This window comes from Podarcis muralis, chromosome 2, assembly GCF_964188315.1.
Source record: "Podarcis muralis chromosome 2, rPodMur119.hap1.1, whole genome shotgun sequence".
In the NCBI taxonomy this organism is placed as follows: Eukaryota; Metazoa; Chordata; class Lepidosauria; order Squamata; family Lacertidae; genus Podarcis; species Podarcis muralis.
Window position 1 is genome coordinate 5,929,838 of NC_135656.1, and position 237,153 is coordinate 6,166,990.

At 47.1% G+C, this 237,153-nt stretch overlaps 5 protein-coding genes across 29 annotated transcripts; 1 reads left to right on the top strand and 4 right to left on the bottom strand.

The window, feature by feature from the left end:
* The first annotated feature begins 3,629 nt into the window (after positions 1-3,629).
* FMNL3 (formin like 3) lies at positions 3,630-110,493 on the top strand. 8 transcript variants are annotated; one of them, XR_003705568.2, is made up of 28 exons: positions 3,630-4,061; positions 52,753-52,836; positions 55,514-55,594; positions 56,811-56,887; positions 66,645-66,728; positions 70,073-70,225; positions 72,573-72,681; positions 73,177-73,253; positions 77,544-77,637; positions 78,854-78,928; positions 81,228-81,338; positions 85,431-85,580; positions 87,343-87,444; positions 91,071-91,332; positions 91,430-91,498; positions 92,054-92,178; positions 93,308-93,510; positions 93,903-94,137; positions 96,099-96,167; positions 96,584-96,664; positions 97,202-97,331; positions 98,098-98,258; positions 99,565-99,666; positions 102,168-102,257; positions 103,153-103,276; positions 104,794-104,908; positions 108,378-108,428; positions 108,902-110,493. XR_003705568.2 is itself a non-coding variant. In XM_028721404.2 (27 exons), exons 1-26 carry the CDS (start codon positions 3,645-3,647, stop codon positions 104,883-104,885), a joined length of 3,357 nt encoding a protein of 1,118 aa, XP_028577237.2. In that variant the 5' UTR covers positions 3,630-3,644; the 3' UTR covers positions 104,886-104,908; positions 108,902-110,493. The 8 variants fall into 8 exon arrangements, 6 of the variants coding, with proteins under 6 accessions (XP_028577237.2, XP_028577239.2, XP_028577238.2 ...); XR_003705569.2 differs by having other exon boundaries at positions 108,381-108,428; XM_028721404.2 differs by lacking the exon at positions 108,378-108,428.
* Positions 110,494-115,414: 4,921 nt separating this feature from the next.
* Positions 115,415-163,006, bottom strand: PRPF40B (pre-mRNA processing factor 40B). 7 transcript variants are annotated; one of them, XM_077923805.1, is made up of 26 exons: positions 161,704-163,006; positions 142,642-142,734; positions 141,414-141,563; positions 141,250-141,330; positions 139,345-139,372; positions 138,922-138,947; positions 137,236-137,346; positions 136,013-136,133; positions 135,882-135,912; positions 133,619-133,786; positions 132,502-132,604; positions 132,221-132,285; positions 131,783-131,947; positions 130,715-130,823; positions 130,357-130,507; positions 129,583-129,791; positions 128,484-128,598; positions 127,035-127,126; positions 126,261-126,377; positions 124,956-125,093; positions 123,150-123,245; positions 122,841-122,921; positions 121,861-121,963; positions 121,003-121,064; positions 117,869-117,997; positions 115,415-117,722 (listed from the first exon to the last, which is right to left on the bottom strand). In XM_077923805.1, exons 3-26 carry the CDS (start codon positions 141,561-141,563, stop codon positions 117,630-117,632), a joined length of 2,544 nt encoding a protein of 847 aa, XP_077779931.1. In that variant the 5' UTR covers positions 142,642-142,734; positions 161,704-163,006; the 3' UTR covers positions 115,415-117,629. The 7 variants fall into 7 exon arrangements, with proteins under 7 accessions (XP_077779931.1, XP_028577247.2, XP_028577244.2 ...); XM_028721414.2 differs by lacking the exon at positions 161,704-163,006 and adding an exon at positions 146,493-146,635 and having other exon boundaries at positions 129,583-129,716; XM_028721411.2 differs by lacking the exon at positions 161,704-163,006 and adding an exon at positions 146,493-146,635.
* On the bottom strand, positions 162,588-162,911 carry LOC144327090 (protein reprimo A-like). Its single transcript, XM_077925300.1, has one exon. The coding sequence runs from the start codon at positions 162,909-162,911 to the stop codon at positions 162,588-162,590; it is 324 nt and encodes a 107-aa protein (XP_077781426.1).
* A 15,020-nt stretch (positions 163,007-178,026) lies between the features above and the next one.
* On the bottom strand, positions 178,027-195,153 carry PTGES3 (prostaglandin E synthase 3). Its single transcript, XM_028721418.2, has 8 exons — positions 194,929-195,153; positions 185,524-185,637; positions 185,344-185,413; positions 183,954-184,052; positions 182,671-182,760; positions 182,439-182,501; positions 180,694-180,718; positions 178,027-179,215 (listed from the first exon to the last, which is right to left on the bottom strand). Coding segments are annotated over exons 1-8 (483 nt in total). The 5' UTR covers positions 194,931-195,153; the 3' UTR covers positions 178,027-179,195.
* Positions 195,154-211,318: 16,165 nt separating this feature from the next.
* On the bottom strand, positions 211,319-230,770 carry NACA (nascent polypeptide associated complex subunit alpha). 12 transcript variants are annotated; one of them, XM_028721421.2, is made up of 11 exons: positions 230,612-230,770; positions 228,522-228,593; positions 225,344-225,460; positions 222,016-222,096; positions 217,583-220,930; positions 215,189-215,274; positions 213,978-214,055; positions 213,174-213,320; positions 212,779-212,907; positions 212,422-212,544; positions 211,319-211,440 (listed from the first exon to the last, which is right to left on the bottom strand). In XM_028721421.2, the coding sequence occupies exons 2-11, from the start codon at positions 228,589-228,591 to the stop codon at positions 211,426-211,428; spliced, it is 4,194 nt and encodes a 1,397-aa protein (XP_028577254.2). In that variant the 5' UTR covers positions 228,592-228,593; positions 230,612-230,770; the 3' UTR covers positions 211,319-211,425. The 12 variants fall into 12 exon arrangements, with proteins under 12 accessions (XP_028577254.2, XP_028577260.2, XP_028577252.2 ...); XM_028721427.2 differs by having other exon boundaries at positions 217,583-220,276; positions 225,344-225,475; XM_028721419.2 differs by having other exon boundaries at positions 225,344-225,475.
* Positions 230,771-237,153: the final 6,383 nt, after the last annotated feature.

The following is a 237,153-nucleotide window of genomic DNA, read 5'->3' on the forward strand; positions in this document are numbered from 1 at the left end:
CTCCCCAGTGAATGTCTGTTGAATGTGCAGGTGTGCGTTCCTACCCTTAAGTTGAGGTAGCCAATTTTGGGCGCCATGAAGGATGGCAGAGTGGGAGGCAGACCGGCCTGGCTGATGGAGGCACAATCCACAATATGCTTCCTTTGGGAAACATCTCAGTAGACTGTGCTTCAACTTAATGTTTGAGTGTGTGGGTGGTTGTCAGTACTCAAATTATGAGGGGACTGGACCTTTTAAGTGTTGCTTAAATTATGAGTCCCCTCATAATTTGAGTACTGACAACCACCCACACACTCAAACATTAAGTTGAAGCACAGTATATGTTTTTAAACAAATAATGTTTAAAATGAAATTCACACGCAATAACCTTAGATATATTCCAGCTTTTGTCAAATAATGCCAACTAAAAACAAAAGTGATCACTGCAGATGGTGACAGCAGCCACGAAATTAAGAGACGTCTGCTTCTTGGGAGAAGGGCAATGACAGGCCTAGACAGCATCTTGAGAAGTAGAGACATCACCTTGCCAACAAAGGTCCGTATAGTTAAAGCTATGGTTTTCCCAGTAGTGATGTATGGAAGTGAGAGCTGGACCATAAAGAAGGCTGATCGCCGAAGAATTGATGCTTTTGAATTATGGTGCTGGAGGAGACTCTTGAGAGTCCCATGGACTGCAAGAAGATCAAACCTCTCCATTCTGAAGGAAATCAGCCCTGAGTGCTCACTGGAAGGACAGATCGTGAAGCTGAGGCTCCAGTACTTTGGCCACCTCATGAGAAGAGAAGACTCCCTGGAAAAGACCCTGATGTTGGGAAAGAGGGGCGACAGAGGACAAGATGGTTGGATAGTGTTTTCGAGGTTACCAGCATGAGTTTGACCAAACTGCGGGAGGTAGTGGAGGACAGAGGTGCCTGGCGTTCTCTGGTCCATGGGGTCACGAAGAGTCGGACACGACTAAACGACTAAACAACAACAACAACAACAACAAAAAACCAAAAGTACCCAAAGTGGGCATATCAAAAAGTAAGGGGCTACAGCCCATTTGGACCCCCTGCCCCACCATCCTGGATTTGGAGCCCTGGTGGGGAGTGCCATTTTGATTTTCTTTCTCAGGCAAATAAAACATATGGGGCGCTTTTTGTGCACAAATTTGCATTTACTAACATGTGTTTCCCCATCACGCTTTATAGATTTCCACCATTGTCAACCCCGCTGAACGCGTGGCACCTGCTTCACTTGTGCTGTGCAAGGGATAAGTCCAGCCTTGAGTATCCACCATTGTATTCTAGGGCAACCACTACCTGCTCTGCAAAGCTTGTGGAGTTTGTGTATGAGGGATTTTCCCAAAGCAAATGAAGAAAGGCTGGGCACATCAAACAAGCAAGAATTACAGTATGTAGAACGTGCTGTCACTGCAAGGCGAGGGAGAGGCAAAGGCAGCTAGTTTTTCAGCAAAGCCAATAAAATGGCCCTGCTTCTTTCCTTCTCTCCCTCTGCTGCAGCCTGATAGAATTGGGACCCCACTCAACATATTGTGGGAGAGTGGGACATTGTCTGTATAGCCAGAGGCTGTTTTATAGACACTGTTGATCTTCCTCTCTCAGCTATCCACAAATGCCAATAGGGTTATAAACAAGCATATATATGCAGTGTATGGATCCAGTTCCATTAGGCTGCAATGGAGGGAAAGACATGAAACACTAGCTCTGCTGAGAAAGGTTGCTTTTTGCATTGTTGTTACGCATATACAGAACCCAGGACTTAATTTTAGCAAAAGTGTCAGCCTCCTACTTGGTTTGTCTCAACCGTGTTGAGACATGTAAGCGTCTGAGTTACACAGAAAAATCTTTTTGGGGCATAGATGGTCAGAACAAGAATTAAACTAAAGGAGGGAGCTGCATTCCCTGGCCAGTGGTGAAAAGCTTGCCAACTGAGCAGGGGGGAAATGGTTCAACCTGCTCCTATGCTTTTAAATTCAGCTTAGGTAATTTGCAGAATCAGGGGTGAAACTTTTCATGGTACAGAGTTAAGCAGCATTACCTGCCAATGTCTGCAAGATCAAGCGGGTGTTAAAGACACTGGAGCAGGCAGTGGTATAATAATAATAATAATAATAATAATAATAATAATAATAATAATAATAATAATAATAATAATGACAACCTTAGTTGTCAAGCAGGAAAAGCTAAAGGCCACTTTGAATGCTTAGGCCCAGAGACTTGAGATTCTCAGGAGTGTTAATTTCTCCTGTACCTTTAACAGCTGCATAACAGGTGGAAACGTGTGAATTTTCCTCCCATCACTGCACCATGTTGGGAAAGTTGCTCTCACCAATTTCTAGCGAAAGGCACAACAGCTCCTACAATGGCCTTGCGGGGGGGGGGGGAGTGTGGCTGGCTGGCTAGTGACCAGGCCTTTCTTGAAACCAGATTGTTGAGGAAGCATGTCAAGATTTGCTGAACCCCTCTGATATGTAGAATGGAGACAGAGCAAATTGTATCCTCTATTCTGGATGCACGTCAGAAAGTGACCACCAGTGGGTGTTACCCTCCCCCGACCTATTCATTAAATGCAGCGTCTATTGCTGTTCTGTAGCTGTGCTCTTGCAGGCCCCTTAAGCGCATGGAGCTCTAGGCTCGACGAGCTGTCTCCGCCAGAACTCAGGCTCTGCACACGTTCTATCAGACACAGGAGGACACGTGTCGGCCACGGGCGGAGCCTGCCAACCGCAGCCCGGCTCCCGCCCTGTGCATGGTTAGAACGGGAAGGGGCCGGGGTTGCTGCTGCTCAGGGCGCGGGCATCTCTGTCGACACGTGTGCTTCTCTAAACACTTCTTCGTCACGGGTTCAGGCACTCGAGGCTGAGCGCCCTTTAAAACACGCCAGCAGGACAACTTTCAATGGCACCCCATTAAACTGGATGATTTATCCCTTTTGGAGGGACCGGGTTGTTTTGCGCGCCTTCCAGGCTTGCACTCTCCGCGGCTTCTTCCAAGCGAACCTGGACAAAGTGATCCCCCAAAAATGGCCGATCCGAGGTCTCTGGCGATCCTGGGCTCGACCAGGCGGGGGCAGCCGCTGCTTTCCCTGCAAGTAGCGCCGGATGTCTCGGAGTGGGATGGGCAGGGCTGAGTAACGGCTCCCTTTGTGTCTCCACGGCGTGCGCACGAACTTTAGGGGAGGCGGGCGGAGAGCGCGTAAGATCCCGGGCGATCGGGGCGGGGAAGAAAAACTCACTTTTCCTGCAAAAAATGCTGCAGTTTTACGTGCGCACTTACTTGGGCGTAAGAAAAGCCCCGATGAATTCAAAGAGTCTTACTCCCGAGTAAACACGGCGGAACTTGGTTTGATCTTTATGCTCTCAAGCAAAAAAAAGTGTATTCTCACATGCATTGACTGAGATTCTCAAGGAGGCACACATTGCTTTCTGAATTTAAAACACAGCAGCGGACTCTCGGGGCCAAGTTTAAAACGCGCGCGCGCGCACGATCTTGCAACTTATTGTTCAGCGTTGCCTGTTTTGCTTTCCAGGGCTTGCATTTCTTAGCCCCGCGGAGAAAACGGGGGCTTGAGACAAGCGCGCGCGCACAGGGCTGGGCCTTGAGAACCAGGGATGGGGTGGGGGGGGCACATCATTAGGGTAGATGTTTACTGGGCTGCTCCGTCCCCACGAGCGGGCTTGCACGTGTCGCGGCCCTCACCCGGGAGCCGCGCAGGCGGGGAGGAAGGCAGGCGCCGCCGTCGCTCGCCGTCCGCTGGGCGGGCGATGTCTGCAGGCGGGCGGTGCCGGGGGCGGCGCCGACGGCCGCGTCCCGTCCCCGGCCGGGCAGCGAGGGAGGGACTGGTGGGAGGCAGCCGCCGCCGCCTGGCCACGGCGGCTCCGTACTCTCGACGGGCACCCAAGGAGGGCTCTGCCGTCCCCGCCTCCCCGGGAGCCGCCGGGGATGGGGAACGCCGAGAGCGGGGAGCCGGGCGGGGGCTCCGGGCTGCTGCCGCCCCCGCCGGGGAAAGTGCCCATGCCGGACCAGGGGGAGCTGGAGGAGAGATTCGCGATGGTGCTGGTGAGAGATCCCTCTTCCTTACCCCGCTCCCGCTCCGATCCCCTCGTCGATCCCTCGCATCCCCTTCTCGACGACGCCGCGGGTAGATTCCGTTGCAAGGCTCTCCTCGATTGAAAAATCTCCCTAGTCCATCCTCGCTGCGGGAGGGATTCCTACCCGCCCTCTCGATAGGAACAGTCTCTCCTCCCTCTCCAACTTTTCCAGACACTTTTCCTGGCCCCCTCAGATATGGGACACCATTCTCTCGATCTCTCTCTCCCCCCCCCCCCGCCTTCCGCGGGATTTGCAGCCCTGGTGGTTGCATCCAGAATCTCCCCTTGCTGGGGTCTGCAGAACCCTGACCGGGGCTCTCTGGTCGATTCCTCCGCAGGACAGATTAGTCGCGGTTGCTGAGATGTTCCGGTAGCTCCCCTTCTTCTTCACCGCAAGAGTTCCCAGAAGTTCTTTCCATCTCTCTTTCACCCCGCTCTCCGTTCGTTTTCGCTAGATCCCTCAACAGGTCTTAGCTTTATAAATCCTAAGAGTCTATTAACCCATGATTCTGACAGATTCCCCCCCCCCTTTTGTGGCACTATTCTGAGTGGATCTCCCTTGTAGGGCAGTCAGCTCACACTAGGAACTTCAGCCTTATCTTGGCCCATCGCAATGGGCCAGGAATCCAAGGTCCAGTGATCCTCAGTCCTCTTCCACATCATTTCTCCATCTCCACATTCTGACCCATAGCATGCCTGATCCCCAGTTGAAGTGCCTTCTTCCCCAGATCCTCTTGCCCATCTGCCTTGACCTCTTCCACACTGTGATCACTCCACTCCACAATCTGAGGTCCCATTTTTGTTCCAGTGGGTTCGCTCTTCCCAATTCCTTTTCAGCTGCGTTTCAAGCATCTATATCCCCCAATTCCCTCGAAATCTTCAAACCCCCACTAAGACTGGATTCCTGCTCCCATGCATTAGGATCCTTCTGCAGTAGAACCATAGCATCAACTTGCTACCCTCATCTACCCTAATGGAGCTTCATGACCCCCCCACCCCCCCTGCGCTTGCCATCCTTTTCCTTGGAACCATTTATCTTTCCTTGGTTGGCCTCTGATATCCAGTCCCCCTCAATCCAGTTTCTCCTTGCGGGATCCCTTTAACAACCGAGAGGCCTTGTTTGCTAGTGTTGTGAACCAGTTTTGTGAGGAGTGGTACTGGCAGGAATGTGGAATACCCCAGGTGCCCCTCAGCATCACTGTACGCTGTTGGCATGCATCCTGCAGAGGGCATGTAGGTGGTGGGTTTGGTGGGGATTAAAATTCTTGTCCTTGGAAGAAGGAAGGAAGCGGACCTGGTCTGGAAAGTTATGAGGAAGACTACCTTCTTACCTCTCCACTGTCTCCACAGAAAAGGCCACTCTTAACTCGTGGGTGAAAGGAATTAGTCTCTGATTGGATAGCTGCTAGTGGCCCAAGCTTTGCCCAGGAAGAAAGGAAGAAGAAGAAGAGGGATCAGGAAAAGAGGAGCAGAGAATACGGTCCTCCTAAGCAGGGTCTGGATGGTGCTCCTTATGAGATCTGTAGCTGAAGGGCGGTATACAAATTTTAATAATAATAATAATAATAATAATAATAATAATAATAATAATATGCCCTCGCCCTTGGAGCAGAGGTGGCTGACCTGTTTAGCCCTCCAGATGCTCTTGGGACTCTTAACTCCCATCAGCTCCAACCCTGCATGGCCAACGATTATGTGAGTGGTAATCTAACAAATCTGGAGAGCCATAAATTGTCCACACCTGCTGAAAAGGGCTTTGAGTGGGGAAATGTTCCATTTTTATGCAGGAGGCGTAGGATAAGCTTAGTGTGCCAGGCCAAGCTTTGTGAATCGGTGACTTCTGTGAATTCAAGGGATGTATTCACCTGATCATTTCACCTCTTAAAGTATTCTTATTTGTGTCTTTGTCTGTACAGTATAAGTTTTGCCTTTTGGAAGACTGGTGGTTGTGATCTTCATGCATTAGAATTTTGAGTAGAGGCTTCTGGAGGTTGAAACCAAATCAACGCAGGACTGTGACCACGCTCCTGTTTGTACATATTATATGTTTGGGGAAGTTATCCCAAAGTGCGGTGTAATGATTGGGTAATGGGTTGATCTGTGTTAATTGCTGCGATGGAAGAACTGATAGGCAGGAATTCATTCCGAAAGAATTAAAGCCAGAAGAGTAGAGAGTGGCTTTGCGATTGCTCCTTAAACAGTGGAAATTTGACCATTTTTAGAACCAGAGTTCGTGCCGCCCATTTACTCCTATGGAACATCCCAGTGGACGACCCCAAGGGTTTCTTGGGAACAAAGGGACACTTCTGTGGTCATCTTTGCAAAGTCAAGTTGCCTTTCCTTCTCTGGCTTTTCCAAGGAGATTCTCTGCTTCTTGACTTTTCATAAAAGGGTTCTGACACATCGGATGTGACTGTTGAGATTCATAGACTGTGGCTGAGCCGTTAGAGATGCTTCTTGTGTAGAGAATGCTTGGGGATTTCTGGGGGATTTTTTTCCTTCCTGATTGTGGAAAGTATGTTTGTTTTTTTCAAAATTCCACTCCAACGATGTCAGAGTGACAGGAAGCTGACAGCATGTGACACATAGTTCCCTCCTCTGTCCATTCTCCCTACAATGGTCATGCAGCTGTTTGAATAGTTCCATTTTCACTCTGATTTGTAGGAAAAGGGGTTGTGTTTCAAAATCCACATGATACAGGGTTGTTGGTAATACATTGAACGTAAGGAGCTTATACCGAGGCAGATCATTGATCCAGCCAGTCTAATATTGTCTGCTTTGAATAGCAGTAGCTTTCTGCATTAAGCTCTTTTTAAGCCAGAGTTTTCATTTCTTTCTTTAAAAGATAGCAAGTTTCTAGCTCTCATTGTTTTGAATATGTTCTTGGAAGCATGTGAGCTGTGCTTTCTGAAATTTCAAAAAACAGTGTGATGTGCTAGTCATGGGACTGGGCTAAAGAAGATTTCCAGTGGTTGTGGAGTTAGAACTCATGTCCGGTATAGTTCTTTCAATTCCCATGACTATCAAATCAGAATAAATTATATAAAACAGTAAACATTGCAGTTTTGCAAAATAGGTGAAAGTTATGCACCTTTGTGTAAATTATATTGGTTACATAATTTATTCATGCAGAATTTGAATTCAGTAGATGCAGAATTGTAGGAATTTTTATTTGGTATTTTGAGGATGAATGTGCAGACTATTCATAGCCCTGGGCAAAGGTGGAACAGTCTGCATTCATGAAAGTATCAATCTTAATAGCCAAAGGCACGAAGAAGAAGAAATCCATGTTATGTTCCTGTATATTCACAGTGCCATTCATCATTCTGATACTGGTGATTTATGATTTAAGCAGATGTATAGTACTTTTTTTTGCCTTCCCTGGGGCAATATTAAGCATTATGCTATGTACGTGGTTGCAGAGGAGGGCACATATCAGAGCTCTATCTGTAGTGTAATTTGAGAGCCCAACTCCCAACTGAGTCTGTATCGGCCAACAACAAAACTTTCCCATTGTGCTACAGTGCTGAAGTAGCTAGTGATGAATCAGATGGATCCACTCTCCAGTCTAGGTGCAATGTAGTTGGTCCGCTGTCCATTCCAGGTTTGGTGCACCAGTCCTGGCATAGACACGGCATCCAGTTCCTAAGTTCTTATTGCTGCTATTGACGGGTCAGAACTTTGGAGTTATGGAAAAGCAGTGATCGCATCTGCTCTCCTATGCACTTCCACATAGGTTCTGTAGTATTCCCTGCAGTCCATAACATGGTGCCTCGTCTCTAATTCCGTAATGTAGGGCAAATGGTTGTACGCTCCACTCAAGTGAAGTATATGGTGGTAGTAAAGGTAAAGGGACCCCTGCCCATTAGGTCCAGTCGTGGACGACTCTGGGGTTGCAGCGCTCATCTCGCATTATTGGCCGAGGGAGCCGGTGTACAGTTTCCGGGTCATGTGGCCAGCATGACTAAGCCGCTTCTGGCGAACCAGAGCAGCACACGGAAACACCATTTGCCTTCCCGCTGGAGTGATACTTATTTATCTACTTGCACTTTGACGTGCTTTCGAAGTGCTAGGTTGGCAGGAGCTGGGACCGAACAACGGGAACTCACCCTGTCGTGGGAATTTGAACCGCCGACCTTCTGATCGGCAAGCCCTAGGCTCTGTGGTTTAACTTACAGCGCCACCCACGTCCCTATGGTGGTAGTAACCTGCCCTAGATGAGGGACAGAAGGACCATGGGGGTAGCATTTAAACTAAGTTCTACTCCTAGTAGACCCACTGGAATTAATGGACCTAACTTAGTCATGCTCATAATGTCATTTGGTTTGCTCTGAGTAAAAATGTGGTTGACTTCCATCCCAGATGTGCTACCTTGCCCCTGCAGTATAGGTTGAGATGGAAGACAGAAACATGCCCCTCCCCCATGTACACAATGCTGTGCTAGATCATGATGTAATATAGCCCTGGGAGGGCTTCAGGACAGAAGGGGATGTGATAGCCCCAGACATGTCCACCTCCTTTGTTGCCCTTCTCCTTCCCAAGCACTGGATATCAATTATATGTCTACCAGATTTCAGTGTAGACCAGAGAGGTGGGAGAGGAAACTGTGGTGAGAGAGGTGGGAAGATAATGCCCAAATTACACACTTGACAGACTGTCAACAGCTATGTGTAAGTCAGGCCACACACGGCAACCTGTGACACCATCTTGGGTAGACCAGCAGGTTGCACTAGCAGGTTGAGGTGCTGTGATGTTTGAGAGAAGCATAACTTTTGATTGGTGGCGATGCAAGTTAAAAGAAGGAAGGGAAGATTCCCAAGGGATCGTTGAAAATGCTTGAAAATCTGTGTGTGACTTCCATATGATTTCACCCATGTATTTAACCAACTGGGAAACATTCTGTTGAAAACAACCTGAGAATTGCATCTTGAATTTTGAGGTCAAATCGCAAATTAAACACCAGATTTTTAAATTATATTTTGAATTATTCTGTGTTATGAGACCTGACCAATACAGTAGTACCTGTGGTTGCGAAGGGATCCGTTCCGGAGGCCCATTCCCAACCTGAAAAGAACGCAACCTGCGTCTGCGCACGCACAGGTCGCGATTCACTGCTTCTGTGCATACGTGTGACGTCATTTTGCGTGTCTGCGCATGTGCTAGTGGCAGAACCCAGAAATAACCCTTTCTGGTACTTCCGGGTCACTGCGGGACGCAACCTGAAAACGTGCAACCTGAAGCAAACGTAACATGAGGTATGACTGTATTGTGGATGGCTTTGGAGGTGGGAATAAGGACTGGGGAGTCAACTCGCTCTTTCAGTTCCTTAAAAAGGATGCGGAAGCTGTGACCCTCCAGACATGGCTGCACTTCAGCTCCCATCAGCCCTAGCCAGCGTAGCTAATGGTTGATAATGATGGGAGTGGTAGTCCAACACCATCTGAAAGTCCAGCAACATCTCCCCAGCCCTATTTTAAAGTGGATTGCCAGCTGGCTGCCTTGAACAACCCCCACCAGTCTCCCCACCCATTTTGCCTGCCTCCTGTGGGCAGCTGAAGGGTCCAGCTGGTACCCATTACGTAGCCTGAATTGTCCTTCCAATTGCAGATTCCTTCATTATAAGCCCATTTAAAACGCCACATCACTGGGAGGGTTATCATAATATTGTTTGTGAATTGTATTGTCTGCCATTTACTTTCTTGAGTACAGTTGTAAGATTCTGGAACTGACCTTTAGAGTCGTGAAAGGCCTGGGCCCACCCTTCCTTTGGGAGAAAACCTTCCCTCTCCTGCCCTTTGAAATGGGCTGGGAAAGCCATCTTTTTAAATGTCATTCAACAAGCGGTGACATTTGTGGGGGCCGGGAGTGTATTTTGCTGGACCCATGAAATTTCTTTACCCAGTGAGGCCTGCAAACACCTTATCATCTTTAAAACATTTTTAGTTCACAAAGCTTTAAACACGCCTCTCAAAACTGAGTTATAGATATATAGACAATCAATAGATAAGAGATTTTTAATAATTTAGTTGTGTAATTTTAGGCTGTTGCAAACAGCCAAAATCATGAGGGATGCTGAAGGCCCTGCCTTAAGTAGTGAATCTGAACTGCAACTAAGGATTGGTTTTACTGCGGCATCAAAGTTCCTTCCCATCGAGAATCTTTCTCCTGGAGATGATACTTTTCTAGCTGGGGGGGATTTTTGAATGGAAGAGCACCTCCACCTATACTCAGAAATAGTATAGCACAGGCAAAGATTAGAGAATAGGGGCTAGTGTAGGTTTGGGGATAACACCTTGCCAGCAGGTTGGATCCTGAGCTCCCTCAGCTGCTCCCATCGGCCACTTTGGCAGGTGGCTTTGCAGAGTGTGGTCCCAATTGTTTCCTTCCTTTGCAACTTGGCAAAGGCCTATCTAATCCAGAGCCTTTTTCCTGCAGTGGCACAACCAGGTAAGGTAAAGGGGTAAAGGGACCCCTGACCATTAGGTCCAATCGCGGACGACTCTGGGGTTGTGGCGCTCATCTTGCTTTATTGGCCAAGGGAGCGGGCGTACAGCTTCCGGGTCATGTGGCCAGCATGACTAAGCCGCTTCTGGCGAACCAAAGCAGCGCACGGAAACGCCGTTTACCTTCCTGCCAGAGCGGTACCTATTTATCTGCTTGCACTTGATGTGCTTTCGAACTGCTAAGTTGGCAGGAGCTGGAACTGAGGAACGGAAGCTCACTGTGTTGCGGGGAATCGAACCACTGATCTTCTGATCGGCAAGCCCTAGGCTCTGTGTCCCGGCACAACCAGGTGCGTGTGAGAACCAATAGCCCTCCCAACATTGTTTCCCAGCAATTAGTATTTGGAGGCCTGCTGCCTTGGATCCTGGAAGGTAGCTTGTAGCCATGAGTAGTGGCCATGAATAGCTTTGTCCTCTCATGCGCACACATGCCCTGCCTCCAACATCCTTGGGCAAAACGGCTGCTTCTTATATCTTTGTGCGATTACCGTGAAGGTCTGGAGGCTTCCCCCGCACCCTGAATGTAGTTAGAAACCTCTCCTCAAACAGGAACTCTGGCTTCTCAGGGTTTTTGATTGTGAGGGCAGTTTGCAAGTGTGCACAAACAGGTGTTTTTTTTAAAGGCTTTCTGACCTTTGACTAATGATCTTGCACCTAGGGATGTTGTGACATGGCTTGTGACCTCTACCCCCAGTTTAACCCTTCACATCTTCAGGCCGGTGCCTGAACACGGTTTAAGAATGTGTCCAGTTCCCTTTTAAAGCCTTAATAATTATTTTATTTATACCCTATCCATCTGACTGGGCTGCCCTAGCCACTCTGGGCAGCATTCAATATAATAAAAACACACCAAGCACCAAACATTAACAACTTACTGATACAGGGCTGTCTTCAGATGTCTTCTAAAAGTTGTGTAGTTGCTAGTCATCTGATGGGAGGGCGTTTCGCAGGGCAGATGCTGCTACCAAGAAGGCCCTCTGCCTAGTTCCCAGTAACCTCACTTTTCACGGCGAGGAAACGGCCAGAAGGCACTCGGAGCTGGACCTCAGTGTCCAGGCTGAATGATGGGGGTGGAAACACTCCATCACATCTCATGGCAGCAAATCCCACAGCTAAGGTTCCCGCTGTGTGGAAAAGCACTTCCTTTTGTCTGTCCTAAATGTCCCACTGTTCAGTTTCACTCTGTCCACTGTCCCCATAGCTCCAAACCTTTCCTCTGTCCACTGTCCCCATAGCTCCAAACCTTTCCTCTCAGACTGTTGCTGTACCCCCCATAATCGTTTGGGTTGCCCTTTTCTGTACCTTTTGCAGCTCTACAATATTTCTCTCTCTCACTCCCCCCCCCCCAAAAAAAAGATGTGGCAATCAAAACTATACCTATTCCAAGTGTGGTCAGACTGTAGATTCAAAGCATAGGATTTGCTCCCCACCCCCAGTCGCTGTACACTGGGTTGACCTCCAATATCCCTTTCATATAACACCGGTCTTGAAAAACCTACACTGATTCCTAGTACGTTTCTGAGCACAATTCAGAGTGTTGGTGCTGACCTTTAAAGCCCTAAATGGCATCAGCCCAGTATACCTGAAGGAGCATCTCCACCTCCATCGTTCTGCCAGGACACTGAGGTCCAGCGCCGAGGGCCTTCTGGCGGTTCCCTCGCTGCGAGAAGCCAAGTTACAGGGAACCAGGCAGAGGGTCTTCTCGGTAGTGGCACCCGCCCTGTGGAACGCCCTCCCACCAGATGTCAAAGAGAAAAATAACTAACTTTTAGAAGACATCTGAAGGCAGCCGTGTCTAGGGAAGCTTTTAATGTTTAATAGGTTATTGTATTTTAGTGTTTTGTTGGAAGCCGCCCAGAGTGGCTGGGGAAACCCAGCCAGATGGGCGGGGTATAAATAATAAATTATTATTATTATTATTATTATTATTATTATTATTATTATTATTATATTATTTATTACAGTGGTACCTCGGGTTACATACGCTTCAGGTTACATACACTTCAGGTTACAGACTCCACTAACCCAGAAATATTACCTCGGGTTAAGAACTTTGCTTCAGGATGAGAACAGAAATCGTGCTCCTGCGGCGCGGCAGCAGCAGGAGGCCCCATTAGCTAGAGTGGTGCTTCAGGTTAAGAACAGTTTCAGGTTAAGAACGGACCTCCGGAACGAATTAAGTACTTAACCCGAGGTACCACTGTATTTCAAAGTCATTCCCTGTCAGTTCAGGTCCTATGATTGTATCTGTGAAGTTGGGATTCTTTGCCGCACCTTAAGCCACATTTGGCATTTTATTACCAATTAATTCAGTTTGGTGTGAACCTTTTGGATCTCTGTGTCATCCCTTTTAATTTCCCCCACCATGAATAATTTGGTATTGTTAGCAAAGATGACTGCAGCAATGCACAACCCTAACTCGGGGACATTTTGGAAGAAAACAAAAAGCATTAGACCCAATACAGAACTTTGGGGTGGGGGGGGGGTCCTTATCTTGGGGCAAGGGGAGATGGCTTGCTAAAAGACAGACAGATCTGACCCATGGGCTATAATCCATTGGGAAGATCTTTACAGGCCCCTCTTAGAAGAACAGGTGCTGCATTTTAGCAAGGCTCATACAGAATTTCCCCAGGAATTGTATTCTCCGGAAGTCAGAGAAGGATGTGGAGTGCCATTTGGCTTTAACCCCTCAAGCGCCAAAACCCCTTGGCTGACCCTGGGTGCAAGAACATTTTTGTGTGTGTGTGTCTCCTTTGAAAGGGTGTGTGTGTAGAATTATGAGAAAGTGCCAGATCACATTTATGCAAAGTTGAAATCTCCAAAGGCTCAAATTAAAATGGAATGAGGTGATTGATACTTCTCTACACTTTGGATTCACGCTTCGAGTAGCTATAGTTTGTAAAGTTCATTTTAGCAACTATAAAAGCTAAAACAGTGGCTGGTCTTTTCCACAGAGAAGCAAAAAACCCCCAACCCATGCAAAATAGAGGCTGCAATCCACCTTATACCTAGACCAGGGAAAACCCATTATTACTCGTTGCGATCAGTTGTCTTTTAAACTTTAACTCTCAAAGCTTACAGCACAGTATGCAAGTTCTGTCTCTGTTCTCCTACTTCCTTGCTTTTTCTCTCTCGGCTTCATTTTAAAAAATATAAAAAATATTATTATTAAAGGAAAAGAACCCAAGGAGAAACCTTATTCAATGGAATCCAGCTGCCTGGCTGGGTTGTGTTTCAGAATTTGGACTTCCGGTTTGGGATTTCAAAGGGAGCTGTCTCTGGCAGGGGACTGAATTTCCCACACAGCCATAGACACAATTACTAAGGGGATGGCGTAATAGAAGCATATGGCATCCCTCCCCGTGCAGTTAATTCCGTACAACGCTGGGTAGAAAAAGGGTGGAAATAGCTATCGGTTTCCTCTTGGCATTCTTCCAGCAGGAGAGAGAAGCTCGTACATCTTCGCAGCGTCCCATCTGGAAGAAACACCCAGGGCTTTATTCTGGCAGGGGGACTTGAATTCCTTCCTAGTCAGAGGGGGAACGGAAACTGACGTTGAGGGGGAATAGCAGACCGCAGCCTCCCAAGCAACCCAGATAGACTCCCCGCAAAGCAAGCGGAGTCGTCCAACGAGGGGACCGGTTTGGAAGAGCTGCCCAGTTGGGTGGGTTGCCAAGTCTCAACGGAGACCCAAACGCTTAGGCCTCATTACGGATTGCAGTCACATTGCATCACTTCCCTGAAAAACAGCATCTCATCGAGGGGGAGGGCTTACTTTCGGAAACTTTATTCCACAAAAGATGGGAGCCTTTGCTAGGGTAGGGGGCTGGGGGACGAGCCAGGGAGCCCTGCCTCTGAGAGGACAGTGCTGTGGGTTAGGCTGAAGTGGGGAGGTGGGTTTACTGGCACTCTGCTCTAGCCATGCGGATACCCTGCCTGGAGGATGCTGGCGAGACTGTACCTTGTGGTTGCTTAGCAACCACAGCCTATCCTGGAGCAGGCAAAATGGCTGCCTAGGCTTAGGATGAAGCTGGTCACGGGCAAGAAATGGTGCGTGAAGCAGGGCAAGAGTTCTGTATCTAAATCAGGGGCTTGAAGGAGGGGATTCTGTGCGTTCCAGTGTGGGAAGATGGGAGCTAAGAAGCTTGGCTGCAGATTTTACAAATGAAGGCCCCCTCGGGCGTCCCGTCATTGAATGCTTCAATCTGCCACCAACATGTTGTGAGGGTGTAATTAACGCTTGAAAAATAGCAATTGAGGAATAATTAGAAAGCAGCTGCAACTAATTCCAGGCTTGCAGTGCTTTGGCTCCTCTGTTTGGATCTTTGGCGAAAATGTTTCGAACAATGGGGAGGGTGGTGGGGAAGAACCCTGATGTTTAAAAAGCAGTACAGCCTAATTGTTGCTTGTTCTTTTCTGAACACTCTTTGAAAAGTAAAGCTGCTGTCATGCTTCTATTGTCTGTTAGTTGAAGCCATGCTGGAAATACTTGCATTGGAGGATAGGGCATGAGTTTGTGAATTAAAAAAAGAAAAAAAAACTTGCCCAAGTTTTGCCTTGTAATAAATTGTGAGGTTGCGTTGCCTCTTCCCAGTGCTGGGTTTTAGAGCTTAGGGGAGTGTAGAGCAAAATCCTGTCTCCCAGACTGTCTTTTAGCATTGCCACTTGTTTCTGGCAGGGCTACTGTAGCTTCAGCAGACAGACACCCAACAGGTACAGCATCTTCTCTCGTGTTTGAAGGTGCGGTGATAAAAATCTGTGGATTTTTTATATCTTTCTGCAGCAGTTGATGGTGCTTTTCCTGGGTGATTCTTTGGTGGTCAAGTACTTGGGGGCGGGGGGCAGAAGGGGGATTTAAGAGTTTGATCACCTTAGACTTTTATACTGGCTTTGAGAAATCTTTTTTGTATTGTGTATTTGAATTTTATTTTTGCAAGTTGCTTGGATATGTCTTGTGGAAAGCGATCAATAAACAAAACACATAAATAATGCTTGCCATGCAGCTGTTGAATGGCACAAATGCTTTGCCCCCCCCAAAAAAAAGTGGAATAAAAAGACATGCGGACTTTTATTTGGAACCACAATATAGCTGGCCTTTCATTTCTTTAACCCATACACCATCTAAGACTCACATCGGTATGCAGAATTAGATACTATTCTCATTGTCCTAATCAGATACCTTAGTTTAGCAAGCCAAAATGTCATTTTAACAGGCGGTCCATGTTTTCTAAACACTCATATAATGTGAGAGATTATGCAAATGCAGTTTATCTGCAGGCCTTTTAACAACAACAACAACATCATCATCATCATCAACAACAACAACAACATTTAGATGCCTCCCATCTGACTGGGTTGCCCCAGCCACTCTGGGCGGCTACCAGCAGAATATTAAAAACACAATAAAACATCCAACATTAAAAACCACCTGATACAGGGCTATCTTCAAATGCCTTCTAAAAGTTAAATACAGTGGTGCCTCGCAAGACGAAATTAATTCGTTCCGCAAGTTTTTTCTTCTTACGAGTTTTTCGTCTTGCGAAGCACTATTTCCCATAGGAATGCATTGAAAATCAATCAATGCGTTCCTATGGAAACCGCCTTCAGACCAGGTCCGGGGACAGTCTGTCCCCCGACCTCATCTGAAGGCTGGGGGGGGGGGGACAAGGGCTTTTCTTCCCACCCAAGGCTGTTCTGAAGGCTGGCGGTGGGACGAAAAGCCCTTGTCCCCACCTCCCGCCCCGCAAGCTCCGGGGACAGGAGGGCTTTGCTGCCGACAGCCAGCATTTTAAAAGCCCCCGGGACAGCGGAGACTTCTCCGCTGTCCCGGGGCGATCTTAAAATGCTGGCGGGCGGCAGCGAAGCCGGGGGCTTTTAAAATGCTGACGGTCGGCAGCGAAGCCCTCCTGTCCCCGGAGCTTGCGCAGCGCGCTTCCCTGCTATCCCGGACCGCTTTTAAAATGCTGGCGGTGGGGAGCAAAGCCTTTCGGCCCCCGCTGGCCTTCCTGGACCTCTTCTGAAGGCCGGAGGGGGGCGAAAGGCTTTGCTCCCCACCGCCAGCATTTAAAAGAGGTCCCCGGAGATTTCCCTATGGGCTTTCTTCTTGCGAAGCAAGCCCATAGGGAAATTCGTCTTGCGGAACGACTCAAAAACGGAAAACTCTTTCGTCTTGCAAGTTTTTCGTTTTGCGAGGCATTCGTCTTGCGAGGCACCACTGTAGTTGTTTATTTCCTTGACTTCTGATGGGAGGGTGTTCCACAGGGCAGGAGTTTCTACCAAAAAGACCCTCTACCTCGTTCCTCATAACTATATATTCTGTTTCCAATACGCATTTTGAAGGAATATGGAAGTCCTTTTATTTGCCAATTACTGGGAAATTAGAGGGTTATGGAGATTCAGCCCTCGGGTGCCATAGGTTTTGGCCTGCTTTGGCAGGACTGTGTATGTTCTGGGCTGCTAAAAAAATGCAGAGTTCTGCATCAAGAACCTCTCAGTCATGCAAGTTTGCGTATGTTTGCTTATTTTACAACTTTTTTCTTCTTCCACTGGCTAAAGAAGGGATAAGGAATTGCACGTGCCTCTGAAACTTCACATCTCCGCCATATGAAAGCCCACTTAGTTCTCTCCATGGCTCCTTCGATTTCACCAGGCACATTCCAGCCTAGTTTTTGCAGTCTTGAGGAACAGAAGCTTGCTTCTTCCCCCCCCCCCCCAAAAGGAAAGCTGAGATTAATGGGACATAGAATTCTGTGTCAAAATACCAACATCTACACATGTCCCATGCATTTGTAGGAGGCCCATGGCTGAGAGAGGGGGAGGGTGGGGAGCAGAACTGATCCTGAAACTCCACTTCCTGGCCCTTATGTTACACCAGACATTGTTTGTGTCATGTTTTGAAGCCACAGGACTAGAAACTTGGTATCAAAGAAAATCAAAATTCTTCTGATGCCGCCAAACATCAAAATCCAAGACAGTTTGAGCCTACAACACCAATTCTGGTCCAGCTGTGCTGGCTAATGGTTGCTGGAAGAAGAAGAGTCTGGACTTGATATCTTGCCTTTCACTCCCCTTAAGGAGTCTCAAAGCGGCTAACATTCTCCTTTCCCTTCCTCCCCCACAACAAACACTCTGTGAGGTGAGTGGAGCTGAGAGACTTCAGAGAAGTGTGACTGGCCCAAGGTCACCCAGCAGCTCCATGTGGAAGAGTGGGGAAGCTAACCCGGTTCACCAGATTACGAGTCCACTGCTCTTAACCACTACACCACACTGGCTGGACTTCGGGAAGGAAGCGTGGGGACTCTGACAGGGTCCTTGAGTCCTCCCACCTCCTTTCTGAAGCCTAGTTAGTGCTTTCCCAGCTTTGGGAAGGAGGTTGGAGGACTCTAGCACCCTGCCAGGGCCTCGTGCCTCCTTCTCAAAGTCCAGAGCCACGCTTAGCTGGCTTTCGGATGGCAATGTTGGGGAGGGGAGGGGGCATCAAATTTTGGCTTTGCTTCGCCCCTTACATGCAGCAAGACAGTGCGCAGCCCACAGGTTCCATGTCAAAGTGCTCTTGTGGCCCTCTTGGTCTGAAAAGTTGGGCTGCCCAGAGGATGCTGAGCAAGATGGACCAAGCCGGCTTCTCCTGTTTCTGATGCAATACAGTGGTACCTCTGGTTACATGCTTAATTCTTTCCGGAGGTCCGTATTTAACCTGAAACTGTTCTTAACCTGAAGCACTACTTTAGCTAATGGGGCCTCCTGCTGCCGCCGCGCCGCCAGAGCACGATTTCTGTTCTCATCCTGAAGCAAAGTTCTTAACCCGAGGTACTATTTCTGGGTTAGCGGAGTCTGTAACCTGAAGCGTATGTAACCTGAAGCGTATGTAACCCGAGGTACCACTGTATAAGGCTATTTCATAGGCTCAGTTGTTGCGGATGAAGCTGCTGCTAAAGGCAGAGCTCAACGAGACAATTTAAGTACAGTGGTACCTTGGTTTACGGATTTAATCTGTTCCAGAAGTCCGTTCTTAAACCAAAACCTTTCTTAAACCGAGGCGCGCTTTCCCTAATGAGGCCTGTCTCTGCCGGTGCCCTTCCACCGTTCAGATTCCGTTCTCAGACCGAGGCAAAGTTCTCAAACTGGGACACTATTTCTAGTTTTGCTGAGTTTGTAAACCAAATGGTTCTTAAACTGGACTGTTCTTAAACCGAGGTACCACTGTACAGTGGTGCCTCGCAAGACGAAATTAATTCGTTCCGCGAGTTTTGTCGTCTTGCGATTTTTTCCGTCTTGCGAAGTACGGTGTCGGGAAAGTTTTGGAGAAGCTTCAAAAATCACCAAAGTCTTTAAAAACCTCAAAAAAGGCTACCACACCGCGTTCTATGAGTTGCTCCTCGAAGTCAAGTCGCAACTGTATTAACGGTGTTAAGAAAAAGGAAACAAACTTGCGAGACGTTTCCATCTTGTGAAGCAAGCCCATAGGGAAAATCGTCTTGTGAAGCAACTCAAAAAACCAAAAACGCTTTCGTCTTGCGAGGCATTCGTCTTGCGAGGTACCACTGTACTAGGAATCTTAGAGGAGAATGACTGTGCAAGGCCATAGCAACTGTGGGCCCTGTAGCAAAGTCATTGTTTGAGATGGTATTTGTATGGTGCATCTGGAGTTCCAACAGCGGTAGATTCACGCATGTGGCACATGATGGGTCAACCTTACTCAATCTAAGGTGGTTTGGGCATTGTCAGGGCTTGAATGGGAGACGACTGGAGAACCATGTGCACATTGACAGACTATACATTCAATATCTATATTGTGATATGAAGTTAGCAGGACTGGAGAAATCTATTTTGCAGCCCCATCTGTGAGCTTTTGGGAATGTAGCCAGGAAGGGAAGAATCAAGACCAGAACAGATGCAAATAATGATTTTGCATGGGGCTTACGTTTGTCCTTTAATCCAGCACTGTTGATGATCACACTCACCGCACAAATGCCATCACTGATAATTACCCTCTTGCAGAGCCCATGGTGTGTTGATACCCAGGCCTAGTTACCGGTTGATGCTAGCATTCAGTTCTTCCACCATACACAACTTTGCACCATGTGCAAAACAGAATGACTGCATTTTGTAGGTTGCAGGGGGTGGCTTGGAGGGCGGACAACACAAGGCGGTGTGATTAAGTTGACGATTATCCCATGATGTGCGTTAAGAGGGATGGGTGGAGTAAGAATATAGTGGAAGAATCATCTAATGACTGCATAGCTTACAGCAGGGGTAGCTAATGCCATGCCCTCCAAATGTTGCAGGACTACAACTCCCACCATCCCTGACCATTGACCACGCTAGATGGAGCTGGTGGCAGTTGGAGTCCAGCAACATCTGGAGGGTACCACATTGACAACCCCTGGCTAACCTGTGAAGTAGCCAATCATGGCAAATTTTAGAGATGAGGTTTTTAAAAAGAGGCTCCAAATAAGTGGATTAATTCATGTTGGAAGCTAGGGCCGTGGAAGAGTGGAGGAGAAATTCCATTTGGTTCCTATTTTAATATGTAATCTAAAATCCAGCTTTCTCTTTAAATTTGCACTTTTCTGAACATTGCAGTGTAGTTTGCCAACCAAAAGAAGTGCACAAAAATGTGTGTATTAGGGAAAACCGCATATATAAACTGCATCTATGTGGAAATAACATACAAACATGCATTACTGTTATGTGAAATGTGTGTTTTAGGCAAACTGGCATACAGAAATGTATGTATTGGGGGGAAGCATGCTAAAATGTTGGCGAATTTTGGAGAGGACTTAATTGTAAACTGGTGCAGAAATGTGGGAAATGAGAAACAGGGAGAAATCAAAATTGACAGATCCTTCCCTCCCTCCCTATCTGCATTAGTATGTTTGAATTCCGCCCAGTTCAAACTTATGGACTCACTGTTAAGACCATTTTCATGGAAGACAATCTTACTCGGCTACAAGTGATTGCCGAAGAAGAAGTACAGTGGTAGCTCGGGTTACAGATGCTTCAGGTTACAGACTCTGCTAACTCGGAAATAGTACCTCAGGTTAAGAACTTTACCTCAGGATGAGAACAGAAACGGTGCTCTGGCGGCGCGGCAGCAGCAGGAGGCCCCATTAGCTAAAGTGGTGCTTCAGGTTAAGAACAGTTTCAGGTTAAGAACGGACCTCTGGAACGAATTACGTTCTTAACCCGAGGTACCCCTGTATGTTTGAAGGGCAAAAAGAACCCATTGGCCCTAAGCATCTTTGTTATGTGTTTCCTGTTTATGGGGGATGCACTTGCCAGAGGAAGGCATGTGGCTTCTCTGTGAGTCACATCTTCCATTTTCCTGACATTTATCCACACATGGAGGGGTCATAGAATCATAGAGTTGGAATAGACCACAAGGGCCATCGAGTCCAACCCCCTGCCAAGCAGGTCCATAGATTCTGGATCATAAGACATGACGTTCTGTGTTTAAACTAAATTGATGCCCCCATGCTTGTCACTTTGAAGAAACTGCAAAACCTGGATTTGATGGCAAAGGGGTCTGGGGAGCAAGCAGGAGGTAGCTTAGGATGTATGGGCAGGAGGAAATAGCCAGGAAGCCTTTGCATCACAGCATAACATCTGCACTGGAGAAAAGATTTGCTTTCCGTTTCCCTGGAAATCCCAAAGGCCAGCTTTTGCTTGCCGGTGATTTATGAAAGAAAAAAACTTTGTTGCCATAACTAAACACAGGCAGATTTAGTTTGGCCCTGTTTTTTAAGGGGCTAACCCTACACGTGATGTGCAAAATTGTGCAGTGGAGCCTGGGCAGTGTTTATTGTTGTTGCTTTAAATGAAAACCAGCTTGGGGAGGGGATGATTCTGAGTGGAGAAGCAGTGTGTGCACGCTTAATGCTTTCCCCATGCACCAAAACAGCACCCCCCCACAAACTATTTTCTTATGCTTGCGCACAAAATGTTAGTCATGCATAGAATTCACCTGCTGAAATAAATGAACTTCAGTCCATTGATTTCAGTGGGGCTGCTCTGAGATCACCTTTAGCCTGTGATGGAGCCAAGATGCCCCCTATAACTTTTGGGCACACTCATTTGCTTACTCCGACAGTGGCCCTCCAAAGGGAAGGGGCCATTGGTCACTGATGGCATGTGTGCTTTGTATACCTCAGGCGCAGACTCAATCTCTGGTATCTCCAGCTAAAGGATCTTGGGTAGCAGACCTGGGATTGTCAGCTGCACAAGACCTTTGAGAACCACTGTTATTCAAATGAGACAGTCCTGGGCTGCAACGGAACTTGGTTTAAGGCAGCTTCATTCATTCAAAACCACACAGCTGGCAAGACAGGAGTGCAACAGGAGTGCATGTGCCTGACAAGTATACCAGTAATGGAACACATACTGTTTCATCACATTCCCACGTTATGTTGGGTGTACACCCAAACAAAATTGTCCATGTCTGAAGCAGCTCTTCAGAGCCTTTCTTGACACGCCTTGAATGTGTGCTCCCCTTTTGCCCAGTTTTCAACAGATGGCCACAACGCCGAATTCACAAATCTAAAAATACTGTTTTGGCAGCGTTGCACTTGAAATAAGGGATGCTGATTGCCGTGATGTTCTGGAATACGGGGCAACCTTTTGCCATTAAGAGCCAGAACGTAAAAGAGCAGTTAAAACTGGCATTTCTGGTGCATGCCTGAACCCCTGGGCTTTCAAATTCTCGATATCATATTTGCAGCCTGCCTTCTATTCAAATTGCTGGGGGTGGGGAGAACAGCTTTTATGTGTGCATGTGTTTTTAAAGCAAAGGAAATGCCGACTTGTGTGGTGTGAGCGGAAGAGGACCACAAAGGCCGGAAACACAGGCGCATGGGCTAATGCTTGAGACGTTTCTGGCAGTATCAGCTGCAGGGATAGTTGCAGACCTAGGCATACCTGCTAGAAGAAAGCCAGTCCTGTTACACTCAGTGGGTCTCACACCTTCAAAGGTGTCTTTCAGGTTGGGCTGCTAAAGTGGGAAAGGAGATCTCTGCTCATGGCTGATGTTCTCAAAGAGGGGTGGTCCTCCAGAAACGTTGCTGGTCTGGTCTCACAGATCTACAGCAAGGCCAATGGTCAGAAATGATGGGAGTTGGAATCCAGCCTTGTATGGAGGGCTGCAATCCCCCCTCTCCACCGTTTTAAGATCATTCTGAAACCACGGGCAAACAAAGCTTTGTGACTCAGGGTGAGATGATGAGGGTGCAGTCTCAGGGATTATCTGTTGATTTTTGGAATACAAGAATTGTTGTGCTGGGATCTGACTGATGGTCTGCCCAGAACAGATCAGTAGCAAATGTTTTTCAAACAGTAGCTAGTCAGATACCAGTGGGAAGTTCACAAGCAAAGGATCATAACCCTGTCTAGCCCTGCTGTTAATCCCCTAGGGAGGTGACCAGATGCAAAGGAGGATAGCATCCCATGCCTTTAACAATGGTGAAGAAGAGGGTTTTTTCTCTCTGCAGGTGCAGCTACACATGCAGAGATGTCTCTGCTGAAATCCCCTCTTCTATATATCTATTAAAGCAGGGAGGGGGGAAGTGGTGGGCCCTCAGCACTGGCTAGGGTTGACGGGAGTTTGAGCCCACCAACAACATCTGGAGGACTACAGGTTCCTCATTACTGTGTTAAAGGAATAGGTATCTGCAGCCTTCTTTTGCATCTGGTTAGGGCTGCTCAGTTGCAACTCAAGTTCTCCCCTTTACATTTTCCATCTGCCACTGTATTTTGGGACCTGCTATGGATACATCACACAACAAGCTAGCCAGGGAGAGGACATCTATGTGGGCAAATATTCCGGGAAAGAAAGGGTAGGAAAAGCCACAGTCACCCTGTGTTGTGTCTTGGACCCACTTAAAAGCAAATGGAAGAATTGCTGGTTTGCAATCCAGGAATGCTATATATGGACACCTCAGTCACTGGGCTTTGTTAGTCCACCGTGAGCACACTGCCTTTCAACAAGGAGGTTGCGCTTTTGGCAATCGTGGCCATTAGTTCTGTGCTTTCTTGCTTGTGGCTATCAAACTGCCCTGTGGCAACAACTTTCTTAAAAATCCCACAGCAGTGGTTCTTAGTTGAGTTGGGGAGTGGCTGATCCACAGCCCTGAATCTTCTACTCTGTTCTGCACCCCTTCCAACCAACACTCACATGCCTCTCCAGACACATCCTCTGGCTGCTTTTCTAGATACTGCTCCTATTCCTTCGCCATCTGAGCTGTTAATGGAAGAGTGCTTAGCTAGCCAAACCGGCCCTTATTTTGTCAGGGAGGTTGGACCTGTGGCCCTCCAAATGCTGTTGCCCCACAGCTCGCATCATCGTTGGCCACTGGCTATGTTGGCTGGGGCTGATGGGAGCTGAAGAATGCCTGGAGGGTTACAGGTTCCCCACCCTGTCTTAGCTCCAGTAGTTCCACATGTGAGCACGTAACAGTCAATAATAATAATAATAATAATAATAATAATAATAATAATAATTTATTATTTGTACACCGCCCATCTGGCTGGGTTTCCCCAGCCACTCTGGGCGGCTTCCAACAAAGATGAAAGATACACTAAAATGTCACATATTAAAAACTTCCCTGAACAGGGCTGCCTTCAGATGTCTTCTGAATGTCAGGTAGATGTTTATCGCTTTGACATCTGATGGGAGGGCGTTCCACATGGCGGGCGCCACTACCAAGAAGGCCCTCTACCTGGTTCCCTGTAACTTGGCCTCTCACAGTGAGGGAACCACCAGAAGGCCCTCGGAGCTGGACCTCAGTGTCCAGGTAGAACGATGGGGGAGGAGACGCTCCTTCAGATATACTGGACCAAGGCCGTTTAGGGCTTTAAAGGTCAGCACCAACACTTTGAATTGTGCTCGGAAACGTACTGGGAGCCAATGTAGGTCTTTCAAGACCGGTGTTATATGGTGTTATACCGCCAATCCTTGCCAGCATCACAGTAAACCTATCCGAACACTTGAATCAGCTACAACCCTTCTAGCCCTTGGAGAAGAGCTTTAGGAGGCAGCTAATATTTGTTGAGGCAACATTAGGGCTCAACCTCAGCCTGATCCATGGCTGCTTACACGTGGGATGGGCAGAATCTGTCAGTTTTGGTGTCTCTCAGTTTCTCACTTTCCCAATCTTAAGTTCAGTTCTCCTCTTTTCCACATCAGTCTGAAATTTTCTTTTTAAAGAAAAAAGTCCCTTTGAAAATTTATCAGCATCTTTAATTTCTCTGCATATATAGACGCTTGCAATTTTCCTTAACATACAGATTATTGCAAAGTGATTTCCCCCAATGCAGTGCACCCCTCCCCCTACTAATATATGTATTTTTAGGCACACTTTACCCTAGTTCTGCAAAATTCAGAGAGGTGTGAATTTTGAAGGTCAGTGCTGTTTTGTTTTGTGTACGGTTTTGGAAAGTGTGAATGGGGTAGATTCATCTTTAAATGTGAACCGAATCAAATTCTTCCTCCACCCCTAAGCAAGGTAAACCAAAGTGGGGCTGTACTTTTACCCCCATACCTGACATTTCACCTGCCTTTCCTAACAACCATGCCTTGCACACATTTGTCTGTAGAGATAGGCCAACACATGGGCTTCTCCTGACATGCAGGGGCTCCACGTGATCAGGACCCCTTGCTGTGTGGGTGCCCTGATCACGCAGAGCCTCTGGCATGCAAGGAGGAGCTCGTGTGTTGGCTTTTTTTATAGAGCAACCACACACAAAGCACAGTTGTTGGTGTTTTTAAAAAGGAGAAGATTGGGCATCAGAGTTGCAGCACAGTTACACTCTGGTCTATATGCAGGTATGCCCCTTATGCTAGTCTTGCAGATGTAGAGGCTTATGGGTGCCTTGATTCTGTGCTCTTGGTAACTCTTACTATGTAGATATGAACCCTCCTGTCTATGTTTATTCTATTCTGTGATTATTCTGTGTAGGTGCAGGAACTGGCACTGTATACTGAGTTTAGAGACTTTCCACTTTCCTTGAGGGCTGGCTGAGGTGGGGAAGCAAGCCCACCTTGTTTCCAGTGTGGTGTAGTGGTTAAGAGCAGTGGACTCGTAATCTGGTGAACCGGGTTCGCTTCCCCGCTCCTCCACATGCATCTGCTGGGTGACCTTGGGCCAGTCACACTTCTCTGAAGTCTCTCAGCCCCACTCACCTCACAGAGTGTTTGTTGTGGGGGAGGAAGGGAAAAGGAGATTGTTAGCCGCTTTGAGACTCCTTAGGGTAGTGATAAAGCGGGATATCAAATCCAAACTCTTCTTCTCTTCTTCTTCACCTTCCCAGCCCTTAATGACACAAAGAGGTTTGAAAGGTGACAAATGGTGCAATTTCAGAGGCAGTGGGAGGCGGGTACAGTGTTTGAAATGGCTAGAGGTGGAGCTCCAGTGTTTGGTACAGCTCTGTGCCCTGCCGCTTAGATAGCAGAAGCAGAATCTTATGAAATATCAAGAGCATGCATTCATGTGCCTCATCTGTACAGCTGATAGGAATCCAGGTTGTCTCTGTGCAGAAAGAATTTTGCTGCTGCAACTTCCACTGCAGAATGTACCTGGCCTTGCCTAAAAGGTAAAGGTAAAGGTACCCCTGCCCGTACGGGCCAGTCTTGACAGACTCTAGGGTTGTGCGCCCATCTCACTCAAGAGGCCGGGGGCCAGCGCTGTCCGGAGACACTTCCGGGTCACGTGGCCAGCGTGACATTGCTGCTTTGGCGAGCCAGAGCCGCACACGGAAACGCCGTTTACCTTCCCGCTAGTAAGCGGTCCCTATTTATCTACTTGCACCCGGGAGTGCTTTTGAACTGCTAGGTTGGCAGGCGCTGGGACTGAACGACGGGAGCGCACCCCGCCGCGGGGATTCGAACCGCCGACCTTTCGATCGGCAAACCCAGAGCGCCACCCGCGTCCCTTGCCTAGCCTTGCCTAGGTGCTTTTAAAATATGTTGGGTTCCCTCCACTCAGTCAGGCCTGTGCTTGGAGCTGTTGCTTCAGCAATGATGTAGACCAGGGGTCAGCAAACCTTTTCAGCAGGGGGCTGGTCCACTGTCCCTCAGACCTTGTGGTGGGCTGGACTATATTTTGAGGGGGGAAATAAAAATTAATGAATTCCTATGCCCCACAAATAACCCAGAAATGCATTTTAAATAAAAGCACACATTCTACTCATGTAAAAACACGCTGATTCCCAGATCGTCTGTGGGCCAGATTGAGAAGGTGATTGGGCCGCATCTGGCCCCCAGGCTTTAGTTTGCCTACCCCTGATGTAGACCAAAAGCTTACCTCTGAGGTGCTGCAGGCTCCTCCACTTCCTGGCTCTCTGCCAGGCCCTGATCCAGGCAAGCACTTCTGTGCAGCTCCCTCTTCTGAGTTAACTGATGCGCAGCTAGCTGAGGAGTTTGGTGGGGGTGCTGAGGAGTCTGCCTTGGGTCTGTGGCTCTGGGGGAGAGCCAGCTAGGACTCCAGGCACCGCTCCCTGAATCTATGTCAGATGGGACTACTCTTAAGTAGGGCCTCCACAGAAGATCTTCATTCTGGGAAGTCAAATATGGGGAGAGTCTGCATCACTAAAAGTCCTGCGTCCTAAATATCTAAGGGAGTGCCTCCTACTCCTGGTGAGTAGGCACCAGGAGAGGTCTAGCGCTGGGTTCCTTTGCTTGGCTGCTCCTCAATTTAACATGTGATTATTTTATTAGGTTTCTAGAACTCTAGTTTAGAATGCTTTTGAGTCCCTTTAGTGAAGAATACAGCTAATAAGCCTCTATAGGGGGGAAAAATGAATGAATGGATCCAACCCACTCCTTTGCCCCTGACCAGAATGAATAACAGTTAAACCATTCCAGACAGAAGCTGATGTGACTATTTTCCAGAGTTTCCCATCACTGGGTCTCCACAAGCTCCCTTGGTAATTTGTTCCATTGCTTGGCTATTATTATGGTTGGAAAATTTCTGCTGACATTTTTTGAGCTAAATCTTTCCTCCTGCAGTTGGAGTTCATTCTCCTTTGCCACACAGGAAAGGGGGTGTGAGCGCAGCCCCCCTAGTTGCTGCTGCCACCCTCCAACTGCGTCACTCTGATGTCACCTCTGCCTCTTTTTACTTCTTGCCTTTGTCAACTGAGGTGGTTGTGGAGGAACTGCACTTTCCACCTGGTGTGCCACAGTCTCTCACCTGCAGCAGAGCGTGAAATGCAGGGGCTGAGCTCCCTGATCTGAGCTCCATCACCCCACAGAGCATATATATGGGCTGTGTGATTTGTGGTTGTCTTTTTAGATGCCAGTTTCTATCCCTTAAGGATGCAGAGATAGGCTTGAAAGTGTCTTAAAGGTAAAGGGACCCCTGACCATTGGGTCCAGTCGTGACCGACTCTGGGGTTGCAGCGCTCATCTCGCTTTTTTGGCCGAGGGAGCCGGCGTTTGTCCGCAGACAGCTTCCGGGTCATGTGGCCAGCATGACTAAGCTGCTTCTAGCGAACCAGAGCAGTGCATGGAAATGCCATTTACCTTCCCGCCGGAGTGGTACCTATTTATCTACTTGCACTTAAGAGTGCTTTCAAACTGCTAGGTTGGCAGGAGCAGGGACCGAGCAATGGGAGCTCACCCCGTCACGGGGATTTGAACTGCCGACCTTCTAATCGGCAAGTCCTAGGCTCTGTGGTTTAACCCACAGCGCCACCCGTGATACCTGAAAGTGTCTTAGGTGATGGCTTTTAAAACTCAAGGTAGGAGGGGAAAGGGTGGGTTACAATAGACGTAGTTCTGACCCTCCCTTTGCCTCATCCAAAACATGAATGACATGTTTAAACTAAATTCACTCAGTTGTTGGCCATTTTCCCCCTACAGGCTTCAAAATCTAGCTTGGTACATAATTCAGACTACTTAGTAGGAAACATTTATATTCTTAGTACAGAGTATTTATTTATTTACTGAATTTATTCTCCACCCTTCCTCCCCAGAGAATCCCAAGCAGCAAACACATACACATTTTAAAAACAAAGCAAAAATATGTTTAAATAGTCAAAACATTCTAAAAGCAATTACAATTAAAAACATGTAAAAGCAGCTAAAACATTCTTCCGTTCAGGGATCATAGGATTGCCAGGAATGGTATTCTTCAGCCACCAAATGCCTGGGTAAATAGGAATGTTTTCAAATTCCTCCTGGAAGTGAATAATGATGGAGAAAGACGCACCTTGCTAGGAAGGGCCTTCCACAACCAGGGAACCACCACTGAAAAGGCCCTGCTAGTACCATTACGTCCCTGTATCTAAAAATATAAGGAGCAAGATAGTAATAGCTAAGAGCAGTTTGTGCACATTTTCCAGTCCTCTGACATTTAAGTTATGCTGTGAACCCGGGACCAGTGAGCACCCACAGAAGCAATGCATCCTGGGATACTACCCCTGGAAGCAAATGGGACCAGACATGAGAGCTTTTCCCAACCTTGCACCCTTCAGAAGTAGTTGGAACTCCCAACTCCCAGCATGGCCGGTGACAAGGAATGATGGGAATCAAAGTCCATAACATCTGTCAGGCCACAGGACAGGGAAGTCTGGAGCAGTTGCTTGTCATCTGAATGCTTGATGGAAGCAGGTGCCATCGCTTTTTTTGTTGCCGCAAGAAAACATGGCAGTCGGGGAACGTTGTGTCTGATGCTCTAGCCGTCAAGGGAGCTCTGTTCTAACCTGCCGAATGACACTTAGCCTCAGGGGTTCCAAAACTCATCACCTTTTCCCAGGATTACCTCAGTGTCTTGCTACCTGAGCTTGAAGCCGCCAGATCTGAGGAAATTCCACCCAGCTTGGTGTCTGCCGCCTTCTCAAACATATAAAACCAGTGTTCAACACCTTTCATGGGCTTGCTCTATAAAACACAGTCTAGGTCAAGGTGAGTGTCTTTATATTTTGGGTGGCTCCCATCACAGGATGCACTCTGGATTTTAAAAAAGACTTTGGAGTGGCGCTCCTGCACGCTGGGCAAATGGGAGCCCATTGTATAGAAGGAAGGTAAAAACGAACAAACTCTTTCTCCACCCAAGATACAGAGCCTTTGAAACAAGGTCGTTCCTATGATGTGGTCCTCTATAAATTGTTGGACTGCAACTCCCATCATCCCTTACAATCGGCCATGCTGGCTAGGGCTGATAGGAGGTGGAGTCCATCAACATCTGGAGGGCCACAGGCTCCACACATCTGCATGCACAGACACACAGAGCAATAATAATAATAATAATAATAATAATAATAATAATAATAATAATTTATTTATACCCCACCCATCTGGCTGGGTTTCCCCAGCCACTCTGGGCAGCTCCCAATTGAATATTAAAAACACAAAACAGCATTAAACATTAAAAACTTCCCTAAAGGGCTGCCTTCAGATGCCTTTTAAAAATAGGATAGTTGTTTATTTCCTTGACAGCTGATGGGAGGGTGTTCCACAGGGTCACTACCGAGAAGGCCCTCTGCCTGGTTCCCTGTAACCTCACTTCTTGCAGTGAGGGAACTGCCAGAAGGCCCTCAGAGTTGGACCTCAATGTCCAGGTTGAACAATGGGAGTGAAGATGCTCCTTCAGGTATACTGGGCGAGGCTGTTTAGGGCTTTAAAGGTCAGCACCAACACTTTGAATTGTGCTCGGAAACGTACTGGGAGCCAGTGCAGGTCTCTAACTGAGCTCCAAGAAAAGAGAAATTCTGTGCTCCACCTAATTTAAGCAAATAATTGTGAACCCAAATCTGCTCAGCATTTTAAACCTTCTCACCTTTTTAACCAAGGAATGGTGCATTCTTCAACCAGTATGCAGGGGCTCACTCCTTTTACTCAAAGTCTTACTCTATGGTACAGTAGACACTGTACAGGTCATGTCAGGAACATGACACTGAGTTCCTCCATCCAACCTTTGAGAGTTCTGCCTTGACATCCTTCTCCCTTTGCAAATCCCTCAAACCCTTGTAGCCACTACGGCTGCTAGTTCTCAAGTCCCATTGTGCACGTTTCATATAAGTGAAGTTTGCTTTGGCAGGTAGCTCTGGGACGCCAGCGGCTACTAGAGTCAGACAAGTGATCCTGAAGGCAGTGGACTACATCAGCCTTTCCCAGCCTTGGGGTGCTGTTGGACTACAACTCCCATCAACCCTCACCGTAGGCCATGCAGTCTGGGGATGAAGGGGCTTGCAAGACTAGGAAACACTGGCATCCCTGTAATTGAGCAACAGTACTAGGCACTGCATGGGACACGGGTGGCGCTGTGGGTTAAACCACAGAGCCTAGGACTTGCCGATCAGAAGGTTGGTGGTTTGAATCCCCGCGACGGGGTGAGCTCCCGTTGCTCGGTCCCTGCTCCTGCCAACCTAGCAGTTTGAAAGCAGGTCAAAGTGCAAGTAGATAAATAGGTAAACGGCGTTTACGTGCGCTGCTCTGGTTCTCCAGAAGCGGCTTATTCATACTGGCCACATGACCCGGAAGCTGTACGCCGGCTCCCTCGGCCAATAAAGTGAGATGAGCGCCGTAACCCCAGAGTCGGCCACGACTGGACCTAATGGTCAGGGGTCCCTTTACCTTTACTAGGCACTGCTGCCAATAGTTGTTGGGGCTACTCTAGAACCAGAAACCTTTGGTTCAGTGCATGTGGCTGCCCTTTGTGGTGAGGTAACAGGCCTGCACCTTGGAACATCTTACCTGGCAGTGATGTGTTCTCAGGGGTCAGGAGTGGCCCTACCTACCCATCCTGTCCATTGGGCCCTCCTGGACAGGAAGGGATATAAATGGCTTCCTGTTTGGCCTGGAGCTTTTCCTGAGCAACATGGTCTTCCTGGCTCTGGAGCATTTCTGTGTGTCCCTTGGCTCTGACTCCCTGGCTCCACTCCTGGCTTACCTCTGACCTCTGTTCCAGGCCTGCATGCTGGACAGTGTCACAGTGAGAGCGAAACTATCTTTGTAAGCCATCTTGAGCTGTGGGGAAGTGGCAGAAAGTATCATTTAAAAATACACATGCATGTAATAATAATAATAATAATAATAATAATAATAATAATAATAATTTATTATTTGTACCCCGCCCATCTGGCTGGGTTTCCCCAGCCACTCTGGGCAGCTTCCACAGAGACCAAAAATACACTAAAATGTCACACATTAAAAACTTCCCTGAACCTTAAGATGTCTTCTGAATGTCAGGTAGTTGTTTTTCTCTTTGACATCTAGTGGGAGGGCATTCCACAGGGCGGGTGCCACTACCGAGAAGGCCCTCTGCCTGGTTCCCTGTAGCTTTGCTTCTCGCAATGAGGGAACCGCCAGAAGGCCCTCGGCGCTGGACCTCAGCGTCCGGGCAGAACGATGGGGGTGGAGATGCTCCTTCAGGTATACTGGGCCGAGGCCGTTTAGGGCTTTAAAGGTCAACACCAACACTTTGAATTGTGCTCGGAAACATACTGGGAACCAATGTAGGACTCTCAAGACCGGTGTTATGTGGTCTTGGCAGCCGCCCCCAGTCACCAGTCTAGCTGCCGCATTCTGGACACATGCATGTACACACGCATACACAATTATACGTGCAATCCCACAGGAACTGAGAATTCATTTGGTGTGTTGGGCCAGAGGGCTGATGACCCATTTTGGCATTATATGGTAATCGCAGCAGGGACAATGGCTGGCTCTTTCCTACCTTACGTGTCTCTCCAGCAGGTAGCAGAAGCTTTGGGTCTAATAAAGCCTGCATTTTTCTCTCCCTGCCTCCCAAGCTTCTTGCCTATTAATGTCCAGCTCACTGAAGGGAAGGGCCTGGAGACCTGGCCTAGCTGAAGCTTTACAGCTTCTTCCAACCTGGCAATTTGTGGCCTGAGTTGTTACCAAAATAAAAAAAGCTTGTTCTATTACGAGGGCAGAAAGTAGCCATTGTGCAAGGCAGGGCTTTCAATTATGAGGGACCTATATTTAGCTCTGTGTGGCCCTGCCTGCTGGAAGCAGATAGACAGTAGTTGCACCTTAGACAGGGTGTGGAGAAAATAGATAGATCCTCTCCGCCCCCCATCCCCTGGCTGCCTCCCTTTCCCATAAGAACTCAGGGTCACCTTGTGAGACTTGAAAACAGCTTGAAAACATTATGGATGCTTCCCTGCAATGCACAACACAGCTGCTGGCAGAAGTGGCTGGGGATTATGGAACCTGCCGCCAGAGGTTGGGTGTGCTCTCCGTGCCCCAAGAACCTGTCGCAGAATCCTCTGCAGTGCGCAGGGCTTCCTGGTCAGGCAAGCCAGTGTGGAAGAGGGTTCCCTGAAGGAGAGAAGTCTGAACATGAAAAGCCTCATGGTATGAGTTGCCTGTCGCGTGATGCCGGGCTGGCCCAAGGCCTCAGCTGACAGTACATTTTGCTCAGTTCAGTCCCTTTGGGTATTTAAATGCCACTGCCAGCAGAAGCCTGCAAGGGAGGGTTTTAAAGGCCAGAGGAAGTGGGAACAGTGTGCTTGCCCTCGTGCACAGCAACAACCTGGTATGGAGAGCTTGGAGGTGATTGCACAGCATATAGTCATAGCAAACTAGCATGGATAGTGAACTTAATTATCTGAATGTTAGTTCTTCTATCGCCTGACCCAGTGACACCATCCACCAATAAAGGGCTTGTGGAAACCCACAGTTTGCAGAAGTACAAAAGGGGGGGGCTAAATTGAAGGGGATCCTACACAGACCTAGAGAGGGACTGAGAATGCTTAGTGGCCACAGAATGCTGACCGTGTTATGCAGGGGTAGAGGGATGGAAAACCAAGTTGGAATTGAATGGATTATCTTGGAAAGCTGAGTAAGAGCACTCCACGCTACAACATTTTGTTGCAGCCCCCACTTGTCTTTCCAGAGTTAACAAGTGATTTGTTTCTCAAAATTGGTCTGGGAATCATACTACGTGATCTAGAAGTTCCTCTTCCAGGTATATGTGAGATGGCATTTCATTCTGTTTTTAAGTGGCGAAGGAAATGCATTTAGCACATCCTCAAATTAACTCATCCCCCCCTTTTTTTTTTACTACATATGTAGAGCTGCACATAGGCTGTGAAAGGTTCCAGGAACAACTATAAGTGAAGCCTAGCAAAAATTAAGCATTATATTTATCCAGCACTGTCTCTGTCCTTTTATCATTCTCCTTTCCAGGCAGCCACTGAATTGATCATAAATTCAGATCTAGCTAGCCATTCTGATAGGCTGGGGAAGGCGTAACTATTCTCCGTTTAGCAATCAGCTTATTCATCCTGCAGTTTGCCTTGCAACTATAGATTGTTAGTCTGCTGGCCTGGAACTGCTATTTTTTCTGTGGCGCCCAGTAATATCAGATGATTAATAAATAATCAACAAATGTTATACATCACCTTCCTTCCCAGAGAATCACAAAATGTCTTTGACCACATAGGGCAAAAGTTGTGATTGAGGAATGGCAGAGGAGACGGCTGCATGGCTGTTTGAATTCCCCTGGAAGTTCATGCACTTTCTGCAACTGATGGACCTGCTTTGGAGAGTATGCGGGTGGCGCTGTGGGTTCAACCCCAGAGCCTAGGATTTGCCAATCAGAAGGTCGGCGGTTCAAATCCCCGCAACGGGGTGAGCTCCCATTGCTCGGTCCCAGCTCCTGCCAACCTAGCAGTTCGAAAGCACGTCAAAGTGCAAGTAGATAAATAGGTACCGCTCCGGCGAGAAGGTAAACAGCGTTTCTGTGTGCTGCTCTGGTTCGCCAGAAGTGGCTTAGTCATGCTGGCCACATGACCCAGAAGCTGTACGTCAGCTCCCTCAACAAATAAAGCAAGAGGAGCGCCGCAACCCCAGAGTCGGCCACAACTGGACCTAATGGTCAGGGTCCCTTTACCTTTACCTTATAGCCCACAAGCAGAACCCTTCATGGCTAGTACTGGTGTGGTTGCCAGCCAACTGGTTTTAACCGGGTCTGAGCATGTTGTCCAAACTACAGGAGAGAGAAATTCTCATGTGCACAAAGATATAATGCCAAAAAATCACTTAGTCACAGAGCAGAAAGAGCTCAAAGTGCTATGTTTTGCAGTGCCTCTGATGGAAGATTTTAACTGCAACATGTTCAGCTGAATAAAATCATTTCATGCCCCTTGGGGGACTCTTTCTCCTTTTGCTCCTCTATTGGTGCCTTCTCTCCTTTGTTCCTGAGCAAGATGTTGACCTCTAGATATATTTCCTGTTTCTTTCCTTTCCCTTTCCCAGAGTTTTTGGCAACGGGCTATTTTATAAATGAACGAACATGTGTAAATGAGCCGTTTCCCCCACTTTATACGAGATGGTGGCAACCGCAGATATTGTCTGTGGAAGTGGTGTCTCTGCTTGAGCGCTTCTGCTGCATGGTATAGTATTCAGGAAGGAGTGAAAGATGAAGAAGCCATTGACGTGGAAGGAATCCAGAGTTACAGCAGTGTATGCATTTAAAGCACATCCTGTCCCGCAAGAATTCTGGGAAGTGTAGTATGTTAAGAATGCTGTGATTTGTAGCTCTGTGAGTGGTAAACCCCAGTTCCCAGGATTATTTCAGGGGTGTGCAATTTCAATGCACGGTGTGCACACAGCCTACATGTGTAGACCCTTGATGTTTTGGCCCCCGCCATGCCGTAGTGTTGTCAACAGAGGAGTGGTAATACAGCGTAGCTCCTGATATCACTGGAAGGACTCGGCAGGGAAGGCGCTCTTCTTAAGTGGCAGCAGTACAACAACAACAACAACAACAACAACAACAACAACAACAACAGGTATTATTAAGGCAATGTGTCCCTGGGTTAGGATGAAGCAGACACCCTGAAATTAATGGGGAGTGCTTCTGATGTCTACACAAGCTTATTCTGCAGTAAATCACTGTGCTTATTTTGCATTTATTTAAGATCAAATACAGTGGTATCTCGGGTTAAGTACTTAATTCATTTCGGAGGTCCGTTCTTAACCTGAAACTGTTCTTAACCTGAAGACCACTTTAGCTAATGGGGCCACCTCCTGCCGCCGCGCCGCCGGAGCACGATTTCTGTTCTCATCCTGAAGCAAAGTTCTTAACCCGAGGTACTATTTCTGGGTTAGCGGAGTCTGTAACCTGAAGCATCTGTAACCTGAAGCGTATGTAACCCGAGATACCACTGTAAAGGACCTTGAGAGACAGGGCATGGCCTGAGGAGAGGCCTGAGGAACAGGCAGAAGGCAACATATGCTGCTGAGCATGAAGTTCCTCATTCATTGAAGTTCTCCATTTCATTGCCGTTGAACTCCAACTTGTACATTTTCCACCTTTACACCAGGTGTGGGGAACCTTTTTCCCTCCAGATGTTGCTGAACTGCAACTCCCATCATCCCTAGTCAACAACTTTTGGAGCATCTTCGCAACCCTAGATGCACATGTGTGGACATCTAGAGCCAACCTAGTTGTTATGTTGTGTTAAAGAAGGAAGTGTATCTCTAAGCCTTTTCTCAGCCCAAATTCTTCAGGGGCACAGACCCCCATATTGTGTCCATATGTTTCCCCTTCTGGGAGTAGCAACAGCTCCAGGAGGGAGGGAGATTTGGATTGGGGATTGGCGTTAAACTCACCGTCCCCACTGATCCACATTGCAGGAGTCCCTCAACAGATAATCCGATGTGCAATGTGCTCCCTGCAGGCAGAAAGTTCGAACACTGTTGCTCTAGAGCGAGGAAGTTCTCTTGGGTTTCCACGTTTATTTACGTGCCACAGGCAAACCTTGTCCTCATTTCAGCTCCTGGCATGAGAGGTAGCCTGGGGCAGGCGGACCAGGAAGAGGGAAAACCTAACAGAAACTGGAAATGGTAGCTAAGCGTTCCTTACAAGGCTGGCAGATCTGGAAGGAGAGATAAGAATGGCTTCCTTTCCTCTGCTTGATGGGATGGGGGGCGGGGTAAAACGCCAAGGCTCCGGCCAAATCAACTTTTAAAAGTGTGTGTGTGTGTGCACGCATGCACACACAGACGCACACACACACGTGCACATGGAAGGCTGGGGGAGGAGTAAAAAAGAAGAAGAAGAGGGAATGGGGTGTAATTTTAGCTCCTTGAAAGCTGATCTAGTTCAGGAAGAGCTAAAAGGAGGAGAACAGGAGGTAAACAAATGAGGTTGTATGTGGCAGGCGGATGGTGGGGGGACACTCAGTCCAGCTGGCTTGAGTTAACATGCTCTTTCATTGTCTGGGCCTTTGGAGGTGAAGTTACAGCTCTAGAGTTCGAGCCAAGCAACACGTGGGGTGTGGGGGGGTGGGCTGGGTGGGGAGAAGTTGAGCTTCAGATGAGATTTTGTGCGCTTGCCCTGAGCGCATGTGCAAAAGGGGGGTGGCGAGTGGTTTTCTCCTGCCTCCTGGTTTCTTGTTCTTTGTATCTGAATACAAGTCCAGGGCTTGCATACTCTGTGTGCAAAATTTGGTATCTGCCCCACAATCCAGAGGCCCTCCATTCCTCCAAGATTCTAGCCCTTGCAGTTGGTGAAGCAGGCTTGAGGCCTTAAAAGAGCCTTTGCAACCAGGAAAATGAGCAAACGTTCTATTAGCTAGCCTGTGCCCCTCCTCATCCTTTTCCTTGCAAGAAGAATTTAAGTGAAAATTACATTTTCAGACTTTATTCCAGGTGCAGATTTTGGCAGAGAATTTGTTTTTAGAAAAGCAAAAAACCCAGAGCATTCTTGAGCCTCCCATGGGAGACTGGCAGCTTTGTCGACCAATAGCCTCCGAAGGGGTTGCTAGTCTTCCAGGGATCATTTACTTACCTTATTTACTTAGTCTCTTTGACAGCGCACACAGATTCACACTGACGTCTCCCTGTTCTCTCCCTTCTTGTTCTGCCTTCTCCTTCCAGCAGCAACAGACTTTGCCACTTTACAAGGACACGTTGACTTACAAAGTTCATGGCGGGGAACGTGTTTCCTAACAGTTTGGCATTGCGCACAGGAGAGTTGGGAGAGTTGCTGTGTAACATGGAGACATCTGCCCCTGGAATCAACTTGGTAGCATGGCCTGCCTGGCTCCCATAGTTGTCCCTGTCATCCATATGGAGAAATGGTGGAGGGAGGGTGGAGTAGACCAGAGACTTCAATGCATGCAAACTGCGGAATAAGGATTATGCAGATGTCATCTCAGCTAAAAGCTAGCAAATGAAGATGGGGAGGAGGGTTATTTCTGAGCTGTTGCTGTAATACTTTCAACCTGCCTGTTTTGTCAAATAAACCATGGTTTATCATGACACGTATAATAAGGTTACCAGATTTTTTTCAAAGAATCCGGGGACACTTTTTTTTTTTTTGAAAAGAGGAAAAAAGTTATTAAAAATAAATTTTCTTAAAAAAAAGAAAGAAGTAATATCTTCTTTTCTGTGTTCTCTGTCGCATGGCCTTCCCCTGGGCCCTGGCCTGCTCTCTTGGAGTGCTATCTGCCGTGGAGAAGGCTTGGGTCTGGCCTGGGCTCGGCCACATGTCCTTGCCACCCAGTGCTCTCCTACCTCTCCTCCTCAGCAGCGGTGTGGCAAGGTCGGGGCTCCCCTCTTTTTTCTCCTTCCTCTTTCTCTCTCTTCCTTCTCCTTCTCCGCTCCTCCTTCTCCCTGCATCGGCTCCAGGGTTTTTACTGGCCCCGGAGCGACGCTGGGCAGTCGGCCGGTTGGCCGGGCGCTCTCACTCCCACCTTGATTTGGGTCGTGGGGGGGTGTCAGCGGTTCCCCCAGTTGATGCGCCAGGCGTCCCTGGTTCCCCCTTGGCAGTGGCGGGGGTAGTGGCAGTCTCAGCAGCCCAGAGCCAGCCTGGTAGCACACTTGGGTCTGGCTGGCTTCAGGAGCTGCTCGCTGCTGTGGCATCCGCCATTTTGCCTCACCAGAAGTCCCCATATGATGTGTCTTGTGCCGTTGAACCAATCACGCAACATTCATTCCCTACTAATAAATCTACAACACTTAAAATATAAATCTGGGAACATTAAATGAAATCCGGGGGCATTCCGGGGACGGATTTTGCCTGGGGACAGATTTGTTAATCTGGGGACTGTCCCCGGGAAACAAGGATGTCTGGTAACCATAGTGTATAAGCTGCAACAAGCCAAGGGCTCACACCTTCCCTTCTGCCCACCTGACTAAGAAGAGGACTCTGGAAGCATTTAGTTTCAGTTTCCCTTAGACCATGGGTAGGCAACCTAAGGCCCGGGGGCCAGATGTGGCCCAATCACCTTCTCAGTCTGGCCCACGGAGGGTCCAGGAATCGGCGTGTTTTTACATGAGTAGAATGTGCCCTTTTATTTAAAATGCATCTCTGGGTGAGTAACATCTTGGTTCCATCCATTGACCAGACGACTGTTGGAATCCTGGAAGCCAAGACCCAAGTTTGGGGCAAGTAGTCTTTGGTCAGAGAACCCCAGCAGAGATCTAACATCACAAAACCTGCAGCAAAGGAAAGTGTGAAGATATACTGTAGGCTGTAAACCTTTTAAAAATGTGCCATTGCCAAGAGTCCCAAAATGTCCCCCTTTAAAAGCTCCATCCAAGCTATCCCACTTCCCTAGTGTGGAGCTAGACCATACGTTTGGTAAGCCATAAAATGGTTTCCTTACAAAACACTTTAAAGTTCTGATTCATGTGCTTTTCCATACAGCGTCAGATAAGATGCACAGGCAGTCAAAATGTTCCTTAGTTACAAAAGGCAAAAGTTTCTAAACTACTGGTGTAGAAAAACACTAGTTTCAGACTCTGTTCTGCTCTGAAACAAAAGAGGCTGTTTAAAGCCATGCAGCTGGCTGGAGCAACCAGCTTAGAGCTCCTTACATATTGAAATCCACATGAGCGAGAACCTTACAAGGACCAAGAACTGTAACAAGATGCCTTCGTTCTCCTTGTTTAGAAAGAACTCTGTTGTAACTCAGTTGTCCTGTGGATGCGGACAAAGGAAAGGACTGTGAGTTTGGCCAGTCATCACCAAGCATAGGCACATGGTGTAGGTGTTAGGAAAATTCAGTTTCTTTGGATTCTGCACCTCTCACTTGCCCGCAATCTTGAAATTTTAATGTACAGTGGTGCCTCACAAGACAAAATTAATTCGTTCTGCAAGTTTTTTCTTCTTGCGAGTTTTTCGTCTTGCGAAGCACGGTTTCCCATAGGAATGCATTGAAAATCAATTAATGCGTTCCTATGGAAACCGCTTGCCAGGCTGGCGGTGCGGAGAAGGGCTTTTCTCCCCACCGCAAGCCTTCAGGACAGGTACGGGAACAGAGGGGAAGGCGCGCAGCACTTCTCCCCTGTTCCCGGGGCTTGCGGTGGGAGGAGGGTTTTTCCTCCCCACCGCCAACATTCAGAACAGCATTCTGAATGTTGGCGGTGGGATGGAAAACCCTCCTCCCACCACAAGTCTTCAGGACAGCCATCCGAAGGCTGGCATGGGGAGAAGGTCTCTCCACCCCGCCGCCAGCCTTCGGAGGAGGTCCGAGGACAGTGGGGAAGACGCGCTGCGCTACCCCGCTGTCCCGGAGATTTCCCTATGGGCTTTCGTCTTGCGAAGGAAGCCCATAGGGAAATTCGTTTTGCGAAGCGCCTCCAAAACGGAAAACCCTTTCGTCTAGCGGGTTTTCCGTCTTGCGAGGCGTTCGTCTTGCGGGGCACCACTGTACAGTTTTAAATATTGTGTAAACTGCTCCAAGATTTTTGGATGAAGTAGGATATGAATCAAAGAAATAAAATGGCACAGGTATAAACGAAGCTGCAATGTAGGGGTAATAGTATTGCAGTCAACTGACTTTACGCAAGAGTAGACCCATTGAAATTAATGACCATGATATACTTCTCTCTATTGATTTAAGGGGTGTACTCTTAAGTGAAAATTATTTGAATTCTTTTGCTGCAATGGCTACTCTTCTGGAAATGGCTACAATACGGGGATGGTATCAGGATAAGAAGCCACTTGAATATTCTGTCTGAAGGACCACAGAAAAGTATGCAGATCTGGACGTTTAACTCTTCATAGATACAGACATTCCAGCCTCTATTGCAATCCTTCTTCTTTTTCTCTCTTAAGGCCTGGTCTACACAAACAACAGATAAAATGCCAAACCCTTTCCTGGGCTGCAGCACTTCATGGTAGAGAGAACATGTTTAAATTTTTCACACTACACACACAGAGAGAGAGAGCAAAAGCATTACACAAAGAAAAGTAATGGGGAAAGGCTAAGTTTGAAGCCTTCTCCCTGACTTCAAATTTCCTTTACGTAGTGATGGTTCACTTGTAGCCTGAGGTGGTCCAATTCAGGACCAGCCCTCTTGTTAGAGTATACCAACACTGGGGACAGGGTGAGACTGGTTTGGTTCACATATTAATGCAGACGTATGTAATTTGCACTTCCCAAACCGATACAGAAACGGAAACACAGCTATCCTCCCAAATCCACACTTTGTTGAATTCTGCAATACAGATCTCCCAACCTCAAAAAAAATGTGTACCAAAATAAAAAGTGCCTGTTAGGGAAAGGTCACACAAAGAATGCATATATTAGTTAAAATAATGTACATAAAAAGGATTATATAATGGGAAATGTCTTGCAAAAATGCATGTATTGTGCAAAATGAATGCAAAAATGCATATACTAAACGTAATTGTGTACGCTACAGAAATGCATATATTAGGAGACGGATTTTGCACTGAGACCACTGGAATCTGGCCTCTGGAAAGCAGCTTGAGACCCCCTTTGCACCTTCCTCCCACCCCCCATTCTGCTTGCCTTCTGCTTTCTAATGCCGGGTGTGTCCCTTTATCCCCCGGGAGATGCTCCAAATTGGACCAGTTCCGGTTTGTTAAATGCCTCTCTCTCTCTCTCTCTCTCTCTCTCTCTCTCTCTCTCTCTCTCTCTCTCTGTGTGTGTGTGTGTGTGTGTGTGTGTGTTTGGCCAGACCAAAACCTTTTTCATCTGCCCATATGTTGCGCTTCCTTCGCCTCCAGAGGGTGTGGGGACAGGGCTTGGCAGTTATGCTTCAGAATATTTTTACCTTTTGTTTGAGAGATGCAGCCAGGCAGGCATTTGTGTCAACTGAAAATACAGATGTTTGCCCACCACTCCTTCCTTAAAAAGCAGTCCCTTATCCCAGAGCGTCAGCTGATCAGCTAATGTCGTCTTGTTACCTCTCGGGCAACATAGTTTTATAACAATGCCGTTTCTGTTTCTCTTGAACAGGAATATTCCCTCTCCCCACTTCTCGACTTAAAAAACGAAACAAAAAACCACGCTGGAAAGAAACCACCATCTGCTGTTCTGTTTTTGTTTTTCCTCTCGCCCACACTCGCTTTTCTTCTTCCTCTTCTTCTTCTTCAATGGAGCCTCCTTTTTTCCTTTTTTAAAGGATATCAGCCAACCCTTGCCCTAAACCGCTGTTATTCTTTGGCCGATTCTTAAAAAGATAGGCAGCCTCGAGCAGATCTCAGATGCTGGTGGGAAGGAACTTGGTGACTGCATGACGTTCCATTTCCCGTTCACGCCAGAATGACAATAGTGGCTGGATCTTAACTTTGTTTGGAAAAGCTCCATGCATTGTAGTAATCAGCTGCCTGGGCTTCTGCAGAAAGTCTGACTGAGATGGGTGCAAGGCCAATTCAGAAGAATGTGTCACCCACGCTGCTTAGGGCTGATTCACACGACCTCGGAAGCCCATGGGGCAAAGCTACGTGGGCTCTGTTTGGGTGCGTGTGTCCTACGGTACGAAGAGGTAATTGCTGGCTCAGGGGCTCAGTCTGAAGCCCCGAGGCTTCTTATTTGGCCCCCACAATAGCTCCCTACATAGTTATACGCCTCCTCCCCTTTCACTGCCCTCTGCTCCTTTTGTAAACAACTGCTTGCTTACTTACGTTTCAGAATACTTTCTTGTTATGTAACAGTCCGAGTCTTCATTGCAATATTGAAAACAGGGCATATGGGTTAGCGCTATAATTATATTCCTCATTCCAACAAATAATAAAAATAATATCTGCCAGTTTAGATCTAACTATTTTTGACCACATGTTCTCTGAGCCCTTTGCAAGGTCGCTGTTCGGAGAACTCTCTTTCCCCCCCCCCCCCCCCGCCTTGCAGCTGATACATGATTTTGCTCTAGTTGGCAAGCTCAGAACCAACTCCAAGATTACATTAGCAGCTCTCCCCCTCAGATAACTGGACAAGATCATTTGTGCACCAAAGGGTGTGAAATAAAACATGCAATCATTCATCCAGGGAATCTTATAGCCAGCTTCCAAAACACATTCCCAAAATACGTATGCATAAAGTCAGCATAGCATTGCCAATACCGTACAGGGATCATACACCACATCTATTGTATAAATGTTTCTGCCTCTGGGTATCCAAGTATCACTGGCACTGAACTTTGAAAAAGCTTTATGAGATTGGAGCTGATGATATTTGACTGGACTTTATTGCAGACCTATCTCCATTCATGTTCCAGATCCTACCTCCTAGATCTCTTTCCCATTTCCCCCTTGCATAGAATTGCTTCATCTGTTGCCCTGATTCAGCAGTAAATAATATATTTTTTCAGTTTATACTTTTGACTTTTTTTGCATCTTAGACTTCAATCTTATACACACTCATTTGGGAGTAGCTGCCTTTGAATGCAGTGGGGCTTCCTTCTAAAAAGAAATGCGTAGGTCTGTACCGTTTATGTTTCACATTTAGATCTTGGCCCTGCAGATTTTGATTTCTTTACTGCACCATATCTCATTTCTCACCACACTGGTCTTGTGAGGTAGGACATTTCTGTTCCATTTTACATGATGGGAATGTAGTGTTGAAGATGGCCTCCCAGTTAATCCACGGCCAGGTTAACCGTTGAACCCAGCTCAGTTCCAGAATCGTGACACAATGTGGGTGCCAAATTCCTTGTTTTGGTGCCACCACCACCCCGGCCTTGCAACAAACATAGTTTGGGCTTGAGGGCATGTTGCCATAGCAACTGCCCCCTTTAGGCCTACAGTGCTGATAAGGGCCTTTGCAGGAGTCTCACAGGGTGTGCAGTCTGAATGCTTATTTCCTGCTTTCAGCAAAGAGATATTGTGTGTGTGTACATGGGGAGGCAGGGAGTGTGCGCCTGCCATTGCCACAAAAGGTGTCCCACAACATGAGGCCCACTTTAGAACAAGGCAAGAGAATGAATAACAGTATGACTCCATCCCGCCATTGTTAATCAGGAGTTCCAAGGAAGGCCTTCCAACCATTATTTCGGGTCTGCTAGATCCTCCTTTAAGGGACGCGGGTGGCACTGTGGATTAAACCACAGAGCCTGAGACTTGCCGATCAGAAGGTCGGCGGTTTGAATCCCCGCGACGGGGTGAACTCCCGTTTCTTGGTCCCAGCTCCTGCCAACCTAGCAGTTCGAAAACACACCAAAGTGCAAGTAGATAAATAGGTACTGCTCCAGCGGGAAGGTAAACAGTGTTTCCGTGCGCTGCTCTGGTTCACCAGAAGCGGCTTAGTCATGCTGGCCACATGATCCGGAAGCTGGACGCTGGCTTCCTCGGCCAATAAAGCGAGATGAGCGCCGCAACCCCAGAGTCGGTCACGACTGGACCTAATGGTCAGGGGTCCCTTTACCTTTACCTAGATCCTCCTTTAGGGCGAGAACATGGGAACTTCAATCTGTTTCTCTCACAAGAGGCCTTCTAGAAAGGAATGTGGCCAAGATCTAGCAGTGCTTAACACAGGTTGCCAGTTCATAGGGTCATTTTTGCAAGCCTATCAAGGGCTGGACACTTCATCTGAGATTTACTGGCTGATTATCATTCCTGAATCAAAGCCAAGAACTTGGCTTGCCCAAGTTATCTCCAGAAGTTGAAAAGGGAACCTATTCTACCCACCCACCCACCCTGAGCCTGCCCAGGTGCCCTCAGGTGCTGCCTCTGGCATCCATTTCATGTGGTGGCAAGGCAGAAAGACTCTTTAAGCTAAAAATCTGGCATGCTCACCCAGAATGCCTTGCTCCTCCTCCCAGCCCCAGTTCTATCAGTTCAGGAAATAAGTGACAGCACCATTCTGTGTCTGCGGTTGATGAACCACAGGAAGTTGGTTTAGACAGGAAACATAAGTCTTTGTGATGCAGTGAGGCTTTGCATAAATGAAATTACCTTTTAGCACCACAGCGCCTTCGTTAGTAAAGCTAAGGTGCCTCTAAGTGTGGCCAGGTGTGAGGAGATGGCAGCCACCGGGTGTGCATGACCAGAGCTAGCCAGAATGCACTTCAGACGTGCATTAAAAGTATGGCATTTCTTTGTTGGAGAAGGAAACCACAACATTCGGATGACTGCAAATGTCAAAGGATGGCTGTGTTTTGGTTTGCATATTGTTTCGGAAGGTGTGGATTTGATAGGTTTGACTTTAAATTTCTCCTCCATCCTTACCTGATAGGAAGAGGCTTCCTTCGTTCCTCCTGGGTTGAGGTCAGATGTCTCTTCAGCTGCTGCTCAGGATGGGACGAATGTGGCCTTAGGAGGGTCATGAGGGGGCCAGGCAGGCTTTTGTTTCTGATTGTCCCAAGTGCATGTCCAGGACCAGATGGCCCCTTTTGAAGGCTCCTTTTCCGTTCTCATTGCCAACAGGTCATAGTTGGTTTCTCGTGCCTGCCAGGTTCTAACCAGGACTCCTGGAGATGTTTAATCAGAGTCAGCATGCAGCTGAAAATCTAGAGGAAGAAGAAATACTTAACATTTCTCCAGCAGTACAGTGTGTTTCACTTACGTTGTCTCAGGAATCCTTTCAACAGTTGTGTACAATAGGCCACAATCAGCCTGTTTACAAATTTTGTTGTTGTTGTTTAGTCGTTTAGTCGTGTCCGACTCTTCATGACCCCATGGACCAGAGCACGCCAGGCACTTCTGTCCTCCACTGCCTCCCGCAGTTTGATCAAATTCATGCTGGTAGCTTCAAGAACACCATCCAACCATCTCATCCTCTGTCGTCCCCTTCTCCTTGTGCCCTCCATCATTCCCAGCATCAGGGTCTTCTCCAGGGAGTCTTCTCTTCTCATGAGGTGGCCAAAGTACTGGAGCCTCAGCTTCACGATCTGTCCTTCCAGTGAGCACTCAGGGCTGATTTCCTTAAGAATGGATGTGTTTGATCTTCTTGCAGTCCATGGGACTCTCAAGAGTCTCCTCCAGCACCATAATTCAAAAGCATCAATTCTTCGGCGATCAGCCTTCTTTATGGTCCAGCTCTCACTTCCATACATCACTACTGGGAAAACCATGTTTACAAATAGCAAACTTAATTCTCCGACTGCCAACCCTTAGCCAGAATGGCACCATCCACAAACTACAGGAGAGGAAATCTCAGATTTGTGGAACCCCAAGGTTTGCAGAAGTACCAAAAACACTTTTGGGGGAGACCCTGTAATGAGGACTATTAAGGACTGAGCATGCTCACTGCCTGCACAAAGTGCTGAGTGACTTGACGGTGGAAGGGAGGGTTGAGAAATACTCGGTACTGCAGTGTTTTGGTCCCAGTTGTCATTCTGTGTGTGTGTGTGTGTGTGTGTGTGTGTGTGTGTGTGTGTGTGTGTTTCAGAGAGAGAAACATTATACTCTTAAGCATTATACTAGAACATGGGGTAAGTCTTACCATGCTCAGTAGAATCGGAAGCACATTATACTAAGGGTGTCTCCAGACTGTCAGTATTTTATGGGAGTGATTCGGTTGAATGCCAGAACTTTAGGCTTATGCATCAACATGCTACTTTTTAAAAAATAAATAAATTCACTTTAAATAAGCAAACAAAAACCTGGACTTCTCGCAGTCTGGAAAGTGATGAGGCAGTGCATTGAAAAATGTGGGATGAATGAATGGCTAATGAGAAAATGTATAATCTGGATGAAAAACTCATTGTAGTGTAACTGCTCTGCAAACAAATCAAAGCAAATTCACAATAAAGACTGCATATAAACTCAGCCCTGCATAGGCTTTGTGGAAGCAAATCTGGATGAATGCTCCACATAGAGGTCATTTGGAGGGGCCCTAAGGACAAATATTTCAAATGGCGTCAACATTGCTACTCTCTGGCTCCATCTTTTGGCCAAACACAACCCCCCGCAAATGTTGGGCCCGTGGCCCCAAAGATTATGTGGTGAGGGGACATAAGAACTCACTGCTGAGGTGACAGGGCATCACACATCAATGCGAAATTGCAGAAACAAAAGTACTAGTGTTCTGATATGTTTGAATCTTCGTTAATTCATTAAATATTTGTAATAAAATAAAATGTAGCACTTGGCTGCAGGAATTCCACTTTCAGTTTCTGTCAGTGGGGGAGCTGCCACAAAATGTTGCAGTGGGGCCTGCCCTCCCCTGCTCCCTTCTCCCAATTAACCTCCGTCTCCAGGGTCCACGACCAAGACGTCAGCAGGGACCACACCTAGGTTTCAGGTTTTGGCTTCTGAACTGACCAACAGTGGAGGTAAACCCAACCAAGTTGGTGGCCGTCTAGTATTACTCTTCATCAGGGAAAGCGTAGCCCCCCAACCCTGTTGTCCACAACCCACAGTCTTTGGTACCACGAGTGGCAAGCGCCTTATTGGATCCATTGAGGGCATCTAACTGGCTTGTGCCACCCCTGGCAAATTCCTCTGCAGCCCTAGGAAGCAAATCCCTTGGGTAGGGCCAGGGGGCTGAGTCACCAGTGGCTGCTACTGCACCCGGCACAGCTGCTTGGGCCTCTCCTCCCCATTCCCTCTAAATTCACAGCGCAGGACAGTTGTGGGTTGGGAACAGGATAGTGGAGTACTAGAAATGATTAAGACCAGATGGCATGCATGCCAGAGCTGCAAAGGAAGGCGTGTGCCTCTTATTTCCCCCCTCAAAGTTTATTCTTCGACTAAGTTAGCCTTGATGGTTTGGAATTGGCATTATTTCTTAAAAAGTAATGGGCATAGTCCCTGGGCACCCGCTAGGTGGGGATTTGGGCCCTGCAACCCATTTGATGTTGAGACCCCTGCAATGCACAGCTGTGCCTCCTCCGTTACCGCCATGGGGAGAAGTAAGAAAGGTTTCCATAGCTGGCAGCTGCAGAGGCCGAAGGGGCTTTGTTGAGAGCAATTTGGAGGAATGCAATGTGGGCCCTTTGCCTTCTCGTGGTTGCTCTCGTCACTTCTGATTCCTTCCCCGCTAGAACAAAAGTGACTTTGTTGAGACTCCCGTCCTCCTTGCATTTCCAAGGAGTCAGAGAGCGAGTGAGTCAGAGTCTGCGGGCTTTTCAGTCTGGCAGGTAGCCTGCCTTTTCTGAGTAGAGCTGGCCCCGTTATGAATCAGTTCTGGGTGTGTGTATAGATGGTACCCTGGACTGAGCGGAAGCAGGAATGGTAGGAAGGAATAAATGTGTGCACGTTCATTGTCTAAAGGGCAAGTTTGTGAATGGTGCAAGAAAATGTATGGGGATGTGCATGAATGGGAACAGGAATAAATGGTGTGCTTATTTTTTCCTATGCCACCTTTCGTACCTAATAACAAGGAGATGCGTAAAACCCAGGAGCAATCCATTGACAAAAATCAGACTAAAACGGCAGACACTTAAGTCAATGGCAGGTAATTAAAAGAAACCAGGTGGTATAAACAACCAGCAAAGGCATCAGAGAACAAATGTCTTTTCAGCAAGGACCAAAATTACATTAAGGGAGGCGCTTCCCTCAGTTCACAGGGGAAGTGGTTCCACAGAAAGGGCGCCACCACTGAAAAGGCCCTTCTTCTGGGCACCACTAGGTAAATCTCTACAGTTTGTGGTATGACCAGAAAGGCCCTGTCTGACTGTCTTAATGCAGGGGGCAAGCTGATATTCAGAATGGTACTCCTTCAGCCAAGCTGATCCCAAGTTATTTAGGGTTTCATAGGTCAAAAGCAACCCATTAAATCTGGCTTGGTGGCATATTGGCAGCCGCTAACTGCTATGGACCTGCTCCTTTGCGGGGAGCGAAACCCTCTCTAGGGTAACCAGATATCCCATTTCCCAGACCCAGGAACCACCTAGCCTCTAGACTTCTATCTTGTTGGCTCTCACTCAGTGGTGCACTCAATGGGTGTGTGTGAGTGTGTGTGTGTGTGTGTGTGTGTGTGTGTGTGTGAGAGAGAGAGAGAGAGAGAGAGAGAGAGAGAGAGAGAGAGAGAGACTTATGAGGCCGGGGGCCAGCGCTGTCCGGAGACACTTCCGGGTCACGTGGCCAGCGTGACATCGCTGCTCTGGCAAGCCAGAACTGCACACGGAAACACCGTTTACCTTCCCGCTAGAAAGCGGTACCTATTTATCTACTTGCACTTAATTGTGCTTTCGAACTGCTAGGTTGGCAGGCGCTGGGACCGAGCGACGGGAGCGCACCCCGCCATGGGGATTCAAACCGCCGACCTTTCGATCGGCAAGCCCTAGGCGCTGAGGCTTTTACCCACAGCGCCACCCGCGTCCCAGAGAGAGAGACTTATGTATGTCTGTATGCATTAGTGTGTGGTTGGGACAAGATTATATTCTGTATGATGGCAATGTAGGGATAAGTGTTTGTGTGCGACTGACTCATGTTCTCCCGTATGAAGAGAACATTAGAGCAGGCTGCTAGAAAGCGGTTTGAAAGACTTTTCAGATGGGCATATTCCCCTCCACCCCAGTTGAACAAGTTCCAGGCTTTGAAGAACTGTGTTTGTTAAACCCATTATAACATGACGCAACTTTTCATTTTATTTAATTTTCCTGTGTAACCTGAGACCTTTCTTTACCCGTCCTCTCTGTAGTTGCATTAAAGCACTCTCCTGGGGATGAAAACCAGCACTGGCAGCGAACCTGTATTATCTATTGGGGTACACTCACAGCCTTATCCACTTAGATCAGCAAATTCTCATCTTCCTCTAGATTACCAGTGGGGAGGCTGAGGCACAATGCCTCCAGAGGCAATGTTTGCAGAAAGCTGAACTGTGGAACTGCCTGCCACAAGGAAATAGTCATGGTGAAATATTTAGCAGTTTCCCCAAAAGGGATTGATTAGATATCCACAGAAAATGAAGCCGGTGATTGCCAAACCATTATACCAAATTCATAACAGGACTGGGCCAAACCCGTCTCTTAATATGAGGGATTGATTAAGGTGAGGCATTGACAGGGACAGGCGGTTCTCTGCCTGTGGGTTTCTGGCATCCCTTGAAAGCATCATATACACTGATCTCCTTTGTTGGCATATTCCATCTGGCAATTCTCATACACGTTGTTCAAGAGTTTTCCTTTTCCTCCTTCCCCTTTTCATACAGGGCAAGGGAGATGGGTTAGGGGCAAAGCCTGAATTAGAAATGCCATGTGAATTCAGCTAAAAAGGCAATGTGATGTTTTGATCTCTTAATGGGTGGTGGTAGTGGTGGGGGGGATGGATGCGGGTGGCGTTGTGGGTAAAACCTCAGCGCCTAGGGCTTGCCGATCGCATGGTTGGCGGTTCGAATCCCCGCGGCGGGGTGCACTCCCGTCGTTCGGTCCCAGCGCCTGCCAACCTAGCAGTTCGAAAGCACCTCCGGGTGCAAGTAGATAAATAGGGACCGCTTACCAACGGGAAGGTAAACGGCATTCCATGTGCTGCACTGGCTCGCCAGATGCAGCTTGTCACGCTGGCCACGTGACCCGGAAGTGTCTCCGGACAGCGCTGGCTCCCGGCCTCTTGAGTGAGATGAGCGCACAACCCTAGAGTCTGGCAAGACTGGCCCGTACGGGCAGGGGTACCTTTACCTTTACCTTAGTGGTGGTGGGGAGAATACTAGATAGTAGTTGATTATTATTTTTTTAATGCCCAGAAACAAGAACTATGCATGAGACATTTGGGGCTGGAGCCACTGAGGAGCACATAACCCACTTATTCTTTGGGTTTCCGTATTAACAACAGTTTTGAGTCCAGAGCAGTGACTCATGAAGGAGATGCAGAGGAGACCCTCCCCTGAAAGTGGGCAATTCTACTGCACCTCTGCATTGGAATCCAGTGACACCCAGCAGATTTATTCATGGTGGAGGCTAATTTGGAGGAAGCAAGTCCAGAAAAGTGAATCATTTGGAGATCTAGCAGGCGGCTTTTCTCTGCAGATGGCATTTTGGGCTCACAGGAGACTTGAATGATGTTCATTCATTCGTTCTCCAGTTCATCCATAGCATGCTAGCAGCTTTCTTGTAGCAAACAGGTTCCACCTTGACCACTGTTGACAACGAACCACAGGCAAAAAGGGCTGAAAGCCACACGTCTTGGTTGATAATTGAGATCTCCTGCTGGACTGGAGTGACATGGTAATGCAGGAAATGCTTATTTCCCTTTGACAGCATCCTACCTCCTCACAATAGAACCCAAATTGAAGTTCATGTGGTTTCAAATCCAGGTCTTCTTGTCTGAAGGGCAGAGTGGGGAATGCTGCAGCCTTTAGCTCTTCATGGCTTTATTATACCCAGAAGCTGCTCCTAGTATCAGTTTTCAGTGTGAAGCTCTGGAACAGGGCTGTTCTGGTAGCTGAGGGCACCACAACCCATTCATGATTGTATTGGAGTGAGTCATGTTTGGTTTTATTTTTAGAGATTTCTTAAATTTCCTGCAACTGAACACTTCCTTGGCTTGGTAGAGGAGATATTGCAGGCACATTGTACTGCTTTTATAGTCCAAAAGTGGCACACATGCTTTCAAAAAAGCTATAAATAAATGTCCTAATTTCCTCCTCGTCTGAAGGAGACGTGGTGGCTCTTCTCTTTTCCCTTACTCTCTTGAATTTCTTACTGCAGTACAGGGAAATACTATTGAGCCTGCCTAAGTCTTTTACCAAAAAGTGAGCAGCGTTATAAATTCCTAGACTGGCTGGTGCAGGGTTGGAGAGGCAAGGACCTTGAATGAGGCAAGGACCTGGAAGGGCTCAGTCCTCCTGGCTTTCAAATTTAACTACAAGGAGTAACTCTCCTGGCTACCAGCCTGTGCCCATGGCAAGGGGGAGTCATGCTTCATCTAGATGTTATCAAGGATGGGAAAAAGCGAGAGCTGAGAGACATAGAAAAATCTCTGTATAGGGTTGCTGAGTACCTTGGTCTTCATCTGGTGTGTCACCCCAGAGAGGGAAGCAGAAAGGAAGGGATAAAGACAGGGAGACAGAGAGGAGGAGAGGAAGACACATGTAGGCTAAAGGATACAAAAGCATGATTTATTTATTTTTGCTGCATTCCTGTTCACCAGGAGCAGGTAACCTTTTGGGCACAAGTGTAGGGGTGCCATATTTCAAAAAGTAAAAACCAGGACATCCCAAAAGTTGTTGAGTTCCTTTCCTTTCAAAAACGCCAAAAAAAACCCACGTGATTTTTATTGACTTGCCTAAGATCCAGCACATTTCAAAAATTCCCCCCGGATGTCAATTCCACCTTTGAAATCCAGATGTATGGCAGCCCTACACAAGGGAAACCTTTGCAGCCTTGGCTAACCTTCCGAGGGCCATGTGCCACTAGTGGGTGTGGCCACTTCTCACGCACATTCTCACATGCACACCCAGCCACACAGAGCACACAGAGTGGGGTTACTAGCCCCTCTCCATTAATCAAAGGATTGGTTTGGTGATCAAGTAGAGAGGGCAATGTGTATGCCCATCAGCAGACTGGGATGCGCCCACCTCAGCACTGTGTCTACTTCTGGAGGAATCTTTCTTTCTTTCTTTCTTTCTTTCTTTCTTTCTTTCTTTCTTTCTTTCTTTCTTGACAAATTGACTGAACTGGAGTTAGTTAACCTGAGAGAAAGTCTCATTGAACTCAAGGCCATCTCCTTCTGAGTAGGCATATTAAGATTGCATTGTAAATGTGGATCCATGTTGCACCTTTGAAATGAAAAGAGGGCCGTTTCTTGAAAAGGTTAAAGGCCATTGGTTCATTTCAGTAATTTTATTCCTGGGTTTGGCATGTTTTTGATTAAAATACTGGACACTAGACAAGTCAGTAGATTATTGTGCTGTCCAGACCAGACCAGTTTGCCAGCCTCACCCCTAAGTCAGTACATTGCTGTATGTAACCAATATGCTCCTTGACAATCCCATGTCTTGCCTACACTTTCTCTTGAAAGAGGAAGTCCTTCCATGCATCCCAGAATGTATTCCATGGAAGCAGTCCAAGAACTCCATCCACACCACCTGTCTCTCTGCTCCTCTCCTTAGAGCTCCATGAACCTCCCTCCTGACAAGGCTCGTCTCCTCCGACAATATGACAACGAGAAGAAATGGGACCTCATTTGTGACCAGGTAAGGTGGGACGCGGGTGGCGCTGTGGGTAAAACCTCAGCGACTAGGACTTGCCGATCGCATGGTTTGGCGGTTCGAATCCCCGCGGCGGGCTACGCTTCCGTTGCTCGGTCCCAGCGCCTGCCAACCTAGCAGTTCGAAAGCACCCCCGGGTGCAAGTAGATAAATAGGGACCGCTTACTAGCGGGAAGGTAAACGGCGTTTCCGTGTGCTGCGCTGGTGCTGGCTCGCCAGAGCAGCTTCGTCACGCTGGCCACGTGACCCGGAAGTGTCTGCGGACAGCGCTGGCTCCCGGCCTCTAGAGTGAGATGAGCGCACAACCCTAGAGTCTGTCAAGACTGGCCCGTACGGGCAGGGGTACCTTTACCTTTTAAGGTGAGGCTGCCCTGTGGTGGTGGTTGATGGGGTGAGATTCCACTCTGTCATTAAAGCTACAAATCATATCATGGCAGAGGCTGATGACTCAGACAGGGTCACTGCCAGAAACAACTTCATCTCCCCTTGAGCTACAGTTCCTTGACTCCCTTTGAAAGAGCAGGCCAGATCCCCTTATCATAATGCATTTTTCCTACTTGACTGCTTAATTCTTTGTTGTTATGAGAATGGTATCCCTGTTACCCGCATGATTAACGGGAAAATGTAAACATCTGACCTCCATGTGGGCCTGTTTCAGGCCATAACATTATTTTAGCTATTTATATACTGCACAATTACCAAAGTTTCTAAGCAATGGAAAAGCTCTTTCATTTGATTTCAAGATTGCTTCCATGCCGAGCATTTACTGTGGAGCATAACTGTTTTGCTCATGTCCTTTTCACGGGGCATCTGCACAGCACCATGACCAAAACATTCGGCTCCTGTGCATTCTGCCACCCACCTGTTGAGCTCAGAAAATTCTACAAGCCCCTAGCTATAGACACACCCAGCTACCCATAATACACTGTGATACGATTCCTCCCTGTCTAATCAAGGAACCCACAAAATTTAGGTTCAGGAGAAGAGAGTGGGATGAAATTGTCCCTCCATTTATTTTCAGTCGTCCCTTGTTCCTGTACATTTAACATCAGCTTGATCTGAAGATATTAGAAAGTGATAATCCTTATCCCTATGTTATAAGCAACTTGGAGGTTCTTGCAGATCAAGGTTCTGATAATGGCATAGGAGTGGTCCATGTCATTCTTTCCTAGTCAGTTGACAAATCCTATTAGCAGCTGTTTGTGCCTCTGCAACAGTAGCAGCCAGCATGGGTATCCCTCTGTGTGTTGCTGTCCTCTTAAGTCCTCTCAGGTCCCAGCCAGCATAGCCAGCGGTCAGGACTGATGGAGGGCATTAGGTTAGGTACCCCTGCTCTTTAAGGGAGGCCTATCAGATATGTGGGTTCATCATCCAGGTTACAGCGATGCATTTGTAGTAATAAACCAAGAGCCTATGTTCCATAAATCACCTTGGGCAGTGACTGGGGACTCATGGAATAACGTTTTTCTCTGCCTGTGGGTTCCCAGATGAAGATGTTGCTTTAGACCGGTCCAAAACCATAAGAGGGAGACCATAGGTTCTTACAGCCCAGTTCTGTGTATGCTTATTAAGAAGTTAAGTAAATTCCTTTGAGTGCAGTGGGGCTTACCTAAGATTGCAATCCTAAGGGGAAAGGTGCAGATTCTGCTAGCATTTGAGCGGTGGGACAGAAGGCCCAGAAGAGAATGTATATGAGTGGAGCAGATAGTGGAAATGGCTTCCTTTCAAGCTTACGATACAATACAATACGATAATCTTTATTGTCATTCCCCCATAAAAAGGACTCCTAACCATTAGGTCCAGTCGTGACTGACTCAGGGGTTGCGGCGCTCATCTCACTTTATTGGCCAAGGGAGCCATCGTACAGCTTCCAGGTCATGTGGCCAGCATGACTAAGCCGCTTCTGGCGAACTAGAGCAGCACACGGAAACGCCATTTACCTTCCCGCCAGAGCGGTACCTATTTATCTACTTACACTTGACGTGCTTTCGAACTGCTAGGTTGGCAGGAGCTGGAACTGAGGAACGGGAGCTCACTGTGTTGCGGGGAATCGAACCACTGATCTTCTGATCGGCAAGCCCTAGGCTCTGTGTCCCGGCACAACCAGGTGCCTGTGAGAACCAATAGCCCCCCCAACATTGTTTCCCAGCAATTAGTATTTGGAGGCCTGCTGCCTTGGATCCTGGAAGGTAGCCTGTAGCCATGAGTAGTGGCCATGAATAGCTTTATCCTCTCATGCTCACCCCGTAGCAGGGATTCGAACTGCTGACCTTCTGATCAGCAAGCCCTAGGCTCTGTGTTTTAACCCACAGCGCCACCTGCGTCCCATGTCATTGCCCCATACAGAACAACAAAATTGAAGAAGAAAAAAAATCTACATAAGACATTGAAACCAATAAGCCTGCTTATTAGATGTACAAAAGGAGCACCTGGAATTCAGATTACCCAGGAAGCGCAAGCCACCAGACAGCGTTGTCATTGGTGCAAGTCAGGGCAACACTGAGGCCTGCTATGTTAACAAATAAATAGTGGGGACCTTTCCCCTGTGGTGACCGAGGCCAAGCTTGGCTCTGTGCTTTTGAAGACCTAACAATCATTATTCCTGCCTTCTGCTTCTTTCTTCTTTCTTCTTTCTTCCCTGCCCACCCTTGACCTGGAACAGGAACGATTTCAGGTGAAGAACCCACCCCACACATACATTCAGAAACTGAAGAGCTTCCTTGACCCAGGAGTCACCCGGAAGGTAAGTCGCTCAGAATATTTAATGTATGCAAGTTCCATTCATAGATGGTTTACAAGACTGGAAACATCAAACAAAGCATTGACCATGCAATATGACAGTGATGCCCTCCAGGGCAGCCCACTCAGGGCATGTTGCCACAAGAGGAACAACCTCCCTTCTCCTCCAGCCCACAGCTCTGGGGATTCTCCAAACACACATCTCTGAGCCAAAATGGAGGGGGAAGTGCTAGCAGGACTCCATCTGCTGTCTCCCACTAGCACAGCTACTTGGTTGGCGCCAAGGCCGTTGCTCTCCCTTTGTTACTACCAGACTAGGGCGAGGCGGTCCTTCCATTTGAGGATTTCTTCAAATAGAGGCCTTAAAACAGAACATGAAGCTATCCTACGCCAAGATATCACTTGGCCAGGCAAGGCAAGTTGCTCATCCTGAAAAGCAAACTCTGAGGCTAGGCCTTATAGCACAGGTGGAGAACCTGTGGCCCTGCAGGTGTTATTGGACTCAAACGTCCATCAGCCACAGCCAGCATGGTCTTTGGTCAGGGGTGATGGGAATTGTAGTCTGGTACAACTGGAAGGGACGCGGGTGGCGCTGTGGGTTAAAGCCTCAGCGCCTAGGACTTGCCGATAGAAAGGTCGGCGGTTCGAATCCCCGCGGCGGGGTGCGCTCCCGTCGTTAGGTCCCAGCGCCTGCCAACCTAGCAGTTCGAAAGCACCTTTGGGTGCAAGTAGATAAATAGGGACCGCTTACCAGCGGGAAGGTAAACGGCGTTCCGTGTGCTGCGCTGGCTCGCCAGATGCAGCTTGTCACGCTGGCCACGTGACCCGGAAGTGTCTTCGGACAGCGCTGGCCCCCGGCCTCTTAAGTGAGATGGGCGCACAACCCCAGAGTCTGTCAAGACTGGCCCGTACGGGCAGGGGTACCTTTACCTTTACCTTTTACAACTGGAAGGTGCCAAGATGGCTACTCCTGGTCTGTGTCATAGTAAGGAATCTCACAGGCCCTCCAGTTCTTGCAGAAGTAGTATTATTTGTATAAAGAACAAGGGGTATAGGAGAATATAAGCAGGGACTGGAATTAAACACAGAGAAGGAGGTACGAAAATAACGGATGCATTTAACCCAATGGTTGATCCTACCCTCATATGCAGGCTTGATTGTAGATGAGGAAGGTAAATTGGTTGTATCCTGCCAGTAAAGTGTGGTCTTTATGCTTGTAGAAGTTCCGTCGGAGGGTGCAGGAATCCACCAAAGTGCTGAGGGAGCTGGAGATCTCTCTAAGGACCAACCACATTGGGTAAGTCATGGGTGGACCCTGTCTGGGTCTGAGATATTTCTGCTCTAACATGCTCTGCATTGGCCTTCTTCAGCCTCGGTGCGCACAGTGTTCTGAGGACTGCTCAAGGCTTCTCTTGCCTTAAGGCAGTCACCAGATCCTGCCAACATTACATGGACGTGTGTCTTTGTTTATTGGCTGTTTATTGGCCTTTCCGAAATGCGAGCAACAAGATCCATGTTGGAGGCGGACTAAGCGGTGAGAACTAGAGGCTTCAGTCGACACCCAAGTTATGTGGGGCATGAGCCAGCTATTTTTAAACCCCTTGAGATCCAATGGCAATGTTCAGCACATGCCCAGATCTCTCCCACTGAAGTCAATGGGATTTTAAAGCGCTTAATTTTGAGTGGATCATGCATGCTATGTGTAGCCAGGGGGCAGATTTACTGTGTGTGCAAATGGGTTAATAAAGTGGTGCAGTTTCCCAACTTGACTTGGTTCTCTCTCTGTTTTCCGTGTGTGTGTGTGTGTGTGTGTGTGTAAGCACCTTCTTAATTTGGATTATATAATGATGATGGTTTCTATAATTCAAGAAGCTGTATAGGTTTTGGCTAATACGTGGATTCCCAGGTGAAATGCAGCTGCTGAGGAAGAGGTGTGGAGTTTTAGCAGTCTTCTCAACATCAGTTAATTTCTGGAATTTACCCAAGGTTGGGTGATTTAGATAGCTTTAAAATGGGCATTAGACAGATCCATAGAGGTTGAATCTTTTGATGGCTACTAGTCATGATAGTTTCCGTGTGCTGCGCTGGTGCCGGCTCGCCAGCTGCAGCTTCGTCACGCTGGCCACGTGACCCGGAAGTGTCTTCGGACAGCGCTGGCTCCCGGCCTCTTGAGCGAGATGAGCACGCAACCCTAGAGTCGGACACAACTGGCCCGTATGGGCAGGGGTACCTTTACCTTTACCTTTACTAGTCATGATAGTTATATGGACTCCCCAGATTGGTGGTAGCAGGAGATATGCCACTCAATACCAGTAGCAGGTTGGGAACATTGGACAAAAAAAACCTCTTTTGTAAAATTCCCGGAAGTGCATAAGCTAAGTAAGCTACAGCTTAGGGCCCCAGGTTCTTAAAGGGCCTCCAAAGACATTTTTTAGAAAAACTAAATTTCAAGTTTTGCCTAAGTGGTTAAAAAATTAATGGGCTTCTTGCTATATATATGTTTTAATTACAGTGGTGCCTCACAAGACGAAAATAATTCGTTCTGCAAGTTTTTTCTTCTTGCGAATTTTTCGTCTTGCGAAGCACGGTTTCCCATAGGAATGCATTGAAAATCAATTAATGCGTTCCTAGGGAAACCGCTTGCCAGGCTGGCGGTGCGGAGAAGGGCTTTTCTCCCCACCGCAAGCCTTCAGGACAGGTACGGGAACAGAGGGGAAGGCGTGCAGCGCTTTCCCTCTGTTCCCGGGGCTTGCGTGGGAGGAGGGTTTTTCCTCCCCACCGCCAACATTCAGAACAGCATTCTGAATGTTGGCGGTGGGAAGGAAAACCCTTCTCCCACCCCAAGTCTTCAGGAAAGCCATCCGAAGGCTGGCGCGGGGAGAAGGTCTCTCCGCCCTGCAGCCAGGCTTCGGAGCATCCTTCCGAAGCCGGGCGGCGGGAGGAGGTGCCCCCGCCCCACCGCCAGGCTTCGGAGCATCCTTCCGAAGCCGGGCGACGGGAGGACGTGTTCCCGCCCCGCCGCCCGGCTTCGGAGCATCCTTGCGAAGCCAGGCGACGGGAGGACGTGTTCCCGCCCCGCTGCCCGGCTTCAGAGCATCCTTCCGAAGCCGGGCGGCGGGAGGACATGTTCCCGCCCCGCCGCCCGGCTTCGGAGCATCCTTCCGAAGCCGGGCGGCGGGAGGAGGTGTCCCCGCCCCGCCGCCAGGCTTCGGAGGAGGTCCGAGGACAGTGGGGAAGACGCGCTGCGCTTCCCCGCTGTCCCGGAGATTTCCCTATGGGCTTTCGTCTTGCGAAGGAAGCCCATAGGGAAATTCGTTTTGCGAAGCGCCTCCAAAACGGAAAACCCTTTCGTCTAGCGGGTTTTCCGTCTTGCGAGGCGTTCGTGTTGCGGGGCACCACTGTAGTGTGTTAGCTTTTCGTTGCATCCTAACCTATGTATTGGTATATATGCAAATATGAAACTTTATCATTTCTGCTTTCAATGTCCTTTCTGTTGTGTTCTTTGTCTTCTGTTCCAAAACCTTTAAAAAAGAAGTAAATGGGAGGAAGTTAAGAAAGAGGTGGGGAGATCTTTTGGTGATGCTATGGGGCCTCTTAAACTTGACATAGCTTAGGGTTCAGCATGTCTGCTGGTTGGCTGCTGTAAGAAGCAGGATGCTTCCCTCACTGGCCCTTTGACCTGATCCGTTTGGGCTTTTAATGTCCAACTGTCCTAGGAATCAGTCCAACGAAGCAGAAAATGGTCCACCTGGGTGATGGTCCATTTGACAGGCAGGCCAAGAAAAGCAAGAAAAGAAAAAAGGAGGGTGGGTTAGATGAGGACGTTCTTCTTCAACGCTTGCCCTCGGCCTGCTGATAATGCTCTAGCCTGCCTGAGAGGCCCCTATCCTCCCAAAGGTTCCCATGCCTTCTGTTGTGAGCTAGGAAATGCGCCGCTATCGCCACCTGTCCTGGCTCCAGCTGGAAGGGAAACGCCAGCAAGAGCAGGAAGCCGAACTGTTCCTGTCCTTAGTTTCTGGTCACTGCCGGCCGGGCGGGACTTCCTCAGGGTGGCTGGAGCTGACACCGGGAGGGGTTGCTTAGTCAGCAAGACTGGTCTAGGCCATGAAAGAGCGGCAGTTTGGGTGTGAGAGTCAATAACAAAGAAGGGGGGATTGCTAAATGCTGGGGATGAGAGATTGTGAGTGAGAGCTAAATATTTTGAGGTGTCGTTAGGGTTTTCCATGAAATGGGGATGGTGGCGTCTGCGGATTCGTGGTGGAGAATCCTACAACTGTAGTGCCAAAAGAGGCCTCAAGAAGGTTATCTGTTCCAAAGCCTTGCTCCCAGACATTAAAAAGGCACCTATACAGCACAAGGTCACAGGCTCTATTATCTTCTAGATTTTAGCAGGCAGTTGACGGAGAGCAAAGGGGGCCAAAATCTACTGACACAGAGGAACAAGGAACGTGTTCAGTAAAGTGCACCCGAATATGTGGCTAGGTCACTTGTTCTGCAAAAGTGCAGCTCTGCCTCCCCCAACCTACTGCAAAAGTCATTTGCTAATATTATCTGCAAATTAAACCTTTTCCATGTAGCCCATAATATTAGCAACTGATATTTAGTCATAGACATTGGTAATGACCAGCCATTTATATGGAAGCCAACTCACAATATTCTGTCACAAATGGGTGTGGCCAAGAAATAGAACTGGATGTGTGCTGAATTTTCACGGGGTTCATTTTTCACATCTTTCTAGAACGGTAGCTTTGCTCAGTGTCCCTCCAGACAGCCTTTTTATTGTGCATTTATGCTGATTCTTATGAATGATATTGTTGGAGTGATTATATATAAGAACCCCTCTTTCACACCTGCAAAAGGTTTTGGGCGGACATTCTACCTTGTTTCCAATCAGCACATGTCCCATGACTTCCTGCTGAAACCCTGCAGTTCTTTTATACCACAAATTGTTGGTTTATTTTTGTTGTGCCTTTGTTGCGCTATAGCACAAGGGTGCCCCTCCAGACAGAAATAATACGATACTATTGGGGAAGTACCACAGAACAACTAATAAAGCAGGATAAGGTCTGGAAGGCCCAATATAAATCCAGCCCTAATGTGCCATTATTGTATCAGTGCCAGCTCAGACACTCTTAGTATAGCAGGAGCAGGGATATTAGCCTTAGGAAAGCAACTATCTCTACTCCCTGTGCATCATGCTAGGGTGCTAAGGTTAGGAGCCTCTAATGCAGCGTGCGTGTAATACTGGTCTACCTTTTAAAGGAAAAGGACCCCTGACCGTTAGGTCCAGTCGCGGACGACTCTGGGGTTGCGGCGCTCATTTCGCTTTACTGGCCGAGGGAGCCGGCGTACAGCTTCTGGGTCATGTGGCCAGCATGACTAAGCCGCTTTCTGGTGAAACCAGAGCAGTGCACGGAAATGCCGTTTACCTTCCCGCCGGAGTGGTACCTATTTATCTACTTGCACTTTGACGTGCTTTCGAACTGCTAAGTTGGCAGGAGCAGGGACTGAGCAACGGGAGCTCACCCCGTTGCGGGGATTCGAACTGCCGGCCTTCTGATCAGCAAGCTCTAGGCTCTGTGGTTTAGACCACAGCGCCACCTGTGTCCCGGTCTACCTTTTAGGACTGTTTTAAAGATTAATGTGGTAGAGTGTGTGGATCACTTTGCACGATTAAATAAAGCACCATGTATACCTAATTTATTCTAATTACTACTAGAACCACAAAGGGTTTGTTGTGGAAATTACAAAGATAAACACTGACTGGAACTAAAAGTATGAAATTGTTTATAAGAGTCATAAGGAATAAATTACAGTGCCTCCTGCAAGTCAGTAAGAAAGGAATGCATCTTTTGTTAAAAGTAGGTATGTGTGAAACTCTTTTTGCTTTATAACAGTGCAAGCATACATGGGAGTTCTTTTTGGGACTGTTCCTGATATTCAGCTATTGAAGAGGAACAGAATAAACAAGCCAGCTTATATTCCACATGCAAAATTGCAGAAAGCAGTGAGCAGTGTTGGCTGCACATTACAACAGAATTTTGCACTTACTTTAAAACCAAGAAGGCGCTGGTCCTTAAGCCTGCAAAAAAAGGCTTGAGAGTTTGTGGGAAATGTCTGATCAAACTGTGGCGACAGGAATGATGGGCATAGTGCTGGAGTAGCTGTGGAGGATTGACAGCCGTCATGACATACAGCTTCAGTGCCATGGCTATCTGTTTGTCCCTCCCCTTGACTAGCAGAAGTGGAATAAATTATGCAAAATAAGCATATGTTTTGCATACCGCAACTTGATTTGCATAATCTGCGCAGCTGCTGGTTTCAGCTTTTCAAGGAGCAGAACGTGAGCTAACTTGGTACACAACATTGAGGGGTGTTGTTGTTTTAAGCTATGACAAGAATATAGTCTGAAAAGCAGGCTGGGTTTGGAGACAGCATTGCACTTTTGATGGGAAGAGCCTTTTTTTAGGAATGTGTGATTGGGACTGGGGAGGGACAACAGGGAGAAGAGCAGGCGCTCGGAGCGTGATCCTTGGGGTGAGAATAGGAATGTTGCAAAGCGCACAAGGGAGTCCCTGTGTTCGTCTTTGAAATGCCGAGGGGGGAATGTTCTTGCATGCAAACAGCCCTAATCTGCTACAAACAGTCCGCCTGCCCTTGAGAAAAGTCCCTCTGTTTTTCAGGAACTTACTTTTTCTTTCCCGTAAGCAGCGCAGCCTTGCCTATTCAACTCAGTAATCCTTCTGGAGGGAGGGAGGCAGTTCCAGAAGCGCAACCCAGTATGGGCATATTCTAGAACAGTAGTGACATATGCAAACATCAGAGAGTCATGGGTCACTCGCTTCAGGCATCTGGAGCTATGTTTTCCATGCAGGCAGCCATGGCGTGGCGCCTCTTTTGCTCCTGTTTCTCCCCACGTAACACAGAGGAGACTGGATTGCGTGGGTCCAACAGTACATTCAACACTACTCCTGTTTAGCCATTTGGTCCTTCCTAAGCCTGTGATTCTCTCTCTCTCTCTCTCTCTCTCTCTCTCTCTCTCTCACACACACACACACACACACACACACACACACACGTACATGTAGATATGCATGCACAGTCTTGTGTATTCACTCTCAGATGCAGCTAGGGACATGTAGACAGATTTGTCCCAGCATATGCACATGTGAAACTTCCTTAATCTTGCACGACAATTGGTCCATCTACCGCAGCGTTATCTACTGGCAATAGGAATCCATAATTTAGGGAGATAAGTCTTTCCTGAGAGATTTTCAACTTTTTGATCGTCACCCTGCAAAACGTGTTCTCTGCCATGGACCTACGGTCAGAGAATACAGGCATGCCTGCTCATAAGCACATAAAAGCATGCGCACCAATTCAGTTTCCTTTTATGCATACGCCCACGATCTCCTTTCCTGTACTAGAGCGTGGCTAGGATTGGATTTGCCTTGGGCAGCTTCTGCTCCCACCTCTGTGCCCTTTAACCTCCAGCAAATGTGTTGAGGGCCCTAAAATAGCAGCCACTGGAGTCAGACAGGAAACACACAGGGGTGGAGGCTGGAGTTCAGACAGGCAGGAAATGGGCGGGCGTGTTGCTCCCCTGTCCCACAGAGAAAGAGAGAGAGAGAGAGAGAGGGAATGAACATATGCGTAGTTCCAGTATCCAGATGACTGATGGACGAAATCACATTCAACAATTCTGGAAATAACATACACTGAACAACCAGCCTCCAAACAGATGCAGGCACCCTCCTTCATATTCCAGAGTTGGCACACCTGCACAGAGAGAGAAACAAAGCCACAGATACACAACCACACACACACACACACTCCTGTACTGTATTCCTTTATTTCATACTCCACCTGGTTCAGTCCGATCCCTTGACATAGGTTGGGATCATATTCGTACCTTCATGTTCCTTCACAACTTGCACCAGAGCGAGAAGGATGGAGAGAGACGTCCCCAGCGAATGTCAAAGGGACTGCGAGGCCCTGAGCGAAACCCTCCCTGCCCAGCATCAAAAGATAACGCCCTGCCAGTTGCTTTATTTATCGGCAGCTGGGGATGCTGCAATCTCCCCGCAACACACATTGGGTGGGCCATGGCTGGCTTCCTTCTGAGTTTTATCATGTTCATCTGTCTCCTTTGAACCCCCTCCAGTCTGTCCCTGCTGCAAAGACACAGGGCCCCCAGACTGAATGAACACAATTCTGTAAATGAGCTGAACTTGATCTGTGTTATACAGAGCGAGGGAGCTGTTGATGTCTTGTGTCTAGTAACCTCAGCTCTGTTTAAGGCTTGGAGGCAGGCAGTAGTCTGGGAGAGACATTGCTTGCATCCCATCATGGTCTGTCTGTCTGTCTGTCTGTCTGTCTGTCTGTCTGTCTTTTGGCACTCTACCAAATCTGGCCAAACAGGTTTGTTCAGGTTTTAGAAACATCATAACCCTCACCCTTTCTGCAGAACCTGATTAGAGCAGGTGAAAGCATCCACAACAAAGAGAGACCTTTCTTTGACACCATCTTAAACTATTTTGGAGGTGGAGGTGTTGTCTGTCTCTAGCCTTTATGAGCTTGATGCAGCTCCAAGCTTGCCTTTTTGGATTGCTTCTTAATTTTTTTTTTTTATAAATTTTTTATTGCGTTTCTTTCCATAATTTTATACAATCCAAACAACACAAATGCAGTGTAAACAAGAAACATATTTTCCTTTCTTTTTTACCCAAAACAAAAACAAGAACCCATTCCCTATTTGGACTTCCCCACACCCTCCGAAACTGCGTTCTTTAAGTTTAATAATGTCAGCAATTTGTTACCTTATTTCATACCTTATTGTAACTTTCAATTATTATGCATCCAACTTCAATATATTGTATCTTGTTTTCAATACTTTTACAATAAACATAACATATTATTAATACTTTCCAGTAATTGTCTTTTAAGTTCCAAACCTAATTTTCAATCTAAAAAATCTTGATGCTGGAGCTTGGTTTTTCAATTTATGCAAATTATTGGCAATCAAATAACTTATAATATCTTTGTAAATAGTCCTTAAATTTTTTCCAGTTCTCCTCCATAGTCTCTTCTCCCAAATCTCGGATTCTGCCAGTCATTTCGTCCAATTCCATATAATCCATCAATTGCATATGCCATTCTTCCAGAGTGGGCAAATCTTGTGTCTTCCAGTGCTTTGCAATAAGTATTCTTGCTGCTGTTGTTGCATACATAAAAAAGGTTCTGTCTTTCTTTAACACATTCTGGCCGACAATACCCAGAAGGAAGGCCTCTGGTTTCTTGGGAAAGGTATACTTAAATACCTTTTTTAACTCATTGTAAATCATTTCCCAGAAAGCCTTTACCCTTGGGCATGTCCACCAGAGGTGAAAGAATGTCCCTTCCGCCTCTTTACATTTCCAACATCTGTTGTCAGACAAATGGTATATTTTAGCAAGTTTAACTGGGGTCATGTACCACCTGTATATCATTTTCAAAATATTTTCTTTCAATGCACTACATGCCGTGAATTTCATACCGGTGGTACATAACCTTTCCCAGTCATCAAACATGATGTTGTGCCCAATGTCTTGAGCCCATCTTATCATGGCGGATTTAACTGTCTCATCCTGAGTATTCCACTTAAGCAGCAAGTTGTACATTCTCGAAAGTACCTTTGTCTTTGGTTCTAACAGTTCTGTCTCTAATTTCGATTTTTCCACCTGGAATCCTATCTTTTTATCCAATTTAAAGATCTCTTGGATTTGAGCATAATGAAACCAGTTTTGCACCTTATGTTTTACTTTTTCATAGCTCTGTAACCTCCAATTGTCACCTTGGATTGCTTCTTAAAAACAACAATAACAACAAAACCACTTCTTCCATAAAGCCTTTCTTCCTGGACCACCCTCACCACTTCTGCACTGTCTTTACCACCACATCCTTTCAACTCTTTTCCTTTTCAGTTTCCCCTTTCTTCTATTATCTTCCTTCAGATTTGTTCTGAGTTTGTTGTTGTTGTTGTTGTTTAGTCGTTTAGTCGTGTCCGACTCTTCGTGACCCCCTGGACCAGAGCACGCCAGGCACTTCTGTCTTCCACTCCCTCCCGCAGTTTGGTCAAACTCATGTTTGTAGCTTCGAGAACACTGTCCAACCATCTCGTCCTCTGTCTTCCCCTTCTCCTTGTGCCCTCCATCTTTCCCAACATCAGGGTCTTTTCCAGGGAGTCTTCTCTTCTCATGAGGTGGCCAAAGTATTGGAGCCTCAGCTTCACGATCTATCCTTCCAGTGAGCACTCAGGGCTGATTTCCTTAAGAATGGATACGTTTGATATTCTTGCAGTCCATGGGACTCTCAAGAGTCTCCTCCAGCACCATAATTCAAAAGCATCAATTCTTCGGCGATCAGCCTTCTTTATGGTCCAGCTCTCACTTCCATACATCACTACTGGGAAAACCATGGCCTTTGCTTATTCTGAGTTTACTTTGGGGCTAAGTAAGGCAGTGTGCTCTGGGTTTAGTGACTTGCATGCTGATTTGTTACTGCTATTTTGATCTGTCCTGCATTCTGTGTTTTAATTGCTATATTTATAATGTTTATGGTTTTATTTTCTTTGTACGCTGCCCTGTTCAGTTTACTGGAGGGTGATATAGAGACAGCTTTTAAATGAATACACATTCAATGGCAATTAATTAGTCAGTGCGTCTGCAGTAGCATCCTCAGCCACCCATCAATGGGTCGTATTCAGTGCAGCATGAACCAAAATGTTCCATCAGCGCAAGCATTTCTGCTTGAGCACAGAATGCTCTCCCCCTCCCCTCCATGCCCCCTAAATCCATTCCAGGTCCCCCCCTCCCCAACCCTCCAGAGCAGATTTGGGGGTGGTACAGTGGAAGGAAGGGGGAATCTCATGGCAATAACATAATCTTTGCTAGTGCAACTATTTAAGTGAAAATCACATGATGGTATGATGGATAATGGATCACAAGTCAACTTCTGCAAGTCAACGTGAGCTGCCCTTGGGTAATAAAGCCCCATTTGGGGTTTTTCTTTTGCAGGTGGGTGCGCGAGTTTCTCAATGACGAAAACAAAGGCCTGGATGTGCTGGTGGATTATCTCTCCTTTGCTCAGTGTGCGGTGATGTAAGTGTCTGCATTTCCTTTGAGGTGCCCATGAATCTTCCCGCCTCTTTGTATCACTATTGGAAGCAGTGGGACTTTGAAGGCAGGTTGCTGGGCATTGTGAGTGGGGAGGGTCCTTCAGGCTTCCCATAGACTCCGTGTTAGAACAGGATGCTTGCCTGGATGGACTGCTGGCCTGATCCAGAAAAAGCTCTTATTATGTTCTTATGAAACACATTTTTAGACAAAATCGGTCCAGAAGGATAATTAGCTACCTGGTTTTTTTGGTTTTGGTTTTAAATCAGTCTTGGGGCCTATTCATGTTCTCATTCAGAGTCCCAGGCAGGCAGAATAAGGTTGTTGAATTCAACATTTCCCATCTGGAACATCTTTAGCTGGCAACCATCTGTTGCAATGTCTTCCCGGCTTCCCTTTTTCAACTTTTGGGATAGCCATCACCTTGGGGTATTTATTAGGGGCATAAATCTGCTTGCTAGTTGGTTAATCATCTGGCCTTTCATTGATGAACTGGTTACGCTAAAAATAATTCAAATTTTATGAAAACCTCAGTTCAGGTGCCTTTCCGAGAAGAAGCGAGACAAATTTGCATCAGTGTCTCTGGGCAAGTTCAGGTGGCAGGTGGTTGGGGTCACACCAACCATCAGTCAGGGCACTGCTGACAAGGCCCTCTCATTGGCCCTCAAATATATAAAAGGATGTCATATAGAGGAGGGACAAGACCCTCTCAAGGCCCTCAAATATATAAAAGGATGTCATATAGAGGAGGGAGAAAGGTTGTTTTCTGCTGCTCCAGAGAAGCGGACACGGAGCAATGGATCCAAACTACAAGAAAGAAGATTCCACCTAAACATTAGGAAGAACTTCCTGACAGTAAGAGCTGTTCGACAGTGGAATTTGCTGCCAAGGAGTGTGGTGGAGTCTCCTTCTTTGGAGGTCTTTAAGCAGAGGCTTGACAACCATATGTCAGGAGTGCTCTGATGGTGTTTCCTGGTTGGCAGGGGGTTGGACTCGATGGCCCTTGTGGTCTATTCCAACTCTATGATTCTATGATTGGCCCCCACGCCACCCCTTCTGAGTGTCCCCGAGGAAGATTCTTGCAGTTTGAGGCAGGCCCACATGGAAAGAGATACACCTGAAGCCACTTTGATCCCAAGCCATTTAGAGGTGCAAAACAAGGGCAGGGAACCTCTTTCAAGCCCAAGGACCACATTTCCTTCTGGGCAACCTTTTGAGGGCCACATGCCAGTGGTGGGGGCCAGAGGCAAAAGTAAGCAGAGCAATGAGACTCTGTACAGCAGGCTAGTTTCTGCACACACGCTTTAGCCTCTATATAGGCAAGCTAGAGGCATCACAACCCCCCAGCCCATCTAAAATACCCAGTAGAGGGTGCAAACCAGAGGGAGGAGATGGCTGGAGAAGATGTGTGACCTGGAGAGAGAGATTTGGAGGACCGCATTCGACCCCTGAACCATAAGGTCCCCCACCTGTGCTGTAAAAGGTTAAGGCCAATATTTTAAACTGGGATCTTTAAATGGACCAGGAGGCCAGTGTAGTTGCTTTAAAACTCTTTACCGAGATGCAAAGAGCAGCATGGGAGCGACTTGTGAGTCAGTGCCCTGCTGAGCATCCAGTTCCCCTTTTCACAAGGGAATTGCTTTGGCAGCAACCAGCTCTGGAGGTCTATCTTAATTGTAGTATTGTAGAGTTGGAGGGGACCGCGAGGGTCATCTAGTCCCACTCCCTGCAATGCAGGGATCTTTTTGCCCAACGTGGGGTTTAAACCCACCACCCTGAGATTCAGAGCCTCATGCTTTACCAGCTGAGCTATCTGTGACTCCTTCCAGTATTCAGCGGACACAACTCTAGTAGCTCCCAGGAAGCAAGCTGGTGTGTGCAGCACTTGCTCTAATGTAATAATAATAATAATAATAATAATAATAATAATAATAATAATAATAATTTTTTATTTATACCCTGCCCTCCCCAGCCAAGGCTGGGCTCAGAGCGGCTTACAAGCAATAATAAAAACAAGATGAATGATTACAACTTAAAAACAAAAATAAAATACAACATTAAAATAATGGAACATTAAAATATTAAAATGTAGCCTCATTGCAGGAGAAGGAAAAGAAAAAAGAAAGAGAGGGAGGGAGGGAGGGAATCAAATTGGCTCCAAGCCAAAGGCCAGGCGGAACAACTCTGTCTTACAGGCCCTGCGGAAAGAGATCAGATCCTGCAGGGCCCTGGTCTCATGAGGCAGAGCGTTCCACCAGGCCGGAGCCAGAGTTGAAAAGGCCCTGGCTCTGGTTGAAGCCAATCTACCTTCCTTAGGGCCCGGGACCACTAGGGTGTTGTTATTTATGGACCTTGAGGCTCTCCGTGGGGCATACCGGGAGAGGCGGTCCCGTAGGTACGAGGGTCCTAGGCCGTGAAGGGCTTTAAAGGTCAAAAGCAGCACCTTAAATCTGACCCTGTACTCCACCGGGAGCCAGTGCAGCTTGAAAAGCACTGGGTGAATATGCTCCCATGGCAGAGACCCCGTGAGGAGCCTCGCTGCTGCATTCTGCACCCGCTGGAGTTTCTGGGACAGCTTCAAGGGCAGCCCCGCGTAGAGCGAATTACAGTAGTCAAGCCTGGAGATGACCGTCGCATGGATCACTGTGGCCAGGTTGGGGCGGGAAAGGTAAGGGACCAACTGCTTGATGCGGCGAAGGTGGAAAAATGTCGCCTTGGCTGTTGCTGTAACTTGCGCCTCCATGGAAAGGGAGGCGTCAAGGATTACACCCAAACTCTTAACGGAAGGCAATGGCACTAATTGGGCCCCCGCAAGAGAAGGGAGTTGGTCCCTCATCCCCATGCCATCCCGACCTAGCCATAGGACCTCTGTCTTCAAAGGATTTAGTTTCAATCGGCTCCCACGAAACCATTTAGACACCTGACTGCCAGGTGGTTCACTTCTAATGAAAAGCCAGCCTGTAGCACAGTGCAGATTGGCCTGTATGCTGTGAGCACACATCTGATGCAATGCTAGCCTGGGAATTTGTCATAGGGCAGGCCCAGCCTTAAAAAACATGTCTGCCTGCCTGCCTGCGTATATGTATATATATATATGCCTTGTACCTGTTTTTCTTTGTGCTCAGTTCCTGCTTACGCAGGGGGAGATTTGAGCCTATGCCTTGTCGCATGCCAAGCTGCTGGGCTTGTGGCCTGTTGGGAGGAGCCCCCGTGGATCCAGAGCTTGAGCGCTCTACGCAGCTTTTGTTCTTGAGCGTCTCTCTGTGTGTGTGCGGCTGGGGGGTGTCTGTGGGCATAGGTATGGTGTGTGATCCCTCTCTGCCCTCCAGGTTTGATTTTGAGGGCCTGGAAAGTGGTGAGGATGGAGCGCTGGAAAAGCTGAAATCCTGGAGCAGGTCCATAGAGGATCTGCAGCACCCCAGCACCCTGTCTGCACCCTACGCCAACAGCCTTGCTCGCTCTGCGCGCCAGTCTGCCCTCCGGTATGTACCTCTGCCCTGCTGCGCCTTCTGGTGTGTAGCCTTCTGAGCTCTGTAATAATAATAAACCCCCTCCCTGCTTTCTGCCCTCCAGGGGATGCCGTGTGCTGATCTCTTCTCCCCACTCCCATCCTTCCCCCTTGATGCTCCTCTGGCGGTAGCTGGCCATGTCTCCTCTCTGCTCCAGGCCTTGTCTTTTGCCATGCTCTGTTTGCCTCTCTTTGCTGGGTCTCCTGTTCTCTCTCTTTCTCTGTCCTTCTCACCTGGGTAAGTATTTCTGCACTGGGCTGCTGCCTGAGGAATTCTGTGCACGCTCCCCGGGCTGGACGGTGGCCTAGGTGCATGAAGATGTGTGCGGGAACGCAGAGGGGGCCCCTGCAGTCCACACCCAGGGCTGGTGGCAAGCAGGTGGCCAAGCGGCCAATGGGGACGGATGATCCAGGAGCAAGGTCCAAGACTCCTGGTACTTCGCAGTCCAGAGGTTCCTGTCCTGGGAATGGACATGGTTCAAGCTCCAACTTAGTCACGGGTCCGTTGGCTGAATTTGGAAAAGTTCCTTCTCTCTCAGACTCTGATTCCCATCTGTAAAATGGAAAGAAAAACAGTTTTACCTCGCAGGGCTATTGCTCCTGACAATTATAACTGTATGCCTGATGATTCTTGATAATAGTAGGCATTCGGTACTTTGAGGTGGCTGGATATCCTTGCAGGTCCAGCAGAGAAATTCTGTGGTGTCCTTGTTTATTATTTGTTTCATAAAAAATTACACACCACTTGATTGTAAAAACAAATGAACACCCAACCACAACCTCAAAGCAGTTTACACATTGAGGCAGCTATTGAGCAACAAGGGCTGCTGAAAGATTATTATCATTTTCCCCCTTCAAAGAGTGATGGGTGGTTTGAAAGAAGTATTGCCGTTTGTGGTATATACATTCATCCTGCTATTTTGACTGGTTAAACAGGTTTGGGAGGCTTTTGTGTTTACCCAAATCCTGCAAAACATAGTTGACCAAGATAAGAAACAGAACACGTTGAAACAATGCCTTTTTTGTATCATTTCCTAACTCTTTGCCTCTAGCCTAAGAAATATTAAACCAAGTTTAGAGGGTACTCCCGGGAACCAGGAGACAGGATGCCTAAATGGTACCCATGGGTTGGGTGGACTCCTTTTCTTACTTAGTTTGGTCATCTGGTTCCCTTTCCAACTCATGTCTTTAAAAATTGGGAGCTCATGAGTTCAGACATTTTTAGCATAGGTGGGCGAATCTGCATAATACCTGTGGGAACTCCATCTTGGATGAGGGTCGTGGCTGCGAAGGGATCAGTGTCTCCCCATACTGTCCTGGAGAGACATGGCAGATATATATGCTGAGCCCCAAACTCAGCCAAAGGCTGAAATCAGGCCAAACATACAGTATTTTTCGCTCTATAGGATGCACCCAACCATAGGAGGGGGAGAACAAGAAGAAAAAAATCTCCCCCTATCTGCACAGCGCCCCTTCAGCAAAGCGGCAGGAGAAATGGAGCCCCTTCCATTTCTCCTCCCGCTTCGCTGAAGGGGTGCTGCGCCTTAGCTGAAGGGGCACCTACCCTTCAGCGATAGCAACGTGAAGCCTCCGGAGCGCGGCGGGAGCGCTCCCTCTGCGCTTCGGAGGCTTCGCGTTGCTATCGCTGAAGCCAAAGAGCCTGCATTTGCCCCATAAGACGCACACACATTTCCCCTTAATTTTTGGAGGGGAAAATGTGCATCTTATAGAGCGAAAAATATGGTACCTTCCCTCCTTGATCATTGAGCTTTTCGGCCATGTGTTCTTTCTGTGTCTCAAGCACCTAGAGAGTATTCCAGATTTTTTACAAGAAACTTCTTTATTCCTTTTGGAAAACCCCATTTTAATCCCCAGTGTATTTACAATATTTTTGCTTCATGTTTTTGGGAACTGTATAAGCAGCATGACTTTAATTTCTCCTTGTTTCAGCAAATAAAAGCTGAATGCCCTATCTCTTGAGGGGTGTTTGTGCATGTGTTGAAAGCTAAAGCTGACAACAGTGGTCTCCTGGAACTTAGCTTTCAAGTAGATTAGCAAAACCCCTGAGTTGATCTTAGACTCCAAATGAGCGGTAGCCATTCAGCCTTTCTTTTGCCAGCGAGAAACCCACATCTTGGGCAAACCTTCTGACAGAAGCTGGTGGTTCTAATTACAGCTCTCCCTTCCTGTTCTTAGCTGCGGCCGTGACCTCATCACTGGCATGGGGCAAACATTTTTTTTAGCCTCACTGCTTTTTCTGTGTGTGTGTGTGTGTGTGTGTGTGTATGAGTGTGCTAAATGTAAGACTCTCTTTTTGCCAGATACACCACCCTTCCCAGCCGGAAAGCCCTGAAGAACTCACGGCTGGTTAGCCAGAAGGATGACGTCCACGTTTGCATCCTGTGCTTACGAGCCATTATGAACTACCAGGTAATGCTGGCAGGACCACTCTTCTTCTTCCCATTGCCTGCCTCTAGCTAGGGTTAGGGATGCCTGTGGGCTGCAAGTCTAAACCCAACACTTCATGAGTGGGGAAAACTGAATTCTACCCTAGCAGAGTAAAATAAATCAAAATGTGTGCTTGTACTTATTTATTTACATTTGTAGCCTGGCTCTATCTAAAGGGCCTGGGATGGGTTGTTGGAGACGATTGGACACATAAGACATGTGCATGCAATAAATCTGAGCCAAAAGAACTTTTTTGAGGGGCAGGAGGGAGACATGAACCCCTTTATTATTGTGTGATGTGTGATAGTCCTTTGAAAACACATCATTTATTTATTTTTAGTAATGCCAGTTTCCTAGATGATTTGCACTCCACCCCACGCTGTGCCTGGGCTGCTAAATCAACAGTTTCGCTGAGGTTTCACTGGTTCTTTCTACTCCTAATACTTCTATGCATTTCTTCCCCTTTTTGCATGTCAGTATGGATTCAATTTGGTCATGTCTCATCCTCACGCTGTCAATGAGATTGCCCTCAGCTTGAACAATAAGAACCCCAGGTAAGGTGTTCAGGTGCGCCCTGTGGAAACGTGGATAACTTACCCTCTGTAGGTGGACTAATGTGGCTCCCTTTGTTTGCATCTTGGTGTGTTTAAAAATGCCAGGTCCTGCTTGCCTTACAACCAGCGTCAAGTCTCTTCAGCTGTCCCTTGGGCTTCTCCTACCAGTAAGGGGTTTTAGTTGTGTGATGGGACTAAGAATTTCACATCCATGGAGAACTGCTGTCCTCAAAACTCTTCACAAAGAAGTCAAGGCCGGTGTCACAGGGTGCTCCTCAGCCAAAGGAAAGCACACGGCAGATAGTGAACTCTTCATTGACAAAAGCGGACGCTGAGAATAGTTTCTATGACTCTGAATACTTACACATACCAGTCTAGCGTCTAGGCTGCTATTCCCAGCTCTGTGCTCTATAGAGCAGTTGCAGCAACAGGGGACCACTCCCCCTTCACCTTTTTATGGATCTCCCCCCTCCTGGTTCTGGGAGACAGTGGTGCAGGAGCGGGTGGGGAAGCCCCCAACCCTTCACTTGCCTCTCCTGACGCTCCCTCTTTTTCTTCAAACCCATCCTGTGCTCCACCCTCCAGCTCTGAAGCTGTCATGGACTGGCTGGGCACAGAGGAGTGGTGGGAGGCACCAGCTGGGGAACCCCCAAGGGAACCCGCAGGGGAAGAAGGCTCAGAGCCAGGGGTTTGGTGGTGAGACAACAGAAGCTTCCTCTGCCTCTGCCTCTTGCCTCCTGGCAAGTAGAGGTCCCCAAAAATCACTTCTTGTTGTTGTTTAGTCGTTTAGTCGTGTCCGACTCTTCGTGACCCCATGGACCAGAGCACGCCAGGCACCTCTGTCCTCCACTACCTCCCGCAGTTTGGTCAAACTCATGCTGGTAACCTTGAAAACACTATCCAACCATCTCGTCCTCTGTCGCCCCCTTCTCCTTGTGCCCTCCATCTTTCCCAACATCAGGGTCTTCTCCAGGGAGTCTTCTCTTCTCATGAGGTGGCCAAAGTACTGGAGCCTCAGCTTCAGGATCTGTCCTTCCAGTGAGCACTCAGGGCTGATTTCCTTAAGAATGGATGCGTTTGATCTTCTTGCAGTCCATGGGACTCTCAAGAGTCTTCTCCAGCACCAGAATTCAAAAGCATCAATTCTTCGGCGATCAGCCTTCTTTATGGTCCAGCTCTCACTTCCATACTCTCCCACAAATCCCTTCCCCTGGTGCACACGAGTCAGCGTCCTTCTGGTCCCTGACAGCTTGTTCTTAAGTGAGCTGAAAGTGGCTTCAGAGAACCATCACTTTCCATGAGGCCCTCCAGACAGATTGACACTTGTTGTTGCATGTCATTGATGCAGTACTAGTGCACCAGGGCTAGATTTATACTGGATCATCCACACATCATTCCGCCTTTCTAGATGTTCTCTGATGCTTCCCCAGTGTTATTGCCCCACACTCCTACACTGCAGTGCGACAAAAGTGGGGGTCCTCTAAGAAAGAGAACATTTGTGTTATGAAATGTTACAGGTTTTCAGCAGGAAATTAGGGGACATGCACTGATTGGAAAGGAAGCAGTTTAGCCACCCTTAAACTGGCACAAACAGTATTGAAAACAGGATCATGTATAACTGCCCCAAGACCATCATGAGCACAAATCATAACAGATGCACAATAAAAAGGATGTCTGGAGGGGTCCGTGGTGTGTGCGTGTTTGTATGATACCATGGATCCCTCTGGATTGCCTCTGGTCAAACAAGTTTTGCAGTTTTTTGAAATGCTTCGTGAAACCCTGCAAAACCTGTTTAGCCAACATGGAAATGGGATGAGTTCACACGCTATTAGCAGCCATCCCTCCTTCAAACTGCCATCGGCTCTGAAAAACAAAACGAAACAATGGCCTGCCTCCAGCTAGTGAAACTGATTTCAAGCAGGTTTTAATTTGCAGAACAGATGTGCACTTGGACAACTTTCTCCTGTTTCCTCATATTGTTTGGCCTAACCGAAATCTCTGTGCACAGCCAGAAAAACTGTCTGGGCCATGTTGTTGATATAAAGTGCATTGATCATCTGCGGTTTCCAGGCCTTCCATTGCAAAGTTGCTGGTTTACATCTTGTGTTGGCTTATCACATATCCAGTCCTGGCACTATATGATGAATGGGCACTTATACAGAGGGAAGCAAGCTCATGAGTGAACCATGTCCCTGGGGATCTTTGGGTATGCTCTGCAAAGTAATGTTTACAATATGAACTGCAAAATATAATTCATATACAATATTTCTTCTTCTTGCATAGATGTTATAAGTTTGCACTTTTTTTATTGCCTCCCTAACAATATTAATTCAGCATTTGAAAACGCATCTCGGTTAGGAAACTCCCTGCTGGGCTCAGTCTAATGACCAGTCTTGCCTAGTGTTCTGTATTTGATAGCAGCCAAGGAGACTTGGGTTGTTTTTTAAAAGCCTTCACAATACTTCATCAGGATTTTAGTGTGCATTTCCCCCCTAGGCACACATTTGCATGCAATTTTGCTGAACATGCACACTTTTGCAAACAATTTTCCCTGAAAACAATGCATTTTTGTATACCACTACACCATCTCAGCTCTCCAGAAATTAGAACAGACACCGGGTTTTTTTTACGATGGAAAGTGGCTTATGCCAAATCAGAACATCGGTGCATCTAGCTCAGTACTGCTGACACTGGCTGGCAGGTTTCGGGCAGGAGTCTTTCCTCAGTCCTACCAGGAGACACCAGGCATTGGACTTGGCACCTTCTGTGTGCAAAGTAATGGCCATTCCTCATTACATCTGGGCAAATCAAAGTCAGCCAGTGTCACCCATGTGGGCAAAGTGAAAGAGAAGGTACTTTTAATAGCTGCACCTTTTAATAATTGTGTAGAATATGGAATTTCAGCAGGTATAGTGTGCATGAAAACCAATGGGAAGCACTGCTTAACCAAGAAGGCAGTGGGGCCTGAGGAGCAAACCAGATACACTGTTGTTCAGATAAAGTTCTGCAAACTGCCCTTTAATTGGTAAGGTGAGAATGCCATGGAGATACAAAGAAAAACAAGCTCTTTTTCACTTGAAAGCTGCTGTTAAAGTGGCAGGATCATGCCAGACATGGGTGTAAAATACTGAACTAACTGACCAATTGCATCACAGATAACTCGATTCTGCCCCCCTGACATAAAGCCTGCTCCCCGTAAAATAAATCCTGGCTCCGCCCATGATGCCAGATATATGTGGAGTCACTCTACCCTAGCAGAAGGGTATGCCCTAGAGGCATAGCTGTCAACTTACATATTTGAAAATAAGGGACCAGCAGCCTCGAAAATAAGGGATCAGCAGCCAAAATAAGGGATTTTCTGGGCACAGGTATGTTCGACTTCTGAGCCCCTCCGAGCCAAAGGCAGAAAACCCAGCCAGCAGCCAAACGAAGCCTCAAGCGGTGGTTCCCATAGCGCAGCAACCCGGCAAAGGGGATGCAACAAGGAAAACCACCGTCATCTCTCCTCTGGGAAGCGCTGAGCAAAGGCGAGTCCCCAGGCAATGTGGCCGATTTGATCGGCACAAAGCATGCAAGCTCCACCCCCCAGTCGTTCTTAGACTCCTTATTGGGTGAGCAACGCAGCCAAGCAACACAGTTGGAGCCTCCCTCCTCCCTGGCCAGCAGGGAGGGAGGGAGAGGAGCTGCTTCCTTTGAAACCTGGGAAATTTAAGGGACATCATCAATAAGGGACAGCAGTAGGACACAGCGCTGGGATAAGGAAGTTTCCTGCCAAATAACGGACAGTTGACAGCTATGCCTAGAGGGGAACCTCCTGTTTACCTAGCATTAGTTGCCGCACCAATGGATGTGTTCAGCTGGAAACCAGAAATGATCAAACTGCACTAGGAGCAGGGGCAAAGCTGAACAGCCAGGGACACCTGTTGATCACAAAACCTACACCTGTGTTGCAAAACTGGAATAGACAGCAGCTTGTTGGAAGCAATGCCCCCTAACAGGAAAGCCTCAACTTTGAATGATAGGGGTAGCCAGTTTGGTACCCTGCGGGTGTTCTTGGACTTCAGTTCCCACCAGCCCCAGCCAGCATAGCCTGTGGTTGGAGATTATGGGAGTTGTAGCCCAACGACACCTGGTGGTCACTACATTGGCTGCCCCTGCTGCATGCCTCTGCAACAATTGCATCCGAAGGATGCTGTTATCATTGTGGGATATATTCTGCGTCACCAGCAAAATGACATTGCTTTTCTTTCTGGTTGGTGGCACATCCTTGCTTCTCTCTTTTCTCTCCAGGACAAAAGCCCTGGTGTTAGAACTGCTGGCAGCTGTTTGTCTGGTGCGTGGCGGCCATGAGATCATTTTGGCTGCTTTTGAGAATTTCAAGGAGGTGAGGACTAACCTACAGCACCCTGGGGGAAATCAGCAACGGGGAACCTGCAGTTATTCTTGAGCTCCCATCAGCCCTGATCATTGGCCATGATAGCTGGGGCTGATGGGAGTTGGAGTCCCAGCAACATCAGAACATCACAGGTTCCCCATACCTGGGAGAGACATCAAACTTGGAAGAGGGAGGGAAAGCAAGATGAGGGAAATAGATGCAGGAACATGACAATGAACGGCTAGAGGGGTGTGCGTGGGAGTGGGGACAATTTAGTAAAAAGTTGTGCGCACAAGGACAAATGGACAGACAGATACGCAAGTTGAGGGAGGGAGGTGGAGGAAAATTTGTGTAGCGTAAATGGATAGAGTAGCAGTCGCCAACTTTTGATCCCATATCAGAGCCCGTGTGTTAGTGCCACTTAGGAGCAAACGACAATACCAGCACACATTGGTACCTGTTTACCTTTGCCTTCCTGAGCTCAGGAGTGGACCTCTACACAGGTAGCTCCACTCCACACCATAACTGTGCTTGAAAGCCCACCAGTCCTGTTTTTGGATGGCCTAAACCCCTGTAGCCTTTCATTCGAGATGAAGTTGATTGAAGGCTCTTCTCTCGACACCCTCAGTGTCTGAGGTTAGACAGGTGGACACCAGGCCTCCTTGGTGTCCTTCCCTACGTGTGTGAGCCCGGCACCATCTTTTAAGTGCCAAGCAAAGCCTGCCCTGTTTGCTTAGGCTTTCAATTTCATCTGATCTGCCTTTTTGTGGCATCTTCTCCTCCCCGCTTTTTTGTGTATTTTAGTGGATCCTGCTCTCTTAAATGATTATTATTAGCATTATTAATTGTTTTATTCTTCTGTTTGGCCCCTTGAAACATCCATCAAGGCAGGGAATTCTAAATCCAAAATTAAAATTTAAAAATAGGTGGAGCCTCCATATGCAGGGTAGAAGGAGAAGGAGCCAATGCTCTCTCTGCCGAGGGATTCAAGCAGAGCTGCTTGTTCCTCCTGCTGCTGATGTGTGGCTGGGTAAAGGAATGAATACAGGAATGTGCTTGAGAATATCGGAATGTGAATGTGAATCTGGTAGAAGGGATGAATAGCTACGTGAAGGGGTACTTATGGAGAAGTCTACAAAGACTGCATACCGGGAACAGTCTGTATTTGGCTGGCTCACCAGTACTAAAGCACCCTTAAGACCCTGATGTGCTCTCTGCTTCTCAGGTTTGCAAAGAGCAGCACCGCTTTGAGAAGCTGATGGAGTATTTCCGCAACGAGGACAGCAATATTGACTTCATGGTAAGGAGCAAAAGCCCTGGTGCCCTGAGTTGCATAAAAGCACAAGTCGCTTTTCTGTTTATGCCCGCAGCTCCCACAATCTGATGCGAAGGGCGGATTGCGGTATATACAGTGTCTCTTAAATGCAAGATTATATACATGTTGTCACCGACCGTGCTGTGGGCAAGGACACATTCCAGCCAGGCATAAACACTCAGGCCAGTGAGGGATGTCGCCAAAAGAATGTGGCCCAAGAAGAGTTCTGATGGCCGGACAGAGCCACCAGTAGCTTCTCCACCCCTGCTGTGGATAATGGATGGACCAATGTTCTTTTTTAAAAAAAAATATTTAATCATTTTTTTGATACAAACATCAACCACAAAAGACACATACAATAAAAACCATAATAACAATAAAAACACAATTGGATAATTCAGATTTGAATACACTTATATACCTATAAGCCTTCTTTAACAACATTTTCCCACCTCTCCTCCCACTACTTTCCACCACTATCTGCCTTATCACTTAAATATTCGTTCCATATTTCTTCATATTTATCCATTCTTATTTTGCATCGACATGGACCAATGTTCTGACGCAGTACGGGCGGCAAGCATTTCACACGGGGGTTCCATTCCTGGCCCCTCCGCACATTGGCAGAGCACACATAAGTGCAACCCACTCCATTATACCCCGTTATGCCCCAGATCTGCCCTCTTCCAAAAGGACCCACGTGTCAGCAATCACATGCCAATTGGACGTGCCTAAAATGATCGCCACCTGCATAAGACAGTTCCCTGTTTCTAATTACCATGTTCCAGCATAGAGCTGCAAAACCCCAGTATTAAAGCACACTGCATCCTCATGCTAGCCAATTGAATTTTAGGAAGCAACCTAGGAAGATGCTTTACTATTGGTCCACCCCAACTGGCAGCCGCTCTCCAGAATCTTGGGCAGAGTTCTTTTCCATCACCTGACCCCGATCCTTTTTTAAAAACTGGACATGCTGGAGACTGAACCCACAGCATGAAAAGTGAATGTCTGCAGCTGAGCTGAACTCCCTCCTCTTAATTATGCAAAGCTCCTCCCAAAAATCATGGTAGCTGAGGTGTAGGGATCTCAACCCCAGAGGCCTTCCCCATCTGTGCAGGCATTCTCATTTTACACTGTGAACTGGATTGGTAGAGTCTGCGTATGGATAGCAGGTTACTGGGTACCTATCTCTGCTATGGGGTAGGGACTCTTTCCCGCCCCCCAATCCAATTTATCTTACAGAACAGTTTAGAAAGTGTGTTTCTGCTTCTTCATCCCTGTTCTACTCTCCAACTACTGTGGCAGCGCTCTTGCACACAGTCAATATATTTTTATTGATTGATTTAATACCTATTAATCAACAACGAAACAACTCCTAAATGGTTTATCGTTTACAGTGCAAGCTGCATGGTTTACAGTGCAAAACAGTAACTTGGCAGCCTATGTTCCCATCTGCCTTTCACAAGTGCTTTCACCTGGTGGGCCATCATGTATTTTAAAGGTCTTCTGCCTATTGTCCTCTCTCAGTGCCTTTGCAGACCTAGGTCTGGCTCTTGCCTCTTCATTCTCCTTCCCAGCAAATGGATTGATGGTGGGACTTTTCAAAGATGCATTCCCCAACTGTGGTGTCCTGGAACGTAGGCTTTTTAAACATTTGATCCTGTATCGGTGGAGCATCCAGACTAGGCTTCTTCAACATGGTGTATTCCAGATGATGTTGGACTCCCATCTCCCATCAGGCCTCAAACCAGCATGGCCAACAGCCAGTATAATGGGGTTGTTCTTTTTAGTCCAGCAGTATCTGGAGGACAGGGACACGGGTGGCGCTGTGGATTAAACCACAGAGCCTAGGGCTCGCCGATCAGAAGGTCGGCGGTTCGAATCCCCGCGACGGAGTGAGCTCCCGTTGCTAGGTCCCTGCTCCTGCCAACCTAGCAGTTCGAAAACACGTCAAAGTGGAAGTAGATAAACAGGTACCGCTCTGGCGGGAAGGTAAATGGCATTTCCGTGCGCTGCTCTGGTTCGCCAGAAGCGGCTTAGTCATGCTGGCCACATGACCCGGAAGCTGTACGCCGGCTCCCTCAGCCAGTAAAGCAAGATGAGCGCCACAACCCCAGAGTCGGTCACGACTGGACCTAATGGTCAGGGGTCCCTTTACCTTTACCTTTATCTGGAGGACACCACGTTGGGGAAGACCCTGGCACTCTAGACAAAACCACAGGGGAATGACAGATTGAAGTTGTGCGCCATAATGCCAGCTGCCCTCTCTCAATGTGTTTTTCAGGTGGCTTGTATGCAGTTCATCAACATCGTGGTGCACTCTGTTGAGGACATGAACTTCCGTGTGCACCTACAATATGAGTTCACCAAACTAGGTCTGGAAGAGTTCTTACAGGTAACACCCAGTCTCTTCACAAGCCAATCTAGAACAGCTGATAGAACCTAGTCCCATTCAGACTTTTTCCAAGAATAGGCCAAATGCCTGACAAAGATGGGTAATTCAGCTAGAATTGAGGTCCAGAACCCACTTCATCAGAGGCAGATAAGCTTTTATAGTTGCATGTGCTGCTGGCTCCTGGCCATTTGGCGCCTGAATGCTCAGTTTGATATCTGCAAAGCAGCACCTAGTTTAAGTATCAGGACCTGGGCCTTCCTAGATTTGGGGCAATAAGAAGTCTAACTTTTTCGTTTGTGACTGGTGCCCATTCTGAGAGGTCCTCTATAGTAAACTCCTGAGGCTCCACAGAGCCCACCCTCTCATCACAGAATACTTTTAAATAGTATTCGTACCATGTCTGAGATGGGACGGTGTTAGTCATGGAGGGTCTCTCGTCAAGGGCTCCAGAAACTAATGCCAGAATTGTTAGCTACTGTTGCTTGGATTCAACGCTCCCATTGTTTTTCAATGAAAAACTTGTTCTTCGTGCCAATCAAGAGATGTAATTGGTGTTTCAATTTAAAGTATTCCTCTGGCAGTCTCTGCACACCAGAGTCTCTATATTGGTGATATCTATTTCTAACCTGTGTCTTTAAAGATAAGTATTCACGGTTAAACCAACCAGTTGCATTTTTCCTCACCAGATTTTTCCGTGACTGGGGTTGTGAGCTTAATATTCATGTGATCTGACACATGAATCATTAAATTGTCATATTCATGTATGGTCTCTTGATCTTTGTCTAGGTCCATTGATTTTAAGTTAAACTCTACCAGGGTGTTAGAGCTAATTAATGGTTGAAATTTCTCAGAACAACTTGTGACCATATGAGTCAGGGCAGGATGGCTTGCTCAGATCCATCAGCCAGGGACACCTGCATGGGAGGGGAGGAATTAATAGAGAAAAATCACAGGAAGGCGGCATCTACTCACCCTTGACCCCTAAATCCATAGGCGCTTAATGCAAGCAAGATTCCTGCATTTTCCCTGAGCTTAGACAAGTTTTGATTGAGATTTAGAAGTAATGTTGTTCCTCCTAGAAGTCGTTGTGCCAAATCCTTGAAGCAAAATCGCTTTGAGGTTTGAATCACACGCCGTGCTGGTCCTCATGAAAAACATGGGTGTGTTACATTGCAGTCTTGTTCACAGATTTTTCTTCATTACCTTTTTCTCCTGGTGTACAGAAGTTACCTTTTGAGGGGAACAAAATGCCCTCTAGGCTTACTTATGATTATTGGCACAATATTTATGCACAAAAATGCAATCTAGGCTGAAAAACAACAACCAATGTGATCAGTACCAAAGAACAACAAGAAAAAAGAGCTGCTCATCCTTTTCGTAGAGGTGTTTTCAACTAGAGATGAGCTGTGTCCAGGCAGGATGTTTGTTTGTGTGTGAGAGAGACAGATTGACAGAAAGGCAGCATAACGTACTCATATTGGAGAGTAGCCTTCATTTAGAGTATCTTTTGGAGCCTTTGCTCCAAAATACAGGGTTACTCTTGTTAGCCTGTTGCAGCAAAAGCAATTAAGAGTCCAGTAGCACCTCTTCAAGACTATCAAATTTATAGTGGCATAAATGATTCATAGAATCATAGAGTTGGAAGAGACCACAAGGGCCATCGAGTCCAACCCCCTGCCAAGCAGGAAACACCATCAGAGCACTCCTGACATATGGTTGTCAAGGATTGAGGTCCAGAACCCACTTCATCAGAGGCAGATAAAGATAGCCTGGAACTGAGGGTGCTTCCAGACGGGTGTTTGTTGTGAGATTGTTGCTCCTTATGCATTCATGAGGAAAATCCAGGGGAAATTTGATAAGTTTTTTTTTTGTAAAAAACCCCAAACAGTTGTCAATTACCTATTTGTAATATCACAACATTTTCAATATGGAAGCACTCTTATGAAATGCCTGCTTCACATTTCCTGAAAAAAATATCTGTTAAAAAACCACAGAAACTTCCCTCTTCACAAACATGCTTAGGGGAGTTTCCCTTAATCAACACACATTTGGTTCCTTGTGCTATCTTTGAGCACTATGACCTCAGTTGGAGATGGACTGGTCTCTTTTCAGAGAGGCAGCTTGGGGGGTAGGGATGGGTTTCTGCTTGTAATGTGTACATGTCTCACCACTGTCTCTGGTAAACAGGTTCTTTGGGGTTTGAATTGTTTCAAAAACCTACAGAACCTACTTGACCAAAGACAGTTATGAGACTAGAAAATAAAGGGGATCCCATGGAAAGTGATGCCTCTTTCAAGTTGTCTCCAGCTCCTCTAAAACCAACATTAACTTTTGCCTTCCTCCTCCCTTTCATTTGAGTTGCCAAGATACTTGTTTGCAGTCTGGTGGTCTGTTTATGTCTGCTGTGATGGCAGCCAATGCACTTAACAATCTCATCAGGCAAAGAGGACCCTACTGTTAGTTTAAACCTTCCAGTTAAGGGCTGTGATATACTTTGTTGTGGAACAGTCGTCGATTCCAGCAAAAGCACTCCTTAGCAAGTGACTTATGGAACCGGAAGCAAATCCTTTGCAAGGCAGTGGGGGGGTGGGGGTGGGGATACGAAAAGAATTAAACTTCTCAAGCCCCAGCATCAAAGAAATGCCTTGTTATTGAAAAGAAAGACTGGCCACCCTCACATGAAAATAGACAACAAACCTGAAGATCTTTTTAAAAGGCCAAAATAATTTTCAGTTGGGCAAGAAGTTGGGCAGATGGCGGGTTTGGATATGTAGTACCATTCCTAACCTGTTACAGATAGGTAGCCGTGTTGGTCTGCCATAGTCAAAACAAAAAAAATTCCTTCCAGTAGCACCTTAAAGACCAACTAAGTTAGTTCTTGGTATGAGCTTTCGTGTGCATGCACACTTCTTCAGATACACTGAAACAGAAGTTGCCAGATCCTTCTATATAGTGAGAAGGTGGGGAGGGGTATTACTCAGAAGGGTGGTGGGAATGGGTGATTGGCAGACAACAGGCTCATCACAGCTATCTGCCAATCACCCATTCCCACCACCCTTCTGAGTAATACCCCTCCCCACCTTCTCACTATATAGAAGGATCTGGCAACTTCTGTTTCAGTGTATCTGAAGAAGTGTGCATGCACACGAAAGCTCATACCAAGAACTAACTTAGTTGGTCTTTAAGGTGCTACTGGAAGGAATTTTTTTCATTCCTCTCCTGATTATTGAAGATAATGGCAGGATGCAGAACAGTGGAGTTGGGTGCAAGTCCTGGGTGGAAATCCCGGTTTGATGTCAGTTTCTAGCCTTGGTTTCAGCTGAATCGAAACCAAAACAGACATTAGGAGACCAAGTCTTGTTCTCAGAACCAAGGTCATTGCTCGTTCAAGGGAAACAGGCACCAGTTCAATAACAGGAACGAAACGGCAGAATAGAGAAGCGTAGTGGTACAAAAGGACGGACCTCTTCAGAGGCATATTAAAGAACTTGGGAACTGAAGAGCTATTCAGTGAAGAGTTCTAGCCATCTAGCAGGAAGGGATGGAAACACCCTTCTAAGGAGACCAGTGATGGCAAGGCATGGCTGTGAAGTAAGTCAGACTTGTGCTAGTTCCAGACACCTCCAAGGGCATAAGCGGCCCTCAAACTTAATCTCACTTACTTGTCATTCCCCTTTCAAGGGATCTCTGGGAATTGTAGTTCTGTGGAGGGGGTCTAGGGATCTCCAGCAGAATCCCAGCTGCAGTTTCCAGGATTCCATAAGCCAAAGTGCTCTCCGGAGGCCTAATTAAACTTGGCATTTCATCACATACCAGCTTTGACATACCAGGGTTGACATCAGACTCACTTTGTCACTGGGGCTGCCTCCAGTGCTTCCAGGTATGTACTATCAGATGAACTAAGAGCGTGGAAAGCATCCTGTGGGAATGTATCATGAGATGGTCCTCACTGTTCTGTTGTAGCTTTTGGGAGGGACTCAGTGCCATCACGCAGCAACCTGGAAGCTTGTTCCCTTTAAGATAATTTCCCCTTGCTCACTGGCTTCATGCAGTTTTCTTCCTCTTGTGTTGCATTTTCGTTTCTTTCCACAGAAGTCGAGACACACGGAAAGCGAAAAGTTGCAGGTGCAGATCCAGGCTTACCTGGACAACGTATTTGATGTCGGAGGGCTGCTGGAGGATGCCGAGACCAAGAACGTAGCGTTGGAGAAAGTGGAGGAGTTGGAAGAACATTTATCACATGTAGGTGTACAGATAGCCCCCTTTAGTTCACCAGAAGAACATAGGAACTAACAATAACAACAATATTAAATGCCACCCATCTGACTGGGTTTCTCCAGCCACTCTGGGCAGCTTCCAGCAAAATATAAAAGCATAATAAAACATCAAACATTAAAAACTTCCCTATACAGGGCTGCCTTCAGGTGTCTTCTAAAGCAGTGTTTCCCAACCGGTGTTCCGCGGCACACTAGTGTGCCGCGAGACGTTCCCTGGTGTGCCGTGGGAGGGAGGCGGGCGAGTCGGGCGGCGAGAGGCGGGGCGGCGGCAGCGAGGATCCGCGTCGAGCCGGGGGCGGCTCCGCGGTGGTGGTGCCGAGGTTTCTCTCTCCATTCTCCCCTCACACACACACACAGGAAATAACACAGGATCAGCTGACAGGACCCGGCCAATGGGGCGGCGGCGGGGCAGCGCGCGCAAAAGGGAGGAGCGCGAGACAGCGGACGAGGAGGAGGCCGGCATGTCCGGGCAGCAGCAGCAACAACAGCAGCAGCAACTCCCGGCGACGGCTCCTCAAGCCCCGGGCAACCCTACTCCCTCACCGGCCTCGGCCGCCCTCCTGCTCCACCCGCCACCGCCTCCCCCGCCGCCGCCCCCTCCTCCGCCCGCTATCGCCGCCACCACCACAACAGCCGCCGCCGCCTCAGCTGGGCCCATGCCTGCCGGGAGCGGCGGCGGCAGCAGCAGCAGCGCCCCGGCGCCCTTTCCTCCCGGCGTGACGCTGCGCGCTGACGTCACGGGGTTGTAATGGTGGTGTGCCTCAAGATTTTTTTCATCAAACAAGTGTGCCTTTGCCCAAAAAAGGTTGGGAAACACTGTTCTAAAGGTTATATAGTTACTCATCTCCTTGACATCTGATGGGAGGGCATTCCACAGAGTGGGTGCCACTACAGAGAAGGCCCTCTGCCTGGTTCCTTGTAACTTCACTTCCCACAGTGAGGGAACCGCCAGAAGGCCCTTGGAGCTGGACCTCAGTGTCCGGGCTGGACAATGGGGGTAGAGATACTCCTTCAGGTATACAGGGCCAAGGCCATTTAGGGAAGAGTCCTGATAGATGGTTCCATCTAGTCCAGAATCCTTTTTCCAACAGTGACTAATCAGATGCCTCTGGGAAGCCCCAAAGCAGGGCTTGAAGGCAACTGCTCTCCACCATGGTTTACCCCTCCAACGTTTGGTACTCAGTAATATACTTCTTCCAAACATGGATGTTCCATTTAGCTTTCATGGCTAAATTTATTTCGTAAAATTTATACACAGCTTGGTTGTAAAAACAACAACACCAACCCTCAACGAGCTTTGCAAAAAGATAAAACAAGAAAATCAAGAAAAAAAATACAAACCTACTTTAAAATATACAAGTTAAAATACAAAAAAAGAGAGGAAAATGAGTGTACCTTCCATTCATTTGTCTAATATCCTTTTAAAAGCTCCATAAGCCAGCAACCATCACCGCCATCTTGGGGCAATAGGCTAATTGTACATTGTGCTGAAGAAGATCCCCCAGCTGGCATTGGGAAGGGAAGGTGCAGTCAGGCTTAACTGCCTGCACATTTGCAAAAACATTGTTATAACCATGAGGGCCAGCAACTTGTTTAAAAGCAACGGCCTCATGAGTCTGCTCCACACGTGACATTTTGGACATATGGTTATCTGAGCAGAATAATGAGAACAGAACCGTCTTTTTTGACCAAAGGAAAGTTGGTGATCCCTATTTTCTTCCACTCAGTTGACAGAAAAGCTTCTGGATCTGGAGAATGAAAACATAATGCGGGTGGCAGAGCTGGAGAAACAGCTGCTACAGCGGGAGAAGGAGTTGGAGATTGTCAAGGTATGTGGCCAGGAAAAAGCGATGCGGAGGCTTTCCGAAGAAGATGGGGGTCCGTCCATCGTCTGGGTTAAGTCATTGGTTTTTCTAACCTCCCTGGGATGCTTCCTCAGACGCTTCTCAGGGAAAAGATCCGTAACGATGGACAGGCTTCCTTGGTAGTTGGCTCACCATTCCCAGTCCTCCTACCCACAGGGGGAGCACTGCTGCATGCCATGGAACACTTTCTATTCAGACACGATATTCAGGATGACGGTGAGGCCTAGTGGGCGCAGGCCATGCTCCCCATGAACAGGATTTCTCGAGCGGACATGCCACGTTCCCTGCCTGGCAGGTCTGTGTGGAAAAGGTTCCCTGAGGAATGAAGCTTTGACAGACCCCTGATTTACAAGAACATGCCCATCAGGGTTCATCCTTGGGTCTTTCCACTGTAGAGATGAGGCACAATTCTCGCCTCCTTGAGTCATTACCTTCCAGGCTCTTTCTTTCTTGCATGCTTGTTGGTTTGTGACCTGGGCATTTCCCCTAACAATCCTAAGTCTATCTTATGTGGGTTTTTAATAGGACTCTAGTTCACAGGTCAGAGTGACAATGTGACACTCAGGACAGCTGGCCAATGGTCCCTGTTCCCTTGCTTGGGGCTGGCTGGGTTTCTGTGGACTGTCCATGCTTTGGCCCCATTCCTCCCTTGTGTCTTCTCCTGCAGATAAATCTCAACTGTTCTGTTAAGGGGTCCAGGGCAGTGCTGGCATCGACCCCGTTCCCTGACCAGTTGGTGCAATCAGCAGAACTAAGAAGCAAAGTTTTTTATTGGATCATCGTTTGCTGCAGGTGGAGGGCAGCATATTTGTATCTTCTCTCTTCCCTCCCTGCTTCCTGCTCACCCTGCCCCCCAGGGGGAAACATGACATGCTCATAGGAAACAAATATGTCAGGCTAGTCTAGACCCCATTTCCATGCCAAGCCTTTTTGGTCCCATTTATTTATCTTAAACAAAATTTAGATACCACTTGATTGTAAGAAAACCTCTAGGCAGTTTGAAAAATAAATAAATAAAACATTAAAATTATCCATTGGGGGTGGGGAAACAGTTAAAAACAGGTACTGTATTTAAAAACATTCAAAAGATTATTAAAATCAACAGTGGTGAAAAAGAGGCAAAACCCATGTAACTTCTGTGGGAATGTTGTAGATACTAGGAGAGGATATATTGATTTAATAGTATCCTTCCTAACTCACACTTGTGAGTCAGCAGCAGAGTGCATTCCCCAGTATATAGCAGGAAGCTAGTTGGTAGATTTGTTTGAATCTCTTTACTTAAGCAATCCAATCTGGCTTTGTTCAGATTGGGTTGGGTTCCTGGTAAGTCCCCTTTTATGCCTCCTAAAAAGAATAAAGACACAAGAAGCTTCTTTTAAAAGTAATAAGAAGTTTACTCACATTCAGTTCACAGTTGGATCCCTGAAGGCAGGCCTTAGCTTGTAGTTACAGATACAGCGTGGCTTACATCCTTGTAAAGATGGACCCATGTGCTGCTGGCAGAGACCCAGCAGTGCAGTCCAAGAGAAGAAATGGCATCAGAAGAGCATGGCATCAAGAGGAAGGTGGCTGCGTGATCCGCCCCTTTTATGGGGTCTCCCAGGGTAATGCCCACCTACCTGGTCACACGCAGGGGGAGGAACTCCAGACCAGGTGTGACAGGAAGTCCTCCTGGCTGGAGTAACACCCCCCTGCGTGTCCACTCTGGGCAAACAGGAAGTGTTGTACTTGACTGCTTATGTTACACCCCACAACTTCTACATGTCTATTAATTATCCCAGTGGTTGTTGTTGTTGTTGTTGTTGTTTAGTCGTTTAGTCGTGTCCGACTCTTCGTGACCCCATGGACCAGAGCACGCCAGGCACCTCTGTCCTCCACTACCTCCCGCAGTTTGGTCAAACTCATGCTGGTAACCTCGAAAACACTATCCAACCATCTCGTCCTCTGTCGCCCCCTTCTCCTTGTGCCCTCCATCTTTCCCAGCATCAGTGTCTTCTCCAGGGAGTCTTCTCTTCTCATGAGGTGGCCAAAGTACTGGAGCCTCAGCTTCACGATCTGTCCTTCCAGTGAGCACTCAGGGCTGATTTCCTTAAGAATGGATGCGTTTGATCTTCTTGCAGTCCATGGGACTCTCAAGAGTCTCCTCCAGCACCATAATTCAAAAGCATCAATTATTCGGCGATCAGCCTTCTTTATGGTCCAGCTCTCACTTCCATACATCACTACTGGGAAAACCATGGCTTTAACTATACGGACCTTTGTTGGCAAGGTGACGTCTCTACTTCTCAAGATGCTGTCTAGGCCTGTCATTGCCCTTCTCCCAAGAAGCAGGCGTCTTTTAATTTCGTGGCTGCTGTCACCATCTGCAGTGATCATAGAGCCCAAGAAAGTAAAATCTCTCACTGCCTCCCATTTCTTCCCCTTCTATTTGCCAGGAGGTGATGGGCCCAGTGGCCATGATCTTCGTTTTTTTGATGTTGAGCTTCAGACCATATTTTGCGCTCTCCTCTTTCACCCTCATTAAAAGGTTCTTTAATTCCTCCTCACTTTCTGCCATCAAGGTTGTGTCATCTGCATATCTGAGGTTGTTGATATTTCTTCCGGCAATCTTAATTCCAGCTTGGGATTCAACCAGCCCAGCCTTTCGCATGATGTATTCTGCATATAAGTTAAATAAGCAGGGAGACAAAATACAGCCTTGTCGTACTCCTTTCCCAATTTTGAACCAATCAGCTGTTCCATATCCAGTTCTAACTGTAGCTTCTTGTCCCACATAGAGATTTCTCAGTAGATAGATGAGGTGATCAGGCACTCCCATTTCTTTAAGAACTTGCCATAGTTTGCTGTGGTTGACACAGTCAAAGGCTTTTGCATAGTCAATGAAGCAGAGGTAGATGTCTTTCTGGAACTCTCTAGCTTTCTCCATAATCCAGCGCATGTTTGCAATTTGGTCTCTGGTTCCTCTGCCTCTTCTAAATCCAGCTTGCACTTCTGGGAGTTCTCGATCCACATACTGCTTGAGCCTTCCTTGTAAAATTTTAAGCATAACCTTGCTAGCGTGTGAAATGAGTGCAATTGTGCGGTAGTTGGAGCATTCTTTGGCACTGCCCTTCTTTGGGATTGGGATGTAGACTGATCTTCTCCAATCTTCTGGCCACTGCTGAGTTTTCCAAATTTGCTGGCATATTGAGTGTAGCACCTTAACAGCATCATCTTTTAAAATTTTAAATAGTTCAGCTGGAATACCATCACTTCCACTGGCCTTGTTATTTGCAGTGCTTTCTAAGGCCCATTTGACTTCACTTTCCAGGATGTCTGGCTCAAGGTCAGCAACTACACTACCTGGGGTGTACGAGGCATCCATTTCTTTCTGGTATAGTTCCCGGAGGAGAATGTAAATTTGTGTAAATATGTACACACACACACAGAGCTTTCAGAGGTGCTGCAGCCAGGCATAAGCGCTGCCCCTTAATTCTGCTGAACGTATAATGTGTCCCTTGGTCCTTTGAGACCCAGCGGTATCTAGCCTTGTGAACGGCCTCCAGCGAGTGGGAAGAGGAGGCCTAATCGATGTGTCTCTTCTGGGGCAGGAAACCTACGAAAGTGCCAGCAACCAGGTCCACACCCTGCGCAGAATCATCAAGGAGAAGGAGGAGGCTTTCCGACGTCACTATACCTCTCGCCCAACAGGGGGAGACCACCTGCCGCTGCCGCCACCTCCAGGGGCGGAGGTCAACTTCAGCGACATCCCCGAGGACGACCTCCGCCTCCCAGTCCTGCCTCCCATGGAGGCTGCCCCTCCACCCCCGCCCCCTCCTCCGCCTCTCCCCCCACCCCCTCCTCCGCTACCGGGTAAGTCCTAAGGAAAGAAACCTGCCATCTTCTCACACACAGTTGCACAGAGGGCGACTGTGGCTACATATATTTTTCCGCCCCTGTTCTCTCACAGATAAGTGTCCGCCAGCTCCACCACTTCCGGGGACGTCTCCCTCTGTGATTCTCACTATGGGCTTATCAGGTACGTTTCGCCTCTTCCCACCCATCCACCTGCAAGACAGAAAGAGGGACAGGAATGAAAGGCCCTGGGTGCTTGCTCTATGTGTGCTGTACAGTCATACCTCGGGTTGAAGTAGCTTCGGAATAAGTATTTTCGGGTTGCGTGCTGCGGTGACCCGGAAGTAACGGAGCGTGTTACTTCCGGGTTTCGCCACTCGTGCATGCGCAGATGGTCAAAATGACATCACGTGCATGCGCAGAAGCGGCGACCCGCGGAAGTGGGTTGTGTTCGCTTCTGGATGCGAACGGGGCTCCAGAACGGATCCCGTTCGCATCCAGAGGTACCACTGTAATTTCATGAGTAAAAGCACAGAACATGGTTCTGGGTACAGAATTCTTCTTCCTGGGAGAGAAGTCTGTGAAGGTGAACCAAAACTGGGAACAGAAACTTGCTAGGGGAACCCACCCAATTCTATTCCCTCCCAGTGGCCCATTGGGACCGAGCTGAGCTGAGCCTTGACCTCTTCCGCACCTGTGAGGACAAATAATACTTTTCTCTCTCCTCTGTGCCCCCAAGCAATCCGGATTAAGAAACCCATCAAGACGAAATTCCGCTTGCCGGTCTTTAACTGGACGGCCTTGAAGCCCAACCAGATCAGCGGCACAGTCTTCAGTGAGCTGGATGATGAAAAGATCTTGGAGGTGAGGGAAAGGGGGAAGTCAGTCTGAATGGTGTGCACCATTCTTGCAAACCTTTAACCCGTTGTATTTGTATCTACTGTACTTGTGCAGGTGAAACCCTTATCAGCCTATCAAGTGCAGCAGCACAGAACATTCAGTCGCTGAGGGAAACTGAACAGTTCGTAGTGCAGCCTCTTTGAGGGAAGGGAAAGTTGTCACTCTGGCTGGCGTCAGAGCCTCACACAAGAATTGAGAAGAGGGGAGCTAAGGGAGAGTGTGCCCAGAAGAAAGGAGTTTGAAAGAAGAATATAGACTAGACTATGCACAGTGTAAGAATAATGAGTGTGAAAAAATGGTTGGTGGAGAATGAGGCTTCAGGAAAGGAGGAGAGGAGGGAGGGAGGGAAGTAAGGCAATGGAAGGGGCTCTAAGGAGTGATTGAGATCAGCAGGGCCCATGTACTATAAGGGAGAAGAGTGCAGTGCTGTGGGGTCTATGAGAACAATGGGGGAGGGAAGGAGGGAATGAATGGAGGTGAAGAAAGGAGCAGCCAGGGAAACTGTTGAATGGGGGGAAGCTACACATGAGGTCATAGAGACAGGAGGTGTAGTGTGCTATTGGCAGAAAAGAAGAAAGCAGCAAAGGAAGGGACCTTTGATAGGGGAGTTCTGCCTCTTGGGACTGGTAACCCCAAGGAAGCAATAAAGACCAAATTGCTCACTTTCTCTGTGAGAGAGAAAGAGAGAGGGAATTTCATGTATTATTGGAACCAACCAGCCAATTCTTCAACTTCAGGCTTCTATTTTGCTTTGTACTGATTCTTCACACATGTATCCCACCGTTCCTCCAACACGCTCACTGGGCTCCCCGCCATTTTATACTCACAACAATCCTTAAATAGGAATTTGAACCTACTTCTCCCCAGTCCAAGTTCAGATCTCTATTCACTGTTCCCTCCCTGGCTCCCAAAACTGAAGCATCTGATAACATGCTGTTAGCGGCTTTGAAATTCCTCCAGTAGTGAAAAGGCAAATTATGAGTAGCTTGAAATCAGAATGTATGTCATTGTTGTTGTCATTTTTATTATCATTAATATCATAATTACCTACCGGCAGGATGGGTAACTCTTTGAATCCCCTTTCCTCTTCCAGGACCTTGATCTAGACAAGTTTGAGGAGCTCTTTAAGACCAAAGCCCAAGGCCCGGCCATTGACCTCCTCTGCTCTAAGAACAAGGCATCGCATAAGGCAGCCAACAAGGTCACCCTGCTGGAAGCCAACCGGGCCAAGAACCTTGCCATCACCTTGCGCAAAGCAGGGAGGAGCACGGAGGAGATCTGCAAAGCCATTCACACGTGGGTATCTGTTGTAGGAGTGCAAATATTGTGTGTGTGTGTGTGTGTGTGTGTGTGTGTGTGTGTGTGTAGTTTTTCCTTCCACAGCACCCCTGAAATACATTTATTTATTATGTTTATATTCCCTTGGCGTATTTTATTCTGCAACAACCCTATGAGGTAGGTTAGGCAGAGAGAGAGAGAGAGAGACCACCTCAAGAAAGTTCATTCAGTGAACTTCATAGCCAAGTGAAGAATTGAACCCTGGCCTTCCAGTTCCCCAGCCTGACACTCTTGCCACATCACCCCACGAGCTCCGTTGGGCTTCCCCGCTCCCAGCCCAGTTCCTTTAGCAGCCCCCTTTCCTGCTGCCTTCTGACACAGGACCATTTTTGCTGCTGCTGCTCTTCCAGGTTTGACCTGAAGACGCTTCCAGTGGACTTTGTCGAGTGCCTCATGCGCTTCCTGCCGACGGAGAACGAGGTCAAGCTCCTGCGCCAGTATGAGAAGGAGCGGAAGCCGCTGGAGGAGCTGTCGGACGAGGACCGCTTTATGCTGCACTTCAGCAAGGTGGAGCGCCTGACGCAGCGCATGGCCATCATGGCCTTCCTGGGCAACTTCAGTGAGAACATCCAGATGCTCATGCCGGTACGAGACTTGCTTCCCCTCTGTCTGTGCAAGCCCAAACTCTTGGGGCTCTGTCCTTGGCTCTTGGAAAGGAAGGGTTAATTTATGAAGCTAGAGGAGGGGAGTCTGGGAATGAAGTTCCCTGTCCAGGTCTGGTCACCTCTGTGCCCTTTTACCTTTCCATATATCTAAAAAGGGAGAAACCAAGAGAGTAGTTCTAGCTGATTAGGCAGCTGGAAAGTTTGCAGTCCCAAACATACTTACTTGGGAGAAAGCCATATTGATTCTGGTGGGACATACAGAGGTTTGGACAGTAGGAGTTCTGGGCTGATCTTCCTGCTTTAAGTTTCTGCAAGAGGCTAGACGTGCCCTATTGTGATAGACATATATTGGTGATCAAAAGCTTTATTAAACACACACACACATACACACACACACACACACACACACACACACGGCTGTTGCCCTTGAAAACAATTAAACCTACGCATTCTTTGAAATCAGGCGGTGAATATTTTGCTAGCAAGTGCAAACATCCATTGCATCATTGCATAACCTTCAGATTACCTAGCAGTCTCCTCGGAGGGTAATTGACATATTTCACATTCTTTGCCACCTGGCTGTGCCACTGCAGCAAAGGGCGTTTGCCAAACAGCCTGGCTCTGCTTGTGGTGCTGCCCAGCAACGTCAAGGGACAGGGAGGCACAGGTAGTTCTTTAGTAGGTCACTTGTTTTGCATGTGCAAGGTCTCAGATTCAGCTCCCACTATCCTCAATTTTGATAAGCGTTGGGAAATAACCATGGAGATCTGTTGCTAGTAGGGATAGTCATGGCTGAGCTAGATGGTCTGGCTCACAAGCCTCACTGAACGCTCTTGACCCATTTTTGTTACCTGCCACCATTGTGGTTTGTGACACCTTCTCTTGTCTTGATTCATACATACTAAGCCCTATCCTCTCCATGCTGGCACAAGCTCTCATGTGGTATTCATAGGTTCTGCATATGACCAAGAGACATTTGGTTGACCCCTGTAAGAACAGACTGCTGGGCTCTTTGATCTGATCCTGCTGGGCTCTTCTTATGTTTCTACGCTCACAGTTTTTCGCTTTCCCTTCTTTTGCTTCTTACTTGGTTTTACGCCCCACTTTTCTGACTAAAGCACCCAAGACAACTAACAAGAAATGCCATGTTGATAGTGATATAATACAACAAAACACTATTTATCCTTGGTCTGTCTTTCTTTCAGGTTTTTCATTAGCCTATAATAATTACTTGATTGCAGGCTTGGCAGCAGAACCGTTTTCCATTTCCTTCAGTCCTTTCCAGGCAGTCAAGTAGAGCATACAGTGAACATAGAGAGAGAGGACCATGTTTTTGCACCCAAGTCTTTATTTGCAAACAGAACCCATGTGCATACAAGTAGTACATGCACGGGCTCTGCTTGCAAAAGCACAGTAAACCTGTGAAAGTCAAGGGAGGACAGTTTATCAAGATTTCCAGACTGATGTTATTTCCACGCAGTCTGTCTATTGAGCATTCATCCCTGACTTGTTTGAGCAGTTTGAGGGGAAATTAGATGAAGTTGGCTATCAAATGAGCATTCATTCTGAGTTGGTTTGCAGGGAGGTTAGATGATGTTGCTTCAAGTAAGTGTTCTGCAACACTTCCCAGTGCATTTTCCCTTTCCCTTATCACAAAAAGGTCAAATTTAGATGAGGAAGGAGGTTTGTTGAGCATGACTTCCCATTGCATGTTCATTGCCAAGATGAATTTGACAGTATATGATTGCATCCCACCTCAAAACAGCAACCGTCTGAGAGCACCCTGTGTGAAAGGAACTTCTATTCAACTTCTGTTGCAGGAGACAGTGGACCAGATGACCCTTTCGATCCCAACCCTACAATTTCATGATTTTACATTGACAAAGTGTTGAGGTGCAGCAAAACCAATAATAATCCTTTTTTATTTTTGCCCTCCTACAGCAACTGAGTGCAATCATTGCTGCCTCTGCATCTGTCAAGTCTTCACAGAAGCTCAAACGCATGTTGGAGGTGGGTCCTGCTGATATGGAAGTACTTACAAGAGAAACAGCAAATGTGTGATGGGGGCAACTATTTCTGTTTAGCTTGCAGAGTATTTGAGGCTGGAGGGCAGCTGTATCAGGGATGATGCTGTAGCAGAGGATTTCCTGCATAAAAACATGTTGGGCTATTTGAGCTTCCTTTCAACTCTGATCCTGTAAATTGCCAGGAGGCAAAGTAAGGGTTCAAATAGTGCCTCTGAGCATAGTGCGTTTACCTACACTATTTAGGTAGTGATGGCTTCCATGTTAAATGTCATAGCCTCCATGAAAGCAGTGAAATTAAGCACAGGCAGCCCGGGATATTTTGGCTGGGGACTCCCTTGTATGACTTAAATATCAGACATGTCAAGCATCTATGTGACACGCCTGTTTTCTCCCTCCCAGATCATCCTCGCCCTTGGCAACTATATGAACAGCAGCAAACGTGGTTCGGTTTATGGTTTTAAGCTGCAGAGTCTTGATCTGGTAAGGAGGGGGCTAAAGGGGGCACATAAGCTTATGCAAAGGTATCCATCCATACCCCTGTGCTCAGATAATGTGCCTAGGAGGAAGATGGTGTCCGTTGCCGCATGCTACACCACATGGCCATTCCGTTCAGGCGACAGCTGTTGCCAGCTGTTTGTTTGTGCCACCTTGCAAAATTCCCAAGCTTGTATTTTTAAATTCCTATCTTGCCCTACAGCACGGCAACTTTCACAGAGTTTATGTGCTTCTGCTCAGACACACCGTTACATGCATGGAGCAAACCATGCACGGACGCCAATTTGCAGAATTGCTCAGCCCTGCATACAAACCTGTGTGCCTGATTTCTTGCTTGATTGCATGCGTCCACGCATTTGCTCTCCCCGCCCCTTGTTAGCACCTCCCGTGTTTCAATTAATGCACACTGTGCAGATTTGATTATCTGCTTCCATGCGCCCATATGCCCCCAGCCCGCATGCTTGTGCAGATGGCTGTAGCAGTGCCTTGACATTCTGTTCTTCCCCACCTCTACCCCAAAAGCTGTTGGACACCAAGTCGACGGACCGGAAGCTAACCCTCTTGCACTTCATTGCCATGATGGTGAAGGAGAAATACCCTGAGCTGAGCACCTTCTGGCAGGAACTGCACTTTGTGGAGAAAGCAGCTGCAGGTAGGGACCCTTCCAACCACCGGCCTGTTCAAAGGGCAGGGCCAAGACCTCACAGAGGTGTCCCCTCTGTAGCTACTTCCGTCTCGCTCGCTTTCAGACATCATGAAAGTCAGATGTTTACAGTACATGTACATTGAGTGCTTATCCACACATAACTTTCCTGGCACTGGCTGCACTTTAAAGCTGAGCACCCTATTTTTTTGCCCCAGAGCCTTCCCCATGAAAACCCGGTCTTCAAAGCTCAACCAGAAAGCCCAAATTGTCATTTGTTTAAAGCTGGCATGGGCAAACTCGGCCCTCCAGATGTTTTGAGACTACAATTCCCATCATCCCTGACCACTGGTCCGGTTAGCTAGGGACGATGGGAGTTGTAGTCCCAAAACATCTGGAGGGCCAAGTTTGCCTATGCCTGGTTTAAAGAGCGGGTTATCACGGAGAAAGCTCTGAGGTGGACACAGAGCTTTAAAGTGGGGACCAGTGCCTGGAAAGAGCAAGGCAAAAGTTAAGTGTGGATAAGCCCTGATTGATGCTTACAGCAGGTCTGTTTTGCAGTTCCCCAGCTTCGCCACAGGTCAGGGATGAGGAAGTTGTGGTCCATCAACATCCGGGGGGCCACAGGTCCCCCATCCCTGACCTTAGAGTCTGCCTGCCTCCCTCTTGAGGCCTGTGCAACTCTTCTAGCCTTTTGCGAGCCGCGAAACTGGGCTGACACTCCCCAATCTGAGCTGGTTCCCAGGCTGACCCAGTGGTTTCTGTCCCACCACAGTATCCCTGGAGAACGTGCTGCTGGATGTGAAGGAGCTGGGGCGTGGGATGGAGCTGATCCGGCGGGAGTGCAGCTTGCGTGACCATAGCATCCTGCGCAGCTTCCTGAACGCCAATGAGGGCAAGCTGGACCGGCTACAGAAAGACGCTAAGACTGCGGAGGTGAGTGGAGAAGGAGCAGGCACACAGCTAGGGGTTGAGCAGAGAAGGCTCCTTAAATTATGTGCAGGATTTGGAGCGCAAATCCTTTTATGCGCTGTGTGGCATGTTAAAATGCACCGGTCTGGCATATAGTTCAACACTGTGTCTGTCTAGCTGCATGCCAGATTCATGTATGGAAATCCTGCCACCTGCCTGGCTGTGGACATTTGCAGATGTAGTACTTGTGCCAAATTTGACTAATGTGTGCTTGCTTGGTGTCAGATTTTTGCAATGGGATCCAGGGTGCATTTGTGCTTGTGTGTTATGTAAGCAGTTCCTATTTTGTTAGTTACATGCAAAACTCCCTTTAGAGAAGGCATGAGTGCATCACATAGGACGTATCGTTTTACGAGATGGAACTTAATTTTTGCAAATTTCTTCACTGAGGGGTATTAAAAGTATGCTTTTGGGTGTGAGCAATTCAAATCTGCTTTTATTTTTGTGGTTGGACAACATGTAGCTTGGTTTGATGAAGAAGCGCATAAGCTGCTTTCGGAAAACCAAATAATTTTTAATGTTGCCATCTGAATAAGTCAGGGAATGCTCAATAATAATAAATATTAATATATAATATAATTGCAAATATTTGGCAATCATTTTTAAAGATTTCTATGCAGTTTTATGCACATTTTACTTACCAAGAAAAACTACATTTTATTAATTTAACCAAAATATCCTTTGAATTCCCAAGTCATGTCAGAACTTTTTAGCTCCCCTCATTTTTGGAAGTTGAAAAATTCAACACGCTCTGGTGTACCATCCCATTACCAGTCTGTTTCCAGCCCTGTTCAATCGGCAATTTTACAGAAAAACACAAAGGTTTGCATTATGTTTTTAGCATATTTTTTCACCCTAAGAGTACACATTTTCTACACAATTTCACACTAAAATGTGAATTTTTTTTACATTTTAATACACATTTTGGCACTTTTTTGAGCCACAGTGAAGTTGGTTTGTTTAAACAAAATGTGGACCAAACAAAATCCCCGCGGAATTCCCTACAGCAGAGTTTGTATGCGCTCAGAACATCAGATTTGTGTGCCTTTTAAAGAAACAGTTTCATCATGTGAATATGCCAGTCTGATGTGCAAAGTGGACCACACCCAGCAGGTCTGTACATGCAGGCCATGTGTCAAAAGGTCTCTTTGTGCATAGATTTTCATTCTGACCCCAAACCTGTTGTGCCAGCATCCTCCTCCCATGGTACAACTAAGTGTAAGGCCGAGGCCATTGTCAGCCTCCGTTCACACAGCTTTCCTGTTGGCAGGAGGCCTACAACACGGTTGTGCGCTATTTCGGCGAGAGCCCCAAGACGACACCGCCGTCCGTTTTCTTCCCGGTCTTTGCGCGCTTCATCCGATCCTACAAGGTATGTGTGTTAGAGAACCCAGGTCACCTTAGAAACCACACAAGTTCACGCCTTACCCTGGTTTAGAAGTGGGAGCCCACTTGCTAGTCCCCCCCCCCACACACACCAAGTGCTGCCTGTTACTGTTCCCAGCAGGAAGTAGCCCTACCTGTCTTCCTGTGATTAGGTGTGTCCAGTGGGCAAGAGATTTAGAGCGCCCTCCCTGCATGCTCCTTCATTTCTCTTCCACACCAGCGAGGACTTCAACATGCTCCATAGCCCATCTGCTCTTCGCTAACATCCCAGTCCTCCAAAGCCCCTCTCCAAGGTTTGGTCCCTTGAGCAAAGCCAATCCATTTCCTTGAACCTCCATCACATGCGTCAGCCACACCTTTCTGCTGCCATCACTCTGTTCCCATTGTTGGAGAAGGCTGTTGTGTCCTGGGTTCAGGTGCTGGCCAGGTGCAGCATTTGGGAGCAGTGGAGATCAGGCAGGGAAACATTCCAGTGGTGCAAAGGGATGGCTTCTTCAGTGATGAGATGCTCAGACTGAGGGAGTGCCGGACTATCCTGGACTCGTGTGGCAAGCAGTGGCTGAAGATTGGCTCTCTGGGAGCACCTGGTTCTTTGGACTAGGAAAACTTTGGTTTGTGGTTTTAGCATCCCAGTTAGAGCTGTGAATTGTGGGGAATCAGTGCTTGGCTCATCCCCATGGTTACGGATTCAATCCACACACGGCTCTTGGCAAAACACCATGTCCAGGTGTGCATCCCCTCCCTAGCCTGTCAAAATTCATTCCCATTTCTGCCCATTTATTTAGATTTCTTTCCTCTCCTGCCTGTAGGACTCACAACAACCCTGTGAGGTGTGTTAAGAGGCAGAGGTTACCCAGGTGGGCCAGACCTAGTCACCCAGAGAGGGACCAGTTTTCCGCTTGAGAATAGAACAAAAAGGTGCAGCTGTTGGTTATCGGGAGATAGATTTAGGCCACTTGTTATCAGGAACTTCTGGGTCCAGCGTGGGATCTATTCTTTTGAGGTTTTTAAGGGAACCTTGGAGCAAGTTTTGTTAAGGGGGCGGGGTCCTTTATACATAGGACGTTCTGTCTCGGGGCAGTGGGTGGGGCATGGTCCATTGAGTCCCTTTCCAGCTCTGTGATTCCCACTCAAGGCAGTGGGTTGTGCAGCTGTGCCTGGATTTCCTGTGGCCGGACTAAACGCTCTTGTCTACTGCCCCACCATGTGGCCAGGAACGGTAGTCATTTTAGAGGGAAGGCCCATACACCTCTGGTTGAGCACCTGCTTTGCAAGCCAGTCCCAGGCACCTCCTGTTTAAAAGCATCAGGTAGCAGGTGGATGGAAAGAAATCTCTGCCCGAGAGCCTGGTTTGGAGAGCTGCTACCAGCCAGAGTAGACAGTAGATAGGATGAAGGGCAGGTAATAAGAATATCTTATCTATCTAAGGTCCCAGGGTGGGCTATAGCATTAAAACACAATATTAAAAACAGTTTAAAGCAACTTAGGTAAAGGTACCCCTGCCCATACGGGCCAGTCTTGACAGACTCTGGGGTTGTGCGCCCATCTCACTCAAGAGGCCGGGGGCCAGCGCTGTCCGAAGACACTTCCGGGTCACGTGGCCAGCGTGACAAGCTGTATCTGGCAAGCCAGCGCAGCACACGGAACGCTGTTTACCTTCCCGCTGGTAAGCCGTCCCTATTTATCTACTTGCACCCGAAGGTGCTTTCGAACTGCTACTTACAACCATACAAATAAATATAAGTAAACAAACTAGAGCTTCATAGCACACGTGAAATGGCATGACTTATTTTCTGCAGCTTAGCCTGCAGAAAATTTGCAAGGCAGTAATTGTGTCTTATATGGGACGCGGGTGGCGCTGTGGTCTAAACCACTGAGCCTTGGGCTTGCCAATCAAAAGGTTGGCGGTTCAAATCCCCGCGACGGGGTGAGCTCCCGTTGCTCGGTCCCTGCTCCTGCCAACCTAGCAGTTTGAAAGCACGCCAAAAAGTGCAAGTAGATTAATAGGTACCGCTCCAGTGGGAAGGTAAACGGTGTTTCCATGCGCTGCTCTGGTGTCAGTGTTCCGTTGCGCCAGAAGCAGCTTAGTCATGCTGGCCACATGACCCGGCAAAACTGCGGAGCAGACAAACGCCAGCTCCCTTGGCCTGTAAAGCGAGATGAGCACCGCAACCCCAGAGTCGTTCGTAACTGGACTTAACTGTCAGGGGTCCCTTTACCTTTAATTGTGTCTTGCCAAATGGAAGATATATTGGACTAGATGGGCCCATTTATTTATTTGTGGAATTGATATTGACTCAAATGGTGGCATCCAGCTCAGCACGGATCCAAGTGATTGTGCCTGCAAAGTGCCGGGCAAATCTCCCAGCAGGCTGTTGGCCAACGGCCTGACTCAGTGGAACTCCATCTCCATATATCCCCAGCTAGGTGCTGCCTGGCTACTGGTTGGAGTGTCTTCTAACTTTTCTCCCTGCTTCCATCTTCCAGGATGCAGAGCAAGACAACGAGATGCGTAAGAAGCAGGAACAGGCCCAAAGAGAGCAGGCGCTGGCCCAAGAAGCCAAGAGGCTGGAGAAGGTAGGGGGTGGTGGTGCAGGGCACCGGAGGGAGCCAGGAGACCGGAAGGGATGCGTTCTGGAAAGGGAGGGAGGGAGGGCGGGTCAAAGGAAGCCCCTCCTGCCATTGCAGCATGGCGGGGACGGACATACTGTTATTAGCTTCTTGTCAACTTGTGTGTGATGCCTTTTAGTCCTCCATATCTCCTGCTGCTCCAAAGGCTGATTTGTAGAAGAGCAGCTCTTATTGTTGCAGTCCCACCCCCTCCCAGGTTATGTCCCAGGAGAGAATGGAAATTGCACCTGGCACAGTGTTCAGGTAGGGCCAGAAACCGCCCCCCAGAAAGCTGCTGTTGCCAGTCAGTGTAAGTAATACTGAGTGAGATGGAACAACGGCCTGACTTGGCGAAAGGCACCTTCCCAAGTTCTGATTCGGTGCTTTGTCGATAAATATGAATAGCACCGGTTAGTGCAGTTCACACGGCATTACCGAGAAGGACTCTCCTTCTGGGCTTTGTGAAGCCTGCTCCTCATTAAATTGGTGCTCACTTTCCCGTAGTGTGATACTGGGAGAGAAACCGCGAGGAACATTTTCTTTTTTCAGCTGGCCTGCTCTCCTGTGTGCCAGCCTGCTCACAGCACAGAGACTCGGCTTGCTGGCTCCAGCGGCAGACGGAAGCCTTTCCTTGCTAGTGAAACGTCTCATAAGACGGCCCACACATGGCCCTTGCTGTGTCTCTGGGCCCCTTTTAATCCCTGAAAGAGAGAGAGGCGCACGCACACACACATCCACACATTTTCAAAGTGGCTGCACCTGTCAGTCAGGTAGGAGTGCCAGTCAGGTTCACGGACAGCTGGACACGGTGTGGCGGCTGAGCTGGGGCTGTTTTTCCTTCTAATTCCTGACCTGCCTGCAGTTGCCTTTGCAGCGCAACAAGTGGCAGCAGCAAGAGTTGATTGCGGAGCTGAGGCGGCGCCAGGCCAAGGACCACCGGCCTGTTTATGAAGGCAAAGATGGGACCATTGAGGATATTATCACCGGTAAGCAGCCCACCCTGAGGCAGGGGAACGTCCACTTCCTTTGCTGTGCTCATCCCCCCCCCCCCCAGTGACTGTTGTGGCTTTGTGTGGGCAAAGAGAAGAAGGTGTTTTAGGCACTGCTTGTGCCCTCAGAGTGAAGGGCCTCACCCCACACTGTATCTCTAGCCCTCTATAATGCTCCCTCTCGCCCCCTCCTTTTTATTTACCTATACCGTGATGTATTTGTGAACGGAAGTCTCCTGAGGGAACAATGTTTTATTTCTTTCCCAAATGCTCTTCCTTTTCCAGCCCATCCCCTCCAACAATAAAGCAAAATGGGACCTATACAGTGGGTTCTTAAAGGCCTGTCCAGGCTAATATCTGCAAAGCACACACACACACATACACACACGACAGCACTGTCTTATTTTTGCCCCCATAATGACTAGAAACTATTTCCTTTAAAAAAAACCACACACACACACACGAGAAAGTGTGTGTGTTCGGGTGTGGAAACCGATTTCTGCACTCAGTACCACATTCTGTGCCTATTTGGCATGTCTGTGGCCCTGCTCCGCAAGACAAAATATATCACGGCTCATAAATCAGGCCCCAGTTGTGGACAGCCTTCCTCAGGCTTAGGTGAGGAGTGACATTTGCCTGCTTCCGTGCTGATGTTCCCCTGTTGTGGCATTTGCTTGGCTCTGTGAGGCTCTTCCCCGCCACCGGCGGTATAACACTTTTGTACCACCATGCCACTAATGACTTGAGGTGCTCAGTGATGAGCAGCAGAGGTGGCTGACGTTTACAGCCTCAGGTGACGCTCTGTTCTCCTGGGCAGAAGCATATCGTGCTGCACTCAGCCCCCAAACCAGCCGGGCCTAGCATACACCTCATAGGAAGCACTGTGTTGAAAATGGGCATGGCTGGGTCATTGCGTGAGGTGGGGAAACTCCTCAGGGCAGCTTTTGCCCACCTGGTGCCCTCCAGTTGCTTTGGATCAGACCAAATCAGCCAAAGGGCACCAGGTTGGTTAAGGCTAGAGTAGGGTGACCAGCTGCAAAGGAGACCAAGGCTCTTGTACCCTGAGCAGCTGTGCAGGTGAGGGAATTTTGGGCAGGGACAGCTTTCCCCACCCCCACATACCAAAGCCAGAATTCCCTTGCCTGTGCACCCATTTAAAGCTACAGGAGCCATGCCTTCCTTGCCATATGGTCACTCTGTGGCTTTGCAGGCTGGACTGCCCGTAGGCCATCTCCAATGTAGCCTCCTGAGAGGCGTTAATAATAACAATGGCGTTACCGTTCTTGTAAAACAAACCTTCCGGAGGCTTTATTTCAAATGTGTATGACAGAATTCTGGCCCTGGGCTTCTTTCCCTGAGATAGTCCCCTCCTTGATGCACTAGCCGTATATGCCCCCTGCCTAAGATGTCCCGAGTATAGCTGCATCCACGTTCTGTGAAATAAGCCGCCCACCGTGTTTCTCGCTGTCTGACGTATCTTGTATGTCTTTGTCCGTTCCCCTCCCACCCCGCAGTGTTGAAGAGCGTCCCCTTCACTGCCCGCACAGCGAAGCGGGGGTCTCGCTTTTTCTGCGAGCCATCCCACCATGACGAGCCTAACTGTTAGCTCCGCCCTCTCCCTCGTCAAAGGTACCCGTGGATCGTCTCTTCCTCTTCTGCATGCAGCTCCTTCCGCCACAGAGCCCAGGCTTCCCCTCCTGCATGCCTTGCTGTCTCCTCCCATGATCTCGGGGCTTCCCAACCTCTTCTCAGAGGCCCCACTGGGCAGAGAATCGCCATCACTACACAGCAGCCTAACTTCCAACCTGGTGCCTTCCATGTTTGTTTTTTTGACAACAACTCCCATCAGCTTCAGCCGACACGGGGCTGATGGGAATTGTAGTCCGAAGCCAGGTCACGGAAATTTCGATATGGAGGCTTATAGAGAGAGTTGCTTTGTCGACTCAGCGGTGCTGCTCAGGAATCATGACAGTACAGTGGTACCTCAGGTTAAGTACTTAATTCATTCCGGAGGTCCGTACTTAACCTGAAACTGTTCTTAACCTGAAGCACCACTTTAGCTAATGGGGCCTCCTGCTGCTGCCGCGCTGCCGGAGCCTGATTTCTGCTCTCATCCTGAAGCAAAGTTATTATCCTGAAGCACTATTTCTGGGTCTTTAACCTGAAGTGTATGTAACCTGAAGCATATGTAGCCTGAGGTACCACTGTAGTTGATGCCTGTGTGAGCTTCTCTTTCCAGGCTGCCTCCAAGGTGACCTGATGCACAAGACGAGGCTCCGGTACATTTCAATTAGTTGTGTAAAGAGAGAGAGAGGAAATTTCCCTCACTTCCACACGACAAGTTGCACCAGCCAGAATTCTCCTTTGGACAGAATTGCACACTGCCTTCCATCCTTATACATTTCCAGTGTTCTCTCTGCTATCATGAAGGATAGAAACCAGCTGGTTGATTTAAAAGACCAGAAATTAAGTATTTTAAAAGAAAAGTGACCCCCCTCAAAAAAAAAAAAGCGCCCCTTCACTGCATCTTCCTTTTCACTGTTGAGAATCCCTGCATGAACCCAGAGGCATCATCTTGTATCTACAATTCTGTTGTCTATACCTTGCATGGTGGGCATGATGAGGTTGTTACAGACCCCCTGTCTTGATTCGCATGCATCATTCTCCAGTCTGTTTATCAGATCATCTTATCACACTAATGCAGTAGAGTAGCTTTACTAAATCCTCTCTTGATTGAAGAGTGGGGGTGGGGGGTGGGGGTTGCTGCCTGAATTCTTGTTGGGGGTGAAAACAGCACCGTCTAACTGTGCAGTCAACATAGTGTGGTCGATTACAACCTAGGGCCAGTTTACACAAGCAGCAAACTCTCATGGTATGTCTTGCTTTAGGGACTGTACCATTTCAGCATGCCTTAATATATAGATCTATATGGTTCTTTTTGCAAGGGCGCGTTCAAATATGCCTCCTGCACCCACCCAATACATCTGAAAGAGACTGTTTAAAAAACCATGGAGTGAGATCAAGACTGCAAGCTTTACTGAAAAACAAGTCCCCTTGAGTTCCATGGGGGTTTCTCCTGGAAAAGTAGCTGTATAATTACGGCCAAAATGTATATTTTGGAGGAAGGGGAGCTGCAAATAGAATAATTAACAGTTTCATTTGTTCAAAATATGATCTGTATGATAATTTATCCACCCAAAACAGGCTATATTTTGGCCAACCTTGTCTTTTTAATCAAAGAGCCAAAATTCATGCAGATTCTCATCTCTGGACTTCTTTCTGTTTCCATAAGAGCTGAATATGCAAACTGGGCACAATACAGAGGCATGCCCAAATCTTGCTGAATTAAGTGCCCACTGAAGTCTCCCGGAAGATCAGCTAGCTGGTGGCAAAGAAAGGTCCTCAGCCCTTAGAAAGCGACTGCCAGGCAGAGTGGACAAAACCAGTGGCTGGGAAGGAACCATAAGTGGGAAGAGAGCAGCATTCGCACTCAGGTCCTGCTTTGTGGGCCTCCCAAGAAGCATCTTGTTGGCCACTGTGAGAACAGGATAAGGGACAAGATGGGCCATGGCCTGATCCAGCAAGCCTCGTCATGTGTTCTTACTGGGCTTCTGCGCCAATAGTATAAGGCAGCTTCCTATGTTTTTGTGTTCCTATAGATAGGGGACGCGGGTGGCGCTGTGGGTAAAACCTCAGCGCCTAGGACTTGCCGATCGCATGGTCGGCAGTTCAAATCCCCGCGGCGGGGTGCGCTCCCGTCGTTCGGTCCCAGCGCCTGCCAACCTAGCAGTTCGAAAGCAGCCCTGGGTGCAAGTAGATAAATAGGGACCGCTTACCAGCGGGAAGGTAAATGGCACTCCATGTGCTGTGCTGGCTCGCCAGATGCAGCTTGTCACGCTGGCCACGTGACCTGGAAGTGTCTGCGGACAGCGCTGGCTCCCGGCCTCTAGAGTGAGATGAGCGCACAACCCTAGAGTCTGTCAAGACTGGCCCATACGGGCAGGGGTACCTTTACCTTTACCTTTATAGATGCTTGCATGTATTTAGCACCATTAGTAGTGGTAGTAGTAGTAGTAGTAGTAGTCTTTGTCGCCGCCACCATTTTACTCATAAAAATGACTGGAAGTGACGTACAAACAGATGTAGTAAATGCCAACTGTCAAACTCCTGTTTCAAATCTCACGCCAGCCATGAGTTTGTTAGGCAACCTTAAGGCCACTATTTCTCAACTTCAGCCCCTCCCTGCAATATGGGGGTAGATAACGCTGACCTACCTTACAGTTATTGTAAGGATGGCTGACATAATGGCCACAGACCAATAAAAAATGAAGTACAGTTAAGGCGAATGGGCTTCATCACATTTAAGTCTGCGGCTGGATTGTCCGCGAAGGACTTTTGGTGCTCTGATAAATGCCAGGTCTGATTATTTAGACATGCCTTAGCTTTCTCTGGATTGCACTCAGTGTGTCTGGACGGGTTTAAGCCCAAGACTTTCAAGGCACGAGAAACCTGTGGCTGCCACCCTGGAGTCGTTGGACTCCCAGTTCCCACCAGCCTCAGCCAGCCTGACCAATGGTCAGGGATGATGGATCTGCAGCCCGGCCACATCTAGAGGGCCACAGGTTCCTCACCCCTGACTTGAGAACATGTCCACGCACTGACTGCCTACAGTGCCAGCTTGGTGCAGTAGCAAACAGTGGGGAGCACAGGCAGTGTCCTTGGGGTGCCCCCATGGAGAAGGCAGCACTGATCTGATCCCCCAGTGGTTTCCCAAGAGCACGGTGAAGTCCCAGCGCATGTGGACTGTGAGGGAATCAGTTGCACTGTTTTGACTTCAACTCAGGGAATCCCCATCATTAGCAATGTGCAGATAGAGCTGGGAGCCACAGAGGCTGGGCACCAGAGAGTTTGGTTTAAAGATTTAGCAGCTCCATCCCCAACCCCACCATGGCAATTGGATGAGCTGGTGCTTTTCCAGACCTCGTGGCTCCTTACAAGGTTTGGCGAGGGCAGAATCCAGCCCCCAGGGGAGAAGAGCTTTCCCTCCCACCCACCACTTCCCAATTTGGCCTAATTTTCGTTTTTATCCCCTCCATAGCAGCAAGAACCATCTGCCTCTAGTCCCCTCTCAATTCATCCGCGGCAGAGGGTAAGAAACAACAGCTCTCTGGATGCCCAGAGCCTTTTATCCTCTGCTTTGCTGCTTCTGCCTAAGTAGGAGACACCAAAACGAAAAGTTTGCCCTTGGGACAGAGAACTGGCCATCACAGTTGCCTGTCATCCTCAGCCACCTTCAGTCTTGCTCCATAGCCCCCACTGGCGGGGAGAGGGGGTAGCCCCTTTATTTTTCTAGCCTGCCACGGAACCCATCGTTTGATACTCTGGCAAAGAAGTGTCTCGTATGCTCTTGCCTGAAAAGGGGGAATGTGGAGAGGGGTGGCCTGGGTGGGTGGTTATATGCCCCCAAGGGGCAAGAACTCTTGCCGCCTGCCTTTCACCCCACTCCAAATGGTACATGAACTGCCTCACAGTCTTTAATGCCCCCCGACAGCAACCGCTTATGCATTGTCTCTCCAGCAATTCTTTACTCCCGTCCTGACTGGCTGTTCCTTTCTCCCACAGAGCTCTGCATACCCTGCCTTTCCAACGGGCTAATGCTGCATTCCCAACAGCCCAGGCCTAGTTCTCCTTTTGCCAAAGAAAAAAAAAACTTCCATCCTTTCAAACATTTTAAGCTGAAGAACCAAAGGGACATTTAGGAAGTGCCTTACTGCGTCAGTATTATTGTTATTCTCTTATTATTTAAGGTGTATTTTTTAATCTGTACATATATGACCTTTCCCGTCAGCCCTTGCTCCTCCTGTCCCCTCGCTGAGCCAGCTCTGAAGGACAAGGCTGTTTCGGTTGTTTAGAAGTGCCTTTGGCCAGCAGGTGTCTGGCTTGCCCCTTCTCAAGCCTCAGCCCTTTGAGCATCCGGACCAAAATTGCACTTTGACTGGATTGAGACAGAGGACATCATCATGGCTGGAGTCACAATGCAATGCGGGAGTGTGGGGTGTTTTCTTTGGGGGGGGGGGAGTATTTCCATTAGTAGACCTTTGTGTATGGCGCATAGTTTTGTGGACCAGCAACGTTTTTCTGGAGCAGCCTTCAGCAATACTGTGGTCTTCTTGGAGCAGCAGTCTATTGAGCTGGCATTGAAGAGCTTAAAAGCTAGGCGCCGATGGCCTTTCGAAAAACCACTGGAATCCTTCTTCAAAAGGGGAAACCTTCAGACCAAAAGTCTCATGTCTCAACTGCACGAAGTGACCCTGGTGTTCGCACAGCAGAGAAACGACGGCGATGAGCCAACCATTGATTATCAAAAGAAAGATCTTAGGTAGGTTACAGGCAACTTTTGATGCTGCCCAGTTTTTAATTTTTTTAGTTTTCTTATTCTCATTATTTTCCAGAGGACCAAATTATGCTTCCAGTTCATGTATGGTGTTTTAGATACAGCTTTCTTCTCATTTACTGGACCAAATGCCTTAATTCTCACCAGGTCAAATCTAGCTTGCCTGCTATGTCCTCTTGAACCCCTCAGAACAAGCACCAATGGTTATGTATGAATGTTGCATCTTTCAGAACCAGCTAGGGACGGGTGGATCCATCTTATTTCCCAATTGTGTCAATTTTGTATGTGATCGTTCATAAGTCTGTTCCTGCATTAATGTGCAGTATTTTTTCTAATGTACCAAAATCTGTTCTTAAATATGTATTTTATCTCAGTGTATGCATTTCTAAATGCATGTCATCCTAAAATATGCCTTTTTGACGCATTTTGGTACATTGTTTGACCTGAGAATTTTTATTGCAAAATCCAGAGGACAATTATGTTCTGAACTGTGTATTTGTCCAGGATGGCTGCATGGCAACTTTGTTGATTCACTTTAAAAGGGGGACAGAACGAAACTCTCCTCCATCCCTAAGGCCAGGTATACATTTGTATACCTGCGGTAAAAACACTAAATTGTAGCCTGGGAATCATCCTCAAGAAGTTAAATGCTGCAGGTAACAAAAATAGCAAGTGAGATATTAGCATGCAGGAGGGAGCCATTTTGTAGCCATTAATTCATTACTGTCAAAATGGCGCCCCTCTCTACTTCCCATTAAGTAACATGGAACAGAACCCATCAGCGAACGTTTCATTGAAATAAATGGAATGAGCTCATTAATATCAGTGAGACTTTCAGCAAATAACTTTCCAGTCGATGTTACCTCACGAGGGTGCCAGGAATCAGCCGCCTCTGGTACCTGACTCATCATACTAAAAGGTAGACCACTTTTGGCCCTTGCACTATGATGGCCAATTGCTGCCTTCCTATCTGAACCTCGGTCTCAGTTTCCAGGCCATGATGTTTCTTAAGACAATCGGAAAAAGAGGACCCACTTTATCTCCTCTTAACCTGCTTTAATGCTTCCCCGCGACCAAAGATGTTAGTCCAGAAGTTATTAGAGCTGCAGATAGCATTAGGATAAAGCCATTTGACAATGAAAGCAGGATTGCTTCTTCAATTGTTTTTAATTCAGGGAATCAACTTTACTCCCTTGGGGGTTTAGCCACTTTCTGGAAGCAGGAAGCAATTAGCTTTATGTGAAAGAGGTTTATATAGATCTTAATATACCAAAGAGATCTTTAGATAGGGCTGGCTCCAACAGAGCTTACGAATATGAAATTGTCCTTTTTCCTGTATTTGAATATTCATCCATATTTCTTTCCAAGGCCGACCCAGGTGAGTCCTGTTGATCTTTTGACCCCAGGCTCCAAAGCATGGCTTCATGCACAGCAGAATGCTCCTATGTGACTTTGGTTCCATAAGTCTGTGGAGAGATAACTGGGATTTCAGAACACGTGGCATCCTAGTTATCTAGACAATGGAAGGAATCAACCACTTGATCAGGAAGGATTCAGCAAATCCTTCTGCTTGGGCACACCTGCGAAAAGCAGTGATGCTTGGCGTTCTAGAGCGTTAGTCATGGCAGAAGCATCTCCCTGCATTAACCGTCTGTATATAAACCGTGCCAAAGACTCTCAGGGTGACTCTTGCAGGGAACCCAGTGCTTATGGCTGAGCTATTGTGTCCCGGGAAAAATTGGCTCTGTGGTTTAGGCCCAGCACCCCTGCTAGGTTTGCACCTGTGGATTTGAATCCTGCCCAAAGGCAACCCGAGGCCTGTATTTTAGATGAGACCCCTAGGAGCCTAAAGCCTGCACTTCATAAGGTTCCAGATTCAGGCCTCTCCCACTCTGCCTGAGACCTTAGAAAGCCACTGCCAGTCTGAACGAACAGGGCTAGATGGACTGATGCAGCTTTATATGTTCATCCTGTGCATGGTTACTCAGATGTAAAGCCCATTGAAGTCAATGGTGCTTACTCCTAGGTAAGGAAGCCTTAGAGCAAGGCCCCATCACTTTGCTGGGGAGCAGCAGAGCAGAATGGGTTGTAAATTTTGGAGCTCTGTGGAACAGAAAATAATTCTGCCGAAAGAACTGCCAGGTCCTAGACTGACTCATTTCTTTTCCTTTTTGGTCATTGTATGCTGGATATATTTTGCCTTTTGTTTCTGTCCTGTGAATATGAAGGTCTGACGTTAAACTTCATGTAAACTATTTTTCGAATGTTTTTTAAAATATTCAAAGCAGCAGTCTCCAAACCATTTGTGGGTGAGGTGGAGAAATCAGTGGCCAGGTTTGGGAACCCAGATATTCCAAAGAAACCAACCCCCACTGCAAAATCCAGCAGCCATTTCCACCTCAACATACTTTGCATATCAACTACCATCTTCCCTCAATAATCCAGCTGCCTCTAACTTCCCAATTAGCACAGGTTACCTGCAAGGAACCTTGCATCTTCCTCAACAGCTAGGTTCAGTGAGAGGAAGGCCACTAGGCTGGGAAGTATGTCCACTGAAATCAGTCACATCATCCCATTCAGAGGAGGGGCAAGTGTTGATTGAGCCGCTAAAGGCACAGGTAAATCTGCTGTGGGTCAGCCCAATGTGCAACATTCTGTTTCCAATGGTGACCAGCCAGATGCTCCCTGGAAGTCCTCTGTGTACATTTCACCTAAGCAAGAGGGGAAACTCCTTACTGGCCTTTAAATAGGTTTGCAATCAGCTACTCGGTTGGTTATTCCAAGTGACCAGATGGGGAAACTGGGGGCAGTGGGGGGAGGTAGCTGAGGCCAGGAAATGGCAACAGAGATATTAGTGACTCAATGCACTAGCCGTTCTCGTAGACTAGTAACTTTTGCAGACTTTATTTGCAAGGCTGCCTTTACCCACTCTGTAATATGCATACGTGCAGAGAACAGTAAAATAACCCACCATTTCAATGCCTACTTAATAGGTTAAGTGGAAATTTGAATTCATGTTGGTGGTTATGAGGATGGAACTGTGGCATCAGTGTTATATCAGGAGGGTGGTCAAAGGAATCTGGTAAGGAAATAAGGCTTGCGCTCTTGGTCTGATGGCCCAGTTACAGATAAAGACCTGGCAGCCCTATCTGCAACTGGAAGGCAGCGGAAGAGAAACAGCTTTGTGGGTGGGATGGGCAGATACAGGGCAGAATGTATTTAGAAGCAGTAAGTGAAACGTGGGAAACAAGGAGCATGGGAAACACTAATAGAGGCGCTGGGGATGTATGTTATGTGCGTATGTGTGCAAGAGAGAAATTCTGACTGGTTCAATTTGATTTATATCCTGGTGGTGTATTAGGAAGGATTGGGATGCGAGTGATGCACTCAGTCACTTGGAGACACCCCCCCCCCCCAAAAAATGCTTTTGTAGGATAAAGCATGAGTGTTCCTGCCCAAACTAAAAGCATGCCGTAGAATCCCTTACAGTTTTGCACATGTAATGTGTATTTGGGGCTGCACTTTTAATCCCACTCTTGACGTCACATCTTCCTTCAACAACTGTGTTGCATGCAGTTGTGCCTAGAGAAAACCCGACACATGAGCTCCTACTCCTTTCTACATCTGGGACACCTGCACAATCAGAGGCTCTTCCAGGCAAATCTATTTATTGGACGTTGATCCTGATTTCAAAAAGTTCGTGAGAAGGAGATAGATATATGATGCCCACTGCTTATTGAGCATTCATTCCGAATTGTGTGGTTTTATGACATTGCATTAAGCAGTTGTTAACCCTCACCTTCCCTTGTTTCCCCATCACTTTCCTTGCCACAAAAAGTCAATTTTTAACAATGGATGTGCCTTCATTGTGCATGAGTGCAAAATCCACTTTAATTGCATGGTCTAAATTTGCTGGCATATTATTGAATTCCACCTGCAAAATAGTGACCATCTGGAAGAGGCCCAGGTGCTTCATTACACAAGAGCTCTTAAACCTTGATGCTAGACCAGAGTGATCCATTTACACAGCCCATTGCCACAACAGTATGAACCCTAACCTAAGTAATTACTTGGCTCTGGGTTCCTCTACTCTTAGGTGACCACTTTAAATCATGAGCCCAACTTGCTTACAGGAGGAGGGAGTTGGATCTTGTTCACACACGCAATCTGTTGATTTACTGCAACAGGAATTGCATGTTTGAGGCTGCGAGGCTATATTCACTTGCCTGAGAGCAAGTTCCATTGAATTCACTGGGGCCTACTTCTAAGTAGTCATGTGCAGGGTTACATTGTGCAAATGAGTTGTCACCAGATAAGCCAGAACATGTAATCCCAAATGGAGGAGCTGGTTCGCTCATTCAGCTGCCACACATCTCCTTGAGGAAGCAACATATATTGGCTGTGACAGTACATAGCAATTCCTTGCAGAGGAATAAAATGCTGCTCCTTCCTCCAAGGAGCTCTGGGTGGCCAACAAATTTCTCCCCTCGCCACACTCCCAATTTCATCCTCGCAACATCCTGTGAAGTGGGTTAGGGTGTGAGAGTGACTGGCCAAAGTGGAGACTTGAACGGAGGTCTCCCCAGACCTCCTCCCAATTCTCTAAGCCACTACACCAGATTGGTCTCAGTACCCCTTTGACTCCTAGAAGATGGGGAGAAACAGCAGAGCAAACACTGGGCTCTAATTTGGAGCTTCCTGGAAGCACCTGGCTGGCTTATTTTGGAAACAGAATTGGGCCTTGCTTTGACTCAGTGATGGACACGGATATGTGAATCAGCTCCCTTAATACACCACCACCAGCAGCAAGCTCACATACTTGTGCAATGATTCTTTTGCAGCAGATTTGAGGAAATCCGACTCTTGTGAATGTATATGGTTTTTTTCTGGCACAAGGTTGTTGCATTTAGGTTTCCTGCACTGTATACCCAAAGCTTACAGGACACGCTCACATGACACATTTGTCTTTTCTAGCAAAGAAACAGAGCTCTGTCAGCAGCCGCCAACCTGTGGGGGCTCATGGGCACATTTGCAAACTGGAGAAAGTGCTGCAGGCCTCTCTCTTACACACATACATACCCCAATGCTTCTTTCAAGCTGAACTTGGGGGAGGGGACCACATGGGCAAAAGGGAGGGCCTTTGTGGGCACATTTGCACCCACGGGCACCATGCTGGAAGCCCTGCTCTAAGTCTTAAAAAATAAAATAAAGGTGGGTGTGAAACTGCTTACAAGTACGCACAGGGAACACTATTTTAACACTAATTGGAAGTGGGGAAGCTGGGCTACAGACACAGTTGCTTCTGGAGCAAACACTATTTCCCCACCCACCCAAAAAGCAAAAGGGACCAACCACCCCTTCAAAGGCCTTTGCCACAGCTAAGAGGGCAAGCAAGGCTCAATCCAAGCAGGCAGGAATCTTCCTGGTGCTGCTTCTGGACAGTTTACAGCGTATCCACTCCATCGTAGTCCTTTTGTGTAGCTAGATGTAACTTTTTGTACATGTGAAATATTATTGACTGTATTGTAAGCCAGTGCCTCCTCTCCCGCCCGCCCCCCTTTGAACTGTACAGAATTTCTACTAATGGGAGAAGGCGGAGAAAATAAAACAAACAAATGAAAAGGCTATCCACCTGAGCTTTGTCTCTGAGGATCTGATTTATGTTGGCTTTATGCAGTATGGTAGCGCTGCAGAGAGCTTGCTGGGGAGACCATGCATTAAAAATGAAAAGGACTCAAAAATAACTTAAACAAGGTTTTAATAAGAAAAACAAAAACTCCTTTTACACTAAATACATTAACAACCAAACGAGACCCAACCCCCAGGGTAATGGGAGAGCTAGGTGCTGCTCCTTATATACTACACCCAGATGCTGACACACCTTAATCAAATACAACTCAGCAGCACCTGCTATGTTTCACAGCTGTAAAGCTGGGTCTCGTTATCTTGCTCTGGCCCTTGCTCTGGCCCCTTGAAGACATACACATTGAGTGGAACAATGATGAACCTTTACATTTAAAGAAACCATTCAACAATTTATTCCTACCTCACCACCATCATGTTTGCTTTAAGACCTGTGCAGTTTCCTCGCCTCTTCTTGGCCACACTTTGCTTTTAGCTCCTGGAACAATGGGTGCCCATTTGACAAGAGATGGGGTGCAGAGCCATTTCCTAGCCCAAGGCTCACATTCCTATTCAGGACTCCCAGTGGTGTGCGTTGCCAGAGACCAAAAGCTGGGCAAAACAACAGGTGCATCTTTTCTCTTTGCATTGAACGCTGCATTCTAGAAGAGCCAGAGGTTTCTAAACATGCACACGGCCCAAATTAACCCCAGGCTTTGCTGAATTTAAAAACTCGTGGGTTTCTCTTTACGTCTGCTCTCTACCTACCCCGGGAACTTGTGTGCTTTGTTTTTAAGGTTTAGGACAGATCTGGGTGACCCAGCTTCTTCATCTCAAAATCTTAACGGTGTAGCCTGATAGCTGTAGCACCTGGGAAAGAGAATTATTCATCCTCAGATCTCCCAGCTTAGAACCGAGTCTACAAGCTGACTTTAGGACTACAAGTTACAACAGCCTAGTTTATGTACTCCCCCACCCCACCTAGTGCTCTGTGTAAGATCTTGCCCAATGGAAGAGTTATGGAGAACTTGAAAGCTTGCCATACCTTTGTGACATTTCAGGTGTTCCCACTAAAGGTGCTACCCAGCTGCCAGATTTTGGAATTGCATTTCACATTTGCAAAAGAATAAGGAGTTGGCAGGATGGGAGCTGTGGGGGGGGACGCACAACAAATGCACACCATAAAACAAACACTAGTGTACTGAATTAGATATATTAAAAGTGTGACATCCATCAGTAAAAAAAGATCAGTTGTGCAAATAAACTGATCAGCATTGCACAAATGGCTTATTCTTACTGAGGAATGTCTGTGCGCATATTTATTGCTGCATACACACAATATACTTGTGCTTTGTTTATTATATGCACTTCCATGATTCTGCACAGCTTTCCTTTTGTGACTTGACTCTCCTCCCTCCTTTGCACATCTGTCCGCAATGTGCAAGCCAGTGTAAAGCACACCTATGTTGCCCTCCTCCGAAAATCCCCTTCCCCACTATGCTGGTGAGCAGACGCAGCCACAGATTTGTGGTATGCAACAAAACACACCCACCCCAATATTTCCCCAAAATGTCCAAGAAAGATAACCCAAGCTTCAGATTTCTCAAATTTAAACCAATCTTCTACAGGAGGCCCACCAGAGAAGGATAATTCTAGTCCAAGTTTATTATAAATATTGTTTGAAAAATCCCACTGAATCCTCAACACACAAGGGGTACTGCAACCAGAAAGAAGGATCCAGTCACTGAGACAAACCTTCAAAAAAAAAAAAAAGAAGAACAAAAAACAACCAGGAACATACACCCTGTCCCCATTCCTGGACCACGTTCCCCAGGCAGGGCTGATGCTGTGATAAACAAACTGGACCCTGCCATTCTGGTTCTAGGCCAAGGAGGCTCCAAGCAGGTGCAGCCCTGGTGAAACGTCGAGAAGAGATGCCATTTGCTCCTGTGCTACGTTGCCAACTGATGCACGGAGGGGCCCCTAACCCTATTCCCCCTAATCTTCTTCAGGCTGGATCCCAGAGCTGGTTCTGAATTTTAGGTCCAGACAGTACAGCCAAATCCTCCCTCCCTGTCCTGGTGGCTCCATGCAGACGGGGGGAATCGATGGAGGCCATCCCTGCCAGTGGGCAGGGCCCGCTCCCGACTCGGAAGCAAGCAGGGGGGGTGGAGGGGGGGCACTGCAGCCCAATTGTGCAGGTTCCGGGCCAGAGCAGTACACACGCTTGGCTTGGGCGCTGTCGCAGCCAAAGGAAGCCACAGCCTACGCAGGAACAAGGACCAATTGGGTCTGGCGTGTGTGGAAGGGGAGCCTCAAAAGAGGCCGCGGTGGTTACTGGTCACCCAGTTGCTGCAGCAGAGTCCGGCGCCGACGTTCCAGCTCCCCTTCACTGAGCTCTTCGCTCTCTGAGGTGTCCCAGCCGCTCTGCCAGGGAAAGGAGCGCGAGTGAGAAACCCCAGCACCTTTGCCCGCCCACCACCTCACCTTGCCGCCTCCTCCTCCTCCCAAATCCTCCTTGCCTCTTCCCACCCACCATCCCTGGTGCCGCTTGATTTCCTCCCAGGGCTCACCCGCTCCCTCCTGGTGCCCCGGGGAGGGGAGTGGCCTCTTCCCTCAGGTCGCGGAGGGGCCTTCTCTCGCTCCCACTCGTCGGGTCGGCTCGGGTCCTTCTTGTGCTCAGCTTCGCTTTCAGGGCTGTTCTGTAAAAGAAGCAGCTTGCAAACTCGAGGGGAAAAGGGGCCTGGGCTGGGGCAGCCAGCGGGGGGCTGCTAGCGGCCCAGCCAGCTCAGCGGTGACCAGCCCAATATAGGGAGGAAGGTAGCAAAAGCGGAGTGGGCTAAGGCAATGCAGAAAGAGACTACAGACAAGGTTGTGAGGAGTCTGTGCTGAGACAATCAAAGAGCCTTAACTGAGAAAAAGAACCCCAAGGGGAAACTAGCTGGCAAGTTGTGTTCTGGACACAAGTGACCCTGCTTCTTTCTGGATCCCTTAGCAATGCAGTTCCTGCTGCTCTGATCAGAATCCAGCAGTACGGCTAACCTGAGGCCCTCCTGGAGTTCTTGGGACTCCAATTCACATCAGCGGCATCCAGTATGGAACAAGAGTGAGGGGTGATGGGAGCTGGGAGTCCCGTGGCATCCGGAGGGGTTTGCCCACCCCTGCTTTATAAAATCTGTATCTTCGATTACAAAGTTTCCAAGGTGGCTGACAATTTTGATATGCAAAATATAAAGAAATAAAAAAGACGACACAGTCAAACGGAAAGAGCAGCAGAAGCAATAAGAACCAGTGGTGGTAAAAACCTGGGCAAATAAAAGCACTTTAATTTTGGGCCTGAAGCTAATCCAAGTTGAGTGTCGGCCGAGCCGCCTCTGAAAGAGAACAATACAGAGCAGAAGGGGCCACTGCAGAAAAGGCACTGTTGCTGTCGTCACCACTTGGCCTCTAAATGTGGGGAAAGGATACAGATATTGAAACCTTTGTTCAGAAACTCCTCTGGTTTGAGATTTCATAAGGCATTGCCCTTGTGCCTTCAAGTACATCTTTGCAATCATAAAGTCTAGAATCTTTATTTGAAAAAGAAAGCTGAGATGCTCAGGATGCTGCCTTTCGTACCAGATACTGGGTAATGTGCTTGCGCCATCATAGAAAAAACACACAAACACTTCTAACCACAGAATCATAAGGGCATGGAAAGTTTTCTGATTCTAATCTCTTTTCCCCGTGCTCCGAAGCAAAACACTCCATCACACTTTACCGCCTGTGGATTAAAGCACATAATGTCATTCACAGTGTGCCAAAAGCAGGCAACAGACATGGGAAGGTGCTAATAAATGAATAGTTGGCTAATGGTACCTAAATAGCTCTGACTAATGGACATGTGCTATAACCACACAAAAAAGAAAACATAGGTGCAGATCAGCCGTCCTGATCCTCCAAACCTGAAACAAATCCAACCCACTGGATTTTCTAGCAGTCTCTTAAGCACTTGAGGCACTTTCAAGCACAGAACTTTTACATCTGCTCAGCTCACCTGAAATAAAAGTGCTTTTAGTGGAATCACAGTTCACACACTCAGCTGGCAACCTCTCTGCGTGCAGGAATCAGATGCAGAGAAATCAAATGATGTACAGTGGTGCCCCGCAAGACGAATGCCTCGCAAGACGAAAAACTCGCTAGACAAAAGGGTTTTCCGTTTTTTTGAGTCGTTCCACAAGACGAATTTCCCTATGGGCTTGCTTCGCAAGACGAAAAAACCGCAAGACGAAGAGACTCGCGGAACGGATTGATTTCGTCTTGCGAGGCACCACTGTACAGGTATGTCTGTGTACATCTGTGTGTGTGAAGCCTGCAAGACTGATGCTCACATATGGATCTTTATGGGCACATTCGCTCCCTCACACCTCACCATTCGACTCTGCAGTCACACAGGTCTCATTCTCACGCACAGATATGTGCCAATGCATCACTTGACTTTGTTCTACACAATCCTTGCACACTGGGTGATTTGACAGCAGAACGTGTGAACCGCTGACAACTAATGTGGCCTTAGTGCATGTTCTCCCTATAGGACTGGACACGCGATGATTCCTTTGCAATCCCACAAACGGAACTTGTACGTTAGCCTCCATGCGCTTCAATGGACTCGGTCCACACATACAGCTGTGTGCCATCAAGTGATGAAATATCAAGTGATATATGTGGCACGAATCAGCCTCCATCCCCTGCTTTATGCAAATGCTGCCACTCATTGTGTTGTACATTAAATGGGAGATGTTACCCATAAACACAACATAATTGTGCACTGTGTACAGAACTATGCATCCTGAGAAATTTAGCTTTCCTTTTTTAAAGAATCCCTTAAAAACTGCAAATATATACTAAAAATCTCAAAAATGCGAGAAGTTGGGGTGGGGAGAAACCAAGCAGGATTTCTTGAGGTTAAAGGGGCTTTCATAGCACATTGACATTCACCATTACAGACACAGAAACATGAGTAAACAGCAGCAGAGTAAAAGATGCAGCTAAGAGGAAAATCTGCTTAATTCACACTACAGAATCACAGAACTAGAAGGAACTTGGGAGACCATTTAGTCCAGCCCTCTGCTCATGTAGGGCTCTTGCAGCTGCAGCAGCCTCCCTGGCAAGTGGGTCGTCCAACCTCTCATTAAATATCTCCAGCCAACAAGAGTTCTTCACCTCCTGAGGCCAGTCTCACTGCCAGTCTCACTATAGGAGAAGGCTCCTATAGGGTTGGTTCCTTCCTTCCTTCCTTCCTTCCTTCCTTCCTTCCTTCCTTCCTTCCTGCCTGCCTGCCTGCCTGCCTGCCTGCCTGCCTGCCTTCCATCCGTCTGTCTGTCTATATCTATCTATCTATCTATCTATCTATCTATCTATCTATCTATCTATCTATCTATCTATCTATCTATCTATCTATCTATCACATGGGGCTCCCACCCAGCTGGCTTCCCACCCAGGCAATGACCTGCTTTGTGTGCCTCCACCTGGGACAAAGCCATGCAGGTCACAGAACTCCATTTCCCGATTGGTCAGCGTGGAACACACCTGGCCTTGCATTCCTATACAGATCCCTCCCCCTCAACGGTCCCCAGAGACCTGGCTTTGGACGTATTGCTCCAGCCCCTTGCCTCACCCGCACCTGTTTCACCTGCGTCCTGCCACTGCTTGCTGCCGTGGGACTCACCGATTTGTGCCTCTTTTTCTTGCTTTTCTTCTTCTGCCTCTTGGAGCGCCTGGTGCTGTGCTCTGTGGGCAGGGGGGGGGGGAGACACAGCATGTGGGTGCTGCCATCCCTCAGTGGGAGCAGGCAAAAGAGCCGGTTTAGACTGACCCGCCGGCAGGCAAACCTCCGTGGATCCCTGCCCATTCCAGACAGAGGAACAGACGCACAGCTGGCTGGATTCAGCAGGTAGGCGGAAGGGTGGCCAGGGTGTTACGTGATTCATGTGGGTGCCAAAGCCCCCTCACCCATGCTGGATTACCAAATAGGCAGAGTAGGCACTGGCCTATGGGCCCCACGCTTTTTAGGGGCCCCGCCCCTTGGTTTATTAAATTTGTTGGTTGGTAAAATCACAAACGTATTAGGAGATAATTTGCAAGGGAGCCCCAGAGATTTTGACTGCCTAGGGGCCTCCATGGGGTTTAATCCAGCACTGCCCCTCACACACAGTGAGCGGGTTTCTGTATACCAAAGGTGGGGAACCTCACACACGGCCCTCCAGACCTCTCCTTTTGGCCCTCGAGACACCCCTCCCTGGCCCTTACTCCCCCCCCCCCCGGCCTCCACTCCTTCCGCCTGGCTGGACTGCATCCTCGTACCGTAATAATGGCTCTCGCTGGCGTCAGTGGAGAGACGCCCATGTAGAAACCTCTGCCTTTTGCGTGGCTGGCCAGCACCCTGCTATGCTGGGAGAAGGGTGACACCCCATTGCCTCACCCCCACCCAGGAAGGTGGCCCACTTTGGCCCTCAGGCAGAGGAAACTTCCCTCAGAATGGCAGTTTGAACCAACGACTCGGCTCCACAAAATGCCCCGCTCTTACCTGAATCAGGTGACGACGACGGTCCTGAACCAGCTGATTCCGAATGGTTTCGTTTCTTGCGCTTGGCTGTGCGGTGGGGGTGGTCTGAGCCTGACTCTGAGCCCTGAGGGGAGAAATTTGCACTCGTCAGTCACCCTCTCCCAGAGGGAGGGCAGACTAGCACTTGGGAAGCCCGGCATGCCATTAATAAACCACAGGACATCACAAGGGCTAATCGTCACCAAGCATGTCAGGGAGGAAGGTCTTAGGCCAGCTCACTCCCTTTCTGCGCCTATTTCTACCCGGCCTGGGAGACCCTGACGGACCCCACCTACTGCTGCTGAAGAGGCCAGAGGCCATCTTACTTGTGAGCTCTGCACAACCTGTTACTCAGGATGCCTCAAGACTATCTGGGGGCTTTGTGGTGGTCAGGATTTGACCTTGGAGATGCTTAATTTTTACTGTAACTGATTTAATGTTTTTTCTGTCTTGTTAGACCTTTTTACGAATTATGTAGGGATTGCTTAATTTTACTGTATATGAATTGAGATGCTTTCATTCATGAAAACGACTTAAATTTTGGGGTTTTTTTTAAATTATGTAAATCTTATGTCATTATGTAAATCACTGCCAAGTGAGGAGGCAGAATCCTAGGGTGATAAGTGTGTGTGTGTGCTGTGTGGACACACATGCCAGTTTTGGATAGACAACTCCCTGCAAGTGAAAAATCTAGGACACCCATGAAAAAGTCCTAGGCTAGTCCGCTCCTTCTTTGCTGATATTTCTTTTTTTTAAAATCCCAGGCAATTGTGTACATGGGGGTGCAGTCTACTCTCCCACCTCATTCCACTGCAGGCGTAGGCCACTGAGCTTCTTGCTGCAAAAACACCAACCCAGAGTTTCAATAGGACGGGGGCAGAAGGCTCTCTGCCACTTGGCTCTGATGAACATGTCTCCCCACCCTGACTTCAGTCACCCCCCTCACAGCCCCCTGGTCTCACCGAAGAAGACCGCTTGCGATGGTGCTTCTTGGGCTTTTTGGGGTGTTTCTTGGCCTTGGCGTGGAAATGCTGGCACTCGGTCTGTGGGGAGAGGGAGACAAAGAGAGCGGGGTGCATGTGTGTGAATCCAAATTGCAGGAAAAATCCTGAGCTGGCCCTTCTTCTGGTACAGCCTCCCTGGCTTGCTGCCTTCTCCACCCCCTCTACTTCAGCCTCTCATCATCAGGCAATCCCACCCCACAGACCCCCTTAGCAGAAGTTCCCGCTGAGGCTCAACCACTCTGACCCTCCCAATCAGCCCCTGCTCACCTCTAGTAGCTGCAGGAACTCACGGAAAAGGCGGATCCGCTCTGACTCCAGCGTGATCTGCTCAAAGGCTATGTTGTTGACAAACCGCTCTCGGACCTGGAAAGGAAAGCCAAAAAGGGGGGGGGGGGTGGACATGTTGGAGGAACTGGACATGGAGGAAAGAGTTAATTTCCTTCATGAGCACACATCACCCCAAGTATGAGATAAGCCAGCTGCTATGGCAATGGACTTGTACCATAAGTGATTAAGGCATGTTAGCTCAGTACTCAGTCAGTGAGTCTGTCCATGAGTTGGAGTCTGTTTTACATCTTTAAGCTGCAGCAATAGAGATCATTTGTGTTTGTATATCTGTATCTGCAAATCCTACAAGCTGTATGTATATATCACTGTTTGGAACTGTATTACTGAAGCCTTATCCTCTACAGCAGTAAACTATTTTGGACCTTAAGCCTCTGTGTGGTGACTGGAACTGGAGGCAACTTCTGCTGCGTGGGAACCTCAACCTCAGATTCCCAACAGGATATCCTAACCCCTCCTCCTCAGACAGGAAAGGCTTTAGGTGCTTCACCCTAAAGCTGCTAGATTATTACTGATGGAGGGAGGCATCCAGTGGCAATTATTGTCTTCGGTCACTAAAGTGTTTGCATCAATTGCATTAAGACAAAAAAGTTTTCTAGGGAAGATCAACTTTGGAAGCAGTCATTCCCAAAGTGCATGCTGCAAAAAATGAAAATAAGGAAAGGTTCCCATGAGGCAGAGAGCAGCCCACCCACAGAAGAGGCATGCTGTGTCTTGGCACAAGTCACTGGTCTGCTTTTGTTGCCTTCCAGTCGTCCTCAACTGGGGGTAAATAACACTGCTATACACTAGGTTTGATAGAATCATGTGATCACTCTTGATGCAGAAGAATTACCTGCCCTCCAAAGGAGGCTGCACAATGCACCTCTGCATGTGTCAGTACACTAGGCATTTAAAAGCTGTCGTGTGCAGAATCAGACCATTGGTCCCCTTTTGCCCAGTACTGCCTATACTGGTGACAGCAGCCACGAAATTAAAAGACGCTTGCTCCTTGGGAGAAAGGCGATGGCAAACCTAGACAGCATCTTAAAAAGCAGAGACATCACCTTGCCAACAAAAGTCTGTATAGTTAAAGCCATGGTTTTCCCAGGAGTGATGTATGGAAGTGAGAGCTGGACCATAAAGAAGGCTGATCGCCGAAGAATTGATGCTTTTGAATTCTGGTGCTGGAGGAGACTCTTGAGAGTCCCATGGACTGCAAGAAGATCAAACCTCTCCATTCTGAAGGAAATCAGCCCTGAGTGCTCACTGGAAGGATAGATCCTGAAGCTGAGGCTCCAATACTTTGGCCACCTCATGAGAAGAGAAGACTCCTTGGAAAAGACCCTGATGTTGGGAAAGATGGAGGGCACAAGGAGAAGGGGACGACAGAGGACTAGATGGTTGGGCAGTGTTCTTGAAGCTATAAACATGAGTCTGACCAAACTGCGGGAGGCAGTGGAAGACAGGAGTGCCTGGCGTGCTCTGGTCCATGGGGTCACAAAGAGTCGGACACGACTAAACGACTAAACAACAACAAGCCTATACTTACTGGTGGTGGTTCTCCAGGATTTAAGACAGGAGCCTCTCCCAGTTCCCCAGGAATTAACCTGGGACCTCCTATATGCAAAGCACGTGCCTTATCTCTGAACTTCAGCCCTGCTCGTTCTCCTCTCTAGTAGCCAATTCATGCAACTCTAGATAAAGGCAGCTGGAGCTGGTGCTGCAACCGAGCGCAGAAAACCTCACCTCATCCCAGGCAGTGTTGGGTTCCAGCGGAGGAGCTGCCTGGCGCAACATGCTCTTGAATGCCGCCTCCTTGCGCCGCATCTTGCGAGTTTCTTCCTTCTCGCGTTCACGCTCCCGTGCCTCGGCCTTTTCCAGCAGCTGAGGGCAGGGAAGCAGGGAGCATCACTATACGGCATTCCTCTTAACCTCCGCTGGTCACAGAACCCAAATGGCCCTTAGGGATCTCTCCCCTTCCTTGCACTGAATGAGCAAAATTATCCTCCTTGCCAGAGCTGCCTTAAACTGTTGGTCCATCTAGCTCAGTACTGTCTACACAGACTGGCAGCAGCTCTCCAGGGTTTCAGACTAAAGCTCCCATCATTCCTGACAATAGGCCAGGCATTCTGGGGCTGATGGGAGTTGGGACAACATTGAGATTGCCACTGTTCCACACTACCCACCCTTAGCCTAGCATCCATTGACTCCCAAGTCCTAGTATTATGAAAGAGGGTTGAGGGTATCCTGCTCCCTATAATGTGCTCCTACAGTCTCCGCTGCTCCCAAGGAACATTTATTTGGAGCCAACAAGGGGCCAGTCACTGTACTGAAGGGGCATGTTGGCCCCTGCCTTTCAGATGCACTTAGCTATTGGAAATGGTGCCGTACTTCTTGTGCAAGCAACTCGGACTCCTCCAGGTAACCTATTTATAGAGCACTTATCCTGATATGCTTGAAGAAAGCTTATGCGGAGATTAGACTACTGAGGATTATTACTGTGGCTTTCAGCCAAGATGTAATGCTACGAGGTGCGTTCATCCTGATTTGCTTGTGGGATGTTTACATGTCTTCTCATTGATCATTTGTGCATCCCACTTTTTTCAACGCATTTCCCCATCACTTTCCAAACAGTAATCAGTCCAAGTACCGTATTTTTCGCTCTATAAGACGCACCACACCACAAGACACACCTAGTTTTTGGAGGAGGAAAACAAGAAAAAAAAATATTTTGAATCTCAGACGCCAGAACAGCAAGAGGGATCGCTGCGCAGTGAAAGCAGCAATCCCTCTTGCTGTTCTGGCTTCTGGGATAGCTGCGCAGCCTGCATTCACTCCCTAAAATGCACACACATTTCCCCTTACTTTTTAGGAGGGGAAAAGTGAGTCTTATAGAGCAAAAAATACGGTATTTTTCTTCCTTTTGAAAGTGAAACTGACATGTGAGGGCGGCAGATCCCTTTAACTCACTTTAATCACACAAACCGCATTCGCTGGAATCCCTCCCGCTGACAGTCTGGAGGCACACTGACGGACCCCTGCCCTACTCACACTGTTGAAAGTCAGCTTAATGTTGCCGGCATCCAGCGTGGCAGCACGCTTGTCAAAACTGATGACATGGGCGAAGTCCTCAAAGGTTGTGTTTATTTCTACGCTGAAGCTCCGGTCCTACCAAGGAGAGATTGGGGGTGGGTGGGCACAGAGGAGAACAACAGAATTAGGAATTCCCCTATTTCCCTCCAAAAACCACAAAGTATCAAGATAGCCTGTTCCAAACCACTCTCTCCAACATCTGCTACATGTCAATTTCACTCATTACTTTTTTTTAATTCACAAAAAGTGAATTGACCCAAGGTAGACTGTACAGTCATACCTTGGTTTGTTCCAATTTTCAAACGTTCTTTGGAACCCAAATGTACGATGCAACTTCCGCGGCTTCCGATTGGCTGCAGGAGCTTCCCGCAGCCAATCAGAAGCCGTGCCCTGGTTTCCAAACGTTTTGGAAGTCAAACGGACTTCTGGAACGGATTCTGTTCGACTTCCAAGGTATCACTGTACTTGTTTCTCTTCACAGTGAAATTGACACAGTTATGAAAACATGGCAGATTTTCTGCTTGTGAAGGAATAACGTTTCAAATGACACCATGGATTCATTGCCAAGAGAAGAAGCTTCTGGAAGAAGAACCGTGATTGCACACAGGGAGAAGGTGCAGCCAGCTCTGGGATCATGGAGAGAAGCAAGGTTGGGATTCAGGAGAGGGAGACCAGGAAGAACTTAGGTGTTTCATTCTCTCCATGTCCCTCCAACGCACACTATGGCCACACCTTCAGAATGTCCTTGATAATCTTCTTTTCATCATGGAAGCGGGCCTTCAGGTCTTCCACGTAGAACTTGAACAGGTCCAGTGGGGTGGAGCCTGTGGAAGGGGAGAAGAACACATCCCGTTATTCATGCCTGCAAGAAGGAAGTTTTTTAAGACAGTGGCTTTCGAACTGCCCCGGGATTCCTTAGAAGTTTATCAGCGGCCCAGTAAATGGCAGACAACAATCCCTGGTAGACCGCTACCAGTCCCCAACCTCGCCCAGTAATCTGCAACAACAGAAGAACAGAAAGTGTGGCTCCCTCTCAGTTGAGGCAAGGTGAAAGTGAAGAAACCTGTATCAATGGAAGACCCTAGAACATGGGTGAGGCAGGTGTGGCTCCTCAAGATACTGCTGGACTACAATTCCCATCATCCCTGACCATCGGGGCCATTTTGGCTAGAGCTGATGGGAGCTGAAGTCCACAGCTTCTTCACCCTCTGTGTTAAAAACATTCTCCAGAATCCTGTTCAATGTACAGAGATGCAACGGCAGAAAAATCCATGCTGAAAATGTATCCCCCCAAAAGACAGGGAGTCTGAAAAACACTGAGATAAGGTAAGTTGCCTTAAAAACTTGAATGAAGCCAATGGGCGTCCCCAGCTCAGAGCTGCTAACTCTGGTTCAAGGGCTTCAAGCATCAATCTTCATGCTGAAGATCCAAGGTTCAATCCTTGATGTTTCCAATTAAAAATCTGAGGGCTTGGATTCACTAATTGGAAATGATGAAGGTTGACTCTGGGATCTTCAACAGGCTAAGCATGTTCTCCTACCTCTGAGTTATACCCTCTGAAAACTAAACTAAAAAAAAAAGGGGACAGAACCTAGGAATGGAAGCTCCCCAAACCCTCCAACCATCCTTTTCCTCCACTGAGCACTTTTCATTAGCAGAAGAGTGCCTTTTAATCCCCTGAAACAAGCCATGTTGACCACCATAAGAACAAGAGAGAAGACAATGGTCTGTCTCTGGAAGCAACCATTTTTACTGATGCCCCATGCATTTTGGAAAGGGTTCCTTCCTTCTTCAGGGGCAATTCCTTGCGGGTGGGGAGTTGCTTTCTCTCTTTGTTTTTGTGGTGCTTTTAAACCCCAGCCGCACTGACAAATACCACTCTTCACAGAAGTTGGACTACGAACGTTCCGCGGTCGACAGCTTTATCTTCCCATTGGTTAGCTGGAACGCCCATCTTCTCACATCGGCTCAACTAAATCACTACCAGGAGCACAACCCAATGTAGAAATTCACCCACTCCTGTGGAACCTTTTTGTGTGCCTCAGCTGGTGCTCACACCTACTGCACTGTGTTGGGCGTTCTGCTCTCTCTTTCAATACATCCCAGGCACCTCCCCTTTGGATGAGGGTCACTAGGGGGAAGGGGGTGGGGGCAGGGGCTCCTGTCCATCGTCTGCTTACCAGGCTGGCCCAACATGTTGGCAAAGCGTCTGTCGGTGCTGAGGGAGGGGTACAGCTCCATCCAAGTGGACATGGAGTGCAGGCGCCCGCTCTCGTGCAGCTCGTCCAAGAAGGCCTGAGCAAGAAGCAGCCTGGTTATTCTACGATAGAGCGAGAGAGATCGGGGAGTCAGCCCCTCCCCCATTTACAGGCCCTGTCGGGGGCGGGGCGGCCCGTGTGCTCCAAAGCAGGCCCCCAAACCCCACGTTCCCCCTAGGCAGCCCAAACACAGCTCATACTGGGAGGGGCTGGGTTTTTTTTAAGGCCTCTTCTCCAAACGTTTCCTAGGAAATCAGGAATACTTTTCAGGTCAAAGCAAACACTGTCTGTGTCAAGAGCATGCAAAATAGGCTCTGCCTTTGCTCTGTTGCCGAACCATCTTAACAATTCCTTTATCCTCAAGATAATTGCAGGGACATAAAGGGACGCGGGTGGCGCTGTGGGTTAAACCACAGAGCCTAGGGCTTGTCGATCAGAAGGTTGGCAGTTCGAATCCCCACGACGGGGTGAGCTCCTGTTGCTCGGTCCCTGCTCCTGCCAACCTAGCAGTTCAAAAGCACCTCAAAGTGCACGTAGATAAATAGGTACCACTCCGGCGGGAAGGTAAACGGTGTTTCCGTGCGCTGCTCTGGTTCGCCAGAAGCGGCTTAGTCATGCTGGCCACATGACCTGGAAGCTGTACGCCAGCTACCTCGGCCAATAAAGCGAGATGAGCGCCGCAACCCCAGAGTCGGTCACGACTGGATCTAATGGTCAGGGGTCCCTTTACCTTTTTTTAAAGCAGCAGATGATTACAAATGCGGCTACAAGAGAGAGTGTATGAACCTCCCTCGTTCCCATCAAGCCCTTGGTCCATCTAGCCTGGTCGTTGCCTACTCGGACTGGCAGCAACTCTCTGGGGTGTTAGGCAGACGTCCCTCCCAACCCCAGGCAGGGACTGAACGGGGACCTTCTGCAACCAAACCATGGGCTCTGCCCTTCCGCAAGGCTGCCTCCCACTTCCCAAACAGAGGCTCTGGGTTCCCCCCACTGATCGTGCCCCCCCCAAAGCTGCAGCTACCTGGAAGGCTTCCCTGTTCTTGCGCTGCTGGCGCCTCTCCCGCAGCCGGCCGCGCTCACGCTCCTCCTCCTCCTCTCTTTCCAGGGTCCGGATGTGCTCCTCAAAGCAGATCAAGGCGTCCTCCTTGTCCATGTCTGAAAGAGGTGGGAGGGGCCCGAGCTCAGCTGGGCAAGGGGGTGCATCACTCTGGGCCAGCAAGGTGGGGCAGGCTACAGCACAGGGAAACAGGGAGGGGAGTCTATCATCTCTGGCTGGGGAGGGGGGGATCGGGGGGGGAGAGGCATGTGGTGCTGGAGGGGCGGGGTGGGGGTGGCAGCAGCAAGGAGAGCCAAAGGCCATGACATCTGAGCACTGCTTCTACACCTTATAGCCCTAGAACCAAAGCTTTCAGGACTTCTGGAAAGCACAGCAAACTCAAAACAGGTCACAGCCAAACTGCCCATGCCAACAGAGTACATTTATTTCAAGGGGTTAATCACAGTATTCTGTATTTAGGATTTCAGGCCCTCAGGGTCTCCCTTTATTTTATTTATTGACAACATATAGATTTGGATATTGATAGGTGTCTGAGCTTTTCCCATTTGCAAACTGAAGGGCTCCACCCCACCCCATTAGTGAGTCTTTTTCTGACTGGTGTGACATTTCTGTCCTGCGCACAGAGCCGCATAGGAGCCCCTGTGATTCTGGAACTTCCACCTGGGAAGGGTGTGCGTTCGCCTAGGGGGCTTTGTGCGGGGAAAGAGAGAAGGACTAGGAAGGTGGAAGGCGCCTCACTTTGCAGGTCTTCATCCTCGGCAAAGCTGGGGTTGTCCATGAGGTACTGCTGGGCTTCGGACCAGGTGGTCTGGAAGCTGACGCGGCTCATGCTGTCCAAGATGCTCTTCAGAGCCTGGATGTTCCTCTTGCGCAGCTGCTTGGCATGCTCCTGGGTGGGGGGCAGAGGACAGCATTGGGGGGCGGAACCCACCCCAGCAGGGCACATGGCTTCCTGCCCCCAAGCTCCGGGAGCCTTCTCCATTATGAGGACTGGGGAGGTGATGGGCAGGGAGGGGATTCTGGGAGATGGAACGCCTGGATTCTATGCAAACAATCAACCACCTCTGTCCTCCTTTGCTCACACTCCTTGTTTTACCTTCTCCTTTTTGGCCAGGAAGAAGAGAACATCATCGTAGATCTCCTTGCGGTCACGCTCTGGCACCACAGCCCACACTTCCAGCTCCCCAAACATCTGCTCAGCTTTCCTGGGGTGACAGGAAAAGAACGGAAGCAAGCAGCAGGGGGGTGATGCTGCTGCAGTGTGGTCAAGGGGGCGCATGCACACAGAAGCCCTCTGCCACAGCCAGGAGCACCAAGCTCGATTCTTCTCTCTCTTTTTAACTAGTGCCAGGAAGCTTATTCCCACATTACATGGAGCACAGGTACATGTGTTCGTGTGAAAGGGTGTGCACTTGCTGATTTGTTCAGCTCAGCTAGTTGTGTACAGAGGTACACAGGCTGTACGCTTGCTGCACGTCAGGTGCAAATAAGGGTACGAGTGTACAGCTCAGCTCTCTGACTGCAACATGTGAACACTTCTACTGGAACTGTTGGAAAAAGCAGGGCTAACAGAAACTCTGGAGCTTGAAAGAGGAATCTTGCAGGCTGGAGCTGGGACTTATGCCCCCTGATCTGCCACAGAAGGTATGTGCTTCTTCTTCAGGTACCAGGGGGAGCAGAGGCATGCAACAATGGCCATCATGATTGGCCAGGCTTAATATCAATAGTAGGCAGCAGGGGCCTTCTCTCTTGCCTGGTCAACAGCAACCAGAAGCTACTTCTGCTCTGAAATTCAAACTCCAGATTATTTGGCATTTCCAGTTCAAGCCCCCTCAGTTTCACCAATGAGGACTCTGAGCTGAAGAATGATCCCACCCTCCTGGTCTAAGCTTGATTGATGGCTCCTGCCAGACCCCAACATGGAGCCTGGAACATGATGACTTGCACTTGACGCTGCCCACTGGGCAGACAAGGAGTGACACCTCCTCTGTCAAGGGCCAATCAAATCAGACTCAGAACAGGGTGGGAAGAGCCAGGAAGAAACCTGCAGGTGCCCTTGCTCCCTCCTTGAAGAGCCTGAAAGTGCCCCCTACTCAAAGAGAACTACCGCACTGGGATCCTGCCCCTCTGCAAGAAACCCCTCTGCAACTTTGGCACCCTCTACCTGTAGCGGGTGATGGAGCTCATCTTGCTGTGCTGCTCCAGGAAGCGCTGCAGCTCCTCTTTGGCTTCCTTGGCCCGGAGCCGGGCCTCTTCCTTCTCCTCCTTGTCCCGCTGAGCCTTGTAAGCATTGAAAGCCTGCTTCTTCTCGCTCAGCTTGGGCAAAGAGCTGGGGCACAAGGCAAGAGGGTCATCGAGGGTTGCTCTCCGGAGACGGCACCCATCCGTGACAAGGGGTGAGGGAGAATGGGGGGCGGGGGGAGAGGGGGCAGGAGTGCTAGGGAATTCCCAGCCACACAACACTCTGGGCCAGGCAAAGTCTAAGACTAGCTGGGCTTTTTCTCCTTCCTGCAACAGTCAGGATTTCGAACTGTGCAGTGAAGCAGGCTGAGGGCTGCAGCCACATTGTGGGGAAGGAAGGGGTGTTCGTTTCAGACTGTACCTGAACCGCGGGTCGGTGCTAATGAGCTTCATGGCCTGCTCCCACGACGCACTTGCTGGGACACCCTGGAGCCAGAGAGCAGCAGCGTTTCAGCCAAAATGGCACCACCACCTTCCCATTCCAGCTTGACTGGCCCCACCCACTTCACCCCTCATCTCAGGACCAGTTTACACAATCGTAGTCAAGTTTTTGCCTGGACTGCGCCAATCCAAGCTACGTGTTTGCTCGTTCCTAGGAGGGAATCTCTAGTCCTCCAGCCCACCACCTGCCTCTATCAGTACCTTGTCCTTGAGCAGCTCCTTAAAAGCTTGTTTGGCTTCTTCCTTGTTGCTCCAGGCATTGCCAGGGCCACGGTCTTCCTCGTCTCTCCGGACAGGATCACAACTGGCCCAGGAAACAAACAAACCCCCAAAGGTATCAGATGGAGTAATGGGCATGCCAGCGCTCAGTCCAGGGTTTCTCAAATGAATTCGGGTCTTCCCTTCTCACAATGGCCAGCCAGATACCTGTGGGCAACTCACAAGGAGGACCTAAGCGCAATACTTCTGAGTCCCAGGGTACACAGATGCATTCCACACCTCTGATACTGGATGCAGTAATCCAGCCATAACGGAGGTACAGACACCCCCAACTTCCACACATAAGGCTTTGTGGACGGGGGTGAATGGATATTAAAGATGGTTGCAGCAGGAGTTCTACTTCCTTTCCTTTACTCCCGCCACACACACACCCATCCCAACCTCTCGCCAAAGGGTGGAAGCTTCAGCATCCCTGAAGGGCAGGAACTCTCTAGCCCCTCCCTCCACGGAGCAAAAGAAGCGGGCGCTAGAATTCTAGCCTGTACCACTTCAGGCAGCCGGTGGGCATGTCATGTTGTTGTTTTTCTTAATGCACCCCAATAAGAAAATAAAACCCCCCTGTTTGTACGAATCCAGCACATCAGGGACAGGGCCACACTAAACCTTTTCTCTTTCGTGTACTAGGCTGTTATATGCCTCCTACGGGGAAAAACATCAACAACCAGCCCACACCTCCTGCGCTAAACACAATGCAAAATGACACACTCCAGAGCTCTATGACCTCCTGCAATAGTGTGTGTAGAGGGGAAGCTGTGGCTTATTTTGCAGGAATAGAATACCACTTCCATAATCATCCCCCGCTTGGTGTTCCCTTTCCAATTCCCCAAGCGGGGGGGGGGGACTCCACAAACCCCCAGTTTGAAAGCCAAGCCTGGATGGGGGAGCCTGTAGCCGTCTATGTGCTGTGGACCACAAGTCCCATCATCCTTGGCCATCGGCCATGCTGGCTGAAGCTGATGGCAGTTGGAGTCGTCGTCCCCCCCAAAACCCAAGGAGGCCTTAATCCCACACCCTCTCTGTCCCCCGCCCCTCATGCCACCTGCTTGCGATCTCCTCCTCAGCTGCAGTCGGCCCGCCCTCGGTGCCTGGCGTTTCCTGTCCTTCGATGCCCCCGGTGCCTTCTGTGTCTGATGTGGCTGCGGAGGATGGGGTGGGGCTGTCAGGGCCTGACAGTGGCGCCTCTGGTTGCTGAGGCTGCTGTTGCCTCCTAAGGAAGGGGACAAGATCAGGCTTTGGAACGCTGTGCGCCAGAACACACACACAAGAAACTGGCACCATTCATGTTGGTGTTGACCTTTAAAGCCCTAAATGGCCTTGGCCCAGTATGCCTGAAGGAGCATCTCCACCCCCACCGTTCTGCCCGGACGCTGAAGTCCAGCGCCGAGGGCCTTCTGGCGGTTCCCTCATTGCGAGAAGCAAAGCTACAGGGAACCAGGCAGAGGACCTTCTCGGTGGTGGCGCCCGCCCTGTGGAACGCCCTCCCATCAGATGTCAAAGCGATAAACAACTACCTAACATTCAGAAGACATCTTAAGGCAGCCCTGTTCAGGGAAGTTTTTAATGTATGACATTTTAGTGCATTTTTGGTCTCTGTGGAAGCCGCCCAGAGTGGCTGGGGAAACCCAGCCAGATGGGCAGGGTACAAATAAATTATTATTATTATTATTATTATTATTATTATTATTATTATTATTCATAGCTTGGTGGTATTCTGGATCCTTTGCTGTCCCTTGAAGCTCAGATGCCCTTGGTGGCAAGGAGTGCCTTCCATCAGCTTTGGCTGGTGGCCCAGCTACGCCCCTATCCGGACAGGGACAACCTAACTTCTGTCTCCTATGCTCTGGTTATACATGGGGCTGCCTTCAGTTTGGAAACTTCAGCTGGTGCAGAATTCAGCGGACAGGTTGCTCAGCAGGGCAAGACTGTTTGAGCAGTTCTGACCCAACTGCACTGGCTGCCAATTAGTTTCCGTGCCCAATGCAAAGTGCTGCTTTTGACCTAGAAAGCCTTAAATGGCTCAGGATTGCAATACCTCAAGGACCGCCTTTCCCCATATAAACCAACCCGGATCCTGTGATCATTCTCTGAGGCACTTACCGTATTTTTCGCCCCATAGGACGCACCGCCCCATAGGACGCACCTAGTTTTTTTTGGGGGGGGGGGGAATAAAGAAAAAAAATTTATCCCCTCCCCCCCCCAGGCACGGGGCTGGCGCGGGGGAAACCCGAGCTTCCCCCGACCCCAGAACAGCCTGCTATCCGCAAGCCTAGGGAGCCGCGCCGGTCTCCCCAGGCTTGCGGAGAGCTGCGCGAAGCCCGGGCGTGCTCTGCAGCGCACCACAGGCTTCGGAATGCAGGCAGCTCTGCGTAACCCTTGGGAGCCCGACGCAGCTTCGCGCCAGGCTCCGGAGGGTTGCGCGGAGCTGCACCGAGCTCGGCAGTGCAGGCAGCTCCGCGCAGCCCTCGGGAGCTTGGCGCGGTTTCGCACCGGGCTCCCGAAGGTTGCGCAGAGCTTCCTGAAGCCTGGAGAGCGAGAGGGGTCGGTGCGCACCGACCCCTCTTGCTCTTCAGGCTTCAGCGAAAGCCTGCATTCGCCCCATAGGACGCACACACATTTCCCCTTCATTTTTGGAGGGGAAAAAGTGCGTCCTATAGGGCCAAAAATACGGTACTCATGTGCCTTCTCCCATGAGAGGTTCAGAGGGTGACCACATGAGACCTTTTCTGCATTGGCTGTATGTAAGCCGTTCCGGGAGCTGAAGGGCAGGGCACTAATGCTCTAAAGAAATAAATCACTAGCTAGGGGTCGGTAATAATTTTTATCTGCTAGTGATCTAAATAAATAAATAGCCAAATAAATAATTCTGCCACCCGCCAAAGAGATCTTTTCTCTCCTTGGCAAGGGCTAGACACAGGGGAAAGAGAGAGATGCTGAACAAAGCTAGCACACCATAAAATAGGGCCTGTGGGAGCCTTGGAAGTCTCAATCTCTGTGAATCTTGCCCGAGCCTCTTCTGGAGGTGGAATGGATGTTTTCAAGCTTCTTGCACTGGCCATAAGGGCTGTGACCCTCCAAGTGTTGCTGGCCTCCAAATCCCATCAACCCCAGCCAGCAGGGCCAGTGGTCAGGAATGATGGGATTTGGAGTCCCAACAGCTTCCCTTACCCCTTGCTCTCTCTAAAAGCAACTTCAACACAAGAAAGTTAGTTTTTTGGATGCTGAATTCTGGACCCGATGCCAGACTGTTAAGCTGGCCGGAGGAGAAGCCCTTCCTCATGCGAAGCTCCTCCACAGGGACTTACTCTGCTTCTTCTTCCTCTTCTTTGATCAGTGCTGAGGAAACAAAAGGCAGGGGGTGGTTACCATGGTGACGCTTGAGGAAAGGCAGGGCCCAGCCCCGGCCTAATCACCTTCTGGCGGCCCAGACCCTCACCTTCAATGTCATCAAGGTCACGGGGACGGGTCCAGCGGGACTCCTTGCTCTGAGTGTTGTAGTAATAAGGTTTCCCGGTCTCCGAGCGGTACTCACGCCAGGGGCAGCGTGACAACAGGAGCTGAAGAGGGAGAGAAAGGACACCTTAGGAGCTGCCTGCGCTCTTCCTAAAATGGAAGAGGTCTGGTGGTGGTGACACAGTTCCCTCACAAAAACCTTCCACCACACTGATAACATATGGACAGATAAATGAAGGATCTTTACAATTTAATAATATGCAGAGAATAACATGTGCTGAAAAAACAGAGAGAGGAGCTGAGGGAAGTCCGGGGGAGGGTGGGCTTTTCTCTTGGGGAGGGAAAAATAGGGGGGATGATGATGATGACATGTTTTGGATAAATTGTTATGTTGAAATTTCTAATAAAAATATTTAAACAAAACAAAACAAAACAAAAAAACCTTCCACCACCACCCCCTTTTTAAAAGACAGAGTCAAAAGGACCATCTGTATATTTGCGTGTATGTGAAGAAGCCAACGCCCAACACACTGCCACAGTCCAGAGTGACCAAGAGACAAAATGCAGGATGGGGCTATGCAGATGAGAGCAGGCAGGGCGTCAGTAATTGGGGCACAAGACAGGAACAAGCTTCACCTTGGCTGCAGTGGTGTCCCCAGATGCACCCCCCTATTTATTTATTTTTACTTTCCCCGGAATTTGCAAATGGTTGCCATTGCCCCCATGGGACAGAACGCTGGGGATACTGCTGTAGTGAGAACCAAGCCTCTGAATACCAGTTGCAGGTGGGCAGAGTGTGCCTGTTCTCAGGTCCCGTTTGCAGGTTTCCCACAGGCACCTTGCTGGCCGCTGTGGGAACAGGATATTGGACTTGGTGGACTACTGGCCTGACCCAGCAGGCCTATTCTCATGTTCTTTCGTACAGCCCTTCAGATATCTGGCGACCTGCTATCATGTCTCCTCTTCATCTTCTCCAGGCAAAACATACCCAGCAATTTCAACCATTCCTTGTGGGATTTGATTCCGAGAACCCAGATGTGCTTTTTCTTAGGGCTGCTTCTGAATAAGCTCACAGGATCCCCCCCCCTCCCTTTGTCCCTTAGCTCCTATCTCTGGTCTGCTGGCCTCCACTCCTCAGCATTCAAGATAACTCAACAAAGAGTAAGGTATCTATGTTTGGAATGCAAGGCTAACTAGGGCTCTCACTTCTGCCTTGGACTTCAGCTCGTCCGGCTTTTCCCAGCTTGACTGTTTGGTTTCGGAATTGTAGTAATAAACTCGCCCATCCGGAGCCCGATGTTCAGTCCATGAAGGCTTCTGAGGAAAAAGAGGAGGAGGAGAAAATGGGACACTTTGCGGCAGGTTTATCTTGCATGGATACCTTACAATCACACCATCTCAAAACAGAAACTGGAACTGAGCAAAAAATTTAAATCCAGTATTCTGAGAATATTAGCTTCCATTTTCAATAAATAAGTAGTAAAAAAAAAAGAGCAAATTTCTAGCGCCTGTAACTATGAAGATAGGGTTCAAACCATGTAAGCAACACCACGAGAAAATCTCCTAAGTATCAGGGTTGTGGGAAAGGCTGTCTAGTAACAAATTTCCTATAGTTAAGTAGTTGGGAGGTTTTAGCGCCCAGTTTAGTTTCATGTTTAGTTTTATAGGATGGTGGTGCTGTGGTCTAAACCACAGAGCCTAGGGCTTGCCAATCAGAAGGTTGGCGGTTCGAATCCTCTCGACGGGGTGAGCTCCCATTGCTCGGTCCCTGCTCCTGCCAACCTAGCAGTTCGAAAGCACGTCAAAGTGCAAGTAGATAAATAGGTACTAAACGCCGTTTCTGTGCGCTGCTCTGGTTCGCCAGAAGCGGCTTTGTCATGCTGGCTACATGACCCAGAAGCTGTACAGCGGCTCCCTCGGCCAGTAAAGCGAGATGAGCGCTGCAACCCCAGAGTCAGTCACGACTGGACCTAACAGTCAGGGGTCCCTCTACCTTAAGTTTCTTTACCGCTTCCCATAACAACCAGAATAAATTATACAAAACAGGGAAATGAAAAATAAGCTGACACACTGTACTTTGCTTACAAATATAAGCAACCACACTTGATTTTCCTTCTCCATTCTATATCATCAACAAAATACCCCTTGCAGCTGCAAGAGACCCTTCCCCAAGGTTCCTCATCTGAATCAGGAGCTCAACCATCATATACACACACAAACTCCCTCCCCTCCCAGGGCCAAAAAACCCTCCAGTTTTGTTTCTTGTTTCCCAACTTCTATTTGGGGATTTGCTTTTGCACAAATCCAGAAGATCCAGCACTAGAGGAAAAGTGCCAGAGCAGATTGCTCTTCAGTCTCTCAAAACAAGGTCCAACAACATGAGCACAAGGTTTCTGGGACAAAATACCCATGAAGTTACAATGCCACTGTGCAAGGCAGGTGTTGGTGGAAGCGGCGGCAACAAAGCGCAAGCCACACACAGCAGATGCCCACTGGCAGGTGTTCCGCAAACCACTTTCTACAGTATTAAAAACAATTAAAACAAACGGCAGTCATAGGAATAGGGTGGGTCTTCTGCTTGCCACTGAGCAATGGTTCCTCCCCATGAGTTGTGCCTCTTCCTCATCCACAGGCACTATCCAGTCAGTGCCTCAGCCACACCTCTACGCAACGTTCACATTGACACAAATAATTGTTCCAGCTGGGGGAAGAATCACATTTTCTCCAGCAACAGAAATAAAAGCTGGAGTTTCGAGTGCTGGGAACATGCAAACTAGCTGACCATGGAAGTGGAACCTTGAAGGAGGCTGCACTTAAACTCCCCATAACAAAAAGAGTGACAACTGAGCATTTAATTCTTCCTCTGAAACTGGTGCTTGGCCAGTTACTCACCACAGGGGCTCCTTGGGTCGCCGTGGCTGCAAATCAAGAGAGCAGAGATTAGACCAGGTACAGTGGCTTAGCGCTGAAGAGGTTCAGGCTTCTAGGAACCAATTTCAATTCCTCTATAAAGGGGGAGCAAAAGGAAGCTTGCATAAACAACCACCTCAACTGGACTGGCACTGGATGGTGGGACTCCAGTGTTTTCTGGTTAAAGGTGCTGTGCCTTTGAGAGCAACGAATCAGGCAAAATTTCAACGGATGTAGTTATTGCTCCTCTCTGCACTGAGAAGCTACAGCATGCAGCCGTAGAAGACACAGTAACTCCATTGCAAAGAAAGACCAGGGTGAGAAGCAGCAGGTTTCTCTGTTGTTGGATTTGCTCCTAATCTGAATGCACCCTTCCCTCAAGGACAAATCCACTGGGATACTCACCACTGGACGGGTCTGTTGCAGGACCTGCCTGTCAAAAGAGAAATGGGAACTAAATCAAGGCGTTTGGAACCTGCTCTGTCCGTAACTGGAGGGAATCCATGAGCCTCTTTGCCCTCAAGGCACTCTACACAGTGGCGTAGCGTGGGGGGTGCCAGGGGTGCCGGCCGCACCGGGCGCAACATCTGGGGGGGCGCGAGTCCAGAGGGAAGGGGCAAGTTCCTTCCTCGGCCTGGCTCCCCGCCGCCACCGCCAGCCTTGCGCCCTAGCGCGCGCGCGCCCCCCGCCGCCGCTGCGGCTGCGCTCCACTCACTGCTCGCAGGAGGAGCAGCCGCTGCAGCAGCACCGACGCCGCCACCGACGCCTGGCCGGGCACGGGCAGCCTCCGCACCCTGACGCCGACCCCTCAGCCCAGCCACAGGCGACGGCTGCTTCTGCCGACTAGGAGGGAGGAGAGCTCCGAGGGGCCTCGCCGCGCCCTGCGCTCCCCAAAACCCTCCGAGAGGAAGCCGGCGGGCGGGCGAGGGTCTCCCGGCGGATGGGGGCGCCGCTGGCTCCGGCTCTCAGCGCAAGTCTCAGCCGCGGGGGGGGGGGGGGAGGACGGAGCATGGCTGGAAGCCCCCGGACCCGGTCGGGAGGAGGAGAGGCGCTCACCAAGCCCGGATCTGGAGCTCCACCTACAGCCCAAGGAGAGGAGGGGGCGGGGAGGCGCCCGAGGGGAGGGGGCTTCGGCTGCCTCGGCCCGCGGGGGCTCCGCAAATAATAAATTTAATAAATTCCTGCTGAGCCTTTGGGGGGGGGTCCTTGGCTCCTTCGCTCGCCCCCAGCCCCAGTGGCGTAGCGTGGGGGGGTGCAGGGGGGCCGGGCGCAACATCTGGGGGGGGGCGCGCTCACACTCGAGTGCTAAAATCCACGGGTTAGGGGGCGCAAATTACTTGCCTTGCCCCGGGTGCTGACAACCCACGCTACGCCACTGACTCTACATGTTGCAAAAAAATTGGCTAGGCAAAGTGATTTGGAGCAGAGAAGTGGGAGGCATGTGAAGAGTTAAGCATGTGTGTGCATGCTCATGTGCACAAGTGCTGCTGCTGCATTCTAAGTCACCCCCTCCCATGACAACTTTGCTCTTGAAAAACAGGCCACTGGCCTCTCCTCTTGCCTATTTAGTAAGGCCCAACAGCACCAACTATCTCTTTCAACACTCATCCACATACCCAGATGCTTGAGCTACATCAAAGGCCAGCAAACACTGCCACATCTGCCTGGGCCGAATTGATAACACGACCCACAGCTTGGTGACCCTAGCAGCAGCAGCAGCCAGCAGGAAACCCTTCTCCAGTAGTGTGACCAACCTTTTTCTTTTTGACTTTGTCGTCATCAAGAGCACCACATGCCACATTCAGAGTAATAAACAACCCAGTTTCAGCGGCTACTGCAGTACACATGCAACCCTTTGTGCCCTGGGGTTGCTTCGCCCTCTACTGGCAGGGAGAGGCAAGCAGGAATGTAGGCCACAGTCAAGATCATGGGTAGGCAAACTAAGGCCTGGGGGCCGGATCCGGCCCAATTGCCTTCTAAATCCAGCCTGTGGACGGTCTGGGAATCAGTATGTTTTTACATGAGTGGAATGTGTGCTTTTATTTAAAATGCATCTCTGGGTTATTTGTGGGGCATAAGAATTCGTTCATTCCCCCCCCCCCAAATATAGTCAGCCTCCCACAAGGTCTGAGGGACAGTGGACCGGCCCCCTGCTGAAAAGGTTTGCTGGCCCCTGGTCAAGATCCTACTGATATGCAGGCATGTCACCAAACTCCTAGTGTGAGTGCCACTACCAGCAGCCTTGCCACAAACTGGGGACCCTTATCTCACTATAACCCCCTGAGATCTATGCCCCTCCCAGATACTCACCCCTCCAGAGACAGCAACAGGCCCACCTGGCACCCCAGGCATTATCATCCCAGGCAGCATTGGTGGTACCATTGTGGGCATCTGGGGGAAACAACCCAAAAATGGTATAAGTCATAAGAAGATGGTCAGAAAGGCAAACAAAGGCTTTGTGGGAGGGGCATTACCTGTCCAAGGGGTGGTGGTCCAGGCATGGGTGGGATCATTGGGGGAGGAGGCATCATGCCCGGAGGCATGGGCGGCATAGGGGGCGGGCGCGGTCCCAATGGGGGCAATCCCATTGGAGGGAACGGAGGTGGGATCCCAGGATGAGGCATCTAGGAGCAAGGAGAAAAAGAGAAAGAACACACTCCAAGTGGCACGTATCCAAAACAGCTGCCAGCAACCATGGCATGACTTGGGCCTCTGTCAAGTAGAAACAAACTGGGTCCAACATCAGGGCAATAAGAAGGCAACATTTTCACAGGACAACCCCTCCCACAGCAGCACTGCACTTCAAAAGATAGGGAGGGGAATTGTGCACATATACAAGCTTACAAAATCCTATGGCGGACATGGCGAACTTGCAGACTGAAGTCCAGGCAACGGTCTCCAGTCCATGTTTCACACGCTGCAATTCCGCACCACGACTCAGGTAAAGGAAACGTGTAGAAAGAACTCCAGCAAAGCCTGTGATGACCTTTCAGACTTTCACAGCATTTCACTGCCCACGATTGACAATGATCAGGAATGATTGGAGTTTTAGTTCAGCCACTTCTGAAGGGCCACAGATTCCCTACTTCTGTCTTATACTTTGCAAAGCATCATCCACACTATTGGTGCTATATGGTTATTATTATAACGATTATTATTTTGCTGCTCCGGTATATAAAGAGTAGATACAAACACACACTCGTGCCACTTTCACATGTACAGTGGTACCTCTGGTTACATACTTAATTCGTTCCAGAGGTCTGTTCTTAACCTGAAGCACCACTTTAGCTAATGGGGCCTCCCGCTGCACCGCCAGAGCATGATTTCTGTTCTCCTCCTGAAGCAAAGTTCTTAACCCGAGGTACTATTTCTGGGTTAGCGGAGTCTGTAACCTGAAGCGTGCGTAACCTGAAGTGTATGTAACCCGAGGTACCACTGTACTCAAAACATATCCTCACATTTATTTCATATTAAATTTATTTCTCCCACACACAAACACACACACTTCTCTGACAAAGGAGTCCAAGGTGGCACACACAGCGATGATAAAGCAAGATGCATCACCTGTCACATATAACACATTTATACACTCGTGTGCGCGCGCGCACACACACACACACACACACCATACACCCCGTTGCATAGGCTCAAGGACCGGAAGGCAGTTTAACATGCTGAGATACAAGCTGAGATACAACTTACAAAGGGAGGAGGCAGAATTGGTGGGGGTGGTGGAGCTGGAGGAAATGGGGCCGGCTGCCCAGGCGGAGGGCCACTGCCTGAATCTGGAGCTGACTGCAAAGAGAGAGGGGAAGGGAGAGAATAAACATGGGGTGGTGGTAATTGCGAGTTTATTGCTGGGGAGGGCAAAGGCAGCTAAAGTGAAAACTGGTGCAAGGGGTATATATTGGGTTTGGATGGGCCAAACCCAGGAATAAATCTCCGCTCAGCCCGCAAGGTCCACTGATCCCCCTTTGGCAAGTCACACTCTTGTAATCTAACTTCTCATGCAGTGTTTATGAGGTTAAAAATGCCAGTCTGAGATGCAAGAATGACTCCAAGTGTTAGCTGGCCTTCCTCCAGCCAAAACAAAATGACTTGCCCCCTCTTTTCAGTTACAGCATAATTTGCATTTAATGTGTTGCTCCCCTAATCCTTGCCTTAGCCACCCCTTTGCTCCCCCAAACTAGTTTTTCTGGATCTCCCCTGCTGAGTCTGTTACAATATACAAATAATCAAACCTTAAGATCCCAACACATGATGAGAAATACTTTTCACCCCAAATGAATAGGCTTCAGTGGCTTTCTTTATTCTTTTGTGAAGTACATGGGCAAAAAACTGGCTTGGGATGCTACTGGCAGGAGACTCAAGTGTGCCTTTTGGTTAGGAGAACCAGTCCAGGAAAACAGGCTAACCCAAATAAGAAAGGGACTGCACAATCCTAAACAGATGTCTGGAAGATGTCCTTGGAAGCTAACAACTAAAGTCCAAGGATGCCTGCCTTTCCCTGTTGCATTTATTGCAGGTACACTGCCTCCGGACATAGCAATTCACTTTAGCTATCATGGCTATCAGCCACTGATGGCTCTTTTCTCGCTGAATAAATAACAAAAGCAAGCAAGCTAATGGCCATCTCCCCAGCTTGCAGTAGTGAATTCCTAATGTGTTTGTGTTCCCAGTGAAACTGGTTTGCTTGGTGAGCACAGAGTGGCTTGCCCAGTGGGGCAGAGCTGCAGCAATAGCCTCTTGGCAGCAATGTCACTGGTGCTTACTGGGAGAGGAAAGGAGGCAGCAAGCTCAGGACTGTGTGCGGATTGGCTCCGCTAGACCATTCACGTGGTCCTGATCTTGGTAAACACTTGTGTGGAGGCTACTGTTGTAGCTCCATCCCACTGGGCAACCCCTCCTGCACAAGACAGGTCTTTCTCTGTGGTGTCTCCACAGTCATGGAACTCTCTCTCAGTTACCATTCACCATTTAAGTTCTGGCTTTCGATAAAGTATTAAAAACTTGTACTTTCCCCTACTGCTTTTTCTTAAGAGATTTGGTGACTTCACGCCATTTCTCTCTTGTGTCTACTGGCCTGTATCTAATCAATGCTTCGTATTCTGCCTGATGGTCTACTGTTTTAATTTCTCTTTGTACATCACCTTAAGAAGGGCTTGACCCTGAAAAGTGACTAGTAAATAACTGGGATAAATGACCAAATAATGAACATCCATTAATGCAATTCTGTGTGAAAAATGCACTACTTTTTGCTATTCCTCCTGAATCTACTGCTTGTTGGTGATGCCAAGTTCTGACACAGGATGTGTGAGAGAAATGTTTCTTCTGTCCAACGCCATTCATAATTTCATAAAACCTGCCATCCCTTTAATAAACACCATAAGCTTAAGGCAAGTGCTCCAGCCTAATGATCCTTTCAGGTGCCCTTTTTCTGTATGACAAGTGGAGGATGGCCCGGTTTGGAAAGCAAACTTGGATTAATGGGCACATACATAGAGATGAACATCGAACATGTAGGAGATGAGGATGACTGGGAGCAGAGATGGAGAGTAATAAGGAATGTTGCATGAGCAACAACATTTGGTGGGAAATGGTAGCCTATCTAGAGAATGGCTTCATTCGTTCACAGTAAACCAAATTTTGGCCTAGCATGACCGGGCAAAGTGTTGGCTCCTGAAGAACTCCCACCCACTTTTCCTTCTAGCACAGGTGGTTAGCATGGGTTGACTTAGCGCGTCGTCAGGCTCCTCTCCAGGAGCGACACATGAATGGTACCAATGCCTTATTCTCTCCAGCATAAGAAGATCCCAGATTTGGAAAGAGTTAGGCAGGGACAAGACAATTCTGAATTGCCCTCTTCTATAACTGAGCTAGAGGAAATCTCAGTGTGGGGACATAGCCCCTAGCCCCTAATTTATTGCCCTAAATCAGAACATAACAAGCTGCCTCGTATCAAGTCAGATGATTGGTCTCTCTAGCTCAGCACTTGTCTACTGTTCTTCAGTCTTGGGTCCCCAGATGTTGCTGAGTAACAACTCACATAATCCCTGTCCATTGGCCAAACCTGTTGGGGATGCTGGGAGTCCAGCAACATCTGGGGATGCAAGGCTGAAGAATGCTCTTCAAGGGAGTCTCTCACTCCTACCTGGAGGTGCCAGGAATCATCAAGCCAGGGACTTTCTGCAAAGAGAGCATGGGCTCGACAACTAAGCTACGCTCCTTTTCCTAACGAGTGACCTGGAAGACCCACTCTTAAACAGGGAAGCCATGGGGCTCTTTCAGCTTCTTGCATGGAAGTTCATTCTACTGCACTCTATCAAGGCTTATTCCCACATAACTCCCTTTTCACTTCTGTGCTGGCATCAGCAAACTTGACACTGGTTCCATCCTCAGGGTAGCTTTTACAATCTACTCTGATGCTCTCTGCCCAATACTGAAGTGATTTTCTAAGCCCAGTTCACTGTCTGGAATGGCAGTTTGGATCCCACTTCGGCTGTGGAACAGACTTATTTTATATACACATTATCTGCCTGTGCATGTGTGTCTATGTATAATGCATACTATCTAGGTCAATGTGTCCACGTATTTATGTCTACACCTATACATTTCTCTGCAATGTCTATGTGCAGGTGGGCCTTCAAACATGCATCCTTCCACATGTGCCTATACTTAGATGTACATGACAAATAAAGATTACTTGTATGCAATTTACGTTAAAAGGTCCCTATGTTTATGTATATTAAGCAGTGCATGTATTTGTGCATTTATGTGCTTTAGCATGTGATCATACCTATCCCTGCAGGCATACATCAGGGTGTGCACACATATGTATGACACATCCCATTTATTGCTGCGTGCTTGCTCCCATGGACAGTGTTTGTGTGCGAGTATAGATATGGACGAGCGAGCGGGCATGGTGCAGTAGACAGGGTGCCTGTGGGAGACTCTGGTTCAGATTCGTGCTCAGTCATAAAGCTCACTACTGGGTGGCCTTGGGAAGATTGCTATCTCAAGTGAATGCAGCTTCTCCTTGTAATCCCCAAACAATACTGTTCGCTTCAAATTCATCCCCTGGGCTAAAGCCGGTGTAAAATCTACACATGCTTTATGTGTGCACCTATTCCCACATCTGCACATGAGTGTTTGCACATGTGGGGTTCATGTAATTCTGCATGCACCTGTAGAGAGATCTGGATGCTTTTGCATTTCCCCCCTTCCTTTCTGGCATGGTGCATCTAGTTGCACAAACCAGGGTGCCTCACTCTCCGGCTGCGCACCCTCCTCCCGGCCTCCTTCCAGCACCCACCTCATTGCTCCGGAGCGGGAGCAAGAAAGGAGGAGGCGGAGGCGGGTGGGGAGCCCCATCACCATTCCCCCTTGGGTGCCAAAGATGTGGGGGGCAACGTGGCGCGTGGAGGATGTCCCCTCCGGCCCTCCCTCTCCCTCGCAAGCTTCCACCGCGCACACACACGCCCCCCTCCGCCCCCCAACCCACCTCCGCCCCGGATCTTCGGGGGAGGGGGGGATAACAAAGCGGCAGACATTACCATGGCCGAGCCTCGGATCAGCTGGGCGTGCAGGCGGGCAGCTCAGCCCACCCGGCAGTAAGGGCGGCCGCGATTGGAGGAGGCGGGCTGCTGAGGGAGAGGGAGAGGAGGGAGGCGGGCGGGATCCCGGGGGGGGGGGAGGCAGAAGCGCGGGAGGAGAAGGGGAGCGGGCGAGGGCGGCTAGATCTCTCCAAGGGCGAGAGGCAGCAGGCCGGGCAACTGAGCGGGCCAGGGGGTCACCCAACCGCAGCGCGCGCTCTCCGCAACGTCATAAGCAGTGGTGTTTCCCCCCCCCCCTTTGAAGAGTGCCTCTGAGCATGTGCGAAAAGCCTCTTTCCCACCAGAGGCGGCCGAAGGATGCGCTCCTCCTCGCGCCGCGCTGAGGAGAAAGGAGCATCCGCTTTAGGATGCGGCTGACGCAGCGCAGCCGTGGTTGGGGTGGGAAGCAGGGCCCTCCCCGCCTCCCGGGGGGGCGAAGAGGTGGTCCTTAAGATGGGGGGCAAAGCGCGGGGCAGGTGGGGGAGGCCTGGCTCTCTGCCAGGGTTAGAGGCTCCTCGCCCTCACGAAGGAGGACCAGGGAAACAAAGCACGGGCAGCGCATGACAAAATAAGGGACCACAAAAAAAAGAGGGAGTGGTTCATAGGACCCGCTGCGTCTGAGAGGATGCGCTCCCGACACGGCCTAATCCTGCCTATTCGTTTCCCCTGATGTTTGGGCGCCATTGTATGGCAAGCCCTTGACCAGATAACACGAAAAGAGTGCATTCCAGCAAGTCACAGCTCTTTGTTTGCAGCTCTTTAGCGGAGAAAGCATGTCACAATTGGGTCCAACGTGCATAAAAACAAAACGTACCATATATATATATATATAATTACAAGGGTCTAAATTTTATGCCCCACCACCACTTTTGTGCTTGAGGCTCAGACCAATTTTTCCTCCAGCCCACCTACCCAAGTCAGATTGGCCCCCGTTATCAGCGCCAGTCAACATGGTCAGAAAGGGCTGCCATGTGTCTGGATTTTCCCTGACATGTCCTCTTTTGGGGGGAGCAGCATGCCCCTCTGGCCAGATTTTTGTATTTTATATAAAATGTTTTTTTGGTTTTTTATTTCTTAAATTTTTATTATGATTATTATTTAATTTTATATGGGGGTGGGTGCTAGGGTATCCAGCAGCCACCAGGCCTTCCACGGGTGGCACTAGGCCTGGCAGGGCTTCCATCAGCTTTTCCTGGCACAGGCTTCCCAGGGCCATAGCTGTCAACTTTCAGATTTGAAAATAAGGGATCAGCAGCCTTGAAAATAAGGGATCAGCAGCCTCACCTGTGCCGGGGACAGTCTACGGGATATCAGCAGGAAGCAGCGGGAAACGGCGCTGGAATAAGGGAATTTCCCTCAAAAAAAGGGAAGGTTGACAGCTATGCCCAGGGCCTCTCGACTTCCCATCCGAAGAACAGGAGGTCAAAGACAGCAAAGGTAAGAGAGGGAAGAAGGGGGCGAGGAAGGAGTCAAAGGCAGGGAGGGAGTGAGCGAATGAGATGCGGGATGGTGTGTGTGTATGTGCCCTATAGCAGGAACCCCCCCACCCCAATCATTCTGTTTGTACAAACTTCACACACACTCACACACTTCATACGCCACACTTCTGTTATAAATTCATAGAAAAATCAACCATACATTGGATTTGCACTGTTCCATTTTTATTTTACTCCATATGACAAGGACTATCAAAAGGGGGTGGCTTGGTTCTGGTCAGCCATAATCCCTTCACCATGCCAGCACATCCACAGGAGCCCTGCCCAGTTGCTATGCCAACCCTGATGATCCCAGACAGAAGACAATCAAGATCACAAAGAACTTGCATATGGGAGTGGATTCAGCATGGACTGAAACAAAGGACAATGATCAGATCTTCCCTCTGGGGGCAGGAAACTGCAAACTCCCCTTTGTCTCCTGGAAGTGACTCATGGGGAGGGGGAAAGGAGGAACCAGCCAGGTGACAGGACACTCAGGTTACCACCAACTCCTCCCTCAACCCCTCCTTTCTGTAATGTATGCATGGTGTTTCTGGGGGTGGGCTTGACCTAGAGGAGGGGAATTTCAAAAGTTTTTATAAGACCTTGCACACTATTTTTCTTTGTCTTTCCTCTCTCCTGCAAGTGAGGGGAACACCCTGTTGCAACAGTTCAATAAAGGCCAAGCCTACAGGCTGCTGTTTTGCTCCAAGTTATCCTGGTTGGTGTCTTTGTTTTGTCCAAGGGAGCCCTCGGATTTTTCCGGTAACAGCCCCAAATGTGTCTGGGTTTGGGGGCTTTGGAATACGGCAACCCTAGAGGGATGATGGGAGCTGTAGTCCAAAAATCTGAAGAGCTATATATTACCAAGGTAAAGGGACCCCTGACCGTTAGGTCCAGTCGTGGACGACTCTCGGGTTGCGGTGCTCATCTCGCTTTACTGGCCGAGGGAGCTGGCGTACAGCTTCTGGGTCATGTTGCCAGCATGACTAAGCCGCTTCTGGCGAACCAGAGCAGCGCACGAAAATGCCGTTTACCTTCCCGCCAGAACAGTACCTTTTATATCTACTTGCACTTTCGCCGACCTTCTGATCGGCAGGCCCTAGTCTCTGTGGTTTAACCCACAGCGCTACCCGCATCCCTATATATTACCAAGTGCTACCTTTAAAAGGAGCTCGATGGGCAGAAATCAGTAGGTGACTTATTTTCTTCTCTTTTCATAGCATGGGGAATAAATACCACCTTCACATTAGGTAAAGATAAAGGGACCCCTGACCATTAGGTCCAGTCGTGGCCGACTCTCTGGGGTTACGGTGCTGATCTTGCATTACTGGCCAGCATGACTAAGCCGCTTTTGGCAAACCAGAGCAGTGCACGGAAACGCCGTTTACCTTCCCGCCAGAGCGGTACCTATTTATCTACTTGCACTTTGACATGCTTTCAAACTGCTAGGTTGGCAGGAGCTGGGACCAAGCAACGGGAGAGCTCACCCCGTCGCAGGGATTTGAACCGCCGACCTTCTGATTGGCAAGTCCTAGGCTCTGTGGTTTAACCCACAGCGCCACCCACGTCCCCTATGTTCACATTAGACTGCTGTTAAAATTACAGTTATGGTGGCCTGGCTGATGGAAGCAAATGGTTGGACAAAGTTGGGGTAAAGCAAATATCAGATGAACACAAAAATGATTTAAATAGTCCCATCACAAGTGCAGGGAAACATGATGCAATTAAAAGCCTTAAAACAAATGAGTCACCAGGTAAAGATGGTTACACAGCCTCATTTTATAAAAAGAACTAATAGCACCAATTTTATGTAATTTATTAAATGTGGTTATGGTAGGAGAGCAGATTTCATCTGCATGGAAGGAAACTCAAACTGTAGTTATTAAAAAACAGATAAGACAGGGAAATGGTGTGTTTGTATCAGGCTTTAAATGAAAGACTGCCATCACTTCACTTCATATGCTCTATTTATTTATTTATTCGTCACAAATTAGTTTGAAATTCTGAAAAGCGCTCGTTTGCATGATGTGTGAAAAATTAACAGATTTGTTTTAAATCTGCATTTTCTTCCAGGTGGCTGAAAACTTTTGATACTAATTTTTTTTTATTGAGCTTTTAGCCTCTGCAGCGATGGATTTGTTTATTTTTCTGCTTCCTCTCTAGCTCACTATATATGAAACACTAATCATGAAACACAAGACTATTACAGGCTGTCGCCTTCATTTCTAAAATGTTGACCCATGTAGATTTTGCAGGAATTTTTCTCCTGATGTTGACTGCCTGGTTACTTTGTCTACACTCTTGCCAGCGGGTGGCGCTGTATGTCCCCCTTTATAAATCCTGCAAATGCTCCCCTGGGGATAAACAAAAGGATTGTTGTTTTCCTCCTTAAGGATAACCAATGCATAGCCTCCAACATTTCTCTGATGCAAACAGGGACATCCTAATCCATAATAATAATTTTACTATTTATATGCCACCCATCTGACTAGGTTGCTCCAGCCACTCAGGGTGCTTTCCAACATATATAAAAACATAATAAAACATTAAGCATTGAAAAACTTCCCTATACAGGGCTGCCTTCACTTGGCTCTGGGGTCGGATAACTCCATATCCTCCAGTATTTCTCTGATGAAAAAAAAAGGACGTCCTAAGGAAAAACAGGACCTTCCAGGATCAAATTAGAAACCAGGACGGCTTCTCTAAATCAGGGACATCCCTGGAAAACAGAGACACTTGGAGGGTCTGTCAATGATATTTTCACTCATGAAAACAGAAAGTCTGTGAGCCTCTTAGCAGACAGTTTAGCAGCACCATTCCCACAGTTCCATGGGAAGAGGAAACTACAGATTCTTTGCGGAAGGAAAGCCATGACTGTTTAAAGTGGTATGATATTGCTTTAAATGCATATGGGGCCTAAGAGCAGACCATGACACAAGGGGCATGTGAAAGAGAAGCCTTTCCTTCCTCCCATAGCTGTCAACTTTTCCCTTTTCTTGCGAGGAATCCTATTCAGAATAAGGGAATTTCCCATGAAAAAAGGGAAACGTTGACAGCTCTGCTTCCTGCATGCCGATTCCCCAGTAAGAGCATACAGAAGAACCTTGCTGCATCAGACCAAAGGCCCATCGAATTCAGCATCCGTTCTCACTATGTATTGTGGTAGAAAATTCCATTCTTTAGCTGTGTGCTATGTGGGAAAAATGCTTCCTTTATCTTCCAAGAGTCTTCCTCCTGAGTGTTCAAAAAATCATCCTTATACTGGATGACTCCAGGTCTAAATCAAAATACCCGAAAGCAGCTGGTGGCCACAGAGGGGGAAACGTTCATTGGGATGTAGCACAGAAAAACAGGAAAATGCTGTCTGTCAGAACAGACTATTTGTCTAACTCCCCCCAACTTTAATTTTCTAATACACAGAACATTTCATTGATTTTCAAAGATGCTTAAGATAACAAGTGTAGATGGGTTATGCATCATAACCCTAAAATTACTCTAAATTCTATACCATAAATCCATTTCAATATACATAATTTTCTCCCTTGTAGGAGATTATCTGCTGTCCTTATCACTGCATCTTAAATTCAGTGATGTGATTCACATTGATGATCATTCATAACAATCAAACATTTAAAAAGAAGTGACTTGAGGTTCAAAAAGCTGTTCAAGGATACTAAACTGGAACAAAGTGAACCCTATGCAAATGCCATATTTAACACTCCACAGCCCAGCATTACATATCCTGTATTGTAACTTTACTGTATTTCTGCTGAGTCATTCTATACTCACCTAATAATGTATATGGATTAATTGCATCGTGCACTGTATTGTTCCAATACAAAATGTATGAGTTTCTCAACAAACTTATCTTGTTGCCTTCCTTGCTGACCTTTATTATGTTTGTTAATTTAATCATATAAGCTATATCCCAGATGCTTGCTCTCCAGGCCTCCCTTGAAGCCGGGGGGGGGGGGGGCAGGTCTGGCTTTTTCCATTCCTGACATATAGCCATCTGGGCTGCTGTTAATAATGAGTTGTTATCTCCGAGTCTTCCGGAAGCACAATTCATCTAAAATATCCCAACAATATGATTAAGGGGGCTTTAGGTACTTCATAGTAAAAGGTAAAGGTACCCCTGCCCGTACGGGCCAGTCTTGACAGACTCTGGGGTTGTGCGCCCCTCTCACTTAAGAGGCCAGGGGCCAGGGCTGTCCGGAGACACTTCCGGGTCACGTGGCCAGCGTGACAAAGCTGCATCTGGCGAGCCAGCGCAGCACACGGAAACGCCGTTTACCTTCCCGCCAGTAAGCGGTCCCTATTTATCTACTTGCACCCGGGGGTGCTTTCGAACTGCTAGGTTGGCAGGCGCTGGGACCGAGCAACGGGAGCGCACCCCGCCGCGGGGATTCAAACCGCCGACCTTTCGATCGGCAAGCCCTAGGCGCTGAGGCTTTAACCCACAGCGCCACCCGCGTCCCGTACTTCATAGGCCAATGGCTTTTTTCCCCTTTACACCAAGACTGCATTTCAGTAGATTGTGATCTTTGGACTTTCTCATCACCTGCTGGCTCTTTACGTGAAGATGCCAAGAATTACCTGGGTACGTTTGATGAACTACTTTTGGATTTGGAATGTAATAGTGTGGAATGAGGGACGCAGGTGGCACTGTGGTCTAAACCACAGAGCCTAGGGCTTACCGATCAGAAGGTCGGCAGTTCAAATCCCCATGACAGGGTGAACTCCTGTTGCTCGGTCCCTGCTCCTGCCAACCTAGCAGTTCGAAAGCACGTCAAAGTGCAAGTAGATAAATAGGTACCACTCGGGCGGGAAGGTAAACAAGCTTTTCCGTGTGCTGCTCTGGTTTGCCAGAAGCGGCTTAGTCAAGCTGGCCACATGACCTGGAAGCTGTATGCCGGCTCCCTCGGCCAATAAAGCGAGATGAGCTCCGCAATCCCAGAGTTGTCTGCGACTGGACCTAATGGTCAGGGGTACCTTTACCTTAAAGTGTGGAATATATTTCTTGCAACTTGAAAACATTGGGTGGCGTTCAACATGGCATATGTATGCCAAGAACAAAGTCCACTTGCGGACCAAGACTTCCACCCTCTCCTCCCTCTGAACATCCCTTAAACCTGCCCCCAACCCTCCAGAGCAGATTTCAGGGGCACAGGTGGGAGGGGGGCAAAGAAAAAGTCGCTTTGCATAAACTGACTTTGTATTATTGTGCAAGCAACAACTCAGCTGAATCCAGCCTATTGTTCTTTGCCTCAAAATGAATCTCTGGGCACTGGGCAGTCCTTTTAAAATTGGTAGAGCTGCCACAAGGCAGACAAATTTGCCTCCAAGGCAAGGGTTCTTGTTATAGGAGCACAGAGTGTTCCAGGAGGCCTGGATCTTTTACCCCGGATCTCCTTTCCACTTTCTATCTTTCTCAACTCATCGAAAATATTATTTTTGCTTTGCATACAGGGCTGCAAAGCACAGTGCCGGTGAGACTCCAGCAAATCACCACCTTATTTTGCTCCAAGACTGAAATTCACCTCCACATATAAATGACCACATGCACATTTTATGCAGATTTGTGCTGCGGTGGAGCTGAACTCTCTGAATCTAACTACCTGCCAAAGTTCCTGCTTGGAGACCAGGTCCAGCATTCAGATTGCTAGTTGGCCATTCATGAGTTAACTCAAGTAGGGGAAACCTGGCGCCCTCCAGAAGTCATGGGACTCCCACCAACCCCAGCCAATATGGCCAGTGTTCAAGGATGAGAGGAGCTGCAGCCCCAACATCTGGAGCGCCCACAGGTTGCCCACCTCTGGATTAACTCAGCCATACAAAGCTGGTATTTAGCATGTGCTCCACACATGGAGGTGACACAGACAATGATATCCTCTCGCCTGTGTGCTTGGAGGTGGGGGTTGCTGTTCAGCCGAAGTATGAGAAACTTCCTCTTTTTAAAATCTTGCTGTCCCTGGTGTCTTCGAATTAAACCCAGGAGATTTGAGACCAGCATCCGTCACTGGCCCTGTTCCTCACCGCAGGCGACGGCTCTGATCCTCTTCTGTGAGGAAAGTTTTTGCAGCCAGCACTCTGCAGGGATTAACTGGGAAACATGAAATACAAATTTGCGCTAATCTCCTCCGGCCTTGGATTAGTGTGGCTACAAAGCTTCCGCAGCGCAAGGGCCAGGAGGGGACTCTCTTTTGCGTAGGGAATCAGGGTCAAGTTTATTTCAGTCTCCGCTACAAGGAGATTGAAACATTTCTTTTATCTGCCTGAGCAACCGAGGCGAAGGAAAGGAAGAGACCAAGGCTGGGTAAACAAGACCATTTGCTCCGTCTCCAGCCCACTCCCACTCCCACAAAGACTCCGGTGGTTTGAAGCTGTGAGCCACAATCCATCAGCACCCTGCAGTCTCTTGAGAAATACTGCTGATGCATGTGCTTTCCCTCAAGCTGGCTTCCGAGTCTTCATTAAGTGTGTATAGTTTAGACACCCATTGCACACGCACCACTGATAACACACGTGCAGGTGATGGCTTCATAGGAGTTCAGGAGAGGGGGTGGTTGCAGGTGTGGGAAAACACATCAGATAACATGCAAGGAATCAAGTCAAGTTCTGGTATGTAAAGCACCACTTGAAATGCATGGGGAGGGAAATCACCTCACTGTGTTTTAAGATCATGTGCACATGCCGCAAGTTTCTAGACCTCAGGGGTTAGACTCATCAAAGGCACTGCAACTCTATGCTGAATAAGCATATATAGCTGAGCAATTCAACTTTTCATTTTCTCCTGTTTTACCCACTTTGTTCTGTTAAATAAATCTTTCTTATTTCTTCAACTTCTGCCTGAGTCTCCCAAGTATTTAATTTTTCCTTCACACAAGAACCAAAATATAACCTGTGGTGGTTGTTGTTGTTGTTTTAATATTTTATTTAGGATTTTCTTGTTTTACAGAAGTGTAGTGCCTCGTATTTCCCCCCCCCCCATGCAACATTTTTACAAATCCATTTCATTTGTTGAGGCATTAGGGGGAGAAGAAAAAAAAAAAGGAAAAAGAAAGGGGGTGGAGGGAGGGAAGATGGATGGGGGTGGGGTCAGGTGGTGGTGTTTCTATTATGCTTAATGTATGTAGAGTTTGGTGTCAGCGTTGCTTGTGTTGTTCACTTGTGTTCCTTTGGTGGTGAGAGAGGTTGGGGTTGGCCTAGGGCAGTGTTTCCCAACCTTTTTTGGGCAAAGGCACACTTGTGTCATGAAAAAAATCTCGAGGCACACCACCATGCCAGATGGGGAAAGGTCACTTTTTACTTATGTAAAAAAAAATAAAAAAATAGTAACAGCATAGAAGGTAATGGTAGATGACTGTTAGGGTCTCCCCCCAAATGCAGAATTCTATTAATATCTTCCTTAGCGAGCCGCGTTAACCCCTGTAATGCTTTCTATAGAGTAAGCATAGGGGACACTGGGGGATGTGGAACCAAGGGGGCAGTGGGCCAAAAGAGTTCGGGATCTACTGCTTTAAACAGAAATAAGAGCCAGTGGGTTCTTCCTTTTTTAAAGTATCGTTTCAGCGGGGACAGCAGTCCGGATTTCCAAAAAGCGGCGCTTTTTTGCGTCTGAGCAAAGAAGAGAGAGAGGGGAAAAAAGAGAGAGAGATTGATTTGTGGCTGCGCAAAGGGGGGAGGAGCCCAGGAGTAAAAGTAGGAAGGACGAAGGGAGGGGAAAGGAAAGTTAATAGAAGGAAAGGCGGGTGGGAGAGAAAGAGAAAGAAAGAGGGAAGGAAGGGGGGAAGAGAAGTGGAAAGGAGGGAGACCGAGGCGGGGGAGAAGCGTCTGGAGAGTTGCTCCGAAGTTTGGGGGGCCGCGGGGGTGGGCGCGCGTCCCAGGAGGCGGAGGCCAGCCCGGGCTGGGAGCCGCGCCGCGGCCCGGGGGCGGTAGGCGGACCGCGGCTCCTAGGATGTGGAAAGGGGACGGCGGCACAGGGGGAGGAGACCCGCACGGCTAGGGCAGCGCACAGGGGGAGGGGAGCGGGCCGGAGGCGGGCGAGGGGGGCCGCGATCCCGCGCGCCGCGAACATGGCCTCCTTCCCCGCGGGCCCCGCTGAGCCCCCCGGCCGGGGAGGGCGGCGCGCCCCCGCCGCCGGAGGAGAGCAGAGGCAGGAGGAGGAGGACGAAGGCGCTGCCGAGGAGGCGCGCCAACTTCTGCCAACTTCGGCGCCCGCCCCGTCGCCGCAGGCTCCTCCCGGCCGAGAGCCAGAGGACGGCGGCGGAGCAGGAGGAGGAGGATCGGGTTTGGCGATGGCTGCTGCGTCCTCTCCAAGCTGGCCTCCGCCACGCCCGATCCTCCGCGCTCGCCCGCTTCTCGGCGGAGCAGGTCTCGTGCGGGTGCGAGGCGCTGCTGCAGGCGGGCGACCCCGGCCGGCTGGGCCGCTTCCTGGGCTCGCTGCCGCCCGACGCCGAGACGCCGTGCGACTCGCCCGCCTCCCTCCCACAGCACACCAGGCAACGTCTCGCGGCACAGTAGTGTGCCGCGGAACACCAGTTGGGAAACACTGGCCTAGGGTGTGATTGTTTGCTTGTGATTGGCTGTGGTGATCTTTGTTTTCGTGTGTGAGTGAGGTGGGTGGGTGTTTTGGATCAGGTTAGCCATATTGATTTGTATGCTGTTGGTGGATTATTGTCATTGTCCTGTTGGGCTGTGTGTGTGATAAAGGGGAGCCTTCTGATAAAGGCGTCTTCTGTTTGTCCCCGTGTCAGTTTCAGTTTATTAGTTAATTTTTCTAGTAGGGCTGTTTCCCATACTATTTGGTACCATTGGTCCATGCTTACTCCTGACAGGTCTCTCCAGTGTCTGTATAACCTGTGGTTGTTGAAAATATATATTATAGAGTATGTACATAGGTGGGATCTGCTGCAATTGGGATACAGCGGTGGGATCCACTATATTTTGGTGGAAGCAAGGCTTTGGACTTTGGGAAGAAGGCACAAGGCTCTGGTAGGGCCCTAGAGCCTCCCACCTCCTTTCCAAAGCTGGGAAAGCACTAACTAGGCCAGGCATAGGCAAACTCGGCCCTCCAGATGTTTTGGGATTACAACTCCCATTATCCCTAGCTAACAGGACCAGGGGTCAGGGGTCATGGGAGTTATAGTCCCAAGGCATCTAGAGGGCTGAGTTTGCCTATGCCTGAACTAGGCTTTGGGAAAGAGACAGGAGGAAGCTGCTACTCATCAAGGCAGAGCTGCAATGGCTACTTGAAAAATTGACAACCCGGGTTTGCTGCTTTCACCAGAATCTTAGAATCATAGAATCCTAGTCTTAGAAGGCACCATGAGGATCAACTAGTCCAGACCCCTCCAATGCCAGAATTGGCAGCTTTCCTGACTAGTTTCAGTCTCTGTCTTTGTGGGCCCATTAAACCTTGATCCCGTGGGAGTAAGGCCACACATCCAAATGAAAAATGTTGTTTCTGTCAAAATTCCCCTTCTCTATTTCGATTATTAATCAACATTTAGGACAGGCAAGAAGTATTCGCAAGCGACAAAGATCTTCCCCGAGAGAGGGGAATCTTATCTGCAGTTCTTCTTCTGATTAATGCGTAACAGTTTAAATCGCTGATGAGCATCTTTGCAATATATGGTCTTGCATGTACTGTATTGTCAAAGTGATTACAACCTCTTAGTGCTATTACTGGCCAGAGATACTATCTCATAAAATCCCTGCTGGAAACTGACTGTCCAACACACCACCAGTCTGGAAGAAAAGCAAGTTTCCTCCTGCAAATGGAACGGACAGGGTGTGTACGCACTATGTCGTAATGTACATTCAAGAGCCTTTTGGGGATGCTGTACACACAACGTCATCCCCACGTCATTCCTGTCCCACATAATTTGTCAATCTAAAGCCCATTCTACTGGAACGGTTAGAATCAATTTTGTGCCAAGAATCATAGCTGTCAAGTGTCCCTTATTTGAAGGGACAGTCCCTTATTCCAGCGCCATGCCCCACTGCTGTCCCTTATTGATGGATGTCCCTTAAATGATGTCCCTTAAATTTCAAAGGAAGCAGCTCCTCTCCCTCCCTCCCTGCCGGCCAGGGAGGAGGGAGGCTCCAACTGTGTTGCTTGGCTGTGTTGCTCACCCAATAAGAAGTCTAAGATCGACTGGGGGGTGGAGCTTGCATGCCTTGTGTGTGGCTAGTTAATGCAAGCTGAGGGTTTTTTTGAATGCTGGACGCCATTTTGTTGCACGTGCTGCTGCAAACTTTGCAGTGCAAAGCCAGGCCGGGGAGCCATCTTAAGTTGAGGCTGCATAGGCCTTGTGGTGCATGTGATTCAGATTCTAGTCAGTTGAACCTCTGGTTACAAAGTTGGTTGGACAGTGTTCTCGAAGCTACCAGCATGAGTTTGACCAGACTGCAGGAGGACAGGAAGACTGGAGTGTCTGGAACAGGTGAGGCTGCAGGTCCCTTATTTTGGCTGCTGGTCCCTTATTTTCAAATCTGTAAGTTGACAGCTGTGCAAGAATGTACAGTGGTACCTCGGATTAAGAACGATTTGGTTTACAAACTCCGCAAAACCAGAAATAGTGTCTTAGTTTGAGAACTTTACCTCAGTCTAAGAATGGAATCCAAACGGTGGAAGGGCACCGCCGGCGGGAGGCCTCATTAGGGGAAGTGTGCCTCGGTTTAAGATCAGTTTGGGTTCAAGAACAGACTTTCAGAATGGATTAAGTTCGTAAACCAAGGTACCACCGTACTTCCCAAGCTCTTGTTAAAAACCTGTGCCCACAGGGCACCTTCTCACCTGCTGGCACCTCTCTTGCTTTTTTTGCCTGTGCATGAAATAAGCAAAACAAGAAGCAGTACAGTAACTTAGCTGCCTCTGCATACTGTATACAGTGATACCTCGGGTTAAGTACTTAATTCATTCCGGAGGTCCATACTTAACCTGAAACTGTTCTTAACCTGAAGCACCACTTTAGCTAATGGGGCCTCCTGCTGCTGCCGTGCCGCCGGAGCACGATTTCTGTTCTCATCCTGAAGCAAAGTTCTTAACCTGAAGCACTATTTCTGGGTTAGCGGAGTCTGTAACCTGAAGCGTATGTAACCTGAGGTACCACTGTACTCTGTATAGTGATCCTCTCTGTATATCCCTTGTATATTGGTACATCAGTACAACTGTTCCCAGCCCCCCTCTTTCAAAAGACTGAAAAATAATTTTAATTTTGAAAAGATATGTGGAAAAGATATTGGGGTTGGTGGGTTAGAGAACAGCATTGCACACTAGCGTGATAAGATACCTTCCTGTGTACAGACAGCATGGAGAGTAGCTACTGCTTTAGATGACGTCATCATGGGATGGTGTGTACAGTTACAAACCACTTTCTACAAAAGTGCAGTGTGAAAAAACAACCTCTGTTGTTTTCGCATTGCGAAGGCTACCTGTGTACGCAGCCTTAGAGCAGGAATGGAAAAGCAAAATTCATTGCTCAAGCTTTTCCAACAGATTTCTTCCTAAAGCCTGACATTTTATTTTCACTTGCATTCTGACATTCCCTTTGAAAGAAACAGTTGCGCACTCAGAATCATGTTGGTGGTCTTTATAGAATTTTAGTCTTGGAAAGGACATCAAGGCTCTTCTCGTCCAGGAACCTTTTGCCCAACTTGGGTCTCAAACCCACAACCCTGAGATTAAGAATCTCATGCAAGCCCATTTTGTTTAGCTAAACATTACTAGAAGAGGTGTGGAGCAACAGCAGCTATGCTGGGTATAGGGAAGGAACTAGGAGCATTGGAAGACACAAGATCTACCCACCTTGGAAGAATGGCAGATGCAAGTAATTGATTACATGGAAATGGCGGAGATGGCTGGGAGAATCCGAGACCAGGGAGAAGAGTCGGTGGAAGAAGATTGGATGAAATTTAAAATCTATTTACAGAAATATTGCAAAATGTATGAATGCTGAGGACATTGAAATGAAATGAAGGGGCTCTAGTAATAAGATAAAAATTAGAAATTATAAATTTGGGATTTAATAAAAGTAAAGATAAAGTAACAGGATATGAATTTGCTGAATTAACTGCTAAAAAGGGATACAAAAAAGGGAGGCGTGAGGAAGTCGGGAAAATAGGTTATTAAAGATAAGAAAATAGAAAAGAGTGATATGTGTCTTACTTGTTTGTGTGTATATTGACTTTATTTTTTTCCTTTGTTAGGTTAAATGTTTGTAGTTTTGTATTGTGTATTTTGTACTGTATTGTGAAATTCTGTATGTTAAATATCTTTTTTGTGTTTATTGTTGTTGTTTTTTCTCTTTTGTTTGTGGTTGTTTTTTATTGTTAAACTTAATAAAATATTATTTAATAAAAAAAAATAGGAATCCAAGCGGCAGGTAGCCAATGCTGACATGTCTCCTCCCCAAGGCTTCTCATCCCCCCAATAAATTTTCATCTCCCTCTTTCTCATTCTCTCTCTCTCTCTCTACGTTATTGTTGTCCCACAGTCTGCTTCTTACAGCTTGGTGAATGTCACCTTCAGCAAGACCTGATGGGGAATCCATCTCCAAATGTGGGGAGTAATGACAGCTCTCAGGAGTCCTTCTCCTGACATGAGCTTCCACCGATGAAATATCAACCAACAATCGTGAACTATTAGCAGTCAGTCAGTTGTACAAAGTGTGGTTTGTCTGTAGCCCACCCAGGGCCAGATTTAGGTTTGATGAGGCCCTAAGCTACTGAAGGTAATGGGGCCCTTTATATGTCCAGCTGTCCTGTGTCAACAACAAATTGTCACAGTTTTTTGTGTTGAATATATGCTGTATGGTAATTTATAGACCTAATAGCTATCTAAAGCCATTTGCACATAACAAAATACGCATTTTATCAAAGTAATTGTTGAACTGAAATACAATTAAGAAGAAATATATTAATAGTGAAATACAATTAAGAAGTATGTTAATAGTGAAATAATTATTAAGCTCTAACTTAAAATGATATTTTATTCGTAACAAAACATTGCAAACACATTGGCATTTGGCAATAACAAAAGTTCCTTTAGAAACACAGTTTACAAAGACTCATAATCTAGTCTCTAGAAACTTGCTATAACATGAAATAATAACAGGTGTAAATATATGATGCAAACTAATAATTATAAATAGCTGTATTAATATGAAATTAAGTGTTATAACCTGTACAATGTCATTGCAGTTAATACAATGCATTTTTAATATAATATCAATATCACCATAGTAGTTCACTAATGGGCGGGGCCCATTGCTTACATCAAAGGAGCCTACACAACACAAAACACTTGCTGTATGTAGGTTTTATTTTATTTGTTTTTTATCTTATATTTTGGAAATGTACATCCAGTTGTTTTTTCCTTTAATTTTTTTTGGGGGCCCCCAAGAGAGTGGGGCCCTAAGCTATAGCTTGTTTAGCTTATACGTAAATCTGGCACTGAGCCCACACCCCAATCCGAAAAGCCTCCTTATCAGAGAAGAAAGTGTAATGAGAATGTCCACCATAAATAAGGATCCCTTCTCTTGAGCTAACTTCAACACATTGCAAATTATGTCATTTTCCCCCCAGCACATGGTACTTAGGACAGGTGCAAAATTATTTTTACATTACTCTGTCTAAATATGCAATTCTCAATAACCTCAGGCCAAAATTCATTTCTTACCCCCAAATACCTTTGTTGGCGACTGCTGTGTACCTCACATAGTCACACGCTTCGTCGCTGAGCCTTTCTCATTTTGAACTCTAGTATCCAGGACCTGCAGAAGGAGCATGGATGCGAGTCGAGACTGAACAGAAATCAGAACCATTTCTGTGCCTATTTAATAGGCTTGGAAAGGACACAATAAACAACCCATCACTGTCAGCACTGCTACACACCCTCACTGGGTTTACATGACATTTAACAACAATGAAATAGCTTATAGCAACCATGGGTCTCTCGGCAGAGGGACGACCATGCTTATTGGCCATTTTAGGTTACGAATGGGGGTAATTCTGACATGCAGCCAATTTGGCAGAGTTCAAATGATCTGGATGCGTTTCAAGTATCTCTGTGGGTGTTCTCTCTCTCTCTCTCTCTCTCTCTCTCTCTCTCTCTCTTTCTCCCAGGGTGTGGCTGCGCTTCTTCCTCAAGACAAACCAGAATCGCAATAGCAGCAAAGAGACGCAGTCTCAAGTCAGGTGCAGGCTTTAACATTGATCACAAAAACGTACTGATGAGCCCATTCCATGAAGATTTCGGCACAAAACTGCAGTTCCTTTGCCCTCGGTCTGGGCTTTTTGTACAGCTTTTGAAACCCAGACAGGCTCTATGAAGTCCCTGTGTAGGAAAATCCACCCAAAGGGGAGAGAAAAAAATAAGTAGGAAGAGCATAGATTTCCAAATAACGTCTTGGACAAGCACATCCTTCTCTGTGTGAATCCACTTCCATCCTGTCACCTCATTTTCTAGCATCCATTAAAGAGTAGCAACTTAAGGATCTAACAGCCAACTCCGCAAAACATCCTTGAACTCCCAAAGGCTGGTGAAATTCTCCCCCCTTGTCCGCTTCCATTGTTAAGTGTCAATGATAACCACCTCAACTTCTCTGGAGGCTCTCCTGTCTTTCATCAGCATGTTGATCATGCTCTCCGACTTGATCAGCAAGTTACAGCCTAAGAAAAACACCCCGAAGATGACAGTCAGACAGAGGACACAAAGGACAGCAATTTGTACCATCCTTGCCACATGCTGGTTCTTCTGGACATCTGTGGCCACCGAGATCCCCGGCACCCATGCCCCCGTCACTAGGGTGCAGCAGGAGGTGATGAGAGAGTCCACTGTGGGAGCAGCTTCCCCAGGAGGGTAAGAGTCCTTGCTGGAGAACGTGGTATTCATCATCTCTGAGCTGGGTGGGAAGGAGATTGCAGAGGGCCTCTTCTGGCACAGTTGTTCTTCTTAAGGCTCCAGCAGCCTCCTTCTCGCAGCTGAGCTGGCTGAAGCATGTAAGTGCTCACTGAGCAGGATTGTGGCTGAGGGTCAGCGACAGACGGGGAGGGCTTAAGTGATGTCAAGATAAGAATTCTCTTCCAGCTGTGGTACATATTGCCATGCGATTTCTCTGCTTGAGATGCCAGGGAAACAAGCTCTGACTCAGATGAGGCTCATAAAAGCCTGACTCAAAGGAGAGATGGGTCCTTTCAAGCTCTCAGATTCTCCTCTGGCTCAGATAAATCTGACCCGGAGAAGAATTGTCAGCTTTCTAGCCCTAATGGCCACTAAAACATCACTCTCCCTTTATTTACTGGTCCAACACTTACGGAGGAGGAGAAAAAATGGACTTTCCACTAAAGGAGGGTCTACCATCTTTTGCGACTCCCAGGTTTTATGAGAAGAAAGAGGGATTTGGTACTTTGGAGCTTAATGAGGACAGAAAGCTGGTTGCTTATGTTGCCTCAATAACATCAGGTCTCCAGATTCACAGACATCAGTGTATCAGGGTATCCTTGATGAGGTGCTGCATGGTGGTAGTGACAGAGGTTCCAAATGTGTCAGTGATCCGGTAAAAAATCCTGTATAGGTAGGGCTGGACAACTCTCCAGCCCATCACAAATAGTTTATTTTCCTCAGCCTGGGTGGGCACCTTAGGCGGGCATTCATGTCAATTCATCACTTCTGCAGTGTTGTCGATCTTCTTACAGAGTTTCTCACCAACCTTCTCACGATAGATTTGCTGCTTTGATCTTCTACACTTCCAAGGGATGCAATCCTCCTAGAATGGCCACCACAATTTTTTCCTCACCTAACAGAACACCAGCTAGATCTGGTTCACCCCCATTTGCAGACTCACCAACAGGCATTTTGCAAGAATGATTCCCGAAGTTTCCCTTGTGACACGTGGCAATTATTGTTCCCTCTACCAAGAATCATGCTGTACATCTGCAGCCAATGTAGCTGGACAATTGCATGACCACAATCCTGTCAATTTGACAGCTTTTCAAAGCTCTGAGGATCAAGCAAGTTTCTAGCCCTGAATATGATAAAGGGGAGAAATACACAAAGATTTTTAATCGTCATCATCATCATCATAGCCAAATTTTCTAAGGCCCAAAAGTTAAAAGAGAACGTACCGCAACTGCAGTTCTATTTACAAGGGAGTGGGTAGCATCACACAACCAACTCCCAGTTATTCTCCATGCCTCTCTGCTTCCCACCTTCCAACCCATTTCTAAAACATTAGAGTTGTGAACTTTTCAACCAGCCTCTGTGGCTGCAGACTTGTTCTGCTGAAATTAGCATGTGAAGGTTTTTATGACATGGCAAAATAAATGACCACCAGTTAGGGCTCATCCACACATCCCTTTGTCATGCGATTTCTTCCATTTGTCCTGAGATTTCTAGGCACAGGTCCACGAGGTGCTTCTTCAGTCCCTCTGCTTTCCCCAGAAAAACCTCCTGTTTACTGCTGAATCAGAATAGAAGAAGAAGAAGAGGAGTTTGGATTTGATATCCCGCTTTATCACTACCCGAAGGAGTCTCAAAGCCGCTAACATTCTCCTTTTCCCTTCCTCCCTCCACAACATACACTCTGTGAGGTGAGTGGGGCTGAGAGACTTCAGAGAAGTGTGACTGGCCCAAGGTCACCCAGCAGCTGCATGTGGAGGAGCGGAGACGCGAACCCGGTTCACCAGATTGCAAGTCTACCGCTCCTAACCACTACACCACACTGGCTCCCAGATTGAATAAATGTCAATCTGCAGAAAACTTGACTGATGTTTGTTCTGATCCAGCGGTAAACAGCGGGATTCCCTGGGAAAAGCAGTGGAAGTGTGGATGAACCCTTACTTGTTGTAGATCAGGAGTGGCAAAGGTTTTTTCCAAGCCTGAGGATTGCATTATTTCCATGGTGTGTGTGTGGCCAGAGGCAAAGGTGGGTGTGGCCAGAAGTAAAAGAGAAGCACAATGGATGTGACTGTAAGCTACTTTCCAGCCATACAAAATTCATAGGTTTCTACAGCCCACACATATATGCACTTTGTCTTCCATCCAGGATAGCAAGATGTGTTATTGTAGTTCAAGAACACATTTTGTACAGGTAAAAGTACTTATGGAAGGTGTGGAGCAGGTTTGGTGAGAGGTAAGCCCAGGCAAAGAAGACTTGAGGACAGGTTTGGCTTCTGGGCCTAAGATTCCCCACAAGCCACAGTTGCAGCTGTGAGTTGAAAAGTTGACAGCCGTAGCTGAATGTTACCTGTTTTCTGGCCTTTAAAAGCTGCAGGCAGACATTCAGCAGGTGTTGACCCCCCCATTATAGCTCTATAACAGGAGAAAGCTTTGGTAGTTGAATTGCCTCCTGCCATGCCCTTGTTAAAAGCACAGGAGCCCTTAGACTAGTGGCTAGGCATATAAAAGTCTATATTTCGACAAATGTGGAAAAACTTTTAAGGAATATTTGAAAACCTACAAGCTATCAGAGGATCATAGAAGAGGTGACTGAAAGAACAGGCGGCGGGGGGGGGGGGAGGAAATCCCCTGGGACTTGTGGTTTGGAGAACACTGTCAATTTCTGCCATGTGAACTTTCTGTTCCCTTCAAGTTATTGTTGCCGAAATCATGTGCTTCTCATTTCCAAAATAAAAACAGCCATTCCTACCTTAACCATTAGAGAACAAGAGCTCCAAAACATTACGTAGCAGAATGTTACAGATCGAAGGAAAATAAGCCCCCGCTTTATTAAAAATGCATCACTTTTAAGTCAATGTTGGGGATTATTTCCTGGCCTAGTTTTTGCATCTTTAAGATTACTTCAATACACTCATAGCTGAGTGGGGAATTGAGCCCTCGTCTCCTAGATCCTAGTCCGACACTCTAAGCACTATACTGCACTGTCTCTACACATGTACAAGTGAAAAACAATACACCTTTCATTGCTATACAGCTCAGCTATTTCTGCTCACTGAACACCCCTTGAGACATCATATATGCATTGGGAAAACAAATTCCTGCATCTCAGGGGGCTGGACAAGGTCACCCTTGGGGTTCCTTCCAACTCTATGGTTCTTTGATTCTATCACCCAACAAATTCCAGAGGGACAATTGTGCTAAGTCAAAAGCAACAAAGAGTCTTGCCACACATTAAAGGCTAGCAAATACACAATTTTGGCATAAACTATTGTAGCACAGAAGCATACCAGGACATTTCCCCATTTCCTCCCCAGCTAACTGGCTGTTTTATAATTAGCTACTGGTTAGAACTGGACATTACTGGGAAATGACATACCCCCTCTTTTTTTAAGTTCACGAATATTAGGAAGGCTGACATTGGTTAGCTCCCAATTCAGTATTTGCACAGAAGTTCAACTGTGACCACTGGAACTGTCACGTTGCTTGATTCTCTACACATCGTCTTGGTGTATTGCAGCTGTTACTGTTTAACATGAACTTTTTCCCTTGCGATGCTTGCAAAAGCCTGCAGAGAGCCCTTTTGTGTCCCAAATCTCTCTAATTAAAATTTACTGCAGCATATGTTTGGGATCTGATTTCACTGGAGCCTCTGTGTATCCTGCCAACATAAGCTTGTAATATGGGGCTTCTGATAAACCGGACAAGAGGGACTGTCCCCAGACTAAGCTGTATTACAAAGCACTTGCCTGGAGTCTGATAACACCTCCATGGTTGTCCTGCCAACTTTTCAACCTGCTCTACCTGCAGCAGCTTAATAATGCACAGAAAACAGCAGGTGAAAATGTTGGTCTCTATGCTATGAAAATGTCTCCTACTGATCTCTCCAGATCACACTTTTGTTAAAGGCTAAGCTATTCCCTTCCCTCCATCTCAGCCGGGACAGACTTTAGTAATATGGCACCCTGAGCAAAGACAAAATTTGGTGCCCTCCCAATTTTTATTTGGTGCGGTTGCTTTTTAAAATATCTCAGTTGGTACCCATATAAATATAGGTGATGGTATTATTATTATTGATGATGATGATGATTAGGGATGCAGGTGGCACTGTGGTCTAAACCATCGAGCCTCTTGGGCTTGCCGATTGTAAGGTTGGCAGTTTGAATTTGCGCAACGGGGTGAGCTCCCATTGCTCTGTCCCAGCTCCTGCCAACCTAGCAGTTTGAAAGCATGCCAGCACAAGTAGATAAATAGGTACCACTGCAGCAGGAGGGTAAACGGCATTTCCATGCACTCTGACACTTGTCACGGTGTTCTGTGTGCCAGAAGCAGTTTAGTAATGCTGGCCACATGACCCTGAAAAGCTGTCAGCAGACAAAGGAGTGCCACACCACATAGTTGAATTCAACTGGTCTTCACTGTCATTTATTATTATTAGCTCTCCCTTGGCTTGGCACCCTGTGAGGAGGAACTGCCTGCACCACCTTAAATCTGGCTCTGATCTCAGCTGGTAACCCAACCTGACAACTGCAGTAATCGCTCAGGAATGATTAAAAAACATCAAGCATTTTCCAGATGTGGCTTTGGAGAACTATGCATTGCTGCTATTAAATATGTATACCTGCCTTTCCATTGTGAAAAGAAATGCTCAAGGTGTCATCAAACATATTTGAAATAAGGATATGTAGAACTCAGCTGCCTAAAAAAGAAACTCAGATTGGTTGTCCTTAATGAATGAAATTCTCCAGTATATAGATCTTTCCAAAGTACCCTTCATAGTAATATCACTTTACTGCAACATCTTTGGGGTTTGTTTGAGGCTGTTTACACATGACTCTTTACTCTGACTTCAGTGCATTCTCACTACTGGTGTTTGATGCCAACTACACAAGACGTTTGCCACAATCCATATCTATCCTGTAATTTCTTGAGAAATGCTTCAGCGTGGTGCATTTCCCCTCAAGCCAAGTTCCATCCGATTTGAAAAGGCAAGCTGTGTTCCCTTTGCAGTTAAGTTGAGGGGTGTCCATTTGAGACCGTTGTTGCACATGTGCAGATGACAGGTTCATGAATAGGAATTGTGGGGTTGCAGGCATGATAAACCAAACAGGAGATGAAGGGATTTTTGTGTGTATGGTGAAGGCGATTTGGGTTCAGTTCCCACCTTCCACTCTCTCACACACACCTCCCTCGTGAGAGAGGCAAGTTGCTTAGCTTTAGAGCATTACTAATCCCTTCCTTTTCTGCAATATGTTCAAACATACTGATTGTAAAATGTTCAGGGCAGAGGCTGCACAATGTTTTCAATAGCAAAGCCAGTGTGGTATATGTGCCATGGTTAGCACATCAGACTAGGACTGCAAGAACCTGGATTCCCATAAAAGCCACTGGTTGACCTTCGGCCGGTCACTCTCAGCCTTATCGTGCCCTTCAAGGTTGCTGGAGGATAAAATAGATGTGGTGGGGGAGCCTTGCATGTCACATTAAGCCCTTGGAGAAAAGGGAGTATATCACTGTAATAGTATAAACTTGGAGAAACACGGTTACTGCATTCGAAGAGCAGTGTGGTCTGTTGGAAAACACTCACCAAATTCAATACAGAACTTGGCAGGGCCTTTAAAGGAAAATCAAAACAAACTGGTTCTGGAAGTCTTCAATGTGATGCTGCTTGAGTCAAGGAAAACCAGCTGTGGAGAGTCCTTATTAAATAGTGCCTGTGGCATCACCAGCACATGCCCCCCATCACACATTTGCATGTGTAATTTAAAGTGTGTGTGTTTTTTTATAAGGTGACGGATGAAAGTATATTTGTAAAAAGTAATATGCTGTTTCAATGATGGTTGAAGAACCTGCTGTGCCCCATTCTTACGTTGCATTTGCTTTCACCCAAAGCAAATGAAGAATAGTCTGTCTGGATGCCACACCCTTGTCTTGCTTCTCTCTTATTTTCTAGCAGTCTTTAATAGTCTTGGAAGCTTGCCTTTCATTTTTCCCTAGCAACCAAGATGCATCTTTAATGTAGTGGGTTCATCTGAGGTCAGGCACTCCCTATAAGTTATTTCCACAATATACTATGTCACATTAAGTACAAGTGGATGTTATAGAATCACATCCCCAAATGGCAAATCAAAGTGCAAAAACTTTCCAAAAATGGAAAGTGAGAGAGGTCCCAGGTAAGGAGGATTGGCAACGTAACATGATAGAATATGCGGAGTTAGCTGGTCTAACGAATAGAAGAGAGCAAGATCAGGTATTTAAAAAGTGGAAAAATAATTGTGCACAGCTGAAAACGCTGACAGTATTAAAGTAAATTCAACAGTATAATAAATGTGGAAGCGATGTAAGATAAGAGAACTGAATTAGATGGTTATAATAAAATATGTAGGAATGGTGGATAAATTAAATGAACCATAGAAGGGGAAGGAGGGAAGTCATTGAATGTATGGTATAATGAAAGATGTTTAATTTGAGATGTAAAACTGAAAACTTAATTAAAACTATATATATAAAGAGGATCAAATGTATTATTATGACATAAGCTTTTGTGGACTTGGGGCCACTTCATCTACAGCAAGTGGATTTGAGTCCATGAAAACTCAGGCCTTGCTATACCCTAGTCTTCAAGACGGCTATGGGGTTCTTCTGTTTCTGCTGAACAGTTTCTTAAACAACAGTTCTGCCCTCCAGTGTTAGGAGTAGCCAACTGTTCTTGAAATCTGGTAGAGACATTCAGTTAGGAAGCATGCCTGTGTCTTGTTGAAAGTAGCACTTCAGTCTGCAGGTAGGGACTTGCAGGGCTAAACCACAATAAAAGGATTCCTACACACATTTTTTTAAAAAAATCCAGCATGGCAGCAGCAGCAGGTTAGGCTAGAGTGCTTATTCCTGCTGCTTGGCTTTTGTATGTGCAAAGGTTTTTTTATTTTCATTTGGAGAAGCAATCATTCAAATATTGTCCAAAAACCACAACTTGTGTTATTTGTACCATTAATTTACAGTACTTATATACTGCTGTTGGGTGGTTTTGCAACAAAATCCATACAAATAAATAAGGCACAAATACGGAAAGAAAGAAAAATGATTAATAAATCCCGGCTCAAACGATTGTACGGATTGCCCCCTAGTGGCTTCCAGGTTGGCTGCAGTTTCGAAATGTATTTGCTCCAATAGCTTTTTATTGCATAGATCCTAAAATGAGCCCTGTACAGTGGTACCTCGGGTTAAGTACTTAATTCGTTCTGGAGGTCCGTTCTTAACCTGAAACTGTTCTTAACCTGAAGCACCACTTTAGCTAATGGGGCCTCCAGCTGCTGCCGCTCCACCGCCACACGATTTCTGTTCTCATCCTGAAGCAAAGTTCTTAACCAGAGGTACTATTTCTGGGTTGGCGGAGTCTGCAACCTGAAGCGTATGTAACCTAAAGTACCACTGTACTTACTACTTCCCTCTTTTTCAACTGACCAGCATGTTGGGCAAATTAATGTTGAACAAATTACAGTGCAAGCAATTAAGAAAGATTCTACTTTTAAAGAAGTTTATTCAGAAATGGGTATGGGATACTTGTCCCTTTTAAAGTGCTTCTCAGTACAACCTTCACTTGTAATGATAGAAGAGACGGTCATTTGTGACAGGTGACAATCTCCTTTTATGACGATCACATTGGTAACACTGTTATCAGAACATTTGTCCTCAATAATCTTAGCTGAAGCGACGGCTCCCCCCATATCATCATCACCATTACAATTAACTTCAGGTAGGTAGTTGTGTTGGTTGTTGGTCTGCCTCAATCGAGATATATATATATATATATATATATATATATATATATGTATGTGTGTAATGTCCAGTAGCACCTTAGAGACTAAGTAAGTTTGTTCTTGGTATAAGCTTTTGTGTGCATGCACACTTCTTCAGTTACCAACCAGATAGAAGTGTGCGTGCACATGAAAGCTTATATCAAGAACAAACTTAGTTGGTCTCTAAGGTGCTACTGGACATTTTAATTATTTTTATATATTTCGATTACAATTACCTGTTACTGGTACGAGCGCTTTTTCACAAAACCATGGACCAATAATGTGGCGCTCAGGTTCCCAAACTTGGAAGTCCTGCCGATTGTTGAAGGCCGGTGGTTCTCAAAGGAGAACAAGGAGAGGATGGCAAGTGTAGTGGGAAGATTCAAGGACAACCTAAGAAATATCCAAACTATATTTAGGAATGATTCGTGTCCTTATGTACCTACATTGTTTTATACTTTCTGGGTGCCTCATGGTCATATTTATAAAATAGCTGTGTTCTGTGTTCTAAATTAAGCACTGCTAGGAGTCCGTCCGTCCCCCAATATATTTCTTATCATTAAAAAAATCAGTGTGGCCCAGAGAAAAAGTTTGAGAACTATTGGCTTTCACTTTCTGAGGTCTCACTACATCCAGATGCAGAGCGAGCATCATCCGGAGGGCACCATGCTGGTTCAGCATTGGAAGGAAAGCAACAACAATTGGCAATAAGTTAGCTGAAACAATGGAGGGTAGTAGGAAGACCACCTATGCTTCCTTCACAGATTTCTTCTCCAAAGTAATGACTTGCTTAGATTGTGTCATCAGGCCTTGGCAGGGCTTAGGTGAGTGTTTTGCATTACCTTGAGTCATGCAAATGACTACATTGTCTGCCATGAAAACCAAGGGACAAGTTATCATGGTCAGATGTGTTGTTGGAGAGGTAACAAACACTTTGAGGTAAGAGTAGCCGGCGTATGTCTTGGAGTTAAAAGGTAGGCTTGTTGAAGTGTGGATTACAAAAATAGCTACTCTATCAAATTAGTTGCCAGTCCACACACACACACACACACAATCTCTGTGCTTTGCTCCCCAACCAGTATACAGTGGTGCCTCGCAAGACGAAATTAATTCGTTCCGTGAGTTTTTTCGTCTTGCGGTTTTTTTCGTCTTGCGAAGCACGGTTTCGGAAAAGTTTTGGAAAAGCTTCAAAAATCACCAAAGTCTTCAAAAACCTCAAAAAAGGCTACCACACCGCGTGCTACGAGTTGCTCCTCAAAGTCAAGTCGCAACTGTATTAACAGTTTTAAGAAAAAGGAAAAAAACTTGCAAGACGTTTCCGTCTTGCGAAGCAAGCCCATAGGGAAATTCGTCTTGCGAAGCAACTCAAAAAACCAAAAACCCTTTCGTCTTGCGAGTTTTCCGTCTTGCGAGGCATTCGTCTTGCGAGGTACCACTGTATTTTCATTTGTGAAAGCCTATCATCGCAGTCTCTGCTCAGAATGATCTACTATCTAGCAGAGTTCCAGATATCTGGAAGATTTCACTAAAATGGCTAGGTGTTAAGAGTTTGCAGCAGATACCAAAGCTTTTGGAGCACCATGGGTTGCATACAATGCTAGTCCTGCTCAGAGTAGGTCCATTAAAATTAATGGACCAAATTTTTTGTTTTAAATTTTGCATATTATTCTATTCCTGTAAAATGCTTTGAGACCTACATGGTGAAAAAGCAGGAAATTTTAAAATGTTAGTCATGTCTATTAATTCCAATGAGTCTACTTTGAGTAGGACTAGCATTGGATAGTCACGGTGTTCCGTTGCGCCAGAAGCGGTTTAGTCCTGCTGGCCACATGACCCGGAAAGCTGTCTGTGGACAAACGCCGGCTCCCTTGGCCTGAAAAGCGAGATGAATGCCGCATCCCAGAGGCACATTTGACTGGACTTAACCATCCAGGGGTCCTTTACCTTTTACGTTACACTGTCCCATCATTACAGGTGACTTACACACGAGGTCCTCAGAGCCAAGCTTTTAAAAAGAATTTTAATCTATTTGCCACTTCTGTTGTCTGTCTGCCCCTGAAGGGGACAAACATCCAGAGTTTGACTATACTGGTCTCCTGAATCTTGCAACATTCAGCTTCTTGGATGTCTCAAGTTCTAGTGTTCTGAGAGAGGGAGAAAAACCTCCTTTGACCCATTTTAGACCCTTCTATCATGTCTCCTCTTACTCGCCTTTTCTCTAAACTGATAATGTTGCAACCTTTCCTTGGAGGGATTTGCTTCATCCTTTTTGGTTGCCCTTTTCCAGCTCTACAACATCCTTTTTGAGGTGAGGAGTCTACAGTGACTGCACTTGGAATACATCATAGATTCATATACAGTGGTACCTCGGGTTAAGTACTTAATTTGTTCTGGAGGTCCATTCTTAACCTGAAACTGTTCTTAACCTGAAGCACCACTTTAGCTAATGGGGCGTATGTAACCCGAGGTACCACTGTAATGGCATTATGATATCAGCAGTTTTATTTTCGGTTCCTTTCCTAGTGGTTCCTAGCATGGAATTCACATTTTCGCAGCAGCCGCACACTGGGTCAACATCTTCCTTTAACTATGCACTACGAACCCATTCCTGGTCAGTCACCACCACTTCAGACTCATGAGCATGTATGCAAATTGAATTGCTTGGCCCCAGTATGCATCGCTTTACCCAATCCATTGGGAGAACTGTCCATTTATTCCCATTCTCGTTTCTTAGCCAGTTACCAATCCACAAGAAGATCTCTCCTCTTATTCCATGACCAGTAAGCTTACTCGGTGGTCTTTGTTTAGGTGCTGTGTCAAAAGTGCCTCTGTACACCACCCACCTAATACCGAAAGCAAGATAGCAGGAAAGTGTTCTCTAGCCTAGTCTTCCGCCTGCCATTCTAGCTTTCTATGCAGAGGTGCATGTGTATAAGATTTTAACAATGGGAGCCTCCACCTGCAATCTGAAAAAGTAGTGGCCTGATACGTCAGCAAAGCTACGCCCTACGTCTAAGCAAAATCAGAAAGACTTCACAAATACCGAATTTAATAAATAAAGATGTGGGGGATATTGTTCTTGTAGTATGTATTATTGTGCTTTCATATTGTAAACCGCCATGTAATCGCTGGATGAAGGGTGGTATAGAAATTTAATTAATAAAATAATAGTGCAGTTAGAAAATCATAGCCATGTCACTTCTCCCAATTCATGCTGCTGCTGCTGCTACACTACTGGGAATTAAGACATGGTTTGGCTTAGCATTTGGGACGCGGGTGGTGCTCTGGGTGAAAGCCTCAGCACTTAGGGCTTGCCGATCGAAAGGTCGGCGGTTCGAATCCCCGTGGCGGGGTGCGCTCCCATTGCTCGGTCCCAGTGCCTGCCAACCTAGCAGTTCGAAAGCACCCCTGGGTGCAAGTAGCTAAATAGGGACTGCTTACCAGCGGGAAGGTAAATGGCGTTTCCGGGTGCTGTGCTGGCTCGCCAGATGCAGCTTTGTCACGCTGGCCACGTGACCCGGAAGTGTCTCCGGACAGCGCTGGCCCCCGGCCTCTTGAGAGAGATGGGCGCACAACCCTAGAGTCTGTCAAGACTGGCCCGTACAGGCAGGGGTACCTTTACCTTTGGCTTAGCGTTACATGTAATCAAACACAGGGTCACAACTTGCCTCTCTCTCCATGAACTATAACCAAGGGTTTGTTATTGGCTTATCGCTTGGGATTTGTTTGGGGAAAGAGAAACTTCAAGCCTGGTTTCATACATATTGCTCGGCCAAACCATGGGTTAGCTCCTGGCAGCACAGCAGGAAAGGAATGAAGCAGGCATGATTTGTCAGCTGTACCCCAGCCCACTTGCTCCTTCCTGCTTAGCCCGTTTGGGTTGCTATTACCTCTAAATAAGACATCTATCTTGTAGCCAAATTCTTGAGTCTGCATTAAAACCAGTTTATGCTCTCTCTTGTATGCCAAAGGACTTTCTGTTGGGATAGTAAAAAGTATTTTCATTTTTGCAGCTTTAACAGTCTGTCCACTGCCTGCTGCAGTGTTGATTAAGTTGGTATCTACCCAAAAACGGAGTATTAGCTACTAGGGATGATAAATTCAAAGCACTTTCTCTCAGCATACACCAATGTTCTCTTACAATTATAGAACGGCTTAAAGAAGATGCAATATTTCACCATACAACAGGATCAGAATATACCTTTCATTTTAAAAAATCTGAAATCGCAAATTACACAGGTATGATTGTTTTGTATATTTTGATGATTCTGCTTCCAATATCAGGTTTTACAATATGAAGTGCTCCACCTAATAAGTAGAAGAAAAACTGAAGAATTAAAAAAAACAAAAACCTCAGCTTTACTACCCCACACAGTAATTAACACTATAGGTGTGCATGAAAGCACTTTAGAAGATTTATTGGTACAGGTAGGTGGAATTTTCATGGAGTCACAGCTTGTGAGATAAACGTTAACTCTCCCCTCACTGTGCCTCGCCACTACAAGTTGCCATCTCCCTCATCCTACATATAGCAATTAGGCTTTTAAAAACGTTTGCATTGGCACCAATAGGAGCATTTTTAAACGTGTCTTGTCATGTGGGGTGGAGCTAAGGACGACAAGCAGCAGAAGACAAGGTAGAATGGAATGGATGGGTATGTGTATGTATGAAAGTAGGTTTATGGGATGCCTCTGTCTGCTCCGCCACCCTGGTCAACTAGCATGATGCTCTGGGAAGATTCCCCAGGAGGCAATGCAGCCTGAATCTGAAAAAGGTTCCCAAACCATGCCTCACATCAAGCAAATATTCCTAGGGTGCTAAATGTGATTTGCCAGATCCAATTCCTTGATTGCAGAACACAATGCAGTCTTGTGCATAGTTCAGTAGCAGATAAAGGGCTTTTAATGGGTTCATAACACATGGAAGTTAAGTCTATTTGCAATAATCAGCCAGAAAAATACAATTCCCATGTTCAAACAGCATTATTTTGATTAACAGATGCTAGGAAGCACCAGGCGATGCCCTAGCTGTGAAGCTCTTTCAAGATTATAAGCTGCACCCAGACTCAATGTGCTTGCGTTCTTAATTTCAGACATTTTAAAAGGGCTGCGCCAGCAACCTCCAACCTTTTGGGCAAGAACGCTGCATATCAAGTTCAAAGTATGGGAAAATACACACCAACTCTGATGTAGACTATTAGACATATGCAGATCCAATCCCACCAAGAGTCTTGGTATGGTTTGCCTTTCACCAAGTGGGAGCCAGTTACAAAATGGCTGCTGCATGGGAGGGGCAAGGCATAATACAAAATTAAGAGAACAGCCATGGTGAAGATTTTCCCATAATTGTATTTCCATACTAGAAATGGCTCAATGTGTTGAGTTTGTCTTAAGGCACAAGAACCCTGTTTTTCCCAAATGCCAACCCTAAACCAAAGCCTATATTGCCATCCTGGACCTACTTACTTGGGAGTAAGTCTCTTTAAACACCAGTATTTAATTCTGTGTAGATATTGTAAAGTAAAGGTAAAGGGACCCCTGACAATTAGGTCCAGTCGTGGCTGACTCGGGGGTTGTGGCGCTCATCTCGCTTTATTGGCCTGCATATTGCTTCTGGGTCATGTGGCCAGCATGACTAAGCTGCTTCTGGCGAACCAGAGCAGTGCACAGAAACGCCGTTTACCTTCCCGCCGGAGCGGTACCTATTTATCTACTTGCACTTTGACGTGCTTTCGAACTGCTAGGTTGGCAAGAGCAGGGACCGAGCAACGGGAGTTCACCCCGTCCCGAGGATTCGAACCGCCAACCTTCTGATCGGCAAGTCCTAGGCTCCGTGGTTTAACCCACAGCGCCACCCATGTCCCGTATTAGTAGATATTGCACTGTAAGTTAAATATACACTGAATTCTTAATGAGTGCCTGATCTTTTGGCTCCTGCACAGACTACAAGCCAAATCTTATAATAGTATTTGCAGAAAGTAACTTCTAGAGAATACCTGATCTGAGATGAACCCACCACAGGAAAGATGCCTCCTGGTTTATATGGAAAAAAGGGAAACTAGAGATTCCAAGGACTAGAAAATAAGAAAGAAGCAGGATTGATTGGTATCTACTTATTGTGGCTCTAACACTGATAGGCAGAAGCAACCAAGATGGTTCATTTCACAAAACTGATTAGGTTATCTGTAAGGTTTGCTTCATCACTTACATTCTAGAGACTTTTTTTCTTAAAGAAAGCTCAGTCTGCGCCCCCCCCCCTATCCAGCTGCCAGTGAAGGCCTTCACAGCAACCATGGCACTTGCCCAAGTTGGCAGCCCCTTGGGGTTTAGAATCACAGAAAAGTATATTAAATTTTTAATTTCTTCTGGCCTTTCCTTAACACACTCCTTAAGCACTCACTTCTTTACATCCCTATCTGTCCCAGCCCTCCCTTCTCTCGTTTTGTTTTTTGGTCTACCCTGCTTCCCCACAAATATTCTCTACTAGGCTTTCAGTCTTCCAGCAACTGACTTCAGTGGAGGCACATCAGATACAGCACAGCTGTTTGCAATAGCATAATAAGCCAACACCAACTGAATCACGTGCTTCTGAATTTAAGAAACAATTCAGATGTACCGATATATTCTCTCTGCTCCATTCCCACATTTGAAGGACTTATTATTGGTTTAAGACTCCAATAGCCTTTAAAAAATGGAGTTTGTTTACCTCTGGCAAGGGACTCAGCAAGGTTGGCTTCTTGGAGCTCATTCTGCCCGGGGGGCTGCAGACAAGGATATTCTGGACAAGGTGATGACCAGCTATCCTCAGGGCATACATAAACTACATTTCACTAACAAGTGACCCCCCCCCCAATGCTTGTTTGCATCTCAGATCAATAGTCTCTTAACAGCCTCTTGATTAAGACTTAACTTAGATATTTATAGTTTCAGAGCAGCTGCTAAGTTGGAAGCCAGTGGCAAGCCTAAGTTCATGTTATGTCTATCTGATACTATTAAAGGGGAAAGTCTGGTTGAGAAGACAGCACTTCTATGAAATCCAAATAATTTAATCCCCCAAATTCCTTAATTCGACACCTTCCTAAAAACGCAAGCTCACTGAGGACCCTCGATGCAACAGTCAAAAAAGGTGTGGAACTGTGTGCATTTGGAGTGCATGTTAAGAGTTGGGGGAACTAAAGTGTACATGGAAAAAATGCTTCTTCAGTATTAACAGCCTATATCAAACTCCAAGTGTCCCACCTCAGTCACACATATTTAGCTTGAGAACCCTTTTTTAAAAAAGTATTGCAGAAAACAAGTGTCAAATGCAGAAGCTCACCGTTTTTAAAGGAGGACAAACTTGCTTTTATTTTAGTCAAATCACAACATTTTTTTTTAAAACTGTCAGTGTACCCACAACTTACAGATCCTTTTTTTTTTAAAAGACTTGCCTGGGAATATTACAATTTTCCTCCTTCAAACAGATGAAATAGTCCCACACTTTTATTCCAACTAGAAATTAAGTATTCCATTCCAACAAATAGTAAGAATACATGAAGTTACAGCCAGCCAGACAGTTGACAGCCATGGAGTCTTCAACAGTTTATTAGAAATAATGTAGACATTAAAAAATCCCCACTGCTTTGAACACAAATTGAGGTTTTTAGGCTTATCATAAACTGGTCAAAAAAAAAAAAAAAACCCCAAAAGAAGATCCAATAGTGTATTAACATTTTGTCACTCGCTTTCATACCAACAGTGCAAATACAATTTGGTCTAAATGTACAGATTGACAAGCAACAACGTACAGGCTCTAACCCCTCCATATTGAGATGTAAGAGCTTTGAGGATCAAACAACCAAATGTACAGGCTTCACCCATTTTAAGTTTTAAAGGGACTGCTAGTTTTAGCTAGGATATCTTGAACACTAACTAGTGATTAAATACAACAAAGTGAAGAGCATTAAACATTAGTGGAACATACCCTGAAGACACCCCAAGAGGTACAGCATGTTACCAGTTTAAATTTTGAAAGCCAATTAAAACATTGCTTCAGCCAGTTCTGTTCCAGGCATAAAATCTGAAACGTTCTAAGTTACCTGCTGTCCACAATGTGAGGGGGAAAGTACATGTTTACCACTTCATGTAAATTGAGAGTTTTCCCATTGTTATATTTGATGATGAGGCAAAGAGGCGTTGTAAACCCTTTTATTGCAACTGTTTTTCTCTCGATTGCCTATACCTCAATTGTTTGTGTGTGGCTTTTGTTGTTTTGTTTTTGGAAGTCTGGAAAACCTTTCATGCATAACATTATTGCCTCACGTAGCTTAAGACTGCCCTGAACAATGGTACGCACCAATCATCAATGAAGCTGCTTAAAACAGGTTGAAGATGAGTTAAAAGGATGCATTTTCTGCCTTTAGAGCTATCAACTCAGGAATTCTTATCTCAATTATGAAATGTTGTGATGAAGTTCTTTCCCTAAACCCCCAAAAGATAGCAGGTTCCCTTTACTCCAGGTCTGGCATTTCTGAAATAAAACAAAACAAACATTGAATACTGTATGGCAACAGCACTAGAATTAAGGCACTGAAACAGCTTTCACCAATATGTGGTGCCTTCTACATGTTTTGGGCTACAGGCTCTCATCACCATAGTCAGTGATGAGTTGTAGTCCAAAACACTGAGAGGATAGCAGCTGAGGAAGTCTGCACTAAGTTATTGTTAGCTTTAACAATTTTGAAGAACAGTCCCACCTCCAAAGATGTGAGTAATATGCCCCACTAGAGTTACTGTGACAAAAAGACATCAATACCCACAGAGCCATGTACCCAATGCTACTACTACTGGCAAGTATGTCCAGCAGTACACAGCCTCTCCCCTGAGCATAAAGATGTCTGGGTAAGCTAACCAAAGCCTCTCCTACTGTTTACACATTTTCTCTATCACAGTGGAAATGAAAAATGTGTATTCCCTACCTGCCAGATTTTTTTTTTGGGGGGGGGGGAGTGTGTTGTTGTGAACCCAAGCAGAGGCCATCTAAACAGCCAGGTTAATGCTTACAAAGTCCATGAGTGGTGTTACAAACCATTATTCTGGCCAATTCTGAAAGATTACTCTCTTATGCCTCTTAACACCAAATTATTCTAGGTAGCTGCAACTCGCAGCACCTTGAGAGTATAGTGTATATGAAAAATTCATAATGGTTGTAATCATGGGGAAGAATGAAGTGGAGATTGTGCATTCACAGAAGCATGCCTCAAAAGGACTGCAGTGGTAAACTTGAACATGTTTACAATTTCTCTTCCATCTTGATGCTGGAGATCTGGGAGCAAGTTAACATCTTGGCTTTAAGTCCTGGAAGACCTGCTCCCTGCCTTGCAGGTCTTTTTCCACCTGGCCTGGGAGGGTGGGGCCCTGATTGATTGCAGCTACAAAAGCTGAGGCTGCTGAACAGACTCTTGGGCTGCGGTATTTTAAGGGGGGGGGGGTATTGGTCTTTCGTTTTAGATTTTTAAAGATTTTTCTTCATTTTGTAAGCCAGCTTGAGCATGGTCTGAATGGCAGAAAGGTGGCATACAAATAAAATTATGTAGGTACTTCTCCTGTGTGCCCAGTCACGCATGAGTTACAAGAATGCAGCAGAAAGCCCTTCAATTACTAATACGGAATTTAACATGACCAGCTCCACTCTAGAAACAAGAGTGTAGGTAGAATAGCTCAACCTATGCCCTGCCACCAACAAGAGCTTTTCCACCTCACCCTCTTTTGATGCAAGTGCAAAGCAAGTTTTTCCCAGGGTAAAATCACCTTGAGGGAGAATATTCTTCCATTCTCCACCACCCAAGTAGCATAGCAGGATAGTAGGCCCGTGGCAATCTTTGTCAGGCAAATGTTAATGAGGTATGGGAGGCACAACTTAGTAAATATTCATGAGAAGTGCCAAGAGTTTTGTCGAACTCTTTTGGATGTATATGGTAAGTAAAGACAGAACAATAGTCAACTTACTTTCATCATCGCTGTCTGGTGAATCCTAGGACAGAAACACAGAAGGTTAGCAATTAAAGTCAGCTATGAAAGCAAGCCATAGCACAATATTTGCAAAATTACTTTGCGGACCTCTACAGGCAAGCATCGACCGTATTTTTCGCCCCATAGGACGCACCGGCCCATAGGACGCACCAAGTTTTTTTGGGGGGAAATAAATAAATAAAATTTTATTTTCCCCCCCAGGCGCTTGTGGGGCCGGCAGCGGGGAGAAGCGCTCTTCTCCCCGCCGCCTGCCTTCAGATCAGGTCCGGGGACAGCAGGAAGACGCGCTGCGCCTCCCAGCTGTCTCCAGAGCTTGCAGGGCAGGCAGCGGGGAGAAGCACTCTTCTCCCCGCCGCCCGCCTTCAGATCAGGTCCGGCGACAGCGTCTCCCCACCGTCAGCCTCCAAACCACTTCGGGAGACAGTGTTCCGCCTCCCTCTGTCCCCCGACCTTGTGGGGCTGGCACTGGGGCTCTCCTGAAGCCTGGAGAGCAGGAGGGGTCGGTGCGCACCGACCCCTCTTGCTCTCCAGGTTTCAGCGAGAGCCTGAATTCGCCCCATAGGACGCACACACATTTCCCCTTCATTTTTGGAGGGGAAAAAGTGCGTCCTATAGGGCGAAATATACGGTACATATCTGGAATTATTATGCTAAGCAGGGGTGGAGGAAGGGGGGTGCGATGGGTATGAGCCACCCAGGGTGTCACCACTGAGGAGGGTGACAAAATGCCAGGTGGCACTCACCATGGGGCCTGCAGCATGCCTGAACCACGCATCTCTCCTGGCTTGGGCACACACAGACTCTGTGCTGCCCAAAACGGTCTGCCTGCTGCCTCCCACCCCAGCTGTAGGGCAGCTGAGTGGGAGGAGGCAGGCAGACTCCGGAGACCCCCCAGTGTGCCCTGCCCCTATGGGTGGCTCGCCCCACCCCTGAGTGTGCCGCCCCAGGTGCTCAAGCGGCTTCCTCCGTCGCTGATGCTGAGAACAAGGGTTAGATATATTTTGATATGGAGTTAAGGCTACTTTATACATTAGCACCAAGAAAATTTGGACTCAAGTGTTTATATGCAACTGTGCATATCACATTTTAGATGCAGATAAGTCTCCTCCCAAATGAGTGTATTAAGTAGAGTTTGGATACAGGAATAAACTCTCAAGTAAGGATGGGCGATATCTGGTTTTCAACACGGCAACGTATTACCAGCTAAAGACCACAATATACTGATATTATCACAATGTCTGAAATAAGGATGGAGCTATGTTGAGGCATTGGCTGGCTTCACGGTTTCCCCCATCATGATTTTCACATAGTGTGTGCAAGCATGTGCACACACGCACACACGATTCGCAATATATTACCAGTTCAAAAATTATGGAACAGATATCACAATATGGACTTTTAAACCTGTTTTGGACAATATATTGGCATACTGCCCAGTTCTATTCTCAAGTTTCAAAAAAAGGGCAGTATTTGTGCAAAACATGACCTACCCAAATTTGCTCTGGAGGTTTGTGGGACACCCCTTCCCCGGGCAGATTTAGGAAGCTGTGGATAAGGGAAGTTCTGGTGTGCGGCAGAAAGTCCTTCCAGTAGCAGAAGCACATCAATGAATACTACCCAGTTTCCAAACAGTGACACTATACAAATGTCAATATACATCAAGTATTGACATCAGCCTCAAGCAGGAGACTAAAAGTTCCAATCACAGAGAAGCTACTCACATCGTCTGCTCCATCTACTTCTGGCAAATCTACATCTTCATCACCACCCATGTTGTTCATCATCTAAATGACGCAAGGGAGTATTAAGTAAAGTTGTGTTTTTTGTTTTGATCAAGCAAGTAAAAATAGTATATATGAAAAGGAGCCAAAATAACTATCAAGACTTCAGTGAGATCAAGATCAATGCCCAATAATTTAAGCTATGTCATCAACTGCAGAATGCTCTGCTTACTTCAGAAAAGCGATCAAAATTGGACAAATCTTCATCAGAATCATCTTCCCAGTCTTTCCAGTTGTTAAAGTCCACACTGAGCCAATTGAGCTGTGGATATAGAAATAAGGTCACAGGCAAGTTAGGCAAATAGGGATGGGATGGAGTCTATAGGAGCTGTAAGAGCCCTCAATTGAAGTAACACATTTCTTCTGACTTTTGTTCTACCCAACGAGTATTTTAATTCATTAGGAAAAATTACTTAACTTTGTTCTACAAGTTAACCCTCTACTTGCAGGGGTTATAATTTTATTTTTTATTATGTATTTGGTGCTTTTATATTGTGGTTTTATGTTGTGAAGCAGCCCGAGACTTGCGGGTATAGGGTGGTATACAAATTTAATGAATTAATAATAAGTCTAATGGTTTCAAAATGTGACTCCTGGATGAGGATTACAAAAAAAAATCAAGATAATTTGACTTGCAAATCATAATTTTAGTTATTTGTTTAAAGGCTAGGCTTTCAGATTCTAGAACAGGGCACAAAGTTTCTGGGGCATTATACACAGGAACTGGGCAATCTCTCAGCAGAGTATCTTCACCAATCCCAAATAAATCAGTGGAGGCAACAGCTCACTTCATTCTAACCTGATCTGAGGAACAGCAGCCAGGTGGTCTGCTACTATACTTTGAATGTTTCTGTGTACATGAGAGATATTCAGAGATAACCTATTCTTCCTTGTCTAATGTAAATAAAACCACAGAACTTATACAGTGGTGCCTCGCAAGACGCAATTAATTCGTTCCGCGAGTTTTGTCATCTTGCAATTTTTTTCGTCTTGCGAAGCACGGTGTTGGGAAAGTTTTGGAAAAGCTTCAAAAATCACCAAAGTCTTTAAAAACCTCAAAAAAGGCTACCACACCGCGTTCTATGAGTTGCTCCTCGAAGCCAAGTCGCAACTGTATTAACGGTGTTAAGAAAAAGGAAACAAACTTGCAAGACGTTTCTGTCTTGCGAAGCAAGCCCATAGGGAAAATCGTCTTGCGAAGCAGCTCAAAAAACAAAAAACCCTTTCGTCTAGCGAGTTTTTTGTCTTGCGAGGCATTCGTCTTGCGAGGTACCACTGTACAAAGTAGGTCTTAGTGTGCATTCTATCTGCCTGTGAGAATCTCTGTATGTTCAAATGGAGAATGAATAGTCCTAGGTTGGAGCCCTCAGAAAGTACATGTAGAACAGGGGCACATTAAAGAACTTGAGGTACACCAATATAGAGGTTAGAGTGCTGTCATGAATAAAGATTTACCTTTGCCCTCTCTTTCGTTAATCGTGGCCATGACTGGCCAGATTCTCCTTTTCGTAAACAACATAAGACAGACCTGTCTGTTCTTTTATGCTTGGATTCCTGAAAAGAAAAGAAGTTCCTTTAACATAGTAAGCATGTGCCTGATTCTTACACAAGGCTACAGATGAGGGCTCACACAACTGTGTTCCTTCATATTAAGAAAACACTCAAAAAGCTGCATTAGCCTTCTTGCTGACATCCCAGCTTTCTTGGTACACTGAATATTTTGGGAAGCTATAGAAATGGTACAATTGAGAAACAGGTTCATCATAATGTTTATGAGAACTAGACTTCACTGGCATGAGGGAGCCTGCAGTTACTACAGTGGCAATTTGTCTTCTACTTGCATTTTGACTACTAACACGTGTCAGTAGTCAAAATGGTTGGAGTTTACCACCCCACATTTGTCAAGCACCCCTACCCTCAACGATCAAAGCATAATATCAAATATTAAATGGTCAAAAAATCTCAAGTAGTGTGTAAGCTTTGCCATCATGCTTCCACTGCTGTTTCCTCCAAATGTAATTAAGCAAAGCAGGCAGAGGGAAGACTCTGAGCCATGTGTAATGATGCAATTAAATGCCTTGAAGACTGAGAGCAACAGAAGCTGAGCAGCAATGGACAGAAACAGAGCTTCATGCTCTACTCCCTAATGGTACTAATGGTAGTTACCAATTCTTTTTGAGAACTTAGTAACACACACATACATAATCGAAGAATTAGAGGAATCAATAATAACTTAATTAAGTTGGTAATTTGTCTACTAGGTGCAACACAATCAAACATTACATCACCTTTAGCTTTCCCAGGAGGCTACATGCTTTTACAGGATTCAGTACAATCAGTGTTAAAAACTGAGATATGAAAGCTAGGAGGCACCTTAAACTCGTTATGAGCGCAACAATGGAATGTCTAGGCACACTTTTTTATAAGAAGAATACAAAGCTGAAAATGAATGAACTGCAGCTAAAATATTATGTTCATTTTTCACATCGTCTAGTCCTTCCCCTGCCTCCCCCACCCCAAGAGGGTTTCTTCTCCAGTTTTCAGATAATATCTGGAAGTGGGGAGGCAGAAAAAGGTCCACCTTTCCTTCTACTCTGCAGCTTTAATCAGAAACTGCTCGCCTTAATGAAATCCCATCACAAAATGTGCCTAGAACAATGGGAGTTTCAAACACTGAGTACAACCTTTCAACTATTTCATTGTAATCAAACTGCACACTAAACGGCAGCAAGAGTCACCACCACCTATTTACAGGTTATACTTATAGGTATACTAACAAAGTGAAGTGCTGTGGTTTTTTACACCCTAAAATTAAGCATGCCATAGATAAATGAAAGCAACTTACATTTGGATCAATTGAATTATAAAGATCAATTTCATTTAAATGCTTGAAGTTATCGTTTCCTCCAAGACAACTGTAGGTAAATGAAAAAAAATAATATTAACACTGTCTCAAGAACAGGATCCAGTTGAAACATATACATGTGATCTCTGTTCATAGTCAACTTTTGGGTGTTTTGCTTACCTGAACGAAAGTTTGGATTTCTCAAAATTTACATTAACATCTTTACTGTCTTCAACACAAAATTCAATAAAGACGTAGTCCCTTCGGTCATACCACTTCGCAGAAGCAGGCTGCCTAGAAAGGTAATTGGAGTATTAGATAAAAAATGTACACAACAAACAACTTGACATAAAGCAACAAATAACTCTAATGAGTATGATGCTTGTGTTACACTAGCAGCTTTTCCTAGCAGCTTCTCTTTTTTTGCTACAAGTTTCGCTATCTACAGCAAAGCAAGACTGCAACAGTATTCAAAGAACTTGAAGAATCCTGGGCGCCCAGCCAAGCACCTACTTGTCTTATGCAGGTGTCCAGAGCCCGCCCCTCCCACATTGGGATTAAGTCTCACTGAGCTTAATGGGACTTACTTCTGATTAGATATGAACAGGTTTTCACTGCAAGCAAGGTGTTTGACTTGAGACACAGAAACTTGATAGGAACATGTCTTTTGTTGGTAGCTTTAATTTCAACAGGTCTTCCTGTATGTCAGGAAGCTGAGCAATATGCACATCATTTTAAATTCTACTCTAGTGCTAAGGTGTTGCTGCACAATCACACATGTGAAGGCAACAGCACCATAAATATGGTGCTCATTGTCTTTATGAAATCCTCAGAAAGAGGGAAGCAGATTCACAAGTAGTGCATTGAAATAAGAAAAGTTAATGTTTAAACAGAAAAGCTCAAAGGAACTATCCCTGCAGCAGCAAAGAATGTTACCAAAAAACAAAACCCAAACGTTTCAGAAGAAGCTCTGTCATAGACAAGTCAATATAATCCTTTGGTGTTCTGAGAAATATTCTATCAGAGTTTTGAATTTCTGAGTAAGAACCAAAAGAGGAAATACTGATCAACTAAAACATGAGCTGATTGCACCATTAAATTGCAGAAATAAAGAATGCTTGTTTGAAAACCAGTAGCACTGTGATCTACACAATCAGCAGCAAGCCACTGACATGTTCATAATCCTCAGAAAAGGCAATGCATTATGGCACCACTCCATTTTCAGTCAAGAATTTGCACTGAAGCTGTCAACACCAAAGAGGAATTCTTGAATTTCCTAGTTTAACGCCAACACCCGTGCCACACCTGGCTGCATTTCCCCCCTGCACTAGGTAGATGGTGGCCATGATGATACAATACAAAGGCAGAAGACTTCTGCACTGTTCTCATATGGGCTTCTCCCCACCCATAGTTTAGGTTTAGGTCCCCCAAATATGGTGAACAAATTAGAATGTGAATATTTTTAGTTATTTCCATCTTGTCAAAAGTGTTGGCCTTATGTGTTTAAGCTGGACAGCAAAATAAACATAATTCTATCAAGTAAAAAACTGAAATAGAAAAAGGGAATGCATTCAAGAATGTTAGCAGTTTTTATAGTGGGCCTTCAATAATGTATTTATTTCTCCCACTTTTTCTTCCAAGGAGCTCAGGGTGATGTACATAGTTCTCCTCTCCCCATGCCATCATCACAACAAGCCTGTGAAGTAGGTTAGGCTGAGAGACAGTGTCTGGCACAAGGGAAGTCAGTGAGCTTCATGGCTGAGTGCAGATTCAAATTCTGGTCTCCCAGGGCATAGCCCAGCCTAACTGTTACACCACACTGACTCTAGTTCATTTCTCCATATAATTTCAAAGTTTACAGGAGAATGTAACCACTTTGTTTATTCATACAAATTATTTTCCAACTGCTGTATCTCTAATATTCGATTTGCATCCCAATTTCTAGGGTTTTTTTGCTATTACCATCCTTATGAAACTAAGCATTGCCAATAAGTTCCAAGTGGACAGGAACCGCCTTTTAAAAGACATGAAAAGGTAAGTATGTCAGATTACTTTGTATCAAGTGGAAAACACCATGTAGCCTCCCCCCCCCCCCTTTGCTGGTCTCTACATGCCTTTCTCAACCTGTGGGTTCCCAGATGTTGTTGAACTACAACTCCCATCACCCCTAGCTAGCAAGGCCAGAGCTCAGGGATGATGGGGGTTGTAGTCCAACAACATCTGGGGACCCAGAGGTTGAGAACTGCTTCCTGATATTATAAAACTTATTTCAGTTGAATATATTTTAATCCTTGTTAATCTTGTCAATCATAACTGGAGTTTCCTAATTAAAAAAATACATGCAATCATAAGCCCAATTTATACAAATTTAGGCCTTCATGAGATAATGTTGTTGAGTTTACAGCATGACAGAACTGACACGGAGCCAATAACTGAAAGAACTAGGGTCCCCATGATCATGCTGCCATTGTCATTCACTTATTGGTAACATTCCTTAAAAAGGCTGCTACAGTAAGGATACCAGCTTTCATAAAAGGCACTTTCTGAAAGAGCTGTTAGACACACGGTTTAATCCAACAATCACTGCTCAAGCAAAATGACATCCACTCATGGACTGGAATTTCTTCTTCCTCTCCTCTCCTCCCCCATAACCCCACCCCAATTTGCTCTGTAGGGTTGGGGGGAATCCCCTCAAAACAAATCTGATGGACACACAGGGGTACGAGAGGGAGTGGATGTTCTGTTGCATGAGCAGAAGTCATTCCGCTTGTGCCATTACTTCAATGGCTAAAAGCCTGAGAATGGCAAAGCCAACTCTCAAAATGCTCATAAGTCTAAGAACCAGGGCACAGTGTAAAAGGTAAAGGTAAAGGTAAAGGTACCCCTGCCCATACGGGCCAGTCTTGACAGACTCTAGGGTTGTGCGCCCATCTCACTTAAGAGGCCGGGGGCCAGCGCTGTCCGGAGACACTTCCGGGTCACGTGGCCAGCGTGGCAAAGCTGCATCTGGCAAGCACACGGAAACGCCGTTTACCTTCCCGCCGGTAAGCGGTCCCTATTTATCTACTTGCACCCGGGGGTGCTTTCAAACTGCTAGGTTTGCAGGCGCTGGGACCGAGCAACGGGAGCTCACCCCGCCGCGGGGATTCGAACCGCCAACCTTTCGATCGGCAAGCCCTAGGCGCTGAGGCTTTTACCCACAGCGCCACCCGCGTCTTAGAATTGGAAGTACAAATATAAAACTTCAAATTTGTAACAGATTAACAAGTTCTGATGAACAGAATGGTGTGTGTTGAGGCCACAGAACAGTCAACTTTTGTTGCCATGGTCTTGATATAAACAAAAGCAAAGCCAGCCTGACAGACTAGCTGCTGCAATCAAACCAGTAAGCTATCCAAAAAGCTACATACCGGTATATGCTTGCACCATTACTTCCTCTTTGAATGGCTTTTCAACACATCTGTGCACTGTACCTAGTCCCAAATGCCCTGATTAAAATACAGTGGTACCTTGGTTTTCGAACTTAATCTGTTCCGAGAGTTTATTCAACTCCCGAAATGGTTCGAAAACCAAGAAACAGCTTCTGATTGGCTGCAGGAGCTTTCCTGCACTCAATTGGAAGCCGCGTCGGATGTTCAGCTTCCGAAAAACATTTGCAAACTGGAACACTCATTTCTGGGTTGGTGGCATTCGGAAGCAGGTTTGTTCGGGAGCAAAGCCGTTTGAGTACCGAGGTACCACTGTACAGCTTTTTATTTTACTCTGATGGTCCTCAATAATCTCTCAAGTGTCTCCTATCCAGAACTGCTTATTTCAGTGCGTTCTGAATACAAGGGGGCCTGGAACTTTTAGATGGAAAGGAACACCAGTTCAACTCCAGAGCTAATGGGCTCTATTAGCTATTAACCCCATTTTCTAACACATCTGTATTTGGTTATTATTAAAGATACTCAAAGGAATTTTAAAGTACAAACTGGACTCAACATGATTCAGGGGCTTGTAATATCAAAAGGGTGTTATTCACACAGTATGCTATTTGATTAAAGAAGCTTTTGCTCTCTTTTTAGATGCAAGTGTAGTTCTAGTCAACTGCAGATATTGAGCAGATCTCAGCAGCAGCAGCACTGACGTGCCGTACTGAGCAGTTCTTTGATTCAGACTCAACACCCAGTGCTCTACAAAGCAATGTTTTTGGCTTGTGCCCTCTATGCTTAAAAGGTATGATCTGTTGGCAACATTGAGATCCTGCTTTCAGTTCTTTGTATCTGCTCTAGATTTAGCAAGATCAAACAAAGCCCCAAACTAAGCATGGTTTACAAGAATTTTATATATTTGGTCTGGAACTTTTAAGATAAAACAAACCATAAAATAAATCTTGATTTAGGGTACGTTCACTTTGAGTGCAATTGTAAGTTGCTCTACCCAGAGGGGCTCAGACAAACAACACACTTTAATAAAAACGAATTACAGAAGACAGGGGACAAGCTGCAATTAAACCTCAGGTGGGTGGAGAATTGGCTTGCATCCTACTGCATTTTAAATATGATTACTACTAAAGCCTTACATATCATGTGCACTCTGAAGTCCACATATCTCTCCTCATTTACATGCACAGCCGCACATCCCACATAATTTCCAACTACAACGGAAAGGGCCAAGCTCAATGGTAGAGCACATACCTTTTGTGTGCAAAGGACCAAGATTCAATTTCTGGCATCTTTAGACAGGGCTAGGAAAGACTCTGCCCAAAATCCTACAAGACCACTGCCAGCCAGTAAAACAATACTGAAATAGATTGATCAGCAGTCTGTCTCAATATAAGGCAGTTTCCTATGTTCTCAATTTCCTCAATCACACAATCATTTACACCAGTGTTTCTCAATAAGAGGAGTACAGTGGTGCCTCGCAAGACGAAATTAATCCGTTCCGCGAGTCTCTTCGTCTTGCGGTTTTTTCGTCTTGCGAAGCACAGCTATTAGCGGCTTAGCGGCTATTAACGGCTTTAAGAAAAAGGAAATAAACTTGCAAGAACTCGCAAGACGTTCACAAGCCCATAGGGAAATTCGTCTTGCGGAACGACTCAAAAAACGGAAAACCCTTTCGTCTAGCGAGTTTTTCGTGTTGCGAGGCATTCGTCTTGCGGGGCACCACTGTACTGTGGACCCCGTTTTCAAAAGCCAAGACACAGACCCCCTCCCTACTTGAAAATTTTGTTATCTCTATGGTAGTTTTTGTTATGTGATTGGTGCCACGGACCCCTTGGGTGGGTTACATGGGCACCCTGGGGTCTGCAACCCACCAATGGGGAACCACTAATGTACACGATATCTCAGTTCACACGTGCATCACTAAATTTGTACTTAAACCTATAAGACTCCATGCACGCTCCCCCCTCACACACACACACCTTTGATACCTTGATTGCACATCATATCACAAAACACTGAGTATTATGTAGCCACATTGCAGCTTCATTCCCACCCACTCAACAAAGCCTGTTGTGTATCATTTACTAGGGGTAACAGATACTTACCTGAATGTGCTTCTGTTGCTAAGAGCTGAAGCCTCATCTCAGCCCTTGTTGCATTTAAAACTGCCTGTCCCACTACCTTCTTGTGCTGGGTATTTTCTACCCTTAAAGTTGCTAGGAATATTCATTACTTTCAAGAAGCAAAGGGAAACAGCATAGTACTGGTAAATCAGGGTTTCTGGATGATTATTTTTTTTTCTGCTGTAGAAGAGCAGTTCCTTCCCAAGCAACCTCTTGGCAGCTCTTCAGAGTTAGCAAAATGTCAATAATGATGGGCAGAGAGTGTCTATATACTATAGCAAGGATTTATGAGATATAAGACAAGTGTGTGCTCTGCATACACAGACCTGTTCTATCTCTCCCCACTTGGTCCCACTTAGTGGAGGTTGGGCTATCCAATGTCAGCAGTAGAGACAGGTTTTTCCTTCACCACAACCATGGCTCCAAATGTACTGCTTTGGTTTTTTTTTTACACAATAGTAAATGGCAGTTATTCACTTATACAGTATAGGACAAATTAAAATGGTTTTACAGAATGACAGCATTGCAGTGCAGAATACACTCTACTGTTTGAGGGAGAGAAGCAGTTTCCTTCTTCCCCATAGCTTCATTGACCACTGTCAGTTAATTTTGTTCTTTAGAACTTAAAAGCACTCAGACCTGCCCCTTGCTGCCATATGTTCTGAAAATTGGTCACACTACAATGTGATGGAAGTTCCTTTTGTATACACATGTTCTCACTTGCCTTATTTGCCACTCCGTTTCCTTTACACAGAAGAACCATTTCATTTTGCTTTTTAATGTCTATTCTGATTCTACCTGACAGATATTATAATAGATCAAAGGGGGGGGGAGGAAGATGCATGTTTCATTCGAACGGAACCATGGGTAACATTTAAACTGAATCAATGTTAGGGAACTAGAGGCCATATTCCTTTCTTTTCCAGACTGCTTAAGCAGTTATTTGGGGGGCGACTGTTTGTGGACCCATAAGCAGTGTATTTAAAGTGACAAATAGATGCATGCCTGCTAAGAGCATCCCATTCTCATACTGTCTCTCAACGTAAGTATTTCTGTCAACACAGCTAATTACTTCATTTGCTTTCAATTAAGGACTCTGGATCCAAGTCCTACATGAACATGTTGGCGATTTCAATCAGCATCAACTATGTAGGAGGTTGACTTACCTTTAGAGGGGCTGTTTAGTAATATAGAGAAAGTGGGAGGAGGAATAACTGCTGCAATTCTATATTACAACTATAGCTTCAGTAAGGTTAAAAAAACAAAGCCTACTTTTCTGGATGCATAATGACATACAGCTTGACAATGGCTGAACAAGTTTGTCTAAAGACTTGCATGGGCATTCTCTGGCGACAATGACTCAATTCTTACATAAGAGAAGATCATGGTTTGGGCATTTCAATCTGAGCCTCAAGTATGCATATGCCTGCCTAAATGCTTGAATTTCCATCCTTGCTCCCTTGGTTAAACCATTGTTTTCAGGTATATATATATCCTGCAAATGACTGCTTGCAAAAGGCATTATTTGGCTAAATACTGGAACTGAAAACTAGAGTTTGAAGTGGTCTTCCAATTCTGATTTGGAAGCAAAACACAGTTTGCACATTTCAGATTTTGCAGCAAACTATTGCTTGACCAAACTGGGAACATGTTTGGACAGGCCCAAGGTTCTGGCAAAAATTTGTCTATTATTTGTCATTAGCTCTGAACTGAGTCACTGTTAGCAAGGCCATTTCACCAGTCATTAGAGCCTGTCTTCCTTCTAGACCACTTTAACTTCTTCACTCAAGACAAAATTAGAAGCAATTTGGTCATGGTACCAATAGTGAGCATAGGCAAAATGTCTCAGTTCCTTCCTTCCTCCAGATCCACCTTTTGTTGTTGCAAGACTGTTGAGTGGAGTTATAAGTGCATGTGTTTGCATATCAAATAACATTTTATTTCATTAACAGCTTTCAGGCAACATGTTTTATCTGTTTCTTCATCTTTCATTTACAATTCATTTTACCTAGAATAGTGTTTCTCAAGCCTTTTGATTTGGCCCCTCTGCCTTCTGATCTTCACTGTCTGAACTACCCACCACTAAGCATCAATAATCTGGTCTATAGTTGTGTATAGAAAGGTTCGCACAAGGTTTTACAGTACAAGTGTGACTTGCACGGGGGTTACATTCCAGGGATGGCACATATAAGCAAAAACACATACCCAAAACCACCTGGAAAACTCATTGCAAAAGGAACTTTTAAGCTCTCTGCCTTGCATGTAATTTGCTGGAGTTTTCCAGCAAAGTGGCTGACTTTCAACCATGTACAGTTGTACATGTACAGTTGAAAATGCACAAGTATGCAAGATGCAATCATACTATATTTTGCACACTATACAAGGATCTGTGGGTCAGGAGCACAAATTCAACTAACCCATGGGGTATTACATGAGAAGCACAACAGGACATCTCTGAACCTTCCTAGGTAACGATGCTAGGAAATCATAATTAAAACAAGGCAGTAGCTCTTCCCAAACCACAATGAGATGAGAGAGCAAGTGGAGGCAGCTTCTCTATGCCCAACTGGAACAAAGCTTGTCATTCCAGACCTTTAAAAAATAAAAGATATCCCCAAAGCTGGAGAGCACCTAGCAAGGTCAGTAGTACCCTCCATTTATAGAAAGAGAAGGAAAATAGGCATTAGTAAGCCTGACTGGAAATAACAGGTGTTTATGACTTTGCCCTAACAGAACAGAAATTATTCTTGCTTGAGGTGGTTAGGGCACAGTGCAAGTGTAAGCCCTCTGCATGCCTCTCGACATCAGACAGCCCTGGAAAAGACATAAGGTCCCAAACTCAGAGGGTTGAAAAGTTACTATAAGATAAATAACACTACAAATTATCTTTTTTAAAGTTACAGATGTAGCACATTACTGCCTGCAAAAGCACTTCTTCTGCCTTTTACTCATGTGGCTGTACAATCTCAGCTCTCTCATTTTGCCATGGAACAGTTGCAAACGATTTGCCCACACACTTATCATTTCCACTATTCCTCCGGTGAAACATCTCGCTAGGTATGTTACAGTCCCATTATTTAAGCCAGCTTTACTTCCTTTCCCAAGCCCTGCCTGCCCTCTTCCTATGCCTATTCCCCAGTGAGCCAGGCATCCCCAATGACGGCTATCTTCTTTAGCGTACAGGGTTAAGCGAGTCATATTACAACATTCCAGCCCTAACCACATGCATTATGTCCCAGAGCCCATAACCCACTGCATCCAGCTCTGTGTCTCACATGATCTGCTATTTCTTTCCCTCTCAAATCTTGCTGCCTAACTTCCTTTATGCCCTTGCCTCTCCTGGCCATAGCTGTCAACGTTTCCCTTTTTTAAAGGGAAATTCCCTAGAATTTCCCTTTAAAAAAAGGAAAAAGTTGACAGCTATGCTCCTAGCACCTAAAAAAAAAAAAAAAAGCCACCTCAGGACCCTTCCAAAAATGAAAGTCAACTTCTAGCTCCAACCCCGACCTGAACGAGCATCCATTTTCCTCCCGGCATTGCCTCGCACATGCTTCCGCCCTCTAATTCCGGATGCCGCACAATAACGACCCATTTTCCCACCTTCCCAGCGCCGGGCCCGTCAGGGCAGCGCTTAGTTCCTACAGGGAAACGTGCAGAGTATAAAATGCACGGCTCTGCCCGGGAAAGGCCGCCCTCGTGACCCTGGGAACCTTCCTGCGCGAAGCGCGGCGGCGAGGCGAGCGCACTCTGCACCTGCTCAGGGGCGCTTTCCCCCTCAGCTCTTTCTCCGGAAGGGCGCCGAGAGGCGTGGGCTGAGCCCCGGCGCAGGTTAAGCCCCGCGTCTGCGTTCTGGCCCCGCTCCCTCCTTAACTACCATCGGGGGGGGGGAGAGAGAGAGAGAGAGAATGCGGTATTTTCTCCCTTTGCCGGTAGCTCCGTCCGGGCTGATCTGCCTCGATCTGACCCCAATCCCTCCCGACCCCCCTCCGGCCCAGCAACAGATTAGCTCAGCCCGCCCCGCCTCACTCACTCACATGGCGGACGGCGTTGGCGGCGGCGGCGGCAGCAGCGCGTGTCCTCTTCCTCCTCTCCGTCTCTCCGAAGGGCTCGGCCAGAAACCAGCGGCGTCGGGGTGGGAAGAAGACCCTCGGGCGAAGGTGAGGAGGCGGCTGTGGCGGCGGCGGCGGCGGCCGGGACTCCTTCTCAGGGCTCAAAGGCTCAGGCCTGTTACCCACAAAGCACTGCGCGCGCGCGCTCTCGCGCTCTCCCTCTCTCCCTCCCCCCCCCTCCCACCTCCTCCCGCCGCTCTGCCTCCTCGCTCCCTCTCAGGCAACGGCGGCTTCCAAGCGGGCGGTGACGCAGCAAAATACCCGCCCCCTCCCTCTTCCCTCCCTCTCTCTCTCTCTCTCTCCCTTCAAAAGCCAGACGCCGGAACAGCGCATGCGCGCCGCTCGCCGCCACCTTTGCCGCCGCTTCGCTGTCCTCAACCGCGCGCGCACCCAAGGCAAGCGGCGCCGGATCGCTGGCTGCTGCGCACGCGCCTACAGCCCTTCTCCCCTACGCGCGTGCGCGTCTCTGCTTTTCGCGCATGTTCTCCCTCTCGAGCGTTAGTCTAACTCCTACACGACGACGCATGCGCTCTGCCAGTCTTTCGCGCATGTTCTCGTCCTCTCTAGATCCCCCCCCCCCGCTGCCAACTGCCCTCACGCGCATGCGCCGAAGGTGACGGGGGAGAAAGGACTCGCCTTAGTTACCTCTGTTCCTTCTCCAGGGCTGGCTCTCTTTGGTCAAGTAGCAGCCTTGCGCTGGCTTTCCTGGGGCTAATAAATGCCTCGTGGCGTGATTTCATGGAGGTCTTGTGATATCTCGCCCAAACCCAGAAGCCTCTTGGGGGGGGCATGGAGGGGCTCCTTGAATTCTGCCACCTGAGGCAGCTACCTCAGTCTGCCTCATGGATGGGCCGGCCCCACCAATCCTGTGCTTGCAGTGGCTAGCAAATGCCTATGGAAAGGCCACATCGCTCTCTCACTAGCGATACTCAGCCTTGGATGTGGAGACAGGACAGCCATCGTGATTAGTAACCCTTGATAGCTTGATCCTCTGTGATTTTGTCTGATTCCTCATCACAGGTCTTTAGAAATGAGGCTGAGTAAGGCGAGGGTGGCAATCCAGGCTGTTGCATCTAAAGATGACCTGGATGTATGTCTGAGAGCCAGTGTGGTGTAGTGGTTAAGAGCGGTAGTCTCGTAATCTGGGGAACCGGGTTCGCGTCTCCGCTCCTCCACATGCAGCTGCTGGGTGACCTTGGGCCAGTCACACTTCTCTGAAGTCTCTCAGCCTCACTCACCTCACAGAGTGTTTGTTGTGGGGGAGGAAGGGAAAGGAGAATGTTAGCCGCTTTGAGACTCCTGAAGGGGAGTGAAAGGCGGGATATCAAATCCAAACTCCTCTTCTTCTTCTTCTTCTTCTTCTTCTTCTTCTTCTTCTCCTCCAACATAAGAACCAGCCAGTCAAGAACCCTCACCAGGTCTGAACAGATTCATGCACTGATTGAGAAGAAATTTCTCGGCATTGTCTTTGCTACCAATGAGTTCCATCAGTGTGTTTTTGGCAATGCTATATCAGAGTCCAAGGAAATCAGCCCTGAGTGCTCACTGGAAGGACAGATCCTGAAGCTCAGGCTCCAATACTTTGGCCACCTCATGAGAAGAGAAGACTCCCTGGAAAAGACCCTGATGCTGGGAAAGATGGAGGGCACAAGGAGAAGGGGACGACGGAGGATGAGATGGTTGGACAGTGTTCTCAAAGCTACCAGCATGTGTTTGACCAAACTGCGGGAGGCAGTGGAAGACAGAAGTGCCTGGCGTGCTCACTGTGATCATAAGCTGTCAGAGACAATCTTCACCAACCCTTTGGGAAGGTCTGCCGTTCTTCAGTGGATGAAGAAGTCTGTAGTTGACTAAGTATGATTTCCGCATTGTGTATGCTAAGGGCACAGACGTGGTTGTTCCCCACACTCATGTAGAAATGAAGATAAGGGTCAGTGGAAAGGGTATTCCATAGGCGAGGTGCCACCATGAAGAAGGCCCTTGTGTGAAGCCACATTGAGTGATTACTGGTTTTGGGCACGCTGCTAGAACATGTCCCACACATGTGGGACTCCATGGTATGTGTGTCCTGATCTCATGGAAGCCTATGTACAAGCAGTTGCACATGCATTGGCCTTGCAAAAAGTCAGTGGACAATCCAGGAATGTTGGCAGCAGCATGACCTACTCCCAAGTAATCCTGTGGTTCATGTGCAAAGCAGGTTTAGCTGTGCACATGATTTCATCCCCAAACAGCAAGGCAAGTTACAAAGGCAACTCATAGAAGATACATATATGAACTATAGTTATACTGTTCTGAGAACATGGGTCACATTTTACAGAGGGGGAACACTGCCAGGTAATTGACTAGCCCAGATTTGATCTGTAAATCTATGGCAGAATATTATTAAGAATATATTGCATACATAACATGTATGCAGGAGGGGTGCTGGGGTGTGCTCACCATCTACAGCCTCCCAATACATTTAAAATAATTGATCAATAAATTAACGGTGTTGGTGGAAACCTGGTTCTTTGCTCAAACTGCTCCTGCCCTCCACCCTCCCCACTACAGCCTTCAGTTGCAAGTCTGTCTTGGTTTACTCTAATCTGAGGGTTTAGAGAAGGAGGGAGAACTAGTCATTGATAAATATGTAGGGCAGGATTCACCAAATTTGGCCTGTCAGCAGAAGCCCTGTGCAAGGACTTCCGCTTGCGCAACAGGGCTTTCCCCCTTTCTCCCCTGCCCCTCTGCACCCCTTGAAATTGGTTCAGGATTAACCCCAAAACAGCATGCAGGGAGAGGAGGGATTGTTTGGTCTGGCAAGTTGAAATGCTTGTGCAGACTGAAGGTTCTTAATAGCATTATGTTGTATTCCACCCATTTATTTGCATTGAACACTGAGGCATTTACTCACAGGTGGTGGTGGTGGAACCAGCAGCTCCATTTAAAATAACATGTTTAATGCAAGTTTATTTGCTTGACTCAGGGAGGATTTATGATTATGTGATCAGAAATTAGATTTTTAGATATCAGGGTTGGTGTATAAATATCAGGTATGAGTGCAAACAAATGCAGAGTTTTATGGACAACTTTGGCAGAGAGGCCTGTGGGGGGGGGGGCTATTTCCTGTATCTTCAGATTTTGCTACTATAGGCGGGGGAGGAGGGCAAAGTAGCTGCTTTGTTGAAATCCAGATGCAGATTGAACTGAGCTCTGAAAATCACTTTTGCCCTGGTTAAATTAAAACAATAGAAAGGTACAAACCCACTGGTTTTTAAAATATATATTTTTATTAAAGAGTTAGTTGTTTACAAAAATACATGTATTGTCTCTTTTTTCAAGTTGTGTTTTCTACAGATCAGTTTTATTTGTTGTGAGACATTGAAATACTTTACCGTCACTTGTACAACTTGTATACTGTGAGATCACATGAGCACCACCCCCAGCTCTCTTAGTCTTAATTCCCCTCGTTTACTGACGCCCACCCACCAAACCTGAAAGTTGTTACCTTTTCATTCAGCAGCCTAACAGCCCACGGATAGAAGCTGTTCTTTACCCTGTTGGTGCTACTAATCATGCTTCTATATCTTCTGCCTGAGGGCAGGAGATCATGAAAGTGCCGGCCAGGGTGTGAATCATCCCTGAGCATTTTCCTCGCTCTCCTGAAGCAACGTTCTTCCGCTATTTCATCCAGCGGATTCGCGGGACAGCCCATAATATCTTGTGCTGTATTCACCACCCTCTGTAGGCACTTCCTATCAGTTGATGTCAAACCAGCGTACCACACCGTGATGCAGTATGAAAGGACACTTTCTATTGTGGACCGGTAGAAAGAGATCATCATATGTTGATTGACATCGTTCTTTCGCAATACTCTGAGGAGATGGGGTCTCTGTTGGGCTTTCTTAACCAGCTGGGTTGTATTGATTTTCCAAGTAAGGTCTTCACTGAGATAAACTCCTAGGAATTTAAAGGAAGAGACTCTCTCCACACAGCCCTCCCCGATGTACAGTGGGGCTAGTTCTCCTCTCTTCCTCCAAAAGTCCATCTCCTTTGTCTTGCTGATATTAAGGTGCAAGTTGTTTCCTAGGCACCATGTAGATATTTTTTTGTTGCATGAAGTTATTAGGTTAGGAAGAAAAGAGAGGGGTAGGGGGTAGGTTGGGTGGTTATGCTTCTATAGTGGAACCTCAGTTTTTGAATGTAATCCATTCCAGAAGTCCATTCGACTTCTGAAACGTTAGAAAACCGAGGATCAGAGGGTTACAGACAGACAGGCTGCAAAGTCAATGGGGGAAAATGAAAAATGCGCCTCAGAAGCCATTCGACTTCCAAGGCGCGTTCGAAAACAGAAGCATTCACTTCCGGGTTTTCAACATTCAGCTTCTGCAACATTTGGCAGCCAAGACATTCAAAAACCAAGGTTTGACTCTACTTAGTGTATGTGTCAGGTTTTGTATCAGTGTCACTTGTCTGGGTTCTCTTACTATTTGCTTGTTGTATTTCCTTGGTGGTGAGAGAGGTTGGGGGTGGCCTAGAGTGTGGTTGCTTGTCTTTGGTTGGCTGTAGTGAGATTAGTTTTTGTGTGAGAGTGGGGTGTGGCGACATATTTTTGGATCAGGCTAGCCAGATTGATTCGTATGCTGTTGGCAGATTCTTCTTGTTGTCTTCTTGGGCAAAGTATGTGTTAAAGGGGAACCATACCTATTGTTTGCGATAGGAAGAGGTCAGTAAGACAGTGTTAAGTGCCTTTGTGACGCCTGTGTTGGGTATAAGGTTTATAAGCAATGTTGTCAGTGTTATTAACAACATTATTGGTTTCTTGGGGTGGGGATATGGGTATTGGCATGCTCTGGCACCACCATTGTGCTGGGACACTTTTTGGCTAAAGAGTAGGGTGCAAATGCCCTAACATATTATCAGAAGTGTGTTGTAATAATAATAATAATAATAATAATAATAATAATAATAATAATGGATTATTTATACCCCGCCCATCTGGCTGGGTTTCCCCCGCCACTCTGGGCAGCTCCCAACAAAATATTAAAATACAATAGTCTGTCAAACATTAAAAGCTTCCCTAAACAGGGCTGCCTTCAGATGTCTTCTAAAAGTCTGGTAGTTGTTTTTCTCTTTGACATCTGGTGGGAGGGCGTTCCACAGGGCGGATGCCACTACCAAGAAAGCCCTCTGTCTGGTTCCCTGTAACTTGGCTTTTCGCAGCGAGGGAACCGCCAGAAGGCCCTCGGAGCTGGACCTCAGTGTCCGGGCAGAACGATGGGGGTGGAGACGCTCCTTCAGGAAAACTGGACCGAGGCCACCTGTGTTACTACTGTACTGCAATACTCCTGGCTGAAACTTTGGCCAAAACATTTGTACGTGTTCCGACTGGCTACCTCCTACTTAGACTACAGTAGCCTCTTCCTCCTCAATTCCCCCCTTCTGTGTACAGTGGTACCTCTGGTTACGTACTTAATTCGTTCCGGAGATCCGTTCTTAACCTGAAGCACCACTTTAGCTAATGGGGCCTCCTGCTGCTGCCACACCACCGGAGCACGATTTCTGTTTTCATCCTGAAGCAAAGTTCTTAACCTGAAGCACTATTTCTGGGTTAGCGAAGTCTGTAACCTGAAGCGTATGTAACCTGAGGTACCACTATATTTCCTTTATTGGGAGCACTTCTGTTAATTTGGTCTCTTTTCAACACTCTAATCATGCTACCAACGACAGAAGTTAGAGGGATATATCTGATTAGCAGTGCAAACTTAACCATGCCTACTCAGAAGCAAGTCATACTCAATTCAGTGGGGATTCTCCCAGGTAATGGGGTTAGTATTTCAGCCCCAAGTCTTCTAGTAGTTAGGGCAGGCCTAGCCCACCCATGAGGCAAAGTGAGGCAAGTGCCTTAGGTGGCAGACTCCAAGGCGCAGCAGATCCACCCACCAAGGAATGTATTGCCAGCTGCCACTGCCGTGGTGGCAGTAACAGCTATGGCATGCTCCTTGGAGGCCATATCTGCTGTCCCCTCAGCAACCCCCCTATGCTGCTTCTACAATGGTCTCTTGGTGATTAGGAGGTGCTTCTGGACTCCTCCCACCCTTGTTCCTGATGCAGAACTTTACTCACTTCTTCTCTGGTGCGGAGCACCATTTTGTGGTTTGTCTCACATGGCAAAGTGTCTTGGGTCAGAGGCACAGGGTCCTCCATGGTCCCTCACCTTGACCACTAGACTAAATAACGTAAAATATAAGGAATAAGTGGGAACCTACAAGGAACTGTATGTTATGTTTTTGCTCCCCTCCCTTTCTTTCCCTCACAACAGACATTTCACTGAAGGAAGGGACTGAACTCAGATAAAACTTCCTGGGAGCTCAACCCCCACCCACCCACCCACAGTTACTGCAGATGCAAAGAAAGGGCTCCCTGACTATCAGCTCAATCTGGGAGGATGTTAAACATTGTGGGTCTAAGGGAGAGACTTGCCAAATCCAGAGCATGTTTAAGAAGTACTGCAGGACTGTAGCTGCCAGAGGCTTGAAAGAACACAGAAAGAGGACATCTGGGTTGTAATGCAGTTTTGGTTTTAATGCCTTAAAGTGATATTTTCTTCTCATTCCTTCGGCAGATATCAAACTAAAGCAAGTTGTGAGAAACCTGCTCCCTGCTGGGGATTCATCCAACACGGGCACAGTAAGACAGAAGCACTCTTTGACAGTGGTTTGATGAAGGTGCTGTGCACATTTAGACCGTTGGTCCATCTAGCCTTACTGGAAGCTAGTCCAATCCCATCCTCAATGCAGGAAATCCAGAGTTCAAGCATCTCCCAACAGATGGCTGCCCACCTGCAGTGAGGGAGAGGGCACCCGAAATCCTCTTAGCAGGAAAAGGCATGGGATTGAACCTGAGACTTCCTGCATGCAAATTATGGTGCTGGAGGAGACTCTTGAGAGTCCCATGGACTGCAAGAAGATCAAACCTCTCCATTCTTAAGGAAATCAGCCCTGAGTGCTCACTGGAAGGACAGATCCTGAAGCTGAGGCTCCAATACTTTGGCCACCTCATGAGAAGAGAAGACTCCCTGGAAAAGACCCTGATGTTGGGAAAGATGGAGGGCACAAGGAGAAGGGGACGACAGAGGACGAGGAGGTTGGACGGTGTTCTTGAAGCTACCAGCATGAGTTTGACCAAACTGCGGGGAGGCAGTGGAGGACAAAAGTGCCTGGCATGCTCTGGTCCATGCTCCGAAGTGTCGGACACGACTAAACGACTAAACAACAAACCATTGAGCTACAGCCTCTCCTCACTGGGTAGATTGGTTTTGAGTGGGGGTGGGGAAGCTGTGACCCTCCAGATGTTGTTGGACTAAAACTCCAGTCATCATCCTTACCATTGGGCCATGCTGTCTGGGGCAAATGGGAGTCCAAGAATATCAGGAGGACAAGACACTCCTCCATTCCTAGTTTAAATTAAGAGACAGTGGTACCTCAGGTTACAGACTCTTCAGGTTACAGACTCTGCTAACCCAGAAATAGTACCTCAGGTTAAGAACTTTGCTTCAGGATGAGAACAGAAATCGCACGGTGGTGGTGCAGCAGCAGCAGGAGGCCCCATTAGCTAAAGTGGTACCTCAGGTTAAGAACAGTTTCAGGTTAAGAACGGACCTCCAGAACAAATTAAGTTCTTAACCCGAGGTACCACTGTAATAATGATTTAAATCGCCAAGGAAAATGGCCACTTTAAACCATGAATTTGAACCTTGTTTCCCATTGCAGATTTGTACTTAGGTTTGTTAGACAGCAGCCCCCTCGTTCTAAGATCTCCTTTTGAGACTAGGAGGAGTTTCAGAAACAGCTTGTGATATTTAGCAAGCGGGTTCACAGGGCTTGTATGTGCCCATGCGTTTGCCATTCAAAGGGGAAAAGTCAATTCTGCTAGGCCTGCTGAAAGCCCTTGACCGTCTGCCTACTATATCTCTGAGTCCCAGCCCATGAACCTTGACCTTACCTTCTCCCAGCTGGTGTGTGCGCATATTATAGGGTCACACCCACACCATATGTTTAAAGCACATGGTTTCCTTCAAACTACAAGAAAGAAGATTCCACCTAAACATTAGGAAGAACTCCCTGACAGTAAGAGCTGTTCGACAGTGGAATTTGCTGCCAAGGAGTGTGGTGGAGTCTCCTTCTTTGGAGGTCTTTAAGCAGAGGCTTGACAACCATATGTCAGGAGTGCTCTGATGGTGTTTCCTGCTTGGCAGGGGGTTGGACTCGATGGCCCTTGTGGTCTATTCCAACTCTATGATTCTATGATTCCTGGGAAACATCAGTTGTTAAGGATGTTGGGGATTGCAGCTCTGTGAGGGGTAAACTACAGATCCCAGAATTGTTTTGGGAAAGCCGTGTGCTTGTTCGTAAGAAGCACCTTGCCAAAATAACTGTTTTCGCAGCATAGTGCACATTTGCACAGTTCCTTTGGCATGGTGCTTCTTACGAGTAAGCTGCCATAAGAGGAGCTTTGCAGCAATCAGTTTAGTTCCATTTTAAATAGGCTTAAAGCTAGAATAGATTACGGATTGCAGTTCATAGCCGTGGGATGGGTTACTAAAGCAAGTGAAGGGTTGTGTGAAGATCCTTCTAGCAGACCATGTGAGCTTCTCTCAGTGGAAACCCTAAGAAACCAAATAACTTATCAAGAAAGCTCCGCATTCAGGTTTGCATTGAAAATTTGTTTGTTTTCTTTCTTTGCTATTACACTAATGTGAACAGTCACCAGTGGCGTAGCGTGGGGGGTGTAGGGGGGGCCGGCCACACTGGGTGCAACATCGGGGGGGGGGGGCGCGCTCGCACTCGCACCTCTCTGCCCCCTGCTAAAATCCACGGGTTAGGGGGCGCAAATTACTTGCCTTGCCCCGGGTGCTGACAACCCACACTACGCCACTGACAGTCACTGTGTATTTTTTTAAATTCTGCATTATTTTTCTTCAATAAAATAATTATGAACCAAAACAAGAAAAGGGAAACCATGCTTTTCAGAAAAAGAGCTACAACTACTTTTTTTGGTTTAAAGTTTTTTTGAGCCCAGGAACGCCTACCTCTGGCATCCTTGACATTTTGCAGGGAGCATTTGAACATAACACCCAGTGCATATCATTGCCACAATGAAACTGCCACAGAGATAGGGCATGTGCTGCTTGTGGGGGGCGACTTGAAGCAATATCAGACCAGGGCCGATGGGGCATTGTTCATGGAAGGGAAAGCTCTAGCCCAAGCCACTAGCCCTGTACCCATAAATATTAGGGGAGGGAGCCAAGGAGGAACACTGCCTCCCATCAACTATACAATGGCTCTTTGCTCCTTAATTTAGGAGAAAAAGGACTGTAGAGAGGAGAGGGGAGGAAGAAAGCCCAAGAACTATGTGGTGGTTAGATTGGGATTTTTCTCCTCCCTCCCTTCTTCCTGTGTGTTGGGTGATGGACCAGAGCCAGCCCACTAAATGTTTAGGGGTTGTAGTTCTCCCAGAGAGCTATAGCTGCAGCAGCCTTTGTAAAAACATCTGTGAGCAGCTGGACATACTCAGAAGAATTCAACATAGTGCTAAGCAGATTGCCTGAGGGAATGATCCACCCTCTCCCCACCTACCTCCTGCATGCTGTTCTGGGGTTTCTCCTGACCCTCTCAGCCAGGAGTCAGCAAACGTTTTCAGCAGGGGGCCGGTCCACTTTCCCTCAGACCTTGGGGGGGGCGGACTATATTTTTTGGGGGGAAATGAATGAATTCCTATGCCCCACAAATAACCCAGTGATGCATTTTAAATAAAAGGACAACTCATGTGTAAAAACACGCTGATTCCAGGACCGTTGGCGGGGCAGATTTAGAAGGCGATTGGGCTGGATCCGGCCCCCGGGCCTTAGTTTACCTACAATGTGAGTCTCAGCCAATGCGGGGGTATGAGGTGAGGAGAGACAGGGAAAGCCCGGTTGCACTAGCACAGGGGTGGACTTTGCTAATATGGTGCCCTGAGTGAGGACAGCATTTGGCACCCTCCCCATAATATTTCTTATTTTCCACGGCCTCGGTCCAGTATACCTGAAGGAGCATCTTCACCCCCATCGTTCTGCCTGGACACTATGGTCCAGTGCCGAGGGCCTTACTGCGAGAAGCCAAGTTACAGGGAACCAGGCAGAGGGCCTTCTCGGTAGTGGCACCCGCCCTGTGGAACGCCCTCCCACCAGATGTCAAAGAGAAAAGCAACTACCAGACTTTTAGAAGACATCTGAAGGCAGCCCTGTTTAGGGAACCGTTTAATGTTTAACAGACTATTGTATTTTAATATTTTGTTGGAAGCCGCCCAGAGTGGCTGGGGAAACCCTGCCAGATGGGTGGGGCATAAATAATAAATTATTATTATTATTAATTCGTTTTGGTACCGTTGCTTTTGCATGGATCTTCTCAGCAGGTACCCAAATAAATATAGGTTTTATTATTATTATTATTTTGTGCCCTTGTGGCTCAGCATCCTGTGCAGGACCTCTGGCACTGCATGAACATTATGGTGTGAATTTCTCCTAATATGCTTAATTTCACAAAACAATTCCCCATCTATCACTGTATGTTTCCCACGCACCCATATATACATTGCCTGGCCTAGTATATGTATTTTTATACACATTACTTGGCACAAGAACAGCATTACAAAATTCAGAAAAATAAGAATTTTAAGGCATGGCTATACCTCAGTTCATATATCCCCCCCAGCCACGCTGATTTATTTATTTTTTAATTGGGTAGATTCACTTTTAAATAATGGGTATGACTTGATCCCATTAGTTTCTAGGGATTTGTGGTTCAATCTCTGACCTATTCTACTTCTCCATTTCTACAAAAACTTTCAACTGCCTTGTCTACAGGGACAAATACTCCTGGCATCTTTACAGCGCCAGCATGTGGCCAGGCTGTGGCTCTCCTGTCAGTGGACTACAACTCCCAACAATCCCAAACATTGGCTATTCTGTCTAGATTGATGGGAGCCTAATGAAATATAGAGGGTGACAGGTAAGCTACTCCTGGTTTGAAGAACTGAAGTATTGTTAATGGAGGAAACTACAGTGTCTTGTTTGAAGTTCAGACCATGAAAATTGAATATATAATTCTGGTGGCAGACAACTGTGATGATTTGCCTTTTCTTTAGGAACTGGTGCTTTTAATGCATTTTTTTCTCTCTAGTATGGAGCCTTTCTAAGGATCCCATTATTAATAAAATCAGTGAAGCATCTTCTGGCACCTTAACAGACATGTGTTGAACCAAGGTGAACCATTCCAGAAGCTTTGCTAACGCCATCTCGGTAGTCAAGATAACCCCACAATTAACTGGTAGTGGTTGTAGCAATGAGCTCATGTATGTTTACATTCACTTACTTTGATATAAGCTAACGGACGCGGGTGGCGCTGTGGGTTAAACCTCAGCGCCTAGGACTTGCCAATCGCATGGTCGGCGGTTCGAATCCCCACGGCGGTGTGCGCTCCCATTGCTCGGTCCCAGCGCCTGCCAACCTAGCAGTTCGAAAGCACCCCCGGGTGCAAGTAGATAAATAGGGACCGCTTACTAGCGGGAAGGTAAACGGCATTTCTGTGTGCGGCTCTGGCTCGCCAGAGCAGCTTCGTCACACTGGCCACGTGACCTGGAAGTGTCTGCGGACAGCGCTGGCTCCCGGCCTATAGAGTGAGATGAGCGCACAACCCCAGAGTCTGTCAAGACTGGCCCATACGGGCAGGGGTACCTTTACCTTTAATTGGCATACTTTAATCCCATCCTTATTTGTGGGCTTGGGTTGCTGGGCTCTGAGCTCAGAAAGATCTTTAAGGCTTGGGTATTTGCCACCTATGTCCTCATCTAGTCAGGTGAAGTGACGTAGGCTGCTTTGTGCATAAAGAATGTACGCACAATTGCAAGCCATCTCCTTGCCGTGGTTTGTCCCGCGTCTGCAAAGGCTAGAAGACCTGACAGGCTGGTTTGCTGCAAGTCCACATCTTCTTTAACAAAACACTAGAACTGATCGCGCTGTCATATTTGGCTTCCTTCTTTGCTTTTCTGTACCCAACCACTCCCACAAGCCCTCCTTTGGGCCAGCAGTTTGGAACAACTTAACCAATTTTGTTATGGCATACACTTTTGTGGGTGACCACAATAACTTTGTCTTTAAAGTGCCACAAGACTGTTGATTTTGCTGCAGCACACTAATACGATTACTTCTCTGGACATCATTAACAAAGCTCGGGACTTCCTATTTAAATGAAACCAATAATCAATTGATGACAATTTCTAACAAGAAGATGATGCAGCAGTTTGTTATAGTTTCCTTTCAGCCAGTGCAGAAACTGGTTATCCAACAGATGCTTCTCTTCTCCCATTCTCAGCAATTGATAGATAAGAAAGTGGTCATTTTGCCATTCAGCTTTCCATTCAGTGTAACTCAGATAGAGGGGTGTTCTCAGCACAGTAAAATTAGATTATGTAATTCATGAATCGCAAGTTTGATAGGTGGAAGAATTTCCATGTTAGAGTAGTTCAGTTGTTTAGGCACCTCATTTATGTGGGTCTTGTGTTGTGTTTGCGGTTTTGTTTTGATTTTTCCTTCTACTGATTGTTTTGTAAAAAATGCAAATAAAAATTATTAAAATATATGATGATGTAATAAGTCAGATCTTGGCAGAGCCAGAGGAATGTCCTGCTAAAATGTTTAATCTGAAGTCAATACTGTGAATGGTAGGCTCAATTTTTTGCAGAACGCTTCATGCTTACCAACATTACAGAGTAACAGATGGAAGTGCAACAAAAGGATATGATGTATCCTGGACCTGAGAATACTCCATTCCATTTTCTCACCCTGCACCCCATTTTCCATTTCCAACTGATAGTGTAGATTCCATGGCTATTGTACAAGGATGACCTTCAGTGGTTTTCTTAAAGTAAGCTTTGCATATCCGCAGAAGTGTCTAATGATACTTCTACAAACCTCTCAGAGTTCCCTGATCATTCCGATACCATCCTGTTTCTCAGGTGCCCTGTTTTGACTATAATTCTGTCAGCACTTACAACCTAGATTTTTAATTAGAGGGAACAATTCCAGTCTGGGTGGCAATCTTGTATTATGGCTCCCAGCTTTAAGAATTAAGCCCAATCAACCATCCAGAAGCCCGTCCCCCCCAATTCTGTTACTTTATTATGTCTGGCATTTGTTTTGTGCTGAATCTCTCTCCCTTGTATGATTTGGTTTTACTGTGTTGGCTCCTGTTCAAATATTTTATTGACTTTTCTGCTCTCGGCTTTCATTGTAGTGATTGTCTGGTTATGAGCATTTAAGTCTAAGCCGCCTTGGGGGAGTCTCTCTCTGTATGCACACACAATTAAGAGACCTCGCCTGAGGAGCATAGCAAAATGGCAGAACAAGGGTTCTGAACATCCCATTTGATCTTAAGAGACTGTTCAGAGCAGCCAAACACTAACTTTGGTAAGGGGCTGCTGCTTTTGATTTAAAATCTTTACTGAATTTAGGACCAGAAGTCTTTTTGATAAACCTGCCACCACCTTTGGGGATGTCCAAGTGGTGTCTGTTAGCCCATTTCGTTTATACATAAATAATACTGGGTTGGTTCCAAAGGTACTCTTTCACATTCTTGTGCTCACAGAAGGGCCATTTCTCCCACTTGTGCAACCTCTTGAGACAGTATAAACATTGTGAAATCTTGCACAAGGGTCTGTGGAACAGCACTTGCAGCCATTTTTCTTCAGCTCATGGTTCTCTGGCTCTAACCCAGTGTGAAGGACCTCGAAGATCTTCAGCGTTTTGCTGAGGTCCTAATCTCTCCTACCACAGTGACAGGGATGAAGTGCCTTCTTAAGAGATGTAGAAGAGTATCATAAAAAGAAATGCGGTCTGCTGAATTATAGTAAAATTAAGGTGCACAAATGGGGAAAATACTGTCAATCCTGAACAGTTGAAGGACTTAAGCATTTCCAACTATCAAGCCCATTTTAAATTTTGCTTCATCTAGATTGTTCAGTTTAGTCCCACATCCTATGTCATATACCAGGGTGTAAGCCTCACTGACTTCAGTGTAATTTACTTCTGAGTAGAAATGCCGAGAATTGCAGTTAATTTCTGCGTAAGATCACACCTAGTCTTTGGGACAGAGATGCATGGTTGGTTGGATGGAAGTTGCTGAACTGGGGACTGTCCAGAATGGATTAGAGATTACCTTTATAGTTCTTATACTGTATTGCTGTATTATAATAATGGAGGAGGGTGTATTATAATTTTGTCTAGAATCCACACATGAATTGAAGATTCAAAGGTTCAGTATTTTTTAAAAATGATTTCAGAATGGCTTTGTCTCACATTCAGGACAATAAATTATCTCAGCTTTATCTTTCTATTAAATCACATTATAGGCCACTATTTCTTTGTTTATGTTCTCAGGAATTATCTATATGCAATTTCAGACAGTCTTCAGCGTATTTAGAGGGAAGTAGTAATTAACTTTCTTTAATTTGTCACTTTAATATTTGTCATAGGAGAAGTGCAGAACATTGCACATAGCATTAAACATACACCAACCAACATGAGTTTGACCAAACTGCGGGAGGCAGTGGAAGACAGGAGTGCCTGGCGTGCTCTGGTCCAGGGGGTCACGAAGAGGTGGACACGACTAAACAACAGCAGCAGCAGCAGCAGCAAACTCAAGTGCTGAGTCATTACAGCTGTGGAGCCAACATGGGGCTGAAAAGCAAGGGGGTGGGATATCAACTTGCTTGGCAGAATCTCCCAAGGCTTGAAATAGGATTTATTTATTTCTTTTTGGTGAGGGAGATCCTAAAGAGTGAACTCCACCTCCATGCCTACTGATGGGGGGAGCAACAGAAAACTGGGAACAGAATAGATATCCTTCAGAGACATAGGTAGCTGTGATAAATTTCCAGTGGTGAGAGAAACAGCATCAGTATTGTGGCCCAGCTCCTTGCCTGTCTAGCTGAACTAGGATTATGCATATAGCTCCAATAGCAAAATAAAATGAAATATGCAAACTGTCTCAATGGCAACAGGTTCCTGAAGGAGAAACTATTTTGGGGTAGGAGACCAAGCAATTTTGAATTAATTTCTTGGCGACAAGTTGTGTCCTTCACATAGACGGCGACTCTCCCACGCACCGAGAAATCATGCATGTTACCTTGCCTCTCTCAGGCACACATTTACATGGATGGATTTTAATCATTTTTTTTTTTTTAATCAGAAGAAGCCTTGAGAGATTGGAATCCTGAGAAGAAAAGCTGGGGGCATGAGCTTTACCCTTTCCTCTCCCAAATGTTTTCCCTCTAGGGCAGGGCAGCCCAACTTTTCGTTCCAAGTGGGTCACAAGTGTACTTTGACATGGAACCTGTGGGCCACACATTGCCTTGTTGCACAGGGGAGAGCAAGCCCAAAATGTGATGCCCTCCCAAAGTAATATGCCAGTTTTGGGAAGGAGGCAAGAAGCTCTGGCTGAGTCCTAGAGCCCTCTCCCACCTTCTTCCCAAAGCTGGGAAAGCACTAACCACGCTTTGGGAAGGAGGCAGGACCACCACTCCAGGACCCTGACAGAGCCCTCATGTCTTTGGGACAAATACTGGACCCTGTTCTAGGGAATATTTCCTAAAACTTCACTTTCCACCAGTTAATTCTGCACAAATAGAAAAGAAGGGGAAAAACCAGGCAGCGTTTACACAGTAGTGCTAGGCACCAACCTTCCTAACAAAAACAAGTATTTTGAACATGCAGTTACTGTACTGTTTGTAACGTAATGGGTCTGTGCCTGTGAACTTTGGATGTACATTAATAAGCAGTGATAAGTGATGGCAGGATCCCAAATACGAGGTAGCATTTGCTAAGGGGATTACACCAACCAAAACCTCTCACACAGTGGCAGAAGTCGTTCTCTGGGATCAATGAAACAGAACAGACTGTTCTTTGCAGTGTTACTCAATTTCCCCCAGCACGAGTGCCTGAATAAACTGTTTAAAACAGGCAATTTCTAAACTACAAACACTAGATCTAGGAATAAGCGTCAACTCTTCAGAGCCAGGAAACAGAACAACACATACTGTATCTCTAAAGGAGCATTCATATCACTCTCTAGTTTTCTGATATCCCAGCGGTTCAGGCAACTTGAATTAGTAGAATCTTTTCAGTAAATAGGCAAAAGTAATGGGAGCATGCTGGCACCAGGATCACAAACCACAACTAATTGTTTCAGTTTGAGTAATTGAATGTGTTGTTGACAACTAAGAAAAAGATGTGTGAAACCTTTGAAACCACAACCTTTATTAATTGATAGAAATAGTACAAATTTAATTCAGCTGCAATTTACTCTCCTCTGAAACAACCAAAAAGTTCCCCTTTGTGGGTGGCTACATCGTCAACTCCTGGGGGGAAAAACAGAAAAAAAGAGAATTAGAAATTTTGTTTTCCCATAGGTGATGGGATGTGGAAGTGCTGGGTATTTTACCAGTGGGAAACTGGCCGACTGTTCATCTATCCTGCACAGCCAGATGACCTTGGGGGGCTATTGTTATGGCTGCCTGAGATTTAAGATGGAGAGGATGCAGAACACAGCAGGCGTAACTCTAGCAGCAAGATAAAGTAATCAGATGAGGACAGGCAAATAAGTGCCTGGTTCCCAAGTAGTTGCCTAGGATATAACATTGAGAACTGATGCATTTATGTTCCCAAAGGACAGACAAATCTGCACTAGATGTTTCAAGTGGTTTCCACTGAGAAGATTTGTCCTGCCTCCTGGAACCTTGGGAACTGCATTTCTGTGAAGAAGCCAACTGACACCAACCAGACACTTCTCAGAAATTTTGCAAAGCTAAACCATGGCAGTTAAATCTGTTTGTATGGTATACTTGATACATTTGATCTTATACATTAGAGCAGTTTTGTGTACAGTACCCACTGGCCCACACATGCCTATAAGCAGTTGCTGATGTTACATTGTTCAACATACATATACCCTGCTCAAGATCACAATAAAAAAATATCACTGGGAAAACTGTTTCATAGTAAATGCCATCTGTAAATCCAGTTGTCCAAGGCACACTGTTGCAAACGAATCTTAGTAAATACTAAGCTATGTTTAGATATACTTGAAAACATAGGTGTTAAAATGCATTGTGTTGCATTTGACTTTTCCAGGCATCCTTTCAATGCTGAGAGGTAGTTAAATGTTATAGTCACTGATGAAAAGCAGCTGCAGTGGGGCAAGAGATAGAAAACAGTGCATTTCCAAGAACTGGATTAATCTGGTGGTGATGACATAAAATGGCCATGAACTTTTTGCCATCTGTTCTCCAGGCTCTGGGTCCATGGGCCCTATGATAAATGTCACTCAAGCAGGAACTTACCATAATAGCGTTTACAATATCATTACTGTTGTTCTTCAGGGCGCGAACGGCTTTTGCCCGGGAAACATTCGCTTGAGACATCACTAATTCGATGTCTTTCACCTCGACACCGGTCTCGTCAACCTGGATGGGGAAAGATAATGTCTCAGGACAGTTGTTCAAGCCCTTTTCTGTCAAGTAGGAGAGAAATGGCATGGATCCTTAAAAGTTAAGGAAATCAAGAAACTCCTGATGAGCAGGAGAAGCTCTTCCTGTCTCATTCACCAAGGCAGACATTAAAAAGTCCAACAGCTCTGAGTTGGCCATGAGTGCCAGTTTCAAGGCTGAAATTACTTATACAGAAAGTATGTGGCATACCTCTTCCTCTTCACTCTCCTCTTGTACAGTGGGAGTCTGTGTGTTTTCCTGAATGTTTGAAACGGCTTCTCCTTGCACTTTGAATTTCTCTGCAGCAGCCAGCTGTGCTTGCTGTGAGAGATCTTCAATCTGTTAGAGATGGGTGAGAAAGAGAGAGGTCAGTGAGGCTGTTGCAACTGAAGTAAGTAAGTAAGCAACACAGAACAGAATGGAGGCCTCTACAAGCACTACTGACAAGAACAACCAGCATTTCCAGATATAGACCCCCCGCTTCCCACTCCAATTTTAGAACTCTTCTCCCATTCCAGTGGCAGAGAAACTACATAGTGCAACTGTCCTGTTCTTCAAATTGCAAGGCCCCAAAATCTAACTAGACATTCCTGAGCTTAGCTCACCTTTGCTTCACCGAATACTATATAGGTATCTGATGCAGGACTTTTGTAGACATCTGGCTTGGTGATGACAAACAGGATGTTCTTGGATTTCCGGATTGTAACCCTGGTTACACCTGTGACTTGACGAAGGCCAAGCTTAGACATTGCCTTAAAAACAAAGGAGAAATAATTTTTTGGGTGGGTGGGTGAAGCAGCCACCGAGTATGAGAGCTAAACTAGTCATGGCAAGAACCTGGCTCTTTGGTTTATAGAAGTCTTTCTAATGGTGCTAAAGCTACTCCAGTAGTGCAGCAGGCATTTTTTCCTCATTTGATTAACAAAACAAAAAACCTTTCCCCAAAAGCAAAACCAGAACTAGTGTCCATTCCTAGCTGTGTCACTAACTCTTACAGAATACTTACTCAAAATAAAACTTCTCAAAATACAAAAAAATAACAACAAAAAAACCCAACCAATTACTTTGTGTGTTTGGGGGATGCACGTTTGTTTTTGTAGTTTATGAACAGGGTTGGGAGAAAAGCCTAGAGGAAGGGGCCCATGCCTAACTATGTAGTTTCCCTTGAGTTATTTCTCTCCTCTTTCGCTGCTTCTGTGAATGAAGGATAACATTTCAGAGAAAGAACAAGTAGGCACATAGATCAATCCCTTTTGCTGGTTGCAATAAAATAGGTTCTGGAAGAACATCCCAAGGAGTATGCTAAAATGATTATAGGTAAGTAATTGGGGATAAAATGTTTGAGTAGCTATTGCCTCCCCAGGCTGAATCAGCAAAACACCAGTCATTTCCAATCAACTTCATTTTACCTTCCGTGCTTTCTTTTCACTCCGACTCTGTTTTGCTTTGCTAACTGGTTCTTCATCTATTTCAGCTGCTGCTGCAAGCTGCAAATAAAAAGACCCAAAATGGAGTTAAAGGGATGCCCAGCAGAAAGTCCCCCTCCCCAAATACATTTTCTGACTGAAGATTTATTGTGCCCTCTTTCTACAATGGAAACGAGAGAACAGTTTTATATGCACATGCCCATCTACCCTGCCAGTCCTCCAAATCCAAGTGGGGAGGGCCAGGTATTTGCAAAGCATGCCAAAGAAATCACTCCACTCCCATGTACTAGCATAAATTCATATACTGAAGTACATTATCTATGTGCCAAGTTAGGACCACAAGAGCACACAGAAAGGCGTTCCTTGTGGTTGTCCCATGATGTTAGAATTCTTTTCCCCTGGAGACTCACCAACCAAAGCCTATGTGCCTTACAGAAGCAATCTTAACTGATGACCAGATATAGAATAACGTTCAAAAACCACAGTTGAGTAACATTGCAAATAAAACAGCGCTAAGTAGGGAGCAAGCTTTGGCACTCTTCACAATTGTTATTCAACTTGGATTAAGCAAAATCCAGAGAAAAGGCTGGAACAACAGAAAAACCCAAAGACCTCACAGCAATGGCTGTTCTCCATATTTTGAAAATAAGTCCAGCATAATTCAGTAATTGCTTCCTTTTATATTTTAAAAATACAAAGGAATAGTCCTTGCTGTTTCTATGTCCCAGTAGGACCTGAAATGTTTTGCTCTTACAATGCCCTTCAATCCATCATGTTACAAACTGTAGACTTTGCGAGCTTTTCCACCACAGCAACTTTCCTCTTGCCTTTCACTATTTCAATTATAATCCAGATTGAACAAAAATTACGGAGAATTGTAAAAAGTGTACATTTAAGAATACTTGCTGTTTGTTATTCTTGTGTAATTTGATTCTTTGTTTGCTTTTTCAAACTTGGGATTTTAAACACAGAATTTCAGACTGTGTACTCACTACCTACTGGTCAGAAGGCAAACCATCCTAGGACAAGGATGCTTGTTAAGGTATGTGTGGCTGAACAAAGCACACACAGTCAATGGTGTGTTAAGCATCCTGGTGTGTGGTTTTTTGTACATTGGTAGCTCTTCAACATCACAGGTTTTGTGGCCCTGCCCCGGATGCCAATTAAACGCAGCCCAGTTATTTGCTTCTCACCTCTGTCCGATGTGTTGTGGCATGCGTAGGATCATGTTCTTCAAGTTCTGGCACTGACTCATCGCTGTCAGATTCTGTTCCAGACCCTGCAAATACAAATGTGTGCAATCCTTTTTTATGCATTTTGGCTTCATCTGGGTGTGGCAGAGAAGCCCAGGGGAAACATGAAAGGCTTTGCCAACTTGATCATGCAGATTTTATCTCCCTTTTATTGTGATAATGCACATCAAGAAACTCACACCAATCCAGAAAAGTCACAATTATCTAGTGGCAGAGGCATTTATTCCCAATACAGGTAGCAAAGCAAACGACACAGAAAGAATGCAAATGACTTTGGAATGGAAGTGCTTTATGTTATCATTTTAAAAAAAAAGTTTAACAGGCCATTGTATTTTAATATTTTGTTGGAAGCCGCCCAGAGTGGCTGGGGAAACCCAGCCAGATGGGCAGGGTATAAATTATTATTATTATTATTATTATTGGCTATAATATTTGTAGCAATAGAGGTGCTTTGAGCTTTGCTCAGCCTGGGCTTCAAGACAGTGCATATAAAACACTAGCTCTTTCAAAGATTAATTCAGATATTACTACTAGAAATAGGTGTATGGGGAAAGGTGAGGCAAAAAGACTTTTTAAAGGTTTTAAGAGTTCCAGCTAAAAACAAATATCTGGGAAAGTGTGGGTATTCTAGGCATGCTAATATTAGTTGTAGTGTATGAAGAGAAAAGTTCCTGGGGGAAGGATCTTGCTTGCATTTTTAGGATTGAGATACCGCTTCTACATGTAGGAGAATTGGCAGCTGAGCTCTGGCTTAATTCAATGGTTTGAGATTAGGAATGTGTTGCGGACTTGCATACTCTCTGCAGTTATGTCTTTCCATTCCATGATTTGTGATTATGTCTTAATTGGGCTATCTCTAAGTAGGGTTAGTCAGGATAGTTATGAGATGATGGGTCTTTATAGTGTGCTGGGTGTCATGGCAAACTGTAGTTATTGCAAAACATGGAAAGGAAGTAGAATGCCCAATGGGGGGGGGGAGGGAGGTGGAAGTTGAGGAGCCCATAGCACATTCCCAATGACTCAATTTAACTTTGCTAATTCCTCGGCTTTTTAAAATAACAAAACAGCACAGATTTTAAAAGCTCAGTTCTGAAATAGTGGCCTGGATATGCTTCACCTCAAGAACCTAGAATGAAGTTCACCGCTGTCTTTTCGAATGATACCCACCCTTGTCCTTTTAGGGCTAAGTGACTGTGATGTAAATGGGAGGGAAAAAATGACTGACCAACAACTGTGAAAGGAACAAAATATATCTATAGAACACATTTCCTAGAACAAGTACAACTATTTTCTCACTTGCCAATGAACTCAGCTAATTCTAGTTTATGTAATACTCTAGCATCTTTCCCAATACAGTGGAACCTCAGTTTTTGAACGTTTCGGAAGCCAAATGCCGAAAACCCGGAAGTGAATGCTTCCATTTTCGAATGCGCCTCAGAAGTTGAATGGCTTCTGCAGCGTGTTTTTCCATTTTTACCATTCACTTTGCTGACAGCCCTTTGATTTTTGAACGTTTCGGAAGTTGAATGGACTTCTGGAACGGATTACGTTTGAAAACAGAGGTTCCACTGTATTTGCATATGCACCAGACCACACTGGTAGCTAGGCAAAGCCTCACTTATTCTTCAATTTAGGCAGATGTTTGGTTTTAACACATAGCATGCATCTTGTTTAATATGTCTTTAATAGAGAACTACTGCCAACATAAAAAAGTACATTTCTGTGTAACCCCACCCCCCAGTGCAAGTACAAATACAGACAAAGCACAACTGAAGTGGATAGTGGACACTGCAATTTCTTCCAAAGTCTGGATAAAACATTACACAAGAGTTGGCAACACATGCTAAATCTATGAACATCTCACTTAAAGCACTTTTAATTAACAAGATGTGCTAGATGTCCAATCACAGGCCAAGTACTAGGATTGGAGACAGAGGACGGCTACAGTGCTACAGAAAACAAAGCTGTGATTAGGGTTTCTAGGTTAGTGCTATTCCAGAAATACCAGGCAAGGCAACATTGATGTCACACCCTCAATAAGACATTCACAACATGCTGAGCATGTGAAGTGACTCTCTCATTTGTGCCGTACATTCTTGTGCACAAGTCTCGATTCCAACAGAAAAGGAGTTTTCAACTGGCTCTGACCACAACTGGTTGCAGCTCAGCTTGGACCTACTTTGGCTTCACTTCTAAATACTACTTTTCTAGACTAACAAACAAAGCAAGGAGCCCAAGGGAGGAGACTTGGGACCCCTTGCCCATACAGACAGGTTAGTATTCAGTGAGCAGTCTGTGATATCCATGCACACAGCAAACCAAGGAGGCAAATACCCTTATCATTCTTCAGGACAGGCTGTTTGGCAGGAGGAGGAAGAGGAGCAGCAGGAGGAGCAGTTGCTGGGGCCTCAGCAAGGGCCACAGCTTGTTTGGGAGAGAAATCCACCAGGATTGGCTGCAGAGGTTGCTCCCCAGCTGGCACCTCTGGAGGGATCAAAGGCGGCAACTCGTCGTCTTCAATGACAGCAGAGACAGGGGTGGGGGGTTTGGGTGGCACTTCAGATGCTAGACCAGATGCAGGTGAAACTGGTGATGGCTTAGGAAGCACAGCAGAGGGAGTTAGCTTTTTTACAGGGGAAGTAGGAGGTGGCACAGGGGAAGCAGGCTGAGTGAGACTGCTTGTAGCTGTGGCAGAAACAGAAAGATCAGCAGGTGCAAGAGGCAAAGGTGTTGTTTTTTGTGGAGGTGCCTTATCCCCAGCAGAGCTGACAGGGACCTGGGACACATCCATGGGCAAGGCAGCAGAGGCAGGGGTCACCAGAGAAAGAGGGGCAGGAGTGCTTGGGGTGGCAGAGGACGTAGAAGCAGCCAGTGGGGAAGTGGTGGCCACAGTGCCAGGAGCAGAGACAACAGGTGACACTGGGGAGGCTCCTGAGCCAGAAGCAGAAACAACAGGAGACTTAGGGGAAGCAGTGGGGGTCACAGATACAGAGGAGTCTACAGAAGGGCCTTTGGGGCCAGCTGCAGAAGTTACAGGGAGAACTGGAGGGGCCACTGAGGGAGCTGTTGAGGGTACAGGGCTAGAGGCAGGCACACCTGGAGAGACAGGGGGAACTAAGGGCTCAGGTGCAGCTGCCAAAGGAGAAGCAGGCTTTGCAACAGGCACTGCGGGTGCCAAAGGGGTAGGAGCAGGCACTGTTGGGGCCACAGGGCCAGGTGTAGGTGTCAAAGGAGATGCAGGTTTTTCAGGAGGCACTGGCTTAGAAACAAGCCCTGCTGGGCCCACAGGAGGTGCCAGAGGAGGAGCCACAGGCTGGGATGAAGGAAGAGAAGGTTTCATTGCTGAGCCTGTGGGGGCCAGTGGCTTAGGAAGGGTCCCTGCTGGGGAAACAGGACTAGAAGTAGGTGACAAAGGTGAAGTAGGTTTCACAGGTGGCACTGCAGGTGGAACTGGCTTAGAAGCAACCCCTTCTGGTACTGCAGGATGTGCCAAAGACCTAGATGGGGGCACCAAAGGAGGAACCACAGGTCCAGAAGCAGGTTTCAGAGGTGGCCCTGTGGAGGGAAGTGGTCTAGGAGGGACCACTGCTGGGGCCACAGGTCCAGAAGTAGGGCTCAAAGGACTAGATGCAGGCCCTGCTGGGGTGACAGGACTAGATACAGGCACTTCTGTTGGGGCCATAGGAACCGGCCCTGCTGAGGCCAAGGGACAAGAAGCAAGAGCCCCAGGAACAGAGACAGGCGCCAGAAGAGGAGCCATGGGATGAAAAGCCACAGGGCAAGAAGCAGTAGATGCCATAGGTGGAACTGTAGGTGCCACTTGTTTGGATGTAGGTACTTTTGCAACCACAGGAGGGGTTACGGAGCCAGAAACAGGTGCCAAAGGAGGAGGCACAGCTTCGGCAAGAGGTGCCCCAGGTTTAGGGGGAGGTCCTCCTGGGGCCACAGAGCTAGAAGCAGAAACCGAAGGGGAATCGGGTTTCACAGGTGGCACTGCAGATGCCAATGATCTAGGAAGAGACCCTGCTGGGGCCACAGGCCCAGGAGGGGGTGCCGAAGGACTAGAAGCAGGCCCTGCTGTGGTTAAAGGACCAGGTGCAGGTGCTGATGGAGGTGGTGGTTTCACAGCCAGCACTGCAAGTGCTTGTGGCTTAGAAGCAACATCTGATGCAACTATAGGAGGAGTTACACATCCAGAAGGAGGTGGCAAAGGAGGAGCCATGGGACTAGAGGCAGATGCCCCTGGAGTCACAGGGCCAGGAGGAGGAGCCACAGGAGCAGAAGTTGGTGGCAAAGGAGAAGCTGCGGGTGCCAGTGGTTGAGGAACGACTCCTACTGGAGCATCAGAAGATATAGGTCCTGAAGCAGTAGCCAAAGGAGGAGTCACAGGACTAGAAGCAGGACCCGCTGGGGTTACAGCGGCAGAACGAGGGGCCACAGGCTGAGAAACAGGCAGAGCTGAGGTTAGAGGGCCAGACGTAGGTGCAGGAGATTCACGTTTCACTGTTGGTACTGCAGGTGCCAACAGAATAGGAGCAGGTACTCCTTGGGACACAGGACGGGAAACAGAACCAGAAACAGGTGCCAAAACAGGAGTCACAGACTTAGAAACAGGTGATACGGGACAAGAAGCAGACCCCACTAGGGCCACAGGGCCAGAAACAGGTGGTGAAGCAGAAGCAGGTTTCATAGATGGCCCTGAGGGTAGCAGGGGTGCATGAGCAGGCCCTGCTGGAGCCACAAATGCAAGGCTAGAAGCAGGTGCCAAAACAGGAGCCGCAGGCCCAGAAGCAGGTTTCACAGGTGGCCCTGCAGGTATCAGTTGTCTAGGAGCAGGCACTGCTGGGGACAAAGGAGGGGCACCAGGGCACACCACAGAAGCCAAGGGGCAGGAAGCAGGTGCTGCAGGGCCAGCTATAGGTGCCAAAGGAGGAGTCACAGGGTGGCAAGCAGATCCCACAGGTGGCCCTGGGGGTGCCACAGGACTAGATGCTGGCACTGGAGAGGCTGCAGGGCCTTGAGTAGTCACTGCAAAGGGTAGAGGAGAAAGAGGTGCTGTAACAGAATTATTGGGTCTAGAAGGAGAAGCAGGCGATATCATAGTGCTATGAGGCTTTGGGACTGTGGGACTGACAGGAGAGCTGAGAGGAACTGTGCTTGATACCACAGGGAGAACAGTGGGTCCAAGGACCAGAGGAGGAGAAACAGGAGCAACTGGGAGAATGAAAGGAGCTGGAATAGGACACAATGGCACCTGAGGAACTGGGCCTGCAGATGTTGCCAGTGGTGGGCTCACAGGGGTAGCTGGATGAGCTGAACTAAGAGACCCAGAGGAAATTATTGAGACTGGGGCAGAAGCTGCAGGCCCTACTGCAATGCTGGGAGACAAAGGGCTAACTTTTTGTGCAGCATCAGCCAGATCCGGAGGCTTCAGGGGAGAGGAAGGAATCTGGGTCACCAAAGCTGGGGCACTAGGAGGCAAGGCTGAGCCAGGAGAGACTGACATTGGGAAGGAGGAGGAAGGAGGAGCCACAAAGGAGAAAAGCTGCCCAGGTGAGGCAGCAAGGTCAGTAGGTGCTAGTGGGGTACTGGAAGGACAGAGGCCAGCAAGGGGAGAGTTAGCATCATGGGATGAAGAGGGAGGGTGGGCAGCGCTAGATACAGAGGAGCCGGAAACAGCAGCTAAAGGAGAGAAAAAGTGAATCAATGATGAAAACATGGAGAAGAAAAAATGAATTATCTACAGCCACCCACATGGAAATGCATCTCAGTTACCTGTGAGGTAGAAATTGCTGTAGCCACTGTCAGAAAAAAGTATCACAGTGTTTGTATGCCCCACCCCATCAACCAAGGCTCTTTGTATGATGCCAATATTCCGCTGGAGGACATGTGCAGGATCAAGTCTTTTGAAAACACGTGACAGTGCACAGACAAGCCCGACATACTTGTCACCACTCTCACTGGATGTCTCACTACGTATCCAACTCTATTATCCAGATATCTGGTTGGGCACCCTCAACACATGCTATCAATAGAAACTCAATTATAGAGGAGAAAGCATCTAGTTCAAGAAACAAGTTGCAATGTCTTACAAGTGCTGACATTTAATCTTCCATGTTGTGTCCGGGTACACAGATTTGAAAAGGACAATATACCAGTCTGCCGCCGCTTGAAAACTGCTTTGTAGTACATGTTCCATTTAAATGGCAATGACTCCTATATGACCCAAGTTAATCTGGTTGCAGAAATGAAGCTTGGGAACATGGTTTTTCACCTACCCTGAGGTTAGGCCAATGTATAAGCAGGGGCGATCAAAGCAAGATCTTCACACAAGTCGTATGTAATTTCAAGGTGTAGCCACTGGCACCCCAGGAACCACAAAATGCCAGTATTCTTTGAAACAGATATTGGGACAGCAATGCAAGGTACCACAGAACTTTTCACACCAATTCTGTGTGCCTGTCAACAGCAAGCACCCACAGAAAAAAAATCAAACCCTCCCTCTGGTAATCTAGATGGCAGATCAGTCCATAATACATTTCCTTACATTACTAACTTTGCTAACTCCAGAGAGAAGTTTGTATTCTACACAGAAACTTGTATATGATCTATGTCAGCTGAAGAGCGAAGAATAGAACTCAGGAGTGTGACTTTAACTACTTTAACCAAGTCTTTTTTTTGCTAAATACTATGGTTAATGTAACTGCATCAACACAACACAGCAAAATGTTGTTAAGGAGACACACATAGGGACTAACAGCAAATACCTGGTGCTTGAATAGGAAGCTGAGAAAAACAGGCTGCAGGTGCTTCAGAAGCACCAGCAAAAGGGTTTGGAGTGGCAGGAGCTAAATGAGCAAGAGCAATAGGTTATTAACAACAAACCAATAAGCTTGGGGCTAGAACCATCTAGAAGGTTCTATTCTCTTGGCTTAGTCAAAATGACAAATTAAGTCTACTGGGAACTGCCTATCCCTGAACTAAGATGCCTTCAACTTCAGGCTTGGCATAATTCAAACCTAAATGGGACATGCAAGCTACAACTTACACAGCTAGCATCCACCCAAACTTTTAAAGCATGAGTCACTCAGTGATGTTTCATCAAAGCATTAAATGGTGGATTAACTAATCTTAAATTATATGTGTGGCCTGAGAGTAGGTAGCTGCATTAGGAATGTCTGCAAGTCTACTCTGATGAGCAGAAACTGCTTTAAATGAAGCCAGAAGCACACCGCTCAGTGAGATCATGCAGGGAAGAGGAGCCCAGCACAGGTTACATTAATGTTGACTGCATGGGACAGAAGTCCGCTATCACATGCAACTTAAGCAGAAGGATCTTAGAATTCCAGAAACAGGAATTTAAGAGCTACTTCCGTAACACTGGGATTGACCTTCATAAGGGCAGTAAAAAACAAAATGGCTATAAAACAACATGATAAAAGATTCTGAGGGGATCAAGGGTCCCTTTTTTGTACTCATCAGCTAGACTAGGAGATGAGTAAAAAATGCTGAGAGAATTCCCTCAAATCATGGGCTGCATCACTTCATAGGAGGACTGGGACAACCAGAATTCAAGGCACAGATTTAGCAGAAAGGTGATGAAAATGCCAGATTGAGCAAGTGCTCAGACTACACTAACACCAATTCACTACTTCAAAATTTTCCTTATTTCCAAGCTTTCCAGTAAGAATGCTAGAAGCCTCAGTTCAATGAGCGAGCTGGCTTCAATAATCATAACTGTCTCTCAGGAATGAGTTACTAAACAGTCCTTAACTGTAGATTCTAGGTCATGTTTCTACTAAGCAGATGAAGAAAAGAAGGCAAAGGAATCACTATATAATTTGTGTTGGTCACTGAACTTTAAATAGTCGCTTGTCTAGAGCTACCCACTGCTGCGCATCAGTTCTTGGGAAAATAGGTATACAATGGGAGAGCAAAATAATGGAATGAAGATTCTCTCTCTCTCACCCCACCCCCCAAAAAAAGTTAAACAAGGAAGGGGCAAGAACTACATGTAACCAGAAAGTTATAAGATTCATGCTAAGAAAGCTGAACCATTTCTTAAAATTAAACTATGACATTTTAGATAAAACATGATCTAGCCTAAAAGAGTACCATCAAAGTGCAGGCATTCAAACTAATAGGCATTCTAAAGGATGGCGTTTAACCCAGGGGTAGGCAACCTAAGGCCCGGGGGCCGGATGCGGCCCAATTGCCTTCTCAATCCGGCCCACGGACAGTTCAGGAATCAGCATGTTTTTATATGAGTAGAATGTGTGCTTTTATTTAAAATGCATCTCTGGGTTATTTGTAGGGCATAGGAATTCGTTCACCCCCCCCCCCAATATATCCAGCCCACCACATGGTCTGAGGGACGGTGGACCGGCCCACGGCTGAAAAAGGTTGCTGACCCTTGGTTTAACCTTTATGGTGGCTCACCATCTCCCGTCCCGCAAAAAAGCAGTAAGAAATCATCGTCATCATCTGAAACTTGGAATCACTGAGATCTGACATTTCCCCTAGGTCTACTGTAAATTATATACCACAAGTAGTACACCCAGGGACATCACAAGCAAACCATAGAAACGCCTTCTTAGGAAGACCTGCATACCATACTTAACCGCTGTTAACTCTTGCAGTAGTGTATTTAATCAGCAGAAATGTATGTTCCAAGTATCTACATTTACCGTATTTTTCGCACCATAGGACGCACTTTTTCCCTCCTAAAAAGCAAGGGAAAATGTGTGTGCGTCCTATGGAGCGAATGCAGGGGGGGGGAGGCAGGCGGGAAAAGCCCCCAAGAGCCGCACACAAGCTCCGTGCGCTCTTGCGGGCTTTTCCACAGGAGGGAGAAGGGACTGACTGGCCGCATCAGTCCCTTCTCCCACCTCCCAGGAAAGCCAGGAGAAGCCGTGCAGCCCTTTTAAAGTGCATGCGGCTTCTGCCGGTTTTGCGGGAGGTGGGGGAATTCCCCCACCTCCCAGAAAAGCCAGGAGAAGCCGCGCAGCCCCTTTAAAGAGCTCACGGCTTCTGCGGGCTTTTGCGAGAGGTGAGGGAATCCCCCCACCTCCCAGGAAAGCCAGAAGAAGCCGTGCAGCCCGCCGGTTTTGCGGGAGGTGGGGGAATTCCCCCACCTCCCAGAAAAGCCAGGAAAGCCCTGCGCAGCATCTCCCGGCAAGGAGAGGCTGCGCGGGGCTAAAGGGGAAGGCAAAACAGCGAGCGGGATCCATCCCGCTCGCTGCCTTGCCTTCTTCCATAGCCGCGCGCAACCCCTCCGCAAGGAGAGGCTGCGCGGGGCTAAAGGAGAAGGCAAAACAGCGAGCGGGATCCATCCCGCTCGCTGCCTTGCCTTCTTCCATAGCCGCGCGCAACCCCTCCGCAAGGAGAGGCTGCGCGGGGCTAAAGGGGAAGGCAAAACAGCGAGCGGGATCCATCCCGCTTGCTGCCTTGCCTTCTTCCATAGCCGCGCACAACCCGTCCGCAAGGAGAGGCTGCGCGGGGCTAAAGGGGAAGGCAAAACAGCGAGCGGGATCCATCCCGCTCGCTGCCTTGCCTTCTTCCATAGCCGCGTGCAACCCCTCCGCAAGGAGAGGCTGCGCGGGGCTAAAGGGGAAGGCAAAACAGCGAGCGGGATCCATCCCGCTTGCTGCCTTGCCTTCTTCCATAGCTGCGCGCAACCCCTCCGCAAGGAGAGGCTGCATGGGGCTATGGCTTCTTTAGCCCTGTGCAGCGTCTCCCGGCAAGGAGAGGCTGCATGGGGCTAAAGGGGAAGCCAAAACTTGGCTTGCTCCATAGCTGCTCGCAACCCCTCCGGCAGGGAGAGGTTGTGCGCACCCTGTACGCTGCTCTTTGGGGCTGGGGGGGGGGGGAATATTTTTTTCTTGATTTCCCCCCCTAAAAACTGGGTGCGCCCTATGGTGCGAAAAATACGGTACTTATTTCTTTCACCAGCAGGAAACAAGATCTCAGCTTAAACAAAGCTGGCAGTTCTGGAGCCCTGATTCATTATAGGGTTTTTTTAAATAAAAAAATTCATTTTAAAAATTAAAATGAAGTGAGTTCAATCCCATCTTGCTGTTTTAACTTGAAACCTACCTGATGGCTCCAGAGCAGTCCCAGCCTGAGAACCCTTGCCTGCCACCTCAGGATTCTTGGTGGCAACTGGTTTGGACTCCTCAGTTGTCTGCATCACTTCCATGGGGACCCCAGGAACTGGGGGTAGAGTTACTGAAATAGTGTCAACTGTTCAGATACCGCTCAGGAAACCCAACAGTCTGCACATGCCTCAAGAGGTGATTAGCAATCAGTAGCATCCAAAACTGGGGGAAGATGTCAGTTATCCTCAGCAGCCCAGAGACAAATGGCACCAGGACTAATAAAAACCTTAATGTATGAAGCATTATAGGGATAATCTACTCCGGAGTGGAAACTGGCAATTTAAGTTATGTTTCCTAGCCATCATGAGGATGTGGTGTCATCACTCTGACAGTCGTAACTCAGCTGACATCAGCTTCTGAATGTTAGTACTGATGTATCAAAAGCCGATCTGGGCCAAGTTTACTGCGTCACAGTGGTCATGCATGCAATCACTTCATAATGGGATAAAACGGATGGAAGTCAGTATAGGTTTTTGGTTTTTTTAATGTAGCTACCACTAGCAGAGGAAGCAGTTAAAAATCTTCCCTGTTTGTATCACATTAGTAGCCAGCGCCTTTGAGGGCAGAAGGGCATATTCATGCACCAGACTGTGGTAAATATGAACAAGAATGATGTACAGTGGTACCTCGCAAGACGAATGCCTCGCAAGACAAAAAACTCGCAAGACGAAAGGGTTTTTGGTTTTTTGAGTTGCTTCGCAAGACGATTTTCCCTATGGGCTTGCTTCGCAAGACGGAAACGTCTTGCAAGTTTGTTTCCTTTTTCTTAACACCGTTAATACAGTTGCGACTTGACTTCGAGGAGCAACTCATAGAACACAGTGTGGTAGCCTTTTTTGAGGTTTTTAAAGACTTTGGTGATTTTTGAAGCTTTTCCAAAACTTTCCCGACACCGTGCTTCGCAAGACGGAAAAAATCGCAAGACGACAAAACTCACGGAACGAATTAATTTCGTCTTGCGAGGCACCACTGTACTGGATTTAGAACTAGTTGTATCAGTTCTTCTGTCTCCTACTATCTTGCTTCTACATTCAGTGTGGGTGGCTCTGGAAAAGCTGCTGTGCATCTTCTTTGCCACTTCTTACACCCAAGAACCAGCAGCAAAGCTTGACTGGAGCAAAGCAAAATCTATTTGCTGTGCCCCAATAATCTCCTCACAGAATTCTGTCTAGTGTGTCACACACTTTGCCAATATCAACACTGGCACTTACAGCCACCTCTTCTCTGCAACACAGGTGCCTTGGAATAACTCTCTAATGGGCCAGAATAAAAGCTTAAAACTAGTGCAGACTTTGCTAAGATTTGGCAGGCTATTCAACACCACGACATCCACAATATGGACAGGCAGACATTTTCTGTTTGCTTCAGAGAAAAACTCCTCCATTCTATACAGCTCCATTTATTTATCCAACCGAACTTGTGTGTTTCTTCCCTGTCTAAGAGAAACTCTCACACCCCTTGGACAGAAGTCATCGCATTTACCAGTCATGCAGTGTACAGCATCCCCATGCGTAGGTGTGTGTATAGGAGAGACCCAGTCACAAAGTCATGCAGTGTTCCCTAAGCAGCAAGGCAGAAATGTAGCATACAAGGAGACCTGGTTCTCTGCTAACCAGCATCCATGATACCTTCAAGACAGATAATTGGAGACACAATACACAGGGAAGGTTTAGAGTTAGCATGTCCCAAATAAGAAGGATGCACGTGCGCACAAACACACACTTCAGAATACAATTTTTAAATGCACTATCAGCTGAAAATTCTACTCCACTAGAATGATGCACTTTCACAGCCAACACATCCATCAGCTGTGTTATTGCCAAGTTCAGGATGCTTGGTAAATGCCAAATTATGTTGTAATCTTTTGGCTTGCAGTCACAAAATGATGATTCCCTGCTCTGTGCTTAAGATAGGAAGTGTTAGTGAGTGGATTAGAAAGTTATCCACTTGACATCTAGGTTTCAAATAAACAGATTAAAATTCCTTCTAGTCTGAGGTCCCCATTTCAGTCACACCAGAGTCACCACCTCTCCAACCTTAAACAGTGGTCACCACCAATTTGCAAAAAGAAACATGTGTCACAAAGTAATGATGGATGACCATAAGCTTAACATTCTAATTCCCAACTGTCTCACACAGGTTTAGAAATATGAAGAGGTTGTATCCTTTGGTTCTTACTAAGCCACCTGCCTCCTTCTTCCTGAAGAATTCTTACACATCGAGCCATTTGTTAACGTGGAAGCATGATTGGGAAACAAACCATGTACGGATCCTTTAAAACACACACAGTTTACTCCAGCACAAAAGGCCAAAAAGAAGAAAACCTTCCCAAGTCATTAAGCAAGTATCTAGAATTTGACCTAGGTTAAGATCCTCATTTCTCTAATGTTTCATCTAGTAATCACCCAATGTTAGCATACACACAAAAATCAGAAGCTGTTGTTAGTAGTTTTAGCATTTTGTAGTCTAAAAACCTTCAAAATGTGGTGGGATAGCAGTGTTTATCCAGCTTGTGATTCACGTCAAGCATGCTACTGCCATGTTCCAGAGAGAGACCATGCAACTCATCCAACCTGGAGGAGACTAAACGTGGTAAGAGCACAAGAGGACAATTTCAAAGTATTTATCTCAATTTCTTCAAAGTCATGATAACGTTTATATGGCAAGTTCCAAGTATTTCCCACACATTGTCTCATTAATCCTTACAGCAACATTGTAAGGGCAGCCAGGATTATTATCCCCATGCTGCAGATGGGGGGGCTGAAGTTTAGAGATATAGTATCTCAGATATTGGCTTTTTGAAGGCTACACAGAAAGCTCATGTCAGGTGTAAGACTCGAACCAAGCTTTTTAAAGTGCAACTTACACATGACCTCTTTTACCATGCATTTCTATGCATGTCTACTCAAATGAAGCCCTACTGAGTGCAATAGGACTTATTCCCTGGTAAATGTGCAAGACTGCAGTCCTAGACTCTTAGCCACTCTGCCACAATAGCCCTCAATTATTTGCAAGTTCTACCCTTCACAAATGGTTTTACCTGCCTTGGTAAACTGGCTGACTGGACGAGTTTCAGGATCCTTTCTGAAAGTGTATTAGTCATCCAAGGCACTAACCTGTCTCAGCATGAGGCTGTGGCAGCTCATGTTCTGTGGCTGGAACAGTTTCTGTGGCTTCACCAGGCATTTCTGGGAGAAGGGAAGTAAAATTCAGTCAATTTTTCTACAGAATTAGTGTAAATCATTACAGGCTATCTAACCAAAATCTTGCTTCTCTACAATCAGAATATCATGGTAAGCTACATATGAACAAACTGAATCACTTCCTAGAGAATGAACACTGTTGCCAAGCACAATTTGTTCTAGGTAGTCACACAGACAAAAAAATAAAAAGGTAAGGTAAAGGTACCCCTGCCCGTACGGGCCAGTCTTGACAGACTCTAGGGTTGTGCGCCCATCTCACTCTAGAGGCCGGGGGCCAACGCTGTCCGCAGACACTTCCGGGTCACGTGACCAGCGTGACATCGCTGCTCTGGCGAGCCAGAGCCGCACACAAAAACGCCATTTACCTTCCCGCTAGTAAGCGGTCCCTATTTATCTACTTGCACCCGGGGGTGCTTTCGAACTGCTAGGTTGGCAGGCGCTGGGACCGAACAACGGGAGCGCACCCCGCTGCGGGGATTCGAACCGCCGACCTTTCGATCGGCAAGCCCTAGGCGCTGAGGCTTTTACCCACAGCGCCACCCGCGTCCCAACAAAAAAAACAAAAAACAAACAAACATGCATTTAAAAACTTTTGTCTGTCAAATTACTTAACTTTCACCAGCCCCGATTTCTGTACTAAATGCATAGAAAACCATATCCACTGAAGGACTATTGATACAACTGCAGGAGATCTGCCCAACTTCTGTATCCATAATCAACTTTCATCCCTGGATGTTTACCAATGGGTTAAAAGCTTTTCTTCCCTTCTACCCTCACCTAACCAAGTTGTATGGCAAGCAAGATTGGCATTATTACTATCAGCCATGATACCTAAATTAACCATCCATGTTCAATGGCAGCATCGCAGACTATGGTGAGAAACAGAAAAGGCCTGTAGGATCCTCACCCCCCCAAATAAAAACATCTGGTTGGCTACTGTTGGAAAAAGAGCACAGGCTTAGGTAGGCCTTTGGTCTGATCCAGCAAGGCACCTACAGTGGTACCTCTGGATGCGAACGGGATCCGTTCTGGAGCCCCGTTCGCATCCTGAAGCGAATGTAACATGCGACTGCGCGTGTCACCGCTTCTGCGCATGACATCATTTTGAGCGTCTGCGCATGCGGTGAAACCCGGAAGTAACGCGCTCCGTTACTTCCGGGTCGCCGCAGAGCGCAACCCGAAAATATTCATCCTGAAGCTACTTCAACCCAAGGTATGGCTGTATTTGCTTTGCTACAACTCCACCCTACAACCGTCATGTACCCAAACTATGGATACAGCGAGATCTTCCATTCACTCTCATGCGGGAGCTTCCTTACCCGTGCACTTCCTCCTTGACAGGCCTAATACGCATCCCAACAGAAATAGTTTAAGTGAACGGTGGGACAAACCTCAGCTCCCTTAAGCGCTTAAGCCTGTGCCCCAACACGCACAGCCACCAACCCACTCAATGCCAACCTTCCTGGAAGCCTCCTGAACAGCAACTACCCTTCTTGGAGGAGCGCTATGAGAGCCCCGCTTCACCGTTCCTGGCAGACCCTGCTGCCAAGAGTGACACCCCTTTTCAAGTGGGGAGGGGGGTGGCAAGGTGGCAGGAGCGGCCCACGGTCCTCCAGGCGTCGACCTCCAAGCTCCACGGGTGAGGGTCGAGTCCAAGCGCGGCGGGTGGAGAGCCGGGTCTCCCTCCAAAATGTCTTTCCGTCCCCCTCGGCTCTCCCTCCCAGTGTTCCTTCCCTTCAGGGCCTCCTGCCCCCGTTTCCCTACGAGCGGAAAGCCTTTCCCGAAGGCCCGCCGAGGCCCTACAACTCGGGCGCAGCGGCCTATTCGCGGAACCGTCGCTCGGCCCCGGAGCCCTGCGCTCGACCCGCCCGCCAACGCCGCATCTTTCCCCGCCTCGAGCCCCTGAGCGGCCCGAGGCCGCCCCGGCTTCGGGAGCTTCCCGCCTGCCCTGTCAGGGGGCTCGCCGAGGAGGATGGCGGCGGATGCAAACAGGGGGAACTTACTGTACAGGACGAGCCGGGCGCAAGATGGAGGCAGAAAGAGAGCGAGAGGAGGAGGGAGGGCGACTTCCGGTCTGACCAGGAATGGCTTCCGGGTCCCCGCGGGGCTGCCCCATGCGCTATTCTATGGTTCCATGCGCTCTTCTGGCTGCTGCTTTTGCTTCCTTCCAGCCCTGCTCTGCCTTTAGCAAAAGCTGCAGTAAACACGAGCGCAAAGCCCTGCAATAATTCGCTGCCAGAAAGCAGGATATTCCAGCGCGGTGATCCTCAAACTGTACTGAAAATAGCCACACTTGTTTTGCGTGGCACACGGAAAGGGGAAGGGAACCGCAATTGACGATCGGACGAGACTTTTAAGAACGTGTTTTTGAGCTTGCTTTCCTACTCTTCCATTCTCTTCGTGTGTCGCTGCCGTTTTGGATTGTGATCTTCAGGACAGAGAACTTCTTTTCTGTTTTGGCTACGCTGCGCTGCGAGCTATTTTGACTAAAACGGCACTATTTAAATGCTGAAAATAATCAAAATAATAGACTAACCATGTTTCATGGGCCACTAATGTGCTGTAGTAGGACTGCTGGTTTGCGTGGCTATAGCCAGGGGGCAGGGAGGGCAGGTGCCCCCCCAAATCAATAAAAATAAACTAATAAAAATAATATATTTTTTTAAGAAATATATTGGGGGTTTTCGATGTTAGTCATATTCCCGAATACTTCAACTTCTTCTCAGTTGTCAGCCCGCTGACCATCAGCAAATCTTTTTTTGCCTGTGCATCCATATTTTTCACTAAAACCTTAGTTTCAGTTTTATTTAACACCTGCAACTTCTCCATATTTCCTTATTTCCTCCAATAACTTAGGTACTGTACACTTGTCAATGGTTCTTCTACAGAAAACACCACATCACCTGCAAAGGCTTTTATCTTATAATTCTGGTGGCCCATCCATATTCCCTTTAAAGGTAAAGGTAAAGGGACCCCTGACCATTAAGTCCAGTTGTGACCGACTCTGGGGTTGCGGCGCTCATCTTGCTTTACTGGCCAAGGGAGCCGGCGTACAGCTTCCAGGTCATGTGGCCAGCATGACTAAGCTGCTTCTGGCGAATCAGAGCAGCGCACGAAAACACCGTTTACCTTCCCGCCGGAGCAGTACCTATTTATCTACTTGCACTTTGACGTGCCTTTGAACTGCTAGGTTGGCAGGAGCAGGGACCAAGCAACGGGAGCTCACCCCATTGCGGGAATTCAAACCACCGACCTTCTGATCAGCAAGTCCTAGGCTCTGTGGTTTAACCCACAGTGCCACCCATGTCCCTTTAGGTCAGAATTATTTCTTACCCTCCGCACCACCACCTCTAGGGCTTATACAGATTGAAGCAGTGATGGGGGTATCCTTGCCTTGTCCCCTTCTATATCTTACATTTTTTCCCCATTATTTACAATCAGGTTTGCAGTTTGATCTGTATAAATTGCCTTAATTCCTTTTATGAATATGACTCCTCATTCCATTTTTTCTAATAACTTAAATCATAAATGACCCAAAACAAAAAGAAATTCAAAAGTGACTAATCTAAGCTTCTACACTTCGGCAGGACGTATTATAATCAGACCTAGCTGCTTGGCCTTGGCTCTGGGTGGAAGATCCTTTCCCAGCTATGCCATATCCCTTGCTATATCCAACGCTCCAGCCCAAAGGAAAGAGAAGCATTGTCAGCTGTTCAAGGACTGCTGTGCCTCATCTTCTTAGGACAGCCCTGCCCTTCCTGGAGAGGGAGGAGACCCCTAGGAGGGTCCTCCAAGCATCAAGGTGTCCCAGAAGAGGAGCAGAACATGAGGAGGGGAGGGGAGTCTTCCTTGGAGCCAGAGAGACCCCCAGGAAGGGGGAGAAGGCCGATGGCGTTGGGCAGCGAGAGAGATGGAAAATGGAGCCAGGCAGAGGTGTAGCGGTGGGAAGGCTGTACTAGGAGGACCTGGGAGAGCAGGGTCCGAATCCCCACTCAGCCATGAAGCTCCCTGGTGGACCTTGGGCCAGCCTAGTCTACTTTGCAGGGCTGTTGAGAGGATAACAGTTGGTGGCAGGGAGAACCATGAAGGCCACCTGGAGCTCCTGGGAAGAAAGTGGGCTAGGAATGTCATAGTAAATGATAAGAGGGGAGAGAAAGGGGGAAGGCAGGGGAAGTGTGTGGAGGAGCTGAGCTCTCTGGAGAAGACTGGCAGGGTTAATTTCCAGAGGGTCAAGGCTTTCAGGGGACCCCAGGACTCACACCACACCCCCAGGAGACCAAGAGAAAATCCTACTTAGTCTGCACATTTCTTCCAAGAAAAATTCCCACCCTCCTCTCTAAACTAGCTAACTATCTAAAATGCCCACCCAAGCCGAACTCTAACCTCATCCCCACCCCCACCCCACCTTAACCCAACACTTACCTTACCCCTAACTACTCCTCTATGCACAAAATAAATATATACAAAATAGGCACAAATGTGCACAAAATAAATAATAAAGAACAAAAATTAAAATATTAAAATAAAGAACAATAAGTGTTAAAAGAAAAAATTAAAAGAAAAAAATAAAATAAAATAAATCAAATAAAAGTAATGAATGAAATAAAAATAATAATGAGAAAATAACAATTCACTAATCCTCCACCTTATCTCCACCAACTGCCACTAACTCCTCTCTCTTCCACTCGCCTCACTACTAACTCATAATGGCTACCTGCAAGCAAGAGGTGTCACAAAGGAGGGCAGGTCCTTGTCACCGTGGCAACCCTCCCACCTGACCTGGCCCCACCTGGCCCCTCCTGAGTGGTGATGCTCCTCTTTCAGAACTGGGCTGCATCTTCATTTCACATCCTTCTTCCTGTAGCCCCATTTCCAAAGGGAGACCATCCCCACATCCTTCAAAGCAGGCTAGGGGTCTCCATAGCGCAGGATTAGACCATCTGCTTTGCATGCAGGTCTTCTGTCCTGGGCGGCATCTCCGGGGGGGGGGGGGAGCTGGGAATGTGTGTCCCCCATATGAAACCCTGGAGAACTGCTGCCAGTCAGTGCAGGCTAGTTGAAGAAGGATATTGAGCAGCTGGAAGGTGAGCAGAGGAAGGCAACCAGGATGATAAAGGGTCTGGAAACGGTTGAGGCAGTTAGAAACCAAGACTGATCCATATTATAGATATGGAAGATAACATTAAACAGAACTGTGTGTAAAAAAAAAGGAAAAAGGGAAACTCTGTTTTGTCTGTTGACCGTCAGGAAAGGAAAACCTGTCTCTGTCATGGGCTGTGTGAGTTTCAGTTGCTCTGCTGTGCCTTACCCCTTGTATCAGAGGACCTTGGTAGTAGTGGCTGAGCCTAGAAACTGCTAATAGCCAGGAGGAAAAAACTTGCCCTCCTCATGGGCTACAAAAGTTCCAGTTGCGAAAGTTCCACTCCCTTGTCTGAAGAGCTGCTCAATGGCCTCTGCTGCCTAGTAGGAGGTAGTAGAGAGCTGTCACCAGGATAGACAAAGGACAAAGGCAGGATATGTTGCCTGGATGATGCTGGTACCCTATGGGCCTGGTGTGGTTTCTGTTCCAGATAGTAATACTGAATGAGGTTGTATTATGATGATCTTTTGTAAACTGATTTGAGAGCCTCCTGGGTCTGTAAAATGTGAAAGAAGTATTCTACAAGTACAAATAAAAACTAATCATCTCATATTTTAGGGGCCACTTTGTGAGATAGAGGAAGTTCTTTCTTGAGCACTTATACTGTTCAGCACCCTTCATGTAACTTTTTCCTGTTAATCCTTGAAAAGTGGTCAATATTGAGGGTGGGAAATTGAGGCAAGATTGTGGCTTGCCTATCTAGCGGGTCTGTGGCAGAAGCAAGTTTCAAACCAGGCGAAGTCAGATTTCTAGCTGAGTCTCAAAGTCACTGGTCTTCACAAGCTCTCATATACTTTACTTTGGAGAGGGTTATTTCTAGACTGATAGCCACATCAATCCACTGCAGGAAAAATAGTGTGTTGTGGCACATTTAAAGGCTAACAAATTTATTGTGGCTTATTTGGGGAGGGGGGGCTGAGTCCACTTTGTCAGACTATTTATACATACCTTTATGTCTGGCTTTTCTTCCCCAAAGGAGTCTGGGTAAAGGTAAAGGGACCTCTGACCATTAGGTCCAGTCATGACTGACTCTGGGGTTGCGCACTCATCTCGCTCTATAGGCCGAGGGAGCCAGCGTTTGTCCGCAGACAGCTTCCGGGTCATGTGGCCAGCATGACTAAGCCGCTTCTGGTGAACCAGAGCAGCACATGGAAACGCAGTTTACCTTCCTGCTGGAGTGGTACCTATTTATCTACTTGCACTTTGACATGCCTTCGAACTGCTAGGTTGGCAGGAGCAGGGACAGAGCAACGGGAGCTCACTCAGTTGCGGGGATTCGAACCGCCGACATTCTGATTGGCAAATCCTAGGCTCTGTGGTTTAACCCACAGCGCCACCCGCGTCCCATTCAAAGGTGTCTACTTGATGCATAATGTTGACCACAGTGGGTAGTTAGACAAGCATGTAGGTAGTTCTATTTTTCTAGAAAATGGGGTGTCGGAAATCACCATGAACACCTCCCTTGTTCTCTTAGAATGACAATGGTTCCCACCTGAGAGGTGCCAGAACAGCTCTTGCAAGTTCCGGCTGGGAGGAAAATAGCCCTGTAACAAACCTGAGTACAGTGGTACCTCGGTTTACAGATGCTTCAGGTTACAGACACTTCAGGTTACAGACTCTGCTAACCCAGAAATAGTACCTCAGCTTAAGAACTTTGCTTCAGGACGAGAACAGAAATTGTGCGGTGGCAGGAGGAGGCCCCATTAGCTAAAGTGGTATCTCAAGTTAAGAACAGTTTCAGGTTAAGAACGGAGCTCCAGAACGAATTAAGTTCTTAATCCTAGGTACCACAGTACAGAGAAAAAGGTAGTCTGGGGCAGTAGGGAGAACATGTGTGTGTTTTACTAAAAACACACACACCCCTAATAATACAGTAGGATATAGCTGAAAATGGGAGCACATGAATACAATAATCCATCCAAGTTGTTGTGATCCTTTCCCAACTCACAGTCCTTGGGTGATAAATTAGCAGTGCAAGGAAAGTACAAACATCAGAAGTGGAACAGTTACTTTTTGTACTGAGAACACAATTCCTAGTGTCATTTTAGATTTATGGTACCCTGCGACTCTTGTTTTCACCGCAAGAACAGCCACATCCGTGGAATTTGTTTTCTTGAAGCCGAAGGACTATAGCTCAGTGGCAGAACATCTGGCCTGCCTGCAGATGGGCCCAGGTCCAGTCTCTGGGGTCTCCAGAATAAAGCTGGGAAACCTGCCAGTGAAAAGTAGGCAATACAGAGCTAGATGGATTTATGGTCTGACTCAGTGTAAGGCATCATCCTCTGTTTGCCTGTCAAGGACAGCTGTTGTAGCCTGCATGTTCTTTGTGGGCTTTCACAGTTTCTTATAGCCCTGGGAAAAAAATCAATACCAAATGCTTCTGAATGAAACTTCAGCTGCTATGTTTGCCACCTGTGGCAATATACGCGGATGAAAGATGACACAGCACCAAAAAGGGTGAATTCTTACCATGTAAAAGGTGAATAATGCTGAACTTGATTTCTGGCAAGGCTTATACTTCAAGAGCTGAAAAATAGATGGCAGAATTCTGCAATTGCAGAGTTTTGTGTGCAATCACAATTTTATTCATAACAACCCCCCATTTGTTTTGTAAAGATTTCTGGATGCTGATTGTTAATTAAAGCAATACAAAAAAGTTTTAAAGTACAACTTAATAAATGAACGGGAAACATACTGACAGCGCCAAGAAGGGGAAAATTGTAGTTTCTACTATAAAGGCTGTAATGACAGAGCCTAGGACTTGCAGATCAGAAGGTCGGCGGTTTGAATCCCTGCGATGGGGTGAGCTCCCGTTGCTCGGTCCCTGCTCCTGCCACCCTAGCAGTTCAAAAGCATGTCAAAGTGCAAGTAGATAAATAGGGACCGCTCTGGCAGGAAGGTAAATGGCGTTTCCGTGTGCTGCTCTGGTTCGCCAGAAGCGGCTTAGTCATGCTGGCACATGACCTGGAAGCTGTACGCCGGCTCCCTTGGCCAATAAAGCGAGATGACCGCCGCAACCCCAGAGTCGGCCACGACTGGACCTAATGGTCCCTTTACCTTTACCTTAGAAAGACAAAAGAATAGCAGAGCTCACCACACCTGCAGACTGTGCTGCTGTTCCACTTCTACCAAAAAAGGTCAGATTTGCTGCAGCCTGAGAAAAGAAACAGCCATGGGGAATGGAGGACAACTCTGATGGATGCTGCTGCTGTGTATACACCCTATAAAAAGGAAAGAGCAACCCAAACTCTTTGCCCCAGGCTGGGTGTGGGTGGGTGTGTTGGTTGGAGCTATCCTTCCACCCAGACCTGCTGGCCTCTGCTTGTGGAGGGATGCTTGTGTCCCTCCCATCAGCATTTCCGCACAAACGTGCAGGTAGAAGTGCTGCTGGCAAAAAGCCCTGAT

Bases quoted from the DNA above. Each gene is read 5' to 3' on its own strand.
- FMNL3 (XM_028721404.2), top strand. From the start codon at position 3,645: ATGTTTACTGGGCTGCTCCGTCCCCACGAGCGGGCTTGCACGTGTCGC. The intron at 73,254-77,543 runs GTAAGGTGTTCA...TTTTCTCTCCAG, and splicing joins TTGAACAATAAGAACCCCAG to GACAAAAGCCCTGGTGTTAG. The intron at 99,667-102,167 runs GTATGTGTGTTA...TCCATCTTCCAG, and splicing joins GCTTCATCCGATCCTACAAG to GATGCAGAGCAAGACAACGA.
- PRPF40B (XM_028721411.2), bottom strand. The intron at 128,599-129,582 runs GTAGCTGCAGCT...CTTCTTGCTCAG, and splicing joins AGAACAGGGAAGCCTTCCAG to GCCTTCTTGGACGAGCTGCA. The intron at 125,094-126,260 runs GTGAGTAGGGCA...CCCTGCCCTCAG, and splicing joins TTAAGCTGACTTTCAACAGT to CTGCTGGAAAAGGCCGAGGC.
- LOC144327090 (XM_077925300.1), bottom strand. From the start codon at position 162,911: ATGATGAATACCACGTTCTCCAGCAAGGACTCTTACCCTCCTGGGGAA.
- PTGES3 (XM_028721418.2), bottom strand. The intron at 182,761-183,953 runs GTAAATCTTTAT...CTATATCCACAG, and splicing joins TAACGAAAGAGAGGGCAAAG to CTCAATTGGCTCAGTGTGGA. The intron at 180,719-182,438 runs GTGAGTAGCTTC...TTTCTGTCCTAG, and splicing joins AAGTAGATGGAGCAGACGAT to GATTCACCAGACAGCGATGA.
- NACA (XM_028721419.2), bottom strand. From the start codon at position 228,591: ATGCCTGGTGAAGCCACAGAAACTGTTCCAGCCACAGAACATGAGCTG. The intron at 225,476-228,521 runs GTTAGTGCCTTG...ACACTATTTCAG, and splicing joins ACAGCCTCATGCTGAGACAG to TAACTCTACCCCCAGTTCCT. The intron at 213,321-213,977 runs GTAAAATGAAGT...TTTGTTTTTAAG, and splicing joins GTGAAAAGAAAGCACGGAAG to GCAATGTCTAAGCTTGGCCT.